Raw genomic sequence first — 218,144 nt, 5'->3', positions numbered from 1 at the left:
TGAACTCCTGACCTCAAGTGATTCCACCTGCCTTGGCCTCCCAAAGTGCTGGGATTACAGGCGTGAGTCACTGTGCCCAGCCATGAATACTTTTAAGCACTGATCTCAATATTAAATTCAGTGCATCCTAAGTGTCTACTGATAAAGTCTTAGTGGGCTTTTTTTCCAGTAAGTTAGAACATTTAAATCAATAATGTTCTCAGTTTTACAATCTTTTTCCACATCTATTTTTAAATTTGGCTACCGCTGCTTGCTTCTTTATTATATGTAATTTACTGCAAAATTATATATTTAGTTGTTTTAGGATATCATTATTTCAATAATTCTGTGTTCAAATACTTGAAAAGTTTGAGAAATGCTGTTATGAAAATACAGTTTTGTCTGGGTGCAGTGGCTCATGCCTATAATCCCAGCACTTTGGGAGGCTGAGGCAGGGGGATGGCGTAAGCTCGGTAATTTGAGATTGGCCTGGGCAACATAGGAAGACCCCGTTTCTACACAAAAGTTTTAAAATTAGTCAGGCATGGTGACACATTCCTGTAGTCCCAGGTACTTGGGAGGCTGAGGTGGAAGGGCCTGTAAAGTAGATGCTGAAGTGAGCTGTGATCACAGCACTGCATGCCAGCCTGGGTGACAAGGCAAAACTCTGTCTCAAAAAAAAAAAAAAGGAAAGAAAGAAAATAATTAAAAAATTACAGTGTTGTTAATTTAACAATGGAAACTGCTTTCTCAAAAGATAGGATTAATTCGAAGCCAACATTTACTGTGACATGTGTCTCTGAGCAATGGTGGGCATAGAGATGTATCTCATTTATCTTTGCTTTTCCAGTGTTCAGAAGCAGCACCTGGGACAGAGTAAAGCCTCAACACATATTTGCACATTACACAGAAATTGTATGAAAAAATGCATTTTTTCAAAAAGCACTTGATAATTTTGTTAAGTGGCTTGAAGATACTGTCTCAAATTTTATTTCTGTCACTAATTTTCTTTCTCTCTTTTTCTTAATGATCTTTGAGTCATATGATATTCTTTTTTCACAGAATTCTGCTTCTCTTTCTGATTCAATGCCGCCTATTCCCAGGACCCTTGCTTGATAACTCAAGGTTATAGGTGAATGTCTCCTTTACCCACCTTGTTTACAAATGAGCATACATTGCTGTGTGTCGAGAAGTTTATGCAACACGCTATGTTGGGCAATGTAAGGCTGCAGCATTAGTGAGGTATCATCCCTGTTCTTAGGAGTTAATCTAGTGGGAGAGAGAGATACACAGACAACTAATTACATCACAAAGCAGGAAGAAACAGTGCTGTGGTTAAAGTCTGAAAAAAATGCTGTGGTTGCAGAGTGAAAGGAGTAATTAATTCTAACTGGGAAGATAAGGAACAAAGAAGGAAAGAAACTAATATCTGTTGAGGGCTTAAAAGGTGCCAAGGGCAGGGCCAGAGCTTTCCCGAGGCTTTGAGAGGAAGTTCCCTTTACACAGAGCCAGCGGGTGTTTGGGGCTTTGCTGGGAAGCCATGAGGTCAAGAGGCAAGAAGATGATGGGAAAAACATCGTTTCTTTCTCTTCCTGGAGAGATGAGGACTGGAACAAGGAGCAGTGAGGACTTGCGAAGGCTTGGCTGGAAATGAGGTTAGTAAGGTAAAACTGGTTTCAATTGAAGTGAGGAGGTGGAGGGAGAATTTAGGCAAAGATTAATGAGTAAGAACAGGCTTCAGTGTGAATGGTGAGCAAAGAAAGGAAGAGGAGTTAGAAAAAAAGGAAAAGGGAGATCCATATGTTGGTGGGGATAAATTGTGGGGGTGGGGGGAAGGAGAATGGGGATAATGATTATAACTGTCTTGTAGGGTTGTTTTGAATCTTAAGACAATGAATGTAAAGTTTTAGTGCCTAGCACGTGGCGACTACTCAAAAAAAGTTAATTTTTCTTCTTTTTCTCGTCCTTTTTATTATTAGCTGAATCAGTTTTATCATTAGATTTATTATATTATGGTATACTGTGTTTTTCTCACATTTTCAATGAGTTGGAAGCTTTTTTGGACCATTTCTATTTTATATACATAGAAACTAAGACAAAAGGAATATAAGGAATGGATTCCTATCCTATGAGAATAAAACATTTTCTCTGTGTAAAACATACAATTCCAGAATTTCATGCTCTTTTCTTTGGCTAATCGTATTGTTTCACAATATGTATCCTACTTTGTAGAAAATATAATGGTAAAAAGTAGTCCTTAAATAATATAAAAGGAAGGTCTATTTTTATGTTAGTGGCAATAAATTGTGGGGGAAGGAGAGAGCAGGGATTTGGGTGTGGAATGTGAATTGTGATAAAGACACAGATGGGTGTGTCTATTCAGTGGGGAGAATTATTCAGTCCCAAAGTGTCAAAGGCCAATGGATGTATCAGCTTACTCTGCGCTCTTGGGGCTTAGGGCTCCACTATGCTGGCAGGTGTTGTCTGATCCCTATAGGAGAAGCGAGCAAGTGTCAATCTGCTTTTTGGCCTTCTAAAGGTGATTAAACTGTCACCATCTTGATTTTCACAATATCATAATTAATTCCTGGCAAACAAGAGGGAAAATTTCACCAGTCAAGAGACTAGTTATGGATTTTACAGTGCCGCAGGAATTTAACCTGAAAATTAACCACACAGTTACAGAGAAGGTTAGAGCCATTTAAGACTTTATGATCAAGAATTATTTCTAATGCCATAATTTTATAGCAAGAAAACTGTGTCAGTTGATTAACTTCTACTGTAATTTGTTAGCTGCTCATTATACTTTCCTGTTTTGACTAATGGAAACATTTAGGGCTGCAACTTTATGGAAGCGAAGTAGGCCAGGCAGCTTGTCTGTCTTAGAATAATTAGAGAATTTTGCATTGTCAGCCAGTGGGATACCCACCTCTCATGGTGCATCTTTACAGAATGTTTTTCCTATTTCCTCTCTCTTCCCTCATTAGTGTCTGTTACTGAACTAAGCCCAACTCTCTAGAATATCACTATAAAACATTTTACAAACATTTATGGGGCTGATCCAGCTGATTTAAACTATTATTAACTTACTAACTAGGGTGGTAAGAAGACAAATTGTGTTCCCATGTAAGATAACTTAGGGGAACTCATAATATTAGGGCTTAAAAATGTTTTCCTAACTTACAAGAAGGGCTTATCTAAGAAAAGCAAATCTGGTAAATACACCCCTGTTCTGTGTGTGTGATATATATCAATACATATATACATATCTATAATGCCACTCTTTCCCTTCGAGCCTAGCTATGGCTTCAGAATGCTCTGAATACAGCACTGTAAACAGCAAGAGGTTGGAATTGGCATTAAAGATGATCTAGATGGATAATTACCCTGACTAGACTGTAAAGCCCTCATGGCAGGCACCGGGTCACAATTCAGGACTTGACATATATTAGGCATATATATATATATATATATATATATATATAGAGAGAGAGAGAGAGAGAGAGAGAGGGGGGGGGGAGAGAGAGAGAGAGAGAGAGAGAGTGTTTATCTCTGTCACTCAGGCTGGAGGGCAGTGGCGCGATCTGGGCTCACTGCAACCTCCGCCTCCCAGGTTCAAGCGATTTTCCTGCCTCAGCCTCCCAAGTAGCTGGGATTACAGGCAACTGCCACCATGCCCAGCTAATTTTTATATTTTTAGTAGAGACAGGGTTCCTCCATGTCGGCCAGGCTGGTCTCGAACTCCTGTCCTCAAGTGATCTGCCTGTCTTGGCCTCCCAAATTGTGGGATTAGAGGCATGAGCCACCGTGCCCTGCCTATTAGGCTTTTAATAAATGGTTTTTTGAAAGAATAATGAGAGATGGATGAATAAATGAAAGCATGAATAAAACTTCATTTTTTTCTATAATGGGTACAGGAACTCCCACAGGATGCTCTTCTCTCTGTTCTGTACCATGCCTCTAGTGAACACCAGCTCAGAAGAGCAGGAAGAGACCCTAGAGAAGATGTAATGCCAACTTTTTAGTTTACAGAAGTAAAAATAAAGTGCAACGGGCACATCCATCTAAAGTGCAGTGATACAGTTTGGCAGTGTCCCCGCCCAAATCTCACCTTGAATTCTAATAATCCCCACATGTCAAGGGCATGGCCAGGTGGAGTTAACTGACTCATGGGGGCGGTTTCCCAATACTGTTCTCCTGGTAGCGAATAAGTCTCATGAGATCTGATGGTTTTGTAAATGGGAGTTACCCTGCACATGCTGTCTTGCCTGCTGCCATGTAAGACGTGACTTTGCCCTCATTCGCTTTCTGTCATGATTTTGAGGCCTCCCCAGCCATGTGAAACTATGAGTCAATTAAACCTCTTCCCTTTATAAATTACCCAGTCTCAGGTATGTCTTCATTAGCAGTGTGAAAACAGACTAATACATGCAGTATCTGAAGTTTGGGAGCCATTCTGTTCTCTTCCATATGTTACTATTTGTGTGACCTTTGGCATTTTCTTTGCTTTTTTTGTTTTTTTTTCTTTTTTGAGACAGGTTCTCATTCTGTTGCCCAGGCTGGAGTGCAGTGGCACAATCTTGGCTCACTGCAACCTCTGCCCCCAAGGTTCAAGGGATCCTTCTACCTCAGCCTCCCAGGAGCTGGGATCACAGGTGTGCGCCACCATGCTCTGCTGATTATTTTTGTATTTTTACTAGATACGATGTCTCATCATGTTGCCCAGGCTGCTCTCAAACTCCTGAGCTGAAGCCATCCACCTGCCTCAGCCTCCCAAAGTGTAGGGATTATAGGCGTGAGCCACTGTGCCTGGCTTTTTGCTTCTTTATCAGTAAAATGGGGATAATGATCATATCTGCCTTGTAGGATTGTTGTCAAGCTTAAACAAGATAATGAACATAAAGTTTTAGTGCCTGGCACATGGTTAATACTCAAAAAATGTTAATTTTTCTTCTTTTTCTCCTCCTTTTCATTATTATTAGCTGAATCAGTAATGACACTGCAAGCAATTTTATCATTAGATTTATCATACTATGTTATGCTGTGTTTTTTTAATCACATTTTCAACAAGTTGGAAGCTTTATTGAACCATCTCTATTTTATATACACAGAAACTAAGACAAGAAGAATATAAGAAACAGATCCCTATTATATAAGAATAAAATATTTTCTGTGTATAAAACAGAATTCCAGAATTTCATGCTTTTTTCTTTGACTAATCATATTGTTTCATAATATATATCCTATATAATGGTAAAAGTTGTCTTTAGATAATACAAGATGTCGTTTAATAAAAAATGAGTGGAATGAACTGTCCTTTTATTTAAAAAAAACCATTTCAACATTTACATTATATATTTAAACTTTCAATTGGAGAGGGGAAAGTGAAAGGGAAAGTTTTAGTTGGCTTTGTGTTGGTTGCCAGGAAACATACAAAAGGATCAGAACAGATGAAACAAACAACTCCACATTGCTGGGAAGGTGGCCTTCAGAGTCAAGTACTTCATTCCTAGGGCAACTCTGCAGCTTTGTCATCTAACTCTTCCAGACAAGAAAGTGGAGTTGAAAACTACAACATGTTAATGGAAGCAAGGTTAGTGAAAGATATTTTTGGGAAGGTGCTTTTCTAATGCATTTAAAATGAGGATTGGAAGTTGTTTTCTGTGTCAGTTACTATAAATGTGGGGAAAGCTTTACACATTTTTAATCAAGCCAGGTTAAACAGAGTTTAAGGAAGGGGTAAAAATACCATTTTAAAACCATTCAACTGTAAATTTTGAAAATAAACTCTAGAATCAAATAAGTGAGAGGGTTGAGGGCTATTTCCTACCTCAGCTTGAACATTTTGCCTCCTGATTGTATGCCTTGAAAGGTTTGTACTTTCACTTTGGAATTCTATTGCTAAGTTGAGTTTCTTTTCAAAGGCACCTGTTGAAGGAAAAAAAAGATCCATCCTTATAGAAATAGTTGAAGGCAACTGAGAAAAGGTGAAGCCATTATGAGTTGCCAGAAAGCTGCACTTGAGTTAAACACAGGGTCACAGCTTGGGCCAAAGAGCCCTGAGAGAACAGAAGGTGTAACTGCATTTGAAGACTATGGTACAGGCCTGCTTGAAAACCAACTCAGCGTGGGTGACTTTGTAAAAATACAGAAGGCCTTTGAGGTAAGTGTGAAGCTTATTGACCAGATAGTTTGAGTTGTTCATGAAGGAGCCTAGAATGAAACACAGAGATATTTTTCTTTAAGCATTAAAAAAAAATACACTTAATGGTTATAGCAGAGAATGAAAAATAATTGGTTAGGCATGGATTTAATACAATGTGCTTGGTAGCTTTGCCCCTCAGTTCTTTGGGCCAAATAATATTCTTTAGTTTGAAATTGCTTCACTGAATTTCATTACTATCAAGAAAGAACTATTTATTCTTGGAAAAAATTTTTTTCTTAGAGATCAACATATTTTGGGGAAACAAAAAATTATGGTTGTGAGTGAAGAAAGCCAGATCTCTAAGGTGACCTCCAGAAATAATTGTTCTTGCATTTAATATGGACATAGAACTCAGGAAATGCAAATATGTGTACCCAGTTTGCAAAAATGTCCTCCTGTCTCACTCACCCTAAGTGGCACAGCTCCTTTTCTAAGCTGATTTTGGCACTTTGTTGTCCCAAGATCCCTTATGAGGGACAAGTCTCCCACTCATTTTGTAAATCCTGGAACAATGCCAATAAAAACAAAATTAGAATTTTTCATTTTAACTCTACATAAAAAATAAGCCATACAAATTTAACTATAAATGAATAATTTTCTTCTTGCTCTCTTAGTCAATTAATTTTGAATTCTGCAGCTTTGCATAATGAATAGCATACATCAAAGTGATTTTTAGTTTCAAATATGGGTAGAAAGAAGTGCTCTTCCATGATGTAGAATTTAGGTAGTCATGAGCCTCCAACATTTCTACTATATTATGTTTACTAAAATATGATCTAGGGCCTTCTTTTGTTTTTGTTTTTGTTTTTTTTTTTTGAGACGGAGTCTCGCTCTGTCGCCCAGGCTGGAGTGCAGTGACACAATCTCGCCTCACTGCAAGCTCCACCTCCCGGGTTCACGCCATTCTCCTGCCTCAGCCTCTCCGAGTAGCTGGGACTACAGGCGCCCGCCACCACGCCCGGCTAATTTTTTTGTATTTTTAGTAGAGACGGGGTTTCACCATGGTCTCGATCTCCTGATCTCGTGATCATCCCGCCTCGGCCTCCCAAAGTGCTGGGATTACAAGCGTGAGCCACCGCGCCCGGCCGTAGGGCCTTCTGAAGATTGTCCGTGGGTGCTTGAAGTATCCATACTAATTTGAAATAGAAAATATTTTGGAATACCACCTGGAAATTAATAAAATATAATAAAAGCTCACAATATATTGGCCTGTAATAGGCACACATTTTTATCTTTAGATATCCACAAAAGAATATAACAAGTTGGGTTCCACCTGTACTGATAAATTAATGTCCCAATAGTATCAACCTTTTCTTTATAATAGAACTTATCATATTTAGTAGCAAGACATGCTCTGTCCTACACTTCTCTCATTTTAACCTTCATATATTTGCTATTCACCCAACCTCATTTGTCTGAAATATTTCACTGCTGCTGCTCACGCTCAGTGCCCCAAGTAAATTTGGCATATTTTGATAGACATAGCAAACATTTTGACAGCTTGAGGACATTCAGTAAAACATAACAGCGGATTATGACAGCTTTGACTCTGTAGTGAACAGAAATGTGGCAGTTTTGTTCCGGTGCTAAGAACACAAAGAATTTGAATGCTAGGGCCTATTAGGAGAGGCTACATTATAAAGTTGATGTGTTGGTGAAACTGCTTCAGAAGGTTAGAGGTGGGTGTTCTTTCCAAACTACAGATTAGTCTTGAGTGAACCCAAGTGAAACTGGAAAATTCAGCCTCAAGTTTTAATTTAATTTTATTTTATGTTAAACATTTCAAAGGCCAGACCACTTATTTTTACATTACCAGTTGGAAAAGCAGGAACTCATGGACCAAAGGGGAGAAGAGAAGGTAATTCAGAGCTTGTATGAACATAGACAGTTTTTCTAAAAAAGAAATTGAGCTTCGCAGGTGTACCTTCAAAAAAAAAAAAAAACAAAATGAAGTTCATCCATTTTAGCAGACTCAACAGCCAGAGAATGGAATAATCCCATGGCAAATGTGCAGCCAGTACTAAAAGTTAGACCTTTGAGCCACCATGATTTCCAAACACAGCATGGCCACCTCAAGAAGAATGATGCACTAGATGATTTTAATGGTATCCAGTCCATCTGTCATGAGTTTTAGGCCCAGAGGCCACAGGTATAGATTGCTGTAAAAGGACAAAATGCCCTCAACAGCATTCCTGCAACTTCGAACTTTAAAGGCAGTGATTTCTGGTCTAATTACTAAGGATATGCTCTTAGAAATGTCAAGATTCTGGCACCAGATTCCTTTATATCTTCATTTTTTTTCTTACACAGATTGCTTGTTTGGGGCTGAAGAGTTGTCAGATATTAGGTGAAGTCCGTCTCCTTAAACAGCAGTGGCAATTCTTAAGTGAAAAAATAGGAAGTTGGGTCTTTGAATTATGCAGTAAATGTTTTACATGCATTTCCAAATAAAATATCACATACCATATTGATCGTAGTAGTAACATTTAGGAATAAAGCAAGTAGTGCTTTTGTTCATTGTGCAGTGGTACAAATGGATCAGAATCATGCAGTGTTTCAGATCTAGGAGTCAGATTTCCTGAGCTTAAATCCCAGCTTTGCCACTTACAGTGTGACTCTGTGCAAATACTTAATCTCTCTGGGCTCAGTTTCCTTTATTTCTAACACGAGGATAACAGAGTTTTCATGACGATTAAAGGAGGTACTATCTGGAAAGCACTTTAAAAAGTGCATGCCACAGAGATTAAGTGTTCAATTAACATTAGATAATTGTGCTAATTATCTCATTTAGTAAGTAGAAGTTAAACCATGTGACCTCTGACAGTGCCTTGATTCTAATTCATACTTTTCTTAAAGGAAATTAAACTTCAAATGACACTTGCTGCTATGCGTCTTCATTCCTATTAGTTGTGGAAGGAAGTGGTAAGAGCTGCAAAGACATAAATTCACATAGAAGAGTCAAAAGCGTAATTGTTCTATCTCTCATTTCATATTTTCTTAGCAGGCAAAAATTCTAATTGATGTCTTGATTCTTTTCTTTGGAACAAAAAGTTACCTGGGTAGAAGGACAGAAAAGTAACTTGTGGATTTCATTTTCCTTTAAGTGATGGTGTCAAAAAAGCCATATATCAGCCTGAAGGGAGAGAAACTTGCATTATTCATAGAATCGTAAAATGGTTGTTACTCAAACTTCCCTGTAGCACTTACAATACTTAGAGAAATGACATGGTCTCTGGATGCTCATATTATTTTGATGTCAACTATATTTTACATTTTCTTTGAAATTCCAAAAGCCAACTATTGTTTGAGGAAGAGTAGCTGTGGTTTGCTGATTTTATAGGAGTGGTGAGAAGTAAAAATTTTGGTCTAAGGAAAATGGAATTTTGGGAAAGCCAGGGGGTCTGATATTTATTGAGCTTCTCCTGAGAGTCTGGCTATGTAGGTGTCTGAGTATTTCTTTTCTTACATTCTCCATTGTTGATCTCTGTATGTCAACGATGGTTTAACATTAGACCTTGATCCTAGATTAATTGCTGCCTGTTTGGTCTGAGACCATAGTTTGCCCTGTGCTTCTGGGCTCTGCAGGTTAGGTCCTGAACTGCCTTTATCAGCAACTGTGTCTATATCTTCTCCTGGCACATCTGTTCTGGCCTGGTTGTAAGCTGAGAGCTGGGGGCTGGCCTTACCCTGTCAGCTCCATGCTATCATTTGCTCAAGCCCTGCTAAATCTTTAGCTTTAACTATAACTAGAAGTGAAACCTCCTAAGCCACATGTAAAATGTGAGGTATTTATCCTTAAAGTAGGAAGGGCCAAATAGTTTAGTGTAAGAAAGGCACAGTAAAAATCCTAGCAAGACTGCCCCAGAGACTGTTCGGTGAGAATTCTTAAAACAAATTTGTCTTGGAGGTGAATGAGATCTAAACACAATGCACTTATTCAAACTGAATCTCAAAAGACCGGAGAAGTTCAGTAGTCAATTCTGCAAGTTCTAGAATTGTGCTTAATGGGTAATACAATTACATTTAAAGAATTTTGATATTCTCATCCTTGATTATCTTGTTTTTTTTTTTTTTTTTTTTTTTTTTGAGACGGAGTCTCTCTGTGTCGCCCAGGCTGGAGTGCAGTGGCGCAATCTCGGCTCACTGCAAGCTCCGCCTCCCGGGTTCACGCCATTCTCCTGCCTCAGCCTCTCCGAGTAGCTGGGACCACAGGCGGCCGCCACCACGCCCGGCTAATTTTTTGTATTTTTAGTAGAGACGGGGTTTCACCGTGGTCTCGATCTCCTGACCTCGTGATCCGCCCGCCTCGGCCTCCCAAAGTGCTGGGATTACAAGCGTGAGCCACCGTGCCCGGCCTCCTTGATTATCTTTATAAAATTGCCAAAACACCTGAACAGTATCTTGGGGATTTTAGAAAGCATTCTACAGCAGGGTCTATGAACTGTGCTTGTTTGCTTCAAGACAAAGCTGAGGATGTTGATGTCCTGCCAGGCAAGCTAGGCTCTACAGGAATATAGAAAGTCAGAATGGGCCTTTTCTTACCTTTTTTTTTAACTCATCCTGCTTTCTAAACTGTCAAGCTTCCTCCAAATTTATGGAGGACCCATCATTCTCTAGGCCTTCTCATTGCCCATTGTACCTTCACTACTAAGGTACCCAAATGAACAGGTCTTCCTAGACGTGTCTCATACTCCAAAACTGTTCTTGTATCTTCCTTCTTTCCTTTCTACCCAGGCACCACCATCCCAAACACATAAATAAAATTACTCATTTTTGTTTCATTCCCTTTCCCCAGAAACTTTAGATGTTCTTATCTCTGATAAAATGAAATGGTCCATAAAGTTCATTTAAAATTTTTTCTTAGATAAAACTGTTAAGGTGTAAAGTTGGGTATTATGCTATCCAACAATGTTGAGAATTAGAAAATCTTTTTTATAGTGTATGCAAACTGTGTAAAATATATAATATCTGCAACATGACAGAGGTACTATTTCCTGTTCACATAAAGTAAAAAGCAGGTATTTCTAATGGGTAAGCAGTTGCAAGCAGGGATTCAGATCTCAGGCTGTCCCCACCTTCTGCCTTCTGCACAAGCCATGCATCAGCTAGTAGCAGTGGGGAGCACTGGGGAATGTTTTTTGTGGTCCAGCTCACATCCCATTGGCTAGCACTCAGTCATATGGCTACATGTAACTTCAAGTTACTTCAAGTCGTATGGCAAGTAGGGACAGCTGTGTGCCCACATAATGATCTCACCCATGATCCTCTTAGAAATTTTAGAAAATTTCCTTCTCTCCTAATGAACCAGCATGCTTCAGTTTGTAAATTATGGAGACCTTTGTGTCTAATTGTATTTTGTGTTCTGTCTTAGCTGCCAGGAAGTTCAAAGCTAAATTTAGTGTTCAACTGTTACAACTATGCTTAACTTAGGTTTTCTGGGACAATTATCTGCTCTTTTTATTATATAATTCTTGTTCTTTTATCTTTGTTTTAATAGTCCTATTGCCTATGTATCTTCTGTTGTAACTGAACTAAAATTCTTTCTGGAAATCAGTGTAGGTAAAAATGATGAATAAAAATTTAATACCTTTCAAGTATAGTAAGATTTTATAAGGCACTTATGTTGGCATCATGTTATTTGATCCTTTACCAGCCTGAAACGTAGGCACGGCATACATTTTTACTTCCCATTTACAAATAAGGAGATGAAGGACTAAAAATATTCAATTGAATTCCCCCATGGGCAGAGCCAGAACTCAGAGGCAGATCGTCAACTTTGGAGTCCATATATGGCATGACTTCCACTGGCCACAAGATAACCTTCCTTTGGCATGTTGCTCTAAGGAACATGAATCTAACAGGATAAAGATTTCCTAAACAAAATCCATGTTAAATTAATAGTGCACAGGCCCTGTGCTCTGCTAACTTGGAGCTAATGCATAATCAGCAAATAATCAACAACTGCTACAATGAAATCAATGTAGAGAAAGGGTGGAAGAATGAAAAGGAAATAATAACCAATTGCTTTTTTAAAAAATATTTTTTTCTTTCTAAAGGCATCTCAATGGAGACTTGTGAGAAGGTAAACAGGTGAAGCTTAGTCTCACCTGTATATAGTAAAAAGTGCATTCTGCAGCCTCAGCCAATTCATCATCTGCTGACCAAAGACAGCAGGTCGTAGCATTTCTCGCCCATTGCTCTTAGTGCAATCAAAATACCTATTTTTAATGGCAGCAGAAAACATTAAGGTGATAGCATGAAGACAAATCCAATACCACTGTAGTTGGCACAATTAGAAATGGCAGAGGAATTCTGTGGTAGTTTTATCTGATTTGTTAAAATTCATGAATAATGATAGCAAATGGTGTCATCACCAAAACTCAAGGAAGTGAAGTTGTATCTCACTACAAATGAAAAATTTGCCTTCCCGAATCCTGCTGCCTTTGTGCTGAATTTTGTGACAAGTTCTAACAGTTTCCTGCCTTTTCAAACTCTCTGTGAACTTTTACAACAGGCACTTATAAAAATTAATCTGGATCAGTGTGTGATGAAGAGTGCTTTTAGTAAACAAGTGGTTTAACCTTGAGCGTTGGCCAAAACTGGAGAAGTGAAGACAACCAAGAAAACTTGTTACAGAGGAGGGAGGGAGAAAGAAAGCAAAGATGTCTATTGCTGTTCATGTGTAGTGCATCAGTTTAGCCAGACTTGTGAACTAAGGGCACTGCTACTTTTGAAATTTTCCTGAGAGTTAAACAAGAAAAATGAATAAAAGAATGAAAGAACCATTATTTGTGGCATTTTGGCTTCAATTTGTCACATTTTGCCAAGTATAACATATTAATGATGACACAAGACACCCTCACTCTATTGCTAGAAATAGGAATCCTCTAAACTGTCCGTTAGTGATTTCTGATCATTTCCCAAGGCTCTGCCTCATACTTGTGCAGGAAAAAGTGCCTTGGGGTCTTTTCTCCTTTCATCATGTCTCACCGACATTCTATGGATGTGGCTATTATGAAATCCTGATTCTCTAGGCACTGACATCTCTGTCGAGGCATTACCAGAGACATTATGTTCCTCTACTGCTTCACTTCCCATGTGTACATGCATACACCTTTCTCTAATTTTCTCAATAGATCCAAGGCCAAATTATCACACTAGTTTTGCTACAGACATGTACTCTTCAATATGTGCTACATTTGGTTATTTAAATAAAATAAGAATTTCATAAAATAAAGTTCAGTTCCTCACAAGCACCCGCCATTTCAAGCACTCAGTAGCCACATGTGGCTAGTGGCTACTATACTGGCTGCAAAGAATATAGAACATTTTCATCATTGCAGAAAGTTCCATTGGACAATGCTGCTTCCAACCCTTTCTCATGACTTCATACTAACTTGTTTTGCTTCCTCACTTCTCGACATATATTTGTGGCCAAGGAGCTGCTCTCAGCTCCTCAGTCCCACTATAAACACATCAGACTGCCCATGTCTTAGAACCCAGAGGCCAAACTGATTCTTGGCCCCAGAGATAGCAGAAATTATTTCTCTTCACTCTAGTCTAAGACCTATATTTCCATGTTCCCTTCCTAGGACTGTAAAGAATGGGAAGATCTATTCCTTTCAGGGGAATCTTTCCTTCTTCCTTCTGGTGCAACTCCCATCCTCTCAACTCCCAACACACACACAGGTGTTTAGTCTGGATTTATGGTTCCAACGAGTCCATCACAAAATTATCTGACCTGGACCATTATCCAAAGCGTTCCAGTCATGCTGATCATATTTTACTTACTCCTGTTTTAGGGCCTACGAGATGCTGGTGCCTCAGTTTGGAATATTTCTCTCCCATCTCCAACAATTTCCTGGCTAACTCCTACTCAATGTGTGTAAATACCACTGCCTTAGGAAAGCCTTTTCTTACCATGCAGGCGGGATTAGTGCCCTAATATGACCCTGTTTTCTCTTCTCATAGCTTCCTATATGTTCCTTTGGTTGCTTTCATCATAGATGCTCTGATTAGCACAATGCCATTATTTGTTTAAAGTCAAATAGAAGTCCCAGGCAGGCTATAGAGACAACTGAGTGTGAGAGAATTGCAACATGGATTCTGGAGGAGAGAGGCCATGAGAGGAGATATCTGTAGGAGAGAATAGACTGTTTAAGACTGGACCTTACAAAATTCTTCAAGGCAGTGGAGAAACAACTGGAGTTGGTACAAGAAATAAAGCAGCTGAGTTATTTTCCAGAAGTAGGAGAAGAAGCAAACAAACAAAAAAGGAGGATATAGCCAGCCATATAAAATTTCATTTATTTTTATGATTCCTATTTAGCAATCCTTGTATCATTAAAATAAATAAGGCTGGGCATGGTGACTCACGCCTGTAATCCCAGAACTTTGGGAGGCCAAGGCGGGCACACTGCTTGAGGTCAGGAGTTCAAGAACAGCTTGGCCAACATGGCAAAATCCCATCTCTACAAAACTACAAAAACCAGCCAGGCATTATGGCAGGTGTCTGTAATCCCAGCTACTCGGGAGGCTGAGGTGGGAAAATTGCTTGAACCCGGGAGGCGAAGGTGGCAGTGAGCCAAGATCGCACCACTGCACTCCAGCCTGGGTGACTGAGCGAGACTCAATCTCAAAACTAAAAATAATAAATAAATAAATAAAATTAAATAAATAAAATAAAATAAATATAAGTAACACATTATTCTCATGGTAAAAAATCCAAGCTAAACATGAAATTTCCCCCTTAGCTTGGTCCATCCTCAGTCATTATACTCCCCTGGGTAACTACTCTTAATATTTTCTGGTGTTTTTTAAATGCATTTTTATCCATATATACACATACACATATCACATGTAGCTTTGTTTTATGTAGAATATATTTACATACATTATCATATTTTATGTATTCAAGAAAGAATGCTACATAAATAGCTGCTGATCATGTGAAAAGGCACCTGAACTTCTTAAGAATTTGATTTGATACTCTAATCAAGAAAGAAGACATTCTTTTTACAATCATCAGATTGGCAAATATTAAAAAGATCAATAACATTCACTGATGGCAAAGAACCAGGGGAATAGGCACTCTTACTAAGATTGTAAATTGACAAAGCTTTTCTGGAAGGCAATTTGCCATTATATATCAAATATAAAATGTATCACATGTATGCTTTTTAATCAGCAGCTCTAATCCTCCAAGCTACCCTAAATACATTCTGAAGTACAGAAAAAAATACATGCAAAGCTATGATTGTAATATCACTTACAAACCGGAATATTTACAACCCAAATATTCATGAATTGGATGAATGTATAAATAAATTATGGTATACTCCTATTACTCAGCTATTAAAAAGAATAAGGAAGACTTATATAAGATTGCCTAAGATTTGATGTTCAGTGAAAACAAGAAAATCACAGAATAGTGCATAATCATATTCTAAAATAAAAAATGTACATATTTATGTGGTCTAGAGGTTATAGAAAAAGAGAACTGTGATTGTAGTGGGGCAAGTTATAGCAAATGAGTTTGTGGGCACCGTATCTATACCGTAATTCAATGCAAACATAAATGTTCTTAAAATGCTGGCGTATCTTCATAACCTAAAGACTCTGTGGTACTATTTCTAAATGTATGTCTAGCAATGCTGAAATTAAGAGTGCTGAATTTAAAACCAGTGCCTTTTATAGATACTATGTCGTTCTACTCAGAGCATTAACTTCCTTCCATTGAATTTTAGCATTAAGAGAGAGAACATAGAGAACCACTCTACTGTCTTTATTTTACAGGTGATGAACAGAAATCCAAAAAAATAAATAAATAAAAAAGCAGGGGTGGGGGGATTTTACAGGTGATGAACAGAAATCCCAAAAAATAAACAAATAAAAAAGCAGGGGTGGGGGGGATTTGTCATTTTCTATTGAGTGATTTGCAGAGCCAGAACATTGTCCAACATGGTCGGGTAGCCAGTTTTTGTTTCTTTTCTCTAGTGAACAATTTAACGCTATTTTAACTTATTTATAATTTCCCAAAGTTATTTTATACATTATTATTCTATAATCTTGGCCATCATTCACCATTATGACCCCCTCCCCAAACTTGCTATTATCAGTAAAATAGATGAATATCTCTTCCTCAATATAGAAGAGAATATTTGCAATATATTTATCATTTACTCATTCTTACAACAGATATTTATTGAATGTCTACCCTGTGGCAGTTAAAAGCTGCTTAGACCCAGGCCTTCCTTTATGGAGGGCTATATTTTAAGTAAACTTCCCTAGGAACAAAGGCATTCTTCTAGATAACCATAATGCCATTTTTGTACCAGGAAATTCAACTTTATACGTTACCTAATGAAAAGGTTGATATTAAAATGTCCCCTTTTGTCCCAGTAATGTCTTTTATATAAAATCACAGATCCAATACAGAATTATACATTTACTTTAGTTGACACATCTCTCTCATCTGTTTAGTTTCCCTTAATCTTGAGGAGTCCCCCACTTTTTCTTGTCTTTCATGACATAAACATTTTTGAAGAATTCATGCGAGTTACTTAGAACATCCCATTATCTGGGTTTTCTTATTGATTCTTTACTGTTAGACTCTTTACCATTTTTGGAAAGAATACCGCCTAGTTATCTCCACCTCTTGTATGGCATTGAGAGTCCCATTATGTCAATTTGTCCCATTACTGGTGATGCTATAAGTTGGATCCCTTGATTGAAGTGGATCCACCAGAGTTATCCGTTGTAAAGGAACTTGTGGGCTGATACTTTTTTTTTTTGTGGGCTGATACTTTATACTATATTGTGAGTATTCTTCAACAAGATTTCATCCGTTGGTTTGACTATTGATTGATTATCTTTGCTGGAAACAATGACTCTACTGATGGTTGAAAAATGGTGATTTTTAAATGCTGTTGATTCTTACTCATTTTCAGTATGGCATTTTTCTTTCTGTAAGAGTCTTCGGCCCCTCTTCTCTTTCACCCTCTCATTCTCTCTCTCTGCGTTGAATCTGACCACAGATTAATGGATTCATTTATTCTATTCAATGTGCTGTTTTCTATTATGGTCATTATTTTATGATACTCAACATGCCCCAAATTTGGCTAGTGTGAGACCCCTTCAAGCCAGCTCTTGTATCCTTTTAACATATTTGCATCAATCTCTTATTACTGCTTTGCTTTCTGGCACAAGATGATGTGCCCAAGACCTGGAACCAGCCATTTCTCCAGGGATCCCCAGTTCCATTGATTGGAGAATGGTATTTAGAGTAACAGGATCTGGGTAGTAGTGTGTTCATTGCTATTAGGGGTGTCATTGCTTCCAGTCCTTTCAGTTGACGTAGCTAGGATATATCTATACCTATCTAAATCAATATTTATATTTATTGATCTATACATATTTTTAAAACTAATGAACTTATACTAATACTTCCAATTCAATTCAAATACCACAGGGTTCTTCCCCTCCCTCTGTCACTCCATATTTGTATCATTTGCATTTCCATGCTCTCACATTTTGAACCTTTGTTCTAGCAGCATTAATATATTTATTTGTATGCTTTATTCTGTAATGTATATGAAACAGTTTTGGAACTATTATATCAACACTACTCCAAAGATGAAAGTAAAATTCAAGACTTATTTGCAGTTTTTTTGCATTATATTGCATTACGGGTGCATGGGTTAGAGAACTGGGCTTATAGATGATACTAAAATTAATTTCTCTTACTGTGTGGTTGTGTAAGCTTGTTACATAGTTAGGTTAATATATATACATGTTAAATTTTAGAGTTTAAAAAAATCTTTGTTTTGATTTTATTTCGTTGACTATATGCAACATTTTTATAGTTAACAAGTCAAAATGGTATAAAAATGCATACTTAGAAAAATTTTACTCTCTTCCCTATCCTTTTCTTCCCATCCTCTCATTCTGCCTTGATAACCATTTTCATTAACTTCTGAAATTTTTTTTCTGTGGTTCTGTTTTTTAAATACATGTATGTCTATGTGTATTTTTTTTTTTTTACCTTTTCTTCTCTCTCACATAAAATGTAGCATACATTTATTCTCTGTGGCATTTTAATTGTATTTGATTAACAATGTATCTCCATATAAGTTGGTAGAGAGTATTTTCATTTGTTTAACAGCTGTATTATACTCTTTTGTTAAATGTAGTTTGGTTCATTCAACCTCTGTCATATTCATGGACCTGTAGGCTGTGTTTTCCCCCAGTGTTTAATTCTGAAAATATTTAAATCTAAGAAAAAGAGGAAGAAAGATTATTTCTGAGGGAAAATGAATTGTTATTTAGACATGTTGATTTGAATTATCTATATAGGACTTCCAAGTTAATATATCCAGAAGGGAAATAGGATATAACGGTTTAGTGCTCAGAAGACAGGTCTAGATAAAGATATTTCTTTGGGCATTCTCAGCAATTAGACCATGTTTGAAGCCTAAGAAATTGGGTCATATAAATCGCTAGGGTATATGATGTGGGAAGAGAACAGGTCATAGGGCCAAAAGCTAAGATATACCAACATCTTACCCTATCTTATCTTATCTTCCCTTATCTTATCTTTATCTTACCTTTCCGTAAGTACCACAGAAAAGGTGGTACTTAAAAGAGATACTGAGAAGGAGTGATCAGAAGTGTTGCTGAGAAACACAGTACAATGTAAACCAAGGAAAGCAAATGTTCTTAGAAGTAGGGAAGAGTCAACAGAGGCAAATTCTGCAGATATACATATTAAAAACACATAACTCATGGGTGGGAGCCTTCCAAATTTGGAGATATGGAATCATTGGCTCGAACCCTTATGCCATAATATTGGAAATCCAAAGCCCTTTCCAAATTTCTGCAAATGTAAAATCACCTCTGCCTGCCTTCCATTGCAGCTGCCATCTCTGTTCTCTATCAGATTAACACATGCCTGAGACTCAGCTCCTTATGTAGTTATTCAGGACTTTCCATTCAGAAAGCATTTACAAGTTGAGTAGATGCAACTGAAGGTTTTTGGGAAGTAGGTGTGTGGGTCGGAGTGGGAAATATGTCAGAAACACACGGACACTTCCATTATTAAAATAATTTTAGCCATATTGCCTGTGGGGTTTTCTCGATGGCACTTTATTACCATGCAACCCTCTGCCATCTTGGAGTCTCCCATCCTTTCCACCTCCCATTTCAACCACCATTTCCTTCTCTCTCCCTCTGTCTAATCAAATAAAAAAAGCAATAAAAACAAATACCAAATTATTTTCCTCTTTTTTACAGCAGCTTGATCCCTGTTCTTTCTTGATTGGGGTGTTGCACATAACTCAGCTTTCATTTTCCAACTAAATGGGAATCTCAAGGTATTTTCTCAAACAAAGATATTTTGGCACCAAACATTAACTTGGTACATTTTCACTTTTATCAGATGAGAACCAGAAAAAAATGTATTGAAATGTTTAGCCACGGGATTTTTGGTCTTCTTGTTAAGAGCAGCTTCAGTGGAGCTGCTGGATTGCAATAGGTTGAGTAAGCTGGAGGTAAAGAAATTGAGACAATGTGAGAACATGATTATTTCAAGTTGGCTGTGAAAGGATGAGACAGTAGCAAAAAACAGACGGCAATGTCAAGGGAAGATGGTTAATAATTCGAATGACTTGATCATGTTTAAATGCTGATGAAAAGGAGTCAATAGAGAACAAGAAAGAATAACAATAGAAGAGATTCTCCAGGTGGTGGGAGAAGGATGTATCCAGAACACAGAAGTTCTGCTGTCACAGGGGAGAAGGAGATGGCTGCAGATATAGGTCATTATATATGTGGGTGCAAAAACATTGAGGACATTTCTATCTAATTGATTCCTCCATTTCTTTCTCCCCCTTTTCATTCTCTTTCTTTCGTTCCTTTTCCTTGTGAGTTAGAAGTGAAATTTCTTTATTAGGAAGGGAAGGGAAATGATAAAGTAGGAGTTTGAAAGAAGTAGAGAATAAGAGTGAGAGTTCAGCAAGAAAACATGGAAGGATTCCTAGTAGTATAGAAGGACATTTGAGGTTGGAGATCATTTATTTTGTTGTGGTGACATCATTCTGCCCTATCCATTAGTGTTCAGCAGCCTGGGTATAGGCACAGAGAGGATGCTTTTCCAGTGCTGTGTTTTGCCAGATATCTGGGATGAAAGGATGGCAGAACAAAAGAATGAAGATAATTACCAGAGATTGGTTGAAGTTGGATCTTTGGTTTGAGAAGGATGTGACAGCAAGAAATTGCTGACAGTTTGGTGAAAAGGATCCCCTCAGAACCTGGATTAGAATCTTTCTGACTTTTTATGTTTATCTTATCGATTCAAAGTTTATATGTGAAATGTAAGTATATCATTATAAAGCTTTAGGCTTCTAAATAGATAGCTTTTATCAAAACAGTATGAAATTATTTGGGAGTATACATTCCAACTTCATATTTTTCTGGTTTGTTGATGACTGTGTTATCCTAAAGAAAATCAGATTTTGTTGAAGCCAATATATTTGAATTGTGGTAAAAGTGGTTAAGAATTGGAAATTCTTGGTTCTAGTCTGTTTCTGCTAATAGTGAACTACGTGACCTCAGAGAAGTCTTTTCTTAATAAGCCTGAACATCAGTTTCTTCCTTTTAAATGAAGGGTTTGGTGTAGATTATCTAAACTTTCTTCTAGCTCCGACATGGTATTAATCTATGATCCTATGGATGCATAAACTTCTTTGCCATAATCATGGTCTCTAACAAAAGAACAGCAATTTTAAAAAGTATATCTTTGTATTGCTACATTGAGATTTCCAAATGAAAATCAATGAAGCTCAGTTCTCTGTTGGCTGCACCATTTCACTGGTCAGGCTTATTCCCCCAAGTTTTTAGCCTAGGCACAAAAGATGATAGTGATAAGCATCACTTTAGATGTATAGCAGATACTGAAGAATTTCAAGACTTAGAGAAAATTAATAAGAACAATTATATTTCTCGGGGTGATGATCATCTTTATTTAAAAGAGAAAGATTTATTGATTTTTTCCCCCTTCAGCTTCAATTAACTTTTAATTCACCAACTGGATAGGAAATCGAAATGTTGAATTTTTGGCTTGTGAGAGTTTGGTTCCGAACCTTAAATTCAGTCAAGGTCTGTGTCATTGTTAGTTACAAAACTTTAACTTTATTCAAATTGGTGAGCTCTTGAATAATTGATAGTATAGTATAAATGAAAATTAAATTCTACTAAAATCTATTGAAGCAAGAAAAAAAGAGCGCTATGGACCTTGACTAGCAGAGTAATTTTCTCTGTTCTGTTGTTCACTTTCTCATAAATGTTCATTAGTAGGTAAAAATTGCAGGGGATGATATAAACAGATGCATCTGTTTTGCAATAACATATCTAATCTTCTGCTCCAGGAGACGTTCACAGAGTTTGACAGCAAACCCTAATACATATTCATAACCAATATGCTTTGTAACCAAGGGAAATTGAGGCAAGTACAACAGAATGAAGCATGAGAAACTAGCATGTTAATTTTAAATTTAATTATAGTTATGGGGAAAAGGCTGCATTTTGATAGTGTATACTCATTCCGCTGTCATGGAACATTAAAGAAAAATCATGCTGAATGTCTGACAAAAGAAATATTAATTTTGGTGAAGTGGTTGATAAAACTAGCAGGTTATGAAGAAAATAAAATTTTGAGATCCTATTATGAGCAATTTTTCATGTAGAGAGAAAAAGCATTGCAGGATTCTAATGATATGCAATAAAATCAGACAACTTCAAAATTATGGAAAGGTATCCAGTCCATACAAGATACCTTTTAATGGAATGTTTCAGCATGCTTAAAGGCTATATTCCATTTAAAATTAGGAAAAACAATAGTTAATGTGATGCTTGTTACTTTCTTATAACTTTCGATAACCTAAAAACATGTGTTATTAGTAACCAGCACACCTAGTCTCTACACTGAAGTGTACATATTCAAAGAGCATTGATCTTGTCATCTTGTTCAAAGTAATTGGTAAAGAGGAAGTCAAACTGTTGCTGTTTGCTGATGATATGACTCTATAAATAGAAAACACTAAAGACTACTCCAAAAAGCTCCTGGAACTGATAGAAGAATTCAGCAAAATTTCCAGATACAAAATTAATGTACATGCATCAGTAGCACTCCTATACACCAACTTCAACCAAGCTGAGAATCAAATCAAGAACTTAACTCCTTTTACAATAGCTGCAAAAGAAAAAATCAAATACTTAGGAATATACCTAACCAAGGAGGTGAGGTGAAAGACTTCTACAAAGGAAAACTACAAAACACTGCTGAAAGAAATCATAGATGACACAAACAAATGGAAACACATCCCATGCTCATGGATGTGTAGAAGTAATATTGTGAAAATGACCATACTGCCAAAAGCAATCTGCAAATTCAAAGCAATTCCTATCAAAATACCACCATTATTCTTCACAAAACTAGGAAAAACAATCCTAAAATTAATGTGGAACCAAAAAACAGCCCATATAGCCAAAGCAAGACTAAGCAAAAAGAACAAATCTGGAGGCATCACATTACCTGATTTCAAACTACACTTTAAGGCCATAGTCACCAAAAACAGCATGGTACTTGTATAAAAATAGGCACATAGACCAACAGAACAGAATAGAGAACCCAGAAATAAAGCCAAATACTTACAGCCAACTGATCTTCAACTAAGCAAACAAAAACATAAAGTAGGGAAAGAACATCCTATTCAACAAATGGTGCTGGGATAATTGGCAAGCCACATGTAGGAGAATGAAACTGGATTCTCATGTCTCACCTTGTACAAAAATCAACTCACGGTGGATCAAAGACTTAAATCTAAGACCTGAAACTATAAAAATTGTAGAACATAACATTGGAAAAACCCTTCCAGACGTTGGCTCAGGCAAGGATTTCATGACCAAGAACCTAAAAGCAAATGTAATAAAAGCAAAGATAAATAGCTGGACTTAATTAAACTAAAGAGCTTTTGCATAACAAAAGGAACAGTCAGCAGAGTAAACAGACAACTCACAGGGTGGGAGAAAATCTTCACACTTTATACACCTGACAAAGGGCTATTGTCCAGAATCTACAATGAACTCAAACAAATTAGCAAGAAAAAAACAAACAATCCCATCAAAAAGTGGGCTAAGGACATGAATAGACAATTCTCAAAAGAAGATACACAAATGGCTAACAATCATATGAAAAAAATGCTCAACATTACTAATGATCAGGGAAATGCAAATCAAAACCACAATGTGATACCACCTTACTCCTGCAAGAATGACCATAATCAAAAAATCAAAAACTAATGCATGTCGGCATGGATGTAGTGAAAAGGGGACACTTCTACATTGCTGGTGGAAATGCAAACTAGTACAACCACTATGAAAAACAGTGTGGAGATTCTTTAGAACTAGCATTTGATCTAGCAATCCTACTACTGGATATCTACCCAGAGGAAAAGAAGTCATTATACCAAAAAGATATTGCCCACGCATGTTTATAGCAACACAATTTGAAATTGCAAAAATGTGGAAGCCACCCAAATGCCCATCAATCAACAAGTAGATAAAGAAACTGTGATATATAAATATATATATATATACACACACAATAGAATACTACTCAGCCATAAAAAGGAATGAATTAATCATATTTGCAGCAACCTCAATGTAACTGGAGACTATTATTCTAAGTGAAGTAACTCAGGACTAGAAAACCAAACGTCGTATTTCTCAGTCATAAGTGGAAGCTAAGCTAAGAGGATGCAAAGGCATAAGAGTGATTCAATGGACTTTGGGGACTCAGGGAAAAAGAGCGGGAAGGGGTTGAGGAATAAAAGACTATAAATTGGGTTCAGTGTATATTGCTCGGGTGATGGGTGCACCAAAATCTCACAAATCACCACTAAAGAACTGACTCATGTAACCAAATACCACCTCTTTCCCAAAAACCTATGGAAATAAAAAAAAATTTAAAAATTTAGTGGTGAGTGCTTAGAATAATGTTTGGCATGGAACAGACACTTAATAAATATCTGTTGACTGAACTAATAAGTATACCTACGTGGTGCTGCTTTATATGGTATACATCTTTAATATATATTTATTAATGAGTAGATCAATGGGTGGAAGGATGGATGGACGTATTTCTCCCAGTGGCTTACAACTCATCATTTGACATTTATTTTCAGGATCTGGAAACAAATACTCACCAATGACTTAAGGGCAGTAAACCTCTGGTCAGTGAAATGCTAACCCACTGCCAACTTTTGACAGACGGGAAAATACCCAGACCAATGTGGATTGTGCTCTCTCAATAGTGTTAACCTGGGACTTTTATCTTGTCTTGGTCAAGTTCTTATTTGCAGAGTAGGAGATAAGAAAGTATTTCTTTTCTCATTTCATTATGAAATACGCTATTGGAAAGAGGGGACAAAAAATATAAACAACATTTCTAAGGGTTGGCAGATTTTGAAAGATAAAATGTCTGCTTTAGAAATATATTTTTCCTCCAGAAAGTATGTAATATTTAGGCTTATGATTAATAGAACTATACTTTAGCAACCAATCAATAAGTCTTAAGAAGGATAATACCCCACCTTTATGAGGGTCTTGAGTACAGGCAACCTCCTACTTTGTTGATGGGAATGTAAATTTATTTAACCTTTTAGAAGATAATTTGGCAAAATATATAAAAAATCCCTTCAGGACATGTAAATTCTTTGATTCAGTAATTATGCTTCTAGAGAATTTGCCTTAGGAAATAATTGGACAGCTTAGCAATGATGTGTATGTAGGAATATATATATGTTGCTGGGTTGTTTATATAAAACTGTAACGCATTGGAAACAATTGAAATTTTAAATAATGGGGTTATAAATAATTGTATGTCTTCTCTATAAAATATTGTGCAGCCATTAAAAATAGTAACAAAGACCTATATATTATAAGACACATAGCTTTATGGTATGATATAAGTGGAAAAAGCAACATAGTAAGATATGTATGTACATCATGACACTATTTTGTAAATAATAAGTGGTCATTTCTGTTTCTGTCTAGAAATAAATCTGAAAGGCTGATGGCATTATAAATGATTTTAATTTTTAACTTATCTTCATTTTCTATAATAAGCATGGATTCTTTTGTGCAAAAAAATAAACATTTGTAAAAGTATGTTGGCACACTCACATGTTGCCAATGGCACACGATCTCTTCTTAATGACAAAAATGCCTGTCAAGTTTCAAGGTTTTTTTTAAAATTTTGCACTTACGATTAGAGCTCAGTTTTCATATAAGTTATGGCTAAATCCAAATCTTACAAAGCTCAGAGCTAAATGAAATTTTAGAGTTTATGCTTTTTCTAAATAGACAGGCAGCTCACTAGAACTGACTGTAACTGCAAAACATGCTTTTTAGGCAAAAGGAAATGATTTTCAGAATATTCTTTGAAAAGATTTCAGGAAGACAGGAACATTTTCAAAAGGTCTAAAGATGTGTCTAGTGATATAATCAGCTGGACATTCTGAGTATATTAGCTTTCTGGCTCTTGCAACAACAATTGTAGACAATTTAATAACTGGTTATTTTCTTAGCAGTTAAATAGATGTAGCAAAATAAATGTACAAACATTGTACCAGGAAGAGCTGAATGAGATTATGTTTTCTAATGGCTCATATACTTTTCACCTTTATTAGAAGACGAGTTCTAACAGAGGCATGGGTACTAATTATTACCTCAAAAAGACCATATAGATAATATAGATTAATAAGAATCAAAGGATATATCTTTAAAACACTATTAAGCAGTTTTTATTTGAAAGTCTACATTTGAATGGGAACACATTGTTTACTGGAATAATAAAGGTTTTATTAAAGCCATAGTAATTAAACTTTTCATTGAAGGAAATGAGAATTATTTTATGCTCTATGTTTTATAATGAAGTAAAATTTCCTAAATTCCCAATATTTCCCTATCTATATTAAGTGTATACTTGTGAATTTGTACTGTTGTAGATGTGTCAACAATAATTAATCTTGAATAGAGTTGCCTAATGTAAAGAAGATGGCCTTCATACAGATTATCTTATTGGTACTTCATGCAAACCCTGAGAGAGGTCATGACTGGCTTAAGGGCATACAAATGTTGTGTGTCAAATCCAGGCATAAAACCCAGACATTAACTAAATTAGCACTAATTTAAAGATGTGTGTCTATGTATGCATATCTATGTATATCCCTAAAGAGAGCTCAATGGTAAATTATTTCGCCATTCAGTATTGAATCTAATGCAAACTAAGAGTTTGTTGCAACTAAATGATGCTATATGCAAGTTCATTTTTTAGATTGAAAGGGTATCTTTGCTTTCTTTCTGTGGAATTACTTTCTGCCAAGTCCAGGATGGGGATATTTGGCTCACAGAGCAGCACTACGAGTGGCTAAAGACAAGACAGAAGCTGGGATTACTCACATGGATGAAATGTCGCTCTTGTATATGTGAAAGAGCCATGGTTCTGGGAACAGGTAAACTACTCTCACTAGGCTCACTTAGGACAGCTTTCTATTTGTGCCTTTGAGGAAGAGCAGCTGAAACAGTGTGTACAGTTGTTTCTTTTTAAGACAAAAACTAGCATCTGCTGCTATGATGGTAATAGTCATAGAAGCAGAGGATTTCAGACCATTCTGCTGGTACAGTCTCCTGCACCTATTCTCTGGGCTCCTAAGAAATCTCTAAGAAGTATCTAGTTAGCAGCTAGCCACCCTGGTAGACATTAATTATGAACACCTCCAAAGCCTTACACACACACACACACACACACACACGAGTTTGACTAAATTCTCAGAAAACCGTCATTGCTGACATGATGACTCAATTTATAATTCTTCTATTCTCTAAACCCTTCAGCAAGGCATTAATATTTATTCAGTATAAATGTGCCATCTATACGTTAAATTATCCCATGTGCTATATGTACATTAAATTATGAATAGATCCTCATAACAGCACTAGGAATTCGTTATTATTATTCCTACTTAGAGGTGCCATGATTGGGGCTAAGACTTAGAGCTCCACCTTCTTCACTACCACACAATTTCCCAACCACAGTGTATGATATATATAGTATGATGAGATGGATGAATTAATTCCAGTTCCAGAGGGTGGGAGCCACTGATAAAACAAGAATTAATTGTGTGGTAAAAGTTAATGCATTTGTGCTTTTAAGCTTGTATAAAAGATCAATTACCTTAATTGTACATTTAACTAATTTATTCAAGTTGGCATATGATAGAATTAATAACATATTAATCAAAACATCATGCTTCTTGAAAAAAGTTAGGATTTTTTAGGAAAAACAAACTGCTAGATTTTAACTGGAGGTATGGCAAAAACATAGTTTCATTTTCAAACTTAACAAGCTAATGGGTGAACAATTGGTAACAGAACTGCCAGGGATATCATACAGTTGTACTTTTTGGTCAAATTTCATAACCTAAGTATATTTCTTGTCTCTTTCCCCAGTGGATATTGGTATTATCAATGTGTAGAAAAGTATATAGTTGATTGCTTATATCACTTTGGGAAAGAAAATTTGTCATTTACAATTTGTTTCTAATTCTACATTCTTAAATGCAAAAAAGAAATTGTTTTGATATTTGTCCGAGTAGTTGCTTGTTCTTAGAAATAAAAAATAAGCTACCAGCTCACAGGAAGAAAATACAGAGATCCTGCTTTTAAATGTTGTTTTATTGATGAGACAATCTAAGAGATTGATTGATGCCATTATGTAATAGTTTAAAATAAAAATCCACATTGCCTTATTTTTCAGAAATAGTTTGCAGTTTCGACACAGATGGAACACTTTTAGGACCACGTTTCTTTCTCTACCCTTAAAATCTGGGTCACTAAAAAATGTCCAGCTATCTAAACATTTTAGACTACAAGTAACTGAACAAAGATAAGAATAATTAACTTGTGGCTGGTTCAAAGGGCTTGATATCAATTATTTTTCAGAAAGTTATTTTAATTAGTTAAGTGCCTGGACTAACCTCCATTAAACTAACCTCTGTTATCTCAGCTAATCTTCATAACAATTTTCTTGCAACTGATACGGCTTTACCTACTTTACAGATGGGAAATTATGGCTTAGCAGCGAAGTACCTTGCCAGTAGTTCTCACAATCTCTGGTGGAACCAGGCTTAAACCTACATTGGTTTGACCTGCTCCACAATATGTTGCCTCTAGTGCTTCTTCCAGGCCTGACTCTCACTTTGACGTGGTGGGAAAAGTTTATTCTCTCATAATGAATCCCACTGAACTAAACAGCCCATCAATGTGAAGCTAAATATTTGCTTGAAATACAGTTAATCTTCATTATTTGTGAGTTTTATACTTGCAAATTTGCCTACTTCCTAAAATTTATTAATCCCCAAATCAATACTCATGGCACTTCAATGATCCTTCTCAGACATGTGCAGAGTGGCAAAAAGTTTGAGTCTCCCAATGTGTACATTCCAAGCAGAGATCAAACAAGGCAACACTCTGCTTTCTTGTTCCAGCTCTCATATTGTAAACAAGCATCCTTTTTAACATCTCTTTTTTAAATTATTTACTTTTTACCACATGGCAATTTCTTTTTTCTTTTTTTATTTATTACACTTTAAGTTCTAGGGTACATGTGCACAACATGCAGGTTTGATATGTAGGTATACATGTGCCATGTTGGTTTGCTGCACCCATCAACTCATCATTTACATTAGGTTATTTCTCCTAACGCTATCCCTCCCCCAGCTCCCCACCCCCTGACAGGCCCCCGTGTGTGATGTTCCCCACCCTATGTCCAAGTGATCTCATTGTTTTTAACATCTCTTTAGTGCCACGTTTTTCACATGTTGTGCTTATTGTTGTGGATTTCATTGTTTAAAATGGCCCCCAGGTGTGGTGGTGGAGTGCTGGCTAGTGTTCCTAAGCCTGAGAAAGCTGTGATATGTCTTACTGAGAAGATACACAAGTTAGCTTCATTCAGGCACGCGTTGTGATGCTGTTGGCTATGAATTTAATTGTGATTAGTTAACAATGTATTAAATAAGATGTCTTTCAACAGAAACACACATAAAACAAAATTATGTAGTGAGCAGTTGTGCAGAGGTTTGCAGAAACTTAATCCTGTGTTTCCTGTAAGAGCAATGGTTCAGTATCTGCTAATTTAGTGTTCTCAGAGACTTTACAGAATATAGCTACCACGAACAGCAAGAATCAATTGCATGTGGCTTCGCTGTTCTTTGTAATGGCATATGTATAGAAGTTAAATTATTGCCCTTTGATTAAAGTTTCACCATGGGGTAATTTTACTGGCTTCACTAAGCACTCTTCAGGGATTCACTCAATTTTCATCAACCACTTGACAGGCACACCTCGGAGATACTGCAGATTTGGTTCCAGACCACTGCAGTAAAGTGGGTATCAGGATAAAGTGAGTCACACACATTTCTTTGTTTCCTAGAGCAAATGAAAGATAAATATTTAAGCTATACTGTAGGGTATTAAATGTCCAATAGCACATATCTAAAAAACTGTACATATCTTAATTAAAAAATACTTTATTGCTAAAAAATACTAACAATCATCTGAGCCTTTGGCGAGAGGTAATGTTTTTGTTAGTGGAGGGTCTTGCCTTGATGTTGACGTCTGCTGACTGATCAGGGTGGTGGTTGCTGATGGTTGAGGCGGCTGTGGCAATTTCATTAAAGAAGGTAACAGTGAAGTTTGCCACATCGATGGATTCTTCCTTTTATGAAAGATTTCTCTGTAGCATGAGATCTATTTCACAGTGTTTTACTCCCAATAGAATTTCTTTCAAAATTGAAGTCGATACTCTCAAAACTTGCCACTGCTTTATCAACTAAGTTTATTTAATAGTCTACATCTTTGTTGTCATTCAACAATGTTTATAGCATCTTCAACAGGAATAGATTCCACCTCAAGAAACAACTTTCTTGGCTCATCTATAAGAAGCAACTCCACATCCATTTAAGTGTGATCATGAGATTGCAGCAATTCAGTCACATCTTCAGGCTCCACTTCTAATTCGAGTTCTCTTGTCATTTCTACCACATCCGCAGTTACTTTCTTCATCTAAGTTTTGAACCCCTCAAAGTCTTCCATGAGGGTTGGAATCAACTTTTTTCCAAACTCCTGTTAATTTTGACATTTTGACCTCCTCCCATGAATTATGAATATTCTTAATGGCATCTGAAATGATGCCATTCTAGTGAATCCTTTCCAAAAGGTTTTTAATTTACTTTGCTCACATCCACCGGAGGAATCACTGTCCATGGCAGCTATACCATACAAAAGATATTTTTTAAATAATCAGAATTGAAAGTTGAAGTTATTTCTTAATGTATGGGCTGCAGAATGTACATTGTGTTAGCAGGCATAAAAACAATATTAATCCCCTTGTACATCTCTGTTGGCGCTCTTGAGCCACCAGCGACATGGTGGAGCAGCACCCTTTTAAAAGGAATATTTTTTCAAAGCAGTACGTCTTAGCAGTGGGCTTTAGTAAACCACGCTGTATATTCAGTAAACCATGTATATTCAATAAACCATGCTGTAAACATATGTGCTGTAATTCAGGCTTTGTTGTTTCACTTATAGAGCACAGAAACAGGGCCTTGCTCTGTTGCCCAGGCTGGAGTGCAGTGGCACAATCACGGTTCACTGCAGCCTCTATCTCCCAGGCTTAAGTGACATCCCTACCTCAGTCTCCCAAGTAACTAAGACTACAGGCTCATGATGCCCAACTCATTTTTTTATTTTTTGTAGAGATGGAGTCTCACTATGTTGCTCAGTCTTTTCTCAAACTCTGGGCTCAAGCAGTCCTCCCCTTCAGTCTCCCAAAGTTCTGAGATTGTAGGCATGAGCCACTGTGCCCAGCCAGATTTAGCATAATTCTAAAGGCCTCAGAGATTTTTGGGTATAGTAAATGAGCGTTGGTTTCAGCTTAAACTCACCAGGTACATCAGCCCCTAACAGGACAGTCAGTCTGTCATTTGAAGCTTTGAAGCCAGGCATGACTTTTTCTCTCAGCTATGAAAGTCCTAAATGGCATCTTCTTCCAAATAGGGCTGTTTCATTTACACTGAAAATGTATTGTTAAGTGTAGCCACCTTCATCAGTTATCTTAGCTAGGGATTATAGATAACTTGCTGCAGCTTCCACATCAGCAGTTTCTTCTTCATGTTGCACTTTTATGTTGTAGAGATGACTTCTTTTCTTCAAACCTCATGAATCAATCTCTGCCAGCTTTCAACTTTTCATCTGAAAGTTCCTTACCTCTCTCTGCCTTCAAAAAATTAAGGAAAGTTAGGGCCTTGCTCTGTATTAGGTTTTGGCTTAAAGGAATGTTGTGCCTGGTTTGATCTTCTATCCAGACCACTAAAATTTCTTCACAGCAGCGGTAAGGCTGGTTAATTTTCTTATCATTCATGTGTTCAAAGGAATAGCACTTTTCTTTCATGAACTTTTCCTTTACATTCATAACTTGGCTGTTTTGTGCAAGAGGCCTAGATTTCAGCCTCTCTCAGCTTTTGACATGCATTCCCCATTAAGCCTAATCATTTTTAGCTTTTGATTTAAAGTGAGAGATGTGAAACTCCGACTTTACTTAAACATTTGGAGGCCATTGTAGGGTTATTAATTGGCTCAATTTCAATATTTTTGCATCTCAAAAAATAGGGAGGCCAAGGAAAGGGAGAGGGAAAGCAGAATGACTGATTGGTGCAGCAATCAGAACATACACAACACTCATGAATTAAGTTTGCTATCTTGTATGGGTGTGGTTCATGGTGCCCCAAAACAATTACAGTAGTAACATCAAAGATTACTGATCACAGATCACCGTAACAGATATAATAATAATAATAATAATAAAGTTTTAAATATTATAGGAATTACCAAAATGTGACACAGGGATACGAAGTAGGGATGCTATTGAAAAAATGGCACTGATAGACTTGCAAGGTTGCCACAAACCTTCAATTTGTAAAAATCACAATATCGGCAAAGTACAATAAAGAAAAATGCAACAAAAAGAGATATGCCTGCATTAATTTCTATTGCTGCTGTAACTAATTACCAAAAACCATGACTTAAAACACACAAATATATTAATGTACAGTTCTGGAGTTCAGAAGCCCCAAATGGGTTTTACAGGGATAAAATCAGGTTGTCAGGATTGTCTTTCTTCTGCAGGTTCTAGGGGAGAACCATTCCTTGCCTTTTCTAGCGTAAATAGAGGTAACCTGAATTATTTGGCTCGCAGCCTCACATCATTCCATGCTTCCATCATCACATATTCTCCTGCCTTATTCTTCCTGATATAAGGACTTTTGTGATTGACTTTTTGTGATTAAGAATGTTAGTCTCTAGTCCTGTCAGTTACTTGCTCCCCAGCTTAAGTTCACTTGAGTATATTACTGTTATGAAGCAAAAAATATTTTTCTTTTCATGTTGGCAGAATTGCTGATTAAATTCACCTTTGTGGGTAGCACAGTGCTCTCGTGCATATGATGATTTCACTGTTGTCTCATTATTGTTTTTGGATTCCTGTTTCTAGTCCCCAGAGCCAAGGAAAATCATTTGTATGTCCAGAGAAGACTTCACGCAGAAGATGACAGAGATTGTTGGTTGGGGCACGAAGGAAGAATACGGGGAGCTCTTCGACAAAGTGGATGTGGCCCAAGACGGCTTCATTAATTGGGAAAAGCTGACTTCATTTATACTGCTAGAGCTTTATGAGCAAGACGAACGAGCAAAGGCAACTGTGGTGCCCCAGTGGAAGGACCTTGAATTCCTCCCAGTAAAACACAAGGACACCATTCAAAAAGTAATTTTCTTAAAAAATTCAAGTCATTATCTGACAATTAGTAAAGAAGGTTTATTGGCAATCTGGGGAGAGCATTTAAAGCTGCAAGAAACATTCCCCATCACTTCAGATGCCACCAAACTCAAACACCTGTGGGTGACAAGTCTGGTTTCTCTGGAAAATGTAAACAAGGTACAGACTCTTTATAAAAAAAATGTACTGCTTGTAAAAGAGGAAAAAGTTATGGGGCAGGGCTCCTGGCTAGCAGTAACAGAAAGCTGCACTACTCTTGGTGGCTTTCTCCTGACCTGGAGGGAGAACAGGTAGTGCCAAAACTACACGATTTCCCAAGCTGTTTTCTTGGGTGCCTTGTAATGACACTGTGGCTGATGACTCAGATTCCTGGCTCTGTCTTCAATGAGGCCATGCTTCATTATTAGCTTATAAGGACTTTACTCCTGTATAGTTTACAGCAGGATTGTGGATCTATATGTAGAGCTGAGAGGCTATTATAGTGCATGGCAGGATTCAATGCAATTAAGGGGAACTGCTTATCTAATTTTGATCACTGTACTAGTCAGTGTCTTCATTCTAATAGATAGGGCCCACTCGGTCTAATCATCTTCATATACCAATACCTCTCAGAAAGACAACATACTGTAAGTAAAATGATTTTAATGGGGAAGGTTGGAGCTTGAACTATCCATATTGCTAATATTTTATATTAAGCAGATGGTGGATTTTACTATGAAAATTTTCAAATGCATGCACAAGCAGAGAGAATAGTATTAGAAAACTGATGTACCTAGTATTCAATCATTTTCAATTCACGGCTAATCTTGTTTCATCTATACCTCCCCCTTAAGATCCAAAACATCATATTATTTCATCTGTAAATATTTCTGTATTTCTAAAATATGTCTCTATTTTAGCATAGCCAAAATACCACTACCACACTTAATATCCATAGCAATATTTTCTTAATATCATGAAATATCCAGTCATGTACATATTTTCCTGATTGTCTTATTAATAGTTTGTTTCGATGAAGATCTGAATAAGGTCCAAATATTGTGAATGGTTAATATGTCTATTTTGATATACGTGCTTTTCTTTTTTCTTAATTTTTTTTTTGCAAATTTTGGCTGTTGCTGTTGATGTTTTTGTTAAAGAAACCAAGTTTTGTCCTTTAGAATTTTCCACAGTCTGGATTTCACAGATTGTGTCTACCTGGTGTTGTTTAATCTGTCCAGCCATTCCCTGATTTTTCTAGTGAATTAGTGGTCAAGTGTAAAGCCTTGCATAGTTGCAGAGTGGTTAGTTTGTTTAGAATAGGTGGTTATGTTTTCTTCAGTCAGTAGGTATTAAATACCTGGTTCTTCCTCTTCTTCAGATGTTAGCAGTTGTTGCTGATTATTCCTAGATCCATGAATTTTTTAAGGGTCAGAAGATGATATTCTAATTTCACAGTTTCCTTTTCCTTTAAGCTAGAATACCTCTATAAGAAAGAAATAACCCCATTAATTGTTCAGTTATCATGTGGTACAAATTAAGGGCAGAATAAATGCCTAATTTTTCACTTTTGTTTGCCGGTTTTCAAAATAATGAGCTGGTTTTCTAATATTCTGTAAAGATAAACAATGAATGCTATTATTATTATTATCAGTATAATTGAAAAATCATGGGTTTAAAATTTTTTATTTGTTTTAATCTGCTGAATCGTTATCTTATACCAAAAATTGTACCCTCTTTAGAGAGTGGGAACAATGCAAGTCGGCTTCTGAGTCTTTTTATAATCCTGACAGCACTTGAAAACTTCTTTGTTTCCTGGTGTGACAAAATGTTCCAGAATCATCTTGTATATTTCCTATGCCAGACCTAAAATCAGCATTTCTCCAAAAGGGCAAGTTATTTTTAGTGGGAAAACGTATGCTCTATTGTTTGGAACCATAAATCACTCTCATCCTCAGTAGCTTCCTATGCCCTGATCTATTCATCCTCTCAAAATCACCATGGAGTAGATATTATTCCCTCTTTACAAATGAGAGGGAATTTACAAGTGAGAGACTGAGCAGAGAGAAGTTGTATAATTTGCCCTCAGTCACCCAGGGTGTAATCAGGGTTGCCAAGATTTGTAAACTGAGGCAGCCCAACTTCGGGCCTATGCTTCGGTCTTTGCTGTCTGCACAGTGGCTGCTGACATTGGATCCAGTTACTTTTTGCTAAGTATCTGGTGCTAATATTTAACTTGTATGAATTAAAAGATAGTTCTAGTCCAGATGATTTTTTTATATCTATGTGCAGTATTCTGTTATTTTCATATAATATTTGTGTTGCACTGTTTCTTCTTTTCAGCACTGAACTAAAATCTTAGCCTTTCTTTTGTGCTTACTCAATATAGAATCTTAAAGAATGTTGCTTTTTTTTCTTTTTAAAACAGGTTTATTGAAATATAGTTACACAAAATACACTGCACATATGAAATTGTCCCAAGCTGATAGATTTTAACACATACATGACCTGTGAAAAATCAAAAGTACGAAGAAGACAATGAACATATTAATCACCCTCAAAATTTTCCTTGCAGTGTTTTGTAACTCCCCCGATCCCTTTTTTGTTAAGCAAGCAGTGATCTGCTTTTGGTCACTATAGATAAATTTGGATTTTCTAGAGTTTTGTATAATTGGTACCATACTGTGTGTACTCCTTTTATTCTTTTCTTTTTTTTTAACATGGCATAACTATTTTGAGAATTATCCATGTTTTGAGGTATACCACTAGTTTTTTTATTGCTCTGCAGCCTTCCATTTTGTGGATATAGCCTCACAAACATTTGGTGTGATCAGTTATTTTTTCTCTTAATTTTAGCCATTTTAAAAGGCCTGCATTTATATCTTGTTGTGGCTTTAATTCATATTTACCTAGTGACTAATAATGTTAAGCATACTTTCATGTGCTGGTTTGCTACCTGTACATCTTCTTTTGCAAAATGTCTATCCAAATCTTTTCCCATTTTTTATTAGGATTGTTTTCTTATTATTGAGTTTCGAGAGTTTTTATATATTCTATTTATATTTATATATGTATATAGATAGGTTTATCAGATGGATACTTTGCAAAAACTGCATCTCAGTTTTTATATTCTCTTAACACTGCCTTTGGTAATTTCATTTTCAGATTGTTCATTGTATAGAAATACAATCGATTTTTCAAAAATGATAATATATTCTGCATCTTTCTGAAGTCATGTGTTAGTTCTGTAGTGTTTTTGAGTATTTCTAAAATTTCCTATATATAATATCATGTTATCTCCAAATAGATATAGAGAGCTATTTTAACTTCCTCCTTTTCAATATTGACATTTTAAAATTTCATTTTCTTGCTTAATTTATCTGGCTAGAAATTCCATACCATATTAAATAGAAGTGATGAGAATGAACATCCTTGTCTTGTTTCTGATCTTATGGGGAATGTATTTATTTTTTCACCAATATGTATGATGTCAGCTGTAGGATTTTTGTTGTTGTTGTACATGCTGTTTATGAGGTTGAAGAAATTCTCTTCTATTCCTGGTTTGTTGAGTGTTTTTATCATGAAAATGTGTTGGATTTTGTCAAATGCATTGTTTACATCTACTAAGATTACCATATAGCTTTTGCCTTTTATTCCATTAATATGATGTATTACATTGATTGATTTTTGTATGTTAGACAAACCTTGCATTCCTGGGATAAATATTACTTTGCTATGATGTGTAAACTTTTTTGTATGTTGCTGAATTCTCTTTGCTAGTATTTAGTTCAGTATACATTTTACATTTATATTCGTAAGAGGTATAGATCTGCAGTTTTCTTTTCTTATGATGTCTTTGTCTGGTTTCAGTATTGGGATAATCCTGGCCTGATAAAATGATTTGGGAAGTGTTACCTTTGCTGTAATTTTTTGGAAGAGTTTGAGAAATATTGGTATTATTTTCCTTGAAACATTTGGTAGAATTTATCAGTGAAGACATCTAGTTGAGGATTTTCTTTGTGACACTTTTTTTGACTATTAATTTAATCTTTCATTCGTCATAGTTCTGTTGATATTTTCTGTCTTATTGAGTTGGTTTACATAGTTTTTTTTCCTGGAATTTATCCATTTCATAAATGTTAACTAATTTCTTGGCATATAATTATTTTATTATCTTACTAATACTTTTTTATTTCTGCAATGTTGATGGTACTGTCCACTCTTTTATTTCTGATTTTAATAATTTATATCATCTCTTTTTTTCTTGGTTAGTCTAGCTAAGATTTTGCTAATTTTGTTTATCTTTTCAAAGAACTAATTTGATTTCATTGTTTTTCTCTATTGCTTTTTCATTCTCTGTTTTATTTCTGTACTAATTTTTATTTTTTTCTTCCCTCTGCTGGCTTTGGGTTTAGGTTGCTCTTCTTTTTCTGGTTTCTTAAGATGGAAAGTTAGGTTATGATTTCAGAATTTTTTTTTAGATTGATGTTTGCAAATATAAATTTTACTCTAGACATTGCTTTTACTGTGTGCCATAAGTTTTTTGTATGTTGTGTTTTTGTTTTCATTCATCTGAATGTATTTTCTCATGTCTTTTGTGATTTCTTCTTTGACCCATTGGTTACTTAGAAGTGTGTTGTTTTATTTCCATGTAGATGTGAATTTCCCAAATTTTATTTTGTTGAATGAAACTTCTAATTTCATTCCATTGTGTTTGGAGAATATAATTTATATAATTTCAAATCTTTTAAATGTATTGAGATTTGCTTTATCACCTAATATATGGTCTACTCTCGAGAAAGTGCCATGTGCACTTGAGAAGAAATGCATCCTGCTGACGTTGGAATGGAGTGTTCTTTAGACACACATTAGATCTAGTTGGTTTATAGTGTTTGTCAAGTCTTCATTTTCTTACTGATCTTCAGCTCAGTTGTTCTATCCATCATTGAAAGTAGAGTATTGAAATATCCAACTGTTATTATTGAAATGGCTACTCTGTCTTCAATAATTTTAGTTTTTGCTTCTGTATTATGGGGCTGTATTGTTAGAAAAATGGCAGATGTAAATCTTACCTTTTCAGTAATTATATCAATGGACTAACAACTCCAATTAAAGGGCAAAGATTGGCAGAATGGTGATTTTAATAATTTATGCATGTTTCTTAAAATTCTCTATTTGATGAGACATCATTCTCATTTGTTTCTTTCTTTTTTTTTTTTAAAGATGGGAGTCTCACTATGTTGCCCAGGCTGTTCTTGAACTCCTGGCCTCAAGCAATCCTCCTGCATTGGCCTCTCAAAGTGGTGGGATTACAGGCATGAGCCATCACACCCAGCCACATACTTTCCTTTACTTCTTTAGATCTTGGTTTGTTTAGTTGTTTGAACATATGTATAATAGTTGAATTGAAGTCTTTTTCTAGTAAATCCAATGTGTGCATCTCCACAGAGGCATTTTCTATTGACTTATTTTTATGTTGTTAAATATTTTCCCCTTTCTAAAATAGCCTTTAGGATTTTCTCTGACTTTGGATAAAGCTACTTATAGAGTCTGTATCAAATGATTTCCATGAAAGTCTCTACTTGCATCATAAAACATGGTTTGTAAAGTTTCTGGTATGATTGTATGTTGCTATATCTCTGTGCCTTAGTCTCTCCTATGTGATTAGTGGTCTAGTCTCCCATGGATGGGGATGTTGGTGACTGTGTGGAATAGGGATAGGAAATAAAGCATGTTCAAATGCCTCTAATAGGAAAAGTTTCTTCTTGACTAGATTCCACAGTTAGGATAAAGTACATTTGTGCCACTGTTCTTTACTTCTGTAATACTGTTAAGGATCCTCAGAGAACAAAGTCTGATTTGGCAATTAGAGTGGCATGTCTGCTTTGCATATTAATTGTGCTAAATCCATCAGAATTACTTTCTGATTTTCTACTCTGCTACTTTAGATAGCAGTGGCTTTTACAAGTAAAGAGATTTGTTTCTATGATCTGCTGTCCAAAGAAGAATTTGCTTGCCAATACAAACTCCAAGGCCTTAAAGGAACACCAATTTGCATGGATTATTGGTATGATCCTCTTGATGCCAATGAATCAATTCTTTCTTTTGGGGATATAACTGGAAAGGTAAGTGAGGGTAGATTAAGATTGAATACTATGGATTTAATCATCAAACTGTAGTTTAAAATAGAAATTAAAATGCAATGAGTGTGACCTCCAAATTTAATTACATTATGGATTATATGCACATTGGACACGGAAGAGATGGATTAGGTCACAGTTTGTCTTCTTGTTTACAAAAACAAATCTTAATTGTGTGTGTGAGTTTGTTTGTTTTTTTGGTCTGTGTATAGTCTCACTTTTCTCATTTAGAAAAAAAGATCTTGCTAACCTTTTTCACCATAGGATGCTTAATTTATTAGATCCCAATATGAATAAATGTTTAATATTAAGTGATTACATTTATCCCTCGAAATGCTTTCAAATTTATTGTTCTGATTTTCCTACATAGAGTATTGGGTTTCTCAGTACCAATTTCCTAGCGAGTGCTCATTGCCTGTATCATATAACAAAAGGATTAGAGAGGGCAGCTCTGAAACCTAGATATTGGATACAATGATTTCGTCTTCCTATCAAATTTCACCCAAACTATGAAAAATTATTACTTACTGAATGAAACTAGAATATGTCTGTGACCTCTGAAGTAGGCTAATTTGAACAATTTCCTTTTGTAATTGTGAAAGCTTTTCATTCTTACTATTTTAACGACAAATGTGTCTTAAAAACAAGTAAAAGACTGCCCTTTGGTAATTGTATCACCAAACTAATAATTGTTCTGTTTTTTAGTAAAACAGCCTGCATCCTTTAAATAATATTGGAGAAATTCTTATTAAGTTAATAGCTATTCCTTATTAAACTAAAATAACCTAGAATCTTCTTGCAACAATTATCCTGTCCATGATTGTTGTTCTTTCAATGTCTCTGTCAAGGTTCAAGCAATTGCTTTCACTGCAGCCTTGATTTCCCTGTTTGAACGGCCTGCTAGTGCATGTGAAGATGGAGAAGCCACCATGACCATTAACTGGGCAGAGCTGCTCTCTGGATGTCACAAGTGTTGCCATATATTAGAGCATAAACTTCATCAAGGAGATTGGGTCAGGCAAGGTATTGAATTTGAACAGTAATGAAAGTAAATGGTCACCTCCGACTTGTTCATTTATATTCTTTGATGAAAATGCTTCACACAAAACGTTTAAGTCTAGAAACCAATAATTGATTCTCTGGAGGTTGTGGCCTGGACTCTGCTATCCCTTAAATGCTAGCAGGGATTCTTTCTTTCTTTTTTTCCTTCTGAATTTATGCCTCATACAATTAATTCAGGCGACCAATGTGCTCAAGAAATCTTAAGAGAAAGGAAAACATTGTCATAGAATTCATTTAGCTTCAACTCAACTCTGATCCTAGCTAATCTCATCTAGTTACATTCAGGGCTGTTTAATAAAAGAATTTAACAAGTTCCCTCAAAACCATTCCTTTGTTTTCCTTATGTTCTCATGGGAAGCATATTAGTTTGACTGCCTTTAAAATTGAATTGTCTTAATTTTCTTTTCTTTTTTTTTGATGTAATGACTGAATTTCTTTAGAGTACTTGAGTGGCAGTTCTTTGTGTAATAAGACTATGTTATAAAATCAGCACTATAGAAAACCAGAACTTTCTTAAAACCTAGTCACCAATGAATTAGTTTCATAAAATATCTTAATTTTATATGATGGTTCAAGATTCAAATGTGCAATATCTGCACTAATATTTCTTTGTTTAGATACTAAGGAGTATGGTAATTTTCTCACTTCTAAATTGCTACATTAAAGAATGCCCACTGAAAAGAATGAAAATTAATAATCTCATTGCCTTTAATGAAATTTGATGAGATTAATGTTATTGGTCTCTTCCTAATATAGTTTGAAGAAGAGACAGTCAACATGGACCCCCCAACTGTTGGCTTTTATGGTATTTTTACCCTTTTTGGGTTTCAGAAGGTTGAAACTAATTCTTTAATGTAAGCCCACAGTAATAATTTCCCATGTGAGGAACTATATGCTCTGCATTTTTTCTTTGATATAAATCATACCATGCCTTTAGTACCTTCTATACATTTTTAAATTCTGCATGATATTAATTGCAGGAAAAACAGAAGATGACAGTTTTTGGTCATCTGCTAAGTGTGACAGGCACAAAATTATGTGTTAAGTTTTCATAACATGAAAATAAGAATCAGAGTATTAAAAATATACAGAATGGAGCTATTTCAGCTTCTTCTGAAAAACATTGTATTCTTTTATTTGTATTCATATTCATTTGTTCTTTAGATATATATGCCAAAGACTAGATTATAATAATAAAGTGATAGCTCTTGAAATTTACTCCCAGTAGGTTTTCTGAAATTTAATGTATTATTTGAGTCCATAACCTTAAAATAATATGAGTAAATACAGAGAAGCCTATAGAAAGCTGTCTTAGAAAGGGTTGGGGAGATAACAAGTAAGGCTTTTAAATTGTGATTGTCTTTTCCGATGATGTATTATATCTATATACTCTTCATGTTCAGGAAGAGAATGGGGAAGCTGTCACTGCAGACTCTGCCTCAATTTTATTTAAGGGTCCCAAAAAATCAACCATACCAATGAAGTAACCTATCAGATAGCATTTGTCTCTTAAGTTACTGGACAAGGATTGTTCTCTAGGTCAATGTTGATTTGCTACTTACCATGTGTCTATCATGTCATTCCTATCTTTGATTCCCACCTCTACTGACAAAAGAACGTGGGAATTCAGTTTAGTATTAGCAGTGGAGGTTCACGTTTATGACCTAAGGAATCCAATTTCACAGTTTCACAGTCTGGCCTCAAATCACTGCAAAGTAGGAATTGGCTACAGAGAAGTTTTACATATATATAAGGAACTATATATGTAATACAAATTAGATATATATATGTACATATATAGTTAAAAATCTTTGCTATCTTATTTGTATTATATATTTCTCAGTTCTTTGAATAAAAAAATTCATTATAATCAAGGAGATACTTTTTGAAACAACAACAGGAATACACACACACACATTTACTTGAAACAGTTTATTTGAATTATGGACTTGAGTGTCAATCAATCAACAATTATTTATTGATCTTTTATGTGTCTTAAAACGGTCTTAGGTATTTGGGACTATAGAAGGAAGATTAATTATAGACTCAACCCTCAGAAAACTTAATATCTGAAAGAAATAGAAACTAACACAAGTCACCTTATTAGAACATTGTTCAGTGGTACTGAAAATTAACTACTAAACCTTATAAACAAGATTTTGACTCCTAGAGTAGTTTTTAAGCCTGAAAAGCCATAAGAAAAAGCTTTAAGGATCAGTGGTGGTACTTGAAGGATGGATGAGGGAGAGAAAAAGAGATCATGGGCAACAAGAGCAAAATTAGACAAGCAGGCACAATGATGACAGAAGGAGAGGTAGACATGAATAGATCAGACACTGAATATTAGGGAAATAGAAACAAATAGGTCAAATGGGGACATAACGTTGGAAGACATTGGCCGTGAAACATCGAAGGCTTTTGAGGAAACTTGGACAGACCCAATGCAGACAGTATTTAGGAAAAGTTTATTTGGTAGTTTGTTCAGCATGGGTTGGAGGAGAAAGAAACTGCAATCAGACTGGCTAGTTAGAGGTTTTTGATTATTAGAAAATGGAAATGATAAAGAAAGGACAGAAACAGGCAGCTCTCTGAAGTAACCATCTTCAGGATTTGAGGTCTAAAAATGTGGAATGATAAGCCATCTTAGGACGTCTTATAGAACTTTCCATTTCCAGCTGGGGAATTTTTTATTCGAAGATTACAGATCCCCACCTGGCCCAATGCATAGACTCTTCCCAGCTCATCTTCTCCTCCAGAGGAGGATTCTTCATTCTGAGATACCCCAGATTCTGCAACCAAAGACAAGTCTTTCTTTAAAAAAAATGTTTTTAAAGGTTTGTTTCTTTGTTTGTTTGAGATGGACTTTCACTCACTCTGTCGCCCAGGCTGGAGTGCAGTGGTGCGATCTTGGCTCACTGCAACCTCTGCCTCCCAGGTTCACTGATTCTTGTGCCTCAGCCTCCCAAATAGCTGGGATTACTGGCATGTGCCACCATGCCTGGCTAATTTTTATATTTTTAGTAGAGACAGGGTTTCACCATGTTGACCAGGCTGGTCTTGAACTCCTGACCTCAAGTAATCTACTCATCTGGGCCTCTCACAGTGCTGGGATTATAGGTGTGAGCCACTGTGTCCAGCCTACCACAGAAGAGTCTTTCTTGCCAACATTTTTCCTGAAACATCCTTTATTTTTTGCCACTTCACCTTACATCAAACTCTTTATTTTGCCTCTTCCTCTGTCTAATTCAGATGGACTCTTCATTGCATTATTTGCAAGGTTCTCAATTTTGGCATTTCCCCTGGATTCTTCTTTAAAATATTGCTTTGCAATGCTGCCCACCCTGTGAACCAAACCTACCAATTTCTGTACCCACGTTAGAATTTGGGTCCTGCCTCTTACCTTTTCAAGCCTAGAAGGAAATTTGAATGCCTCACATGAAAATTACATTTACATATAAATGGAAATTAAATTGTCCTTCTTGGGGCAAGCACTGTATTCTTCATTCACCTTAGTATCCACTATAACACATAATACAATGTTTTATAAGATTTTCTTTTTATTGCTGATTTTAAGCCATTTGATTATGACATACCTTAGTTTTTCTTGGGGTGTGTGTATATGTGTGTATGTGTTTATACTGGTTAAAATTCATTAAAATTCTTGGATTTCTGGATCTGTAGTTTTCATTAAACGTGGACATTTTTCTATTGTTATTTGTTCAAAGTTTTCTTTCTTCTTTCTCTCTCTCTCTCTTTTTTTTAATAGGAATCCAGTTATTTGCCTTTCCAGAATTCTGTCCCACATTTTCTAGCTGCCTCATGGCCCTCTAACTCTAATCTTTGTTTCTCCAACTCTGGAGGTTGCTAGGCTCTGTGTGGTTTCCTGCTGTGTGCTAATAGTTTGGAAATTTCTTCCAAGAAAGTCAGAGCGATTGTAGGGCCCACTTCATTTGTTTCTCTTCTCTCAGGGTTCACAGTTCTACTTTGCCTATTGTCAAAATCTGAAAATATTGTTGCTAATATTTGTCCGGTTTTCTAGTTGTTTATGGCAGGAGATGAAAATCAGTCCTTGTTATGCCATCATGGCTGGAAGCAGAAATCCAGCACAACGCTTTTTAAATAGTGAATATATAATAAATGTTTGTTGATCATTTAGCCTCTTTCTTTTGTTGAGATCTTTCAGTCACCTTAACAACCCTTTACCAGCTGCAAGGATAGGAGCTTCTATGTGATATTCACCCAAAAAACATTTGCTAGGTAATTACTATGTAATAGGCACCATAATAAGCACTGGCATATTTCAGTTGAATTCTGTTATCTAGATCCATCCCAAGAAACTTAACTTCTAACATCCAACTAAGAAGATTTTTAAATAATCACTTCAAGGTTTATTATCATGTTCACTTTGAAGCACTCAAAACTAAGCAGCCAGTCAGTAACACTTAACAAAGTATCCTTCTGCACATGGTATTGTGTACTAGGAGCTCTGTGATAATTATTGTAGGGAACAATGGATAATTTATTTATCAAAGGATGCTGAAGTGAGTGTCTTGTTGAGATTGGTTAAGGGCAGAGAAGAACTGGCAGCTTATCTATTGGTGCTGAGAAACTGATCTGTATTTTAATATTAGTGTATGCCAAAATGAACTATCTGAAGTCCTGCGAAAGCATTACATTAATTTTCTTCTTCCTTTTTTCTTTTTTAAAGAATTTCGCTTGTGTCTCTAATTAATAATTCCTATTAGTTTCCTCTATGGGATTTTATGTTTTGATTGTGAGCAAAAACAGCCATCTTGTAATTTGACTTTGAAGGTCTTAGATAAATTATTGGGTGAATTTTATTGAAAAATATTTCAAAAGAAAAGAGAAATACCAAAAGAAACTATGGTTAATATTTGTAGAATTTCTTTTTATTTAAAAAAATGGAGAGCCAGGAGTGGTGGTCCACGCCTGTAGTCCTAGCATTTTAGGAGGCCAAGGTAGGTAGATTGTTTGAGCCTAGGAGTTTGAGACCAGCCTGAGCAACATGGTGAAACCCTGTCTCTATAAAAAACACAAAAATTAGCTGGGTGCGGTGGCATGGGCCTGTAGCCCTAGCTACCCGGGAGGCTAAGGGTGGGAGTGTGTCCAGAACTGGTAGGTTCTTGGTCTCACTGACTTCAAGAATGAAGCCGCGGACCCTCGTGGGGAGTGTTACAGTTCTAAAGGCGGCGTGTCCGGAGTTTGTTCCTTCTGATGTTCGGATGTGTTCGGAGTTTCTTCCTTCTGGTGGGTTCGTGGTCTCGCTGGCTCAGGAGTGAAGCTGCAGACCTTCTCAGTGAGTGTTACAGCTCTTAAGGCGGCACGTCTGGAGTTGTTCGTGCCTCCCGGTGGGCTCGTGGTCTCACTGGCTTCAGGAGTGAAGCTGCAGACCTTCGCAGTGAGTGTTAGAGCTCATAAAAGCAGTGTGGACCCAAAGATTGAGCAGTAGCAAGATTTATCACAAAGAGCGAAAGAGCAAAGCTTCCACAGTGTGGAAGGGGACCAGAGCAGGTTGCCACTGCTGGCTCGGGCAGCCTGCTTTTATTCTCTCATCTGGCCCCACTCACGTCCTGCTGATTGGTAGAGCCCAGTGGTCTGTTTTGACAGGGCGCTGATTGATGCATTTACCATCCCTGAGCTAGACATAAAAGTCCTCCAGGTCCCCATCAGCTCAGTTAGATACAGAGTATGGACACAAAGGTTCTCCAAGGCCCCACCAGAGCAGCTAGACACAGAGTGTCGCACCCACAAACCTCGAGCTAGTCACAGGGTGCTGATTGGTGCGTTTACAATCCCTGAGCTAGACATAAAGGTTCTCCACATCTCCATCAGACTCAGGAGCCCAGCTGGCTTCACTCAGTGGAACCCGCACCGGGGCTGCAGGTGGAGCTGCCCGCCAGTCCCGCGTGCCACGCGCTCGCACTTCTCAGCCCTTGGGTGGTTGATGGGACTGGGCGCTGTGGAGCAGGGGGTGGCGCTCGTCGGGGAGGCTCGGGCCGCACAGGAGCCCATGGAGGGGGTGGGAGGCTCAGGCATGGCGGGCTGCAGGTCCCGAGCCCTGCCCCGCAGGAAGGCAGCTAAGGTCCCGTGAGAAATCGAGTGCAGCGCCGGTGGGCTGGCACTGCTGGGGGACCCAGTACACCCTCCGCAGCAGCTGACCTGGGTGCTAAGCCCCTCACTGCCCAGGGCCGGCAGGGCCGGCCGGCTGCTCCGAGTGGGGGGGCCTGCCAAGCCCATGCCCACCCGGAACTCCAGCCGGCCCGCAAGCGCGGCGCGCAGCCCGGGTTCCCGCTCGCGCCTCTCCCTCCACACCTCCCTGCAAGCTGAGGGAGCCGGCTCCCGCCTTGGCCAGCCCAGAACGGGGCTCCCACAGTGCAGCGGTGGGCTGAAGGGCTCCTCAAGTGCCGCCAAAGTGGGAGGCCAGGCAGAGGAGGCTCTGAGAGCAAGCGAGGGCTGTGAGGACTGCCAGCATGCTGTCACCTCTCAGGAGGATCACCTGAGCCCAGGAGATTGAGGCTGCAGTGAGCCGTGATCACCGCTATACTCCTCAAATACCTCTGAAAGGTGAATATACTTCAGTCATAACCTATGAAAGAATGCCTTTTCTTAGATTTAGCAATAGACATTAGAAGCTTAAATATGACTTTCTGTTGTTGTTTGAAGCTCAGTTATTTCAATACAAGAAAAGACAGGAAGACTGAAATGAAGAGGAAGGCAGAAAGAGGAAAGGCAGGATGGATTCAAATGTAATATATGGGATTTGTAGTTGTTTTGGATTCTGCTCCTCTGTCTGCAAGACTTGCTCTTTCAAGAGCAAGCAACCAATGACTGTTTAATTTGGTATTCTCTTTACCCCAGTAACATGATTCAATATTCTTAAAACTCTTCATGAAATATTTTTGGTGATTTGTGTCTCAGGGTGAGGAGGGAATATACAATTGAGGAAAGAAAGAAACGCATGAGCAAATATGTTAATAATTTTTATTGAAGCTAAGGATAAAATATCTGTCAAAATGAAATGTCAAAGGAAAAACTCAGTTTCAGAAAGAAGAGTATTAACATACTGCTTTAAGATAAGGTTCAGATTTCTTATTTAAAACTTTGAAGGAGTAAATGTTTTCGTCTTCTCTGAGTGGTTCTGTGTCATATTTTAATGGAAAAATAATTACATTCTGAAATGCTTGTAAAGTAATTATAGAGGTTTTGTGTAATAGTGCTAAGATGTAAATGTCTCGAGTTTCAGAGAATTTTCCTTTTTAATAATTTCCTCCTCATATAGACAGTATCACTGGAAACCTTGGAAACTGTAGTCTGGGAATGCAGATATTGAAAGAATGAGGCCAGGTGGCTCATGCCTATAATCAGAGCAGTTTGGGAAGCTGAGGTGGGCGGATCATCTGAGGTCAGGAGTCCGAGACCAGCCTGGCCAACATGGTGAAACCACGTCTCTACTAAAAATAAAATTAGCCTAGTATGGTGGTGGGCGCTTGTAATCCCAGCTACTTGGGAGTCTGAGGCCTCAGAATTGCTTGAACCTGGGAGGTGGGGGTTGCAGTGAGCCGAGATTGTGCCATTGCCCACAGCACTCCAGCCTGGGCGAGAGAGTGAGACTCCATTGCGGGGCGGGGGAGAGGGGAACAAGAAAGAAAGAATGAGCATGAAATTGCCAGCAACAAAAATCATTGATATTTTATTGCATTGAAAATGTTTTCTGCCCTTTGACCAGGGCTAGAAGAAGATACAAAACAGTTTGAATCGTTAACAAAATCACTAATTGCTTTTTTTTTTTTTTTTTTTTTTTTGGAGACAGAGTCTTGCTCTGTCACCCAGGCTGCAGTGGCATGATCTCGGCTCATCGCAACTTCCATCTCCTGGGTTCAAGGGATTCTCCTGCCTCAGCCTCCCGAGTACCTGGGATTACAGGCATGTGCCACCATGCCCAGCTAATTTTTGTATTTCTAGTACAGACGGGGTTTCGCCATGTTAGCCAGGCTGGTCTCGAACTCCTGAACTCAGGTGATCCGCCTGCCTCAGCCTCCCAAACTGCTGGGATTACAGGTGTGAGCCACCACACCCGGCTGCTAATTGCTGCACTAATTAGTGGAACAAGTGCCAGAAAATTTAGAATACAGACTCCTCAGGGAAATCTTTATAATTGATAGGGACTAAGTTGGCAGAGAAGCCAGATTTAATATCTTGCTTGTGTGTGGCTCTACTTCCCTGCATCTAAATCAGTCTTCCAGACACTATCGAGTTAGCTAGACCACGCTGCCTTTCCTGCCAGTTCTGTCACTATGTTTAAAGCAGTTGAAATCCGCTGTGAGCAGTGGCCTTGGTTTGGGGAAAGGGCTCTATTTCCTACAGCTTGTTCTGTAGCATGATAGAAGAATAAGATTCATTTGTATCATGGACATGTGCCTACTTGGCATTTTGAAAAGTAATTGAATTAATTGCATTATTATTTTTAAATATGCTTAGCAGTGCTGAATTCTTATTTTAAAGATAGAATAGATACAGTTATACTTTATTTTTTAATTTAAATTTTTTTGTGTGGATACAGAGTAGGTGTATATATTTATGTGGTACATGAGATGTTTTGATATCAGCATAAAATGTGAAATAAGTACAACCTGGGGACTGGAGTATCCATCACCTCAAGCATTTACACTTTGATTTACAAACAATCCAATTACACTCTATAAGTTATTTTAAAATATAGAATTACATCATTATTGACTATAGTCACCCTGTCGTGCTATTAAACAATAGTCTTACTCTTTTCAAGTAAATTTTTTTGTAACAATCCTCACCTCCCTACTAGGCCCCCACTACTGTTCCCAGCCTTTGGTAACTATCCTTCCACTCTCTATGTTCATGAGTTCAATTGTTTTGATATTTGGATCCTACAAATAAGTGAGAACATGCAATGTTTGTCTTTTTGTGCCTGGCTGATTTTGCTTAACACAACAAGATTTCTTCCCAATTCAGTCTTGGTGGGTTGTATGCATCTAGGAATTTTTTCATTTCTTCTTGATTTGCCAACTTATTGGGATATAGTTGCTCATAGTAGCCATTAACGATCCTCTGAATTTCTGCAGTATCAGTAGTAATGTCTCCTTTTTCATTTCTGATTTTATTTATTTGGATATGCTCTCTTTTTTTCTTAGTCTGGCTAAAGCTTTGTCCTTTTAACTTTTCCAAAAATAAACTTTTCGTTTAATTAATCTTCTATATTTTTTTAATTTTATTTATTTCAGCTCTGATCTTTATTATTTCTTCTACTAATTTTGGGTTTGTTTTATTCTTGCTTTTCTAGTTCTTTAAGATGCATCATTGGATTGTTCATTTGAAGTATTTCCTTTTTTTTTTTTGATGAAGGCACTTTTAGCTATAAACTTCCCTCTTAGTACTGCTTTTACTGTATCCCATACGTGTGTAGTTTTTCTATTATCATTTGTTTCCAGTAATTTTTCAATTTCCTTCTTAATTTCTTCACTGACTCACTGGTAATTCAAGAGACTATTGTTTAATTTCTATGTATTTGTATAGTTTCCAGAATTACTCTTGTTATTAGTTTCTAGTTTTATTCATTGTGGTCAGAGAAAACACTTGATATTATTTCAATATTTTGAATGTCTTAAGATATATTTTGATACCTAACATATGGTATATCCTTGAGAATGATTCATGTGCTGAGGAAAAGAATGTGTATTCTGCAGCTCTTGGATGGAATATTGTGTAAATATCTATTGGATCCATTTGGTCCATAGTGTAGATTAAGTCCGATGTTTGTTGATTTTCTTTCCAGAAGTTCTGTCCAGTGCTGAAAGTGAGGTGTTGAGGTCTCCAGATATTATTGTATCGAGGCCTATCTCTCTCTTCAGCTCTAATAATATTTACCTTATGTATCAAATTGCTCCCATGGTAGGTGCATTTATATTTAAAGTTTTTTATATCCTCTTGCTGAATTGACCCATTTATCATTACATGGTGATGTTCTTTGTATCTTTTTATAGTTTTTATCTTGAAACCTATTTTGTGTGATAAAAGTATAGTGACTCCTACTCTTCTTTGGTTTTCATTGGCATGGAATAATATCTCTTTCATCCCTTTTATCTTCTGTGTTTCAGTCTTTGTGTGTCTTTATAGGTGAAGTGTGTTTCTTGAAGATAACAGATCAATGCGTCTTGTTTTTTTGCCCATTCAGCCAGTCTATGTCTTTGATTAAAGAGTTTAATCCATTTAAATTCAATATTATTAATGGTGAGTAAAGACTTATTCCTGCCATTTTGTGATTTGTTATCTGGTTTTCTCTTCCTTCTGTCTTTCCTCCTTATGTTCCTCTAATGATAGTGATTGTCTCTGGTGATATGATTTAGTTTCTTGCTTTTTATTTTTTGTATATTCATATGTTTTTTGGTTTGAGGTTACCATGAGACTTGCAAATACTATCTTATAACTCATTATTTTAAGCTGAGAACAACACTATTTGCATAAACAAACACAAAGCAAACTAATAAAAACTCTACATTTTAACTTCGTCCCTCTGCTTTTTATCTTTTTGTTGTTTATTTATGTCTTATTGTACTATGTCTTGAAAAGTGGTAGTTATTAGTATTGATTGATTCATCATTTAGTCTTTCTATTTCAGATAAGAGTAGTTTACACAGCACAGTTACAGTGCTATGATATTCTGTGGTTTTCTGTGCACTTACTATTACCGGTGAGTTTTGTACCTTCAGATGACTATTCATTGCCCATTAATGTCCTTTTCTTTCTGATTAAAGTATTCTTAGCATTTCAGATCTCAGACCAGATCTGGGAAAATTCTCTGGATTACTAGCCAGAGACTCTTGTTCTCTCCCTTACTGTCTGAAACATTCAAAGTCTTTCTGTCTGTTCTGAGCCACCTAAAGCTGGGGGTAGAGTGACACAAGCACCTCAGTGGCCACCACTACTATGACTGTGCTGGGTGAGACCTGAAGCCAGCACAGCGCTGGGTCTCACTCAAGACCTGCTTTAACCACTACCTGGCTACTGCCTATGTTCACTCAAGGCCCTGGGGCTCTGCAATCAGCCAATGGCAAATCCAGCCAGGCCTGTGTCTTTGCCTTTAGGGCAGCAAGGTCCCCCAGCCCCTGGGTGGGTCCCAAAATGCCATCTACAAGTCAGGGACTAGAGTCAAAAACTTTAGAAGTCTACCTGGTGTTCCCTTATTACAGCTGAGCTGGCACTCAAACAACAAGATGCAGTTCTTCCCACTCTTTACTCCTTTTTCCAAAGGCAGAGAAGCCTCACCCTGTAGCCACTGCTACCCCAGGCCAAAAAGAGTACTTCCAGACTACTGTTGATGTTCCGTAATGGCCCACTGTTTCTTAAGTCAGCTTGTCGTCAGTGCTGCCTGACCTGGGACTTACCCTTCAGGGCAGTGGACTCCTCTCTGGACAAGGGCAGGTCAGAAATTCCATCCAAGAGTCAAGTCTTGGAATTGGGGACCCTAAGAGCCTGCTTGGGTACTCTACACCCCTGTGGCCATGCTGGTACCTAAGGTGCAAGACAAAGTCCCCTTTACTTTTCCCTCTGCTTTTCTCAAGCAGGAAGAGTTTTTCCCCATAGCCTCCACAGCTAGTAATGTGCCGAGTCTCACCTGAAGCTAGCAAGTCTCAGAGGCTCATCCAAGGCCCTCGATGTAATACCTGGATATTGCATCAGGGCACAAGGGCTCTTCAGTTAGCAGGTGATGAATGCTGCCAGGAATGGCTCCTTTCCTTCAAGGTAGTGGGTTCCCTTCCGGCCCAGGTTGTGTAGAAGTGTCATCCAGGATTGAGGGCCTGGGACAGGGGTCTCACAACTCTGACCAATGCTGTCTCCTGCTGTGGCTGAGCTGGTATCCTAGAGGCAAAGCAAAGCCCTCCCCACTCTTCCCTCTCCTCTCCTCAAGTGAAAGGAAGGCACCTCTTTTGGAGCCGTGAGCTGTGCAGTCTGGGGTTAGAGGAGGGTGATGCCAGCCCTCCCTTGGCTGCCCCAGCTGGTGTCTCAGTATGTCATGTGCCCCCTCAGTCCATTGTCTCTGGGCCTAGTTCCACACAAGGACTCACCTATGAGTTGCAGTCTTTATGGCCTAGAGCTTTATGGCATTTCAAGTTTATTTGGAGACAAACAGTGCTGTAGCTCTCAGTGGTGAGGTTTACTGGAGCTCAAGTTCAGACCCCTGGGCTGGGTGATTCCCCTCTGCTAAGGTTCCCTCTGTGGGCAGGCATCAGTTGAGTCTGGTCCAGGTTTCCTTTCTGCTCTACCAGGACAGCACAGAGTTCAATACTACACAATTGCTGTGCTTTCTCTCCCCCAGTTCCCAGAGAAGCTCTCAGCACTACGCAGCTGCTGCTAGGGGTGGGGAAGGGTGGGCGTTGGTGATCAGGACTGTTTTTTTTTTTCTATCTCTTCAGTGCTTCTTTCAGCGATATGAAGTGAAAACCAGGTACAATGAGGGCTCACCTAATTTTTGTTTTTTATAAAAGTTTTTTTTTTATGTGTAGATTGTTAACTTGGTGTCCTTGCAGGGGTAGAGGGGAGAATTGGTGGAGACTTCTTTCCTACCCTGCCACAATGTCTATCAGTTGGCAAATGTTACAGAGTGCCTTATTTTATCTTACTCTAAGTGCACTTAATAGCATTACTTACTTAGTTTTTAGGTATCACTTTTCACTTTCAAATCACTTTCCCACATTAACTAATTGCTGTTACACAGGGTCATTTTGACAGCACACATGAGGACAAAGATCGATGGCAGGGTCCCTTAATGTCTTTTTTTATGACTGTGTGGCAAGAGAATGAAAGAGTTGAAAGTTAGCATCTTAATGGATAAATATAATCCAGTTGTTTTTTTCTCTATAATGTTATATAAAAGTAATTTAAAAATATTTTCCTCTACCAATTCCAAAACTTACTGAGAATACTAACAAGAAATCATTTATTTTACCAGCTCATCCTATTCCTTAGCTTAATATTTTTAAAACTTTTCCATCATAACCTATCATTTCCTTACCTCAATTCAAGAAATGAGAAAAACATTTTTATTTATCAGATAATTTGATTTTAAGGAAATGGCTTTTCTCTCACCTTTTACCCCGGCATTCTCAGGAACTCTGGCATTCTACAGTTTAATCAGAAACAAGTTATATCTTGGTTTAAACATTAAGTGTGAATTGTTGAGCCTCCAATATGTAGCACTGCAGGCCCATAAATGTCGTTTTGTAACCTGCAGATTTAAATCTTAAAGCAATACTTCGGATGCCAGAGCAGCATACACTTCTTTCTATGTCTTTCTTTATAACCTGAAAACTAAAGATGATAGTTGGATATAATGGGGAAACACATGACGAAGTAATTTTCTGGGTAGGAATATTTTATTTTGATTGTATTGTAATTATATTAGGGGATTTCCATGCACTTGAAGATATAATTAGAGTATTATGTTGTATAGTTTACATCTTATAATACTGCTTTACTGAGTGTCAGGTTATAATAACCCTTTTTTGTAAACAAAGAGAATATTTTCAGTGAGGCTGCTTCCTGAATGAGAATCATTGCCATCAGATTTTATACTATTGGAACCTCTAGTACAGTAGTAGTACTATTGCAGCAGGTAATCATGGGACTTTATGTTCCTGAAATTAATTGCTCTTTAATAAAACTTAAAGGATTCTCCTTTATAGGAACGAATTACTTCCCAGATCCTTGCCTTTCTTTCACTTCCTCCCGTCCTCCCTTCTTTCTTTTTTTTCCTCCCTCCCTCCCTCCCTTTTATCCTTTCTTCCTTCCTTTTATTAAGAAGAAAAGAGAGAAAAGGATGAGAGAAAGCAAGGAGGACATAGAAATACTGTACCCGTGGGGATCAGAGGCAATAGAAAAGTGAAGTGATCAGGAAAGGGAAGACTCAAGATAAATTAGGGGCTTGGTTTGGGATTGAGTGTGTGGGGACAGAAAGGTAGTTGGTAATAGGAAGAACCCCAGATCTGGACCTGTGATACACATTGCAGTGAGGCTTAGTAGAAAAGACGGAGGCAATAGCACAGGAAAGGAGAGTTGACAGCTAAACAGGACTGGGTTCAATCTCATCTCCACCTCCAATTAGCTTCATGCCCTTGAGCAAGTTGGCTTTCAGATTGCTATCTTCTCATTAGGAAACTTGGAATAATTTACCCACTAAAGATTATTATAGGGTGAGAGCACCCAGGGTGGTGCTTGTACATAGGAGGGATTCAGTAAACAATCCTAATAATTATTTAAAGTAGTCTTAGGTCAAAGAGAAATTCCATATGGGGGATAAGCAAGAAATGTACTGTTGGGGCTCAGAAAGTGATACCCCAAAATGAAAACCTTGGAAGCAGCCTCAGGAGCAAAGTCTGTCTCTGACCTTCTCCTGCCCAACTGTCTCTCCTGCTTATTCTTTCCTGAGCCAGGTCATAGAAGCTAGAACTCCTTTTCCCCAAAGGTAGCCATAAAGTCTAAAAATATTGTTCTAACATTCCCCTACTTTTAGTGTAACACCTGACCATAAAGGAATGGAATGACATCCCTCGTTCTAGAGTGGTCCTACCCCATACCTAGGAGAAAGGAATGCCATGCAGAGAAGCCAAGAAGAATCTGAGCAGACAAGGCTTGCTGGGTTTTCCACTCAGTCTATTTTCATTAGCTCATATTCCTTTTTTCCAATCATATTTTTACATGGCTGTCCCTGCGTCATAGAACCTAAGTATAAAAATGGATACTGTCTTGTATATCTTTGGGTCTTCATTCTGAAGGTTCCTGTGTCATGTAAATCTATGATCAAATGAATTTTTTGTGCTTTTCTCTTGTTAACCTGTCTTTGGTTATAGGGGTATTGGCCATGACCCTTACGATGAGGAGGAAAGGGGTCACTGTCCTCCCTGCCCTTATAACACAATCCAGGTAAATTCTAGGCAGCATGAAGAAACAGACCATTTTAGCCTTTGGCAGCACTTTTGTGTTTCATGACACACTTCCCAGTGAATTATTCTGTGAGCCAGCTCTACTCTGGTCCCCTTTCTGAACATCTCCTTTGTATCTTGTTCTCTCCTTATTTTCCTCTTAGAAATTATGTTCTGCTATTAGCAGTATGCCAGTATCAAGGGACAGTTACACTCATTTACATTAAAGAAGTAGAAGCTTAAAAAAGAAGCCTAAAATGAGTATTGACTAACACAAAGGATGTACATCATTAGTAATAGAAATTTTAAGAACCACTTGAGGAAGCAGGTGAAGAATAATTTCTCACTCCAAAATTACCTGTAGCTGGAGGTTTATCACCTAAGTTCCTCATATCTATTATGGTTGGGCTTTATGAGTATAGTGAGAAGGTTCTCAAAATCATGATATTTTATACACAGTTTTGTGTGCATGCATATCTTTCTGATGGAGATGGTCTGTAGTTTTCATCAGATTCCCAAAAGGGTGTTTGACCTCCCAAATTTTAAGAACTATGTATTAACATACTCTCTAGAGTATAAGATAATGGCAATACTTGCATTCTAGTGCTTTGCTACTTCGTGTGGTTCTCAGAGAGCATCAGGAGCAACACCTGTATGAGAATGTGAGAAATGCAGAATCTCAGGTTTACGTTGAATGAGAATCTGCATTTTCACATGGTGATTTGTGTGAATGTTAAAACTTGAGAAGCCACGTTCCAGTAGTCAAGAGGTCAGGCCCTGTATTCTGAATTTGTACTCTGGCTCTGCCAAATACTAGTGTCCTAAGCTTCGATTTATAATATTGCATATCATGACACCAAACTTAAGAGTTATTCTCAGAACTTAAGATCTGAGTTTGACAATTACTTGCTGACTTTGGCAAATCACTGAAACTGTGTGGATGAATCCCTATTTCTTTACTTATGAGATATAGAAGTAGATTAGCTTTTGTTCAGCTCTCAGTTTACCTTTTGTTTCCCACAAGGTGATTTGTCATGGCCTCTCATCTGTTGAAATGCTTTTTGTCAACGTTCAACAAATGTCTCTTAAACCCTGAAAGTCACACTGATTTCTTTCTTCTTTGAAATTCTGTTATACATTTTGTAACATTCAATTTATCACTTTATGATGTGCTAAAATTGTCTCTAATTGTTTGATTTACATGTTTTTTCTCCCAAGTTTGGGGCCATATAATTGAAGTCCAGACTGTGTCTATTTCTTTTCTTATATCTTTATCGTAGCACAGAACACAGTAGATGCCCAATAAATCTTTGAGGATTGAATGCCATGTTTTGAGAGACAATATCTGTAAATGACACACTGAATAGTCTCAACGTCATTAATTTAGTTATAAATTGGTTGTGTTAAGCCATTTATTTCCTAGGGAGATAGTTATGAAATTTTGTAAATCAAGCTATTTACATATCAATATGAGCCCTTGAATTAATAAATCCTAGTTACCTTTAGAAACAGCCCAATTGAATAGATCAGAGGAAAAGGAGTGCATTGAGCTATTTTCCTGCTTCTCAGAACTTTCTTGCCTTTAATAATTGTTTGGAAATGTATAAATACCTGTGTATGTGTGTGTGCATATGTATATATACACATATTACAAATATATGTGCATATATATATTCCATATGTATATGTATACACACACACACGCACACACACGCACACACACACAAAGCAAATTAAGTTATTATACCAAAATAGTAAAACTAGATACTGTTTTTAACTCCTGAATGAGGGATGCTCTTTTTATGAAGCAGAAATTTATTCTCACAGTTCTGGAGGCTGGGAGTCAAAAATTAAGGTACCATCAGATTTGCTGTCTGGTGGGGACCTACTTTGTGCTTCCTAGGTGGTGCCTTCCACCTGTGCCCTCACATAGTGGAAGGTGCAAGCAAGCTTCCTCGGACCTCCTTTGTAAGGGCATTCGTCCCATTCTTGAAGGTTCTACTCTCCTGACCTAATTACCTTTCAAAATCTCTGCCTCCTTGTATCATCACCTTGTGGGTGAAGGTTTCAACGTATGAATTAGGCAGTTGTGGGGTGGGGAGGAGGCCAGAAATACAAACATTCAGACCATAGCAGTGCCCGTTAAGAACTGTGAAGGGTTTAAACTTTTGTTATTTTCAAGTTAGCTATTAACAAGTTAGCTTGCCCTTTCCAGCATAATGAGCAATACAAATATTGTGATGCTTACTTGGAGAGAGAAATGTTAAACATCTTACAATGACAGAGGACATAATACTTCCATGTCAGAGAGAAAAAAAGATTATTATTCTCAGGAGAGCAAGCAGCATAAATATCATCACATTTATTTCAGTTCCCCTGGCCATCAAGTCCACAGAGGCAATGCAGATGGGCCCAGTGCACCTGCACTGTATTCCATTACAGTAAAGGAACCCCAAACTTAGGGAATCTGAATCGTTTATGTTGGACAGAAGGCATGCCTAACTTTTGCTCCAGAGAAAGACATTATCTTTACTATTCTGGGCAAAGGGAGACACTATCTCTACATTCTATGGCTGTTTGCTGTGCAAACAAAACTCTTTGAAAAGATAATCCTGAACAAAGGGCAGTGAGTTCTTAGCTTCACAAGAAGTGCAGAAATGCTAGCCATCCATTGAGAATTGACTCCCCAGAATATGTTACCTATGATTCTACATAATAAATTGATCACAAATATTTCTGAGCCATTCTACTAAAAAAAACTTCTGTTAAGCTTTATAAAGCAACAACATCCCTCTTTGTGTGGGGCAGGAATTTGATCTTGAGGTCAAACCAGAAATCCTCCAACTGTGGGACACAAATAATTGAGCACAATGACAAAGAGAACTTCTGCCTAACCACAGAGGGCATGGTGGTTTCAAGTTGATCAAAGAGCAGCTATGGCTATTCATTGGCCTTCTGGAGCCTGTGGATCTGAGAGTAATGGCAAGGTTCTGACAAAAGGTAGTAGGATCTTTATCCTTGCTTGGAAAGTGTGAATTTGCTCCACAATGTCTGGCACTGGCTCAGCAGGAATGCAGGAAGAGCCACTTTGACCTGAGCCTGTAGCTGTGTTTGTGAATCTTGGCAAAGGAGTTGAGTCCTGGCCATTGCACTCTCCAACATTTTAGATCAGTCAAAATTTAAATAAACCATTGTTTAGGCATGAGCTGGACCTTTGGGGAGCAGCAGATGGTTGATAAGCTCCTGTTTGTTTGCCCCAGACCCAGGAGGAGGAACATAGGAATTTGGCCAATTACTCATCTTACAGCTTCAGAACCCCATATGATTATTGTGATTAACATTGTTTCGTGCCATGTGTTCCAATTTTTAAAAATTCAAGGTATCCCTAGATTGGGGGAAAAGTCAGCATGTAGAATTTCCTGTAACTTCTCAATGGAATTCTTTTGTGGGAGGTGGGAGAAGGGGTTTGTGAGGTGTTTTTTAAGTGTTAGTTTTTATCATCATAGTTTGAGTTTAATTTTTAACTTTCCATATTAAAACAGCTCCATTTTACTAATATCTTGCGAAGAATCAACTAACGATTGTTTTTCTCTTTTTAATTTTTTATCAGTTACTTACAATGCATCTTTAGATGCTATCATTTCCAGTACAACCAGCAATACAAATAGTGTGGTGCTGGCTTGGAGAGAGAAATCGAAAAAGCATCTTAATATGACATCCTTCAACATTGCCCAGGGCATTCACGCTTTTGATTATCACTCTCGGCTCAATTTAATTGGTAGGTAAAATAAATCATGATAACTATGAGGGCCTCATAAATAGTCTGGGATGCATATTTGTATGCATGGAGCCTTCTCCACCTTGTTGCCTTATTGCTAGAGAGACCATCTTGAGCAGCTCACATGTTATTGCCTGAGAATATCTGATAGTGATGTGTTATGATGTGCAGTGTATATGAACTACATTGGGGTAACAATATGAGAAAGTGCTCAATGCTTTAATGAGTCTTTTTTATTACAATTGGTGAAGGGTGTAAAATGATATAGAGAAGGAAGACAGTTTGTGCAGCATCTGCCATTCTGCCATCTTCCTAACACCACCAAATGCTCCACCCAAACAAATGCTTATTTTCATTGCTACTACTACAGCTACCACTACCAGTGCATGCACACACATACACACACACAAACACACACACACACACACATCCATACACAAGAGAACTGCAAAATGTAGACTGTTTTTCAATTACCTTTCAGAATACAATCTCTAATGATTTTTGAAAATGTTCAGATTATCCTAGGTTTGTTTACTAGAAGGGAGTTCTTTTGATGTATAAAAAGTATATTTTAGCTGAGGATATATAAAGTTTCTCAGGCATTAACTATTTAAATTAAAAATTTAGGCATTCTGAAAGCTGATAATTCGATATATGATATTTGTTCAAACATTATAAAAATGAGGTATAGATGTATTATTGAAAAGTTAATAGGGTAGTTACAGAGCATACACATGGTCTACAGAATGGGTCATATTAACTCACATTCAATAATTGTCATTCATATGAAGATTATTAATATTAGCTAAGGAGCTGTGTCCATAAAATTCCCAAAATAATACCTAACAATCACAGTAACAGATACCTTGAATATGAATTCATGAATATGCCAACATCAAATCTTCAAGGAGTACTGTAGATTTATTAGAGAAGGATAGAGGAGTTGGTGACTTATTTTGGCAAAGACTCAAATAGAAACTATTTAATTTATTGATTGGTTAATCATTTCAATCTCTGTATAATAATAATTACTTCGTACCTGCTATAGTGCTGGAAAAATTAAGGATGATTAAGTTCAGCTCCACGACTGGCCCTAAACTAGGAAGCAACAAAGTATTGTGTTGTATTGAATAGATACAACATTTCCTGCTCTTGAAGAGCTCCCTAAATATAACTGATATATATCTTATTCCATTAATAAAGCAGGTCAAAACCATATTTGTGCTGCTTGTTTGCTTGCACATACAGTCGTGCATTGCTTAATGATGGAGATAGAAAGGCATCATTAGGTGATTTTCCATTGTGTGAACATCATAGAGTGTACTTACACAAAGAGATGGTGTAGCCTACTACACACCTAAGCTATATGCTATAGCCTATTTCTCCTAGGCTACAAACTTCTATAGCATGAGACTTACTAAATACTATAGGCAATTGTAACACAATGGTATTTGTGTATCTAAACATATAAAAGGTACAGTAAAAATACCATATTATAGTCTCATGGGACCATATTTGTATATGCTGTATGTTGTTGGCTGAAATGTTATGAAATGCATGACTGTACTTGATTATTTGATAATTTGTCTTTTTATACTTTTTAATTAATTTGTGAACTTTCAGCATTGTTTTCTTTCTTTCTTACTCCTGGGATAACTTTAACACTGCCTACATTTCTAGGCTAAGCTGGCTGGAGAGGGGAAATATCAGGGTTAGGAAGAAGGATTCTGTCCCCTCCTGGTTAGGCTGTTGGTTGGTTTTTAAATGGGACTATATGTTTTCTTTCACCTCATACATAGCCTTTTCCCCTTTACAAATTTTTTCTTCCCTACTCCCTCCATTTCAACTAGTTCTATTGACAGAACTCATGCCCTATTAGCCTGGTCTAGTTAGACAATGGCAAAACAGGGTGCATTAGTCAACCTACAGTTGACATTTATCAAGCTACAGTTATATGGTAAACTCATTTCACAAAGAAAATGCTGTGGGCTATTCATGCTATTAAAAACATTTTTTTCTTTCTAATTCTGATTAGCAACTGCTGGCATTAACAATAAAGTTTGCCTTTGGAATCCCTATGTTGTCTCCAAACCAGTGGGTGTCCTTTGGGGCCACTCAGCCAGTGTAATAGCCGTCCAATTCTTTGTGGAAAGAAAACAACTTTTCAGCTTCTCCAAGGATAAAGTAAGTAACATTGCGCTTTTAATTGATTTAGTTTTGCTTCCCCGGTTCCTACCCAAATCAACTTTGGGATCTGAATTTCTCTGAGAGATCGTGTCAGTTTTTAAAATATACTGGCTAGCTACTTATGTTTTTGGAAATCTATATTTGGAAAAGGTGTTTGTTGATGGTTACTTAACAGTAGTCCTAGACAACTGGGCAAAGTATTTCATTAAATTTTTTCAAATCATGTACTCAGGGATTTAATCTTTATTGGGCTCTCAATATGTCACACCTTGACAGCTTCCAATGTTCTCACAAATTCAACAGAAGAAACAGAAAATGAAATGGTGCTTTGATAAGATAAAGGCCAGGCATAGGCAATTAGATATTATTGCTTTGATATTGAAGAGACTCAGTTAAATAGAAATTGAAGTTAATCTGAAGAACATCAAGCACATTAAGAACCTTTTAATTAAATGTATCAGTTCATTTCTGTTTTATGATATTGATGGGATATTTTAAATATGGTGGAAAAAAAATATGGCACTAGAGCCATAGAGTCCAAGTTGAAGCCTCACAACACTATTTATTACTTATATCCACTTAGGCAAATTTCTTCATCTCTAAGAGTCTTGACTCTTTTTCCTTGGTAAAGCTTCAATCTTACTTAATGCCAAACTTAAAGATCCAGTTAACATGATAGATTTCAAGACAATTGGTTATGAAGAGGAGGGTGTATATAAAGTGTATTGATGATAGTCTTTGAGACTCTTTGAGTGAATATAAATTTTTGTTGTATGCTAAAATATATGCAAATATAAATTACATAGAAATTCATCTTCAACTCCTTAGCCACACCCCATAAATTCTACCAAAAATTCTACCAAAATTAACCACCATAAATTCTACCAAACTTACTTATTTTACTGTATTACCTATCATGTAAACTTTTTCTTGAACTTCAACAATCAGCTGCCAATTTCTGTTGATTTTACCATCAAAATATGTTTATCAGTTTCACCTCTCCCTCTCAGCTGTTACTGCTGTAATTCAAAATCTTATCTTCTTTTCCTCAAAATACTGCAAAGGTTTTCTAATATATCTCTCTATTTTCAGACTGATCTGACTCTACTCTGCCCTCCATTCTGCTAATTTGCAAGTAGCTTGCAGAAAAATTCTTCAGTCTTTCATCTCTGCCCTCTATTTAAATATGAACTCTAAAATTCTTAAACTTTTTTAAAATTATTATTATACTTTAGGTTTTAGGGTACATGTGCACAATGTGCAGGTTTGTTACATATGTATCCATGTGCCATGTTGGTTTGCTGCACCCATTAACTCGTCATTTAGCATTAGGTATATCTCCTAATGCTGTCCCTCCCCGCTCCCCCCACCTGACAACAGTCCCCGGAGTGTGATGTTCCTCTTCCTGTGTCCATGAGTTCTCATTGTTCAATTCCCACTTATGAGAGAGAACATGCGGTGCTTGGTTTTTTAACTTTTATACAAAGCTCCCCCCATCTACTAGCCCCACTTCACTTCCCGCTTTTCTCTTTCAAATTCATTTAATGCTCCAGTCATATCAAATTATTATCTTTTCTCACCATGCAGTTTCATGGCTTTGCAACATGCTCTTCCTTCTGCCTTCAATTCCCTGTCTTCTATTAATTGGCAGATGCCTATTTATCCTCCACATTTTAGACTTTTTGAAGTCTCTTCTGCAGATGTAGGTGTTTCTTTCTGTGTGCTCCTGTTGCATTTGTGTGTCTCTCATTACAGCATGTATCATACTGTACTGATATTGTTAGTTTGCTTTCTTAAGACGCATCAGAATTGAAAATGTAAAATAGGGATGGAGCAAGATCATGGAATAGAAGGCCCCACCAATGGTCTCCCCCAATAGGAACACCACATTTAACAACTGTCTACACACACAAAAAAACACCTTCATAAGAACCAAAAAAATCAGGTGAGCACTCACAGTATCTGGTTTTAACTGAAAGGATCACCAAAGAGGGTAGGAAATACAGTCTCCAATTACCAATGCCACCCCTTCTTTTTTCCCACCACAGTGTCTGTGTGGCATGGACCACAAGGACTGCAACTCCTAGGTGAGTTGTAGTGCCTGAGATGGGCTGAAAGCCAGTAGACTTGGGGGGAAGGCTGGGGGGATATGACTTACTGAGACACCAGCCAGGGCAGGTAAAGGAGTGCTTATACCACGACTCCCGCAACCCCAGGCAGCACAATTCACAACTTCAAAAGAGACCCCTTCCTTCCACTTGAGGAGAGGAAAGTAATGAGTAAAGAGGACTTTTTTCTTGCACCTTGGATACCAGCACAGCCACAATAAGATAGGTCCCTGATCAGAATTGTGAAGTGCCCCCCTTCCAGGCCCTAGCTCCCAGATAACATTTCTAGACATATCCTGGGCCAGAAGGGAACCCGCTACCTTAAGGAAAGGACCGAGTCCTGGAAGGACCCATCGCTTGTTGACTAAAGAGTCCTTGAGCTCTAAATAACCAGCAGGGATACCCAGATAGTACACCATGGAACTTGGGTGAGACTGAGATATGTTGACTTCAGGTGAGACATGGAATATTACTATCTGTGGTGGCTACAGTGAGACACTTCTATTTGAGAAAAGCAGAAGTTAAGTAAAGGTGATTTTTTTTTCTAGCACCTTAGGTACCAGATCAACCATAGTGAGATAGAGCACCAAGCGCGTCCATGATTCTAGGCGTTTGCCCATGGACAGCATTTCTTGACATGCCCTGAGCCATAGGGGAACCCACTGCCCTGAAGGGTGAGTCTCAGGCTTGGCTGACTTCACCACAAGCTGACTGAAGAACCTTAATCCTTAAGTGAACAATGGCAGTAGTGTAGCAGTTCTCCCCATGGGACAGTGGTGGTGGTGGTCATGAAGTGAGGCTCCTCTGCCTGTGAAAACGGGAGGGAAGAGTGGGAAGAACTGAATTTTGTGGTTTGCGTGCCAGTTCAGTCATAGTAAAATAGAACACTGAGTAGATTTCTAAGGTTTTTGACTATAGCCCTGGTTCTGGACAGCATCTCTGGACCTGCCTGGTACCTGAGGGAACTAACTGCCTGGAAGGGAAGGACACAAGGCTATCTGCTTAACCACCTGCTAAACATAGAGCCCCAGAGCCTTGGGAAAACATAGGTGGTAGCCAGGTAGTGGTTACAGCAGGCCTTAGGCAAGACCCAGTGCTGTGCTGGCTTCATATCTGACCCAGCACAGTCTCAGTGGTGATGGCCACATAAGTGCCTGTGTCATTCCACCGTCAGCCCCAAGTGGCTCAGAATAGAGAGAGAGAGACTCTATTTGTTTGGTAGAAAGTAAGATGAGAGAACAAGAGCCTGTCTAGTAATCTGGACACTTCCGGATTTTATCCAAGATTTCAAACTGGGACCTTTATGAGTCTGCAAGAACTACAGCATTACTGGGTTTGGGGTGCTCCCTAATGAAGATACAGCTATATCACAACACTCAAATCCTTTCAAATATCTGGAAAGCCTCTCAAAAAATGTATTAGTCCATTTTCACACTGCTACAAAGAACTACAAGACTGGGTAATTTATAAAGAAAAGAAGTTTAATTGATTCATGTTTCCACATGGCTGGAGAGCCCTCAGGAAGCTTACAATCATGATGGAAGGTGAAGGGGAAACAAGGCACATCTTTCATGGCAGCAGGAGAAAGATAGTGGGGTAGGGGAACCACCATACACTTTTAAACAATAAGATCTCATGAGAACTCACTTACTATCATGAAAACAGCATGAGGAAACTGCCCCAATGATCGTATCACCTCCCTACCACAACACATGGGGATTACAATTTGAGATGAGATTTGGGTGGGGACACAGAGCCAAATCACATCATTCCACCCTGGCCCCTCCCAAATCTTATGTCCTTCTCAACAATTCTTTATTCTTTTCTTTTTTTTTTTGAGATGGAGTCTTGCTCTGTCACCCAGGCTGGAGTGCAGTGGTGTGATCTTGGCTCACTTCAACCTCTGCCTCCCAGGTTCAAGCAATTCTCCTACCTCAGTTTCCAGAGTAGCTGGGACTACAGGCACCTGCCACCATGCCCAGCTAATTCTTTGTATTTTTAGTAAAGACCGGGTTCACTGTGTTAGCCAAGATGGTCTCGATCTCCTGACCTCATGATCTGCCCACCTCGGCCTCCCAAAGTGCTGGGATTACAGGTGTGAGCCACTGTCCCCAGCCCAACCTTCTCACATTTCAAAACACAATCATGCCTTTCCAATGGTCCCCCAAAGTCTTAACTCATTCCAATATTAACCCAAAAGCCTAAGCCCAAAGTCTTATCTGAGACAAGGCAAGTCCCTTCTGTCTATGAACCTGCAAAAGCTAAAGCAATTTAGTTATTTCCAAGATACAATGGGGAAACAGGCATTGAGTAAATGTTATCCATTCCAAAAGGGAGAAATTGGCCACAACAAGGGGGCTACAAGCCTCATGCAAGTCCAAAACATTGATGCTATAGGCTTCAGATTCTGTGGGCCTATTAGGCAATTTTGGGCTCCCTTGTTACTTATTGTAAATTTCTGCCAGCCAGCTTGGAATTTTTTCCCCTAAAAAAATGGGCTTGGGTTTATTTGGCTTTTTCCTACCCATATGATGATTAGGGTTTGCCAAATTTTTCCCAAACTTTTATGTTCTGCTTCCCTTTAAACATAATTTCCAACTTCAGACCATCCCTTTGGGAATGAATATGACTGTATGCTTTCAGAAAAAGCCAGGTCACATCTTGAATGCTTTACTGCTTTGAAGTGTCTTCTGCCAGATACCCTAAATCATCTCTCTCAAGTTCAAAGTTCTACAGATCTCTAGGGCAGGGGCAAAATGCCACCAGTCTCTTTGGTAAAGAATAGGAAGAGTGACCTTTGTTCCAGTTCCCAATAAGGTCCTCATCTCCATCTGAGACCACCTCAGCATGAACTTCATTGTCCATATCACTATCAGCATTTTGGTCAAAACAATTTGACAAGTCTCTAAGAAGTCCCAAATGTTTCCACATCTTCCTTTCTTCTTATGAGCCCTTCAAACTTTTCCAACTTTTGCCTGTTACCCGGGTCCAATGTTGCTTCCACATTTCCAGATATCTTTATAGCAGCGCTCCACTCTCCCAGTGCCAATTTTCTGTATTAGTTTGTTCTCACATTGCTACAAGGAAGTACCTGAGACTGGGTAACTTATAAAGAAAAGAGGTTTCATTGGCTCACAGTTGCCCATGGCTGGGGAGACTTCAGGAAACTAAAATCATGGAAGAAGGTGAAGGGGAAGCACGGCACATCTTACATGGTAGCAGGACAGGCAGAACAAGAGAGGGGAACCACCACACACTTTTAAACCATCAGATCTTGTGACAACTCCCTCACTATCATAAGAACAGCATGGAGGAACCTCACCTATGATCCAGTCACCTACAACTAGGTCCTTCCCTCAGCACATGGGGATGACAATTTGAGATGAGATTTGGGTGGGAACACAGAGCCAACCATATCAGATAGCTACAAATAAGCCAAGACAGTGAAGACTACAATAAACATCTAACTCTTCAATGCCAAGACACCAAAGAACAGCTACTAACATCAACACCATCCAGGAAAACATGACCTCACTAAATGAACTAAATAAGGCACAATAACACATCCTGGAGAAACAGAGATATGTGACCATTCAGATGGAGAATTCAAAATAGCTGTGTTGAGGAAACTCAAAGATATTCAAGATAACGCAGAGAAGGAATTCAGAATTCTATCAGATAAATTTAACAAAGAGATTAACATTATTAAAAAAATCAAGCAGAAATTCTAAAGTTGAAAAATGGAATTGACAAACTGAAGAATGTGTCAGTGTTTTAACAGCAGAATCAGTCAAGCAGAAGGAATTAGTGAGCTTGAAGACAGGATATTTAGAATTACAGTCAGAGGAGGCAAAAGAAAAAAGAATAAAAATGAATGAAGCACACCTACAAGATCTAGAAAACGTCTCAACAAGGCAAATCTAAGAGTTATTGGACTTAAAGCGGAGGTTGAGAGAGAAATAAGGTAGAAAGTTTATTCGAAGGGATAATAACAGAGAACTTCCTAAACCTAGCGAAACATATCAATCTCCAAATACAAGAAGGTTATAGAACACCAAGCTGATTTAACCCAAAGAATACTAACTCGAGGCATTTAATAATCAAACTCCCAAAGGTCAAGGATAAAGAAAGAATCCTAAGGGCAGCAAGAGAAAAGAAACAAATAACATAAAATAGAGCTTCAATATGTCTGGCAGCAAAATTTTCAGGGGAAATCTTACAGGCCAGGAGAGAATAGCATGACATATTTAAAGTTCTGAAGGAAAATAACTAGATCTTGCAAAAATATTCTTCAAACATGGAGAAATAAAGACCTTACCAGACAAACAAAAGCTGAAGGATTTCACCAATACCAGACCTGTCCTACAAGAAGTGCTAGAGGGAGTTTTTCAATCTGAAAGAAAGGAATGTTAATTAGCAATAAGAAATCATCTGGCCGGGAGCAGTTGCTCATGCCTGTAATCCCAGCACTTTGGGAGACCGACATGGGCGGATCGTGAGGTCAAAAGACGGAGACCATCCTGGCCAACATGGTGAAACCCTGTCTCTACTAAAAATACAAAAATTAGCTGGGTGTGGTGGTGTGCACCTGTAGTTCCAGCTACTCGGGAGGCTGAGGCAAGAGAATCTCTTGAACCCAGGATGTGGAGGTTTCAGTGAGCTGAGATGGTGCTACTGCACTCCAGCTTGGTGACAGAGTGAGACTCCATCTCAAAAAAAAAAAAAAAAAAAAAAAAAGAAAAAGAAATCATCTAATGGTACAAAACTCAGTGGTAATAGTAAGTACACAAAAAAACCACAGAATATAACCTTGTAACTGTGCTGTGTGAGCTATTCTTATCTGAAGTAGAAAGATTAAATGATGAACTAATAAAAAGTAACTACAATAACCTTTCAAGACATAGACAGTACAACAAGATATAAACAACAGAAAGTTAAAAAGTGGGAGGATGAAGTTAAAGTATAGGGTCTTTATTAGTTTTCTTTTTGCTTGTTGGTTTGTTTATATGAACAGTGTTAAGTTGCTATCAGTTTAAAATAACGGATGATAAGATAGTATTTTCAAGCCTCATGATAACCTCAAACCAAAAAACATACAAGGAATACACAAAAAATACAAAGCAAGAAACTAAATCATATGACCAGTGACAATCACCTTTACTATAAGGAAGACAGGAAGGAAAGAAAGAAGAGAAGACCACAAGACAACCAGAAAACAAACAACAAAATGGCAGAAGTAAGTCTTTACTTATCAATAATAGCATTGAATGTAAATAGACTAAATTCTCCAATCAAAGGACACAGCAGAGTGATTGGATAAAAAAAGAATAAGACCCAATTATCTATTGCCTACAAGAAACGTACTTTACCTATAAAGACACACACTGACTGAAAATAAAGGAAGAAAAAATAATATTCCATGCCAATGGAATACAAAGAAGAGCAGGAGTCCCTATATTCATATCAGACAAAATAGATTTCAGGCCAAACCTATAAGGGACAAAGAAATCATTATATAATGATAAATGAATTAGTTCAACAAGAGAATATAGCAATTGTAAATATATGTGTACCCAAAACGGGAGCACCAAGATATATAAAGCAAATTTTATTAGACTTAAATAGGGAGATAGACCACAATACAACAATAGCTGGAGACATCAACACCCGTTTTTCAGCATTGAGAAGATCTTCCAGACATAAAATCAACAAAGAAACATCAGATTTTACACTATAGAAGAAATGAACCTAATAGATATTTATAGAACATTTCATCCCACTGCTGCAGAATACAAAATCTTTTTCTGACTACATGAATCATTCTCAAAGATATACCATATGTTAGGTCACGAAACAAGTCTTAAAACATTCAAAAAATTTAAATAATATCAAGCATCTTCTCTAATCACAAGGTACTAAAACTAGAAATCAATAACGAGAGTAATTTTGAAAACTGTAAAAATACATGGAAATTAAACAATATTCTCCTGAATGACCAGTGTGTCAATAAAGAAACTAAGAAGGAAATTGAAAAATTACTTGAAACAAATGATAATGGAAACATGGCATACAAAAACCTATGGGATACAGTGAGAGGAGTACTAAAAGAGAAGTTTATCACTATCATCAAAAAAGAGAAAACACTTCAAATAAACAACCTAATGGTGCCTCTTAAAGAATTCAAAAAACAAGAACAAAACAAACCCCAAATCTGTAGAAAAAAAAATAAAGATCAGAGCAGAGATAAATGAAGTTGAAATGAGAAAGAATACAAAGATCAATGAAATGAAAAGTTGGTTTTGGAAAAGATAAACAAAATTGACAAAACTTTAGCCAGACTAACTTAGCCAGACTAACTTTCTAGCCAGAAAAAAAAGAGAGAAAACCCAAATAAAATAAATAAGAGTACAGATGAAAAAGGATATATTATTACTGACACCACTGAAATTCAAATGATTATTAATGGCTATTATGAGCCACTATATGTTAATAACTTGACAAATCTGGAAGAAGTGGATAAATTCTTAGATGCATACAAACTACCAAGATTGAACCATAAAAAATTTTGAAACCTGAACAGACTAATAACAAGTAATGAGACTGAAGCCATAGTAAAAAGCCTCTCAACAATGAAAAGCCCAGGACCCAAGGGCTTTGCTGCTGAATTTTACCAAACATTAAAAGAAGAACTAGTACCAATCCTACTCAAACTATTCCACAAAGTAAAGGACAAAGAATACTTCCAAACTCATTCTACAAAACTGTTATTATCCTGATACGAAAACCAGACACAGACACATCAGAAAAGAAAACCACAGGCTGATAGCCCTCATGAACACTGATGCAAAAATCCTCCACAAAATACCATCAATCCAAATTCAACAACATATTTAAAAGATCATTCATTATGGCCAAGTGGGATTTATCCCGGGGATGCAAGAATGGTTCCACATAGGCAAATCAATCAGTTTGATACATGATGTCAGTGGAATGAAGGACAAAAACTAAATAATCATTTCAATTGATGCCGAAAAAGCATTTGATAAAATTCAACATCTCTTCATGATTTAAAAAACTCAAAGTTTTGATATAGAAGAAACATAACTCAACATAATAAAAGCCGTATATAAAAGACCAACAGCTAGTATCATATTGAAATGGGAGAAAGTTGAAAGCCTCCCATCTAAGATCTGGAGAAGGCCCACTATGTTATTCAATATAGTACTGTAAGTCCTAGCTAGAATAATCAGACAAGAGAAATATAAAAAGGGCATCCAAATTGGAAAGGAAGAAGGCATGTTATCCTTATTTGCAGATAATAAAGTCTTGTATTTGGAAAAACCACTCCACCAAAGAACATTAGAATGGCAAGCAAATTCAGTAAAATTGCAGGATATAAAATCAACATAATCAGTTGCATTTCTATATGCCAACAACAAACAATCCAAAAATCAAGAAAGTAATCCCATTTAGAATAGCTACAAATAAAATTAAATATCTAGGAATAAACTTAACCAAAAAAGTGAAGGATTTGTATGATGAAAAGTATAAAACATTAATGCAAGACATTGAAGAAGCTACAAAAATGGAAAGATATTCCATGTTCATGGTTTGGAAGAATAAATATTGTTAAAATGTCCATATTACCAAAAGCAATCTACAGATTTCATGCAATCCCTATCAAAATACCAATGACATTCTTCACAGAAATAGAAAATCCTAAAATTTATGTGGAATCACAGAAGACCCAGAATAGCCAAGGCTATCCTAAGCAAACAGAACAAAAGCGAAGGAATCACACCAACTGACATCAAATTATACTGTGGAGCTATAGTAACCAAAATGGCATGACACTGGCATAAAAACAAACCCATAGACCAGTGGAAAAGAATGGAAAATCCAGAAATAAATTCATACATCGACAGTGAATTCATTTTAGACAGTGGTGCCAAGAACATATATTAAAGAAAAGACAGTTTCTTCAATAAATGGTGCTGGGTAAATTGAATATCTATATGCAGAAGATAAAATTAGACACCTAAATCTTGTCATATACAAAAATTAAATCCAAATTGATTATAGATTTAAATCTAATACCTCAAACTGTGAATCTGCTAAATAAAAACATTGGAGAAACTCTCCAGAATATTGGACTAGGCAAAAATTTCTTGAGCAATACCCCACAAGCACAGGCAACCAAAGAAAAAATGGACGAGTGGGATCACATTAAGTTAAAATGCTTCTGCACAGCAAAGTGTACAAACAATAAAGTGAAGAGACAACCCACAGAACGGGAGAAAATATTTACAAACTATCCATCTGACAAGGGATTAATAACCAGAATATACAAGGAGCTCAAACAACTCTAGGAAAAAAAATCTAATAATCTGATTAAAAATGGGCTAAATACCTGAACAGACATTTCTCAAAAGAAGACAAATGGCAAACAGGCATATGAAAAGGTGCTCAACATTATTTATTATCAGAGAAATGCAAATCAAAATTACAATGAGATATCATGTCACCCCAGTTAAAAATGGCTTATATCCAAAAGACAGGCAATAACAAATGCTGGTGAGGATATGGATAACAGGGTACTCTCATGCATTGTTGGTAGGAATGTAAATTGGTAAAACCCCTACAATAGAGCTAAAAATTGAGCCGCCGTATGATCCAGCATTCCCACTGCTGGATATATACCCCAATGAAAAGAAATCAGTATGTCGTATAGATATCTGCACTTCCATGTTTATTGCAGCACTCTTAACAATAGCCAAGATTAGGAAGCAACCCAAAGTGTCCATTAAAAGATAAATGGATTAAGAAAATGTGGTATTTATAAACAGTAGAGTACTATTCAGTCATAAAAAAGAGTGAGATCCTGTCATTTGCAATAACATGGTTGGAACTGGAGGTCATTATGCTGAGTGAAATAAGCCAGTTAGAGAACTTTACGTGTTCTCACATATTTGTGGGAGCTAAAAATTAAAACAATTGAACTGATGGAGATAGAAGAAGAATGGTTATTAGAGGCCGGAAAGGGTAGTGGTGGGGGAGGTTGGAGAGGCAGTGGGTATGGTTAATGGGTACAAAAAATAGAAAGAATTAAGAGGACCTAGTATTTGCTAGCATGACAGAGTGACTATAGTCAAAAATAGTTTAATTGTACATTTACAATATTTAAAATAATATAATTGGATTGTTTATAACACACAGGATAAATGCTTGAGGTGATAGCTACTCCATTTACCCTGATGTGATTATTATGCAATGCATATCTGTATCAGAATATCTCATGTAATCAATAAATATATACACCTACTGTGTACCCACCAAAATAAAAAAATTAATTAGAAAAAATAAAAAAGAGGGCTGGCGTGGTGCCTCACTCTTGTAATACCAACACTTTGGGAAGCTGAGGTGGGTGGACCACTTAAGCCCAGGAGTTCAAGATCAGCCTAGGCAACATGGAAAAACCCGTCTCTACAAAAAATACAAAAATTAGTGGGCATGGTGGTGCACACCTGTAGTCCCAGCTACCTGAAAGGCTGAGGTAGGACAATCATCTGAGCCTGGTAGGTTGAGGCTGCAGTCAGGCGTGATCATGCCATTGCACTCCAGCCTGGGTGACAGAGAGGGACCCTGTCTCAAAAAAGAAAAAGTGAAAAAAAAAGATCAGTGTCTTTTCAGCTTGTATTCTTGGTATTTATCACAGTGCTTGGCACCTTGTAGTGCTTATTCAATAGTTATATGTTGACAGCTTGAAGTGAAGACATATTACTTTGAGTCTAAAGTACTAAAGAAACTTGAGTGAAACCTTTTATGATGCCCTAGTTAGATTTAGCTGGCCTACTTTTTGAGATCTTTTAGCACTTTGTTTCATTTCCATTATTGAATTTAACACAATCTGCCTTGGATACCAGAGCATTGTATATGTATATTGTATTTTTCTTTTTTTTTTTTTTTTTACAAAGCTACCCTGTATATTGTATTTTTCATTAGATTCTGACTGCTTGAAGGTAAAGATTATTTGTTGAATTTATTTTTGTGTTTCCCAAGACCTAGAAAATATTAATGTATTAAATACATGTTGAATATATGAAACAGTATAACTATCAACTAAATGATAGGATTCATAAGGTTAGAGGCAATGTCTTTCTGGAATTATGCCATATATATACCAGGTCCCCAATAAATTGTAGTTAAATAAGAGAATCTTTATCAAATATAAATATGAAACAAGTATCAGATATTTTATCATTACAGACTTCCCCGAGAGGTTTTATAATGTAAAAGCAAGTGAAACAATATCTTTAGAATCACAGGTGATTATGTACAGCTATCATCAATACTAAGACTACCTGGCCTCTTCCAAAAACAATTTGTCTTTCTATATTTGTTTTGTTTGCATTACATTATAATGAAGCTTGCCATATTGTCTTTCATGTTAGTCTAAATCTATTTCACTTTAATAAATGCACCGTGATCTCAGTCTTTATGTCTTTACAACAAACAACAATGCATTCTGCCACCAGGGTAAGTCTCTGCTTTATTGCTGTCAGATTCTTTTGGATATTTTATAGGACTGGGGCTAAGTTAGAAAAAATGAAAACACATTATGTTTTCAAGAGCTTTTGATTGAAACATGTTTTGGTCAATGAATTGCTGAATTAGAAGATCTGTAGACAAAGCAATTTAGATCTACAAAATTTTCTCCAAAAATGATCTGAAACTTCATTTCTTTTTTGGACATCTTCTCTATTGCTATTTTCCAGTGGTGATTAAAGAGTTCAGTTGTATTTTGCTTTGAACTCCTAAACCGATTCTCTTGAGATGGCAGTCACTGGTGGTAAGGCCCTGCTGAGGGCAAGTAACTTAGTCATTTGGGGAGGAACCACCATGGGGAGTAAAAAAGATTTTTGAAGCCTATGTCAAACCTCTCTGCTGGAGACTGAATTCAGCCTGTTGGCATAATTCAGCTTATTCATTACTCCTAACTATTCTACCCGAGGCCACTAATCCTGATTTGGTCAGCAGAAGCAAGTCAATTTGTGGCTTAATCCTTTGTTTGATGTTCTGATTTTTCTCAGAACCTGGCTTCTATATTGTAGACCTATGGTTGGTAAGAACAATACAATCAGACTTTTGTCTTACCATTTGTCTTCTTTTCTTTTTTCCACACTGTTCCCCACCCCGACTTCCATCCATCCATCCAGAAACAAAGCATTTTCATTTAAAGTACACCAGTAAATGGATTAATGCCCTCCTATAAAAATTACAAATGATGAGGAAGCATGTAGTGCAAAAAGTAAATATTCCTTATGATATTTCCCCTTCAAATCCATTTCTTTCCCAAGGAATAACTATTATCAGCCCTTGATGTATATCTTCTTATATTGTTTTGCTATATACTTAATATGTTATACATAATAATGTATTATAATAATATGTCATTATAATAAAATACAACTTTGTTTAATGTTATTATATATATTATCCTTTGAGTGTGAACAAATACAGGGTAGTATTTATTATTAGTTTTTATGTAAATGGTATCATATGACACATATTTTTCTACAATTTGCTTTTTCCTAAACAGTATCTCTTGAAGATCTTTATAGATAGACACATACATATACATATATCTGTATTTTTTGGCTATATGGCAATTCTTAGTATGGATGGCCGTAATTTACTTAATCACCTGTTGATTAAAGGAGACATTGTTTCTAAGTTTTTTACCTTTGTTAGCCACACACACACACACACACACCCCTTTAAGATCTCTTAGGTTAATTTTTTTGTAATAAGTTTCTAGAAGTTATGCTATTAGATCTCAAAGGCTTTACGTAAATATTGCCTATTACAGTGAAGAAATGTTGTACCAATAGGTGTGCTCATCAGGGGTATCTGAAAGTGTCTGTTTTCTCATACTCTTGTCAGCAGTGAAAATGTGTTCATTTTTGAGTGTGAACCTGATGAACAAAAACTAGGGTGAATTTCTTTTACAAATATTTATTGGACATTTATAGTTCTTGATTTTTGTGCAATATCTGATCATGCCATTTATCTAAGGAAAGCATTTCTTAGACTCAATATTATAAATATTTAAAACTCTTGAATGAAAAAAACAAAGTTTAAAAATGTGTGCTCTAAAGAGGCGAAATATTTGCAATGTGTATAACAAAGAAAAGATAATAAAAAATTTTAAGCTATTACAATCAAGAAAAAGACAGTCAGGACTTTTAAAAAGTGAGTCTAAGGAATGATTTTCTTTATGGCTCTAAATTTTGTGCCTAGCTTAGACACAAAATATCTTCTTCCACATCTCCTATTTGTAAGTTATTATAAAAATATTCTTTATTTTCTGCTAATACTTTTTCTATTGTTGATTTTTTTTGCATTTAACTTTATAGTTCATTTTTGTGTAGTTTTTTTCTACAAATGGTTGCCTAAGGTTATTTTTTGGATAATCTGTCTCTCACTGATTTGAAATGCCATTGTTATCATCATCTGAATTACTAAATATACATGAATTTGTTTGTATATGCTTTACTCTTTCCATTAATTTACTTGTCTTTTCCTATGCTAATATACGATGGTTTAAACATTCTCTTTATTGTGTACTTTGATGCCAGGTAGGGTAATTCCTACTTATTGTTTTTCTTTTTCCATTTGAACTATCCTCCAACATATTATCCTTCCAAGTAAATTTTAGAATCAATACAAATGTCCCATTCCCATGAAAAGACCTATCAGTATTTGGATTGAAATTTCACTGAGTTTGGTAATGTTTGACATCTTTAAAATATTGAGAAACAGCTCTCAGTATTTCTCTGTTTATTCACTCTTTACTATCTTCCATAAAAATTGCATGCTTTAATTTACATCCCATTCTATGTTCAGATTTTTTTCTCCATATTTTAGGAGGCATTCTTATCGTATTCTTGACTTTCTTGAGGTTGTTTCTAATGCAGAGGGGGCCACCTTCTATACTACTCATACATTGGGTTTTAATTTCAACTAACTTTTTTCCTAAAAGGTTTTTTTGACTCTCTTGTAATTTTGGATAGTCTCTTGTTGCTTGTTCATTTAGAGGACTCTGACTTTTAGCTCTTTAATGTTATACCTTCTTAATGCTTTACGTTCTTCTTTAATGTTTTACATTCTTGCTTATAATGAGAATATCTGGAGTTCACTGTGTTCTAAACTTGATATTTGCTATTCTGGTGATTCTTCCTCATAGTGATTTGTTTCCTTTTATGCTTGGTTATCTTTCTTGTTCCCTCATTTTTTACTGTTACTAATATATAGTTATTCTGAGGAACTAAATTGATGCTTTCTTCCAGAGAAGATTTGTGTTTGTTTCTGTAGGATATAAATGTGCAAAACTATTGTCTTGAGGCTACTGCATTCTACATCTCAGTTGTCCAGTTTCACAGTCTCACTTCAAGGCTATACCTTGCTATTGGGCCAAGGCTTAGGCTTCTGGTTGTAGTTCTTTCTTTATGTCTACTGTTCACTGTCCGCATTTTAAGTTTGTTTCTTTTTCCCTTGTTTTTTTGGACCCATGGAAATGCTTCTTACTCCCTGAAGGCCCAGCAAGGCAACAGAAATTATGCTTCATTTTTCTGGATTTTTTTTATAGATACAGTGTCTTTGTCTGTTGCCCAGGCTGGTCTCAAGCTCCTGGCATCAAATGATTTTCCCACCTCGGCCTCCCAAAGTGCTGAGATTACAGATGTGGCCACCACAGCTAGCCAAAAATTATGTTTTATTCAGAACTGTATTTCTTTGAAGCAGGAAGACCTCTTACAAAACCCTAGTTTTTAATGATAATTTAATCGGAATTCTCATGCTGTAGCTGCTTTTGATTTTTTTTTAAAGTTGTTAGTATAAACATTGAGTAAAAAAAGAATTTTAAAATTTAAAGAGTTTTAATTTACATTGTAAATTAAAAGAGGAGCTGTGATCTCTGAAAGTTAAAAGACATTTTTAAAGGCAAAAATTCTGTTAAGATTTTAATGTTATGTGAATAATGATAATTGCAAAGAATCAACCTGAGATTTAAAAATTCTCCAAATGAACTTCTGTCCTGAAAAAAGAAAGCACCTTAAATGAAATGTTGGCATTAGTTAAATTTATTGCAATTTGTTTCTCTCTCTCTCTCTCTCTCTCTGTGTGTGTGTGTGCGTGTGTGTGTGTGTGTGTGTGTATGTGTGTGTGTGTGTGTGTTTGTTTTGAGACGAAGTCTTGCTCTATTGCGCAGGCTGGAGTGCAGTGATCTTGACTCACTTCTACCTCTGCTTCTCAGGCTCAAGCAATTCTCCTGCCTCAGCCTCCCATGTAGCTGGAATTACAGGCCTGCACCACCATGTCCAACTACTTTTTTGTAGTTTTAGTAGAGATGTGATTTCACCATGTTGGCCAGGCAGGTCAACTCCTGACCCCAAGTGGTGCCTGCCTCGGCCTCCCAAAGTGCTGGTATTACAGGCGTAAGCTACTGTGCCCAGCCTATTGCATATTAGAACTGGGAAATCAATGAGATTTCTGCCCAACAATTCAGAGTTGTTAGAAAATGTTTTGCCTCTTTTAAGGTCAATGAAAGAATAAACAGACACATAATGGAAATTCAAGTCTTAGAGCTGTGTGTCTTCTCTCATTTCTGTTGAAGAAAACTAAAAAAAAATATTATAACTATTATAATAGTTATAGCAGCAATTTAAAGATAAACGGCAGAAGAGAAGATTTTAATTTCAAACTAGTATTTTAAGTTTGATTTCAGTCCTGGGAAAAAAAAATAGCAAAAATCTTTTCTGAAGGAAGAAATGTTATATGACTTTAAGATAAAAATGTTAGCCAAGGTATTCAGTAGAATAGTTCTGCTAGCATACATCATGTCAAACAAAATTGTCTTTAAGCATTTACTGATTATGCTTTTGTGGATTACTGAGAGGCTTAACTTCTAAATAGATTGTTAGTACATAAAAGTGTGTTCAGGGAAAGCAATGCCCTCCATTCCTGTTATCCTATTATCTGCAAGTAGGCTATCCATTTGTGTGGATTGCTCCTGGTGAGCTGGGCTGCTGCACTACTGTACTCAAAAATTCCCTAGCAATACACACACACACACACACACACACACACACACACACACGGAGGCATACACACACTCTCCCTTTTTTCTTGTTGTTATTTTATATCTATCTCTAACAGGATAACAGGAGTTAGTAAATGTTTGATAAAGCCAAGCAGGTCTCCTTTAAATGGAGTCATCTGAGTCTGTTTTCTACTTCTCCTTCACTTTTATGCCTTTATGACGAAATTACAAATTGTTTTATTTTCTGACTACTTTGAATTAAACATGTTGCTAGTACGTAAATAATACTGATTTGGATTTAAAAGTGCACTGAAAATAGATTTTCTATCCATTCACACATCTATTTATACCCCTACCTATATCTATGAAGTTATCCACTTAAAAATGTAATATTCGTAGCCCAGAAGTAAAGCTTTATTTCATTATTTACTTACTGATTTATTACCATTCTATGATGCCTATGTGAATAATAGTGATTCTGTGCATCTCTGGCAGGGAGTAGGGGATTCTTCAGCAAAGCTAGACTGAAAACATGGTGATGTCCTGCATTTCTTTGATTCAATCTTCACAATGTACCTTTTTTAACTTGTTTGAAATACTGTTATTTTAGAGTATTTAGATAATGGATTGAGTAATTTGACTACATTGTAGACAAATTTGACAGAATTCCAGAGCTGGTAGGGGGCCCTTCGGCAGAAAGATGAGCAAATGGAAAGATAAAAATCACATATCTGAACTGACTAGGATGAAAACTAGGATTGGGTGTCTGGAGTCTCAATCCATGATTTCTAGATCTATTGTATATAAATAATACAGTATTCACTTGTAATATTGCATTATTAAAAGGTTAACAGTTAAAAGAAGATAAAGATTATGCAAGAAAATGTCATTATCATTATTTGAAAAGCTATATGATATTACTAATTATGGTAAAATTTATTTGCCTTAATATAAAATCATAAACTTAGGTGCTTATTCTTGCTAATCTACAAGTGAAGATGAAATACAGAGCCCCCAAACATGCCCGTTCATGGACTTGACTTAGTAAGTCTGAATTTAGACAGATATCACAAGTTCTCAGATATAATGATGCAGATAGATACAGATCAATTTAAATAAAACTTTGTGGATAATACAAATTAAAAAAATTATTCCATTGTAATTTTTAAGCTTAAAAGTTTGTGAATCTGTTTTTTCTACTAAAAATAAAGAAAACGCTTCTAGGATATCTGAAATGAAAATTGAAATTAAACATACTCGTTTCTGAACTGTGGTTTAATTCTATTCCAGAAGTCAACTTGAATATAAAAGAAGGTGAGAATGCAGGATTCTCAAATAATAACTAGATATTTAAGTGACATTTTTGTCAAAGGACTTGATTAATAAAACTGAATTAATGTGAGGGCTTTTATGATTAAAAGGATGTAGACTGATTAAAAAAGAAGGGGAATACAATTATCTGGTTTAAAGCCAAGCTATGTGATATTACTAATTAAGCTAAGGGAAAGATTTCTTTTTCAAGGAGATTACCATTGACCTTAAAACAAAACAGAGGAGTTACGTATAATGCAAAGGAAATGCCTGATAAAAAAAAATACTAATGTCTAAGCCCCATCCTCAGAGATTCTGATTTAATCGGTCTGGGAAAGGGCCAAAGCATAGGAGATTTCTCGAGCATCATACGTGTTTCTAAAGTCAAGTTTAAGAACCACTGGCAGGGAAAATTGAGAACATAAGGGAGGTCATATACCGTCACCCATTTTATGCTTTCATGGCTGTACTTCAATGCTGTTGCTTAATTCTCAGCAGAAAGCAAAATTAGAGAATTAAAGATGGAAGGTGGACTTAGTGGGATCATTAGTTGAGAGAGTTTAGGGTTCCCCAGAAGAAGAAGAACAGTAAACATTAATGTAAAAAATTAACGAACGTGCACATTCTGAAAAAAAAATTTCTAGTTTTAATTGCTAACAACAAGAAGTAACCTGTTGTGGACTAGACAGGTTATGGCTCACCTGTTTTTAATTTATCGTATAATTTATGTGACTAAATGTCAGTGAAATATCAAATCCAATATAAATTACTTAACACAATGAAAAATGATTCTGGAGAAATTATAGTTCATCAGTACTGTGGAGTTATTGTCAATGTGTATTCAACTATACCCTATATTATTATTATGACATGAAGTTAGTTTCTATTTCTTAGAAGGGGTCCATACTAAACAGGACAGGATTTTGAATGATGAAGACGTGATTATCATTAGTAATATAAGTATTTGAGAATGATCTAGATGTGTCTAATTTTATAACTGTAACATTCAAAATAAAAGCTTATCAATTCTATTTATATTTATAACAGAATTTATGTTTTTTAAGATAAGCATTTCCTGGAGAGCTGCCAGAATGTTTGAAACAATTTTTTTTTTTTTAATGATGATTAAAAACCAGAATGAGTTCTTTAATAAAAATCTTTGGCAAGAAAACCCAATTTTCTCTATGAATATACATTCTTAGGGTCAGAGGGTTTGGTGATGTGGTTTACCAAGTAGAGACTGACTAGGTTAGTTCAAGCTTGTCGTAAGGGCTGGTAGTTAGAGTAAATGGAGACATTACCCTATGCTAGACGCGTAATTATTTCTGTAAGATATTTTAAAAAGTCCCATAAAATTTCATTGTGGATTATGTGAGATCTGCAATTGGGTAAATAAATATGCAGCAGTGAGGCAGACTTTTTTGTGGGAGTGTTGCATTCTTGGGCATATCCTGTTTGATCTTTTCATCAATGATCTGGGTATAGACAGTGAGCCACAATCTTTAATTCAAAAAATATTTATTGAACACTACCTATGTCTGTATTAGCCCATTTTCACACTGCTATAAAGAATTACCCGAGACTGGGTAATTTATAAAGGAATGGTGAGGAACTGACTCACAGTTCCACACGGCTAAGGAGGCCTCAGGAACATACAAGTATGGCGGAAGGTGAAGGGGAATCAAGGGCCTTCTTCACATGGTGGTAGGAGAGAGAAGTGCAAGCAGGGGAAATGCCAGATGCTTACAAAACCATCAGATCTTGTAAAAACTCACTCACTATCACGAGAACAGCATGGGAAATTAGGATTCAAAATGATATTGTCACTTGAAACTCTAGATCAAAAATAGGAAAAGTTTTAGTCTTAATTAAAAAATATATTTTTGGAAACAGGATAGTAGACATCTGGCTTGGTTATTTGTTCCTGGGAATAATATATAGAATTTTGCTCAATTAAGACATCAAGGCAAGTGAAAAGCATGATGGAGAGGCTTAATTAGCTAACGCAAAAATAGGCTGCTTTAAAGAAATTATAGCACCTGTAATGATTAGAGCACACTGGAAATGTTGGCTCAATTCTGGGTGACTTGCTTAAAGCAGATCTTTAAAGATTTTTAGGTGCTTACAGATGGTGTTAAATTAGTGGGTCAATAATTAATGTATAAACATATTTAAAATTATAACAACAATAGGACTAAAAAATTAAAATGCTAACTTGGGAGAAATGGGAAGAGAAAGGGAGAAAAGGAGTATAAGTAATTTTTCTTCTTCTTTCTGAGTCACTAGATATAGTTGTATAAAAATATATACACTACACACACATATGTACACACACATGTGTGCACAATTATATTATTTAGTGTTACGGAAAAAATCATAAACAAGAAAGAGTTAAAGAGTAAAAGAAGTCCATCTCTAAGGATTGGGACTAGGGGTAGAATATATGGCTTGAGATAAAAGCCCTGTGGTGCTATTTGACTTTATACAATGGACGCATCTTACTATGGTTTTTAAAAGTAAACAAGGGCTGGATGACTACCCTCCCCTAGAGAGAAAGTGGAAACAAAGACACTGAGAGAATCAAGAGGCCACCATGGTAGGTGGTAGTGAGATCTGAAAGCTGATATTGAAATGGTTGAAGGAATTGGGATCATTTAACTTGGAAAAAAGGGGTAAGAGGAAGCTTATGCAGGTGTGAGAAGAAGGTAGGATAGAATGAAAAGGTAGAAGAAGATGTCTTTGGCTGAACATATTTAATAATTACTGTAGGGATTCCTATCTTGTAGATTCCTAGGAACTGTTAGTATGTTTGTGAGGTGTGTCTATGTACCCAAATAAATTATATGTAAAATTGTATGTATATATGGCTGTAGGCATTTGATGAGTTGGGATAGAAGCATCATTTTCAATAGGTTTTTTTCCCAAAGCAGTATATGATTTAAAATAGGTTAAAAACTATAAGGTTGCCTGCCTTATGGGGTAATAAGGAATCATCTAAACAGAAACTATCTTCTATAGATAATTTAGAAATAATTTTCATGTTGGATAGACTAGTTTATTTGAAATAACATTTTCTGCTTTTAGGTTCTAATATTTACGCAATGAAAAAATATTTTAATAATAAGGAACATTCATTGAACACATTACAGGCTGGTCATTATGTTAAGTGCTCAACATAGACTCTCATTTAATTCTCATAGCATTAGGTGAGGTAGACACTACATTAAAAACTCAGATGAAAAAAAAAACTTATTGGAGGTCCCCCTGTTAGTAAGGAACAGAACTGAGATTAGAACCCAGGAAATCTGACCCTAGGTTACAGAGATATGGTTAAGATAAAAGCTCTGTAGTGCTTTTTGATTTTGTACAACAGATACATTCTACATGTTTTTTAAAAGTAAACAAGGTCTTGATGACTTGCCTGATACCCTCTTTTGGAGAGGTTTTTCACTCCCTCAGTAGCCTCTGTTAATTCTGTACCACTACTGATAGCACCAACATTTGCACCTGCAAAGCTAATCTTTGTTTTCTTCCTGGGACATTTAGTGTGACTCACCCTCTTTGGAATGAAGGGAGCCATGAGAAAATAGAAGAAAAGGAAAAACAATTTTTTAATGTCTGTTGAATCTAAAGCAACCTATTTCTTGAGCAAGGATTTAGTATTTGCCCTCTACTATCCATTGGTAAATTCATGTCATTTATGTGTCTTGAAGGTGTTTGCGTAAGAATTTAATATCTGTGGTTATATGAACTTGACCTCATTTAATGCCACTTCTTTTATTTTACCAAAAATACATATATACATATATACACATACATACATATATATATACATATATATCTATCCACACATATATAGATACATATATCTACACACACATATATACATATATATGTATACACACATGTATATATAGACAGACAGAGGGAGAGAGAACTGTATTAGTTTTCTATTGCTAGTGTAATACGTGAGCACAAACTTAGTAGCTTGAAACAGCACAAATTTATTTTGTGTTCTGTAGGTTGGAATTTGACATGAGTCTCATCCTTTCTGGTGGCTCTGGGGGAGAAACCATTCCTTTGTCTTTTCAAGCTTCCTTGGATCATGGCCCTCTTCAAAGCCAGCAAGACTAAGAAGAGTCCTCATATTGCACCACGCTGATCATTTTTCTGCCTCCCTCTTTCACATTTAAAGACCCTTATGATTGGACTCACCCAAATAATCTAGGACAATCTCACCATCTCAAAGTCCTTAATGTAGTCATATCTGCAGAATCTCTTTTGCCACCTAAGATAACATATTCACAGGTTCTGGGAATTAGGACATGGACATCTTTGGGGGGCTATTATTCTGCCTACAACAAACACTTACTAAATGCCAAGCCTTATACCAGGGACTGAATGCCAAGCCTTATACCAACCCCTTTCCTAGAGGAGCTTATAATTTAGGAGATATTTAAACAGGTGACTAAAATACAAAATAATAGGTGCTATGGCAGAATTGAGAACCAATTATAGCACTGTGGAGGAAACAACTGTCTGCCTGGTACTGAGGGTGAGCTAGAAAAAAAATTGGCTAAAAAATTACAATTATCTTTGACATATTGAAATGACTTTATCACTTTTCATCCAGGTTTTGAGACTCTGGGATATTCAACACCAGCTGTCCATCCAGAGGATAGCTTGTCCTTTCCCCAAAAGTCAGGACTTCAGATGTCTCTTCCACTTTGATGAAGCCCATGGACGACTTTTCATCTCGTTTAATAACCAGCTAGCATTGTTGGCAATGAAAAGTGAAGCCAGCAAGAGGGTGAAAAGCCATGAGAAAGCAGTCACTTGTGTTCTTTACAATTCTATCTTAAAGCAGGTAATGATGCTTTCTTTTCTTTCACTCTCCTAATATATCTCCAAGTCCAGAGGCTCATTTACTAGGTAAAATGGAAGACAAATATAGTAAAGTCAAATATGGGAAGAAGTGATTTAATAGCCATGTGCTTTTCTGCAATAATATACATTCAGATGAAATTGGAGAATGATTTCATTTTCAGCCAGTGACCACAGGAGCAGTGATAGAGTTATAAGGAATTACAGCATTCTGGCTAAAACAAAACAACCTGTAATATAATTGAACTTATCTTTGTTATCTGCTAGTCTTGAGCCAAATGCAAGTGAACCTGCTTGTAAAATTCCCTTTTATGAACACCATCTTCCTGTATCCCTGTGGAAAGTTCTGAAATATGCATGAAACATAATTAGCAGAGATCCATTTTGCCAGCATATTTTACACCAGTGGTTCACAGTGGCAGCCCAGAATGTATTCATAATAAAATGATTCAGTTAAACGTGATGCCACTTGGTATGCAGCACAAGTGTTGTTTGTCTCCCCACCACTTTAATGACGCTCCGCAGCCTTGGCTTAGGGGACCACTACCTGCATCTCAATGAAGAAGCAGGGCTCCCCTGGAGCAGAGTTACTGCACAGACCACAGCCCTTCTTGGAGGACAGGGCGGCCCAGCCAGTGAAGCCAGTGAGCTCAGTGTGGGGCAGCCTGTGGGTATCATGAAGGGAGCAAGCAACATCAGAGGTTAGCCTGCTGCAGTGATCCCCTCAGGCCTGATGGTAACAGCACAGCAGGAGCCAAGCAGAAGCAAGTTTCCAGCTTGCAGCCAATTAAACAGTAACCCAATCCATTCTTTCTTTTCACTTCTGCAGAAGCTTCTGCATTCACATAGAAATGAGTAGTGGAGATTTTGTGCAAGGGATGGAAAGCCCTTTGTTAGTAATGAGTAGTGTGTCGTGTCACTATTTAAAACACTGTTTTCTGGTTATTCTAGGAGATAAAATCATTTGGAAAACAACTCATTTTGAATTCCATCTGCGGGAAAACATTTCCTGCTAAATGTTTTACTGAAATTTATGAAGGCACCAGTTAATTTGACTCCCTGGTGGCCACTGAGAGATGTATTTGCTTCCAAGAGAACATTCTCCTAATTGAGATCTGCAAAGTTAAAATGCTAAATTTGTGCATAGATGTTAAAATCCTGTGTTGCCTGGCCATAAGATGAGCAATATTCCCTGAGAAATTCAGGAAATTAGACACAAAGAAGATCTGGATTTATTTGGGGCATAAAGACAAAGCCAAGGTAACTCACATACATGCAACTTATAGGCAACCAAAGGGCAATGTACATATGGTATATGACATAGGGTGTATCATTATACAATTGAGTATTTACACCTCTACTTGTTGTGAATAACACAAATAATGATAAGCATTGATATGTATGTAAAGCACATAGAGCTGTGTATCACATACATTAGCATTTCCTATTAGCTGCTAAGTTATAGAAACACGAACATTGTATGTGTTACATTTATAATTATAAAAAGTATTGCAGAAAAGTACAAAGAAAATATCACTCACATTCCCATCAGCCAGTGATAACTTATCATTTTAGAGTAATTAGACAAAGCAAAGAACACAGTTTTGAACAAGTGTTGTGCCAAGAATGAAGAATTAGAGATTAATAAACTATAGTTTCTTCCCCCCAGTAGCTCAGGAAGATTCAGCTCTTTAAGGGAAAATCTGGGTCCTACCCATAGTGCTGATGATTGTTGGACAGGTGGTCATTACAGGATTGTGGAGTGAAAGAAGGGAAGGGAGACATATTACTAACAAGGAAACAGTAGAACGTAGTAAAACGAAGTAGAGGTAAAATCCAAGTGCTCTTTATGGAGAGCGATCAATTCTGCCTGGGGCCAGTGTTGGTCACATTTCAGCAGAGCCTGAAAGCTAAAATCTCTAAAAGGAGGAGGAAGTAGTTCTAGACAGAAGATACAATGTGAGCACCTGCAAAGAAGCTTGAGCACTTACCATGCATTTTTGGAGAGAGGATTTATTTTGGTGTGGCAAGTTTGGGAATACTTCGCAGACATCGTGGGAGTTAAAGCAGTAAAGGGATCTTAGGAGCATATTGACGGCCATTTGTTGAATGCATCACTGTCTGGTCTTGGAAAAATAAAGCATAGAATTGAGATTAAAACAACATTTTTCACAGTGTGATCTTGGACCTCTGGGAGACTCAGATTCTCTCAGGGAATATGGGAGGTCAAAATTATTTTCATCATAATATTAATTTATTGTTTGCTTTCTAACTTTCATTCTCTCAAAAGTGTACAGTGGAGTTTTCTAGAGGCTGCATGATGTGTGTTGTGTGATAACAGTGTTGTTCTTATGGCTAAGGGAACGTGTGCTCTTATATTCTTGTGTTTTAATGTCTCCCTATGAATATCTAATATGGTAAATATGTATAAAAATACAGATCTATCTATTTGTGTTATATATGTGTACGTGTGTGTGTGTGTGTGTGTGTGTGTGTGTGTTCCACATAAAGCTATTTGGATTCTTCAATACTTTTTAAGAATGCAAAGGAATCCCAAGACAAAAAGTTTTCAGAACTGCTGGGTTGGAAATATGTGAATTCAAATACTGGACAGACTGCTTAGCCTGTCTGAGCTTTAGTTTGCCAGCTTCTTAAAATGTGTGTGTCTGTGGGGGTGTAGGAATAGTAATGGGAATAGCACGTGCCTCCCTGACATTGCTCTGTTAGGACTGAAATTTTGGAAGTGTCCTCTTGTCTCCCATGCTGCCAGCCCTGAAAGACTCTTTCAGGTCCCCCATATCACAGAGGGCGAATGTTGCTGCTTTATGACATCTCCTTTTCTTATTAACTTCTTGAGATTCCTTAATCTTTAACAATGTGGCATGCGATGACAAATGTTAGGAAGAATTAGAAAGGGGAGGGTACCCTGAACTGCAGTTTGTCCCTACCCCTGCTTCTCCTCAGGAATGCCCCTTGAGGTGGGAAAGTTGTTTATCCTCCTCCTTCTCTTCTTCGCCATTGCAGTTTCATCTTGTAAACATTTAGTTGCAAGCCTCAGCTTTGGTCCTCAGCTCCCTGAAGTCTCCAGAGCTATCTCAACCCACACTTATTTCTCTTCCTGAGCATTGGTCGCATTTTTTTAGTTGTTTTCCCCGTAAAACACTTAACTGAACTTATTTCTCTCTCTTCCTATGTTTTTGGTGTGAGGGGAAGATCCTTTTGTTCCATTTTTGTATTTTCCCACAGCTCCTAACACTGTTCTCAGCACAAAATGAATGCTCGACTAATAGACATGATAAATTATTGCCATTTTTCATCCTAAGTGTAACAGAAAGCAATGCTCTTTCAGCCCGTGGTCTCTTGATCTTTGGTTATTTGGCTTGGTGTCTTTCTTGAACATTTTCCCTTTGCTTGAATTTAATGAAAACCTTCCCTTCTGTTGTTATTTCAACATGTTGCCTACACTTTATTATTTCCTTGTATTTGGACTTCAGTGGGGACCCAATATAATTCCTATATAAAAGCAGCTTGGGACATTTCCATGACTTTTATTTATCTTCCTGTCTTTTGATACCCTTGTCTAGGAAAGTGGTGTTAAGCCATGCAAAGCCTTTTAAAGGAAATCATATACTTTATTTCACCTGGCAAAGTTTGCCCTCACAGCCAGCAGCAGAACAAGTTGGGACTGGATGAAGGAGTCCCCTGGAATGTACAATTTTGAAAGAATTAAAGCAATCCAATATCCTGGAGGCAGATCTAATGAACCATCTTTGCACTCAGTTCTTAAATGAGGCTTTTTACAAGGAAACAAAACAAAAAAACCCTCATGAATTTAGGAAACTTTAAAACATGTATTTCTAGACATACAAACTAGAATAGATAAAATACTTGTGTTATCACTGTGATTCTCATCCTAATGATGTAGGTTTATGTATTTTTGTAAAATAGTGTTTCAGTTTGTTGGGAACCTTGGACACATTTATAATCAAGCTAGACATTTAGGTGTCATCAAATTTTAATAGAGTAAATGGTATTTACAATTTTTCTTATCAAAATAACTTTTTTTGGTAATTGCATGCAAAATGTTACATGATTATTGTAAGAAATTAAAGCAATGCAGTAAAGCTCAAATACAAAACTATTGCTGATATCAACATATTCTAAACATCTTTCCCTGCATAGACTATTTTACATAAATAAGGCTCTGTAACATACTTTTTTATTCAATAATATGTTAGAATATATTTCCTTGCAGCTAAATGTAGAACTACTTTATCTTTTTTAAAAGGCAGCATAGTAGCCCGTTGTATATATGTATCGTAATTTACTGATCCATTTCCCTTGATGTAGACTTTACTATTATGATTTTTTAGATAAATACATTTATATTTATGGCTATATCTCTTTAGGGTAAATTCTTAGGAGTAAATTTCTAGGCTAAAGGATATGCACTATCAGATAATCTGATAAACAAATTGCCCCCTAGAATCTTACTTTTTTATCCCACTTCTAATCTCTAATATATTAATCACATACTTGGTTACATGAAGACATAGGTCAGATAGTGCTCACCTGGCCTATTCCAAGAGATCTCCTGAGATTCTCTGTGGGGTTTTCATACTCCAGAAGCATGCTGGCTTTGCAAATTTGAATACTAGACCCTCTTCACTTTATCTGGAGTGATGCTGTTTCTTGAGACTTGATTATTACACTATCTGCAAACTGCCAAATTATTTATTAAAAATGGGGGCTGGTCCAGGTCACAGCCATAGAGTGGTGCCCTTACCTTTGGTTGCTTCAAGATGAACTGACGAGCCAATATTTACCATCATTTTTTTTTTTTTTTTTTTGAGATGGAGTCTCGCTCTGTCACCCAGGCTAGAGTGAAGTGGTGCTATCTCGGCTCACTGCAACCTCTGCCTCCTGGGTTCCTGCCTCAACCTCCTGAGTAGCTGGGATTACAGGTGTGCACCACCACGCCTGGCTAATTTTCGCGTTTTTAGTAGAGACAGGGTTTCACCATGTTGGTCAGGCTGGTCTCGAACTCCTGACCTCGTGATCCACCCTCCTCGGCTTCCCAAAGTGCTGGCATTACAGGCGTGAGCCACTGCACCCGGCCTTATCATCATTTAATTGCAGCTTTTTGTTTCTTTACTGTGACACAATATAAAAATATATCAAAGGTAAACACTAAAAAAACTTTCTTGTTAAAAAATTCCATTATGTATACATGTATAGCATCTGTACAAAGTTATTATCTATGCCATCATATTGGAAATTTTTTAGTAAACTTTCCACTCTTAACCTTATTTACAATTTATAGTTACCTTATCTTAGATTATTGCAGTCCAAACAGCTCTATGTATACATATGCATATCCAAAATTTATAATAAACATGTTGCCTTCCATTATTGAAAAAATGAGGGATGAGGTATAATTTTCTCATGATAGCATATCTTTTGTCCTCTTTTCTGCACATAATTTTTGGAAATTGAGGGTATTTGGGAACCCAAACAATTCAATTGATGTTTCCCTTGGTAATTGTAAAATTGGAGAAAAGAGGACAGGCTTAAGGGAAATTTATCTCCATCATACAAGACAGTCTACCTTTTTAGGGCTTACATTTAGTGCAAAATCCATGAGTTTCTTTTTTGAACAGAACTGGATTTACAAAATGAAAATTTTCTCCTTTCCTGCCTCTTTGCTGGGCACCAAGTGACATCCATTCTGTTAATACAGTTGTGGTTTTTTTTTTGTTTTTTTGTTTTTTTGCTAGCTTAAAGCTGTAATTGGTTGTATGTCAGTTCTGAGGCTGTGTGCTGTGGTCACTTGATGGAAACATAAGAAGTTCCTAGTTTTAGAGGTTATACTAAAACATACATGTACATGCACACATACATGTACGGACAGATACACATTTATTTAATGTGATTAGTTTGGAAGAAATAACATGTTTACATGTTGAAAAATTCAAAACAACAAAAAAGGTATGTGGCAAATATTTTCTTTCATCCCCCTGCCACTGCCTACTCAGTTTCCTTTCCTGTAGGCAACCAGTTTTACGACTTCCAAAAGCAATGTTTAAGGGCTATTCTACTCTTAAACAAGTGAATATATATTTTTCTTTATATAGACAGCTGATCCTTCAACATCACTGGTTTGAACTGCGAGGGGCCACTTGTATCTGATTTTTTTTTTTTTCGCTGTGTTGTCCAGGCTGGAGTGTAGTGGCATGATCATGGCTTACTGCAGCCTTGAACTCCTGGCCTCAGGTGACTCTCCTGCCTCAGCTTCCTGAGTAGCTGGGATTACAGGCATAGCCACTGTGCCCAGCTCCACATGGATTTTTAAAAATGAATATATTGGAACTTTTTTTGGATATTTGCAACAATTAAAAAAATACAGATAAATTGCCTAGAAATATGAAAAAATTAAGAAAATATTATACATAGAATGAATGCATAAAAGATATGTATACACTAGCCTATTTTATTAGTTAGTACAATAAAATCTACACAAATCTATTATAAAAAGTTAAAATTTATCAAAACTTACGTATCCAAACAGACTTGCAGTCAAGAGAAATGTAAACAAAAAGATAGAGTATTAAATCATAACTGTGTGAAATTAACTGTAGTACAGGCTGGGTGCAGTGGCTCACGCCTGTAATCCCAGCACTTTGGGAGGCCCAGGCGGGCGGATCACGAGGTCAGGAGTCCAAGACCAGCCTGGCCAACATGGTGAAACCTCGTCTCTATTAAAAATACAAAAAAATTAGCCAGGCGTGGTGGTGCGTGCCTGTAATCCCAGCTACTCGGGAGGCTGAGGCAGAGAATTGCTTGAACCTGGGAGCCAGAGGTTGCAGTGACCCAAGATAGCACCACTGCACTCCAGCCTGGGCAACAGAGCAAGACTGTCTCAAAAAAAAAAAAAATTAACTGTAGTACATACTGCACTACTGCAATGATTTCATAGTCACCCCCTGTTGCTGTTGTGGTGAGGTCAAGTATTGCATTTGTTTAAAATGCCATGTGATACTCATCTCCAAAGGAGCAGTTGCTCTCTACATTAAATTACCTGTCTCAGTAAAATGTGATCTCTCAGGCTGCTTGCATATTTCTCATCTTGTTTATTGCAGTACCATAAATTTTGAATAATACCATGGAACTCATAAGAAGTGCCACTAGGGATGCTGTAAGTACTACCAAGAAGCAGAGAAACCTCATGACATTGCAAGAAAAAGTTGAGTTGCTTGATATGTACCATAGGTGTAGGTCTGCAGCTGTGGTTGCTTGCCATTTCAATATAAATGAACCCAGCATTAGGACCACCATAAAAAAAGAAAAAGAAATTAATGAAACCATTGCTGTAGTTATACCAGCAGGTGCAAAAACCATATACTTTTTTTGTGAAATACCTTTTTACCTCATATTGAAAATACAGGTCTTATGTGAGTGCAGGTTGTTGTAAGAAAGGCATACCTATAGACTAATATGATTAGAGAATGAGAAGTTATTATACAATAGTTTAAAGCAAAAGAAAGGTGAAATATCTGAAGCTGGAGAATTTAATGCCAGCAAAGGATAGTTTGATAACTTTAGAAAAGAATTTGGTATAAAAAATATCAAAATAACAGGAGGAGCAGATTCTGCCAATCAAGAACCTGCAAATGAGTTCCCAGACACCATTAAGGAAATCATTGAGAAGAAAGGATTGCTGCCTGAACAAATTTTTAAGCAGATGAAAATGCCTTGTTCTGGAAAGAAAAATGCCACAAAGGATGTTTATTAATAAAGAAGAGAAGCAAGCATCAGGATTTAAGGCAGGAAGAGATAGGCCAATTCTGCTATTTTGTGCAAATGCAGCCAGGTTTATGATCAGGACAGCACTTGTCTATAAAGCTGCTAACCTCTGAGCCTAGAATGGAAAAGACGAACATCAGCTGCTATTCTTTTGGCTGTACAACATGAAGGCCTGGACAATGAGAATGCGTTTTCTGAACTGGTTCCTTCAGTACTTTGTCCTTGAAGTCAGGAAGCAGCTTACCAGTAAGAGACTGCTTTTTAAAGTCCTTTTGATATTAGACAATGCCCCTGGCCCCACAGAATCTCATGATTTCAACACTAAAGGCATCAAAGTGATCTACTTGCCCCTAAACACAACATCTCTAAATCAGCCTCTAGACAAGGGGGTCATGAGGACCTTTAAGGCTCGTTACACGTGGTACTGGTACTTTATGAAAAGGACCGTCAATGCTATGGAAAAGAATCAGAGTAGAGAGAACGTCCTGAAATCCTGGAAGGATCACACCATTGAAGATGCCATCATTGTTATAGAAAAAGTCATGAGAGCCCTCAAACCTGAAACAATAAATTCCTGCTGAAGAAAACTGTGTCCACATGTTGCACATGACTTCACAGGATCTACAACAGAGCCAATCAAGGAAATCATGAAAGAGACTGTGAACATGGCAAAAAAGGTGGGAATGGGGAGGAGGTGAAGGGTTTCAAGATACGGATTTTGGGGAAATTCAAGATGTGATAAACACTAAATCAGAGGAATGAACAGAAGATGACTTGATGAAGATCAGTGCTTTCAAACCAGTGACTGAGAAAGAAGACATAGAAGAAGCAGCGCCAGAACACAAATGGACGTTAGACAATAATGGACGTTAGACAATCTGGCAGAAGTGTTCTGATTATTCAAGACTGCTTTTGACTTATTTTATGGCTTAGACCTTTCTACAATATGGGCACTGAAACTAAAGCAGATATTGGAAGAGGGATTGGTACTGTTTGGAAACATTTTTAGAGAAAAGAAAAAGCAAAAAGAAAAAGCAAAAAGTCAGACAGAAATTACAATATATTTCTGTGAAGTTACACCAAGTGTGCCTGCTTCTCCTGACCTCCTGCCTCCCCTTCCACCTCCTCCACCTCTTTGGTCTCTGTCACCCCGAGACAGTAAGTCCAACCCTTCCTCTTCCTTCTCCTCAGCCTTCTCAATGTGAAGATGACAGGAATGAAGACCATTATGATAATTGACTTCCACTCAATAAATAGTAAGTATATTTTCTCTTTCTTATAATTTTCTTAATAATATTTTCTTTTCTCTAGCTTACTTTGTCGTAAGAATACAGTATGTAGTTCCTATAACATACAAAATGTGTGTTAATCAACTATTTATGTTATCAGTAAGGTTTCTGGTCAACGGTAGAATATGAGTACTTAAGTTTTTTTGGGATCGACATTATACATGAATTTTTAACTGTGTGGGAGGTAGGCATCTCTAAACCCTGTGTTGTTGCAGGGTAAACTTATTCTTTGGAATAGATATGTAATATTTAATAACTCAATATTTCAGAATATATATTATTTTATAGGCTTTTTTTTACAAAAATGAGAGCATTTTATATGTACAAACTGCTTTGTACATTGCTTTTATACGTAACAATACATCCTAAAGATAGTTTTATCTCATTACCTAAAGAGTATCCTTGTCCATTTTCACAGTTGCGTAGTATTTCATTGCATGCATATTCCAAACTTTGTTTAAGCATTTAGGTTGGTTCCAGCAGTTTCTGTTACAAATAACGTAGCAGTTTTTCACCTTGTGCTCAGAACTGCAATGATGAGAAAATATCTATAGGATAAATTCCTATAGTTTGAATTATTGGGGCAGAGAATATTTACATCTATAATCTTGACAAATATTGCCAAATGCTCTCCATAAAGCTACACTAAACCAGCATAGGAGAGGACCCTTTCCTCAGCCTCTCTCATCATCACAGTTGAGACATCAAAACAGTCTCAACTGTTTTCAGAAGTAGATTTTTAGAATAAGAGAATTGGTGGAGTTTTAGAGTCAGGCAGAGTTCTCAGTACTTTACACAGAGTGGGTGATTCAATTCCTCTAAGTTTCAGCTTCCTTCTCTATAAAATACTAATTATAATACATCCCTTGTAGAATTTTTGTTAAGAACAAATGATCTTATATACAAAGATACACGAAATAAAGCAAGGGTAAATGCTTAATTAATATTAGTGAAAAAGAGGGAAGTTTTTTTTTTTCTATTTTTAAAATTTTTCGCCTAGTTCTTATGGGAGTTTGGTAGTTTTGGAATGTTTTGAATCTCTGTGCACTGACTACAGGCAATGGCTCCTCCCTTCCCTCACACCGCTTAAGCCTTGCTGGCTTCCTTGCTATTCCCTGAATGGGCCAAGGACACTGTGCCTCAGGGCCTTTGCACTGCTGTTTCCTTTGCAGCCCTTTTCACCCAAGTTATCTGGTTGGCTTACTTCTTCATCTCAGTTCTGTCTTTCTACAAATGATTCCTCAGGGAGACCTTCCCAGATTCCCCAATTTTGCTTTTTTTTTCTGATCTTGTTGCCTCTGTCCCTGGACAAAATGCAAAAGCAGAACTTATTCACTGCTGGATCACCAGTGTCTAGATCTAGGGCCTTGCATATTACAGGTATTCAATACATTCAAATAATGAATTTGAAAGAGCAGATTACCAATTAATTTAAGAAGAGACAAAATCAAATAAGCAAGGTTTATAAATAAAGAATGGCTGCCCTAAAATATTTGAATAATTTGTACCTGTACTCTGAGATATCATCATTCTCTTCACCTCCCTATTCACTGAAATGTAACTTCTAGAGATTTTCTACAAAATGGAAATAAAGGAAGTAACCTGTTTTATATTATAGGACCATAAACAGCACTAACAAAAAAAATAATAAACAGCAATGGAATCAAATATCTCAACCATCTGTTAGCTCGTGGCATTTGCTGCTGTAATTTTTGATTCCTGTTTTTTTTCTTAGACCCAGGACTTGAAATGCACATAAAAGACAACTAAAGTGCCTACTGTTCTTGGAATAGCAATAAGACAATGAGGTGAAATGAATACAGCCTCACATGTCTTAGAATTGTCTGATTAGCTATGACAGCTTCAGATGAGAGAAACAAAAAGGAGACACATATTCCTAAACAGTTATTAACTGAAGTGCATGAGAGAGAGACTGTTCCCATCAGAACAACGATCTACTGAGGCGGCCCATGTGTCCTGGAGCGTGGTTGTTAGCACCATTTTCACCTTACAGACTGTCAGGGCCCCATCCTCATCAGCTGAGGTCTAGCCTGATAAGAGATAATCAGAAATAAACTGCAAACTTAAAGAGATTTGGTATCATTAAAATGTGGCATAGAAATATGACGCCAAGACTTATTCCTGGGCTTTATTGCTGATGAAAAGAACTTGCCAAAAATTGTTTCCGCTGTAGTGTAATGAATCCATTTTCTTCATCTGCCAAGTAATGTTAAATGCACTCCTCTTTCACTAAACTTTGAACGCCTTTTCCCCTGTATTGTTATTCTTGTATTGGTTAACCAATATTGTCATAGTGAGAGTAGATTCTGGTTAATACTGTTGGATGTTTGAGACATAGTCAGTTTCAACACATTGTTTTCCTGCAGACTGCACCGTGAGGCCGACTGCCATAAAATGAAATCAGACTGGCTGTATGCTGTTGCCATGACTGATTTAGATTTCATGAGAAATTGTTAAATGAGCAGAGAAAGGTGATGAAAACTGATGAATAGTATGTTGGGGCTCAGTCAGGTGGGCAGGGGAAAGAGTATAAAATGGCAAAAAGTGAACATTACTAATTCCTCATTGAATATCTACATTAGATAACAGCGGTGAATTAGATGCTTTGTAATGTGGGTAATGCCCACCCTGAACAGGTAATCAAGTCTTTTCTTTGAACATGGCTCTTTTATTTCTGTTGGGGAAATAAAAAATACCATCTTTTGGTACTGAGATGGCTAACATATAATAGCTGCTCAGAAAATGCTTTTTAGTACAGCTAGATCAGAAGAATAAGTTCTAGTGTTCTATAGCACTATAAGGTGACTATAGTTAACAACGACTTATTGTATATTTTCAAATAGCTAGAAGAGTGGATTTTGAATGTTTCAACATAAAGAAATAATAAATGTTTAAGGCGATGGATATGCTAATTACCCTGTTTGATCATTATACATTGTGTACATGTATTGAAATATCACACGGTATCCCATATGTAGTTATTATGTGTCAATTTAAAATAATAAACACAAACAAATCAATCAATCCAAAAATGCTTTTTAATAGAAATAATAAAATCCTTCACAATCTTTAACCTTTTCTTAAAAGACTACTATCAAAATTTTCACACAAGCTTGGAAAATTATACTTTCATGATTTTATCTTTAGTGAATGTAATCCAACTTCCTAAGCACTTCTGTGAGAAATTCACAAGTATAATTCAAAATTTCAATGTGCATCTAAAATCAGGTTTCTTTTTTTTTTTTTTTTTTTTTATTCAGAGTCTCGCTCTGTCGCCCAGGCTGGAGTGCAGTGGCGCGATCTTGGCTCACTGCAAGCTCTGCCTCCCGGGTTCACGCCATTCTCCTGCCTCAGCCTCCCTAGTAGCTGGGACTACAGGTGCCCGCCACCATGCCTGGCTAATTTTTTGTATTTTTAGTAGAGACGGGGTTTCACCGTGGTCTCTATCTCCTGACCTCGTGATCTGCCCGCCTCGGCCTCTCAAAGTGCTGGGATTACAAGCGTGAGCCACCGTGCCTGGCCCTAAAATCAGGTTTCTAAAATGTAATTGTCTACATTCACTGTCATAGTTGGAGGAAAGCAAGATACTATTTTTCTTAAATTGATTTGAATATGCACAGTGATACAAGCCTAAGTAAGAGGTCAGGCAAATAAAGCTTAGATAGAATAGTAACACTACGTAACTTTCATGGCTTATTTATGGCTATGCCATGCACTGTGGTAAATGCTTTAAAAATATTAGTTTGTTTAAACATCGTAATAATGGTTTGAAGTAGTTACTATGAATATCTCTGGTTTACAGATGAGGAAGTTGAAGCGTAAAGGTAAGTAATGTGCTTGACCTTAATGTCCGAGGTAGAACAATAGTTAGTGAGGCAGCTGACATTCAAACTTAGGCATCCTGACTCCGGATCCAGTGCTCCTAACCACCGTGTATAGTGCACAAACACAATCAAATAGCAACACAGTTAATGACGTGGAATGATAATTAATGTGTTGTTACATTATTTCAAAGATTCAGATCATTTGGTCTTAGAAATTACACAGTAGTTTAACAATGGTAATTCAATATTTAAGGTACTTTTGATTTCACGGAGAGAAAATGTGTAGCATAAATACAGGTTTACTTCATTTAAGAAATTGTCTCATTGAAGTTGTAATTTCAGAAAAAAAGGGCTAAAAGGATCACATGCTCATCATTATCAGTTCTTTGTTGAGATACACATGTTGCTAAATCATGGCCCTTTCTTTCAATTGCTCACTCCTTTGTACCCCCAGAACTATTTTGTTAGGTGAGAATCTCTTACCTGGACTAGTCCAAAGCCTCCAAATGGTCTTCCCAAAACCCCAGTTTGTTCTCCACATTGCTGCAAGAAGTATCTTTACAAGCCAACTGACAAAAAAACACTGTATTACTCTTTTCCTTACTAAGAACAATAATAATGTTTTTAGCCTTTTGGATTAATCATTGGCCCCCAATGATAATTGATGAAAGCTGTGGGCCCTCTCCCAGTAAAACTGACTTTATAATTACTCAGTATTCTCTGGAGCTGCTTACCAGAGATTTCTAAAATTCCATCTTCAGCTTGCCTCCTCATTTGATATCCCACCATATTTGTCCCTTCAAGTACTCTGCACTCAGGCTCCATTAAACTTTGTATTGTTTCTCGTTCTTGGAATATTCTCCGAGTACTTTTCTAAGTGAACTGTTAGTTATCTGGTATACTGTGCGGGAATAGAGGAAGACCTTATGATGTGGCTATGTCTAGGATTCAAACCTGTAAGTTTGGGGACATTATTAGCTGATTACAAACTCTATTTCATCATTGGTAAAATAATGGTGGTAACATTATTTCACAGAGTTTTCATGAAGATCAAATGAGATAACAAGTGAAAGGGTTTGGGGTACACCTCATAATAAATACATGTCTCCATCTGCAATCCCAAACCAGTTATCACCTTCTCTGTGAATCCTGACTTGCCCCTTGCTCCTCCACTCCCTAACCCAATCCCCCACTCCAGCAAGTGGATTTCAGGTTTTCCACTCTGTACTCCCACAGCACCCAAAGGTGATTCCTCTAAACTTGAAACATTGTTTAGCATTTATCTGTTTCTTGTCTGTTTATTCATCTAGACCAGCAGGTCATAGGACAGGCTGTAAATTTAAATCACCTGTGATGCTCTTTAAAAATCCATTTCCTTGGCCAATTGAATCAGAGTTTCTGGTCTGGTATGCAGTGATGCTTTTTAAAGTTCCCCAGGTGGTTTTAATGTACAGGTGTAGACCATAGACAATAGACTCCTTGAGAGCAGGATTTTGCCAGTGAAGTTCCATTGCCATTATGCAGCCTGGATGTTATGCAAGTGGCTGTAGAATGAATGAATGAATGAATGAATGAATGAATGAATGAATGCATGATGGCCAGTCCTGAATATACATTTGATAAACTTCAACCCATTTGATTATGAAAATGCAGCATTTAAATTTAACATATTATTAATACATTTACATTTATACAATGGTAATCAATACCTAAACAGAAAAAGAAATGCTTTAAGCTTTCTTAAAATCTACATATTGCTTTAGAGAACTTCCTACCTATGCATTTATGTGCTTATTATTTTTCTTTCATTATTTTGGTTTCCAAAGTCATATTAGCTAGGTGGTTTTAACCTATGAATCTCTTAAATATCTTGAGCTGAAATTAGCAGTCCCCTTGCCACTATAAAATTTCTCATTTTTGAACTGCTGTATATAATCCTTTCCCTTCTAGCATTTGTCTTGTTGCCTTCCTCTCAAAGTGTGCATGTAGATTTATATTTAACCTGTGCTCTTTTTTTTTAGTAACCTATCAATAATTGTGTTTAGCTATAAAAATATACACAGTAGTTTGGGAGAAAAGAAAGCAAAGGACTAATGGCATTAAAAGCACAGCTCTAGTAATTTGTTGAAATTAACATTTTCCATAATGGCTGGTAGAGCTTCTTTTCTGAATGCTAAATGAAAGCTGCTATATTATAAAATGTTTCTTTTCATATAGTAAATAGTGTCAGAGCACCATGACTAGTAAAATCAGCTTTCTCATCTAAATGGGAAAGATTCGTAAGTTTATTTTCAGAATTTGATTTCGGAATGGCCTCTAGACACTAAAGCTGAATGGTGAGTAAGGAAAGCAGATTCCTATCTTCTCTGATAAAGAGGATCACGACTTCATTACCTCAGGTCTAGTCGAAATTGAAATGTTATCAGCTTAATAGAAAGAAAGTCCATTACAAAAATGTCTCTGACTGTTGGGGGATCTTTGGACTAGAAATGCACAGGCTGGATATCTTTATTGAAATATAAAATGGTTGATTCTGAGACTATATTTAATTTCTTTAAAATGTTATTTTCTCTTAGGTAATCAGCTCTGATACAGGGTCTACTGTTTCCTTCTGGATGATAGACACTGGGCAGAAAATCAAACAGTTTACTGGTTGCCATGGCAACGCAGAAATCAGCACTATGGCCCTTGATGCAAATGAGACTCGGCTTTTGACTGGCAGCACAGATGGGACTGTAAAGGTGCGAACACAATGATGCTTTTCTATCCAGATATGAGGAGACTAAAATACTATGCCAGAAGACATGGCTATAGATATTCTCATTTTTGCCTTTTTGGTATTGCAAGAAGAGAAATGAGACACGGTAAGAGTGAAATAACTCCAACCATCTAATAACAAAGCTGCTAGAAAAATAAACCTCTGTGGAAAAATGAATAAATAATTTTTCTGAATAAATTATTCAGAATGAAAATATAACTTGGCTTACTCATTTCAGAAAGCCCCTTTTTCAGTGTAGTGAATAGGGACTACTTTGGGGTATACAATGCCTGGATAATTTCATGTGCTTTGGCTAATGTCTCTAGTTTTCTTTTTGAAAGTTGATTAAATGAGAAATCAGGAACACTTAACTAAACTTTAAAAAATGGCATAGATGCAAATTTTTCAAGAAATAAATATTTAAAAGTAAACCTATTTTGTAATTTTAATTTTTGTTATGTGAAATTCAGACAGTAGAAAGAATAATCATAATCTTATCCATTCTAAACTTACATGATTTTATATTTCTAAGTTTCTTATTCTATAATTATCATATATTTCTTCTGGGAGGAAGGTGCTAATTTCCTTTGCAAAATGGTCAACTTTTCATGAAAAACTAGGTACTTGATATCTGAAGTCATGCCCACCAGTGAATCTTCTCTGCTCCCCTCAGATCCCAAGAGTAATGAGTCTTTGATTGGAAATGACTTGTGCCATTTTAAGGCAATAGAAGGTAATTCCCTGAATAAACTTTGAATGTTTCTCAAACCTGCTATAACTGGGCATTAGACTACTTTCCATGGCGTAGTGTATGATACACTCAGTTAAGCTGTAGGGGAGAGTGATGAAAAGCTACCTGGATATGTAGGTAGAACATCCTAGAAGTTTAGGTATTCAGGGAGATTACAAGCTGGCAGTCATTACTGTGAGGAAGGTGCTATGGTGGGTTGAAAAGGGAATCTCTGGAAATCAGTAGAAGTTGGCCTATGAAAAGGTTAATGGAATGAGGTATGGACTGGAGATTTGGGTTTAAGTAAAGTAATCTAGTTTACAGGAGAGCTGATAAGATGTGTGAAGGTACCAGGACAACCATAATCCCAATAATTGAGGTGAAATAAAAGAGAAATAACTGGACCTGGAGTATTAGACAGTGATTCAGGCAAATAGGAAAAGCCAGTATCTCACTTACCAGTCCTGGGGTGTGAGAATGCACTGAACATTGGAGTGAACAGATTAGGTTCTATTTACCTCTATCTTGGAAAGTAACTGGGTATAGAATCTAGGGTGAGGCTTACCTTGTAGATGCTGCTAAAATATTCCCAGCTAAGGGACTTAGTAGGACCTGGGGACATTCAGATCTTTGCAATAACTACTTGTGGAAATTATTTAAGGTGGACTTGGTAAGAGCCATGTTTAGAGGAAAACATAGTGACATGGATGAAGAGTATGTGTGTACCTCAAGTCTCAACTGGAGCTTTGACAACTTAGAAGTTAATGTGAATTTAGTAGTATAATAACTGCTTCTGAAGGTGCATTTATATTTATCACAAGAGCACAACAGAATTCTGAAGTCTGGCAACTTCTGTGTAGGACACAGAAATCAGGGTTGAGTTGCTCTGACCATATTCTATGAAGAAACAAGAATAAATGACATTTTCCAATCTAATTTATAAATTTAGAATCCAAATTCAGTACCTACATAATCAAAGACTTAAAATTATTATCTTATTCATTATGGCTTTGAACGGTCTATTTTTAAATTAATTAATGTTTTGAATAATTAATGTGTGCATAAAATAAAATTTTTGAAATATAAAATGGATATATAGTGAAAATATATCATCCCTGTTTCCAGCTCCTTCTCTGAGGCTACCACTGTTACTGTTTTCTTGTGCACCTTTCTAGCCACAGGCACCATTTGTTTGTTTATTTTCATTCAGTCATTCTTGTTTGTTTGTTTTTAGAGACAGGGTCTCACTATGTTTCCTGAGTTGGTTTCAAACTCCTAGGTTCAAATGATCCTACTGCCTCAGACTCCTCCTGAGTAGCTGGGATTACAAACACGTGCCACTGTGCCTGGCCATTTGTTTCTTGATGGCAGCCTACTATATACATGTTATTCTGCATTTGCATTTTTCTGTCTTGGATATTGACTCATATAAATGGATACAATAATAATAATGTTAGCTAATATTTATTCCATACTTACTATGAACCAGGCACTATTCTAAGCATTTCACACACACATACACACACACATAAATTGTATATCTATAAGGTTGGTACTCTTATCTTGATTTTTTTTTGTTTTTTTTTTTTGAGACAGAGTCTCGCTCTGTCGCTCAGGCTGCAGTGCGGTGGCACGATCTCAGCTCACTGCAAGCTCTGCCTCCCGGGTTCACGCCATTCTCCTGCCTCAGCCTCTCCAGCAGCTGGGACTACAGGCGCCCACCACCACGCCCAGCTAATTTTTTGTATTTTTAGTAGGGGAAACTGAAGCCCGAAGAGTTAAGGAAACTTGCTCAAGCTTCCATAGGCGGTTGAGTTTTGGCAGAGACTAGGAAAATGGAGATGACTCATTCTTCTTTATGGCTACATTATATGCTACTGCATAGATAGTCCTTATTCTGATTGTTCAATTTCTTACTTACTAGTAAGCAATTGCATTGATTCAAATCTTTTGCTTTCTAACAATGCTGCAAGAATATGCTTGAAAATATGTCATTTTACATATATGAATGTATCTGTGGATGATTTTCTAGAAGCTGAATTTTTAAGCCCAATTTTAAGCCAATTTTTAATCATCTGTGGGATGACTTTCTAGAAGCTAAATTTTTAAAGGGTATATGCCTTTTAATAATAATTATTATTTTTTGAGACAGAGTCTTGCTCTGTTGCCCAGGCTAGAGTGCAGTGGGATGATCCTGTCTCACTGCAACCGCTGCCTCTCAGGTTAAAGTGATTCTCCTCTCTTAGCCTTCCGAGTAGCTGGGATTACAAGTGTGCGCCTCCATGCTCGGCTAATTTTTTTTTTTTTTTTTTTTTTTTTTTTTTTGAGATGGAGTCTCACTCTGTCACTCAGGCTGGAGTGCAGTGGCACGATCTCAGCTCACTGCAACCTCCATATTCTGAGTTCAAGCTATTCTCCTGCTTCAGCCTCCCAAGTAGTTGGGACTACAGGTGCGTGCCACCATGCCTGGCTAATTTTTGTATTTTTAGTAGAGATGGTGTTTCACCATATTGCCCAGGCTGGTCTCAAACTCCTGACCTTGTGATCCTCCCGCCTAAGCCTCCCAAAGTGTTGGGATTACAGGCATGAGCCACTGCATCTGGCCCCACCTAATTTTTGTAATTTTAGTGGAGATAGGATTTCACCATGTTGGCCAGGCTGGTCTCAAACTCCTGACCTCAGGTGATCTGCCTGCCTCAGCCTCCCTAAAAGCTGTGATTACAGGCATGAGCCATGGTGCCTGGCCTGCATTTTAATTTCGATAGCGCCAATGTGACCTCTGTGCATGATGTGCCAACAAGGTTTCATAGTAGGGGTTAGTTTTAACTGCTACTAATCTAATGATGCTCTCTCTTAAAGTATGCCTATTGGGCTTAAGTTTTCACTCCACTGTCTGAGTAGGTAAACCAGAACTGCTTGTGCCCTCTTGAGGACTGGGTCTGGCACCCACCATCAACAGGAGGTTTTATCAGTAGAGGATGAGAAATCTAGTGATGACTGTTTCAGGTTCTGTATCAGCTGTTTAATCCTCCAAGCATCCCTGAGGAGTAAAGTTCCTGTGTCACAGATAAGGAAGCAGAAATTTAGACATAGTGAAAACTTCAGGATGTCAACAGATTCCAGAATGGTTTTCTTCATGATTTTATATTGTCTCTCCATTTAGAATACATATTAACTTACAGTATTTGAAGAACTATTATTAGAATAGATTGATAGAGTTACAAATAGAGTCATGAACTGTCTAGCAACATCAGTTAACAACAGACTGCATATACGATGGTGGTCCCTTAAGATTATAATACCATATTTCTACTGTATCTTTTCTATGTTTAGATACACAAATACTTGCCATTGTATTACAATTGTTGACAGTATTCAGTACAGTAACATGCCGTGCAGTTTTGTAGCCTAGGAGCAATAGGCTATACCATATAGTCTAGGTGTGTAGTAGACTCTATCATTTAGGTTTGTATAAGTACACTGTATGATATTGGCACAATGGTAAAATCACCCAATGATGCATTTCTCAGAATGTATCCTGTTAAGTGATGCGTGACTTTATATAGGAAAAAAAGTCAGTTTCTCCTACCATCACGCTGAATACAATACACACCTCTGGTCACCAAAATGTGTGTAGAGATTTTTCCCACACACCAATTCTGTGGTAGATTTTCCAGAGGACACCAGTTGGGTGTCCTCCAGTTCAATTCTATTCTGACACTATGTACTTGGAGATAGAGTCAGATCCTGTAGGTTGAGGGCTCAGTCCCACAAGTCTGCTTCTTCCTTTAGATGCCAGTCACAAGCACATGTTGTAACTTGTGCTTCTGACTGACGGGCTGTAAATCAGCATTGTTGTGACCCTCTCCTTGCATCTGATTAATTTGCTAGAGTGGCTTACAGAACTCAAGGAAACACTTGACTTACTTGTATTCATTAATTATAAATGATATTACAAAGGATACAGATGAACAGACAGATGGAAGAGATGCATAATGCAAGGCATGTGGACACAGCCCTTCCGTACTGGGCTTTTCACCCACCAGCAACCTCCACATATGTTCAGCTGTCTAGAATCTCTTCAACTCCCATACTTTTGGGTTTTTATGGAGGCTGCATTACACAGGGATGATTGATGAGCCCATCTCCATCACTGACCACTGGAGATGGGCTCAACTTTAAACTTCTCTGCTCCCTAGGGATTTCGGGGTGGGGCTGAAATTTCCACCTTCTAATTATGCCTTGGCGTTTCTTGAGACCGGCCCCCACCCTGAAGCTATTTAGGGGTCCCCAGCCTGGGGTCATGTCATTAGCATACTAAATACTATCTTATCATTAGAGAAAGAGTCTGAGGGTTTTAAAAGTTATTGTGCTGAGAAATGGGGATGAAGACCAAGTAGATATTTCACAATATTATGAGAATAATACAGTGGCAAAATTCAATGATGAGTTGATTTTCTTTAATGATTACATATCCTAAATGAATTAATCCTGGTTCAGAATATCAACACAAAAGTTTACCTTCCTGTCTCAAAGGTGGTTTTAATTTTTCTCTTAAAGATATGGGACTTCAATGGATATTGTTACCATACACTAAATGTTGGGCAAGATGGAACTGTGGATATTTCACAAATCCTCATTCTTCAGAAGACAATACTGGTTACAGGCTGGGAGAGGTATGATTATGCCTCATGGAAAACTATAGGAAGGTAAAAAGGAGAATGTTTTTATTTTAATTGAAATCTAAAAGAAAAAAGAACATAAAAATCTTGGTTGACTCTGTGTCATTAAAACTTGCTGGTGACTTAGGTGAGTGATACCCTAGTTGGAATTGACTGAATGCTTAGTGAATAAAATATTAGAAGACTGCATAACTTGAGTGGCTTTGAGAATTGTTAGGTTTTCTTCTGGCTTTGGAAATTTTTCTTTCTTTAACCATTTCAGATGGGGATGTATTACCACTTCCTAGGTTCCAAAAGTTTCCCAAATTTTATAGTCAATAAATTCTTAACTTGTAAATTACATTCCTTCAACTGTAAAGGAAACTCATTACTTCTTTTCTCGGGACTTATTTTCAATTGCAACACCAGAGGGAAATAGCCAAATGAGTCCTGTGATAGCTCCTCCTTTCTATCAGTGCAGATAAGGGCTTTTCAAAAGGCACTTACTCTTCTCGAGGAGCATTTCTTCCATTTCATTGAAAGGAAAATTACTTTTCTTTTATTTTTTCTCCCTGACAGAACTGAGGATCATAAACAGTTCTGTGGCACCATATAAGCAGTAGGAAAATTAAAGTGTGATACGTTTTGAAAATATATTATCCATTAATTCATCAGTTTACAAAATATTGCTCTAATAGGTAATCATCCAACGTTATTCACTATAGAATTATGACCTTAATGCTTTGAAGCTCGGATTAAATCAGACTTTATACCTAGAAAACCAGCAGTATATATTTGGGGATTTTTATCAATCACAGGGAAGAGTTTTTTCTAACGCAAATGTGCAAATGCAGACCAGCAAACATAGTGCCACACACTGCCTTATTTTTAGGAGTAATTTGACAATAAGAAAGTAAGTATAGCCAGATTATTCTACTTGTTATTAAGAGCTAATTCAATCATCCTCATCTGAGAAGGACAAGACTTCTTCACATCTCTGAAAGGATTCATGATCCATTATCAACCCACAACCACTCCACAGTATATGATCTAATGATCTCTATAATTAGAAAATGGCAATGAATAAGTTTAGCTCTCTACCATGTGCGGTGTCCAGCTGATCCAATTTAAGTTTTAAACATAACAAGAAGAAATTTTTTAAAATAATCAATTCAAGTCAAAACTTGGCAATGCCATTTCCTTAATTTATTTTTAGATATCCATAGTTAGGAATTAGCATCAACTGTCAGATTTTTTTGATTGCTTACAAGGGAAAATTGGAAAGATTAGATGTAGAGTCACCTAAAAGTGGTTTAAAGGAACATCTATTATTCTATCTATGTTGGTGGGTGGTACTTTCTATAATTTGGGGCAGAAGCTTTGGAAAACCTGGTATGAGAGTAGGAAAAATTATCACTTTTTCCATCTTCCTTCATCTTTTCCATTATCCTCAAGGTTGTCAGGACTTGGACACCTTAGTTGAAATTGAAAATTGAATTAATACATTCTGTTATATTATTTCACTTTTATATTGCTGAATTTAAAAATTATATATTCTAAATTAGAGGCTTTATGTTAAGATAGATTTTACAGGATCTAAGACAGGATTCTTTTTACCAGGGGGCATTTAACAAAAGAGGCAAGAGGGCAGGAAACTGTTCAGTTATAGTTAGAGGAAGATGGACCATTAAGCCAACTCCTTAATAGTTTAGTGATTAGAGAAGAAATAACTGGAAGATTGACAGTCGTCTTATTAAGCTTTCTTCAATACCTTGTTTTAGAGTCTATTAGATTAAGTTGTAACTTTTACTTCAGATTTTATCCAAATGCAGAGATTGGTTCAATAATTATGTGCAGGATGGAAAGGTGATTACACTTTTTGAGTAAAGTACTTAAATATGCCGCCTGATTTATTTTATTTACAGTGCTGTGTAGCATTAGCCACTTTATACACATTATCTAATTTAATCCTTAGCATCATCTTGGAAGGTAGGCAATATTTTATAGGTCCCTCAAATATCTGTCTTCAGGTCTTATCTCTCTAAGCTCAGTCATCCATTTGCTTGCTGTATGAGTCTGACTGCAATCTCAAATTCAACATGTTCTCAACTGAAATAATTATTTATCTCCTTTCCAAAACGTGCTTTTTCTCTTTTATTTGGAACTTTAATTAATTGCCAGAGACCCAGTCATCCACTCTGGTTCTCCCTCTTCACACACGACAAAGAAGTCACTAAGTCATATCTGTCTTATGCCCTAAACATTTCTTAAGCCTGCTCCTATAAATTGTACAACGGTATTAGTATAATTCAGAGTATAATTTCCACTTGGATGAATGCCACAGCCTTCTAACTTGTCCTTTGTCCTCCTAATGCCCACCTCTCACTTCTTAAATAGATTCTGCTCACTTTAGCTACAGGGATTTCTTTCTCCAATGAATTCTATGTTATGTCCTTGCTTAAAACCTTTCAGAGTGTCTACAAAATAAATCTAAGCCCTTTCTGACCTGGACCTATTCTTTCATTTTCTAGTTTCATTTTCTCCCATTTTCTGTATATTCTAAACTCTATCAAATAGCAGCTTGCTTAGGGTGTTCACATACAAACCATACTGTTTTACACCCTTATGCCTTTATTCTCTCCTCTTATCTAGAAATCCCTCTGAAACTTTTTTTCATTTGGCTAACATTTATTCCTGTTTGAAGACTCGTTCAGATATCTTCTCTGCCAGGACATTTCTCTTAACTCTCAGTATAGAAGACAAAATGTCCCCATTTTGTCTTTGTGCTCTCTAGTTTCTTGCATTTTCTTTAATAGGGATATTTGTGTATGTGTGCATTCCTGGAGCTTACTAGATACTTGGTGATATTTGTTGAGTGACTTAATAAATGTTAGTTGAATAGACAGGGAAACTAAGGATTAGAGAGATTAATTACTCACAGTCACATTCCTAGTGAGAGGCAAGCAGCACAGGTACGAAAATCTATTATATTCTCTCTTCACAATGAATCAAAAGTCTAAGTATTAGCAACCCTTTTTTACAAGGGAGGCTACCGAAGCTTGAAGAGGTTGGGTAGCTCGGCCAAGGTGACAGTAGGCCGCTGAGTTAGAATTCTGTGCCAAAGTCAACACTCTTTCTACCACTCCTGGGTAGGACTGATTGCAAATGGAGTCATCACACCATAAGACAGCAATTATACATTTTAAATCAAATGATTAATTGAACATTTTGTCATTTTAATTGAAGCTAATGAGTCAGTACATATGAAGAAACACACAAAAAAGCATGTGTTAGCAACTTAACAACAACTCAGATATATAGCTTACTCTCTTTTTTCTCCTTTCCTTCCCATATATATTTTTAAATTGCACCTAGGTTGAAAGTCCTGAGTTAGAAACTACAAGTAGGCTGAATGTAAAGAATCACAATTCCTGTTTCAAAGGCATCCACTTTTTTATGGATGGCAGGTCAATACATAGAAGGCAGAATATGGTAAATATGAATGTTTGGGTCTAAGCAAAATGAACTAGAGAGCACATGTTAGCTATTTAGGAATACAGTCATTCATATCTAGAGAATTTTTCTGTCAGTAAAAAGAAGTCCCAAATTTAGAACCATAGAAATGTGTTTCTCATTATTTTAAGCAAAATATACTTAGAAACTAAGTTGTGAGTTGGCATAGAGTCAATTCAAAAATACCTGGTTGAATCTGTGGCCATATTTATGTTGCTAAAATTAAATGACTAGATAATCAGTTAACTTTGCATTTGTTCAAAGTAGGCATATAATATGTATAGTTCTAGTAAAATTAAATAAATTAAGAATTTAAGATTTTATCCTGCCTCCAAAATCTATGATTTTAAAATACATTTAAAGCTCTCTCTCTCTCAAATAAAAAAAAAAATCCTCTTAGTTTCCCTGATTTTAATTTTCTCTTTTCTATAAAGGAGAAATCTCTGTGTTTTTCCCTCTAGCTTTATTTAGGAATAATTGACAAATAAAAATTGCATATATTTACAGTATACAAGGTGATGTCTTGATATTTGTATACATCTTGAAATGATTAAATCAAACTAATTAACATATCCATCACCTTATATATTTATTGCTTTCTTTTGTGAGAAATTTGTTTATGAAGGTTTTATCTCCTTAAAAGTCTAGACATACACACATACTAAAAAGAGAATCTTTTGAGTGAACTCCCATTCACAATTGCTTCAAAGAGAATAAAATACCTAGGAATCCATCTTACAAGGGATGTGAAGGACCTCTTCAAGAAGAACTACAAACCACCGCTCAACAAAATAAAAGAGGACACCAACAAATGGAAGAACATTCCATGCTCATGGATAGGAAGAATCAATATTTTGAAAATGGCCATACTGCCCAAGGTAATTTATAGATTCAATGCCCTCCCCATCAAGCTACCAATGACTTTCTTCACAGAATTGGAAAAAACTACTTTAAAGTTCATATGGAACCAAAAAAGAGCCCGCATTGCCAAGACAATCCTAAGCAAAAAGAGCAAAGCTGGAGACATCACACTACCTGACTTCAAACTATACTACAAGGCTACAGTAACCAAAACAGCATGGTACTGGTACCAAAACAGAGATATAGACCAATGGGACAGAATAGAGCCCTCGGAAATAATACCACTCATCTACAACCATCTGACCTTTGACAAACCTGACAAAAACAAGCAATGGGGAAAGGATTCCCTATTTAATAAATGGTGTTGGGTAAACTGGCTAGCCATATGTAGAAAACTGAAATGGGATCCCTTCCTTACACCTTATACAAAAATTAATTCAAGATGGATTAAAGACTTACATGTTAGATCTAAAAGCATAAACATCCTAGAAGAAAACCTAGGCAATACCATTCAGGACATAGGCATGGGCAAGGACTTCATGACCAAAACCAAAAGCAATGGCAACAAAAGCCAAAATTGACAAATGGGATCTAATTAAACTAAAGAGCTTCTGCATAGCAAAAGAAACTACCATCAGAGTGAACAGACAACCTACAGAATGGGAGAAAATTTTTACAATCTACCCATATCCAGAATCTATGAAGAACTTAAACAAATTTACACGAAAAAATCAAATAACCCCATCAAAAAGTGGGCAAAGGATATGAACAGACACTTCTCAAAAGAAGACATTTATGCAGCCAACAGACACATGAAAAAATGCTCATCATCACTGGCCATCAGAGAAATGCAAATCAAAACCACAATGAGATACCATCTCACACCAGTTAGAATGGCTATCATTAAAAAGTCAGGAAACAACAGGTGCTGGAGAGGATGTGGAGAAATAGGATCACTTTTACACTGCTGGTGGGACTGTAAACTAGTTCAACCATTGTGGAAGACAGTGCGGCGATTCCTCAAGGATCTAGAACTAGAAATACCATTTGACCCAGCCATCCCATTACTGGGCATATACCCAGTGGATTATAAATCATGCTGCTATAAAGATACATGCACACGTATGTTTATTATGGCACTATTCACAATAGCAAAGACTTGGAACCAACCCAAATGTCCAACAACGATAGACTGGATTAAGAAAATGTGGCAGATATACACCATGGAATACTATGCAGCCATAAAAAAGGATGAGTTCATGTCCCTTGTAGGGACATGGATGAAGCTGGAAACCATCATTCTGAGCAAACTATTGCAAGGATGGAAAACCAAACACCGCATGTTCTTACTCAGGTGAGAATTGAACAATGAGAACACTTGGACACAGGGTGGGGAACATCATACACTGCGGCCTGTTGTGGGGTGGGGGAAGGGGGGAGGGATAGCATTAGGTGATATACCTAATGTAAATGATGAGTTAACGGGTGCAGCACACCAACATGGCACATGTATACCTATGTAACAAAACTGCACTTTGTGCACATGTACCACAGAACTTAAAGTATAATAATAATTAAAATAAAATAAAATAAATATCATTGCAACTTTAGTTACATCTTTTCCCTGTGAGCCTGGAAAGATAAGATGCTGGTATCATACTTGAGCTCAATTAACATTTTTATAGTGTGTAGATATGATTGATATTAATACATTATAATGAAATAGACTACTTAGAGTGAGCAACAAACTGTTGAGATGGTGGTATTGATGAAATATCTCTGCCCATTGCAGGAGAGTTGTAGCAATCCACTCATATAGTGATTACCCCTTTTGACAAAAGAAAATATCTTCATATTTCTTCATTTTAAGTCAAAGCATAAATGTAGGCAGAAATGTTTTTAACTAACATGACTATGGTAATCTATGTGCCATTATCTAATTGCTCACAGAAATCAAATTGTACAAGTGCCGAGGAATCTGAATCCAGTCTTGAGCTGTCAGTGGAGAATGTCAGTTATTTCAGTAAATTGCCCCATTAGTGTCATCCTGTGTAATTCTTTAATTTTAGGCCTAAAAATCTATGAAAGAAATTTTGTGTAAAATGTACCAAAAGAACTGTCCCATTTAAAACATTTTATGCCATGCTTGGAAATGAAAATGGACCCTACAACAAGTAAGTCTGTAAGTTGTTTTATCAAAGTACTCAGATGGAATGGTAACAACTTGGCTTGTGTGTTCTCTAAAAAATTATCACATTTTCAAATTATGCATTTAATCTGTATTAACATATGGAAGTTTTGATGTAGTTCCCTTTCTCAGTCAACTCCAAAGAGTCAAAAGTGATTATCAAAGTTGAAAAGGCTTTTTGTATTTTCTTCAAATGTTAAAGCCGTGTATGGGAACAGCAAGGCTGATGAATTTGCTGTTTTATTTCGTTGACGTCTTAATTCAAAATGTAAACTGAAGTTTCTTTTCATTTCTTTGCACTGTTAATATTATTCTGTTTTTGGTTAGCTTGGGTAAAAACTGTTCACTGGTGTCATTTTTTATAATTAGCCTTTTATATCTTGGGTTTTTTGGTAAGCAAATAAATATTTTAAATGTTAAAAAAAAAAAAAGAAAATCTTGTCTCCTAGAATAGGGACATTTTCATTTCTTTTCAATTTCAGTGTCTGTTGTTTCCTTTCCTTGCTTCATTGAAATTGTAAAGATTTTTGCACAATATTAAATAGGGCTGGTGAGAGTGAACATCTTTGTCTTGGTCATGATCTTAATGAGAAGTATTCTATCTTTCAATATTAAACATGACGTTAGATGTGGGTTATATGTAGCTGCCATTTATCACATAAAAGACTTTTTTCTGTTCATAAAAAATGGAATCTTTCATATAATTTTACATGATTCTGACAATTTTATTTACACTAGCATCCTTCATAGAGCACTGTAGAAAGTAGGAACTCAATAAATAGCTATTGATATAATTTGATTTTTAAAAGTATTTTTAAGTGAAATGAGACTAAAGATTTGAAGTTACTCAAAAATAAAACATATATCACAAGATATTACATTCTTAATAATTGCCTTACTAAGAAACTATAACTCTATATGACTCAATTGGTTTCCATTATTAAGATAAGAATCAGAATGGAATATTCCAATGTTGCAATTTATTTTAGAATAGCCATATTGGAGGGAAAGAGGGGGCAGGTATTTTTGAAATTCATAAATAATTCTTACATATAATTTATATTTATTCTAGTATCAAAATTTGACTCTACAAATTTTAGGAAAATAGGAAAAAGACTAAAAATAAGCTGAATTATATCAAACTAATTCTCTGCCTTCGAGATACCCTTTTTAAGCCTAAAAAGCAATGAATTGAAGAACAGGCATTAACAAGACATGACAATAGGACTAACAACAATTAACTTCTGAGGGAACAAGTAGTTAATTGAATTCTTGTGTTCTCTCCATAACACTTTTTACATCATAAGTTTGGGTTAAAAAGTTATTTGCCTAGCTCATTCATCCTAGAAAAAAGATGGTTTTAAACATTTTTCTTTTTGTATTTTTTTTTTTTGCACTTGACAGGTAAACTAATTTTGTTCTCACAGAATTGGTTGTCATATCTAAATTCTAAATTAGAGATGTGATTCATTTTCACAAGATGACACAATCATTCAGTAGCAGTACTTGTGATACTCTCAGGGTGGCAAATGTGGAGTGTGTACTGGAACTAGTAAACTCCTTCAATGCCAGGAAAACAAGTCTCTTAGACTCCTAAAATGGCCTTAAAATTGGCTCATTCTGAACTTTAATTTTACTTGGCAAAAGTATAAACTTAAAAACAGTTATCTTTGAAATAGAAAAAGTAAGAGCTGCAGTGTAGATTCTTAAATTATTTTAAAGACAACTGTCATTTCAAATGAAAGTTTCAGGTTAGGTTTCCAGGGGAAAGCAGTAGCTAACTAGTTTTTCAACATTTTGACACAGAAGGTCAAATATCAGAAAGACTATTTTTTATGTCATGTTATAAGAAGGATTTTGTGCTTTTGCTGTTAATTCTCTGACTATACCTAGTATGTCAATTTAATATGAATATCTTGGCAAAAAGACATTAGACATTGAATTTTGGCTGAGAGATAATGCAAAATATATAAGATTGACCTTCTCTCTCCCACTGCCACGTCACTGTCTCCCTCCTCAAAGGGTAATCTCTTCAACCAAACTTACCAGTAGGAAAAGAGAAAATCAAAAATACATACACATAAAGTTACTATGAGATTAAACTGTAATTTCCGAACTTCAAATTACCTTATTTGTGTTACCTTATCTTGTGAAGCCTTATTAATATTATTAAAATAATATAACCATTAATATTAAAATTATTTATTTATTTGTTTTTATTTCAATAGTTTTGGGGGTACAGGTGGTGTTTGGATGCATGGAAAAGTTATTTAGTGGTGATTTCTGAGATTTTAGTGTACCCATCACCCAAGCAGTGTTCACTGTTCCCAGTGTGCAGTCTTTTATCCCTCACTCCCCTTCCACCCTTCCCCACAAGTACCCAAAGTCCATTATATCATTCTTATGCCCTTGTATCCTCATAGCTTAGCTTCCACTTATAAGTGAGAACATACAATGTTTGATTTTTCCATTCCTGAGTTACTTCATTTAGAATAATGGTCTCTAACTCCATCCTGGTTGCTATGAGTGTCATTATTTCAGTAGCATTCCAGGGTGCATATATATATATATATATATATATATATATATGGATAAAGTGGCATATATATAATATATAATATATATGGTACATTTTCTTTATCCACTTATTGATTGATGGGCATTTGGGCTAGTTCCATATTTTTGCAGTTATGAATTGTGCTGCTATAAACATGCGTGTGCATATGTCTTTTTCATGTAATGACTTCTTTTTGTCTGGGGAGATACCCCATAGTGGGATTGCTGGATCAAATGGTAGATCTAGTTTTAGTTCTTTAAGAAGTCCCCATACTGTTTTCCATAGTATTGTTCTAGTTTACATTACCACCAGCAGTTTAAAAGGGTTCCCTTTTCACCACATCCATGCCAATATGTATTATATTTTGGTTTTTGATTATGGCCATTCTTGCAGGAGTAAGGTGGTATCTCATTGCTATTTTGATTTGCATTTCCCTGATAATTAGTGATGTTGAGCATTTTTTCATATGTTTGTTGGCCATTTGTATATGTTCGTTAAAAATTTTTCTATTTGTGTCCTTTGATTATATTTGGTGGGATTATTTGTAATTTTTTTTTCTTGCTGATTTGTTTGAGTTCTTGTAGATTCTGGAAATTAATTCTTTGTTGAATGCATAGTTTGCGAAGATTTTCTCCCACTCTATGGATTGTCTGTTTACTCTGCTGATAATGTCTTTCTCTGTGCAGAAGCTTTTTAGTTTAATTAGGTCCCATCTATTTATTTATTTTTGTCTTGTTGCATTTGATTTTGGGTTCTTGGTCATGAACTCTTTGCCTAAGTCAATGTCTACAGGAGTTTTTCCCATGTTCTTCTAGAATTTTTATGGTTTCAGGTCTTAGAGTTAAGTCTTTGATCCATCTTGTGTTGATTTTTGTGTAAGTTAAGAGGCAAGGATCCAGCTTCATTCTACATGTGGCTTGCCAATTATCCCAGCACCATTTGTTGAATAGGATGTCCTTTACCCACTTTATGCTTTTGTTTGCTTTGTCAAAGATCAGTTGGCTTGAAGTATTTGGTTTTATTTCTGGGTTCTCTATTTTGTCCCTCTGGTCTATTTGCCTTTTTATGCCTATGTCCCACCGGTCTATGTCCCACTGCTGTATGTACTATCCTGTTTTGGTAACTACAGCCTTATAGTTGAAATCAAGTAATGTGATGCTTCCCGATTTGTTCTTTTTGCTTAGTTTTACTTTGGCTGTGTGGGCTCTTTTTAGGTTCAATATGAATTTTAGGTTTGTTTTTTCTAATTCTGTGAAGAATGATGATGGTATTTTCATGGGAATTGCTTGAATTTGTAGATTGCTTTTGAAAGTATGATCATTTTTGCAATATTGATTCTATTCATCCATGAGCATGGGATATGTTTCCATTTGTTTGTGTCAGGTATGATTTCTTTCAGTGGTGTTTTATAGTTTTCCTTGTAGAGATCTTTCACCTCCTTGGTCAGGTATATTCCTAAGTAGTTTATTTACTTTTTTTTTTTTTTTTGCAGCTGTTGTAAAAGGGGTTGAGTTATTGATTTGGTTCTCAGCTTGGTTGTTGTTGGTGTATAGCAGTTCTACCAATTTCTATACATTTATTTTGTATTCTGAAGCTTTACTGAATTCATTTATCTGATCTAGGAGCATTTGAAGGAGTCATTAGGGTTTTCTAGAGGAGTCATTAGGGTTTTCTAGGTATACAATCATATCATTGGCAAACAGCAACAGTTTGACTTCCTCTTTACTGATTTGGATGCCTTTTATTTCTTTCTCTTGTCTGATTGCTCTGGTAGGACTTCCAGTACTATGTTGAATAGACGTGCTGAAAGTGGGCATTTTTGTCTTGTTTCAATTCTCAGGGTTAATGCTTTCAACTTTTCCCCATTCAATATAATGTTGGCTGTGGGTTTGTCATAGATGGCTTTTATTACTTTGAAGTATGCTCCTTCTATGCTGATTTTGCTGAGGGTTTTAATCATAAAGTGATGCTGGATTTTGTCAAATGTCTTTTCTGCATCTATTGAGATAATCATATGATATTTATTTTTAATTCTGTTTATGTGATGTATTACATTTATTAACTTGTGTATGTTAAACCACCTCTGCATCCCTGGTATGAAACCCACTTGATCATGTTGGATTATCTTTTTGAAATGCTGTTGGATTTAGTTGGCTAGTATTTTGTTCAGGATTTTCGCATCTATGTTCGACAGGGTCATTGGTCTGTAGTTTTCTTTTTTTATTATGTCCTCTCCTGTTTTTGGTATCAGGGTGATACTGGCTCCATAGAATGATTTAGGGAGGATATCCTCTTTCTCTATCTTTTGGAATAGTTTCAGTAAGATTTGTATCAATTCTTTGAATGTCTGATAGAATTCAGCTGTGAATCCAATCCAGTCCTGGACTTTTTTTTGTTGGCAATTTTTTTTATTACTTAATCTCACTACTTGTTATTGGTCTGTTCAGAGTTTCTATTTCTTCCTGATTTAATCAAGGGGCATTGTATATTTCCAGAAATGCATCTAAATCCTCTAGATTGTCCAGTTTGTATGCGTAAAGCTGTTCATAGTTGCCTTGAATGATCTTTCATATTTCTGTGGTATCAGTTGTAATATCTCCCATTTCATTTCTAGTTGAGCTTATGTGGATCTTCTCTCTTCTGTTCTTAGTTAATTGCCCTAATGGTCTACCAATTTTGTTTACCTTTTCAAAGAACCAGCTTTATGTTGCATTTATCTTTTGCATTTTTTTTTGTTGTTCTTTCCATTTCATTTATTTTTGCTGTGATCTTTGTTATATATTTTCTTCTGCTGGGTTTGGGTTTGGCTTTTTCTTGTTTCTCTAGTTCCTTGATGTATGATCTTATATTGTCTATTTGTGCTCTTTCAGACTTTTTGATATAGGTATTTAATGCTATGAACTTTCTACCCTAGCACCAGTTTTGCTGTGTCTCAGAGGTTTTGAAAAGTTGTGTCACTATTATTGTTCAGTTCAAAGAATTTTTAAAGTTCCATCTTGATTTCATTGTTGACCCAAAGATCATTGAGGAGCAGATTACTTAATTTTCATGTATTTGTATAGTTTTGAGGGTTCCTTTTGGAGCTAATTTCCAATTTTATTCCACTGTAGTCTGAGAGGGTACTTGATATAATTTCAATTTTCTAAAATTTATTGATATAACTTCAATTTTCGAAAATTTATTGAAACTTGTTTTGTCACCTATTGTATGTTGTATCTTGGAGAAAGTTCCATGTGCTGATGAAAAGGATGTATATTCTACAGTTGTTGGGTAGGATGTTCTGTAAATATCTGTTAAGTCCATTTGTTCTAGGGTATAGTTTAATTTGATTGTTTCTTTGTGGACTTTCTGTCTTGACAACCTGTTTACTCGTGTCAGTGCAGTACTGAAGTTCCCCAGTTACTGTGTTGCTGTCTATCTCATTTCTTATGTCTAGTAATAATTGTTTCATAAATTTGGGAGCTCTCATGTTGGGCGCATATGTATTTAGGATTGTGATATTTTCTTGTTGGACTGATTTTTTTAATCATTGTATAATGTTCTTGTTTGTCTCTTTTTGTTGTTGTTGTTGTTGTTGTTTTGAGACAGAGTCTCACTCTATCACCCAGGCTGGAGTGCAGTGGTGCGATCTCGGCTCACTGCAAGCTCTTGTTTGTCTTTTTTAACTGTCGTTGCTTCAGAGTCTGTTTTGTCTGATATAAGAATAGCTACTCCTGCTTGCTTTTCATGTCCGTTTGCATGGAATATCTTTTTCCACCCCTTTACATTAAGTTTATGAGTCCTTATATGTTAGGTGAGTCTCTTGCAGATAGCAGATACTTGACTGGTGGATTTTTATCCATTCTGGCACTCTGTATCTTTTAAGCAGAGCATTTAGGCCATTTACATTCAATGTTAGTATTGAGATGTGAGGTACTATTTTATTCATTGTGCTAGTTTTTGCCTGAATACATTGTTGTTGTTGTTGTTTTTCCACTGTGATATTGTTTCACAGGCTCTGTGAGATTTGTGCTTTAAGGAGGTTCTACTTTGGTGAATTTTGAGGTTTTGTTTCAAGATTTAGAACTCTTTCTAGCATTTCTTGTAGTGCTGGCTTGGTAGTTGCTAACTCTGTTAGCATTTTTTTGTCTGAAAAAGACTTTCTCCTTCATTTATGGAGCTTAGTTTTGCTGGATACAAGATTCTTTGCTGGCAATTACTTTGTTTGAGGAGGCTAAAGATAGGACCCCAATCCCTTCTGGCTTGCAGGGTTTCTACTGAGAAATCTACTGTCAATCTGAGAGGTTTTCCTTTATAGATTAGCTGATGCTTTTGCTTCATAGCCCTCAAGATTCTTTCCTTTGTTTGGCTTTAGGTAACCTGATGATTATGTGCCTGGGTGATGATCTTTTTGTGATGAATTTCCCAGGTGTTCTTTAAGCTTCTTGTATTTGGATGTCTAGATCTCTAGAAAGGTCATGGAAGTTTTCCTCAATTATTCCCTCTAAGGAATTTTCTAAACTTTTAGATTTCTCTTCTTCCTCAGGAACACGAATTATTCTTAGGTTTGGCCATTTAATATAATCTCAAGTTTCTTGGAGTCTTTATTCATTTTTTTAGAAATTATTTTTTCTTTTTCTGATTGGGTTGATTTGAAATCCTTGTCTTTGAGCTCTGAAGTTCTTTCTTCTGCTTGTTTGATTCTATTTTTGAAACTTTCCAGTGCATTTTGTATATCTTTAAGTGTGTGTTTCATTTTCAGAAGTTGTGATTGTTTTTTTCTTTATGATATCTATTTATCTGGACCATTTTTTCATCTATATCCTGTATTTTTAAAAATTTCTTTTCATTGCTTTTCAGTTTTCTCTGGTATATCCTGGAGTAGCTTAATAATCTGCCTTCTGAATTGTTTATTTGACAATTCAGAGATTTCTTCTTGGTTTGGATTCATTGCTGGGGAGCCAGTGTGGTCTTTTGGGGGTGTTATACAATCTTGATTTGTCATATTACCAGAATTACTTTTCTGATTCCTTCTCTTTCAGGTAGACTATTTCAGTGAAAAATTCTGGAATTCAAGGGCTGCTATTCAGATTCTTTTGTCCTATGGGGTGAGGTGATCCCTTGCTGCGGTGCACTGTCCCTTCCCCTAGGGATGGGGCTTCCTACGAGCCAGACTGGAGTGATTGTTACTGCTCTTCTGGGTCTAGTCATCCAGTGGGACTACCAGCCTTTGGGCTGGTGCTGGGGAGTGTCTGCAAAGAGTCCTCTGATGTGATTCATCTTTAGGTGTTTCAGCCATAGGTACCAGCACCTGCTCTGGTGGAGGTGTCAGGAGAGTGAAGTAGATTCTGTGAGAGTCCTTGTAGATATATTTAGTGTGCTGGCTTTCTTGAATGCTCATTATGCTAACAGTGAAGTTGTCACATGGACAGACTCAGGACCACTGGTTAGCCAGGATGTTACAGGCAGTGGGATTAGCTGTTGTTTTCTCCTTCCTTGGAGCAGGGCTGTTCTGTCATGAGTTGTTGTAATGTCCTGAGTTTGTTGGCCCCCAGCCAGGAGGTGGCGCTTTTGAGAAAGCACCAGTTTTTTGCCTGTCTCATGGAATTTGCAGCAGCCAATTGCTCCATTCAAAGGATCTGACTATTTAAAACATAGAATAATTTACAAATTGATTCGGCAAATATTTATTAAATGCCTATCATGTGGTAGGTATTATTCTAGACACTGCTGTTGTAGAAGAAAAAAACAAAGTCCTTGCTCTTCTAGAACTTACTTTATAATAGGAGAGATAGAACATAAACAAATAAATATAGATCACAGTGTCATACAGTAGTAAGTGTTATAGAAAATGAAATAGAGTGAGAGATGAGAGACTCAGAGAGTCTTCAGATAGGGTGGTCAGGGAAGGCTTGCCTGAGGAGGTGACATTTAAGCAGATAATTTTTTTCTTCATTTATGTGACAGATATTTATTGAACACTCAATATGTATAGGTCACTATGCTTGCTACTGTAAGGTTACAGATTAAGACAAGATGCATGGTTTTGGAATTTGTAATTTAGCCAAGGAATTATATAACATTAAATGTTACAAGTTAAATGTGAATGATGTTAAGAGGTCAGAAGAGGAACTATTTCTTTTAATCCTGGTTATTAAGGAATTCTACCAGAATAAGATGGGCCTTAGAGAGTTGGTGTGTGGATAGGTAGATGTGGGTCTGTGTGTGGATAGGTAGATGTGGGTCTGTGTGTAAAAAGAAATTCATAGAGGCATGAAAAAGTATACCATGAATGAAAACAAAACAGACAGAAATGTAAGAGGTACCTACAGAAGACTAAGAATATTGTTTGTGTTAGACAAGAACGTGTGCTTCAGAAACTTAGCTCCTAACAATTCAAAACAGCTACTGCAAGCAAAAAATAAATTTAAAACTTTGAATTCTTTTTTTGAAATTCAGGCAAACTTTGCATTCTCTTGCATTAATTCATCTATCTTTATTTTAATAGAAAATTATTCTTCCTCAAACTTTTTGAGTAAAATTAACACTTAAGAAGGTGTACCATATTTACCCTATGGCTTCCAGTGCCTCTGTCAAATATTTAATTGGACATTCACATATAACTGAAAAGTAAGGATAGAAGAATAGAGGGAAATAATTCTGAAAACATAGATTAGATCTATGTATTATTGGGTCTTAAATAACAGAGCTACACATTTGAATTTTATCATGTAGGAAATGAAAAACTAGCAAATGCTTTCTAATGGGGCATTAGCCTTATCTTTTATCATGTTGTTTTCTCCATCCAGAGAGTTTTCATCTTGCAAATCTTACCCATATTTTATGGTCCAGTTCAAATATCAGTGTTCAACTCAGCCTTCTTTGATTTCTATGGTGGCCTTTCATGGCAGTTATCAGTACTGCCTTAGCACTTACCACATTTTACCTTGAATTTTAGTCATTTTGTGCCGATGGCTCTGTACCCTGCATCACTAAGAACAGTGACTTCTACATGGCAAATAAGAAATTCTTATAGAATAAATGAAAATGCCCCAGAGTAGAATAATTAATCTAGTAGCCAGATGAAGAAAGTGCCAGAGATGGGTAGACTAGAAGCAGTAAAACTGGTCAGTAGGCTGTTACAATAATTCAACCATGAGGTAGTTAGCACAGAACTAGGAAGCTGTCATTGACTGTTTGAAGTAAAATAGTAAGAAATGAATATGTAACATATTGCAGAGATATAATCTAAGTATTTGATTTGACTAGGGAAGAGAAAGACATCCAAAGAGGCTGGAATGTTGGTCTATTAACCATATTTGGGAATTGCAGACAGAGGGCTGGTATGGAGGGAAGATTTCAAATTTGGATTTTTGACATGTTGAGATCTTTTGCAGATGGAAGCATTATACGGAACTGTCAACTGGCAAATGGAAACTATTTTTGGCAAAGATTATGAATGAACAGAATTTAAGAGCCATTTGTATAGCAGCGACATTGGAACTCATGGTGATATATGAGATCTCTAAGCCAGTTTGAGTGAATAAAGAGAAGGGGAGGAATGAAGATAAGGAATGTTCCATTGTGTATATATACCACATATTAAAAAGGGTAAGAGAAAGAAGGGAATAGAAAATGAAGAGTGAGGAAAGAAAGACCAGGAGGCAGGAAGAGAAGCAGGCCATACTGGAAACTCTGAGGCTGAGGAGTAACGCTGGTAGGACAACTAAGAGACCTTTAGAGTGGTGGGAATAAAAGATTTCAGGAAGGTGAAGAGAGAATGATGGTGAAAAACCCCATAATTTTGGTTGCAAATGCTCACTTGAGATCTAGATGGCTCTAGAAGGAACAAGAGGCTTATGTTCTGATGGCCAGAGCTCGGATCATCAAGTGAAAACAGGGTGGTATTAATGCCCCAACAATGGAATCCTTACACTCCTCCCTTCCCCACCAGGCACAAGGCATTTCATTCTTTGCCCATGCTGTCCTGTCCTCAAATTTATCAGCAGTGCCCCAAGATACTGACCTCTCTAATACTGTTTTTCCTGTTCAAAATGTATCTGTCCTATGTCCCACTTCTTTGGGGTGGCATTTTCCAAGTATGTTCCACAAATTATAGTTCTTCAAGATGCTGTAGACTCTAAGAGAATGGATTCTGTGATCAGGTAAATCTTGAAAATGCCACAAGGAGTGCTAAATGTCCTGAGAAAATCTGATGGAAAAAAAAACCTTATTGACTTTGTTTGAATTACAAAACATTATTTGTTCATAGGTCTGCCCCCTGTTTTAATTGTTATTGCTATAAAACTCGGTGATTTCATGACACCCATGTGGGGAAACTTTGTTTTAGGGTCGTGGTGATGGATAATTAATCTGATAAATTGTTACATGGTTTGTTGTTAACAGTTATGAAAGGATAATTAACCTTCTATTGTCAAAAATTTATAATTTACCAGATAATTTAATGAGGTAATAAAAATGCTTAGTGTGGGAAGCTCAGTATTATAAATGTCAAGTGGAGATACATTTTCGGCAGCATAGTCTTTTAGAAGTCTCAGATCACATCATTCAAGTGGATAGTGGCTACTCAACATCTACATCAATTTTAGATCCACAGCTAAATTTTGTATCCTTTTTGCTAGGGCTATTACTGTGTTTCGACCCCAAAACTTCAATCAATTTTTCATCCAGCCTGAAGAATGGAAAGGAGGCATACAGCACCATGATGACATCTTGTGTGCTGCGTTTTTACCTCCACAAACTCTTGTTACGGGTAAATTGAACTTTCACTTGACAATCATTGGTGAAGTTTGGTTTGTTTTGGTTTGTTTTGGCTCACTCACCTTTAGAAAAGCTTTTTCTCAGTTGTTTTATACATATATATGTATATGTATATATGTGTATATGTGTGTATATATATGTATATGTGTATATATATGTATATGTGTATATATATATATAAATATATATGTATTTTGAGATGGGGTCTCACTCTGTTGCCCAGGCTAGAGTGCAGTGGCCAGATCTCAGCTGACTGTAACCTCCGCCTGTCAGGCTCAAGTGATCCTCCCACCTCAGCCTCCTGAGTAGCTGGGACCACAGGTGTGCCCCACCATGCCTGGCCAATTTTTTGTATTTTTAGTAGTGATGGGTTTTTGCCATGCTGTCCAGACTGATCTCAAAGTCCTAAGCTCAAGCAATTCTCCTGCAACAGCCTCCCAAAGTGCTGGGATTACAGGCGTGAGCCACTGTGCCTGGCCATATATTTCTTTTTTAACTTATGATTGACACATAATATTAATAATTGTACATATTTGTGAGGCACAACATGATGTTTCAATACATGTAGAAATTGTGCAATGATCAAATCATGGTAATTAGCATATTAATAGCCTTACACATATATCATATGTTAGTGATGAGAACATTAAAAAATCTTTTTTTCTAGCTATTTTGAAGTATACAATACATTATTGTTAACTCTAGTCATCCTACTATGCAACAGAACACCAAAACTCATTCCTCCCGCCTAACTGTAGCTTTTTACCCATTGACCAATCTCTCACCCTCCTGTCTCCCCTCCCCATCCTCTGGTATCCACTGTTCTACTCTCTGCTCTTATGAGAATTAACTTTTTAGATTCCACAACTGAGTGACATCATGTGATATTTGTCTTTATATGCCTGGCTTATTTCACCTAATATAATGTCCACCAGGTTCATTCATGTTACTGCAAATGACAAGCTTTTATTCTTTTTATGGCTGAATACTATTCTATTGTGTATATATACCACATTTTCTTTATTCATTTATTCATTGATGGACATTTAAGTTGATTTTATATCTTGGCTTTTGTGAATAATGCTGCAAAAAACATAAGGGTGCAGATATCTCTTCCACATGCTGATTTCATTTCCTTACCCAGTAGTGGAATTTCTGGATCATATGGTAGTTCTATTTTCAATTCCTCCATATCATTTTCCATAAAGGCTATACTAATTTACATTCCCACCAGCCATATGTAAGTGTTCCCTCTGCCCCATATCTTCGCCGATACTTTTATCTTTTGATTTTTTGATAGGAGCCATTCTGACTGGAGTGAAGTGATGTCTCACTCAAGTTGTTTTGATTTGTATTTCCCTGATAATCAGTGATGTTGGACATTTTTTCATGTCTGTTGGCCATTTGTGTGTCTTCTTTTGAGAAATGTTTATTCAGGTCTTTTGTCCATTTTTAAATCAGGTTTTCTTTGTTGCAGAGTTGTTTGATTTTCTCATATATTTTGGATATTAGCCCCTTATACTATCAGATGTAAAGTTTGCAACTATCTTCTCCCATTTTGTAGGTTGTCTCTTTGCTTTGTTGATTGTTTACTTTGGACATGAATAGATTTTTGAAGAAGCAACACTCGCTCTTCTTAATCCTTATTTCTAGGGAAATATATTGGTAGTTCTGATCATCAGCTCCTATGCCTGGCTGTCTGATTTCCTATCACGGCTCTACCAATTGCCACAACTTGATAATGAGCAAGTTATTTAAACTCTAAATCATAATTTTGTCTGGCTGATAATAATATATCTATATTTTGGTTTGTAGTTCAGATTATCTGTGCAAGGGTTTAACAGTGCTCAGCACACAATAAGCTCATCCATAAATATTAGCTTTTATTTGTATTGTCCATTTTCCAGGAGCAGCTTTAGGGCTGTCAGGTACGAATCACACATTGGTGGCACTTAGATGTTTCATAATGTGAACATATTAACTCTTTGGCATAATTTAGCCCAGATAATGTTGATAAAAGTCTGTCCTCACAAAATGTCTACAAATCCAAGCTCTTAAAATGATTCATAGGCATGCTTTGATGTGGCATATTAAAGAGAATGAAAAATTATTGTATCATTTCTGGCCAAAGAATGCGATTTATAGAGACAGATTGCACCATGAAATTTTCAAGTCCATATTTTGACAGCTGAATTTTTTTTTATAGAACCAAAAGTGTCATCAATTAAGAGGAATGAAAACTTACAGGAAAAGATCCAGGGTATCTATGAAGTGTTACAATATGAGGTTTACTGATCTATCTACATTTAAAGTTCCTCTGTTTTCAGGAGTAGCCAAATTACTTTCTAGTAAGGCCAACTCTGTAGGTAAATTAGCTTTACAGCCACTGGAAGGCCACCCCTGCAGGGAGGATCACATCCTGAAATGTGATGGGCACTGAAGTGTAAAACGGTGTGGTTGTTATTGTGAAAGTATTAGTAAATACCATTTTATTGGTGGGTAGACAATCTCTTCACTCATTCTCCTCCCATCAATCCTATGTGGAAATATTTGGTCAATCACTGCTAGTAAAGCATACAAGAAGATGGATATTTCTCTGGACAGCTGAACTCCATGCCCCCTGGTTCAATTTGTGAGCTGCACAGATTGTGCTTTCTTTCTTTCTTTCTTTTTTTTTTTTTTTGAGATGGAGTGGAGTCTTGCCCTGTTGCCCAGACTGGAGTGCAATGGTGCAATCTTGGCTCACTGCAACCTCTGCCTCCAGGGTTCAAGTGATTCTCCTGCCTCAGCCTCCCAAGTAGCTGGGATTACAGGCATGTGCCACCACACCCAACTAAGTTTTTTTTTTTTTTTTTTTTTTTTGTATCTTTAGTAGAGACAGGGTTTCATCATGTTGGCCAGGCTGGTCTCAAACTCCTGACCTCCTGATCCGCCCACCTCGGCCTCCCAGAGAGATTGCTCTTCCTAGGACAATACAAAGTCTAGTGTGCATTTCTCTCTCCTCTCCCCTAATCCCAAAAAAGTCACCATTTGTACATCTCACCCAAAATCTTCTGCTCTCCTTGCCATAGACACTCTGCTCAGTGGGTAGCTGTCCTCACCAAGCCACTGAGAACAATGGTCTGGGCATTGATGCTTTGTTCCTCCACAGGACATGGTTGCTCAGACTTCACCTCACTTTGGGCTTTTGGGCTATTTGGGCTTTTCTCTGTTCTCTGTGAAGAGCAGTAACTGAAGGACTTTCTGGAGGAAAAACTTTAGGATTGGAGAAGACAATATTCAATAAAGAATATAGGAGGGAAAGAATGAAGAGAAGATACACACACACACACACACACACATACACACACAAGAAGGGATGTGGGAAACAGAAACATAGGAGGACTTGATTTACTTTCCTTTACCCAGTAATAAAAAGTAGGATGGTAATTGACATTTTTTCCAGTACTTACAATATGCTCAGTGCTATTGTAAATACTTTCATTATCTACAATAACACTATGAGGTAAATACAATTATTAACTCTTTTTATAGATGAGAAAATGGCAGCATCAAGTAGAGTTAAATAACATGCCCAAACTCACATAGTAAGTGGGAGAACCAAGACTCAAGCTCCAGTTTTTTATCTGCAAAGCATCTGTTCTGAATGCTTTATTACCAAAAATAAAAGGAAACAACAGTAATTTCTACACACCTATGCTCAGGTTATACTGTGGGGATTATAAGCTCTAAAGTTAAAACAAATACCAATTATTATTATTCATGTTTCTAAAAATATAGAGTGCCCACTATGTGCCATATTCTGTGTAAGATATGTTGCTAGTAACTTCTTCTGATTGCTGTTTCTCATATTTTCTATCTTAACCTCTTGGCAATTTATATTCTCCATCCTGTCTTGTGTAGGAAGTTATGATGGAGAAATTGTTCTATGGAACAGTAGCACAGAGAATGCTCACCATGTTCTTCACCCTGATTACCAGAGGTTGCTAAAGTCAAAATTAGGTAAGTGTGAGTTTGAAACTAAAATAACATGTCTAGTCGAATCACAGTAGGCCTGGTTGTTCATGCATGTGCCTGATGCGACTTGCTCCTAAATTATAGATGATTGGCTATAAGCATGAAGGATTAAGGATATGATTGTCTTGCCAAAGTAGCTAAAGAGAACACCGAGATTTACTTGGCTTAGCAAATTCTCCATGGCATGCCATTTCTTCTCTTTATGCTACATCGGCATTTCTGAACTACTGACAGGAGGGAGCAAGACTCTCATTTTTATTTAGTTAATTTTTTTTTTCAATAAACCTTGCCAAATTACCTAAGAGTGAACGTTAGGTACCCTATGGTAAGAAAATGGAAATTCAGGCTGGGCGCGGTGGCTCACGCTTGTAATCCCAGCACTTTGGGAGGCCGAGGCGGGCGGATCACGAGGTCAGGAGATCGAGACCACGGTGAAACCCCGTCTCTACTAAAAATACAAAAAATTAGCCGGGCGTGGTGGTGGGCGCCTGTAGTCCCAGCTACTCGGAGAGGCTGAGGCAGGAGAATGGCGTGAACCCGGGAGGCGGAGCTTGCAGTGAGCCGAGATTGCGCCACTGCACTCCAGCCTGGGCGACAGAGCGAGACTCCGTCTCAAAAAAAAAAAAAAAAAAAAAAAAAAAAAAAAAAAAAAAAGAAAATGGAAATTCATGTTCACTTGATAGGCTGTTCAGAAGTCTAGAGCTTGTAATAAATATTATGCCACCTGGAAATCTTAAATTATTCCTTGCTTTAGAAGCCGATGAGGAACATTAGATGGGAGTATATTGTATTTTATGGGAGTTTAGCAGAGCACATGAATATTTTATACTTAAGTAAAATGTCTTGACAATTGCCTTTCACATTTTATTTCAGTTTCCTTAGATACTAAAGGTTTTTCTTTAGACTAATTTATTTTGGTAATGAGAATGTCATTCATCATGGCCCAGTGAGGTTCTGTTGTCTCAACTGAATAAACTCATAGAGGCTGAACTGAACTTTAGGAATGGACTGGTCATCAGATGCAGTTTTTTTTTTGGGTGGAAAGCTGAGAAGCTATTTTATTAAGAGTAGGAAAACAAGAGATTTAGGGGATACTTGGCTGCAAACACAAAGCTCTGACCTGCTTTGTGTACTAAGAGCTAATCATTTTAGGATTCATTTGAACTTGCCATGAGGAGGTTGAAATTCTGCCTCTTCCTGTACACTGGGCTTTAGAATACACAGAGAGATAATTAAGGAGAAAAGTGAATAAATATCAAATTTCTAAAAGACATGAAAGACATTGCAACAGGTTTCTTATTTTGGAATTTTGAAAATACGTCTGTATAGATTTTTCATAACTATGGGCAGACTGTTCATAGATTCTGAGTTTTTACTAGTGTGGCCTGGAGATGATGTCATTAGATAATTGAAGTATGCTTAGAAATGTTTTCTCCAGACTAACTCACTAACAAATAGTATTGTTAAAAAGGCTCATTTAATTAAACATAGTCATTAGAGCTCATGTTCATTATAATATTTCCAAGATTAATTTTAATGATTAATAAGTTGAAAATGCCACAGTATTGGAATTATGTTTGTCTTGGGCATATTAGGATCCCTAAGATGTTAGCATTGACACCAATATTAAGTTCTTACTTAATTCATATCAAGTGAAAACACAGCAAGTGTGTATGGAACATGAAAAACAAAAATAAAGTCAAACAATTCTTCAAGTTGGGGTCGAGAAATAGCAGAAGGCTTGATAGATGTTGACTGGAAGTCTATTGTGAGACTTGGAGTCACTGGAGATAGTGATAGATGTGGGCCTGCTATTTCATAGGCATTAGTTTGAAAAGCAGATATTTTTCTTCATTAATATACTTGGCTTTGTCTCCCTCACAGATACAAAACCTCAAAAACTTCTCAGTGCTGGGAGAGGCCACTCCTCCCACCCCATGGCAGACCATTCTACCATGGGAGTCCACAACTTTGAGATTGACACTGAGGGCAAAAATGCTGTTATGAGGCTTTGCTTCCTTAAAGCAAGAAAAAACACTGCAGTGACAGGTAAAATATATATTTACATTTTAAATATAGTTGGAAAGGGAGCAATAAAGAAAATCCAATCTATTTCTACTAGATCTTGTAGAATTTGACTGCATGTAGCTAACCAGTCAGTAGTGTGTCATGTGAGGTCACAGACCATGGCAAAGGAAGTTGGAATTGAGGAGGATGTGTTCAAGAGCAGGAGCCAGACTATACCCCACTACGAATTTATCCAGTGTTGTATATGTCAAGATCAGGATGGGAAAAATTCTGACAAATTATTGGATACGGGCAACAATCAGAATTGTTGTCCCAGACCTGGCCTAAAGAGGTTTAAATACGGTAGGGGCACAGCAAGATGTATGCCAAAGTCGAAGCTTAAGTCCACATATAGCAGAAGAGTTGAGTCTGAGACTGACTATATGAGCACCTAATCAAAATAGGCTGGAAGAGAATAATGAGGAGCATGGATGTTAAGAACAGTAACAGAATTTGAAAGAATTGCTAATCCCAGGACAAGAGCTGCCTGCTCTCTTCTCTGTTCTCATCTTTTTTTTTTAAGTATTGGTTATATCTTCTCCAGAGATGTATACTAACATTGATGCTATTTTATGATTTACTGTAGTTATGTGATATTATGTAAGTGAAATAACCATTTGCTTAATTTTTTCCTTTTTGTCAGTGGCAATATTAGCATGGTGTTGATGCAGCCTGCATCTTTCCAAAATGAAAATCTGCCTTGGAGAATAATGTGTATTTTTTTTTTACCTTTCATCTAAAATAACAATTGTATCTTAAAGGTATATTTTTCTTAACATTAGGAACTAGAAATATATGTATTATGTATTTGAAAAGGAACATATTTGAATTATGTTTATTGTTTCCCATATTTAATTTACAGATGAAAATCGGTATAATTTTCATATGAAATTTTTAATCATTAAGAATCAATGAAGATATAGTTTAAAAACATTCTGGGATGTTTAGAATAAACTTTGAAACAATTAGATTCTAAAACTTTCCATTTTTTAGAACTTGCTTATACTCACAATATGAATTATTATCCTGAAATTACTCTCATTTCCTCAATACTAATTTTAATGTTATCAGTATTCCCAGATTGTTTTCACTGAAGCAGCTACATGTTATTATTTCTACCTTAAATAGATATGATTGTTTATTGGCAGTACATTTGTGCGGCAAACTGGAAGTCATCTACAGATTTATCAAATAATAGGAACCTTGCCACAAAAGAATAACTTAGGTAAAGTGCTTCAACAAAACATATAAAAATGGAAAGGTTAGTTCTAGGCTCATTCACCAAAAAGGCGTTTTATAAGGGTTTACAATGAATTATTGATGAAAATGTTTAAAGAAAGCTCATAAATAGAATTCTAAGCATGCTGCCAAATGGAGAAGTCAATAGCTATTCTGCTACCACTACATATTCCATCCAAATCTGTACATGCGGACTTTTTACTTCATTGTATATGTCCAATGGGTTATTAGGGAAGATTAATTTTATATAATGAGAATATTATCATAATGTTAGAATTAATATTTCATGTTTTATCTGAAGAAACAAATTAATTCTATCTAACTTTTAAATACCCCAAAAACATCAGAATAATGAATGAAGAAAAGGGGACGAAACATAATGGAACACTTCAATATCCTATCTCATTTAATACTCAACACAAACCAGTGAGGTTATCATAGCGTTACCTCCATTTTATATTTGAGAAAATTAAAGTGGTGCTGGGAATTGATCTCAGGGCTACTCACCTCTCCAACATCATATGCTTTCCACAGGGAAAGCCACTGGATAAGTTATTTCTGGCATTTGTTGTTCAGTTTTCTAGTTAGATTTTCCCTTACATGTTAGGAGGTGCTAACCTGGTATCCTGTGGAGGATCTGGTTATGTCAGATTTTGGGATATATATAAGAAGCAACTTCTGGCTGAATTTTTGGCTCATAGTGGAGTTGGATCAATTATTATGTCTACTGATAAGATGAATCAATACCTTACTACAGGAGATCTTGATGGATGGTTGAAAATCTGGAATATAGAGGTAAATTGAAAAACATTATCACATTACCTTTAAGATTTTTGGTGACCCTTTGTTGCATGTAACTATGAATCAAGCCTGGTCTGTCTCCTAAATAGAGGAAAAATGTTTAGTCTAAGTGTTTTAAGTAAAACATACACAAGTTTCATGCAGAGACTTCTTTTAAATAATTAATGAGGAAAATCATGTTTTTTTCAATATTGACAACCTTCTGTTAAGTAAGTCATCCAATTTAGAAATGCAATATTGTTAGTAAGGCACTGCAGCATTATCTGAATGTAAATAATTACAATATACCTTATTTTTAATGTATTTATTTATTTTGAGACAGGATCTCCCTGTCACCTGGACTGGAGTGCAGTGGCATGATTATAGCTCTCTGCAACTTCAAACTCCTGGCTCAAGCCATCCTCCCACCTCAGCCTCCTGAGTAGCTAGGACTACAGGCATGTTCCACTATGTCCAGCTAATTATTTTATTTTATTTATTTTATTTTATTTTACTTTTTGTAGAGACAGGGTCTCACTATGTTGCCTGGGGTGAGGCCACACCTTATTTGCAATGAGATTGTAAATGTAATTTAAATACTAGAGGACTATTTCTTTATCTAACATTATTGCTACCCTGAGTTAGTTTGGGATTTTTCTTTTTTATCGCTGATTACCTGCTCAATTTTCTAATAATATTTAAAAGTTGTATATGTGACCACCTGTATGTGGTAAAGTTCATCTCTATCAAATAATTGGCTTTACTATTTATATTTTTCTTTCCTTCCTCCTTCCCCACTAGTTCCTTTTTTTTTATTTCCCAAGTAGTCAGATAAGTTAGAAACCTTTTTTTAATGTAATTTCATTTTCTAGACTCTTTTATCATGAACTTTTCTTTTGCATTTGGATCACAGGTTATTGTTCCCAAGTTTGAAAATTGGCCTTTTTTTAAAAGTGTTATGTCATTGTAATAATTTCATATTTGAATTTTTTAGAGTTCTGGTATTTCTTTTCATTCAGGAGTACTGTCTTAACTCCAGTAAGAACAAAATCACCAAGGCCCCAACTCTGATAAGATCATTCCAACCTCATGAGGACCGAATAAGTTCCTTAGAGATGTGTGAGCCAGGTGGTCAGTTACTGATTATCTCCTCCTCTGCAGACTGCAGTATTTGTGTGACTGGTGTCTGCAATGCTCCTGTTTGGATCTTTGGTCAGGTAGAAATATTGCTTCTTTATTATTCTAGTATTTACTTGACATTTAGTATTAACTTGGGCTGATTTCTATTTGAATCTTATCAACTGTTTAATGTTCATTAGTCATGAAAATACTGACAACATTTCCGAAGCAGTAGCTCCAGGTGACTCTTGTCCTGTTTTCCATTAACCAAGACAGTTCTATCAATCGGAAGACACCAGAGACATGAAAAGATGGGGGCTCCGTGCAGCTCAAAATATTCCAAGATTTCTGAGAAAAAATTCTCCTCTAAAATAAATTCCTTCAATTTCAAAATTAGTAAAAGTTCAACGTGGATAAAATGATACTAAAAAGACAGGTGATTATGTAACTGTTAACTAAGAATGTAATAATCAAATGTAGAAAATTTTAGGAAAAAAAATCCAATCATCCTATTCATTATCTGGTTTACTGCCGCAAATAATAATAGTTAACATTTGCTGAGTTTTTCTTGTGTATGTGGGGCACTGTTCTAAGATTTTTTTCAAGATTTAACTCATTTAATCTTCACAATTGCTCAACCCAGGAGGGAGCAGCTCTCACAATTCCCATTTTACAGATAAGGAAAGAGAGGCACAGAGAGTTTGAATAAATCGCCTGAGCTCACAGAAGCTAATCGTGGTAGAGTTTTGCTTTTAACTCAAGTTGGGTCACTTCAGAGCTCACATTTTTAACCCCTTTCTCAAGATCCAACTTGCTCCTGCCTATGAAATGGAATGGAAGTGGGGGGCATGAATGAAAGGAAATATTTAGTCTCATATTTTCTGTTCTTTTTTCCTTTTGCCTTCTTGGGAACTTTTCCTGTTCCATTTGTGCTTTTGGGGACAAAATATGTTTGATTGGTTTCAACCAGTACTATTCAAACCTGGTATAAGTTTAAGGTGAAGCCTCAATATCTGTTTGGCCAGCTGATTTGGTTCTATTTAGGAGCCTCAGGTGCCAATCTTATGCCAGGAGTGTAGGCAATTCTTCTAGTGTTGGAAGACAAGGTTTGTTGTTGCTGTATTTGTAAAGTCAGTTTGATGAGGCCAATATGTGTGGAAAGAATTCTAAGCACCCCTTTAGGATGCAGAGAGTGCTGGTAAATCAGAAAATCATCTGGGAGGTGGACCCACATTGGCTAGACAATGAGAGTCTCAATGTAACACTCAGGAGCTGTATCAATCTCTTGCATTTTGTAAATAAGACAAGCACTAGACTTTTCTCAGTCAGGGAAAAAAGCGGTTAAGTGGGAACTCATATGGGTGTGTGATGAGTGAGACCGGATGGGACATGGCTGGCAGTCTGGACAGGAAAGAAGGTGGAAGCCTGCTTCGGGCCACTGAAGAAGCCAATGCATTGCTGACAGAGGCTGTGGCAAGATGAGGTGGAGATTTGAACAACAGGTGAAACAAAACGTCATCAAGTGGGTGACCTAAGAAGTTCTGTAGACATCCGGGTTTGAACCAAGAAATAACAACATTCTAGGTGTAGGTGCCATATAACCAAACAGATTATGTTTGGTTCATCCACCAAACATAATCTGTAGCTAAATTTTATTTTAATTCAGAAATGTGTGCTTGTAAAACTGCTTATTTTTGTGTTATTGATATTATTTGTCGTTTCTGTGAAGCCTTGCTTTTTCGAAGGACTTCAGACCCAAAAAGCCCTCATGAGAATAATTTTATTTTTTCCCTTCTGTTCAAGACAGGGGAAGAGTCATCAGAGCTGGGTCAGTTTTACAAATTGAAGGCTAGCAAAGCTGAGGAAAATGGTTTTCTAGTTCCTTCTGCTTGTGCTACTTTTTTTTTTTTAAAGGATTCACTTTTATCAAGCTATCTTGAATATAGGTGCCATTAGTTCCCAGATGTAGAGCAAAGAGTGTAGGGAAGAGGAAACAGAAAGGAGGGGAAAGGGAAAGGAAAAGAGGGAAAGCAAAGAGAGAGGAGAGAAGGGAAGTTTGGGTTTTTTGTTTGTTTTTTTATAAAAACAAAAATTAGGATCACTTTTATAACATAGCTATTGACCTTAGGCTGGTTTTTAGGTTAGATTTTTAAAAGTTGTACGGTATGTCTATTTCTAGAGTTGGAGAAATAGGAGTGAAGAGGATTTATTCATGAATGCATGTTTATCCCACGAAGCTGACAGGTGATTGTGGGATAAGAAGAAATTCAAATGATGCTTGGAATTCTTCAGTGCCCCACTTTGTGCACTAACTACTGTTGTGCTAGGCAGAGTTTATGTACTGGCAACTCTCCTCATCCGATTGATTTGATGTCCAGTGACTTTGATTGTGTCTGTTCATCCAGTGAATAATTAAAATTTGATTTAGTTGCCCACATTTAAACAATAATAGATTTCATGTAATTTCTCTTAAAAAAAGAGCAATCAGGCAAGAGAAAGAAATAAAGCATATTCAAATAGGCAGAGAGGAAGTCAAATTGTCTCTGTTTGCATACAACATGATTGTATATTTAGAAAACCCCATCGTCTCAGCCCAAAAACTCCTTAAGCTGATAAACAACTTCAGCAAAGTCTCAGGATACAAAATTAATGTGCAAAAATCACAAGCATTCCTGTACACCAATAATAGACAAGCAGAGAGCCAAATCATGAGCGAATTCCCATTCACAATTGCTACAAAGAAAATAAAATACCTAGGAATACAACTTACAAGGGACATGAAGGACCTCTTCAAGGAGAACTACAAATCATTGCTCAAGGAAATCAGGGAGAACACAAACAAATGGAAAAAGACTCCATGCTCATGAACAGGAAGAATCAATATTGTGAAAATGGCTATACCGCCCAAAGATTCAATGCTATTCCCATCAAGCTACCACTGGCTTTCTTCACAGAACTAGAAAAAACTACTTTAAATTTTATATGGAACCAAAAAAGAGCCCATGTAGCCAAGACAATCCTAAGCAAAAAGAACAAAGCTAGAGACATCACGCTACCTGACATCAAACTATACTACAAGGCTACATTAACCAAAACAGCATGGTACTGGTACCAAAACAGATGTATAGACCAATGGAATAGAACAGAGGCCTCAGAAATAACACCACACGTACAACCATCTGATCTTTGACAAACCTTACAGAAACAAACAATGGGGAAATTATTCACTATTTAATAAATGGTGCTGGGAAAACTGGCTAGCCATAAGCAGAATACAGAAACTGGACCCCTTTCTTACACCTTATACAAAAATTAACTCAAAATGGATTAAAGACTTAAATGTAAAACGTAAAACTATGAAAACCCTAGAAGAAAACCTGGGCAAAACCATACAGGACATAGGCATGGGCAAAGAAATCATGACTAAAACTCAAAAGCAATTGCAACAAAAGCTGAAATTGACAAATGCAATCTAATTAAACTAAAAAGCTTCTGCACAGCAAAAGAAAATATCATCAGAGTGAACAGGTAACCTACAGAATGGGAGAAAATTTTTGCAATCCATCTATCTATCTGACAAAGGTCTAATATCCAGAATCTACGAGGAACTTAAACAAATTTACAAGAAAGAAACCAAACAACCCCACGAAAACGTGAGTGAAGGATATGAACAGACACTTCTCAAAAGAAGACATTTATGTGGCCAACAAACATATGAAAAAAAAGCTCATCATCACTGGTCATTAGAGAAATGCATATCAAAACCATAATGAGATACCATTCCACACCAGTTAGAATGGCAATCATTAAAAAGTCTAGAAACAACAGATGCTGGTGAGGACATGGAGAAATAGGAATGCTTTTACAGTGTTGGAGGGAGTGCAAATTAGTTCAACCCTTGTGGAAGACAGTGTGGCAACTCCTCAAGGATCTAGAACCAGAAATACCATTTGATTCAGGAATCCCATTACTGAATATATACTCAACAGATTATAAATCATTCTACTATTAAATACACATGCACATGTATGTTTTTTGCAGCACTATTTGCAATAGCAAAGACTTGGAACCAACCCAAATACCCATCAATGATAGACTGGAAAAAGAAAATGTGGCACATATATACCATGGAATACTATGCAGCCATAAAACAGGATGAGTTCATGTCTTTGCAAGGACATGGGTGAAGCTGGAAACCATCATCCTCAGCAAACTAACACAGGAACAGAAAACCAAACACCGCATGTTCCCACTCATAAGTGAGAGTTGAACAATTAGAACACATGGACACAGGGAGAGGAACATCACTCACTGGGGCCTGTCTGGGGGGTGGGGGAAAGGGGAGGTAGAGCATTAGGATAAATACCTAATGCATGTGGAGCTTAAAACTTAGATGATAGGTTGATAGGTGCAGCAAACCACCATGGCACATGTATACCAATGGAACAAGCCTGCATGTTCAGCACATGTATCCCAGAACTTAAAGTGGAAAAAAAAAAAAAAAGAACATTTGTCATTCCTTAAGAGTAACTATGGCTTCTATGTAAAATGGGTTCTCTTTAATTCAGTGTGGTCCCTGAATTTTTTTATTGCCTTAAATACTGAGGGTGAGTTTTATTTACTATTTATTACCCATTTATTTTCTTGTATTAGGTTCAATTCATTCATTGATATTATTTGACTGGCCCTGTAGGCATTTTATTCTGCAAACACTTATGACAAGGCTGATCAATTTGCAGACCAGCCAAATATCTGCAGCATGCCTAAGGTTCCCCTCATATCTCACAGGCTGCATTCTCTGGAACATTCTGTGTGCATGAAGTGTATTGATATAAGATGAGAAAATTGGCTCTGTATTTAAAACATAAAATAGATTGTTAATGGGGAACTTTTGCTAGATGAATGCATTTTAAGAAGTGTAGCCAAATCTGTGAAAACTATTATATAACACACATAATTTTTAGAAAACAATATTTAATAACTGAACTGGCTTTTGAAAACATTTTAAGGAGAAATAAAGTACCTGAGGGAAAATTAACTGTGGCAATTCTTTAACAAAAGCTTTGTTTTGTTTTTAGTAAATATACATCTGGCTATTCAGAATTTTAAAATGGGAATGGTAAAAAATTATTTGTAGTTCATTATTATCTCTTCAGAGAATTTTTGTTTCTTACGACACGTCTCATTTTCTACCTTTATTAAAGTTACATGAATCTCTTTCATTTCCCCTGTAAAACTGTAAGCTTCTTGTGGACCAGAGTCATGTCTTCTTCATCTTCTTGTGTGTCCCACCCCAGGACTTTAATTAGTAATCCAGCATGTGGTAAACACACGTAAATGTTTGAAGAAAATAAATTTCATAAAAATAAAACAGATGTTTTCGTTTTTTTCAGGCAAAGCACTGGCATATTGAAAACTGCCTTTTCCTTCCTAAAAGAGATACTAATTTAGTGGAAAGTGAGATTCAAAAGGGAATTTCTTTATTTTCTAAGGAGGAATCTTGTTTAGACCCAACAGAACATTCTCTACTTAATAAGAAAAACAAAGATGACTCAACATACAAGTAAGTAATTTTGAACATTAGCCAGATGTCAACTGAAGTCTAGGTAAGACATAGATAAGATTGGTCCAAATTTCCTTCTGTCCTCTGTGGAATGTTCAATGACTACCTCAAGATTTCTCCAAAATCTGGGGGATTGGTAGGTGTGTATGGATGAGTGGCTTATATTATCGGGGCCATATTTGGTTCTTATTTCTTGACTACATTGATTCTTGATATGTATTAAGTGCCATCTAGTCTTTTATTTCTACTCCATCATCAATCTAATTGTGAAAATTTGCCCCTTTCTTCAAAAACTATCTATTATCTATCTATCTATCTATCTATCTATCTATCTATCTATCTATCATCTATCTATCTATCTATCTTAGAATGTGTATCAGATTTTACTCTTGGTTTTGATAAAGTGCACAGGGGTTTATGTGACGAAAGTTCAAAGAGCTTAACTTTGAATTTAGACATCACTTCCTTAAGGCTTCTCATCCCTCTATGTTGCTCAGACATTCTTCTCTTCATATCACTCTGCTAGATTCCATATTTATATTCCATTTATGCTCTCATGTCAAGGAGTTTAGTTCTTTTGTTTTCTACACTTTTGCTAAACCATGCTCGCGTAACTTACCTTTCATGCTAAATGGCTATTTTATTCTTGTAGAGATAGATATCTGAGCTTATTACTTGGAGAATAATAAAAATATTTTGGTGCTTTTGATTTATTATCTGTTCAATGTAAGAAAAGAAATGGGGTTTACTCAGAGCTGACAAGAAAATAGTCATTCTATAAAACTCCCACCATGCTTTAATTCATTGCTTCTGTAACATTCTGTGTTAAACAGGTGAAACACCAGAGAGAACTGTCTTTTCTTCTTCCCTTTAACTCACTAGTCACAGTTTTCCTTTCATTGAGGATATGAAGGCAGGATGGGAAGAAGGAGAAAGGTAGCATTGCTGTTCTTGAGGCTTGGCAGATGTGCAAAGCATTCTCTTTTTTCTGGGAATATAGTTGAGGGTTCTTTGATGACCCCACTCAGGAATCTCTGCATTGCACATTTCCAAACTCATGAACTCTGGCTAGTTTCTTATGGCTCACCTCCTCCAGCTCATGCCCCTTGTAATACACATCACAGTGTTCTCTGTTACAGTCCTGCACATTGCCAAGCCTCCCCTCTTGCACAACTCCTGGTTTAACTTCTGCTTGGCCTGTAGGAAACTCAAACATTTTGCAACACCAACTTTTCCACTGTTTCCCCACTGTCCCTGCAACTCCAGGTACAGCTTTTTGCCTGTAGACTTCTTCAGGTGTTAGCGAGACACAGGTCTGCTGTGTCCCTCTCATTGTTACCGTAGAGGACTACCTTAAGCTATTTGGACTATGTGATAGAGGCTAGAAATGAAAAAGAGAAAAGCTTTCCTCCCCTCCAATGGGAATGGGTCTCAATTCACACGTAAGACTCTCTCTGATGCAATCATCGCTTATAGTTTCCGCATCTTTTGTTTATATCTTAAAGTGATGGTTGGCTTAAGTGTCACAAGATCAGTTTTGGAGCTACCTTCTAGGCAAAGTGACCCTGCACACAAGGAGTCTAACCACCTCATTTTGGCATGTAGAAATACTTTTGTATTAAACATCTCAATAAATTACTTTGCTTTCAAACTTTCTGAACCTCTGCTGACACATAGATAGAAGAAAAAAATTCCCCTTTAGCATTCTGTTATGCTAAATTACTTTGGTATTTGTTCTTCCATTTCCTTGAATTATGGCTTGCAGAAATGTCAAGTGGCATTTTACATTTAGGCAGAAGGATATTTTCAATTTAGAAATCTAGCATGAGCAATTCTGTACAATCACAGAATGCTGGGAATGGAAAGACTTTACATAGGATAAAATGTCCCCGCCCACCTACCCTACTCAATCTTACAGACGAAGAAATGAAGTTACCTTAGGGTAACACAGATAGATCATTTTTTTCTCTTTCCATCACATGCATAGCAGAGTGAAGGCAAGTATTACAGATTCCTGTTTAAGAGTATTTCAGCCAATATACTAATTTCCCATTCCTTATGACAAACTCAGTTATGCTTTAAACATTTTTTTTTTTTTTTTTGAGACTGTCTTGCTTTGTCGCCCAGCTGAAATGCAGTGGTGCGACCACAGCTCACTGCAGCATCAACTCCCTGGCTCAATCAATCCTCTCACCTCAGCCTCCCAAGTAGCTGGGACTACAGGCGTGCCACCACACCCAGTTTGCACACACACACGCACACATTTTTTTCTGTATAGACGGGGTTTTGTCATGTTGCTCAGGCTGGTCTCAAACTCCTAGGTTCAAGTGATCCTTCCACTTCACCCTCCCAAAGTGCTTGGATTACAGATGTGAGCCATCACTCCCGTCCTAAACACTTTTTTAAACCAATCTTTTCCTAGATTCAAACATTGGCAATTTGAACTCTTTACTTCTTTCCTGACTTCATTTTCAGTTAATTTTATTTTCTATTGTTCCTGGAAACTTTGTATTATGAAAATCAGTGCTGATATATAGGGTTTTTTAAAAATTTATTTTAATTTCTGGGGTACATCTGTAGGATGTACAGGTTTGTTACATAGGTAAACATATGCCATGGAGGTTTGCTTCACCTATTGACCTATAACCTAAGTATTAAACCCAGCATGCATTAGCAATTTTTCATGATGCTCTCCCTCCCCCATCCCCCACCCCTGGACAGGTTCCAGTGTGTGTTGTTCCCCTCCTTGTGTCCATGTGTTCTCATTGTTCAGCTCCCACTTTTGAGTGAGAACATGTGGTGTTTGGTTTTCTGTTCCTGAGTTAGTTTGCTGAGGATAATGGCTTCCAGCTCCATCCATGTCCCTGCAGAGGACATTATCTCATTCCTTTTTGTGGCTTTACAGTATTCCACGGTGTATATATACCATCATTTTCTTTATCCAGTCTATCATTGATGGACATTTGGGTTGATTCCATTTATTGGCTATTGTGAATAGTGCTGTAACGAACATATGCGTGCTTGTATCTTTATAATAGAATGATTTATATTCCTTTGAGTATATACCCAGTAATGAGATTGCTGGGTCAAATGGTAGTTTAAATACTATTTCTGGTTCTAGGTCTTTGAGGAATCACCACACTGTCTTCCACCATTTCCACCATGAGTGAACTAATTTACATTCCCACCAATAGTGCAAAAGCATTTGTATCTCTCTGCAGCCTCACCAGCATCTGTTGTTTCTTGACTTTTTAATAATTGCCATTCTGACTGGCATGAGATGGTATCTTACTGTGGTTTTGATTTGCATTTCTCTAATGATCAGTGATATTGAGCCTTTTTTCATTTGTTTGTTGGTTGCATAAATGTCTTCTTTTGAGAAGTGTCGGTTTATGTCTTTGCCCACTTTTTAATGGGGTTGTTTTTTTTCTTGTACATTTGTTTAAGTTCCTTGTGGACTCTGACTACTAGCTCTTTGTCAGATGGATAGGTTGCAAAAATTTTCACCCATTCTGTAGGTTGTCTGTTCACTCGGATGACAGTTTCTTTTGCTGTGCAGAAGCTTTTTAGTTTAATATCCCATTTGTCAATTTTTACTTTCATTGCAATTACTTTTGATGTTTTCATCTTGAAATCTTTGCCTGCGCCTATATCCTGAATCATATTGCCTAGATTTTCTTCTAGGGTTTTGGGTTTTACAATGAAGTCTTTAATCCATTTTGAGTTAATTTTTGTATAAGACGTAAGGAAGGAGTCCAGTTTCAATTTTCTGCATATGGCTAGTCAGTTCTCCTAGCACCATTTATTAAATAGGGAATCCTTTCTTCATTGCTTGTTTTCATCAGGTTTGTTGAAGATTGGATGGTTGTAGATGTGTGGTCTTATTTCTTAGTTCTCTATTCTGTTCCATGGGTTTATGTGTCTGTTTTTGTACAAGTACCATGCTATTTTGGTTACTGTAGACCTGTAGTACAGTTTAAAGTTGGGTAGCCTGATGCCTCCAGCTTTATTCTTTTTGCTTAGCATTGTTTTGGCTATACAGGCTCTTTTTTGGTTCCATATGAATTTTAAAATAGTTTTTTTCTAATTCTGTCAAGAATGTCAAGAGTAGTTTGACGGGAATCTATAAATTACTTTGGGCCGTATGGCCATTTTCAAGATATTGATTCTTTCTGTTCATGATCATGAAATGTTTTTCCATTTGTTTCTGTCCTCTCTGATTTCCCTGAGCAATGGTTTGTAGTTCTCCTTGAAGTGGGTTCTTCACTTTCCTTGATAGCTGTATTCCTAGATATTTTATTCTCTGTAGCAACTGTTAATGGGAATTCATCTGTGATTTGGCTCTCTGCTTATCTGTTATTTGTGTATAGGAGTGCTTGTGATTTTTGCACGTTGTTTTTGTATCCTGAGACTTTGCTGAAGTTGTTTATCAGCTTAAGAAGCTTTTGGGCTGAGTCAGTATGGTTTTCTAGATATAGTATCATGTCATCTGCAAACAGAGAGAGTTTGACTTCCTTTCTTCCTATTTGAATACCCTTTATTTCTTTCTGTTGCCTGATTGCCCTGGCCAGAACTTCCAATACTACCCTAAATAGGAGTGGTGAGAAAGGGTATCCTTGTCTTGTGCCAGTTTTTAAGGGGAATGCCTCCAGCTTTTGGCCATTCAGTATGATATTGGCTATGGGTTTGTCATAAGTGACTCTTACTATTTTGAGATATGTTCCTTCAATACCTACTTTATTGAGAGTTTTTAACATGAAGAAATGTTGAATTTTATTTCAGGCATTTTCTGTACCTATTGAGGTAATCATGTGGTTTTTGTTCTTAGTTTTGTTTATGTGATGAATTACATTTATTGATTTACCTACATTGAGCCAGCCTTGAATCCTGGGGATGAAGCCAACTTGATTGTGGGTGGATACGCTTTTTGATGTGCTGCAGGATTTGGTTTGCAAGTATTTTATTGAGGATTTTTGCATCGATGTTCATCAGGGATATTGGCCTGAAGTTCTTTTTTTGTTGTTTTGTTTTGTCTTGACCAGATTTTGGTATCAGGATGATACTGAGCTCATAAAATGAGTTAAGGAAGAGTCACTCCTTTTCAATTGTTTGGAATAGTTTCGGAAGAAATGGTACCAGCTCCTTTTTGTATCTCTGGTAGAATTCAGCTGTGAATCACTCTGGTCCTCGGCTTTTTTGGTTGGTAGGCTATTTATTACTACCTCAATTTCAGAACTCATTACTGGCCTATTCAGGGATTCAACTTCTTCCTGGTTCAGTCTTGAGAGGGTGTTTGTGTCCAGGAATTTATCCATTTCTTCTAGATTTCTTAGTTTATTTGCATAGAAGTGTTTATAGTACACTTTGATGGTTGTATTTCTGTGGGGCCAGTGGTGATATCCCCTTTATCTTTTTTTATTGTGTCTATTTGATTCTTCTGTCTTTTCTTTATTAATTTAGCTAGCAATCTATCTATTTTATTAATTTTTTTTCAAAAAGCCAGTTTCTGGATTTTGATATTTTGAAGGGGTTTTTGTGTTTGTGTGTGTGTGTGTGTGTGTGTGTGTGTATCTCCTTCAGTTCTGCTCTGACCTTGGTTATTTCTTGTCTTCTGCTAGCTTAGGGGTCTGTTTGCTCTTGGTTCTCTAGTTCATTAGTTGTGATGTTAGGATGTTGATTTGAGATCTTTCTAGCTTTTTGATGTGGGCATTTGGTGCTGTAAATTTCTCTCTTAACACTGCATTAGCTGTGTCCCAGGGATTTTGGTACATGGTCTCTTTCTTCTCATTAGTTTCAAGGAACTTCTTAATTTCTGTCTTAATTTCATTACTTACCGAGGAGTCATTTAAGAGCAGGATGTTCAACTTCTATGTAGTTGTGTGGTGTTTAGTGAGTTTCTTAATATTGAGTTCTAATTAAATTGTGCTGTGGTCTGAGAGACTGTTATGATTTCAGTTCTTTTGTATTTGCCGAGGAATGTTTTACTTCCAATTATGTGATCAATTTTAGAGTAAGTGCCAGGTGGCACCAAGAAGAAGTATATTCTGTTGTTTTTGGGTGGAGATTTCTGTAACTCTTTATCAGGTCCACCTGATCTAGAGCTGAGTTCAAGCCCTGAATATCTTTTACACTTTCTGTCTCAATGATCTGTCTAATATTGAGAGTGGGGTGTTAAAGTCTCCCACTATTATTGTGTGGGAGTCTAAGTCTCTTTGTAGGTCTCTAAGAACTTGTTTTATGAATCTGGGTTCTCCTGTATTGGGTGCATATATATTTAGGATAGTTGGCTCTTCTTGTTGAATTGAACACTTTACCATTATGTATTGCCCTTCTTTGTCTTTTTTGATCTCTGTTAGTTTAAAGTCTGTTTTGTCAGAAACTAGGATTGCAAGCCCTGCATTTTTCCTGCTTTCCATTTGCTTGGTAAAATTTCCTCCATTCCTTTATTTTGAGCCTATGTGTGTCTGGCATGTGAGACACATCTTTTGAAGACAGCACACCAATGGGTCTTTACTCTTTATGCCATTTGCCATTCTGTGTCTTTTAATTGGGGCATTTAGCCCATTTATATTTAAGGTTAATATTGTTATGTGTGAATTTGATTTTGTCTCCCTGATGCTGGCTGGTTATTTTGCAGACTTATTAATGTAGTTTTCTTCATAGTGTCATTGGTCTGTGTACTTCAGTGTGTTTTTGTATTGACTGATAATGGTTTTTCCTTTTCATATTCAGTGCTTCCTTCAGGAGCTCTTGCAAGGCAGGCCTGGTGGTGATGAATTCCCACAGCATTTGCTTGTCTGAAAACAATCTTATTTCTCCTTTGCTTATTAAGCTTAGTTTGGCTTGATATGGAATTCTGGATTGGAAATTCTTTTCTTTAAGAATGTTGAATATTGCCCTCCTCCCCCCAATCTCTTCTGGTTTGTAGAGTTTCTGCTGAGAGGTCCACTGTCAGTCTGATGGGCTTCCCTTTGTAAGTGACCTGGCCTTTCTCTCTGGCTGCCTTTTAATTTTTTTCCTTCGTGTTAACCTTGGAAAGTCTGATGATTATGTGTCTTGAGGTTGATCTTTTCATGTAGTATCTTACTGGGGTTCTCTGGATTTCTTGAATTTGAATGTTGGCCTGTCTTACTAGGTTGAGAAAGTTCTCCTGGATGATATCCTGAAGTATGTTTTCCAACTTGTTTCCATTCTCTCCATCTCTTGCAGGTACCACAATCAGTCATAGGTTTGGTTATATAATCTCATAGTTCTTGGAGGCTTCATTTGTTCTTTTTCATTCTTCTTTCTCTAGTCTTGTCTGCCTGTCTTATTTCAGCAAGATAGTCATCAAGCTCTGAGATTCTGTCCTCCCCATGGACTATTCCGCTATTGACACTTGTGATTGCATTGTGAAGTTCTCTTGTTGTGTTTTTCAGCTCTTTCAGGTCATCTTGGTTCCTTTCTGAACTAGTTATTCTGGCTAACAGCTCCTGTAATGTTTTATCGTGGTTCTTAGCTTCTTTGCATTGTGTTAGAACATAGTCTTTTACCTCAGTGAAGTTTGTTATTACCCAGCTTCTGAAGCCTACTTCTGTCAATTCATCCATCTCAGCCTCAGCCTAGTTCTCTGCCCTTTCTGGAGAGGTGTTACAATCATTTGGAGTAGAAGAGGCATGCCGGCTTTTTGAATTTTCAGCGTTTTTGTGTTGATTTTTTTCTCATCTTTGTGGGTTTATCTACTTTCAATCTCTGAGGCTCCTGACCTTTGGATGAGGTTTTGTGGGGTCTTTTTTGTTGATGTTGTTGCTTTCTGTTTGTTTTTCTTTTAACAGTAAGGGCCCTCTTCTGCGGAGCCCCTCTTCTGCAGTTTGCTGGGGGTCCACTCTAGACTCCACTTACCTGGGTCCCTCCTGCACCTGGAAGTATCACCAGTGGAGGCTGCAGAAGAGCAAAGATGGCTGCCTGCTCCTTCCCCTGGGAGATCCATCCCAGAGGGGCACTGACCTGATGCCAGTGGGAGCTCTCCTGTATGAGGTTTCTGGTGACCCCTGTTCGGAGGTCTCACCTACTCAGGAGGCACGGAATCAGGGACCCTCTTAACGAAGCACTCTATCTGTCCCTTGGTGGAATGGGTGTGCTGTGCTGGCAGGAATTCCACTTGTCTCGACTGCCCTGATTCCTCAGAGCCAGCAGAAGGAAAAACTAAGTCTACTGAACCAGAGACCATGGCCACTGTTTCCTCCAGGGGCTCCATTCCAGGGAGATCAGAGTTCTGCCCGTAAACCCCTGGCTGGAGTCACTGAAGTTCCCACAGGGAGGCCCCACCCAAAGAGGAGGGATGGATCTGGGTCCCACCTAAAGAAGCAGTTGGCCACGATCTGCCACAGCCACTGTGCTGCACTGTGGGGAATTTCTCCCAGGCCAAACTGCCCAGTCTCCCCAGCACCAGCAGGGGAAAACAGCCGATCAGAGCCACAGTGATGGTGACCGCCCCTCCCGCTGGGTACTTGGTTGTCTTAGCTAGTCTCCAGCGTTCTGCCACTGGCTGCAACCCAAGCGGTCACCAAGAATCTGCACAGTTCTGTGCTTGGAACCCAAGGCCCTGGTGGTGTGGGCTCACAAGGTGATCTGATCCATGGGTTGCACAGATCCGTGGAAAAAACATGGTTTCCCTGGGGGGTAGCTCAATCACTCACCAATATATAGGTTTTATAGTTCACAGACTTCTCTTAAAACTGGAGCTTTGTGGTCTACCAGATTAAATAGGAGTACAGCAAACTGATCTTCTCATGTTGATTATAAGATTATATAGGCGTTGGTAGACTTCTGGGGGTGAGAGGCAAAGTTATTTCTACTGTACAGCATTTTGTAAAATGAAAAAATAAGGCATCAAAAAGTACTTGTGATCTTTAAAATTTTTGTCTTAATCTAATTCAGATGAGACCGGATTGATATAATTTTAAGACTTTGTAATAATGAGATAGTATAGAAAAATGTCATTTAGGAATTAAACTAATAAAACAAGGGTTAAAAACATATCCTCAGAATTGATTATCATGTACATCCTTCAGTTCTCCCAGAAATATGATCAGGAATCCTTTGCAGAAATTATACAAACACAATAAAATTGTCAGCTGTGGAATGTCCTTTGAGCTTTCCATCTAATACAGAATATATTATAAATCATTTTATTTTTAAGAAATATTGTTCTGAAGAATGTGCCCCTTTACCTAGTCAGATTGGTAAATTCAAGGAGAGAATCATGCTAGCTCTCATCCATATGAAAAAATATGAAAGAAATATAAAAATGTGAAAGAATTTAGACTACAGGAGAAAAAGTACACTTGGTGTGTATATGCAGGTGGGGGTATGTTTAGACGGAGGGTGGTGCACAGGAAGAAAGATGAAGGAAAACAGAAAAAGTCTAAAGAAAATGGAAGGAACAAGAAATATGAAGAAAAAATTAAGTGTCTTAAAGCTATTTTCTCATTTTAACACCTAAGAGTCTCTTTCCAGGTTAAAAAATCGGGGTGTATATTATCTTTTGGCTTATACAAACATACGTGGTTTTTTACAGGGCTGAAAGTATTTTATAACACTATTTGTGAGAAGTAGGTAGATGGTAAAGAATTATCTTCAATTTAAGTCCTGGGGAGATGAATATAGAATTTAAGAGATTAATAGAAAGGCCTAGTTCTAAGTTAACAGTTGATATGGAGAAATAGATTTATCCTTTTCCGAGAGTCTGCAAAACTCATACTAGCTTTAAAAAACTTCTAAAAAAACATAAGTGAAGGGATAAAATAGTAAAAAAAAGTACAGTGAACATATATTTTTCCTATTTGTTTTCTGGACTCATGTAAAATTATCTAATCTAGGAAAATTATAGATAAAATGAATTTAGAAAATACAGTTTCAGAATATTTCCTTATTATAAAATTAATACAGGGATTACAGGCAGGTGCCACCATGCCCAGCTCATTTTTGTATTTTCAGTAGAGACAGGGTGTCATCATGTTGGCCAGGCTGGTCTTGAACTCCTGACCTCATGATCTGCCCGCCTCGGCCTCCCAAAGTGCTGGGATTATAGGCCTGAGCCGCTGTGCCTGGCCAAAAATAATACATTTTTATTACGGGAAAATTTGGAAGCACAAATAAGCAAAAGGTGAAAATATCTGTGGTAAAGCCATTGTTAACATTAGGCATTGCACTTTTAAGACCTTGTTTTAGGCATACTTACAACAATGAAAAAATGTATATTTGATAAAAATGGAGGCTTAGTAGACACAGTTTATAACCTGTTTTGTCACTCAAAAATATGCAGTAAGCACATTTTCATATTAGTTAATATGAGTATCCATGGACAACATTTATAATGACTTGTAGCTTTTTAACCATTTTCTTTATTTCAAATATGTAGATTGTTTACAAATTTTAACTGGGAAAACAGTTCTTTAAATACCTTCATGTGCACATATTAGAATATCTTATTGAATTCATAATTAGAATAAATTCTTTGAAGAGGAATTGCTGAGTCAAAAGGCATAAAGGCCTTTGGGTCATCTTGCTAAAGGTCATCTTGCTGTCTGGACATGCCAGCTCTCCCTCCAGCAGCAATACAAATGGTTGCTTTCCTGCCTTTGAACCAAGAATGGATGTTATTGCTGTCTTAAAACTGTTGCTATGATATCTTATTGTTTTAAACTAGAGTTTTTGATTATTTGTGAAAGTAAACATTTTTCAGGTTTATTAACCTTTAATAATTCAAAAATAAATTTTAAAGGGATATTCAAAGTCTACTAGACTAACTCCTATGGCATCTTTAAGAGAAACACATCCCAGCCTTTTTGAATAGTTCCTATATGACACACTCACACCTCACATATACCCTTCTCTATTATGGAGCTATTCTTAATGTCTCTAATGTTAAGTAAAATCCATCTGTAGAACTCTCACTTATTGATCTTCATTCTTATTCTAGAGCAACAAAGAGCATAAAGAGCATAAACTACTCCATTTTTTATTATCTGACACATTTTCCTTTGGTTACCATTTAAAAAATTGCTTATCTGGAAGGGATTCATTATTAGAAATGAGTATAAAGAGTCAGATGAGAAATGAAACAAAAATTTCACTAGTTTCCCAGTAAGTTTATACAAGGCAGAAGGCACACCTCAAATTAATGTTTCTTAAACATGGAAAATAATTATGATGTTTTAAATTCCATGTTGTTGTTAGGAGGGAACTGATATTTAATATTATTTAAATGCTATTGATTACCTAATTATTCTGTCAGTAGATTTCATGTGAGAAATTAAATTAGAAAATAGATAAATAGCTATAAGAAAAATTACACAAAATATTAAAGTCCCATTTTAAATTAGGCTTTATGTGATGTAAATACTTGAAGAATTGGCAGTCTACTTTCACCAACAATCTGGCAATAACTATCCTATGTCCATGTATGACAAATGAAAGCATGTGATACTCTATTCAATTTTTGAAATTTGAACTTTAAAAATACTAGAACAGCAAATTGTTATTTGGGGGAGTGCCACATCTTTTTACTTTTTGTCTGATCATTCTGATAGTTCTCAAGAATATTAGAGCTGGCTGTAGGGGGATGTTAGAACTCCCTGCTTTGAGTGAAAAATATTGTCTTGCTCTTGCTTAAAGTGATAGTAGCCAATACCAACTGAGCCCTGATTATATTTCAGGGCCTGTTCTAAGGTCTTTATGTGTTTACCTCATTTAGTTCTCACTGTAATCCTAGAAGATAGCTACTATTATCATCCCCCTTTCACAACTTGAAAAATAGAGGCAGAGAAGTTAAGTGATTTGCACAAGTTCAACCAACCAAGAGGAGAACTAGTGATACAAATGCAGGTATTCAGGCTCCAGAGTTAGTACTTTATCACTGTTCTGTGTTGCCTGTCCAACAAGCATCATGTGAAAATATTGACAAATTATTGGTTTCTGAGTCAAGCCATCAAATATTTTATCAAGTACCTGCTATGTATAAGCCACTATTCTAAGCATTTTTCACTGCCTTTTTTATGCCTAGGAGGGTACTCGAGTGATTGTCACAGTCATTACACCTCCCTTCCACAGCCAGAGCCAGGAGAAGTGAGATTAGTTAGAGACTTTCCTTCTCATAGGATTGATGCCAAGGCTGGTGGATCCCATAGTAGATTGGCTTCCTGCATCACCTACTAAGACATTTTTGCAAAATGTTTTAAAACTCTATTTAAGCCTGGTATTACATTATTCTGCTTCTTTATCTTCATTCATCACTTCTCCTCTTGAGAATATTTGCCTTTTTCCAGTTCCCTGTGCATTTTCAGATGCACTCTTGCAAATGTCAGATGTCTGTCTGTGAAAAGGAAGCAATAGATTGTTGACTTAATTTGTTGTGATTTCCGAGAGATTCTCTCCTACCTTCTGACTACTTTTCTCCCTCTGTGGATAAAACTCTTTAGTGGAAATGGGCAAAATGTTTTGCTTTATATAAAAGCTACTTGATTTAGATTCCACAGGATGAGATAGTCAGAAAGCATATGGTCTGAAAACAGAAAGAGTTTAGTGTATTTTGGAAAAAAAAATCAAGATATATTGTTAACTACTCTAAAGGGAAACCTCTTTACCGTGGCCCCTGCCCCCTCAATCTTTTGCACATGTTTACATGAATAATTCTTTTCTAGAAAAAGGTGTATTGTTAATCTAATAACTGCAAGGCCTAACTGTACCACACTCCATGCTTTCAGTATCCAACACCAACTTCTTATTTTTGTAGATCCCCTTACTATCTTAAAATACCTCTCTAAAGATATCATTATTTCTTGTCTTGAAAGCCTAAATAGTGGCTAAATACTAATTCTGACTCATGTGAGATGGCATATGGCGAGGGATGCCATTCCAGTGCAATTGGGGAAAAACTGCCCACCTATCCAATGACAAAGCTCTCCTAAAAGAAAAAAAAATCTATAATTCCAAGTAATTTATGTTAATACTCTCCTGATTCAAGGAAATCATGATTAATTACCCCCCCATCCCCTCTTAAATGTGCAGTGTGCTTGAAAACTCGCTTCCAAAGAGTAACATATGGAAAAAGGGAAAAAGTAACTGTACAGTAGCTATTGTAAACATTACTAAAAACTTGGCACATACAACTGTGGCCAGGTAATTGAGGTTAACATCAACCGTGGAAGTCAGGTTGATAGCATGCACCCTTGGTTTGATGGGATAAGAGCAGAAGTTCACCTCTGTTGATTTCCTCTTAACTACTCATAACCCGTCTCACCATGAGAAGAATATCAGACAAACCCAAACTGAGGAATATTCTACCAAAAAAATCTGACAAGTATTTCTTAAAACTGTCAAGATCATAATAAACAAGAAAAGCCTGAAAAATTGTCACAAGCCAGAGGCTAAGGAGTTAGACAACAAAATATAATGTTGACATTACAGAAAAATGACATTAAGAAAAAACTAGTAAAACTCTAATAAAATATGGAATTCAGTTAATAGTAAAGTACCAATATTGATTTCTTTATTGTGACCAATGGTAGTGTAAGATGTTATAATAGGGAAAATTGGTTGAGGGGTATGCTGGAGCTCTACTAACTTTTCTGCAAATCTAAAACCTCTAAAATGAAAAGTTTATATATGAGAAAGCAATTAATACATTACTACTTAAAGCCATGCAAATAGCATCTGATATTAAATTTAAGAGACATACATAGACTTTTTACTTGTATTGATATTTTAAAATCTTTTAAAATTGGAAGATACCGTAAAAATAGAGTGGAGGAAAAAGAAAGCTGGAAATAAACATTACTTGAATGCTACTATTTATTAGGTACATTTCTGAACTTTCATCCATCTTATCTGCTTTAAATCCACAGCCAGAGTCCCATTACATTGAGGAGAAAATCGAGGCTGAAAGTATGGGAAAAAACTCAGAGTCTTATAGCTACAAAATCCATAGAAGATATAAGAATAAAAGTTAGGGAGTGGAAGAATGGTAACTATAAAGGGCTGAGGGATGCAGGGAAGGGAGGCAGAAGGAAGAGGGTGAGTCAAGATCCCCAGGACTCTCCAGGATTTTGTGACGATGGATGTGTTTTCTGGCTTGGTACTCTGAAGAGACTAATAACAATTTTTAGAAACATAACTTGTAGCTGTTAAGGTTGAAGTCTATGACAGTGAATTTTAAATAGATTTGAGATCATTTTCTGTTTTCTCACAAGATTATATACAGCTATGTAATGATTTTATTTCCCATGTTTTATTGATTAAAATCCTTTCTGTGGATTCAAGTTACGCTAAAGTTTTCTTATGGATTCATATGAGAAAGCCTCAAAAATACTGAACTTTTTTGCATTTTGGATGCCATAACCATAACTAAAGAACTAAGGTCTAACACTGAATAAATAAGCTTTGACACAAAGGATTGATGCTTACTTCTCATTATATAATTTATTAATAAGGCAAGGATAATGTATGTGTTTCTGTAAAATTTTCTTCTGAATAATTTTTTCTCTAACCTCGTTGCTATGGGGACAGGGTCTTTGCTTAATTAGACTCTTGGACACTCTGGCTCTCACTTTTTTCTACTATCACCTGGCTAGCAGGCATTTTGTTAAAAGATAGGGCTTGAATAGTGTAAACAAATATCACTACTTCAGTTCACAGGAATAGATTTTTTGTTTTTGTTTTTGTTTTTTTTTGGTCAAAGATACATATAGCCAGAAAGAGTTTCTCCATCCCTGTGGTTAATAATGTATTCATCATGAATTATTTTCTTCCAGTGTCAGACCATCAGAAGATATAAATTTAGGTATAAAATATAAGGAAAGAAGTATCTGCATGAAAGAAACACAAAAACCTTATTATGGTGAAGTTATAAAAAAATCATTCAGTAAGTAGTCACTGTTGTTAATGTATTTTTATAATATTATTTAATAGATTAGTGTGAATACAGATGTCTACTCTGTGTGTCAGAAATGTTCCTAATTCTTAGTAAACATGAATGTAATGTCCTGTGAACCCTATTTAACAAAGGAGAAAAGTGAGGTACAGAGACATTAAGTCACCTACCTGTCCAAGGCTCCACAGAATACTAGCGGAAAAAGTGTAAGGTCTAAGTCAGTGTGTTGGACCACTCTTGCAATGCTGTAAAAAAATGCCAGAAACGGTATAATTTATTTAAAAAAAAAAAAGAGGTTTAATTGGCTCACAGTTCTGCAGGCTGTACAGGAACCATAATGTTGGTATCTGCTTGGTGGAAGGTGAAGCAATAGCAGGCACATCATAGGGTGAAAGCAGGAGCAAGAGGGAGTAGGGGAGGTGCTACACACTTTAAACAGCCAGATCTCTGTGGACTCGCTACCATGAGAGCACCAAGCCGTGAGGGATCCACTCGCATGACCTGAACACCTCTTACCAGGCCCCATCTCCGACACTGGGGATTACATTTCAACGTGAGATTTGGGCAGGGACAAATATCCAGGCTATATCATTCCATCCCTGGCACCTCCAAATCTCATGTCCTTCTCCCATTGCAAAATAAAACCATTCCTCCCAATAGTCCTCCAAAGTCTTAACTCATTCCAGCATTAACTTAAAAGTACAAAGTTCAAAGTCTCATCTGAAACAAGGTAAGCTGCTTCCACCTATGAGCCTGTAAAATAGAAAACAAGTCATTTATTTCCAAGATAAAATGGGGGCATAGGCATTGGATAAACATTTTCATTCTAAAAGGAGAAACTGGCCAAAAGAAAGGGGCTCTAGGCTCCAGGCAAGTCTGAAATTCAGCAGGGCAGTGATTACATCTTAAAGCTCCAAAATAATCTCCTTTGATTCCATGCCCACATCCAAGGCACAATGGCACTAGGGGTGGGCTCCCAAGGTCTTGCGCAGGTCTGCCCCTGTGTTTCTGCAGGGTACAGCCCTTGCGGTTGTTCTCATGGATTAGAGTTGAGTGCCTGCAGCTTTTTCAGGCACAGGATGCAAGCTGCCAGTGAATCTACCATTCTCAAGCATGGAGAACAGTGGCCCTCTTTACAGAGCTCCACTAGGCATGCCCCAGTGGGGACTCTGCATGAGACCTCCAACCCCACATTTCCCCTCTACTAGTGAGAGACAGGACTAGCTGGATTTCCTAGGCTGACTAAGAATCCCTAAGCCTAGCTGGGAAGGTGACCGCCTCCACCTTTAAACACGGGGCTTGCAATTTAGCTCGCACCTGACCAATCAGAGAGCTCACTAAAATGCTAATTAGGCAAAAACAGGAGGTAAAGAAATAGCCAATCATCTATTGCCTGAGAACACAGCGGGAGGGGCAAGGATCGGGATATAAACCCAGGCATTCAAGCTGGCAACGGCAACCCCCTTTGGGTCCCCTCCCTTTGTACGGGAGCTCTGTTTTCACTCTGTTAAATCTTGCAACTGCACTCTTCTGGTCCATGTTTGTTACGGCTCGAGCTGAGCTTTCAGTAGCCGTCCACCACTGCTGCTGGCCACCTTCATAGACTCACCGCTGACTTCCATCCCTCCGGATCCAGCAGGGTGTCCGCTGTGCTCCTGATCCAGCAAGGCACTCATTGCCGCTCCCGATTGGGCTAAAGGCTTGCCATTGTTCCTGCACAGCTAAGTGCCCGGGTTCGTCCTAATCTAGCTGAACACTAGTCACTGGGTTCCATGTTTCTCTTACATGACCCACAGCTTCTAATAGAGCTATAACACTCACCGCATGGCCCAGGATTCCATTCCTTGGAATCCGTGAGGCCAAGAACCCCAGGTCAGACAACACGAGGCTTACCACCATCTTGGAAGTGGCCCGCCACCATCTTGGGAGCTCTGGGAGCAAGGACCCCAGGTAACGCTAGCACTGTGTTAGTAGATATTCTCTGTGAGGGGTATGCCCTTCAGCAGGTTTCTTGCTGGGCACCCAGGATTTCACTTGCATCCTCTGAAATCTAGGTGAGGTTGTCAAGCCTCCTTCACTCTTGCACTCTATGTACCTGCAGGCTTAACACCACATGGAAGCCACCAAAGCTATGGCTTACACACTCTGGAGTGGCTGCCTGAGTTGTATCTGGGGCCCTTTGAGGCACAACTGGAGCTGGAGCTGCAGGGATATGGAAAACAGTGGTGTATTCCTTCTATGCCTGTGGGCCTGTGATGGGAGGGGCTGTCTAGAAGGCCTTCAAGGCTTTTTCCTGTTGTCTTGGATATTAGCTCTTGGCTCTCTTTTGGTTATACAGATCTCTTTAGCAAGTGGTTGCTCCACAGCCTGCTTGAATTTCTCTCTTGATAATGCTTTTTTAAAATTTGTTTGTTTGCCACATGACTGGGCTGCAAATATCCTAAACATTTATACTCTGATTTTTCTTTAAATATAATTTCCAACTTTATTTCTTGCTCCCACATCTAAGCTAGGCTATTAGAAGCAGCCAGGGAACATCTTGAGTGCTCTGCTGTGTAGAAATTTCTTCTGCTAGATACCCTAAATTCAAACTTCCACAGATGCCTAGGGCATGAACACAATGCAGCTAAGGTCTTTGGTAAGGCATAATAGGGGTGACCTTTGCTCTGGTTCCCAGTAAGTTCCTCATTTCCATCTGAGACTTTGTCAGCCTGTATTTCATTGTCCACATCACTACCAGGATTTTGGCTACTACCATTTAACCAGTCTCTAAGAATTTCCAAAATTCCCCTCATCTTCCTGTCTTCTGAGTCCTCCAAACTCTTCCAACCTCTGCCCATTAGCTAGTTCCAAAGCCACTTGCACATTTTCAGGTATCTTTATAGCAATGCCCCACTCTTGTTACCAATTTTCTGTGTCAGGCCATTTTTGCATTGCTGTAAAGAAATGTCTGATACTAGGTAATTTATAAAGAAAAGGGGTTTAATTGGATCACAGTTCTGCAGGCTGTTCAGGTATGGCACCAACATTTGCCCACCTTCTGGTGAGGGCCTCAGAAACCTTACAATGGTGGTGGAAGGTGAAGGGGAAGCAGGCAACATCACGTGGTGAGAGTAGGAGCAAGTTGGGGGTGGTGCCACACAAGTTTAAACCACCAGATCTTGTGAGAACCCACTCACTATTGTAAAGACAGCACCAAGGGAATGGCACCAAACAATTCATGAAAAATATATGCCCTTGATCCAGTCATCTTCTACCACGCCCCATCTCCAACGCTGGGGATTACAATTCCACATGAGATTCAGAGGGGCAAATATCCTAACTATATTAGTCAGAAAATATGTGTGAAGTACCTAATACAGTTCTAAAAGAAGAGATGGCACCAGAATTTTTATTCCCTCCCTTAAGTATTTAAGAAATGAAGATGAATAAAAACTATTTTTGCCCTCAGAAATCCTGAAGCCACACAGAACAACGCATTAGTCTAGTTGTTGACTGACCAGAAAAGAATTATAAGACCAGTAACCTAAAACAAAGGAATCATTATTATACTAAGGTATATTGCTTAGAAACATAGATGAGAATCCTTCCTGAAGCTTTATAATGAAAATATGTTACTTACTACAAATATCTTTTCAACTTATGTCCAAGAGAATGTCACACTTTCATAGACCAGATATGTTGATTTTTAAATTTCTGATGAAATTTTGCTGTAAAAATGGTGCATAATTATTTGTTAATATTCGATGCCCATTTATCAACTAATCTACTCCACAGAGTTTTTTTAGGATTACATGAGATAGATATGTAAAGCACTTTGACTACTGCCTGGCATATTATAGCAACCAATACAATCTTATTATTAATGTTGTTAGTGTTATACCTTGGAGCATAACCTTTGGGATTAAACATATTTCAACTTAAGTCCATGGTCTGCTATTTAACAGTTATGTGAACTGAGACAAATTACTAAAGCACCCTAAGCCTCAGTTTCCTCATCTGTCTTAAGGGCACAATGATACCTTACATGTTGTGAAGATTTCTTCTTTAATTTGACATAGCAAATTAGTTTTCAAAGAGTGGTCTCTGGCCTAGCACCATAAGCATCAACTGGAACTTATTAGAAATGTAAATTATGAGATCCTCATCCCTGCTTTCCTCCATTAGTCAGAAGCCAAGGAGGTCACATAGCGGTCTATGTTTTAGTAAGCCCTCCAGGTGATTCTGATGCCTGTTATAGTTTGAAAGCCACTGACATAGAACATGACTTTTTCCATAGCAGGTGCTGAATACCGATTAGTTTCCTTTTCTTAGGTTCTGAGCCACCATTGTAAAAAAAACCCAGTTCCTACCTTCACAGAACTAACAAAGAAACATAAAAGTTTATCTCAAATTAAGCTTGTATAGATTTCCATTCTATTATCCAATTATTAGATGAAGCAAAGAGAAATATTTTTCACTTTGTTCAAGACTTTGCCTTTAAGAGCATGATTAACATAGATTCCTATCATCTCATTGTGTGCATAATAAATACAGTAACACAGCTCTGGTTTACTTGATAACATTATTTAAAAAGTACCTGCCAATTCAAAATTTGAGATGTTTTGTTAAACACTGAAAAAAATTGATTCCATTTCACAAAGGGTACAATTTTCTTGTAGATAAAAGAAAAACTGGAGCTTTTCCAAAACTGCAGAATATTCATTTTCAAGGGAAAATAGCAGAAAAATACAAAATTAAAAAAAAAATGAATGGGAAGCCTTGAGTTCCTTTTGGTTCCTTTGAATAAAAAGCACTATGGATTTATTTTGAACAGCTGTGTTTATAGGGTTTGGAGAGCACTGCAGCTGTACCAGCTGAGTAACAGGAAGGTTAAATGTATAAAAGTTAACTTGGAAATGTGCTAGCTCTTTCCAAGGAGTTAATGATATTGTGCCTTTTTCTCCCTGTCTCTCTCTAAAACCTGCTGTTGTGAAGGTACATTTAGGTCATTAAGCATTGGAGCCCTGGAAGAGCTGCCTGAAGTGAATAAACCTGCTTTCCTTCTAGACCCTGAAAAATACTTTAGGAAAGAGCCAGAGGAGGAGCGTCCCCAAATTCCAGAGGCCCTGTCACTTTTTGAAAGTAAGTTCTCAGCCATCATACACCTCTATTTTCCTTCTTCAGGAAACTTAATCATTTAAAAATAGAGTAGAAAAGCATGAAAATAACAAGTGTTTGCCTTGTAGTTTGCAGTGAAAGTGTGGTTTGACTGTTAAGATTTATAGTTCAGCTGCTGATCTGTGCTCTCAGATAGGACAGCCAACAGGCTGGGATATATGAAATGAATATTTTTATTTTGTTCCTTTTCTGAAGTTAGAATGCCATGAACACATAGCCATGAATCTTCCATGGATGAGAATTTCTCTCCCCAAATAACCTTAATTTTCAAAACCGATGCTGGAGGAAGCCATCATAAGACGACTTTAGAACACAGTGTCTGGCAATCTTGTTTTATTTTCATGTGAAGCACTCTAAATAGAGACGACTTCAAATGTATTGTCTTAAAGTCTTTCAGCTGCAGTGCTAGGCTGTTGTGATGAGAAGACAAGAAAGCTTAAATTAGAAACTATAAGTGAATGATCTCTAAAGATGTAGAAACGATGTACAAAATAATTCTTTATTTTTCAGACTATTATAGTCTTCTGAGTTCTTAAAAGTTTGAGGAATAATTCTGTAGAAAAATTCTTCCAGCAAAGAGGGGTCCTGTGGGAGAACAGGTAACACAACCTGATTCTCAGTGAAGCACTCAGAAAGCATATGGACACTGCAGGGAAGCTCATTGAAAATGATTAATAAAAAGTTCAAGTTTTCAACTTGTAACAATCAGAAAAAATCAGAATTAAACGAAGCCATCTGAGATCTGTGGTTTCAAAACTTTTAAAATCCTCTGAGCTGGGGTTCAACATCATCCTTGAGAAATAATAACGTTTGCAGTAGAAAGGTGTTTCCTTATGTCCACAGTTAGGGAAGTTTAAGAGTCTCCTCTTTGCTTTGTCCCTTATGGAAAGGGAGAACAGCTGGTCAACATTTTTGTTGTCGTTGAAATTCTACTTATAGGCAAGATACAGCTGTCATACTTCATTACCATAGTTTACAGTCTAATTATTATCAGGTTTTTGTTTTTTTTTTTAAAACCATTTTCTTAGAATTTCTCTTTGCTTGCTCTTGTGAGGGCAATCTATGGTTTCTGCTCATTTTTCTTAAAAACGAAGCCATAACTTTAGGGCTTTTTTGGGGGCTCAGAAAATGATACCCCAAAATGTGCCACTTGGCATGTTGAGTGCTTTGAACAAAGTGGATTGAAAGGCCTCAGAACCAGTCTCTCTCTTACCTTCTCCTGCTGTCTATCCTGATTTTCCTTTCAAAGTTCAGGGAGGGCTCTCTCTGAAATTCCCTTATCTGAGGAGGGTTCTTCCTAAAGAAATGCAGCTGTATTGAACCCCCGCTCTAGGAATCTCATCAAACAACCAGGAAATGTTATTTATCAGAGGATAAATTAAAAGTCATTACCACACCTAAACAGGCTATTGCCTATTTTTCTGGAGGGTGCTCTAAAATAACTCTTTTTTAACCTAAGAGACTACCTGCATAATAAGACAACCTTTGTTCACCGTGCAGTTCTACCCCTCACCTTTTAAAACTTGTCATCACCTCCCCTAGAGCACAGAGAAACTTTGTCCCAGGCTATTTTCTGTTCCCTGGGCTCATTCACTTCCTCTAAACAGTATTTACTCTTCCTCTAAAATTGGCTACCCCTCTCACCCTCCCCCCTCCACCCTGCCATTTGCCATTTCCCTCTTCTCTGTGAATAGGGGATTTAAGCTTCAACCCTCAGGCCCTTCTTTGAGTCTCATATTTTGTGGGGTTTTCATGCTTATGTGTACATTAATAAATTTGTATATTGTTCCCTGTTAATCTTCGTATTTTCAATTTACTTCAATAAGCTCAATTGCCCAACCTGCAGAAGGAAGGTTTGAACTTCTCTACAGCTCTAAATAACTCTTAGTGTGTCTGATAAGGATTTCAGTCTGTCATCCCACCATTTTTCACCAGGATGATTCACCTTTAAGAATGAAATGGGGGCTGGGCGCGGTGGCTCATGCCTGTAATCCCAGCACATTGGGAGACCGAGGCAGGCAGATCATGAGGTCAGGTGATCGAGGCCATCCTGGCCAACATGGTGAAACTCTGTCTCTACTAAAATACAAAAAATTAGCTGGGCATGGTAGCGCACACCTGTTTTCCCAGCTACACAGGAGGCTGAGGCAGGGGAATCTCTTGAACTCGGAAGGTGGAGGCCGAAATTGCACCACTGCACTAGCCTGTCGGGAAAAAAAAAAAAAAAAAAAAGAATGAATATTGGAAGTACTTATCTTGTCTTTGTGAGCCACAAACAGACATGAAACAGGAACGACCAGTAAAAAAAGATCCAGACATAGGACAAATTTGTAAAGATAGTCCAGATACAGGGTATGCATACAGGAGGAAACCAAGACAGAAAATGGAGTCAGAATTGAGGCAAGATGAATAGGTGACAGAGAATATGCAAAAGCTGGAGAGGAAAGAAGCGAGAGAGACAGGTAAACAATGAGAGCAGCAAAGACCTCTCTTCAGTGGTGAGAGTTCCTGCTTCTATGAAGAATCTTTTATATAATCTGTGGCAGAAGGAAGCCACAGATGAATTCTTCATATGGGCAGGGAAGGTGTGTGGGTGAAGAGGTGGGGTTAATGCCTGGGCAGAAATAACCAAAATACCTAAAAGACTCTAATAAATTTTCAAAGAGAATTTTTTTCCCTTGGATTTCTTATTAAAATTTCCTGTAGCTTCCCCACAGTTTTTAAAAGATGTTTTCTTTCCTTTGGGTTTTTATTTTCTTTCTTCAGTTTTTCTTCCTTTACTTACCTGTTTTGAAAATATTTCCTCTTACTTGCCCTTTCTGCAAGTGAAAATAATTTTCTTTTAAAAGCTTCACCAATTCGTGAGAGAAAATGATGCAAATTATTGATGACATATGACACCACCAATGAGGTTCCATGAAAATGCCAGGAAAAAAGTTCCATTTATTCTGGCTGGAGCATGGGAAAGAATTCAGTCACATTTGAGCTGGGACTTAAAGGATGAATAGGAGGTCAAAGGTGAGGGAGAAAACAAGGAAATAGTGAGGAAGGACATATCAAGGTTGAGGAAGGAGCAGAAGTCAAAATGAACCCAAGTTGGCTACAGTGAATGACTTCAGATACTGAGACATTAACTGAGTTTTACACGCGTTAGTAGAGGTAAAGTAAAATGTGTTTGGAATGTGTTAAGTTTGAGGTATTGGTGCACTATTTACAAATAAAGTTCTGGAGGATTGAAGCAGATTGTATATACACTCTGAAATCATAGAGTCTTTGACAAACAGATACTGAAATAATGTTTGTTCATTTTTGTATTTAACTTTTCCTAGGATAGCTATTACATATAGTAGCATTTGTGCCAGATGCTCAAGATGCAGAGATAATATGTAGATACCCAGCCTTCAGAGATCTTGACATTGAAGTGGGGAAATAGATAAGTAGACAAATAATTATATTCTACAACGAGGGCTGTGATAGAGATAAGTACTGCATGCTATGGGAACACATGAAAATTCAGAGATGACTTTTCAGGGAAACCAGAGTATACCTGAGCTAGATGTTAAAAGTTAAGTTGCTATGAGCCAGGTTAAAAAAAAAAAAGCGGGGGATGATACTCTGGTAGAGGAGTGGCATAAGCAGCTCTAAGGTGGTATGAATAATATGGTGTGCTAAGGGAGCTACATGTAGTTCCCACTGGCTGGGTTCTAGAAGGAGCATGAAGAAAATGAGGCTAGACAGGTAGGTGGGGGCCAGACCGTGGAGCGTCTAGTAAACTATGCTAAGGACTCGGCATTTATTTAATCAGAAATAGGGAGCTATTGAAATATTGTAATCAATCATTCTGAATTATACCATTTTATATCCTATATTACCTCTTCAACGTCTATATTTATTTGTATTATTCTTAAAGTGATTGTTCTAGAAGTTACAATGCTCTTTCTTGTGCTCTTTATTCCTTCTTGTGGCACTAGGCTTTCATCTGAGACCATTTTCCTTCAGTCTGAAGAATTTTCTACAGAATTTCTTAAAATATGGGCCTGCTTGTGAATAATTTTCCTAGCTTTTACATGTCTGAAAAATGAATTTATTTCATTTTGACTTTGGAAGGATTTTTCATTGGATTTAGAGCTCTAGATGTCAGGGTTGTTTTGTTGTTTTGTTTTTTTTTTTTTCAAATTTTTAAAGTTAACATATTTCCCTGCATCCATAATTCCCATTTAAAATCCTGCTCTTAATGTTATTGATGCATCTTATTCTGGCTGCTTTTAAAATCTTTCTCTTTAGCCTTGATTTTCAGATGTTTTACTGTGATGAGTCTAAGTACTGTTTTTTTGTGCGTGTGTATTTATGCTACTTGGGGTTCATAGAAATTTATTGAATGCATCTTTTTTCAATTTTGAATACTTCTCAGCCGTTATCTTTTTTCAAATTATGTTTTATTCTCATTCCTGCTCTCTTCTGTTATGGAATAGCAATTACACATATGTTAGCCTGTTTAATTATATCACAAATGTTTTTGATGCTCTTTTAATAAGTGGAATTAAATAATGGAATAAATAAAATGGAAAAACATTTTATTTCCTTAGGTTGGCTTCAGTTTGTATATTTTATATTGACCAGTCTGCTTTTAAACCCATCTAATCAGTTCCCAGTTTCAGATTATATATGTATGTATATCTGAAATTATATATATACACATATATTTATATACTTTCAGTTTTAGAATGCCACTTGAATCTCTTTTATACAGATTCTAGTTCTCAGTTAAATTTTTCTCATCCATTTTGTTCATCTTTTCCCTCTGTTTTTGAAACATGTTTATAATGGTAATTTTTAAAGTCTTGGTTGACTGACTCCAAAATCTGGATAATTCTTGGGTCTGCTTCTAATATATATTTTTTTCCTCTTGGTTTTTAGTCTCATTTTTGCTGCTCCTCTGCAAGTCCTGTAATTTTTTATTATATGACAGAAAATGTAAAAGATCTATAGACACTAAAATTAATATTCTTTTCTGTTGAGAATGGTTTACTCTCTCCTTAATTCAGCAGAGAGAATGAGACACTGGGGACCTTAATCTAATTAGTACTTGAGCCGGGTCAGTGCTGAGGTACAGATTTAGTTAGGCTTAGTCCACTTCTGATTTCAAATGTCTGTTTTAGGCTTCTCCTTTTAGTGGGGTATTGTCTCCCACGTACTGCAAAACTGCAGAAAACATTACTCTGCATTTTCAGTCCAATCCACAGTCTCCCACACCACCCCAGGGCTCAGAGAATGTCCTATGGGAAAGACTGGCCAAAGCTGTGACATTTCTCTAGATTCCAATACATCACACCAACCCACATAGCCATCAAAACACTTCCAAATTTACTTTCCCATGATAGAGTCTCTCAGTCGAATGCAGGTCTGTTTCTTAGCAATGCCAAAACATAATAAATCCCCAGAAAGAAGAAAATACTTGGCAATTTTAGCTCATCTAGGAAGGGCCCTACCATCTCTGGAATTTAGTTATTTTGGTCATCATTGCTTCCACAGCCTTCTGATGGCTTTAAACATATCATTTGTAATTTATCTGTTTTGTTTTTTTTTTTTCCTATCTGGTGCAGTGAGAATGATAACCTGCAACTACCTATTAAATCCTATCCAGAAAGAAAATGCCTGTTGAAATGTTTCAAACAAGAAAGTGTCATGACCAGATTTGCATTTTAGAAAGTGTTCTGAAAACTGCGGTTGATGCATTATAATGGGGCTAGACTGAAGGCAGCAATATTATAGTAATGGGAACTTGCTGTGTGCAGTCAGCTCTCTGCTTTTGAATCATCACTTTGCCTTCTACTATTCGTTTATATCTGAATAAATTATTCACCCTATTAAGTCTCAGTTTATTTTTCATCTGTAAAATTGGGATAATGATGCCTGCCTCTTGGAGTTATGTGGGTTAATTATAGCACAATAGCTAGCACACTAACCATTCGCTAGATGATATCTATTATGATTTTGAAGATAAGGAAAACCTGGAAAGGAAATAACTAACTTGAGAGATATTAAGGAGTTTGAATTTAAAGGATTATGTGCCCAATAAGAGATGAATACATGTATGTTGATCAGTCTTCTAGTTTGGATAACTACGTTGAGGTAAAAAGACTATCAATGAGAGAGGAAATACAGAAGAAGATGGGATAGAGTTAGAAAATGACATTAGTTTCTAAGATATGTTGAGATGGAGGTGCCTATGGGACACCTACTAAAGAAAGCTGACACCTTTCCGAGAAACTAGCCATCATAGAAAGGAAAAAGAATAAGTGATAACTGAAAAGAAATTATTGTTGATAGGCATGTTTAAAAATTAAGTTCAATATTTTTGTTCTGATTTTAGATTTGATACATGCGTACTATAGAAAATTGACTAGTTAAGAAGTAAACAGAACTCTAAGGAATATAGGAATAGGAAAATGAAAGAGCAGCCACTACTTCTCATACCTGAGATATATTGACAAAGGAAGAGTCCCACCCCTCCCAGGGCTGAGCGGTGTTTTCCATGCCTCACTGAATGGCAAACCCAAGGAGATGCTGTACGTGGAACTTACCAGAAATCTACCACCAGGGTTCCAGGAGAAACTATCCACAGGGAGGTGCTGTTTCTCAGAACTCACTGCAGAACCATTAAGAGGGTACAGGGAAGGCTGTTCACAGGGAAGAGTCACACAGTTGGCCTCTTGCTTGCCAAGGATATTATGGAAAACCATTCATAGAGTGGTACCAGATAGGTGGCATACTGCTGACAGGGGAAACTGCTAGCTCTGGGTTCTGGAGAAGCCTTACCTGCATTGCAGGAGTATGGTGTTGGAAAAGTCACTGCAAAAGCTTGGTACTGGAGAAGTCATGCTATAAGAGCCTAGTGCTGGAGAAACTACAGGGCAGGATTCTTGGGAGAGGAACATGGAGAACCTGGAACTTGGAAGCGAAATCCATTTCTCCTCCAGTGTCTCTCCATTACCCCCTAGTGACAGAGCTCAACATCATGACAGCTGGCAAAGAAGACATATTGTAGGCTTGAGTCTGTCATCACAGAGCAGGCATCAAAAAGTTTGGGTAGTACATTGATAACTGACATAGTCTCATCTTATCTGCCTCTCCATGCTTGTTCTCCACTCCTGGTCCTTTTACATCATGTTGGGACCTTCAAAATTACAGTTTTATACCCGGTAAGTTATAAGGTGATAACGGATGTCTTTTGGGGTGGGGGTGGGAATTGCAATTTATAAAGAGAATAAACCATGGAAATGATAAAGATTTAAAGATGAAATTTTAAGCATAAGACTGGTTTCAAAACAAGGTTCTACTACTTGCTAGCTTTGTAAACTTAAGCAATTCAAGTAAACATTCTGTGCCTTAGTTTCCTCAACTGAAAATAGGCGTCATCTTAGTTATCATGATGTTTCTGTGAACATTAAATGATATAACCCATGTGAAGCCCTTAGCACAGTGCCTGACACCCAGTAAGACTTTGATACATTTTATTTATTGGTAATGTCCTGTATTATTATTCCACTAAATAGTTCTACAGTGTGGGACTTACTATTCCCCACATTTTCTATATAAAGAATTTGTGGCATAAAGAATTTAAATAATTGACCTACGTTCACATAGATAGTAAAGGTAGAGCCTAGATGGGAATGCTGAAAAACTGACTCAGGTGTTTATGCTATTAATATTTCGAAATTCAGCCTCCCCTGTTCAAATAGTATTCAAATCAAATTCCCTAGTAGCTTATTCTTGCTCTTATTTCTAAAACCAGCCATTTTATTGTATTACCTATTTTTATTATTTTCATTTAAAATTGTTCCTCTCCTTTTCAGAAGGATACTGCTGAATTTAAAAATTATTATAAAAATAACACTTCAAAAAAAAACCTCAATTACCAATGTATTTCTCCTGCACACTATCATTACAGGGTCTACCTTACGTCTTTGCACTGCATTTTTTCCACCTTGCTGCAATCTCCAAAATTACCTCGCGCATAGGTTATTTGGCAATTGTACAATGAGAGGCATTTTGCCAGTCTCACTTTCAATGTCCTAAACTATCACTTTGGAACTTGGGACTGTTTTCAAACACTTTAAAATCCCCAGGTGACGTTTGAGTCATACCTGCTGGGTTTTTTATGTTCTTTTGTATTCTCTTTCTTTCCCTTTCAACTTGAAACATCTTTCTTCGCACTTTCCTTTAAGCTTTCAAGTTGTTCCCAGTTGGTTCTTAAACAGCTTGAAACCCCTCTTTGATATGCCTTATTCGAAATCCTGGAAGCTACTTAGAACTGCCTCTGAGTCAGGTTTTGCCAATAAATTCCCCAGAGCCCATTCACATTGTATCTGTAAAATCTTTAAAACTTGAAACGGTGTGGAGGAAATGCTCTATTAGTGATACCTCAGGTGACTTGTTTTGTTGTAGCTGTTGTTCTGTGAAAGACAAAATGTATGAAACAATTAAAGAGATGGTTTTATTCAGCCTACTGCAATACGGAGAAAGTTCATTAAACAGGAACATCTCAAAGAAAAGAAAGAAGGTCTGAGCTTTTGTAGAGGTAGGTAGATGAGGAAGTCATCTGTGATTCTTATAGGACTCATGAGGAAGGAAAGAGAGGGTCTTGGAATATACGAGAGGAGAGGAGTCCTTTGTGGTTAGCTGTTTCTAGAACAGGAAAGGCTAGAGAGATTTCTTAAATGTCTTCACTTTCCAGGAGCACTGGACTGAGGTAAAGCTCAGCATTGCCAGTCTCACTCCCCTTTTGTTTAAGACAAATGAATATCACTCATTGCTGAACAACCTAGAAGTGATCCTAAAGTTCCCGGGTGGGGCAAAGCAGAGTCTCAGAAATAGTCTCTCAGGGGTTCTTGTTGGTGTTGCTCCTACAAAACCACTTGAATTTATATCGCCAAGTGGCGGCAAAGGTCAGCTGTTTTGAAGTCCTGACGATCCTGGGAGAAAGGGACAGCTGCAAGGCAACCAAAAGTCTGTATAGGGATCTGGGATGTCAGGTTTTAGTTCTTGGTAATGTCCTTAGGTGGGAGGGAGAAAAACTGAAAATGTTAGTTTGGAAAGTTGTAGTTAAACGTTGAAAAAAAAAAAAACACATAAGATTGAAAAGTTTGGAGAGTTGACAATTTGTGCAAGGTAGCAGACCAGTCCAATTTGCAAGTAGATCCCAAAAGTGGTGCTTCCAGCGAGAAGAGGGAGTCAGATCTCTAGTAGATAAAACAAAGTTTGCATATCCGTCAGTGGCTTGCAAGTTGAAAAGAGGGGCAAAAATAGTTCAAAAACAGTGAACTCACCTAGAATCTAACAACCCGGAAGGGTGTGCTGGAGACAATACGTAGTGTTTTATTGAAACACACAATGTTTCACATTAGCCCTTAAGCTACAGGTGAAAAATATACACATAAGCTTTTAGTAAAATCTCTGTTTTAGAATATAATTTTAAATCTGGCACCAGTGAAGAAAAATAATCTTTGATATTATATAAAAGTTCTTGAACAAATAATTAAAATGCAGGAAGAAAGCATTTATAGATACATGCATTGACTATATGATAAACGAGAGATTGCTACACATGGCTCACCTCAGGACCTTTTAGATACTAAACATCTAGAATGAACAGAAAACTCAGGGGCATTTTAAAAAGCAGAAATCCTTCCTATTGCTCTGCATTTTTGTTTACATAACACTAAATTATCTCAAAATTCACAAATACAACACACACACACCGAAATTTGGGGTCCAAGCAACAATTATTTGAGAGTCATATGAAAACTATTAAAGTATTTTAATTAATCATCACCAATCTTTCTCACCAACCTGTTGCTTTGTTGCCTGGTTGTTACCGGATGGTGGCTGAAATAAAAGGACATTTGACAATACTGACCTAGAACTTAGATTTAGAAATCAGAACCTGGACATCAAGATGTGGGCAGTGGATAGCAGCACGGGCATCATCGGGGAGCTCCTTAGAAATGCAGCATCTCAGGACCCACCCCAGATCTGTTGCATGAGAATTTGTATTTTAATGAGATCCCCAGGTGATTCTTATGCGCGTAAAAGCTTGATAAATAAGGATTTGTCTAGAAGACACGAAATAGGACACAGAATAGGAGGAAGAATGTGAATTAGGAAAGAGTTTTCAGAATGCTGTATACTCATAGACAGGTAGTCACTGCATGCTACATTACATAGCTGCCAAGTCCTTTGTTGCCAGGGTATCTTTGTGACTTTTGCCACTGTTGTTCAGCTGATATAGTTAGTTGCCAATTAGCAGGCAAGGGAAAGACCAGAAGACAATATATAAACCAATTATTCTATGTGAAGATCCTTGAATCATTTTATTATAGAGAAAATGTTTTGGATACTTTCCTGACCACCACATCTTTCCTTTTCATCACTGTGAAAACAGCTTTTGGCTATCATTATAATAAACCTCGTCAGGCAGCCAACTATAAAGTAAAGTGATGAGTGTATAAATGTCATATTTTCCCAGGTAGGGAATAGTGAATGTAAGTGGTTACTGATAACACTAGATATTAATTTTTAAGAACTTGGTTGTGGTTAAATGGATGTGTATATATATATATATATATATATATATATATATATGACATGGAGAATCACCCTTTTATGAATATTATAGGGTCCCCAGGTCTCTGGAATGCAGGGATTCCAAAGGGTGAGGAGTGAGCCAACTCCTTTGCATGTCTGAAAGTTCCTTCATTCATGTGCTCATATATTCAACAAATATACTTTTTGAGTCCCTTTTCCATGAGCCAGATACAATGCTGGGTGCTAGGGATATATGGTATACAAAGGCAAACAAAGTCTACTGCTGCTGAATTTATTGTCTAGGAAGACAGATAGGTAATAAGTAAGTAAATAAATAATTAAAGATGATAAGTTTGGAGAGTGATATTGATAAGAGCTAAGAAGAAAATAAAACAAGATAATATAATAAGGTGACATTAGGAAGAACATCAGTGAAGTTTCTGACATTTAAGCTAAATCCTAAGATAGAAAGTTCTACACAGATGTTGGGGCAGAATGTCCCAAGCACAGGAAACAAGTATAAAACCACTGAGAACAAAATTGACATGTTCCAGGGACAGAAAAGAGGTCACCATTGCTAGAATGGAGTGAGGAGACTGGTATGAGATGAGTTTAGAGAGGGCTCAGGGGTCATGTCATGTGGGACCATGTTGCCTGGGCAAAAAATTTGGTTTAAGTATAAAGGGAAGCCTTCAGAGGATTTGAAGAGGAATGTGACCTGATGAATCTAGACACTGGGTGTTTCTCACTAATCTGAGCAAACTACTGTCCAGGATTCTAAATAAGTTATATGGCCAGGGAGGCAAGAAGTTGGAGGCTTGAGGTTCCTAAGCTTGTGATCATATGGGAACTTGAGGGTGCTTTAAGATAAGCTGTGTATTTATTTATTTATTTTATTTTTTACTTTTTAAAAATTTCAGCTTTTATTTTAGATACAGGGAACACATGTGCAGGTTTGGTACATGGGTATATTGCACTCAGGTAACGAGCATAGTACCCAATAGGTAGTTTTTCAAACCATGCCCCTCACTCCATCCCTGTTCTAGTTGTCCATAGTGACTATTTTTATCATATTTATGTCCATATGTGCTCAATGTTTAACCCTTACTTATAATTGAGAACATGTGGTATTTGGCTTTCTGTTCCTGCATTAATTTGCTTAGGATTGTGTCCTCCAGCTTCATCAGTATTGCTGCAAAAGACAAGATTTCAAGTTTTTTAGGGTTGCATAGTATTCCATGGTGTGTGTGTGTGTGTGTGTGTGTGTGTGTGTGTGTGTGTGTGTGTATCACATTTTCTTTATCTAATCCATTATTGATGAGTACCTAAGTTGATTACATGTCTTTGCTATTGTGAATAGCATGGTGATAACACATGAGTGCATGTGTGTTTTTGGTTTAATAATCTATTTTCCTTTTGGTGTATTTCCAGTAGTGAGATTTCTGGGTCAAGTGTTAGCTCTGTTTTACGTTATTTGGGAAATCTCCAAACAGCTTTCCACAGTGGCTGAACTAACTTACATTCCTACCAATGGTGTATAAGCCTTCCCTTTTCTCCACAGCCTTGCAATAATCTGTTGTTTTTTGACTTAATAATTGCCATTTTGACTGGTGTGAGAAGGTATTTTATTGTGGTTTTGATTTGCTTTTCTCTGATAATTAGTGATGATGAATACTTTTCATATGTTTCTTGGCCACTTGTATGTCTTCTTTTGAGAAGTGTCCATTCATGTCCTTTGCCCATTTTTTGATAGTGTTGTTTTATGCTTGTTGATTTAAGTTTTTCTTTTAATAGATGCTGGATGTCAAATCTTTGTCAGATGAATAGTTTGTGAATATTTTCTCCCATTCTGTACGTTGTCTGTTTACTCTGTTGATGGTTTGTTTTGCTGTGATGAAGGTTTTTTATTTAATTAGGTTCCGTTTATCAACTTTTGTTCTTGTTACCATTGCTTTTGGGGGCTTAGCCAAAAATTCTTTGCCAAGGCTGATGTCAAGAAGGGTATGTCTTAGATTTTCTTCCAGAATTTTTCCAGTTTGGGGTCTTATATTTAAATCTTTAATTCATCCTAGTTAATTTTTGTATATGTTGAAAGGTAAGGGTACAGTTTCAATCGTCTGCATATGGTTAGCCAGTTATCTCAGCACCATTTATTGAACAGGGAGTCCTTTTTTCATTGATTGTTTTTGTAGGCCTTGTTGAAGATCAGATGGTTGTAGGTACACAGCTTTATTTTTGAGATTTTTATTCTTTTCCATTGGTCTATGTGTTTGTTTTTGTGTCAGTACCATGCTGTTTTGGTTACTGTGGCCTTATGGTATAGTTTGAAGTCAGGTAATGTGATGCCTCTAGCTTTGTTCTTTTTGCTTAGGATTCCTTCAGCTATTTGGGCTCTTTATTTTTGGTCCAATGTGAATTTTAGAATAGTTTTTTCTAATTCTGAAACGAATGACATTTATTGTTTTGTGAGAAAGCATGTGGTTGATTTTAGAATATGTTCTGTGTGGAGATGAGAAGAATATATATTCTGTTGGTTGTTCCGTGGGGTGTTCTGTAGTTGTCAATTAGGTCCAATTGATCAAGTGTAGAGTTTAAGCCTAGAGTTTCTTTGTTAGTTTTCTGCCTTGACGATCTGTTTAATGTTGTCAGTTGGGGTGTTGAAGTCTGTCAGTATTATTGTGTGGTTGTCTAAGTTTTTCATAGGCCAAGAACTTGTTTTATGAATCTAGATACTCCAATGATGGGTATGTGTATATTTAGGATAGTTAAATCTTCTTGTTGGATTATATGCATATGCCCTTCTTAATTTTTGTTTGTTTAAAATCTGTTTTATCTGATTTAAGAATAGGGACCCCTGCTGTTTTTTGTTTTCTGTTTCAATGGGAGAACTTTTTCTATTTCTTTACTGTGAGCCTGTAGGCATTGTTACATGTGAGATGGGTCTCTTGAAGACAGCAGATGGTTGGGTCTTGTTTTTGTAACCAGCATGCCACCCTATGTCTTTTAAGTGAGGTGTTTAGCCCATTTACATTCAGGATTAGTATTTGTATGTGAGATTTTGATCCTGTCATTATGTTCTTAGCTGGTTGCTACGTAGACTTGATCGTATAGTTGCTTTGTAGTGAACTGTGGGCTATGCACTTAAGTGTGTTTTTGTGGTAGCAGGTGTTGTTCTTTTGGTTCTATATTTAGGATGCCTTTAAGAGACTTGTAATTATGGCTGATCACATCAAAATAAATTCCCTCAACATTTGCTTGTCTGAGAAAGATTTTATTTCTCTTTCACTTATGAAGCTTAGTGTGGAGGGATATGAAATTATTGGATGGAATTTTTTTCTTTAAGTATGTTGAAAATAGGTCTCCAATCTCTTTTGGCTTATAAGGATTCTTCTGAGAAGTCTACTGCTAGCCTGTTGTGGTCTCTGTGTATATGAGTTGACCATTCTTTCTAACTGCCTTTTTTTTTTTTTCTTTTGCATTGACCTTGGTGAATCTGCTAACTATGTGCCTTGGGGATGGCCCTCTTGTATAGTATCTTGCCAGGGTTCTTTGTATTTTTTGGATTTGTGTGTCAACCACTCTAGCAACATTGGGGAAATATTCGTGGACTATATCCTCAAATATATTTTCCAAGTTGCTTATTTTCTCTCAGGATTATCAGTGAGTCCTAGATTTGGTCTCTTTATATAATCTCTTCGTTTTCAGAGGTTTTGTTCCTTTTTTAAAAATTCTATTTTTGTCTGACTGAGTTGATTTGAAGAACCAGTCTTTGAGTGCTGAGGTTTTTCCTCAGCTTGGTCTATTCAGCTGTTAAAACTTCTAATTGTATTATAAAATCCTTGTAGTAAATTTTTAAGTTCTAGAAGTTCAATTGGGTTCTTAAAATAGCTATTTAATATTTCAGCTCTTGGATCATTTTACTGGATTTCCTGGGTTCCTTGCATTGGGTTTCAGCTTTGTCCTAAATCTTGTTGTGCTTCCTTGCCATCCAGATGCTGAATTCTATGTCTAAGTTGTGTATTCAAGTAGACATAAATTTTCTTTTTTTTAACTTTTTATTTATTTATTTTTATTTTTATTTTACTTTGAGTTCTAGGATACATGTGTAGAGCGTGAAGGTTTTTTACATAGGTATCCATGTGCCATGGTGGTTTGCTGCACCTATCAACATATTATCTAGGTTTTAAGCCCCACATGCATTAGGTATTTGTCCTAATGCTATCCCTCCCCTTCCCTCCAACCACCTGACAGACCCTGGTATGTGATGTTCTCCACCCTGTGTCCATGTATTCTCATTGTTCAACTCCCACTTATGAGTGAGAACATGTGGTGTTTGGTTTTCTGTTCCTATGTTAGTTTGCTGAGAATGATGGCATCCAGCTTCATCCATATCCCTGCAAAGGACATGAACTCATTCTTTTTTATGACTGCATAGTATTCCATGGTGTGTATGTGCCACATTTTTGTTATCCAGTCTATCATTGATGGGAATTTGGGTTGGTTCCAAGTCTTTGCTATTGTGAACAGTGCTGCAATAAACATATGTGCGCATGTGTCTTTACAGTAGAATGATTTATAATCCTTTATGTACCCAGTAATGGGATTGCTGGGTCAAATGGTATTTCTGATTCATATTTTTTTTTTACAAGTGGTATTCAACCATCTCCAGCCACAAACCACAGGAAATTTGATAAATCAGCCTGTTTGTTATAATAAGAACACATCACTTATTTTTTTTGCCATCATCCTGTGATAGTGTACTTCATGGAAAGTGTATCAGTCAGAGGGGAACCAGGGAAGTAAAATCAGCAGGACTCCATATTGAGATTTTTTTTCAAGAAGTTGACTTATGGGTTTGTTGGGTTGACTGGGCAAGTTCAAAATATGTAGTGCTAACTCAAGAAGAAAAGATCATGGGCACTCTGGGGCACAGGCAGAAACTTTCATTGGTAGAATTTCTTCACTTTTATATATATATATATATAATACTTTAAGTTCTAGGGTACATGTGCACAACGTGCAGGTTTGTTACATATGTATACATGTACCATGTTGGTGTACTGCACCCATTAACTCGTCATTTACATTATGTATATCTCCTAATGCTATCCCTCCCACCTCCCCTCACCCCACAACAGGCCCCAGTGTTAAGGCCTTGTATCTGATTAAGTCTGGCTCACCAGATTATCCAGGATAATCTCCCTTATCCAAAGTTCATTGATTAGGGACTTGAACTACATTTGCAAAGTCCCTTCAAAGCAACACTTATATTAATATTTGACATCATAACTGTGGAATTTACCCTAGCCAACTTAATACATCAAGAAAGTCATCACAGCAAGGTTAAAGACATTTTAAAAATAATTGTAAGCAAGTTCAATAAATGATAATTTCTTACATGTATTATGATCTACTACATACTCAACACATCATCATAAAAAATCATTATGCCATTAACTTAGCAGATGTTACTATGAATAGTGAGAGGAATTGATTACCATTATGCATTTAAAAGATGTTAAGTTAATGCCATCATTTTTGCCACATATAGATTTACAAATGAAGCTAATGAAGGTTAAGTTTTCTGGGCCTCATCTACAAAGATCCTTTGAGTGTTAGAAATTGCTAGGAGTTTGAGAGTGTTCTAGGTGAAGAGCAGAAGCAAGGTTACAAGCAACAATCATTTCCAGGTAAGCATTTCAGGTATCTTTTTAAAAAGAAATCTCAGGAGAAAAGGACCTAACTCTAAAAATTACTAGTAATTTGTTGAAATTTATTTTATCTTAAATAGCCACTTTTACAAATAAATTTATATTTATAATTTTATATTCTGTTTTTCTAAAGAGAGCTCCCAAGATTGTAACTTTCATGCCCAAGAAACAGGGATCCACCCCTGCATATGTACTTTTTATAATCTGTTTGTTAACTAAAAAGAAAAAAATTAAAAATGAGCCATCCAAGTGAGTTCGTCTCTCTCAATATCTTACAAAAACTTATCAGTTAGCTATTGGGTTAATGGCCTTGAAACCCAGTCAATTACAATGAAAATTTGTCGTCTAGTTGAGAGACAAATCTCAATAAAACAGAATTTCAGAAGTAACATTCTGGCTTTTACAATATATTTCAGAAGGGCTCAAAGGCATTCTGAATTGCTTGTGATTCTAAAGTGCTAATCTGCAATCATATGGGACAGGATCAGCTGCTGATGTACAGATATCCACATTATCTCATACTGCTGGTATTAGGCAAATGGAAAGTACTGTCTTTCATTTTATCTCTGCTTAATGCCAATTCCAGAATTATTCATTTTCATCTTATTGCTCTAGTTCTTCATTTCTCTAAGACACTATTAGATCTATGCTCAGTGATGATAGAATGAACTTGTTTTCTCATTCTCCTGCCCCCCTTCTACCACACAATTTTATTCCATAACATGATTTTCTTTATGCTTACTTTTATTTTGTTAAATTTGCTTATACTGCTATTAGTGGATTTGTCAGTTTTCAGTGTTATTCTTTTTCTCTGATTTATCATAAACAAGGTTTCTTTCTCCTTTATCCTCACAATTTTTGTCAGTTGTATCATTTATACATTGTCAGGCACATGGACTTTACCTTCTATTTTTGTCAGCCTTAACTCCACATTGTTTTAATTTTACTTCTGCACTTAAATACATTCAGTGATCACCACCAAGTTATTTTTTTCAAAATTTTCTCAATCATTTCTCAGTTTAGCTTTTTTTTTTTTTTCTGAGACAGAGTCTCATTCTGTCACCCAGGCTGGAGTGCAGTGGCGTGATATCGACTCACTGCAAGCTCCGCCTCCCGGGTTCACGCTATTCTCCTGCCTCAGCCTCCCGAGTAGCTGGGACCACAGGTGTCCACCACCACGCCAGGCTAATTCTTTGTATTTTTTTTTTTTAGTAGAGATGGGGTTTCACTGTGTTAGCCAGGGTGGTCTGGATCTCCTGACCTCATGATCTGCCCACCTCAGCCTCCCAAAGTGCTGGGATTATAGGCGTGAGTCACTGCTCCTGGCTTCAGTTTAGCTTTTTGAAATTTCCTCAAAGAGTACCCTTGGGAACAATAATCCCTAAATTTCTTGTATATTGACACCATTCATAGTTTTTGGATTTGAAGGACAACTTAAATGTATGTCATATTCTTAGCTCACATATTCTTTCCCTGATTATCTTGTAAGCATTGCTCTATTCTTTTCTGGTGTTGGTCATTCCTGTAAAATATCTAATGCAAGATATTTTTCTCCTTTTTAGGTGACTTGATTATTTTGTGTGGTTGCCAGAATATTTGCTCTTTATCTTTAAAGTCTAATAACATTACTGGGATATCACTTGGTTTTGAGTATTCTAAGTCAATTATTCCTAGTACATAATGTGTCCTTTCAACATATGTCAGGTTGACTTTTATTTGAGGACCTTTATTAGATGATGCCTTTAAATATTTGTTATACTTTGGTTTTCTTTCTTAAGTACCGATATGGTTTGGCTGTGTTCCCATTCAAATCTCAATTTGAATTGTATCTCCCAGAATTCCCACGTGCTGTGGGAGGGACCTGGGGGAGGCAATTGAATCATGGGGGCCAGTCTTTCTCGTGCTATTCTCCTGAGAGTGAATAACTTTCATGAGATCTGATGGGTTTATCAAGGGTTTCCACGTTTGTTTCTTCCTCATTTCTCTCTTGCTGTTGCCATGTAAGAAGTGCTTTTTGCCTTCTGCCATGATTCTGAGACCTCCCCAGCCATGTGAAACTGTAAGTCCAATTAAAGCGTTTTTTGTTCCCAGTTTCGGGTATGTCTTTATCAGCAGTGTGAAAGCGAATTAATACAAGTACCTACTCTAATTATATGTTTGTTGATCTATTTTTTGTCTCTCTTCAACATTTATTATTTTTCTAATTCATTCTCTTTATAATTTTCATTTTATTATATATTTTTTCTCATTTCTATATTCTAGGTTTCCTACTGTATTCCAGGAACTCTATTCACCCTTGTGATTTTTTTCCCTCTTTTTCTGAGTTTTGCTACCTCATATTTCGTCACTTCCTCCTGTGTCTTCATCTCCTCCCTGAGTTTTTTCACTTCCGCTCTGTGATCTTCCTTCATAGAGGCAACTGCTGTTTTAATTTTTAAAATTTAATTTTTGTCAAAATGCTTGGTAACAATGTTTGTGCAATGGCAATATTTTTTGGTGGTGGCTCATGTATTGATTAGTTTTGCTGCTCTTTTTTCAATTTGATTGGTTTTAGTTTTTGTTTATATAAGTTTGTGTTTATGCTGTGTTCGTTTTAAAAGTTTCCTCTTTTAATTAATTAGCTTTAATGAGGTGGAATTTTTTTTTTTTTATTTGAAATATGTGGTAAATCCTTGAGTAAGAGGCTGGGATGTGAGATCAGGGTATCCTTCAAGTTTTACAACCCATGGGGACAGACTGCTTTAGCAAAAAATGCCTCATGTGTGATACAGGTAGCCCTGCCTCATCTATTTCACCGATCCAAACCAGTTCCCAGAGAGCTTCTGCTTCCAGCCATGTTCACCTCTTTTTAGCATTCATGTATATAAGGGATAAAGCATTTGTACTTCATGGTGAGCCTGTAACTCACAGTGACTATCATATTTTTCCCAGCACATTCTAAGATGCTGCTGCTGGCTTTCTTATGCTCTCTATACTTTTCACTTTTTCTTAGGCAACTTTTGTCCTATCTCAGCTGTTTTGCTTCTTTATATTTTGTAAACTGCAGATTACATCTCTCTTTGAGTTTTGCTTAAAGTAGAATTTATTTGCAAAGTTATTATCTCTCATTTTCCTGGTTGCTTTTATATAATTTCCATGAGAAGAAGAGGAAAGATCTTGACTTTTGTAGCCAAGGTCTATATAACTTCCTCTCTACAGTATAGTTTATACTGGAAGTGGAAAGATTTTGTTTCATTTTGTGTTTAATCCAAATATATAAAGATGCCACTATACTGTAAAGTCATTCAATATTTATTTTTTAAATTTCATATTCTTTGGTTGTTGTTTAAAGTGTTTCTAGGTCCAGCTCCAACTTTATTCCACTTTACTTTCGTTCACATATCTTACGCTTCTTTTAAATTGTACGGAATTATTCAGAGTTATTCCAATAATAGTTATTATTTTTCCATTCTTTTTTTTTCCTCTTTTTTTTTGAGACAGAGTCTCGCTCTGTTGCTCGGGCTGGAGCGTGATGGCGCAATCTCAGCTCACTGCAAACTCCGCCTCCCTGGTTCAAGCAATTCTCCTACCTTAGCCTCCCGAGTAGCTGGCCTCCCGAGTAGCTGGGATTACAGGCGCCTGCCACCATGCTTGGCTTATGTTTTGTGTGTTTTTGGTAGAGACGGGGTTTCACTAAGTTGGCCAGGCTAGTCTCGAACTCCTGACCTCAGGCAATTCACCTGCCTTGGCCTCCCAAAGTGCTGGGATTATAGGCGTGAGCCACCATGCCCGGCCTGTTTTTCCATTCTTTATTCACCTTGTTTCCTCTAGTTGACAATTCCTATCCAACTCTTGCCAATTCTTCCCCACCTCCGTGTTTCTTATTATCAATTAAAGTCCTATCTGGAATTCAAGACCTACCTCAAGTAATTACCTAATTCTTAAAGCTTTTTTAAAAATCTTTATATATTGTTATAATATCTTTTATATGTTTATACACAATTTGCATTTGCTTATATTCTCTTGGAATGATATCTTATTGTATATGATGTTTTGGTTATTTGGGTACTGCTTCTAGTTTCCACCAATTGGAAGAAAGGTTGTGACTCAGTCATATTTGTGCCTCATTTATGCCTGAACACAAAACATTGTGTATAATAGACATTCAATAAGCATTTGTTTAAATAATAAAATTATGCAAAATGCCAAAATTATTTTCTAGAATGTATGGCACAGTTTCCTCCTACTTCTCACTGATGCGCAATATAACCACTCATGGAAATAATTTGGTTCTTTTTTTTCCTAAAACTGCAAACCCCTATGGATGTGATTGTAGATGCGCTTGTTTATTCATGCAGACAGTCAGACTGTGTTTTGATTATTTTAATTATCTTATTTCAATACAGAATAATTTTTTCTTGGCTCTTTATGTCTTGATAGCTATTAAGTAGATTAAAAAACAAAAATGGAAAACACAAACTTCTATAATCCTCTACCCTTAGAATGGTGGATTTCTATTAAGATATATGCATTAAAAGAGCAAACTCTACTAAAATTTAACTTTTAGATGTAAATTGCAGTAAACAGAATAGCAGAAGCTTAGAGAAAATTTTCCCAAATACGCTTTGTGTTTTAGAAACAAAGATTTTTAGAAAAAGCAAAATTTGAGAATTTTCTCCTATTTCATTTAAATAGGTCTCTTAACAAATATAATTTACTTGTGATTTTCCTCATCATTTTGTAGCTTTGAAAGCTGTATTTGATGAGAAAAACCTGTTTCCCAAGGAAATTCTGGATCATGAACGAAAAGCAAAGCAATTTTGCCAAGAAAAAAGTTGTGAAGTGAAGAAAAATAAGAAGTAATTACAATAGAAAAAACTTCACTGTTACATAAAGTACAGATATAAAATGCAGAAAAAGCATAAAGAATTCTGCCTTTTATTTCATTTTATATTTGAACTTCAGGAAGTTTTGTCTTCATGGGATAATTTAGTACTGCTTTTATCTATTGTCTGTCAATTTCTCTGTATTCTTAATAAAATAAATATTGAACTAAAGTGGGAGCAACATCTTGGTGTTTATTCTCAAGAATTTTTATATAAAAACTTTACAATTCCAGAACAAAGTTCTAACCAGTTGCCCTTCTGGTTGTTCCTATAGACAAACACTTTTGATCAATTTTCATTGTAAAACCTGCATTGAAATATATGAAAAGTACAGACCCAGTAAATATCTATAAATGTGAATAAGAAAACTGTTTCCACTTTTTTACACTTTCTAGTACTTTTTAAATGATTCTCATAATGGCGATTAGACCTTGTCAATAGCACCACTTCCTATTAATTCTTATTGGCTTTTACTCATTCTATAAGCTTATTGGAAAATTACTGCATATGATCTACTTCAGTAGTTCATTATACTATACTTTAAAATTGAATGCCGTAGCACATCGAAGAGATAATAGTCTTGAAAAAAAATCAAAGGGCCTGGGGCTATATAAAGGACCCACTCTATGTGGAAAGTCAAGTGGGAAATATTTGATTCTGCAACTTACTGCTTCTGTTTGTTGACCCATTTTTATTTACAAATATAATCATCTTCCAGGCAATATTATTATTCTGCTTTATTTATTGTGTCCTATAGAAAGAATTGGTAAATTCATTTACATAACTATAATGACTTACTGTATATTTATATTTTAAAGAGTCCTTTCAAAACCAGCTAAAGTTTAAGAAGAATTTTTCAATAACACATGTATTAAAGGAAAATAATTTGCAATATGTAGGGGACCACTTGGTATAGCAACTGCAAATGTCCATTGTGTTTAAACCACACAATAATCATATGAATATATTAGCTTAGAGCTAAAATATGAGATGTGAATCTATTAGGAGAGTGCTCAATTATCAATGGCAGAGTTGAGATTGGAGCCCAGGTCTGTTTTACTCCCAAACCATGGTATTTGCCATTCATCATTCTGTTCACTTGCTTCTTATTAGTATAAAGTCAATGGCATGAATTCTAATACTAGACTTTCCAGCACCAGTGGAGCAAATATTTTGGTTTGGTGGAGAAGGCGGTGATGGAAAGATTTTCAGAAGACAGCTGCCTATTCTGACTATATTTAAGTGCATTCCGAGTTAGGCATTATGACTTCTATTCATATTGCCTTTCCTCCTCATGGAATGAAAATTACATGCAGGAAAGATTGTAGGAGAAAAGTATATTTGTCTCTGTGTGTATGCGCATGTATGTTTGTTTGTCTGTTGGGTGGCGTGATGATGTAGGAGAGTGTCCTTGTTTTAGAAAAATATAATAATAGAATGTTTAAGTATGATAGAAATTATGTTTTTAGCTTGCTATAAAATGATTCAGAAAATACTAATTATATGTATATATAAAATGTATGTATATACACACACAGGTAACACATATACATATCTATATTTACATCTGTTTGTTTATTGGGAGGATAGATATATAGATACATACATGCGGTAGATGCTAACAATTGGGGAAACAGGAGGAGGTGGAGATAGCAGTTCTTTGAACTATATCTGCAACTTTTATGTAAATTTGAAGGTATTTCAAGGTAAATTTTTTTTAAATATAAAAAGTTGCTTTTGAACAAAAAGATTATTTGAGATGTTCAAGCAGACACTGGGTAACTGTCTCACAGGGATATTGCAAAGACTTCTTGAGCTGGGTAGGAGGTTTGATTGGGTAATCCATCATTTCAAACTCAGAGCATATGATTTATGAATCATAGGTTGGTGATAGTACAATGGAGTGAAATCTGAGCCACATTCCCAGAAACTTAATGGAATGTTAAGATGTTATAGAAGTAGAATGCGGGTACCAAATAATTTGCAAAGGCTCTTTTCCCCACTGATCCATCCATCTCTCATGTAAGTATTGAAGGCATATACACGAGACTGTTTTAGGTACCAGGTATTCACATATAAATAGAATGCACCTTTTCTACCCTCAGCGTTCTGAAGTGAAGCTATATAAAATGTAGTGGTTTAATTAAGCCAATATTGAATGAGCCAACTGGCATAAGTTGGAAATTCATAATTTGACATATTTTTTTCTGGCGTAATTTGGAAATTCTTTTGCTAGACATACTTTACTTTTTACCCTTGAAGATAACTTTGTTTGATGTGATAGCCTGAGATAGTCTGGTTCATATAGACAGACCTTCTTTCTGTAGCCTACTACATGTGTATGGTATTATGCTGTAACTCTAATTCCATCTGTAATTAACATCAGGGCTTCTTCTGTAAAAGGAATTAAGAAGAGCTGTCTCATAAATATATTCAATGAGAAGCGAACTTTTAAAGGTATGAGACTTTCTTTTAATGTAGCTGTTTCTAATAATTTGGAGAAAAAACACAAAAAGGAGAAAAAAGACAATGTCTTTTTTCTATGTCTTACTCTTCTTTTGTAACTCACAGCATCTAATTGTCTAGGCAGGTAGCAGGATCTCACCTATCAACTCTTAACAGAACTGAAGGCATTATAGACTGTTTCTCAAATTAACATTCAGATTCAATTACTTATTATCCATTTTTCTATGGTAAAAGGAATTGGTCACATTAAAATAGGATATGTCATAATCTTCAATAGGCTACCTTGTTTGTATTACTTATATTTACACTAAATATAATTTAACGTTTTCTTTTGTCAGAACATTTTCCTATTATCACTCAAAATTTAGAAACAATCTTCACCAAAAAAAAAAAAAAATTGCCTGAAATGAGTCCATGTTTAAATGGAAGAATTAACTTTTAAGTTCTTTACTGATGAGGGCATTTGCTTATACATTTTTAAAGTTTGGAATTAAGTGCATTTTTACTTGAAAAAAACATAAAAGGATAAGAAAAATGATGAGATGATAACTGTAACCCCTTGCTGTGGTTTTTATATATATGCCCAGGTTTATACTTTACAGTGGGACAGTAATGGCGATCAACCTTATACCGAGACACCTTGGCTCTCATTAGTGAATAATTCTCCCCCCACCCTGATTTTCTAGGAGCAAAATAGAATTGTAGAAAGAAGCAGTTTGGGAAAATATTTTAAAAATTTGTAGTAATATTTTATGGACAATTGTATTGTCTTCAATGTCTATTAAAAGAGTTTAAACCAGGGAGAATAAATTTATGGCTATTGCTTTTTACTCCTCAAGAGACAGGAAAATGAACATTCTACCTGAACTGCTTTAATATAAGGTCCTTACAGAACAATTTCATTAAATGGTCTTAGTAGGACAGAGTGATGGTCTCTGCCATTGGTACAAAAAGTAATGGCCTATTTCTGGATAAATCACATTGTGATCTGAGCAGTGTACAGACATAATAATGTGGTAGCCAAGGGTACTGGTGATATATGTTTGCTGGTGTCAGTAAATGGGTAGAAAAGCATTGACTGAATGATAGTCTTGACATTCAGACTTAATATTTATGTATTGCTGTGTGAAGCAAGTAGAATGATAGTATTCTTGTGTTGCACAACTCTTTTTGGAAAATTATCTCTGTGTTAAGTTAAAGCTACACTAGAGTATGCTTATGCTGAGTAGGTAATATTAGAATAAAACTCAAGATCTAGAAAACATTTGGAGATGCCTATATGGGAAATGAAAAATTTTAGTTAATTAGTAGATTATGGCCTATAATGATCTATTCTCAGGCCTATTTTTAAGTTATAGCCATATTAGGACATGGAAAGATGTTAACAGGGTCCTCTGACAGGTTTTTAAAAATGAATTCCATTTAAAGCTATCTACACTCACTTTATTTCTTTTACACGAGTTTATCAGAAATAGTATTAAATTTGGGGATCAACAGATATTTAATTAAAACTGGACTAAATTTTTTCTCTTCTCAAAGGCTATAGGTAAATAATACAATGTGCTTAATATCTGATTGCCATTGAGGTGATTGATTTGAACTACAAAAATGAGATGAAACCCATTAAATTACGCAATTTTTTATTAATGACCTTTTTGCAAAGAAAATCATGTAGAGTTTTAAAATCACATAAAGGTAACACCAATTTTTATCATCAAATTACCTATGGCTAATAGTATTATCCTGATATATTTTGGCAAAACCATTATCTTTTTTGCTGGACTTTTTGCTCAAAATAAAGAACATATTTCTTCAATATCCACTCTTTTTCTTAAGGATTCAAATGGACCTTATATCCACAGGAAACTCCTCTGACTATTGTATAATTTGATGAATGTTGAGAACTCTGTAAATGCAGCAGTAACTTGTCTCTGTATTCTGGACTTGATTTAGCTTTATTCTTTTTCTCACAGGCATTCTGAAATATTTATGACAAAGTGCATTGGTAATCTGATGTGGGAGTCCTGTGCGAAACAAAAAGAACTAATTACTAGCAAATTTACAACCACTGGCACATCCTTTCAAATTCTGTGCAACTTTTAAAAGAGGTAAAATAATGGGTAAAATAATAATATAAACTTAATAATTTTTAAAAATTCCATAATTGTTTTATTTCTCAATTCTTGCACGTTTCATCAGTTGATCATTAACCTGATCGTGTTAGTTCTTAATACAAATGTAGTGAACACCTGCTTTGGTTCTAGAGGAATTAATCAAGCAATGTTCAAGATAAATGGAGTTGGCCTTGATCGCTCAGGTATTTATGTACAAGGGTTTTCCAGCAAGCATATTTTAGTTGTAACATTCCAGTGAATAATCAGAAGCCAGTTTGGGGTAAGTACCTTAGAAATAAATAGCTTTTGAATAAGTATGTATGCAATAACATTGCCTATGAGTGTTTAGTAAAGTAAGGAATGGCATTTCAATTTACTTTGGTATAAAAATCATTTGAATTTATTTAATTAACATATCACTCTTATTCCCCCTAAATGATTTCACTACAAATCAGAAGATCCAGTTCTTATAGGACTATTCATCAGGTTGTTTAGTTCAGCAGTACTTTGTGCTTTCTGATAAGATATGATCCAAAACCCAATGAGGTAAGTGAATTTTTAAAACCAATATTTGTCCGAGGTTATAATTTATTAAGTGCTTAGAAATTTTCTAGAAAAAATGGATGCTCAAATAATACAAATTTAATTATTAAGATTATTAATAATAATGAGAAGGAAACTCTAATACTGAGATTCCACCACAAAGAAAATATTACATTTTTAATAATACTGTTCATTATTCTAATATAAACCAAATACATAAAGCTATATCTAATATATTTCCACTTGATAACTTAAAGGTACTAATAACATTTTGACTACATATCTACAAACACATGTTTTGGTCAGAAGTCTTCTGAGAAATTGAATGTATTAGAAGATAATGATACGTAGACATTTATTTTGCACGTAAAACTTCTCTTACTCACTGGTTTTTAACTATTGTTGCACTCTCATTTACAAGCTCATATGCTAAATTAATCCCTAATGAAACATTTGCTTGATATTAATAACATAGGTCTAGATCTAAAGTTTACCAACACATTTTCTAACAATTGCTTTGGATTGTTTTTTGAGGTTTTTATCTTTTGCAAATGCATATCTAAACAAATACAGTTTAACAAAATACATTGAAAGATAATTTGAAATATCTAAATAATGACTCCATAGTTTAATTGGGAAGAATATTTGACTATTAGTAATCTTTATATACAAATATTGTTGTTCTTAGGGACTCCTACCATTTATGGTACCCTTAATGATCTACAAAACACTCTAGAAATGTAAGTCTCTACTTAAGGCTGACAACACACTATTCTGAAGGCTTTCATCTTTACCCCTAATTAAGGGTTACTTCCTAGTAACTTACTGATGGATAAGTTTTTAAGGATTACTAACATGTATTATTTATAAGGTAAAATTATTGTTACTAAAATTTATGAGGCCTTGGAGTCAGCATTCTACCAAATATGTGGTAATATTGCAAAATTAATTCTGCTTGAGATATAATCAAATGGTTGAATTTCCTGCAATTTTAGTGGAGAGCACTTTAATAGGGTATTATTAGTCTTGTGAATTGTTTATGGTTTTTAATTGCTGCTACTCTTATGTTTGTTAGTATTTTTGTCAATTCTTTGATATTATATTTCATTTTATTTATGTATTTTCTTTTATAATTTCAACTTTTATTACAGATTAAAAGGTACATGTGCAGGTTTGCTACATGGGTATATGGCCTGACACTAAGGTTTGGGGTATAAATGATCTCATCACCCAGGTAGTGAGCATAGTACTTTATTGTATCATTTATATTTGATTGCCATTTTGTTTCAAACTTTGCAGGTTTTCTGGGTTGCATTTTTCTTCTTTTGGAAAAGCAGGGAGAGGGCTTTGGGTTATTTTGTCCTAAGAAATAAAGTGTAAGGAAAATTGTAAAAACTTAGCCAGATTACTCAGTTACTTTAGAATACATTAATTTTCTAATATTATAGGTCTAAAACCACACTGGAGTAAGTCTGTTTTTTTTCCATTTCTTCCTCTTGAGCTATAAATTACTGTAGAGTAGACTGCACAGAAGGTTTACCTGATGTCAGAGTTACAGTTATCCCACTTAAAAACCATGAGAAAAGAGAAAAAAAACTATTGTATAACTATTTGGAGATACCATTGCCATTGATAACATTCCAACACTGCAGTGTCTTTTTTGATTTTTGTTACAAAACTACAAGTATATTTTCTACTGGTTCTTGAAGATATGTAAGAAATACCATTAACACATGAACTATTCTTCTAAATAGGTGATACTTAGAAATCTAACTGGATAGAGTTCACTCGTGGTAGTAAGTTCTATTAAGATAGAAAGCTACAATAGGTAGAACGTTTTCTGTTGAGCTCTCTATGGAAAACTCTATTTTGAAAATGAATACATTTTGATTTAAACAATACAGAGAAGTCAAAATGGACACAATCTTCTTGTGGAGTCTTCTATTGCTGTTTTTTGCAAGTCAAGCCTCAAGATGCTCAGCTCAAAAAAATACCGAATTTGCAGTGGATCTTTATCAAGAGGTTTCCTTATCTCATAAGGACAACATTGTATTTTCACCCCTTGGAATAACTTTGGTTCTTGAGATGGTACAACTGGGAGCCAAAGGAAAAGCACAGCAGCAGATAAGACAAACTTTAAAACAACAGGAAACCTCAGCTGGTGAGACTCTTACATCTCCTTACTTATACTGGATAAGATATGGACACATTCATTTATTAATATTAGAAGTTCAGGATAAAGAAAATTTAGTAAGTGAAAATGTAATGAAAAGTACAAAATTGTAATAAAATGGAGAATTGTAAATGTAATATTCATTTATAATTCTTTTAAAAAGTTACAAAAATTATTAAGAAATTGACATCTATATAAATGTAAAATTAAGTAAATATTTGTACATGTTCTTTTAGTTTGTTTTGGCCAGTTTTAATTACTTGAGATTATATTGGGTGTGCATGTGTGTGTGTGTATATACATACTCATAAAATATACATGTATACACATACATATTCTTCCACTATCACTATGTTGTGATCATTTTCCCATGTCATGGAACTGATTCAAAATACAATTTTTAATTATTGTATCTTATTGCCTCTTATAGAAATACCATTACTTGTTTAGCCTTTCTTCAGTAGGTTGTTTCCAACATTTCTCTTAAAAAAAATGCACCCCATCTGTAACGAGACCAAGAAAAAAATATTAATTTGTTCATTTTAAGAGCTTATTTGTTACTAGTTTTAAAAGGAAAATGGAAAAAAAAGGATTTAAATAATCAGAGGCCTTTGTGCTTGTGAATGATGATTGTTTTGTTGGAGTCTCCTCATGGTTTGTCTGGGATAGTGTCTATCCCTCTTACTAGGATACTGTGCTTTTGTGCTGTCATCCCATTTGAAAGAATTGTTGCTCGGCTGGCATGGTGGCTCACACCTGTAATCTCAGCACTTTGGGAGGCTGAGGCAGGTGGATCACTTGAGGTCAGGAGTTCGAGACCAGGCCGGCCAACATGGTGAAACCCTGTCGTACTAAAAATACAAAAATTTGCAGGGCATGGTGGCATGTGCCTATAGTCTCAGCTACTCGAGAGGCTGAGGCAGGAGAAGTGCTTGAACCCAGGAGGCAGAGGTTGCAGTGAGCTGAGATCCGTGCCACTGCACTCCAGCCAGGGCAACTCCAGCCAGGGCAAAAAAAAAAAAAAAAGAAAAGTTGTTGCTCATCTCCTTAGCTATCGCATGCTCTCAGTTTCTATAGTTGTTTTAATTTTCAGCTTTTGGATTACTCTGAGATACTGTGTTCTAAATACAGATTTTTGATTTGGGAATTTAGTTGCTACAACTGTAATTTCAGTGTATTTTTCTTATCACAGAGTAGCAGTATTTAGAAATTTGCTTTCCTGAAAATACTATTTACAAGATTTTATTTGCTTCCTTTTAAATAAATACAATTTTATACAGAAAAGAAGTTGGTGATAGTGAAGTGAAGTTAATTGTAAGAATTTTTCTTTGCAAATAGTGCATACTGAAGCCAATGTATTCCAGATTTAGTCTTGATTAATTTCAGCAAATCCCACTACACCACTCCCAGAAACGTTTAAATCACATGTTATAGCTTTGAAAAAGTAATGCAATATTTGTGAAGATACATAGAGTCTGTGAAAACTAAATTACTTTAAATGGATGCATGATATAGAGAAACACAAGTTTTAACAAGAGTGAATTTTGAACATGATAAAGTAATAGTAATAATGCACTATCAAAAATATAGATAGCATATCAGCCACTGTTTCATGTGCTTAATATATATTCTCTCATTTAATATTTATAATTACTTTGTTAAGTAAACAACCTTGTAATAAACCTGAGAAAACTGAGGCAAAGAAAGATTAAATAATTTGATCAGTGCTAATTCCTAAAATAATTCAGTGAGGATTAAGAATATAAGAGCAATATATTCTCACTAATATATTAATGAGAATATTAATTCTCATATATTATGTAAGGCTCTCAGTGTCCTCAGTTCTCCTTCTTTACTTCATTGTCAAAACATCTGCTCTGAATTTACCTCCTCCATTTTGCTGAACATCTGTTAATACTCCTTTTTGCTTTACCTCTGATAATGCTGATGACGAATCAAAGGCTAAATTGAATGTGCTTCTTTTTTCCACAGGGTTTTGAAAAGAGAACTGGGCATGAATTCCAGTCCCAGTTCTGCAACTAAATGACCTTGTGATTTGGCACAAGTCATGTCACTTGTGAAGCTTCTTAATCTCTCTGGGCCTCAGATTCCTCACTGTAAAAAGAAAAGTTGAGGTTAGGTGATTTATTTGGACCTTTTGGCTGAAATAATCTATAATTCTATGACTACCTTTGTTTTCATCTTTGGATCTCCCATATGCACACAAAATTGGTTTTTAGACTTTTACTAGCAGAAGAGAACATGCACTGAAGTTTAGAACATTTTCTGGAGGTCTGGTACAATCAAATCAAGAGCCACATTCACCCATGACCTGTGGGTTATCCATGGCTCTATTTTAGAAAATGAAATAAACTTGTTCTCATTCCTTATTAGAAGATACATAATTTTTGATCTGTGCTAAAAATGTCATTAATCTAGAAACCAAATAAAATTTATAGGGCAGATAATGTTATATTCTTCTCCAAACTGGTACTACTTGGTGACATTTTTTTCATTGACTTCTGAGTTCAACGATTTATCAAAGGGCAGCTGTTTGTCACATAGACTTAGACCTTAAGTACATGACATAAATCTATTTGCTTTGACAAATGATTTGGAACTACTTTTTCTCCCTTTCTCTCTTTTTTTATTCCTTTAGAGGTGTTCATGTATTTCAGATTTCTGAAAATTGGTTTCAGATTCTGTCACTTCATTTCTGACCTTAATTCTTTTGGAAAAGCTCTCGTGTCTTTACTCAGAAAGCCTTTTCTGTAGTCTCCCAGCTATTGAGATATTTGTTTCAGGCTTCAGATAGCAATAAATGGTTACATCTGAAATCATTACATAAATAAGTAAAATGACTTAACTTTCTTCCCTTCCTTATGTAAGGGATTTCAGAGTTATAAAGAATTACTGAAATTCTTCAGATCTAATCATATGGAAGTAAGTTTTTTTATATCTGAAATTGTTTATACCTGTATCTATGTACCAGTGAACAGAGAATCCTGGAGTTTGAAATATAATGCAGTATACTTCATAGAGCCTCCTGTGAGATTGTGAGAATGCCAGGCCAAAAAGGCAAGTAGGGACTGAAATGTAGCCTCTGTAACCCAGCTGGACAAGATGAGAAGCCATGGAGCTGCCCAGCCCCCAGAGAGGGAACTATTTTTATTTGCACAAAGATGCCCTATGGGCTGCTAGCTTTCTGATTAAAAAAAAAATGTATTTACACAAGCTTAGGTACACACACACACACATCCTCCTTATTTCCAATAGAAATCTAGTAGTAAGTCCCTCTTAGTAATACCCGGTTTTCTTGAATAAAGATTAATTGAATATATCAATTTTAGGTTATGAAAGTGGCATTTGCAGTATGTATCTGAAAATATAATGAAGGTCCAGAAGGAATCTATTTGAAATAGAGTTGCAAGACTTAATGATTGAGTTCTAAGATTAAGCCAGAAGGAAATGAAAACTGTTGGTACACTTTGGCAATGAACAGGAAGCTATTGAACCAAATATCAGGGTAGAGTTCTCTCATAGGCATATGTAGCTTCTGGACAACACTGCAGTCAGAACAGTCCAAAAATAAATAATAGGCCTAAAGTGATTCTTTCAGTTGACTCTGACTGACTTATTTTGGCTAGTGGTTAGAGTTAAAATGGTTAAAGATTTTTATTGTTGATGTCGACAGCCAAAGTATATAAATTCATGAACTTGTACAAATAGGCAATTCTGATTCTTATGCATCTCTAGAGATGATTGCAGAGCTTGCCTTGTAAAATTTAAAACCTGTACAGGTGCAGTTGCTTATAAGAGAACAATTTTTTCTTCAGCTGAAATAAAAGTAATATTGAAAAGGATTGCTCATCACTGTCATGCCCCCATCAGCATTCATTAGCATTCCCTTTTCATAGGTATCACATGCTCACATTATGCAAAGAATAAGATTCTAAACATAAATTTCAATAACTAAAAATGAGCTAAATGTGACTATCAAGAGGGACTTTCCTTCAGCTTCTATAAATGCATATTCTTGTTTTTGACAAATTTCAAATTTGCGTGGACATTTTTTTCTATATAAAAGATGATTTCTCTACAGAATGCATATTCTACAGGAGATACATCCTTAAAATATTTATACTAACTTTGAAGGGATCGTTAGTTATACCTAAGGGTGCAAAAAATGGTGATATGAATCAGAGTACTTAGATAGCAAAGCTGAAAAGCTGTTGTTTTTATGTTGTTCAATATGCCAATATACATTAAAATTATTTTCTAGGGGAAGAATTTTTTGTACTGAAGTCATTTTTCTCTGCCATCTCAGAGAAAAAACAAGAATTTACATTTAATCTTGCCAATGCCCTCTACCTTCAAGAAGGATTCACTGTGAAAGAACAGTATCTCCATGGCAACAAGGAATTTTTTCAGAGTGCTATAAAACTGGTGGATTTTCAAGATGCAAAGGCTTGTGCAGAGATGATAAGTACCTGGGTAGAAAGAAAAACAGATGGTAAAGTTTCCCATTTTTGTAAAATTATTATTTGCCATTGTATTCATGGTTTTTAATATCCTAAAGTAAAGAATGGCTGAATATTTTCCTATTGCAGTATGGATCAGAGGAATCAAATATCCTATTTCATTTCATAGTTATTTAAATTAATACTAAATTGTAAAACTGGAAAGAAATTATAAGCTGCTTTGAAAAGTATACTGATTCTTTTATTTTCTTTTGAGAGATACCTGCTTATAGAATTTTTAATGAAATAATTTTAATAATAATTTTTGTTAAAACATAGATTTTTCAGGCATAAAAGCAGAAATAATCTCTTTGGCCAGGTAGAAGTTAAATCTGTCAATCCCAAATGCCTTTTTCCCACAGATGCTGAAAATGATTAACACATTTTAGTTGAATGTGTTAATATTTAATAATAAATGTTAATATTTCTATCATAAACATGGTAGTGTAAACTTTAAATGCAAGCTAGCAAAAAATTTCATAGTTGACTACAGGGGGATATAGTAAATTCAAATTCATACAAATCTGAGTTGAAATCTTGGAAAGTTATAAGCTATGCTCCATTTAAAATGAGGATATTATTAAAATATTTCAGAATTCTTTGGAGTTTTAATAATAATGTATGTGAAGTGGCAAGCATATACCAAGCCCTCAATTAATAGTACTTTGTTCCTTTATTTAATCAGCTATGAAAAATGTGATGTTATAAGACATATGCCTTATAGGAAGCCTTATATGGGGAAGCATAAGTTGAAAGTGTGAGATAAGCGTGGTGAGCCATGTTCACAGCTGTAGGAAATGAGGACATCACTAGACAGTTCCATGGCACCCAGTCATGCCTATTTCTCATAACTTGGAAAAACTCACTGGACATAGAAATAGGAGACCAGTTATTTGGAGGAAAAGAATCATGCTAGTATCCTCCATTCTTTTCCCTTTCCAATGGTCAGTGGACGCAGCTGTCAGAATGGCAAGTTTGGATATACCATTAACTTATTTATGATGACTGACATTTTAGAAGACCTTGAAATAGATGGAATAATACCAGTAAATATGGAAGAAGAAATATTTTTATCCTTTATGTCTGACATACAATGGTTACAAACGATCTTATTGGAGAGTCTAGGTATATCCGAGTTTGCCTAAAACAGTCTCATATTTCTAATTTTGTAGTGAAATTCCATTTGCACCTGTTTCTTCATGAAATATTTAACAGCAATCCCGTCTATTCTCAAAATTACCATATTTAGATGATAACATGCCCTATCCAAAACTGATCTGCAAAAGACAGTTTTGCTTTAATTCTATTCAAAGCAATTCCACTGAATCACTATTGCACATTTCTTCTTACCTCCTCCTCCACCCACTTCCTAGGAAAAATTAAAGACATGTTTTCAGGGGAAGAATTTGGCCCTCTGACTCGGCTTGTCCTGGTGAATGCTATTTATTTCAAAGGAGATTGGAAACAGAAATTCAGAAAAGAGGACACACAGCTGATAAATTTTACTAAGCAAAATGGTTCAACTGTCAAAATTCCAATGATGAAGGCTCTTCTGAGAACAAAATATGGTAATGTGAGAAACCACAGTTCCTAAGCATAGTCTTGAGAATTGCCAAGTATATTTGATATTTTATTTTGTCTATTCCAGGTTATTTTTCTGAGTCTTCCGTGAACTACCAAGTTTTAGAATTGTCCTATAAAGGTGATGAATTTAGCTTAATTATCATACTTCCTGCAGAAGGTATGGATATAGAAGAAGTGGAAAAACTAATTACTGCTCAACAAATCCTAAAATGGCTCTCTGAGATGCAAGAAGAGGAAGTGGAAATAAGCCTCCCTAGGTTGGTGATGTTATTTTATTATATGAGTTCTTACGTTTCCACTTACGTAGGAATTTGAGCAGTCAGCTGAAAGGTAACAAATACTTGAAAAGTCTGTTAACACAAATGAAAATACAAATGTATTTGGAAATTTTACTCTACTTTTAGATACTAAAGCAGGGCTTACCTGTGCTAGCATTGCTTTACCATGAGAACTGAATTTAAGTGCTTAGTTTTCTCTGTAAAAGATAAGTATATGTCTTAAAATTAAAATGTTGGGATTAGAAGGAATTATTGTCTTTTCGTTATGCTAATTTATCTTTCTCCACTTTTTTCCTGATTGGAATTTTTAATATTTATCTCTTATTAAGAAAAAAATAATTATAATGGTATGTTTTATATAATTGAAAGATATGTTATATCACTTTGACAGTGCTCTAACAATCATTGAATTATAAACAGAATCCTATAGTCAATTTTAGGTAGTTAGTACAAAATGGAAATTGCAAAGGGTTGTCTCAGGAAGCAATAATTATGAACTAATTTTTCAACATCATGCTTCTAAGGGACAGGAGAAACTTCAAAGAGAAAGGTGTGCCCAAATGACTCAATTCACACTTTACCCAAACTTTTAAAAAGAGATTTATGTCTAATAGATTATATACTGTTGTTTTATTTCTAAATTGCCTTTCAAACTCATCAGGCCCCAGTTGTTTTGTGCTCCCCTGTTTCTGGCCATTGGTCTCTTAAACCTCTTGGTTTTTACTTCCTTTTCCACTCAGCCAGGATCTAGTCATTAGTTATTTCAGTCATAGTTTCATTAACATTTTTAATGTTTCTGTCTCCTCGTCTTTATCCCTTTCCTAATTCTCTTCTCAACTACCCTCAATTCTGAGTCCACTCAACAAGCCACTCCTGGCCAGGCATGGTGGCTCATGACTGTAATCCCAGCACTTTGGGAGGCCGAGGCGGGCAGATCATCTGAGGTCAGGAGTTCAAGACCAGACTGGCCAATGTGGTGAAATTCTGTCTTTACTAAAACTACAAAAATTAGCTGCGCGTGGTGGCAGGTGCCTGTAATCCCAGCTACTTGGGAGGCTGAGGCAAGAGAATCAGTTGAACCTGGGAGGTGGAGGTGTTTAGTGAGCTGAGACTGTGCCACTGCGCTCCAGCTTGGCGACAGAGTGAGACCCAGTCTCAAAAAAAAAAAAAAAAAAAGCTGCTCCTGTTCTTCAACTACTGCAACTACTGCAACTGTTGATTTTGTTGGAGCAAAAACCTGGAAAGGAATCACTTCTGGCCTTACCAAGACTAGAGTTCAGCACTCCTTGCTTACTCTTGAGAACTTTCTTTACTCCTACCCACACCATACCAGGACATTACTTCTCTCCTTCACTTACTACTCTAGGTTGATTTCTCTTACTTCCAAGAAGTGTGCCAGTCTCCTATATCCTAAAGAAAACCTATCATCAGGTAAACTTCCTCCTCTCTATTTATAGAAATCACCTCAAAATGTATGTAAATCTTTATTAATCTTCTCTTTCTTTACCTTCTTTGATAATTGTGGAGAAAGAAGTATCCTCTACTTCTCTCATCCTAACTCTGGGATCTTGATCAAAGTATTATTAACCATCTCTTCTTTTCTGGAAAAGCTTTCTTCCTTTAGTCCCCAGGACACTACTGACTTATTTCTTTCTTTCTGGAAATTTTCCCTGCTCCTTGACTGACTTTTATTTTGCTTCTGTTCCCAAGCAAAAATATTTATCAGAGTTTTATCTTCAGAATTTTCCTCTTCTTATTCTCTCTGAGAAATATTTATCCCCTGTTATTCTGGTTTTTAAAGTCTGAGTCTCCCCAACTTCTCTTTCATTTCCCAACCATTTGAATATCTCTACTTGATATTATTCTTTTTTTCAAAGAATTTTTTTCTAGCACCTACTGTGCCAAACACTGAGGTATAATGGTGTGTATGACAGATGGTTTACCTTCTAATAATGAAATAATATTTTTTGAAATTAAATTATTTTCAAATTTACTTCTCTTAGCTTTGAAATGATCACTTTCTTGGAGACAAAAAAAAAATTACTGAGTTTGAAAACTGTCTGTGACATGTACCACCAGTGGGGTCTCAGGAGAGTCACTTGACCATTTTGAGTTGTGGTTTTATCAATATAAAATATGGATAATGATACTTATTGCCAGATTTTTCAGTCTAAATAATAATGCATAAGCCCCAACCTCAGTTGACAAGAAGAAATACAGGCTTTCACCAGAATTTCCTTTGACAGCATTTTTAGGAATCCTTAGAGGAATGTTTCACAGTTCAAAAATCTGTCCAAGCTGTCACAGTATAGACAACTTCAAACTGTTTGGCCTTCTTCTCAGCATCTCCACTCCAGGGCCACACTTCCCATACAACTATTCCCACAGTGTAGACAACTTTTAACTGTTTGGCCTTATTATCAGCATCTCCACTCCAGGGCCACACTCCACATTTCCCATGCAACTACTCCCACAGTGTAGACATAGACTTCTCTCTTAATTCTTCCAAGCACAACTGTTACGGATTGAATTGCATCCCCCCGCCTCCCAAATTCATATGATGAAGTTCTAACCAGTAATTCAGAATGTTTCCTTATTTGGAGACAAGATTTTTACAGAGTAATGAAAGTGAGGTCATTAGGCCGGGCTCTAATCCAACATGACTGGTGTCATCTAAAAAGGAAAATTTAGACAAGAGATATACATGGAGGGAAGATGATGTGAAGAGACACAGGGAAAAAATAGCCATCTACAAATCAACAAGAGAGGCATAGAACAAATTTTTCCCTTACAGCCTTCTGAAGAATCCGACACTGCTGACATCTTGATTTAAGACCTCTAGCCTCTGCAACTGTAAAACAATCTATTTGTTATTTGATACCCAGTTTGTGGCACTTTGTTATGGCAGCCGTAGCAAACTAACACAAGAAGAACAACTTCAATGTTTAAGCAAATTTTACTGAAATCTTGGTGATAGTGAAAGGGACTTACAACATAACAACTAATTTAAAACCAGGTACCAATCATGATAGTTCCTTCAGTGTAGACTATTTCTTGTACCAAAGAGTCTCCTTCTGTCCGTTGTTATACTTAGCCTACCACTGCAACAGTGCTAGCACCCACCTTGACCCAAAAGAGTCATCTTTACACCTCCCTCCTATTCAGCATTCAGAGTCCTCCAACATTTCCCAGTAAAAAGAGAAGGTGACCCAGATTTTCTTCCATGCTCTCTAAGGCCAGCTTCCCAGTTGTGACAAGAATCTATAGTTGCCAGATGTGGTGGCTTATGCCTGTAATCCCAGCACTTTGGGAGGCCAAGGCAGGAGGATCTCTTGAGCCCAGGAGTTCAAGACCAGCAGGAGCAACAAAGAAAGACCCTGTCTTTAGAAAAAAACAAAACAAGCAAAAAACATTAGTTGGACATGGTGGTGTGTGCCTGTAGTCCCAGCTACTGTGGAAGATAAGGCAGGAGGATCACTTGAGCCCATGTGTTCGAGGCTTCAGTGAGCTGTGATCCTGCCACTGCACTCCAGCCTGGGCAGCAAAGCGAGGCCCTATCTCCAAAAAAAAAAAAAAAAAAAGCATCTATAGCAGGAGATTTCAGTGAAAACAATGTTTTCATATCATATAAAATAGCTTACGCCCTCGTCATCTCAAACTTCTCCATCTCCATCCCACTGGTTCTACTTGCAAAATGAAAAAGCCCATTGTATTGCTTTCCCCAAACAAAAGAACAATTTGCCTTAAAAACTCAATTTGAATCTTCGTTTTTATAGAAACAAAAACAATAGTTGGCAGTTGTATTCCCCTTTTCCATACAAATTCCAGCCATCAATGATATTTAAAAACTTGGCAGTTTCAGTTACAGTATCTCATTACATACTTCTATTCATAGCACAAAGTCTGGCAACTAGAAGGTGCTAAATAAATGACGGCTTTATTTTATTTTTTTCTTTGTTAAGAAGATCACTGCCCAGTCAGTACCAAACTAGAAACATTGTCTTCCCTGAATTCTCAGACTCCACTCATTTCTCTTCTCTGTGGCAGGCCCTTCTCTGCGGTGTCTGACCAATAAGTTCGCATTAATCCTCTCTGGTTTCCCTTGAAGTTATCACACTGAAACATGCCTAGTTAGAGTGAACCATTCCTTATCTATATTTCTAGAACACTTCAGGAAAATTTACATCATAGCACTTATTACATTGCATTTTTATTTCTTGCTCACATTCCTGTCTGTCCTATTAAAATGTGATGTCTGGGACAGCGGGTTAAGTCTTGTTCATTTTAGTTTCTGTTGTTCATAGCACGCTTCATGGTATATAGCATGTGCTAAATGAGTACTATTGAATTAAATTACACAAATATTTTCAAGGAAAGAAATTCTATATTATTTCCTTTTATTGAATTTTAAATATCTTAAAAACCAGAATTCAACTTTCCAGTCACTCTAATTTATTCTCTTTGGGGACCCTGATGAAGCTTTCCCTCTTTTCCATACACATAGCTTCATGAAAAATAGGACATTAGCCATTTACTTCAAAATTTCTCTCTAGAGAAGGAGAAGTGAGATTTTTTTTTTTCTAAATTCAGAGAACAGAAATTTGTTATTGTTTAATCACACTAATACAGCATTACATGTAAAATGCATTCATTTTTTTACTAAATTAATGTCTTCTGATTTGTTAAAGGAACAATTTGCTTATGTATTTAGTTCATTAACAATTTTAACTTATCAGAACCCGTTTATGAATTAAGTTTCCTCAGCACCAAAATCATGGATTAAAAGTTCTGAAATACATTTCTCCCAAAAGGAACAATTTCCTCACAATAGAAAAATACCCGTTTAAAATATGTGTTTGGTAGAGAAGAGAGACAACGATGTAGGCTCAATAAATGTTTGGGGTAGACTGGCAGATTTATATTTTATTACTGAATGCTGTGGTTCTTTTACATCTGAATAAATGTGTAATGGTTTTCAAACTGATAACTGAATATTTTGATAAAATTGGAACAGCTTAATCAACTTCATTAATTTCCTAGAGCTCTTATAACAGCACAACACAACAGAGTAGGTGGCTTAGAACAACAGAAGTTTATTCTCTCACAGTCTGGAGGCTAACTGTCAAAATCAAGGTGTCAGCACAACATGCTTTCACTGAGACCGTTAGGAGAATCCTTCCTTGCCTCTTCCTACTTTCTGGTAGTGGCTGGAAGTCCTTGGTCTTCCTTTACTTATAGATAAATCACTCCAATTATTTATTCTGTTGTCATGTAGCCATCTGTCTTCTTGTGGTGTTCTCATATCTTATAACGACACCAATCATATTGGATTAAGGCCCATTCCTATTTCCAAATAAGGTGACATTAAAAGATACTGGGGGTTAGGGCTTCAACACAAGAATTTGGGAAAGGGGGTATGCACAATTCAACCCATAACACCAACTGTAATAAATTCTATATTGTTGTAAAACAAAATCTCTCTTTGGTAGCAAAGTTAGTACATCCCCCCCCCAAAAAAAAAACACCCATAAGAATGTTTATATTTAAGCTACAGTAGAAAGGAGCATGTGAGTGACTATTTAGATTATAGTTACTGCTTAAGAAATACTTCTCCTTCCCCTCTTTTGTGTATAACTAGTTTAGAATCGAGGCCAATAAGATATCATCTAAAAATAGTCGAGTGCTTTCCATTATTTATTGTCTGTAATATACTAGATATATAATTTTGGGCATAATCCGGCAATTGAATGTTAGCTAAAATAATCATATTACTTTGTCTAAATGTAGTATGAGATCCTTTAAATATTTTAGTAATAAAACTTCCTTTGGTTGAAGAATCTAAAATGTAATTGCTATACGCCAGATTCTTCTCTGTAGAAGAAATATTCTGAAAATATAGTATAAAAATTGTGTGTATGGGCAAAAATAATAATTTAATACATATAAGGTAAATAAACAAGTAACTTTTAACTTTGTGAAGTGTTAGCATTTATATTTTAATAGCAAATGTTGTGATTTTATCATCTGACTTATTCTCCCATTTCACAGATAAGAAAACTGAGGCACTGAAAAGATAAATTGATTGCCATTCAATGAGTATTGACAGAGAAGGATTAGCGCTCATTTCTACTGGGTCACAGCCTTATTAGTTTGATACTTATTAGAAAGTGTATTTCCTGTTCAAAAACATTGATTGGGATTCTACTGTGGGCAAGAGGCTGGGACAGATGTAAAGCAATAGGTTCCTTATTGATAAGATGGTTACCACCTATTGATAAAATGGAATAGTACAAGATTTGCGCAAGAAATTCACTAAGACAGCCGCGCGCAGTGTCTCACGCCTGTAGTCCCAGCACTTTGGGAGGCCAAGGTGGGTAGATCACGAGGTCAGGAGATTGAGACCATCCTGGCTCACACGGTGAAACCCCGTCTCTACTAAAAAAAAAAAAAAATACAAAAAATTAGCCGGGCATGGTGGCGGGCGCCTATAGTCCCAGCTACTCGGGAGGCTGAGGCAGGAAAATGGTGTGAACCTGGGAGGCAGAGCTTGCAGTGAGCCCAGATCGTGCCACTGCACTCCAGCCTGGGCGACAGAGTGAGACTCCGTCTCAAAAAAAAAGAAATTCACTAAGACTACACAGCAAGGTACAGTAAGTACTTAAATAATGATATAATCAGTAAGCATTAGAAGGTTCACAAAAAGGGAGAGTGCACAGGAAACGAATTGTAAATAAAGGCTTCATGAAAGAAGGACTTGAGTTGGGTTTTAAAAGAGTTGAGGAATAAATCCGATATGCAATGAAGAATTGTTGAATATGTCCAAGTAAGACAATGAAATGATTAAGTCAGTGTTTTAGAAAGATATATGTAGTAGTCAGAATTGTTCAACCCTGGATAACTTGTCTGAAAAATTTCCCTCTTTCTCATTTACCCCAGACCACTGCCAGCGGTCCCTATTTTTCTATATAACTTCTATTTGTCCTTAAAATTAAGTTTGGGTTTTAGAAAGCCTTTCTGATCTCTCCATGCAATATCATACAAGCATCTTCCCTTCTCCGCATTGGGAAAGTTCTCCTAGTACCTTGTGTTTATTTCTGCATAGCAGTTATATTACAATGAATTGTTTGTCTTCCCGTCTGACCCATAAGCTACTTAAGGTAAAGAGCTATGCATGTTTCCTCTCTGTGACTGCAGCAGAAAGCACATATATAAAAAATAGTAGCTATTCAATGAGCATTTGTTGCTTTAAACTGAGTAGTGGTAATATCCTGGATTTGTTAAAGAGGGAAAGACTAAAGCCTAAAAGATCAGTTAAAAAACCACTGCAACAACTCGGACATTAAGTAGAGTGTTTAAAGGGAGCAGCCTCACTGGGAATAGTAAGGAACTGGTGAAGTTATTGAAATGTGTGACTAACTAGGTATGGGTTAAGAAGAAATAGGGTGTTTGGGGGTTCCAGGCTCAACTTACTAGAAAATGAGAGGGCTGTGAATTCTTGCTCTTTGGTAGTAGTCCTTACCTGGGCACCATGGACTTCTAGAGAGGTCTAGAATATACTTCGAAGAGTCTTTGAAGCCCTGAAATTATTTGCAAGTTTATGCATGTAAGGTTATGTATGTTATTTTCCTTGGGAGAGGCTTTATAGTTCTCACTGAATTTTTGAAAGTCTTGGCCTTTAAACTTGTTAAGCACCACAGTTCTATTCAAAAGTATAGTATTATCTTAATAATTACCATAGTCTTTGTGAGAGGTATCATTCTTTAAAAATATTGACTGATGTGGCACCTCACAGTATCTTTTGTCAATTGTTGAAACCAGATTACTGAAAATAATATTGAAGACCCAGAGCCCTGCCACTTTCTTGCTATATAACTTTAAGCAAATTACTTTTCTAAGATTTTTCTTGTACTGTTAAATGCAGTAATGATAATACTTGCATCTTAGTGTTGTGAGGATTCCATGAGATAATGTGTATACAATTTTTAGTGCTCAATATTAGCTAAATATTATTTGTATTATTACTTATTTAATTCTAACAGTGGCCATATATTATAATGCCAACATTGTAATAGGTGGTCCCCCATCATATCTCATTTAATTCCTTAATCAATTTGATAAAGATCTAGTTTTATGTTAAGGTTATAGACAAGATGGAGACAGGTAAATACCTTGCCTGTGGTCACACAGCTAATTAATGGCTGAGCCAATACTAGAAGAGGTTAGCCAGACGTCTGAAAACAGGTGACTGTAGGGCAAGCAAGAGAGGGAGCACAGAACAGAACAAGCAGTCAGTGATCGGGTGAGCAGTAGGATGGGAGATCTGGAGTAGCCGTACCAAGGAGACTTTTCAAAAGATGTAACACTTACCACAGGACATAAAGGATCATCTTTTTGCTGGCTAGAAATTAATTCTAGGCTTGGCCAGCCTTAGATCTATAAGTGGGTGAATGTAAATTGTGTGTGGGTGGGAGGAAGGCAAGGAAAATGAGACTGGATATGAGAATAGATATGTTGTGACCAGCTGCAGTAGTGATTACAAAATGTTCATTTACTTTGACCTATTGGACATGGATAAAAATGGGAATACTAAGCATACATTAAACATTATCCAGATGTTTCATATGTGAAAGTATTTTAAATTCAGCCTGTGAGGTTAATAGATTATTTTAATTGTTTTACACACACACACACACACACACACACACAGAGGTAATTGATTGGAAAGTGACCTGAATTTACGTGTACTCACATAACCACCTAGGGCCACCATTGTCAAAGACTGTGTTGTATTTTTCTCCTCATGAGCAACCCTAAGATTTGGTTTGGTTGGTTCCAGCTATGAACCGTACAAGTGGTATGGTTTGGATTTATGTCCCCGCCCAAATCTCATGTCAAATTGCAATTCCCAGTGTTGGAGATGGGGCCTGGTGGAAGGTGATGGGATCATGGGGCAAATTTCCCCCTTCAGTGCTGTGCTCATGGTAGAGTTCTCACGAGATTTGGTTGTTCAAAAGTGTATAGCCCCTGCCCCCTGTTTCTCTTCCTCCTGTTCCAGCCATGTAAGATGTGCGCATTCCTCTTTGTCTTCGGCCATGATTGTAAGTTTCCTGATACCTTCCCGGTAACCAACAAATGCCAGCATCATGCTCCCTGTACAGCCTTTGGAACTGTGAGCCAATTAAACTTCTTTTCTTTATAAATTACCCAGTCTCAGATATTTCTTTTTTTCTTTTCTTTTCTTTTTTTTCTTTTTTTTTTTTTTTTTTTTTGAGACTCACATTTCTTTATAGCAGTGTGAGAATAGCCTAATACACCAAGAATGATTCAAGCCCACTGTACCAAAGCTGGGATTTCAGATGATAACACAAACCCAGAGGGAAATTGATCCAAGACTTTTTTTCATTAAACAAGAACTCTGGGGATAAGGGGAAAGGAAGGGCCAATACCATTCCCCAACAGGGAGAATGGAGGCCAGAAGTAGGTCATTCTTAAAACAAAAATTGGGATTGTTTTTCATTTTTCTGCAGCTTTTCCCTATGTGAGATCTGTTTCAGCACAGTGGTTACATTTGGGAGTGAATTACTCTCTTTTAAACAAATAGATATTATTTGTATATGCTAAAAATGCCATTCATGATTTAGTTGCTAATTGTTTATCTAGCATTTTGCTGCTCATTCTTTTACCTTTGCCTGCTGTTCTTTTGACAATTTTAGAGGAGGATTAAGGAAAAGGGAAAATGAACCACAACTGGGAGAAATATGAAGACTCATAAACTTTGGAAGAGGGACATTATATATATTGACCAATATGGTGGTGTTGAATTACATTTTGATTAGAAGGTAGTGGCAGTTAGCACATTAGCTTTGACTTCAAATAGACCTGAGTTTAAATCATACCTCTGGAACCTACCTTAACCTTGAGCCTGAAAATTAACCTCCTCAGGCTTCTATTTTCTTATACGTTAACGGAAATAATAATGCCGACTTCCTTAGATTTTTGTAAAGATTAAAAACTATAATTTATATTAAGTACCTAACACATGGCAGTGCTTCTTCACACCTGGCTATTCATGGCTCCAATAATTCTGGATAATTAGGAATTGGCTGTAGATTATACTTTCATGAGATGGCTGAATGTGTTTCTATTGCGGTAGGTTTCATCGGACTATATTATGAGCAGGTCTGTTACTTAAATGACTCTCCAGTGATAAATAGGCATTATTAGAAGTTGTAATAAGTCTTGCAGTATTCTTGTCATTATCCTAAAATTATTGGACTATTATAGCTCATTTATAGGTAGATTAGAACATATATTCTCCACCCTTTAAAAGCCCATACTCCATTCAGTTTAAAGGCTGTGGTAATAAAAACAGGAAAAAAGCCAACCTCCCAAACCATCATGCTGCATATTATCTTTCTTAGTAGGAAGTTACAAGGAAGAAGGTGAAAGCAGTTGGCATAGAATGAGCTATTTTCTTTATCAGCTGATTTTAATGTGCATGTTGTGTCCATTCCCAGGTAGATAGGGTTCTGAATGAGTTACCATCTTCCAAAAAAAACATGTTATTTTACCAAGAAATAATTTAGTCCCGGTAGAGTTCTGCCACAGCATGTTCATTGCTTTGGAGAATTATAATTAAGAAGCTCATTCAGTATTTGCCAATTAAAACAGTGATCTAATTAGACTGATTGCCCCACCTAATTTCTAGCTCCAGATGTGGGCCTACCTGCTGAATGAACAAGGATCCTTGAGCACTAGTGTATGCATTCTAACTGGGGAGCACCGGGGTCAATGCCCAGAGGGCATAGACAAAGCTCCTCAGTGGGAATTGCCTGGAATTTTGCTGATGTAGGAAATATATATAGCTCCTTGTTTAAGATTATTACATGTGTCTTTTCTTTCATAAACCAAGTTTCTGATCTGTATTTAAAATGCAAATTAATGCCTTCAGCATCTATGAAGTCAATAAGTACTAGCTTCCCCCCACCTCCTCTTTTATTTAAATGGCAAAGTGAGGTTCAGTGATTGCTTTTGACTTGGAATCATAGAAGTTCAGTGGCTGAGAAAATCTTTTGGGATTATCTGGTTAAGTTCCCTTTTCACAGGTGAGGCAAATTAAGGCACAGACAGGTGAGCCAGACACTAGTCTCCTAACTTATGGCTCGGTGTTGGAAGCACTGGCTAGCTCCTTTTTTTTTTTCTTTTCCACCTCTCCTGTAATTTTTGTCTTTTATCTCCTTTGAAAGAAATCTGGTTCCCCTTCCTTTATCCTTTTATAGGACCTATTCATAAGATATTAGGCCTGTCTATAAACTGAAGAACATCTCATTGACTGTGACAATGGGCGAGATGAATGATGGGTTATAAATATTTCTCTGTTCCTTAATAGCTAACAGTCTTTTTCAAGGACTGTGGACTCCTGTTCCCTGCTCATCATGTCATGGGCATCTGCCAGGAACCATCTTTGATGGTGTAAAAATCTTGAATACATAAGAGGGAAATTTTAGACTTGTTAGAAAGGAGCCAAGCAATGGAGACCTTAGATAGAATTCTCACCTGGTTTTGTTGGGTAATTGTTACTTCAAAAAAAAAATGCAATTTCTGTTCCCTCTTTCCTCCAACCATTTATCTGGGAAGCAAGTTATTGGCAACCCAGAGCTGATTGTTGGAGCTAGGGAAAATGGTGTGAAATGTGAGAAAATGTAATTGAGATAATAAAAACAAAAGATTTTACAATACATTATCCTCCAAGTCATCCATTAAAAAATTGATAGCAAAAATGTGCAGTGTTTCAAGACTTTTCTTTTTCTTTTTAAATAACAGATTTAAAGTAGAACAAAAAGTAGACTTCAAAGATGTTTTGTATTCTTTGAACATAACCGAGATATTTAGTGGTGGCTGCGACCTTTCTGGAATAACAGGTAATATGATAAATAATTCTTATATTATCATGTTAATTTGTTTTGTTAGGACTACATTAACTAGCTGAGCTTAAAACTGAAAGAGTATTCAGCTCTGATAAATATACGCACAGTGAATAAATGTCATAGTCATGTTGAGCTGTCTGTAAACAAGCACTTTATGTTTAAGTAGTTTTTCTTAATGAAAGTCAAAAAGCATTTTAGAATGTTAGATAAGCACTCTGGCTATACTTCTAATAAAACTACATAAGTCAAAGTATTATATGGGTTTTTATTTCTGCCCTGTTTGGATCTCCTCATCTGAATAATGGGAATTACAACTTTGAGTCTCTCATCTAAGCAGAGCTAATACAACTCTTATAAACCAATTTGCAAATGTTAATTCACTAATATGAGAACACATGAAATAGTCATCCATAAGCTGCTGGATGATGAACACAATCAAGAAATTGTAACGCTACAGCTTGCAGATTTAGCAACAGAGTCTTTTGGGCTGACAACATATCTGAGAAGATGGAGCTGTTATGCTAACTCGCACCGGGGGAATCCTGCATGATTAACACATTCACCTGTACAACGAAGCCAAGATAGTCTTTGAATTCTTCGAGTCTCAGTGGTGCTCACTAGTTCAAAAATAACTAGCTAAAAAAAATGGATGAAGAGAGCCAATTTGTCCCAAGTTACTTACCCTCTTTTAAATTCAGTCTTCTGTTCTATAAAAAGGGGCCTAAGCTTGTCTGTCTAATGGGGTTGTAAATCATAACATGAAATAGTGCAGAATTGTTTTATGTATTTATTTCTATATAGCTATCTGGGCTTTGGAAATGTGTTGTTAATTTAGTCATCACCCATCAGTTATGTGGGCAAATGAACAGAATGAAAAACTTTCCTGATGGAGGAGGTGAATGAGGTCACAAATATCAAAATGTTCATTATCACCTTCACACATGAGGTAGCTACTCGTTCTCACACTGACAGATAGATCTGACTTTTCTGACAATTTTGTCAGCACTAGGTGTGAGATAGTCAACATTAAATACTGCAACAGGATGCTCTGTAAGTGTGCCCTGAGACACAACCACCTCTTCAACCTTCAATAATCCAAACTATTTTTCATGCACTTCCTTTTCTTAAACTTCTTTCTGGCCATAGAGAGATCACTCAATATGCCTCAGACACTTCAAACAGCCACTTGCTCTGCAAATTCCCAGTAATTTGTGACTTCTAAAAAATCTCCTGTTACAGGCAGATTTTTAAAGAAAATACTTCCAAAATGTTTCATAAAGGACTTTATTCAGGAAAATAACCCAGTGCAGATAAGAATAAATGTCCAGCATTTTCTGTTCTTTCCCTCTTGAGTTACCTATTTGAGCTGTTTTAACCATTTTGGTTCTGTCTTATTGTCTAGAATAGAATAGTCATAGCCAATGCTGATACCCCTGCTGGCAGCTAGGAGCACAGTAAATTCTCTGCTATCTCTACTTATCATTTGTACAATAAACATTCACTAAAGGCTACTATGAAGCAGCCCAACACTAGTCTTATGGGACATCTGTGTGAAAGGGACACTACCTTATATTTATATAGTTCACAAGTTTTGAATGAAATGTTTTTATAGAGTTACTTTGGAAACTGTTAGAAAAATATTTGACTTCTCACTCAGTTACTACTCCTTGTGTAACCTGTAGTAAAATATTTAACCTTTGTGAGTGTAAGCATTCTAATCTGTTAAGTGAGATAATATAGTGACTGGGGAAATAAATAAAAGAATGTATGTAAATCATCTAGTTTAACATTTGGCGCATAATTAAATATAAAACAGCAAGTGGGAAAAGTATCACATTAATATTACTTGCACATCTAGCAAATGTACTGTTTTCTTGTTCTCTTAATTTAATAACAAGGTACTTAGAATTTTCATTTAAAAATTAAGAGAAATAATGATTATGAAGGCATAGTGAATGAGTTTGTAAAGTCCACGTTCTTACTTCTAACCTATCACATTTCAGGGCCTGTTCTTTTCCTAAGACTGGGTTTTGTCTGCAGTGAGATGGAACTAAGGAGACTAAGTGGTTTAGTCTAATAGCCAGGGAGTCATTTGGGCTGGTGCCATTGCTAAACTGGGTGAAATTCTTCACTCCTTCCTAACCTGCTTTTTGGTCTTTCCTCTTGGCGTGGGCCACTAGGTCATTCCCTCTGTGTTTATTTGTCTTATTCCAGGCAATCCTGGGAGAAGAAGGTGCTTATTTGCCAGACCTTGAGAGAACATTCTCTTGCATTTCAGTTAATTCACACTAATAGTGTGGATGCCCATCTCTCTCCACTTTACAGGTTTCTATCACTAGGCATACTCAGATGCATTGACTTATTTATTATTGACTTATATATTACAAATATTTATTGCAAGCCAATTATGAGCCAGGCAGTTTTCTAGAGCATGCTTCCTTTGTCTTCTGAGGAACGTTGTCAGATCTATCTTGTCTTGCAAGACCAGCTTGACATGGCTTCTGGGCTCCCGGTTTCACTTCTTCCTTCTTGAGGAGACTATACTTGCAAGTCACTCTACCAGAAACACTTCACATATACATCAGTTCCACCAAGGGGAGAAAAAGGTGCATTCACTCTCAGCTTGTATCCACACCAGAACAAAACGTTGTAAGACACGATCTTATGCTGAAAATTTTAACAGGTTTTAAAGTGTGTCTCTGAAGTGATTTTGTAACAGGTGACACAGAAGTTCCTTAGAATTTCATAGCTTCCCCAGATTTGAAGGCAAGTACATTTTATTTTAAACTAAGATCAAAACTAAATACACAATATAAAAGGCACTTTGGCTTTGAGGTTAAATATATAGGGTGGGATTAATTCAAATCTGGAAAGCCTCTTTCATTCTGTCTATAGACAATGGCTAAAGGAGGAAACGCTCTCTGTCCCTTCAAATAGTTCACTTAGTTGGATACCTGATTTGAGGCTTACATCATTTACCTTTTATATCGCAGAAAAACTTGATCTCTCTATCTCTGTATATATGTCATCTCTGGAAGAGCTAAACCTAAATCACCTTTATCTGTAGCAAATTGACTAAATAGGAAAAAGTTCATTTATTTGTTTCCTTGTCTTTGATCATTTGAAAATGTAATGATGCTGGGCATGGTGGCTCACACCTGTAATCCCAGAACTTTGGGAGGCCAAGGCGGGTGGATCACCTGAGGTCAGGAGTTCGGGACCAGCCTGGCCAACATGCCAAAACCCCATCTCTACTAAAAATACAAAAATTAGCCAGGTGTGATGGCAGGAGCCTATAATCCCAACTACTTGGGAGGCTGAGATGGTAGAATCTTTTGAATCTGGGAGGCAGAGGTTGCAGTGAGCTGAGATCGTCAGCCTGGGGGACAGAGAAGACTCCATCTCAAAAAAAAAAAAAATAAAGTAATTAATATGGGATCTAATAGGTAATGGCTTTTGATTTTAACTCTTAAATACACTTTTATGTATTTTTTTTTAACCAGATTCATCTGAAGTGTATGTTTCCCAAGTCATGCAAAAAGTTTTCTTTGAGATAAATGAAGATGGCAGTGAAGCTGCAACATCAACTGGTAGGGTGAATGATTTCTGGCCAAGCTAGAAGGAAAGATGGGGAGAGGATGAACATTACGGTGCTGACCCTTTTGAAGTATTGTAATCTTCTTTTTCTCTTCTGCTGTCTAATACGCTTCAGGAGGAAAAAAAGGAAATGTTTGCATACGCTCTTCATATTTCTCTTCAGTCACAGCATGATACAAAAAGGAAGGGAATGGGTTTGATTAGGAGTTCAGGCCTATCTACTGATACTTGCTCACTTGTGAATTGGATTACCTGCGAATTAGCAGATCGGACTTGTGGAGAAAACTTTAGGGCTCAAATATAAAATCATTATTTTTTAGGAATGCTCACCCTTACATAATTGTATTTTATTTCATTCTTTCACTACACCAAGTTAGTCCCCACTTTGCTAATTTGATTCTTGTTATTATCTCTGTGGCAGTGGCTCTCAAACTTAACCTGCACGTAAAAATCACCTGGGAAGCTTTAAAATCTCCTGTGCCCAGTCAGCCGGGCGCAGTGGCTCACGCCTGTAATCCTAGCACTTTGGGAGGCCGAGGAGGGCGGATCACGAGGTCAGGAGATCGAGACCACGGTGAAACCCCGTCTCTACTAAAAATACAAAAAATTAGCTGGGCGTGGTGGCGGGCGCCTGTAGTCCCAGCTATTCGGAGAGGCTGAGGCAGGAGAATGGTGTGAACCCGGGAGGCGGAGCTTGCAGTGAGCCGAGATTGCGCCACACTGCACTCCAGCCTGGGCGACAGAGCGAGACTCCGTCTCAAACAAAACAAAACAAAACTCCTATGCCCAGTCCACACCCCAAAATAATTAAATCAGTATTTCTGGAAGTGAAATCCAGACTCCAGAATTTTCTTAGGTTTTCCTAAGCGATACCAACGTGCATCGAAGAACTAGTGCTCCATAGTGGTTTGCAGCTTGCCTTTTTTATTACAAATGTAGTGCATAGACCAACGACAGCACCACTTGGGAACTTGTTAGAAATGCAAAATCTCAGATCCAAACCCTAGACCGACTGAATCAGAATCTGTATTTTGCAAGATCACTAGGAAATTTGTATGTACATTCTAGTTTGAGAACCACTCTTCTAGGCCATATTTCCTTGAACAAATGACATTTTAAATAGCATCTGTGCTGCATATAAATAATGCTTGAAAAATAATTAGAAAAAAGCCCTAAAATCAATTATAAATGGACAAGCAACTTTAATGAAATCCTCGTAAGTCTATTTTAATTCCTCATACTGTTTGGATTTTAATCAACATTTAAAAGCTATCATTAAAATGTCTTACTGATAAATATATAAAAATTGATATTTATTAATTTCTTGAATAATTTGCAATGCTGCATTGGGCCAATGGATTTTGACACCTGGATGAAACACACTGGACTCCATTACAATTTTGTCATCTCCTGAAGGATTTTGCATTGCTGTGCTCAAGGAACTTGGATTGTAGGGGATGAGCTATATTAATCTTTGAAGAAGTCAAAAGGTTATATTTGGATGAAATGGCTGGATCATGTAGACAAATTTTCCAGCTGCTTTCAAACAGTACTGAGAGAGTCCTTATAGATTATTGTTTGATCTCATTATATAGGTGAAGAAACAGGCCCAGCAATGTAAAGTGGCTTACCTGAGGCCATATTATTGACAGCAGAATTTGAACACAGTTCATGTTCCCTGACTTTAAGTTCAGAGCTCTTTGTTATTGCCCACTGTCTCTCATTTTAAGTCTAAAATTTTCTAGGATTCTGTAACAATCATTAAGAGAAGGCAGATGAATCAACAGTAAAACTCCTCAGAATAGTATTTTGACTTTCAGAAATCCACTCAGGTACTGCTCAAAAGCAAAAAAGTCCAAGTATTCACTGTAAATGGAAATGGGAGTAAAACTGACCTTGCTTTTGGATTTATCTTAATAATTCAGACATAAGCCTATATTCACTGGTTATTTAGGTAGCATACCCTTGATATTCTGGATAGGAGAGTGCCAATCATGTTATCATACTAAGATTATATTTGACTGTTTTGTAATTCTAATGATACATAGTGATTTTATTTTTCCTGGGGTCTGAAAATAACAGTACAAAATAATTATATTATTGGTAAATACAGTATCTGAATTAAGCATAAAACATTGAATCTAGATAGGAAAAATATCTAACTTTTTATATTTTCCCATTCTAAATATTGACAAATACTGTAATGGAGCAACATAATATAAATTATCATAGAAAGTAATTTTTAAGGCAGCAAATTTCTGCTTCAAATCTCATAATAAAAATCTCACACACATTCACTGCACAAATCCTAAAAGCTCTGAGCTCACAGAATAATTTTGAAAGAGTAAGTTAAAAAAAAATTAATTTGAGCTCAGATGTGATTACCACAAACCCGAAGTATAAAACCGAAGTGCAAACATACCTAAATAGGAATTAGGAATTACAAACATTGTAGAAATAAATCATATAATGCAAATAAAAAGTGAACAGAAAATTACTGTTTAAAAGATAAATTTTTTCAACTGCTTTCACTAAATTGAATCTGGTATCTGGCTTGCTTCTTCATTGAGCATAAATATAAAGTTAGAATTATTCTGTGAGTGACCTAATATTTATTCTTCAGTACTTTGGTTTTTAAATTTATTGCAAATTCCTCTGTATTTAGAAAATAGTTATTTTTCCACATGTTAACTCCTTACACAAAATGACTTTTCCTATCTACAGAATGTATTATGAATATACTTTCTTTACTGATCTTTTAATGCAAGTATCTAAATAACTGTTGTCTCTATTTTATAGGCATACATATCCCTGTGATCATGAGTCTGGCTCAAAGCCAGTTTATAGCAAATCATCCATTTCTGTTTATTATGAAGCATAACCCAACAGGTACCTTTTTCTGAGAATTATTTGGGGGAACTGATTATGTTAAGCAGAACTAGTTCCAGCTTCTAATTGCAATGTACATATCTGAAGTCATTTGTTCTTTGAATGGATATTTGTTAAGTGCATTTTATATACCAGGTATTGTATTTTAAGAGATGACAGAGGCCTAAAATAGGGCAGTGGTAATAATAGCTGCCATCATGTCTACTATATGTAGTAGCCATTTCATATAACCATCACTAAAGCTAAAACCACTCCAAAAGATTAGATATTTGACTAGTAAAGAACAAAAGCTCAGAGAAAGATTGTATAGTTTGTCTCAGGTTACATAACTAGAAAGTGTCAGAGTGGGAATAAAGGTCAACTGTCTGTGTATGATGCCACATTGGGGATGGAAATTGAGAGGTGTGGAGTTGTGAAAGAATTCAGAGGTGGATACCAAAACAGTAAGTGACTAATGTAGGTTCTAAGGGATAGGAAGGAGTCAAAGGTAATTTCAAATCTCCAACTTGGGCAACTGGTGAAAGATGATGCAGTTAGGTAAAGGGAGTGTAGAAGTAGTGGATTGGATTGGCACTGGGCACAGTGTCAACACAGGGAAATTCAGATTGTCTGGATGGATGCTTCAGCACTTTCTCCTGTGAATAAGAGAAGCCAGAAATGTGAACACAGTGGGAAAATTGTCAAGTTTATGTTTAGGATCCTTCAGCAGTCATAATGCTCATGCAAGAGTTACAAACCACAGGGTAGTAGAAATTATATTTTACCCATCTCTGTATTCAGGCCAATATTTGGCAAAATGTCTTGCACGTAATATCAGTTTCCATATAGACAGAGGGTGTGAAATTGGGTTGGGCTCAAGTTCCAGCTGAATTCACTAACAGTTGTGAAACAAGTTGCTTGTCCTTTCTAAGCCACATTTTCCCTATATCTTATTTGAACATAATAGTAGTACTCATCTCATAGAGTTAAATAAAAGAATTTTTGAAGCCTGTAACACTGTGACTGGCACATACTAAGGATTCATTATGAATAAATTAAGAAATATGAATGAGTGAGTGAATAAGAGAAGAAAGGCAAGTGAAAAAGTTTAAAGTCATTTACAGGGAGAAGAAACATAGTTAATCGCAGAATCTGAATCTATTAGATTCACTAGCGATACTGATGTTATTGGCCCAGTAAGGGATACATCACTCTTTTTTTTGGCTCCATGAAACTAATGCTGAGTGACCCTTTTGAAAGTCATATCTTAAAGACAATGAAACAGTTTTAGAATTGATGAGATTGCATTAACACAACTTCAATTCTAGTAATGGATGTGTCAGTGTTCAAATGTATTCTACGTATGTCATTTGATCTATATGTTTGTCTAATCTTTAGATAATTCTAATTTTTTACAATTAATATATAATTATGTAGTGTGGAGACAGAAAGAAAAAAAGCTGCATTGGGCATCAACGCACAAGTAAATAATGGCATTTAGAATAATTATGTTTTACTCTATTTTCCAGGTTGATGACTTGTTATGTGCAAAGGCCAAGTAACAGCTATCAGTAAAACAGCAGCAAAAATTCAAAACCCAAAATAACCCACTTATCTGTTTATTTGTGATAATGCTTAACTAGCAGATCTTAATGACAGTTTGAACTGTTTTATGTTCTTTATTGTAATGATACTTTCTAAACTAGGGTTACTCCTTTAAAGTATTGTTTAAAATAAATGGCCACTCATTTATCAGGGACTGTCCATTGTTGTCGTATAAAATGTAGAAAGGGCTGTTATCTTAAGACAATACATATTTAGTGATTTATCAATTTTTCTCTCACAAATGAACTCAAGAAATCATTGAGATTAATGAAGATAGTGATTTAGCATCACTATAGTGAACTATTAAATGGCTTCATAGTATACATAAAGTGTATTCTGTTGATGATTTCTTTTTTTTTTTTGAGACGGAGTCTTGCTCTGTTCCCCAGTCTGGAGTGGCGCGATTTCGGCTCACTGCAAGCTCCACCTCCCGGGTTCACGCCATTCTCCTGCCTCAGCCTCCCGAGTAGCTGGGACTACAGGCGCCTGCCACCACTCCCAGCTAATTTTTTTGTATTTTTAGTAGAGATGGGGTTTCACTATGTTAGCCAGGATGGTCTCGATCTCCTGACCTCGTGATCCGCCCACCTCAGCCTCCCAAAGTGCTGAGATTACAGGCTTGAGCCACCACGCCCGGCCTCTGTTGATTTCTGAAGTATAAGGATGAATGATTTTAGGTTTAGTACAATCAATTTTTACATAGCCTGGAAATTTTCTTTGATCCAAACAGTCCTTTTGTGCAAAATCTATCCATTATTTGGATTTTCCTATCAGATGAATTTTATATTGCAGTATGTTCCTCTAAAGCCCTTACTAAGCTAAACTTCTAGGACAATAAAGCACCTTTTTAAGGTTGGGGATGTAGGCCAACTTTATAGGCTTTGAGAAGAAAATTGTGAAAGATACTCATGAAAGGTACCATTCCTGAAAAAATAGTGAATTATGATTTTGAAATTGACAGGACTCCAGACATAATGAAAGTTACTGCGTTTAGAACTCTTTTGGGTCGTGTGTTGAGGGGAGAAGCAGATTGCAGAATATCCATTAAGAATTTTTTTCTTGCCTAACAAACAATGAGCTTGGTAATGCTATTGTATTGTAATATTAGGAGGTAAAAGTTGCTTCCATCTGATGAAGATGTTGTATAAATATATTGATTAAATATGGGAGTACCTATTTAGGAAGGAAAGATGAAGATAAAAAATAATAATTTTTGCTTCAGTCTGCCTCTAAATTCTTCACTATTATGTCAAGGGAGATTTTATTAATCTGCCCAATTTAGTAGTGAGTAGATTGATGATGGCATGAAGACTCAATTCAAAATGTGATTCTTCCTGGAGAAAAAGACAGATTGAAAAGGCTGGGACTAATGGGTTTTATGTAACATTCTACACTTCTAGGTATTTAAAATTTTAAGATATTGTCTTCAATTATAAGTTAGTGTTTATAGAAGTTACTTTAAAATTTTTCCAGACAAATTATTCTGATGAGCATTTTAATGCCATAGCATTATGGCATTAGTATTATGAAGATGTAGGAGTTGCTGCTTATTCCTATTCTGACTAAATGTAATATCTATTCTGAGAAATGTATTTATGTATCTTTATCTATCTGAAATATTGGGGTATTTGGTTTTTTTCCAGAATTATTTTAATATTTTGAAACAAAACATTGTTGACTATAATTATTCATAATAAAAAGTAAAATCTGGGCCGGGCATGGTGGCTCACGCCTGTAATCCCAGTACTTTGGGAGGCTGAGGTGGGCGGATCACGAGGTCAGGAGATCGAGACCATCCTGGCTAACATGGTGAAACCCTGTCTCTACTAAAAATACAAAAAATTAGCTGGGCGTGGTGGTGGGCGCCTGTAGTCCCAGCTACTAGGGAGGCTGAGGCAGGAGAATGGCGTGAACCCGGGACGCGGAGCTTGCGATGAGCGGAGATCCCGCCACTGCACTCCAGCCTGGGTGACAGAGTGAGACTCCGTCTCAAAAAACAAAACAAAACAAACAAAAAAAATAAAAATGTGCCGGAGTTTATGTCTATTTCCATGTTATTTGTTCTTCAAAGAGTGTGTCTTTGGACTGAATAGTAGAGTTAATAAAAAAGGGCCGTCCCACTATTATTTCAAATACATTTAAATATCATTTTATTAGCTTTAAAATTATGCAAAATTTATCACCTTTGAAATAAACCTTTATTACATCCGAGCGTAAGGAACTTAAGGCAACATTTGACATTGATTGATTTAGGCCACTTCTCTTAACCCAGCTGGAAAGAAAGGTGAATAGATTTTGGCACATCATTCTTTCTGTTTTGTCCTTTAGTTCTTAGTTCCTTTATACTTGCAAACACAGAATGGCTAAAAACAGGTATTTGCATTTATGCTGTATACTGTATCACTTTGGTGAGGATTTGAAAGTACTAGAGATATAAAAATACTGTCTTTGGCAGTAAAGTAAGCTTTGATTCAGAGCTGATAAAGGAGAACTGGGAAGTTGCACTTTTAACCCTGAAGGCTTACATTACATCCATAAAATGATGATTGCTAATGCCTTAAATTTAAAACTCTACCATGCTCATCACCATTTTATTATGCTATGGTCTCCGGACTGGGTCTCTATGTTTAGAAGAACACCTCTCTGTCACTTTATTTTTGCTTCCCTCTGTGAAAAACAGGATTAATGCTTTTTCCATGACAAGCTGTAGTGGGTGTTAATTTACTTCATGAATTACCAGAAAATGATTAATAATGATATAATTATGAATTTGAGACAAAGGAGAAGGCTTTGCTATTAGACACTGCCTATTTATCTTACAGAGAAAAAAGACCAAATGACATGTTAAGTATTAAGGAAAACTAACTATTGTCAGTTGTTTTCTCCTGAAATTCCTAAAGTATATTTGTTTTTTTCCCTAGAATCAATTTTGTTTATGGGAAGAGTGACAAATCCTGACACCCAGGAGATTAAAGGAAGAGATTTAGATTCACTGTGAATGAAAAGCACAGCCTCAGAATAAACGATAATTTCTCAAAAATAGTTGATTGGCAAAATATCATCATCTTGACAATATTTGCTCTATATCTTATGTCTTTTCTGTTTTAAACTGTGCCTGTAGTAATAGATATCTGTCTTGATGAATAAGTAAAATTAGGTATGCATTTGTTTCTGTTCCTTCTGTATGTTTTAGAAAATCTATATGCATCTAAAACCTTAAGCGTACGGAAAATATTACCATTCATATGTTAGAATAATCCTGTCTATAATATCTTAAATATCAAATTCTTGTCTTAGATATCAAATTTATTATTCCCTAAAATACTGGACTATTAGACTCAGGCATAGCACCATTATCTAGCCATGGGGAAGTAAGGTCAAGAGACCGTGGCCATGGTACATGCCTCTTTGGGGTGTCACTTAAGACACGGAGATCCAGTATTCCTTGCAGTAGAGGAGCTTTGGGTATTTCATTAATCTTCACTTGTTATTTGACATGTTACATTTAATATTTATGTTGTTTCAGTACCTTTTGAAACATACCAGGTTTTTTTTCTACTGATTTATGGTTTTAAAATGTACACAACATAGAAATGCTGAGCACTTTTGTAAAGCATTCCTCTTTTTATAGGTGAAAGTGGCAGCATAATTAGTGTGACTCAGGAAGCTGAACTTCCACAATGTTACAATACTGAGCCAAGGAAGTGTTAGAGTTAAGATTGTGCACTATAAAGATTAAATGCAGATCCCTTCCCTTGAATACTCCGAAACATCACATCTAAATATCAAAAGCTAAAACTACATTCCAATATTACTTCATATAGCATGTTTCACAGTTTTTCCACTTTCAAGCTAATGATGTAAAATTCCTTTTTGTTTTTTTGTCTTGGCAATTTTGGCAGAGAGCTTAATGATAGTGGCTACACCTCATTGAGCCCTAATTTTGTGTTGGGCTCACTGAAGTAAGCACTTTTTACTTTATGTTAAATGTACTAAAATTTTTATGAAACAGCATTACCTAACTTCCTGATAAAGAAACTGAGATTCAAAAATGTTATAAAATTAGTCAAAGACACATAACTGATAAATATGGTGGGTAGATTTGAACTCAGAACTACTCAAGCTAGAAGTCTGTGACCTTAATTACTGAGTTATATTCCCTTTGCAGGGAAGGAAAAAGTAATTTTCTCTCTACTTCTCATAGCTTTGAGCTAGTATCCCTTGTAATAAAAGACAGGATAGCCAGGTGTGGTGGCTCATATCTGTAATCTCAGCACTTTGAGAGGCTTAGGTGGGAGGATCGCTTGAGGCCAGGGGTTCAAGACCAGCGTGGGCAACATAGTGAGATCCTGTCTAAAAAAAATTAAAAATAATAGCCAGCTGTGGTGGCACATGCCTGTGGTCCCAGCTACTTGAGAGGATAAGGCATGAGGATCACGTGAGTCCAGGAGGTTGAGGCTGCAGTGAACTATGATTATGCTACTGTGCTGTAGTCTGGACAACAGAGTGAGTCCTTTCTCAAAAAACAAAAGATTCACAAGAGAAAAACAGATATTTGTTAACATGTATACCACATGTACACATGGAAGATACCCAGGAAAAAATGAGTAAATCTCAAAGAAGTGGCTTAGAACTCTGGCTTACATAGCATCTTCGACAAAGAACAATACGTGGTTGAAGAAATGACAAAGGAAAGGACCTTGGATTTACAAGGGCAGTAAGTTGTAGGAAGGCAAATATATGGTAGATAAAGGCTATTTTGTCAAATTTGTTGTGTAGATTCCTGTGATGATATCTCCAGGATGATAAGCGTCTTAAGTTACCTTCGGTGAT

At 36.5% G+C, this 218,144-nt stretch overlaps 2 protein-coding genes across 4 annotated transcripts; both read left to right on the top strand.

Moving 5' to 3' along the window:
• The first annotated feature begins 5,463 nt into the window (after nt 1-5,463).
• WDR49 (WD repeat domain 49) lies at nt 5,464-179,807 on the top strand. 2 transcript variants are annotated; one of them, XM_030822787.1, is made up of 19 exons: nt 5,464-5,572; nt 5,904-6,142; nt 32,850-33,290; nt 39,059-39,235; nt 40,099-40,273; nt 58,895-59,062; nt 61,098-61,246; nt 84,402-84,635; nt 100,166-100,330; nt 105,638-105,753; nt 123,479-123,609; nt 127,521-127,619; nt 129,519-129,683; nt 131,548-131,735; nt 132,740-132,937; nt 138,233-138,402; nt 153,195-153,304; nt 158,291-158,437; nt 179,495-179,807. In XM_030822787.1, the coding sequence occupies exons 2-19, from the start codon at nt 5,978-5,980 to the stop codon at nt 179,611-179,613; spliced, it is 3,117 nt and encodes a 1,038-aa protein (XP_030678647.1). In that variant the 5' UTR covers nt 5,464-5,572; nt 5,904-5,977; the 3' UTR covers nt 179,614-179,807. The 2 variants fall into 2 exon arrangements, with proteins under 2 accessions (XP_030678647.1, XP_030678646.1); XM_030822786.1 differs by having other exon boundaries at nt 105,638-105,786.
• A 4,559-nt stretch (nt 179,808-184,366) lies between these two features.
• SERPINI2 (serpin family I member 2) lies at nt 184,367-216,483 on the top strand. Of its 2 annotated transcripts, XM_030822784.1 has the most exons (10): nt 184,367-184,496; nt 184,672-184,762; nt 186,664-186,920; nt 191,215-191,445; nt 192,826-193,020; nt 193,101-193,293; nt 205,138-205,235; nt 208,745-208,831; nt 211,638-211,727; nt 216,233-216,475. In XM_030822784.1, exons 2-10 carry the CDS (start codon nt 184,743-184,745, stop codon nt 216,307-216,309), a joined length of 1,248 nt encoding a protein of 415 aa, XP_030678644.1. In that variant the 5' UTR covers nt 184,367-184,496; nt 184,672-184,742; the 3' UTR covers nt 216,310-216,475. The 2 variants fall into 2 exon arrangements, with proteins under 2 accessions (XP_030678644.1, XP_030678645.1); XM_030822785.1 differs by lacking the exon at nt 184,672-184,762 and having other exon boundaries at nt 216,233-216,483.
• Nucleotides 216,484-218,144: the final 1,661 nt, after the last annotated feature.

The sequence above is a fragment of the Nomascus leucogenys genome, chromosome 11, assembly GCF_006542625.1.
Source record: "Nomascus leucogenys isolate Asia chromosome 11, Asia_NLE_v1, whole genome shotgun sequence".
Classification (NCBI taxonomy): Eukaryota; Metazoa; Chordata; class Mammalia; order Primates; family Hylobatidae; genus Nomascus; species Nomascus leucogenys.
This window is presented reverse-complemented; position numbering and strand designations above follow the sequence as displayed.

Excerpts from the sequence above, each read along its gene's own strand:
- WDR49 (XM_030822786.1), top strand. The coding sequence starts at position 5,978 with ATGAGTTGCCAGAAAGCTGCACTTGAGTTAAACACAGGGTCACAGCTT. Across the intron at positions 61,247-84,401 it reads TCAGCTTCTCCAAGGATAAA|GTTTTGAGACTCTGGGATAT; the intron begins GTAAGTAACATT and ends CTTTTCATCCAG. Across the intron at positions 158,438-179,494 it reads GGCCCTGTCACTTTTTGAAA|CTTTGAAAGCTGTATTTGAT; the intron begins GTAAGTTCTCAG and ends ATCATTTTGTAG.
- SERPINI2 (XM_030822784.1), top strand. The coding sequence starts at position 184,743 with ATGATCCAAAACCCAATGAG. Across the intron at positions 191,446-192,825 it reads GGTAGAAAGAAAAACAGATG|GAAAAATTAAAGACATGTTT; the intron begins GTAAAGTTTCCC and ends CCCACTTCCTAG. Across the intron at positions 205,236-208,744 it reads CGACCTTTCTGGAATAACAG|ATTCATCTGAAGTGTATGTT; the intron begins GTAATATGATAA and ends TTTTTTAACCAG.